Raw genomic sequence first — 288,358 nt, 5'->3', positions numbered from 1 at the left:
CAGGTTACAGTGGGACATAGGTAAACTGCAGAGCTGGGCTGAGAGGTGGAAAATGGAGGTTCATGTGGGAAAGTGTGAGGTGACTCACTTTGGAAGGAGCAACAGGAATAAAGGGTACTGGGTGAATGGCAAGATTCTTGGTAGTGTGGATGAGCAGAGAGATTGCGGTGTCCATGTGCATAGATCCTTGAAAGTTGCCACCTAGGTTGCCATCCAGGTCTTAAAGAAGGCATACAGTGTGTTAGCTTGTATTGGTAGAGGGATTGAGTTTTGGAGCCACAAGGTCATGCTGCAGCTGTACAGAACTCTGGTACAGCCGCACTTGGAGTTCTGGTCACCGCATGATAGGAAGAATGTGGAAGCTTTGGAAAGGGTGAAGAGGACATTTACTAGGATGTTACCTGGTATGGAGGGAAAGTCTTAAGAGGAAAGTCTGAGGTACCTGAGGCTGTTTTTTTAGAGAGAAAAAGTTTGAGAGGTGAGTTAATCAAGACGTATAAGATAATCAGAGAGTTAGATAAGGTGGACAGTGAGACCGTTTTTCCTCAGATGGTATGGCTAGCATGAGGGTACATAGCTTTAAGTTGAGGGGTGGTAGATATAGGACAGATGTCAGAGGTAGTTTCTTCACTCAGAGTGGAACACCCTGCCTGCAACGGTAGTAGACTCACCAAATTTAAGGGCATTTAAATGGTCATTGGATAAATATATGGATGAAAATGGAATAGCAGGATAGATAGGCTTCAGATTGGTTCCACAGATCGGCACAACATCAAAGGCTGAAGGGCCTGTACTACGCCAAAATGTTCAAAGTAAAACCGACATCTACTGGTTAATGTGAATAATTACCCAGGTATTTCTAACTAACACAAAACAGGATAAAGCCAATAATTATTGCTCCATCAGAATACTCTAAACTGCCTTCTTGAACTGTCCTACCTGTCCATCTTCCTTCCCATCTATCTGCTCCACCCTCCACTCCGACCTATCACCATCACTCCCCACCTGCATCTATCTATCACCTTCCCAGCTAGCTTCCTCCTATCAGTTCCACCCCCACCCCATTTATCTCACAGCCCCCTTCCCTCCGCTCCCACATTCCTGATGAAGGGATTGTGCCCTAATCATCAATTCTCTTGCTCCTCAGATGCTGCCTGACCTGCTGTGCTTTTCCATCACCACACTCTTCAATTTGAAATCATCAGCAATAATTTGCTCACTTACATGCTGTCTGGGTTCTAGCAGGATCAATCAGCTCCTCATCTCATTACAGCCTTTGTTCAAACATGCTGAATTCCAGAGGCGAATGGCCTTGACATCATTGCAGCATTTGACCAAATATGGGCATCAAGGAACCCAAGCACAGCTGAATTCAGTGGCAATCAGGAGGACATACCTGTCACAAAGGAAGATGGCTATTGTTGTTGGATTTCATTCATCTCAGTCCAAAGACTTGTCTACAGGAAGTACTTAGGGTAGTATTCTAGACCCAACCGTCTTCTGTTGTTTCATCAGTTATCTTTTCTCCATCATGATATGAAGAGCTTGTTCATTAATGATTGCACAATGCTCAGTAGACTTTGTGATTCTTCAGATACTGAAGGAGTCCATGCTCAAGTGCAATCAGACCTAGACAACTTCCAATCCTGAAGAAGGGCTTATGCCCGAAATGTCGGTTCTCCTGCTCCTTTGATGCTGCCTGACCTGCAGCGCTTTTCCAGCAACACATTTTTAAACTTCCAATACCGGTCTGGTAAGTGATAAGTAATATTCATAGCACACAGATGCCAGCCAATACCATCTTTAACAAGAGATAATTTAACCATCACCCTTTGACCCTTTGACATTCTATGGCATTACCATCTCTGCAACCGACTGTAATCATCCTGGGATTACTGTTGATCAGAAATTACACTGGATTAGCCATAACAATACTGTGACTACAAGAACGATTCACACTATAGGAAGTCTGAAGCAAATAATTCTTATTTTATTAGCAATAATTAAATAGCAAATAATTACTAGCAATATTCATTCCATTCACCAGAATTGCACAGTAACAACAGTATGACACATCTTCAAGATACACTGAAGCAACTCACTACTGCTCCTGTACAGAATCTTACAAACCTGAAACCTCTGCCACCTTGAAGGACAAGGGCAGCAGATGCACAGTAACAGCACCACTTGCAATTTCAATAGTCACACATTGTCCTGACTTTGATCTGTTTTGTTGTTCCTCCATTGTTGCTGTGTTAAAATCCTGTAACTCCCTTCCTAACAGCATTGTGCACTGCAACAGTTCAAGAAGGCAGCTCACCACCACCTTCTCTGGGGCAGTCAGTGATGTCCAATAGATATGGCTTAGCCAGCAACTTGCACATCCCATGAATGATAAAAATAAAAGGTTGTGAGTCCCCCTCAGCAGCTTGCACACAGTGCCTGATAATTTGATGTTGATAATTTGGGAATTGATTGAGGCATTAGGCAGGGAAGATTCCATTATCCTCAATATTTCCAGCAGTGTTGTATTTCAAGGGCTGTGTTGCAGCTAACCTCGTCATGTGGACCATTTTACTATAGCTCAGGTGATGCAGATGTTCTTGTTCTCAATACCTTTGCTCTGGTCCCTTTTAATGTATGCCACCTTGCCCACAAGAGAGAGTAAAAATGTTGCAAGAAATCCAATTGTTCAAAACTGGTTCCACTAGGATTGTCTTTGGGCAGACTGACGGCCGCCAGATCTTGTAAATCTAATCTATGGGGCTTACTGGAATTAGCCAGTGAAGGATTTACCGCCCCATTTTAACAAAAGAGGTACATACTTGTGTAACATATTATTACACAATAATAAGGCAATTGTTTATAGTGGCCTAAGACTAGTTAACTACATTATACTTGGTAAGAGATATGGATGGAGAAAATGAGGTCTGCAGATGCTGGAGATCAGAGCTGGAAATGTGTTGCTGGAAAAGCGCAGCAGGTCAGGCAGCATCCAGGGAACAGGAGAATCGACGTTTCGGGCATAAGCCCTTCTTCAGGAAGAGATATGGATACCTTGCAAAAGGTACCAAGCTAATCTAATTTACATGATTGCTAACTTTCGAGGTAAGACTAACAGACTGGGACAATTAACACAGACAACCAATTAGCTTCTCCTAGAAACGGATATTAATATTGTTATGACTGATGCTATAAAAAGGCTTTGTCTTAACTCATTCAGGCCAATTGCTTATAAAAGAGATGTCAGCAACCTCTACTACAAATATTGGGCCATCGACATCTTTTCCTACTTTTGTCAGGTTGCTACATGGAAACACTGAATTTTGTTTTAATAGTCATTCATGTCATGTGGGTGTGACTGGCTGGATCAACCTTCTCACTCACAGGCCCATAACAACTCTCCTGTCCACCTGTGCCAGCAACACATTTGTGAGCCTACAGTCATTCTTCTCTGTTTGGTGTTTTGTTTATACTATTTACAATTCAATAGCATTTTGAAGCAGTCTCCTCCGATCCTTGAAGAGAAACAAGCTGCTTTAGGAACAGAAGGCCAGCCCTCAAATACACTATTGGCTCCTGATGAGCAGAGAAACAGTGCAGGGGGCTCTCAGATCAAAATCATAATCAAGTGAATGGAGTGACATGTTGTGGTACCAACTCACACTTCAGCATATTTTCACTGATTATCAGTAATAGACACCTCACCCAAAAAATTCCGTGTCCCGTTTGTTTCCTGGACTTCCAATAAAATTATGAAGTTATTCTTCCATTAGAAGTATCAACCATTAAAAGTAGAAACAACTATTTTCCATGCAAAATGACCCACTTATCGTTGTGAGTTGAATGAATAATTAATTCATTCATTATTGCACCAGTTATGGAAAAATGTTTCACCAGTGTATTGGGTAAGACACTTCTGTTCAGTATCACGCCATGGTATTTGCTGAACCCCACTGGATCAAACTCTACTCCTTCCACATCATTGCTCAGTAGCAGCAATGTGTACCATCTCCAAGATATACTATAGAAATTCAAAAAGACTCGTTCAACAGCAGCTTCCAAACTCACTACCACTACCACTTAGACTGACAAAGGGCAGCAGAAAAAAATGGGAATATCATCACCTAAAGGATCCCCTCCAAGCCACTCACCGTCCTGACTTGGAAATATTTTGCCGTTCCTTCAGTATTGCTGGTTCAAAATCTTGGGACTCCCTCGCTAATAATATTGTGGGTATGTCTACATTAAATAGCAGTTCAAGAAGGCAGCTCAACACAATCTTCTAAAGAGCAATAAGGGGTGGGCAATAAATATTGTCCCAACCAGTAATGCCCACATCAAATGAATGAATGTTAAATAAAACTGAACCATGAAGAACCAGACAAAGCCCTTCTTACAAATATCATTTCAAAGATGGTAACCATTATAATCCCCCTAGACAGTCATCATTTGACAATGAAATCTGAATACTTTGCAATTAAATTACAGAATTACACCATAAAGCTTTGCATTTGAAATAAGGTAGAAAAACTGACAGTACAAACAGTTGTATACAGATACAATATGATTAAAATTGTGGGAATCTGGCTAAAGTGTGACCAAGGTTGGGAGCTGAATATACAAGAGTGTTCAATCTTTAGGAAGGATGGGAAAAAATGGAAAAGAAGGTGGAATGACATTGGTAGTGAAAGATGAAATTAGTGCAATAGTGAGAAAGAATGTTGGTATAGGAAAACAAGACATGGCATCTGTCTTGGTGGAACTGGAATTCGTCTGGAGGCAATACTCACACCATTGTTTGCAGCGGGATACATCTATAAAACAAAGACTCCAAGACTTCAGTGGTAGATATTTGGAGAACTAATTGAAGACAAACAAACAATAGCCATGGACATTCAGACCATCAGCAGCATCAGCTTCTGTGAGCACAGTTAGCCATACAAATCTTTAGTTGAGTATTGACCACCCAGTAAACAGAGCAAAGGTTTTTACACTTAAAGTTTAAGTATTTTTGAAGCTACAAAAAATCTCTAAGTGCCCCTTTACTTTTCTGCCTCTCTCTATTCCATTCAAAACAATCTTGACAGCTGTAAAGACTTAAAACAAGATGATATTTAAATGATCCTAAATGTACACCAGCAATACTACCCTCAAAGAAAATGTCACTTTTAAAACACCAAGAAATTATTTCTACCTTATATTTGCCCACCTCTGACGAGAGTTCAGTTGGTACTAACATTTTCATTCCTCAAATCTGCAAAACAATAAAAATAAATTGCTGATATCATCAAATTTTCTTTGGCCATAACTGCCACCTATGGGCAGAAATTTACAACTACCAGCCTTTAGTTCTCAAAGCAACACCCTGAATGAAACAGGAACAAGAAATAAAATGAAAGCTGAAAAATTAAAAAGAAGAAATATAAAAGGAAAGAAAAACAAAACTAATACACAGGATTATGAAACATGGCACTGTACTCTACTTCTGAAGAAAAACGAGAAACACAAGGCGACCATTCCATTATGAAACGGGCATCCAACGATACCTTTCCTGAAATACAACAATGTATGCAGTTTTGTTTTACAGATCAAACACAGAAAATCCGGAACAGACATCTCTGAAAATCTTGCCTGCCCTTGACAAGCAAGTGCTTCACAGAATCAATATGTGTGGTCTTCCTTTCAACACCAGGCTATTTTCAAATGCAAGCAAGTCCTAACACCAAAACTGTTATGTCTAGATATCAGGTCCATGTTAAACCAGGGATATAAGGACATTGAACACACAAAACATCCAACACGTGAATCTGATACTGTCCAGGCATGAATCAGAATAGTCGATGACTCATGAATGTATGTGAGAAATGCCAAACATAGAAACTTTAGCAACTGAGGAAGCCAAATCCACACAATGGTCCACCCACTTGGATAAAAGTAACAACAGACCGATTTACAGCAATGGGAAGACTATATCCTTGTGATGGATTGTTTCTCTAAATGTCTTATTGTTTGTCAAACTTAGCAACACAACAAATGTGACCATTGCTGACATAATGAGCACTACTTTCAAATTATTCAATCAATGAGACCTTTGCTGTTCTTTAGCTTTGACATTGACAGTGTCTGACAATGCACCTCAAATCACTGGCAAACATTTTAAAACATATCTAGTGTGGAAAGTGACCCGCATCACATAGCTACACCATATCTACATTCAAACAGTGTAGCAGAACAAATGGTACATGCTGTCAAATCAATAAACGTTTTGCACAGCAGTGCTATATTTCCATGTAACACCAATGGAGAAGAGATTACAATGCCGGCACAATTTAAGTTCAGAAGGCAAGTGCAAGCAACTTTATCCGGCAACCAAGTGTCTAACCATTCTAAGGCATGGGACATATTCTTCAAGGACAGAGGAGAAAGAGAGAGATACATAACCAGCAAATAGGTAGAGAACTTTTAAAAAAGCATATTGGACTGTGAGTGACTTAGAAATACAAATGCAAATTCTTGGACACCAGCAAATGTTTCTAGAACATGCAACCAACCTAGATCATACAAAGTAATTGCTGTTTACAAAACTGTGAAGGAACAAAAGCCAGCTCAGACCAATTTGCAGAACACCAATCATGCTGTTGAATATATCCTGTTCTTTGGAACTGAATAGCTTAAAATGAACACACATACTGATGTGCTTATGAATGTAATATTAGTATTTTGTGGTATTTACTCATAACATTCTTCAATACCATGTTATCCAGGCTGAACTTATTACATTACAAAATGTGGCATAAGCATTGCCTTTTCAAATGAAGTATCCTGCTGGAGGGAAAATCCAAATCATATATTACGTTCAAAAGAATGGTTCAAGAGATGGGAAACTCTCATTGGAATTTGGAGAATGTGGAACTATTTTCCTTGGAGAAGAGTAGTCTAAGAGGAGATCTGAAAATAGTGTGTACACCATGAAAGGCCTGGACAGAGTAGCTGTGGAAAAACTGCTCCATTACTGGAAAGACTGGGAACACAGATGTAAGAAAATTGACAAAATTAGCAATTGTAAAAAAAGCATTTTCTTTTAATGAACTGAACAGTTATGATCATATTAAATTACCTCAGTGCAGTAGAGGTAGGTGCAATTCAGGCATTGAAAGAGGAATTGCATTGCTAACTGAACAAGAATAATGTACAGAGTTACCAGGAGAAGTCAGGGGAAGAACGTTTGTGAATTGCTGTCTTGGAGAACCAGTATAGACAAGACAGGTCGAATGGTCTTCTTCTGAGTTTCAATAATTGTGTTATGATTATTTTTATTCTTTTTTCAAGTTACTTATCAAGCTATGGGTTTAGGGATTGTACGGAATGATATTGAAATGCCACATACGTAAATGCAAAAGATTGCAGATGTTGGAAATCTGACATAAACACAGAAAATGTGAGCAAAACTCAACAGGTCTGGCAGCATCTGTGGAGAGAGAAACAGGGTCATGTTTTGGATCTGTTCTAAATGCAAGAGACATTACTTCACCAGTACCAAGCACAGAAAGGAAAATTCCGGCATGGAAAATTGTGCTGAATTTTTGAAAATTTGTCAGATTTCTTTCTATTGAAATTAATAAAACAGAATGTTTTTTTTCTATAACGGAGTATGTGATCCCACTGTCCCTTTAATCATATTGCATTTTGCTCAGGTGATACAGTGCCATAGCCTGGCTGCAAAGTTGTACATCTGAGTCAATTTACATGATGGCAATACAACAGCTATTGTATTTTGTGTTGCTATGTGTGCCTATGTAAATTTGGTTGCCATATCTGTTTCATTGAATAACCGGGACACACCCTAGAAAATTTCAATATCAAAGTGGCTTCTTTCATTGTGTTCGCTCAGTTTTGTGGATTTGTTTGCAGAATCTCACCTCTAAGGCACTTTTTTATTTGTTACACCCAGGCATGACTAATCCATTTTCTTGACTGAAGTTCCATCTTCCACCTTCCATAAAATTCAGCTCACTCAAAAATCAAACTATCCACATCCTGAGGTGCCCCAAACCTTGAAGAGTTTTTTTTTAAAACTCCTAAGCTGCTAATTTGTTTCATTTAAATTATTCATCTTCATCTTTAAACTGTTTGGGCTCGTCTTTACTTCTGCAATCTCCTATAGCCTTACAATCTCTTGAACAATTTTCTCTCCTCTTACCTTTGCCACTCTATAACTTGCTGCTGGCTGTCGATTGACTGCCAAGATGATACACTAGAAGTTGGCTCTTCTGAGCACAACATTGTTTGAGACTATCTTCTGCATCTACCTGCAGTTTCCTCAAATAAAGATCAACAGCTTTCTGCGAGCCATCACAAAGTATCTCAGAGACTGTACTCAGAGGCAAAGGTACATGGAAAAAAATAACCAAGAAAGGAAATTAGTTTATTTTTGTGTGCACTATGCCTTGATAATGAAGGCATGTATTTGGTCTTGAATATGTATTTTGTATTGGCTTTTAGCATTGTAATAAAAAAAATGTCTGGAGAGCTGTAAATTGTGGGGTTGTTGGTGAGTGGGGAATTCTAATTAAGATTAAAGGTAAAATTTGCTAATTATTTAATGAACTAGAACCTGGGTTTATTAACATGTCAGGTCCTTGTCTTTCTCTTCCTCCATGTTCATATCTTCATGCATTTGTTCCTTAACATCTTGCATAATAGAACTGTTTCTTCATTGTTGAAAAGTCAAGAGGGAAACTATCACAATTTTGACACCATAGAGCGAAAGTGAGGACTGCAGATGATGGACATTAGAGTCTAGATTAGAGTGGTGCTGGAAAAGCACAGCAGGCCAGGCAGCATCCGAGGAGCAGGAAAATCGACGTTTCAGGCAAAAGCCCTTCATCAGGAATGAGGCAGGGAGCCCAATGAATACCACAGGGCCCCTCCAGAGCTGTCAAGGCAATGAACCATCATTTTGGAAGGTAAAAGGTCACATTCTAAGATATTCTTTATGGTTGTATGGCTCTCTTCAAGTTTGTTCATATACTTGTTTTCTGGACTGGAATCATGAACCTTGTAATGATTGGATAACCCCTGTTACGAAATAGTCAGCACTTGATCTGCCTATTGCTTCAAATACAGCTGACACAGTAGACTGCTGCAGAATAAACAAACCTTGACATGAGATGCATGCAGAGAAATTTGTGTGTGATAATGGCACTTTGCGCAATGGGAAAGCCTACAATCTAAGTAAACCTTTGTGTTCACTTCAGCTGCTTATGTCTGATGAGAAGGAATGAAAGAAAACTTCAGCAACGTCCCTTATCCAGCCATATATTACAAACTGCGAGATGTTCCATATAACTCTGGTAATATCCAGAAATAGCCAGACACCTGCAAGTTTAGAGTAGAGTTCACCTTGATAGCCACAGGCAATGTTGTCTTTTGTTTTCTGTGAGTTTTGAGTTGTGGTTGCTACAGTTGTCAAATCATGAAGTCATGAAGATCAATGGCTTATCTGTAAAGCAATCTATCTGTGAAGTGGATTTCCTGTAACGTACAAAACAATCTTTAAAATTATCACACATCCAGCTCAAATTCTGCACATTGTGATCAACTAAGGTCAACTGTACTAGACAACCATCTTCAGACCATCATCTTGAGGACTGCTTCAATTAAAATGGTGATAAAATCTGGGAATTCATAGAACAAAAACTTGAAGATGCAAGGAGGCTACAAGAAGATATAGCTAAAGGTTAAATTAGTGGACAATAATTTGACAAATGAAGTATATTGAAGGAAGATGTAAAATTGTCCATTTTGTTGAGTACATTTAGTTCTTCTACAGTGTGCAACCCTGCATCATATTAAAATCATACTTTAGAAACAGTGCTTAAAGTGTTGGCAATGTTATAGCCAACACATGTTTCAAACGTTTGGGCTTTAGAAACAGTGTGCCCATTTCATCAACCATGTAACAGTGAATTCCTGTTAATAAAATGTGTGTTATAACACCACGACCTGTAGTTTTTCCAACTCCTCAGATAATGAAGCAATCCATGTCCAAAAGCAGCAGACCTCGATGACATTCAAGCTTGGGCTGGCATGCAGCAAGTTGCAAGTTACAACATTTTGCACAAATGTCAAGCAATTATCATCTTAACTAAAAAAAGAATCTAACCTTCATTCCTTGACATTCAATGCATTAGTATTGCTGAATCCCCACTATCAACATCCTGGAGATTATCATTGCCCAGAAAATTTTTCCTTTTATTTATTCATAAGGATACCACTAGCTGGGCCAGAATTTATGTTATCCCTAGTTGCCCAGAGGCAATAAAAAAGTCACTCATACTAATTTCAGTCTGGAGTCACATGAAGACCCGAATGGATGGCAGATGACAGACTCCGATTCCACATCAATGTGCCAGTTGGTTTTTTTTTGCAACAATCAACAGAGACTGCCAAGAGCATTATTTTTAATGAATTCAAACTTCATCGTCTGCCATGGTGAGACTTGAACCTATGCCCTTAGACATTAATTATGAAATATTAGCCTTGAGACATTATCACTACAATTCACCCTTCCACAGGATTAGCCATATAAATACATATGCTGCAGTTTAGGAATCCTGCAGCAAATAACGTACATTCTGGCTCCCCAAAGCATGCACAGCATCTACAAGGTACAAGGCAAGAGTGTGATCAAATATGCCCCACTTAGCTGGATAGGGTGCAGCTCCAACAACAAGAGGTTTGACACCATCCAGGGCAAAGCAGTCTGCTTGATTGACACTACATCTACAAACATCTACTCCATCCGCCACTGGCACTCAGTAGCAGCAGTGTATCCTATCTACAAGATGCACGATTGAAATTCACCAATGATCCTTAGACAGCATCTGCCAAACACTTGACCACTTCCATCTAGAAGGATAAGGGCATCAGATACATGGGAACACCACCAAGTACCTCCCCAAGTCACTCACCAATCTGACTCGGAAAAATATTGCACTATTCCTTCAGTATGGCAGTCCAAAATCTTGCAACTTCCTACTTAATAGCACTGTGGCTGTTGTTACACCCAACTGACTGCAACAGTTCATTAAGATGGGGATGGGCAATAAATGCTGGGTAAAAACAATGACTGCAGATGCTGGAAACCAGATTCTGGATTAGTGGTGCTGGAAGAGCACAGCAGTTCAGGCAGCATCCGAGGAGCAGTAAAATCGACATTTCGGACAAAAGCCCTTCATTAGGAATAAAGGCAGAGAGCCTGAAGGGTGGAGAGATAAGCTAGAGGAGGGTGGGGGTGGGGAGAAAGTAGCATAGAGTACAACAGGTGAGTGGGGGAGAGGATGAAGGTGATAGGTCAAGGAGGAGGGTGGAGTGGATAGGTGGAAAAGAAGATAGGCAGGTAGGACAAGTCATGGGGACAGTGCTGAGCTGGAAGTTTGGAACTAGGGTGAGGTTGGGGAAGGGGAAATGAGGAAACTGTTGAAGTCCACATTAATGCCCTGGGGTTGAAGTGTTCCGAGGTGGAAGATGAGGCGTTCTTCCTCCAGGCATCTGGTGGTGAGGGAACGGAGGTGAAGGAGGCCCAAGACCTCCATGTCCTCGGCTGAGTGGAAGGGGGAGTTGAAATGTTGGGCCACAGGGTGGTGTGGTTGATTGGTGCGGGTGTCTCGGAGATGTTCCCCAAAGTGCTCTGTGAGAAGGCTTCCTGTCTCCCCAATGTAGAGGAGACTGCATCAGGAGCAGCGGATACAATAAAAGATATTGGTGGATGTGCAGGTAAAACTTTGATGGATGTGGAAGGCTCCTTTAGGGCCTTGGATGGAGGTGAGGGAGGAGGTTTGGGCACAGGTTTTGCAATTCCTGTGGTGGCAGGGGAAGGTGCCAGGATGGGAGGGTGGGTTGTAGGGGGGCGTGGACCTGATCAGGTAGTCACGGAGGGAACGGTCTTTGCGGAAGGCAGAAAGGGGTGGGGAGGGAAATATATCCCTGGTAGTGGGGTCTTTTTGGAGGTGGCAGAAATGTCAGTGGATGATTTGGTTTATGCGAAGGTTGGTAGGGTGGAAGGTGAGCACCAGGGGCGTTCTGTCCTTGTTACGGTGGGAGGGGGGGGTCTGAGGGCGGAGGTGCGTGATGTGGACGAGATACGTTGGAGGGCATCTTTAACCACGTGGGAAGGAAAATTGCAGTCACTAAAGAAGGAGGCCATCTGGTGTGTTCTGTGGTGGAACTGGTCCTCCTGGGAGCAGATACAGTGGAGGCGGAGGAATTGGGAATACAGGATGGCATTTTTGCAAGAGGTAGGGTGGGAAGAGGTGTAATCCAGGTAGATGTGGGAGTCGGTGGGTTTGTAAAAAATGTCAGTGTCAAGTCGGTCGTCATTAATGGAGATGGAGAGGTCCAGGAAGGGGAGGGAGGTGTCAGAGATGGTCCAGGTAAATTTAAGGTCAGGGTGGAATGTGTTGGTGAAGTTGATGAATTGCTCAACCTCCTCGTGGGAGCAAGAGGTGGCGCCAATGCAGTCATCAATGTAGCGGAGGAAGAGGTGGGGAGTGGTGCCGGTGTAATTACGGAAGATCAACTGTTCTACATAGCCAACGCTGAGACAGGCATAGCTGGGGCCCATACGTGTGCCCATGGCTACCCCTTTGACCTGGAGGAAGTGGGAGGATTCGAAGGAGAAATTGTTAAGGGTGAGGACCAGTTTGGCCAAACGAATGAGAGTGTCGGTGGAAGGGTACTATTGGGGACATTGGGAGAGGAAAAAAACGGAGGGCTTGGATGCCCTGGTCATGGCGGATGGAGGTGTAGAGGGATTATGCTGTCCCACCCAATGAAGCACATGTCCTCTGAATGAATCATATTAAAAATCCTAATTTTTCTCAGATTCATCCACTGCTAGAAGTTTACAATGTTGTAACTTTACTTCTTATCCAGGTCATCTCTGAAGTCAGGCATGATAGCTCACAAAATTACAATTACTAGGGAGTGATGATTTGACTGGTGCCTTCTAACTTTGAAAGTTAAATTAGCAGAGAAGGGAATTTCAGCTCCACTAACCCTTCAAAACAAATCGCTTCCCTATTGCTTCACAGTCAGGATCCCGTCTTTGCTGAGAGTGTTTGTACAGGTGTTTTGAGACATTTAGCAAATAGCCTTCTACCTTACCTCATAGGACACCATTCAGGCAGTATACAAAAGTCTTCTTTTGTATTAGCTCTCTCAGTTTCCAGAGTTTCTCATGTAATTTTCCTAACTTGAAACTTTATTTCATTGGAGCATAATTGACATGACAGTCAGTGAACAAATTGTAGTTGAGGCAGTTTTATGGTGCAGAATGGAGGATGGTTGCATAATACAATCTGATTCTTTCTCCAGCAAATCGCAACGCGTGCAGGATTACCAAATTGTACAAATTAAATGTATCAAATCAAACCTAATTATTTTCAGTAGAGTAGCTCCACCTGTGGTTGATCTGAATAGTTCACTTGAGCCAGGACTGGTGATAGCACTGTAAGCAGTCATTAATTGTAATGCCGCAGGTTGGACAAATGTCATCTATAAGTTGGCTTTGTCTTCTGTAAATTGGATCATTTTGCAACTGCTTTCATTATTGGAATGTATTATCTTTTTGCCTTGAGCTTTCTTCCATGCAGCGAAGGATGTCCTTGAAAATTTTCATTTTGCAGATTGTTGATTGCTACATTAGCTCCAATCACCTATCATTTGAGGTTACAAATGCTGACCCTAACTGCTCAGGAGTACGGACAATATATCGCATTAGTTTATGCCTTCAATCCATTTTGTTGAAAGCTTGGTGTCTTATTTAAAATAGTCTCCCAAAATACTGCCTCTGGAGTCCGTGGAACATTCTTGTTTCCGTGCTGTACATCTCAATGACTCTAAAACTCTACAACTCTCCATCTACAGTTTAACCTATTCATGTATTCTCTTGGCACTCAATTAGACCTTGTGTCTCCTTGCATTTCTGCCTGCTGACTCTTACATTATCATTCATCATCATTCTCTTTGGTGTTAATCCCATTTTTGTATATCTCCCCCATGTTTTTATCACTCTCAAAAAAACTCTGCAGAGAATTCCCTCATCCCAAAGTCTCAAACTTCATGGAGTTAGAGTTTATGGTGCTTTGACCAATCTTCCTGGTCTGGTTCTGGTCTCATTTTGAAGTCTAGGAGATCTGAGCTTTCATCTCCTGGGTGACTGCAGAACTTGTTGTTCTTCTTCTGGGAAATAGTTCCATGCTGCAATTGGTTTCTTGTTCAATGATATGCCTCCATTACAATTTCTCAATCTAATTCCATGATCTGTTTCAATCCTATGTGACCTTGATTTTTTTTTTGTTATGATCATTCCTTCTCATTGCTAATCATTTATTTATATTCTGTCCACAGGCTACCACAACAACTCGAAAGCTTTGTGCCTTGATTACCATTTCAAACCTTGTTGTCTCTTTGCTCTTGTATACAATGGTTCACTCTGTTATGGTCATTCTCAGTGATGTTAGGCTGTAAACTCTGACCTGGAAGTTTTCAATTCCCTGTGATGATAAGCGATGATTAATGATGATCTGTAAATTAACATTGCAAAAATAATATCGTCACTCTTCTTCAGTAATGTTTTTATTATCTGGGCTCCTCACTTTCTACTTGCTTGTGGATAGTGTGGTGAACTAGCAACATAACTGTTTTTTATATTCATGTGCAAATATCGTAAATTGATCACAGCTGCCCACTTTGCCAAGCATTGAAGAGATTTACTTGAGTGATCCAACACTGCCTCTACTGTAGCATTGTGTGAATGGTTTACTTCAATCCATCTTGAATGATACTCTATAACAAACATAAAGATCTTGTTTTTAGACTCAAAAAAATCAACTCCCAAGCACTCCAATGTCCTTGATAGAAAACATGATGGCAGTATTGGTTCTTTCTTCCCATAGCTATTCACAGTACCAGGAATGCAGTTAGCAATTGTTGCTCCATTGGCTGGGAAATACTAACCTACTATACAGACGTGGTCTTTCACAACATATTGATATATCCAAATGACCTTGATGAATTCTCTCAAATCACAAAATTCTTTGAATTACCGTTCTTGCATTGATGGTTAAAAAGTTTTCAATGATAATGAGATGTTTGTTCAATGTACTGATCTATTGTTCAATAATTAGATACATCGTCCGGCCAAACTTCAAGATAAGGTATTTCTTTATATAGATGTATTCTTTATCTTATTCTTGTGCTTCTTAAATTTTTTGAAGCTTCTTTTTTGTATTTTTCAAATATATTGTCACTTCTAATGTGCAGTCATCATTCTCTTCAATCTGTCGAAATTTCTTGTTCTATTCCATTCAATAATATACATTCAGTGGTCAAATGATACCTCATTAGCCTCAATCTGAATCGTTGAATTCTGATGGAATCTTGACTATTTCATTGAATCCATAGAAACCCTATAATGTGGAACCAGGCCATTTGGCCCAACAAGTCCATACTGACCCTCCAAATGTATATCCCACCTAGACCCATTCCCCTACCCCATCAGTCTACATTTCCTCTGACTAGTACAGCTCACCTACACTTGCCTGAGCATCATGGGCAATCTAGCAATTTACTGAACCTGCACATATTTGCACTGTGGGAGGAAACTGGAGCACTCGGAGGAAACCCACACTGACACAGGGAGAACGTGCAAACTCCATATAGCCAGTCGCCCAAGTCTAGAATCGAACTCAGGTGCTGTGAGGCAGCAGATTTAACCACAGAGCCACTGTGCCACCCTGTATATTCAAAAAAGTGACCAATGTATTAATGTATCTATCTGTAACTTCAGCACATAACTGGAAGTTTTTCACATCCTGATCTGATGCATTACATTGACTATCTCAGAAAGTTATGTGAAAGCATAATAGATTAATCTACACTGTCCATCCTTCTGCTTCTGAAATTTTCCTCAGTAGATGCAAATCATAGCATACTAAGGCTTTTTTTTTATGGTAGGCAAAGATGAGGCAAAGATGCTGGAGATCAGAGTCCATATTAGAGTGGTACTGGAAAAGCACAGCAGGTCAGGCAGTATCTGAGGAGCAGGAAAATCGACGTTTCAGGCAAGATTCCTGATGAAGGGCTTTTGCCCAAAATGTTAATTTTCTTGCTCCTCGGATGCTGCCTGACCTGCTGTGCTTTTCCAGCACCACTCTAATCTAGACTTATTTCTTGTGGTCAACATCCCAACACCGACCCGCCGAAGCGCAACCTACCCATGCCCCTACATTTACCCCTTACCTAACACTACGGGCATTTTAGCATGGCCAATTCACCTGACCTGCACATCTTTGGACAGTGGGAGGAAACCGGAGCACCCGGAGGAAACCCACGCAGACACGGGGAGAACGTGCAAACTCCACACAGTCAGTCGCCTGAGGCGGGAACTGAACCCGGATCTCAGGCGCTGTGAGGCAGCAGTGCTAACCACTGTGTCACCATGCCGCCCACGGATGTGCAGGAACATCTCTGCCAGATTTGACTCTGTTGTAATGACTATCTTGAAGACTCATGAACATCTGCTAAATATAGTAAAAACTTAGCAACTTGATTCACTATCCCAAGAATCCTTTGAAATTTTGCGATGTTCCTAACTGATGAGAATTCTTTATGGACTTGGTCTTCTGAAATTTTACTGTGAGTCTCATGATTTTAATTATCTGTGAAAGAAATATTATTCTGAAAAACTGAAATAGTTGAAGAAATTATGCACATTTGGCAGCATCTATGAAGAGAAAACAGAGTGGATGTTTTGAATCCTGTGACCCTTCTTTAGAACTTAAAGCAGGGGCAAAGGGTGTTATTTAAGCTAACGATGGGTGGGGTAGGTGGGGTTGGGGATAGCATCACAGAACTCAAATCATTAACTCTAATTTCTGTGCAGAAGGTGCAAAACCTGTACTCACACCTCCCCACTCACCTCCATCCAAGACCACAAGCGATTATCCCAAATCTGGCAGAGATGTTCCTGCACATCCGTGGGTGGCATGGTGACACAGTGGTTAGCACTGCTGCCTCACAGCGCCTGAGATCCGGGTTCAGTTCCCGCCTCAGGCGACTGACTGTGTGGAGTTTGCACGTTCTCCCCGTGTCTGCGTGGGTTTCCTCCGGGTGCTCCGGTTTCCTCCCACTGTCCAAAGATGTGCAGGTCAGATGAATTGGCCATGCTAAAATGCCCGTAGTGTTAGGTAAGGGGTAAATGTAGGGGCATGGGTAGGTTGCGCTTCGGCGGGTCGGTGTGGACTTGTTGGGGCGAAGGGCCTGTTTCCACGCTGTAATGTAATCAAATGTAATCAAAATCAAATTCTCCCACCTCATACCACACCTGTTGCTCTTGATGTAGTTTCCTCTACATCAGGGACACCCAGCACCATTTCGCAGAGTGGTTCAGGGAACATCTCTGAGACACAGACACCAATCAACTCCACCACTCTGTGGCCAACTATTTCAATTCCCCATCCCACTCCCCCAAGAACATGCAAATCTTGAGCCTCCTCCACCACCAAATCAAAGCTACCACACGATTGAGGAAGAACACCTCACCTTCCACCTCGGGAACATACAACCAAATAACATCCATATTGATTTCATCAGTTTCCAAATCTCCCCTCACCCCACCTCATCCCAGATCCAACTCTCTAACTCAGCACTGCCCTCTTGACCTGTCCTACCTGTCCATCTTCCGTCCCACCTATCTGCTCCACCCTCCCCACTGACCTATCAAAATTACCCCACATTTGCATCCACCTGTTACCATCCTACCTAACATCCCCCCCATCACCATCCCCACTCCCATCCCCCATTTATCTCTCAGCCCCTTTCCCCAATTCCATTGCATTCCTGATGAAGGGCTTATGACTGAAATGTCGACTTTCCTGCTCCTCGGATGTTGCCTGGCCTGCTGTGCTTTTCCAGCAACACACTCTTGACACTGATCTTCAGCATCTGCAGTCCTCACATCCTCCCTTTTCACAAATTTTGTCTGAAATGCTCCAGCACTTTCTGTTTTTATTTCAGATCTCCAACAATGATTTTTTTTTCTCTTAAGTTTAGGTCTGATCATGGTCTTTTTTTGAAACTTGTTTGGTTAATACATCATCCATATGGCATATTACAGCAATAATGGCTTACAATGTGTCAGATATTATTGCCCAGAAAACATTTCTGGAGCAGATGACTTCCAAAAAGGCATCTCTTATAACTAGCACACCTTAAAGGTGCAATAAATATAATTACATCTGGGTGATGACTTCAGAAGGTTTGTTGCTAAAATCCACTTTTCCTATCCATTTTTTGAATGGGGTAGTTTTGACTTGTTTTGCTTGTTTCTTCATCCACTGAAGCTGTTGTGTGAATTATTAGATGGAATTAGATCCAGATAAATTCTTAATGAAAACATTACCTTTGATAAAGTAACCGTACTTAAACAACATCTTGTTGGTATAGTAACTGATAAAAGAAGGAAATTCTCCATCCTTGTCTGGTGTGGCCTACATTTGAGTTCAGAAGTCAACTGAAAGGTATCTGTTCACTTCAAACATTCAATGTGCTAGTGAACTCCACGTTCTTACCACTCTGGGTTAAAATGTTTCTTCTCAATTTTATGCAGAATTGCTTGGTGATTATTTTACTTTGGTGGTCTCCAGTCATTCTTTTCTCCATAAAAGGAAACAGTCTTTTTCTTGGCAGTTGTTTGATAGTAATCTATGGTAGAAAACTTGACTAATTTATACCTTTTTGCTCAAGGGGTTGGCATCGGTTGTGGGATAATGTTATTATTCTGGCTTGCCAAGCCGACAAAGCACACATCTAAAACTTGTGTGGCTCTGATATCCACTATAAAAATATCACTAAGCTTTCATGGTGGATTTCACAGAATTGAACAGTTGACAGACTCTGTGACTTTAGAATCACACTGGGCTACTTGGTATTAAATGACACATTATCATTAAATACAGTAATCAAAATCTAAAGCTTTAAAACTATAAGACCATAAGAAGTAAACTATTCAGCCATTTGAAACTCCTCCACCATTCAATAGGTTTATTGCTGATCTGACATTCCTCACACCCACTCACCTGCCTTTCCCCCTTAATCATTGATTCCCCTCCTGACCAAGAATTTATCAATGCAATTGGTTTTGTATTGTGGAATACAGCATTACAGGCATAAAAAGGAGAGCTATCCTTCCTCTTTCTGCCAGTTTCCCAGTGAGAACCAACTGGGCAAAGTTAAAAAAAGGATGAATACATTCCTTACCTGCTTCTGCACTGTAGCTATCCTTGTCCTCATGTCTGCCAGCTGCTGGAAATACATGCCAATACGATTGTCAATTTTGCTGACTGGAGTATTTCCAACACCTACTGAGGGCTTTAAAAATAATAATGAATTTGCCAAGCACATTGAGTAGAAATAAATTGCTTTCAAGGCCATTGTCCATTTCAGAACTGCAAAAATGTGTAAGATCTTTAGGATTAAACCCAAGCCTAATCAATGCAGATTTTTATTTATGTTAAATCGGCCTGCCTGTTCGTATAATTGAGCCAGATTTACTTCAAACCGGAATTACTTGAAACACTAGTTATATTGCTCTCCAACTCACAATTCATTAAAATGCTCCAACAGTATGAGCAGCCCACAAACAGAATGCCAATAAAGCCTGGCTGTGTCAAACATTCAGATGTTTAATAGCTCTGATGCTCACATTCAGAGGGGTATGGATACCTGAAAATAAATCCAAAAGGTAAATAGAGTGTAAGATCTCCTCACCTCCTTGCACAAAGGTCAATCTTCTAGAAAATCAAGGATTCAAACTTTCACAGATAAAACTTCCTACCTTACACAGCAAGTGCATACTGTGAGCAAATATGTGACATATTGAATATAATAAGTTCTGGCTGACATTTAATAAACCCAGCAGATGCAAGAAATGCAGAAGGATATTCAATCATAAGTATCAGGTATAAAGTGGAATTATGATTTAGTGTTCTCAACACGAAGCTTTGTGCAATATAAATGAATGTCAAGGATATGTATGTAAATACAATATGTTTCAAACATTAATTTTGATGGATTGAAGATTGTATGAGCCATAAGCATTCAACAAACTTAGTTTGGACTAAGTGTGCTAAATTGTAAAATGTAAGATGCTTATAGAAATGCCAATATTATAGTGAACACTGTCCAATCAGTTGTAGCAAGCTACATGAAGAATATGACACCGTCTATTCTTTTACAATGATAAGCCTCAGCCAACTGTCAGAGGACTAATCCCCAATTGTGATAGTTATCTTAAATGGAAGTCAACATCTGAAGGACCTATACCCATCTTCAGGCATCAGCTTCAGGAAAGAAAAGACAAAAAGATTTTTAAAACAGAAACAGAAAATGCTGGAAAAACTCAGTAAGTCTGCCAGAATTTTTGGAATTTCTCGGTCAACATGACTGTTATGCTTTTATTTGAAAGAAGGAAGTTAGGAGGTTTTTGGGTATGTCCCTACACATTTTAAGATATTGTGAAAAGCAGATTTGTTGACAATTAGAATTGATTTTGCTGTTAAAGCAAGTTAATGCAGCTTCTCATTTTCTTGCACAAATTATGAACACAGAGGCAGTTTCAGAAATCTCTTGAAATTAAGCTTTCTTTAGATGCAAGGGCTGTACAGAAATAGATGCACTTACATAACTTTAAATCAAAATTTACCACAAAATGGACTAATGTATAAAAATGAGTCGCTTGTTCAGTGTATTTAATTTGTATAATATCAATTTATCCAGTGGGAGATTGGACACTGATCAAAGATAAGTTGCTTCACATTGCTCGATTGTGTTGGTTCATGCATTGATTTACTATTCAGTTATTTATGGGGCAGTTTGAACAGAAACCTGAGCAAAATAGCTACTTCTTAAAACTAACCAATTATAATGGTCATTTGCTTTGAGATTACCAATGACTCTGAGGAAAGAAACCCTCAACTATGATTTCCTCTTATTTACACTCAAAAATGAATACAACAGAAAGTATTTACTTGGGGGTGTGCTGAAATTTGGAAGAGTTTAAGAAACTTTTTTTGATACAAGCATCAGAATAAAAGGATTATAATGTGGATGAATTCAAGCAGCACATTGTGAATTTAATTCTGCTGTCTGGATTGAGTTACATAAATGTAAAGTTTGAGAGATGAATGCAGGCTTATCTGCTGTTTAATATAAAAGAAATGGCAGTAACTTGGTATCCAGGTATTATGAAGGAGCTTTTTCCTACAAGTTACATTTTCGAAGTAAGTAGTGAAAGTTGTAATGAACGACTGAATAAAAGTTACAGCTAAATTTAGGAATTTGTGTCTGCCCCATGGCTGCATGTTCTTGTACCAGTTCATTACAGACTCTCTAATGTAAGATGCACATCGAAGATCTGATGCACAATTGATGACAGTCAGTGGGTGGGCAAATGTTTTGATGAATTAGTCAGTAACTGGGTTGAAAAACAATACTTCCGATAAACAGATTTATCAATGTGCAGCCACAAATTATGATGAACTTTAGGACTTCATTTTATTATGAAACTAGTACAATACAACTCTACCTCAAGAAAGTTGTAAAAGCTATTGCTTAACAAATTATTGGATACAATTTGATTGATATTCAAATCCAGTACTCGAGAAATACTGATTTAGATTCGATTACATTACAGTGTGGAAACAGGCCCTTCGGCCCAACAAGTCCACACCGACCCGCCGAAGCGAAACCCACCCATACCCCTACATTTACCCCTTACCTAACACTACGGGCAATTTAGTATGGCCAATTCACCTGACCCTGCACATCTTTTGGACTGTGGGAGGAAACCGGAGCACCCGGAGGAAACCCACGCAGACACGGGGAGAACGTGCAAACTCCACACAGTCAGTCGCCTGAGGCGGGAATTGAACCCGGGTCTCAGGCGCTGTGAGGCAGCAGTGCTAACCACTGTGCCACCGTGCCGCCCTCGAACTGGTGTAGTTACTCTTCTTCACGTTCTGGGGCAATAGATTTCCATTTCTGTTGTAAATGATGCACAAATAACCACCATCAGTGGATGAAGTGACAGAATGCTACCACCAAACTATTGTTGTATACTGGTCTGAGGGCATATTTGGTTGAAGTGGTACAGTATGAACCACTATTGAGTCTTAACAAGACATGTTTTAGCAACAAGATATTGGTTCATTACATGATATCATGCAATAGTCTGAGTTACATTATCTTAGTTATTATGTTTAACTAGCTAATCAAGGGACAGCACATCTGTCTCCACTGGGGTCTTGGATTAGAGTGGTGCTGGAAAAGCACAGCAGTTCAGGAAGTATCCAAGGAGCAGGAAAATCAACGTTTCGGGCAAAAGCCCACGATTTTGCTGCTCCTCGGATGCTGCCTGAACTGCTGTGCTTTTCCAGCACCACTCTAATCCAGAATCTGGTTTCCAGCATCTGCAGTCATTGTTTTTTCCACTGGGGTCTTGAGCTGGACTCCTTTTTTTCTGACCAAAAACTGAAATTTATCATCAGACTGAATGGAACTTAATGCTGTCTCACACATTAACCATTTTGAAACATTACCTGTTTCAACATCTCCTCAAAACTTCATTTCTCCATAGCTAACATTTATACATTTGGATACGTAACTGGGTGGCACAGTGGCTCAGTGGTTAACATTGCTGCCTCACAATGCCAGGGACACAGGCTTGAATCTAACCATGGACTAATGTCTGTATGGAGTTTGCATGTTCTCCCCATGTTTGCATGGGTTTCTGCTGGGTATTCTTGTTTCTTTCCACAGTCCAAAGGTGTGCAAGTTAGGTGGATTGGCCATGCTAAATTGCCAATTGCCCATGGTGTTCACGGATGTGAAGGTTAGCTGCCTTAGTCATGGGAAATGCTGGGTTACAGAGGTAGCGTAGGGGGATGGGTCTGGTTGGGATACACTTTCGATGGTCAGTGTGGACTTGTTGAGCCAAATGGTCTTTTTCCACACTGTGGAGATGCTGTGGACTGCATTTACACTTCCCACTACCCCACCACTCATATTCCTGACTTTATAAATTCAGGTATTCTAGAGGTTTCACAATTTTTTAAGATACTGCTTTTGGTCTTGGAAGATTGGTGTGTCTTGGGATTGAGAACTTTGGACCTTGATTCTGATCTTGACTTTCATTGGTCTGTAAACCTTGCTATGTCATACCTGTCAAAGCACATTGACATTTCAGACAGAGTTTAAAAGCTGTCAGTACTACACATTAATTAGCTCTTTTGCACAGACACATGGACATGCTTGTCAATAGGAATCTGTCCAAGGTGTGGAGGAATCATAGCTTGCTGTACAGCACATTGGATGTCGATCTAACACCAACAGCATGTACCAGTTTTCACGACAATACGCTGCAACCAAATGGCCATGTCGGAAATGAGTTGTGACTCATGCTCAGTCCAGTTAAGGGTGAACATAGTTGACCAAGAGTTATGGTCCCATCAGCCACCAGTGCAGCCACTCGAACTTGGCCATGATCATTTGTCTGCTCTGCTGGGCAAGGTCAGAGGTTACATCAGACTTGAATTGAGGGAGGGGGTAATGGTCAGTCCTGTAGGGCCATTACAAGAAGTTTAGGGGAATTATGCACCATTAGTTGAGGAACTGCAAAGATAGCAGTGAGGGCTTTTGCTGTCCATGCTTGACTAATTTCTGTATTAAAAACATTTTACCCTAGTGCTCTTGTTGGTGTGACAGACAAAGAGACACAGAACTTCTTCAAGTTGATTTTATTAACAGAACATTTCTCATTAAAACACCATGCGATCATTCCCCAAATTCTATTATATTTACTCTCCATCCAGTTCTATCTGTCTGAGAAAGGCTATTACTCACAATGATCCATGTGTTTGATGTGAGCCATTAGAATCTTGTTACTCTCCAATGTAGGGCTGCCTCTCTTCTACAAAGTTGTTTGGGGCAGAACTTCTCCTTGGTCTTCGTGGGTTGCCACATGGTCTTCTACCATGAGTCTCATTGTGAGTCTTCACTGAGGAGCTGGTTTCCATGTGGAGTCAATAGAGTCCAGAGCAGGTCAAAGGATCCAAAATGTTTACACCAGAGCTGTTGTCATGCTGGGGAAGTGTATGGTGCAGACCTCAAGCACCGGCTGGAAATTAAGGTGCCAGAAAGTCTGATTAATACTTCTCCAGTACATAACACTCAGACTGTTTGAAGCTGGTTCCCCAAAACCTTTGTGACCTCTTTGACCTTGATTTCCACTATTCTCTGTAACCAAAATTTCCTGGCTGCTGTCTAATTTACTTTGGCCAATTTTCTGTCAGGCCCAATTCTCTCAGCAGTGTGTCAATTTATAGTATCAAATTTTGGATTCATGGTCGCTCAACCACTGTCTGGTCAGATATGTCTAGATGTTGCCCATCAAAGTTGGTCAGAGGTTTTGGACAAACATACTCCTGAGGGACTGTGCCTTGATTCACTGAAGAGGATACAAGTGAGTGTCTATATGTTTAGAGAGAGATTAACACAAAAGAGTTGGAAGTGTCAAGACTGACAGGGAAAGCAATGATGAGCAGAGAAGGGAACAAGAACAGTGACAGATAGAAACTCAAGGTGTACGGAGGTCAGCAGATCAACATTGGTGGACATGGCTGGGGTGTTATTGGAAGCAACCACTACTGTGATTTTCACAGGGGAACCATAGTGATAGCATCACTGAGCATCACTAAGGTCCAATGTTTGGGATTAAGGATAGGGAGGATAAATGGAAGTGGGTTGTTGGGATAAAGATTAAGGAGGACATGGAGGTTCTGCGCATAGGGTTTCTTGATGATGGATGGAGCCTGCTGCTGTTGATATCTACCATGAGATGAATTCCCGTTCTCAGTTGTTGTCCTCCATGTATGGGGAATGGGGCAGTGTAGTGGTAAGTAGACTAGCAACCCAGAGCCCCAGCCTATTGTTATGAAAGACATGGGTTTGAATCCCAGCATGGTAGAGGGTGGAATTTGAATTCAATAGAAATCTGGAATTAAAAGCTTATCTGTTGATGACCAGTTGTTATGGAAAAGAAATTCAGGTTCATTTGAGTCCTTTAGAAACTTAAATCTGTCAATCTCACCTGATCTGACCTATATATGATTCCAAACCCACAGCACTGAGGCAGACTCTTAATTGTCCTTTGAAATGGCCTAACAAACCCATTCAATTCAAGGGTATAATGGATCGGTGATAGATGCTGGCCATATCACATGAACAAATAAAAAATAATACAAAACAGAAGTACAATGCCCAGGGTGGGTGGAGTCAATGTCAGTCTGCTGGACACTAGGACAGTGAAGGGCAAATGCATGAAGCCTGCATCTTCAAACTCCTGCTACATTTCACATGATTATTTCTTCCTTCATTTTCATTACGAGCAGAAAGGACTTGGTTAGGCTGCAAATGCTAGTCAATGGTGATTTGCACTTTGCCTTTGGCATTTGCAAATCTCATGTAGTTATCTTGTTGATGCAGGATTTAATGGCAATGTCATAAAAAGAGGTGAATACTGGCCAAAAAGCATCCAATCACTTGTGACACTGTGGAACTAATTTAACATTGCTTCATTATATATCATTGAAGTCTGACAATAGACTCCACTTAATGTAATGAAAACTTGAATGATTGACATAGGTCTGGGAAGGGAAAGGGATTGGAAATCATTAGGCACTCCCTTTTTGATGCGAAGTGTTGGACACGCAACTAGTGTGGCAACTTCACCAAGTGCACATGGTTGGGATGAAAACAGGGCTGTTTATGATGAGGTTTCACTGCTGGGGCTGGTCTGGAGAGTGCCCTCCAGTGTAGCTTAGACAATGATCTACATCATCATGGTGTGCTGTGCTACATACAATTGGAGAAAGCAATGAGATGATATGAGAGATGTTGAGGAAATAGGAGAGTAGGAGCAGTCTTCTGAGGAGGAAGCTGTCTTTGTGCTGAGCTACATTGGGTGCTCCAAGCTAGATAGGAACCTGATTGACACCTGCTTCTCGTCAATGAGACCTGGGAGCAAAAAACCATCACGTAATACAAAATAGTTATAATGATGATGCCAGCAAGTGGTTTGTATTGTGGTGGTGAATGGCAACCTCTATCCATTTTACTTGACTTGACTTCACTTTTGCTGGTTATGAATAAAAGCTCATGTTTGGAATTGTCTGATTGTTTGCCAGTTTCCCAGCTGGACAATGGCAAGAGACAGGTCTACAGTGGGCTTTGAGGATAGAATTGTTGTGACTTTAATGCATTTAATCCTGACATTTAAATCTCTTCTTTTGGTAAACTTTTATTTCTGTAAATGGTAATTTTATTTTTGCTTCACTTTACAAGCTTTTAAACTGTGCAACTCTTATGTTTCTTTAAAAAAAAGATTATTATTGCAACATTGTTTGATTTTCTCCTGATAAATCTCAAAATTATGCAAACAATGATATATCCCTGTACCACTCACTAGGGATCGTTATTCCTTTTGCAGGTAAAATGGAGGCTTTCCTTTCTTCTATAACCAATATTTTGCAAACAAAATGGTAACTTTCCCACTTTTCACAATCTAAAATAAAATGCATATTCACTCCAAAGATTTCTAACTGGAATTGTGTATTTATAGCCCTAATAAATCTTCCTGCCAATGATTATTGTTTAAATCATTACTCAACTACTCTGATCACAATCCTAAAACTCTTCTAACAATGTTCCTCTAATCTACTTTGTCTCTATTATCTTTTAAGTTGCCATTCGGCTCCAGTAAATATGCCCATGAGTTTCTGGATTCTGCAGCCTCCACATAAATTAAATCTTTGACCCTTGACTTTACTACTGCAGCTGTACCTTGTGGTATGCACTCACTATGTCAATGATGCTCATAATGAATACTAAGTACTCCTTTCTTAACTACTACTTTTCTCAGTCTGGACCTTTGCTTCATTAACTTAAGAGATTTTCAACTTGCCTAACATGATTTTAACTTTACTCACAGAGTTCTGAAATGGTTGCTTGCCAGCCAAGCCTTGTAGTGATTGCCCATACAGATTCTTTTTCTCCAAGGACTACATATAGTCTAGGTATGATTTGATTTTGAGCACTTGCTCGCCCACGCTGCCCTATCACATCTGATATCTAGCTGGAGTGCTGCATATACCATGTTATTGTTTCCATGATTTCTGCTGACTGTTTGTTTGTTAAATATTATTAAAAATGAGACAAGTCAAAACTTTTTGTCTTACACTCATTGGGATTAATAGACGAGAAAAAGAAAGATGTGCATCAATTTATACTTCATCAGAAGAGGGGACTGATTGGTTTGGCCACCATTAGCATGGAGGTACAATACGAGCAGTTAACTGTCAATCTTGGTTTGCTGACTTGCCAGGTAACTTTGATTGGTCGGGATGTTGCCATGAAATTGCAGCAGGTGTTGCCAGTTGTAATTATCTCTTAGTTTTCAAGGAAGTGGTGAAATGTATGAACAAATTCCTTTTACTGACATAAAATACCATTTTCAGTATTAATATAGAATTGGTTACGACACTATGCAATAGTTCCATTCTCGGGTGATCTTGTTTTTTCAGAAAATTGTGCAATAGCCACGCTATTTAAACTAATAGGGCTGGAATTGCGTTATAACCAATACAGATAAAGAAGGTTAGTGTTTTATAAATAACAGTATAAATTCTTCAATCACATTAAAGCCAATTCGCATTGAAGAAACATATTTTATAGCAGAACTGATTGTATGCGGTTTGTGGTACATTCATATGCCTCATGCTGTGAGCCTGATTGTAGGTTCTCTGATGAAAATGCAATTAAACATAATGATCCAAGGCAGATGTGGGTCTTACTGGAGCTGCAGCGCTCTGTCACTGGGTCCCTGCTAATTGTGCTTCAATGGAAGTTCTGACGTTGACCATCAAGTACTGACTCATAGTTTAAACCACAAGTGAGTGAATACAATTGGTCATCATTTCTATGATGGAAATCTATAAGCAAGGTTTGTTTGATTTTGGATCAGTTGTGTGTAAATGTACAAGGTTACCTTACTGAAATAAACCTGAAAAATCAATAAGAACAGATGATATGATTGAGTTTGGGAAGCAGAGTGAACATTGGTAGAAGAGGGAGGAAGAGATGACGTTTAAACCAGTTTATTTTAACAATTTGATGTAAAATGTGAACTCATGATATTGTTTAAAATTAAAGTTGACTAAATCAGTTATCAGAAGACAAAATGTTGCCAAATACTTGAAAGCTAGTCTTTCTTTTATGTAAGATGAGAGAGGCACAGCAATGGGATTTTTTTAAAAAACTTTTCACTGATTAAATTTAAGAGACTAATTGTATCATGATTCTATCATTGTAAAACAACATAACCTTTGAATTCTCATTGGAATAGCACAGGAAATCCATAAGAATATTGTATATGTTTCAAGACAGAATAAGGGAGATTCTCATTCAGATCATTGCATTCTGCTCATTTGACTATATCAACTAATTAGCTGTCTATATGAAGAATATTCCAATTGAGTAAAACACAGTTAAAAACTATTTTGATATCATTTCTTCAAAATACAAATTAATTGCTATAATAGATTTTAACAACTCAAAGTCATTATGTCAGAGCAAAGTCTGGTTGCATTGTAAGAATTTGGTTAATTCTTTCACTGTTGGAAAGAAGTTGGAAGCTGTGAAATTATGGTTCAAAATATTATAATTTAAAATTTGTGAACTGCATATTTACCCTTTATTTTTGATAATGTTTTATTTTTTAAATGTTGCCAATTGTTGGGGTCAGTTAGTTCAGTTGTTTGGATAGCTGGTTTGTAATCTAGAGCAATGCCACAGCATGGATTTCTCAACCTCACCCTTCTGCTTAGATGTTTTGACCCTCAGGTTTAACCACTCTCAAAAATGAGAGAACAGATTTATGACTCTCTGGGATTATGGTGACTTTACCTATAGACGGTTATATTGTACTTGATATTTTATCATTTCTAGTTTACCTTATGTCCAAATACTATTGTCCATCTTCAATTTTATTTCTCCCCAAAATAAACTTTATTACTTGATACTCTGGAACTACGTACACTGATTTACATAAATTCCATTTAATAAAAATGTGAGTAGTCTATAGACTTCAGTACACCTTGCCTTTCTTTAATGCTTGAAATAATAACTCATACAGTCATAGAGTCACAGAGATGTACAGCATGGAAACAGACCCTTCGGTCCAACCAGTCCATGCCGACCAGATATCCCAGCCCAATCTAGTCTCACCTGCCAGCACCCGGCCCATATCCATCTAAACCCTTCCTATTCATGTACCCATCCAAATGCCTCTTAAATGTTGCAATTGTACCAGCCTCCACCACATCCTCTGGCAGCTCATTCATACACATACCACCCTCTGCATGAAAAAGTTGCCCCTTAGGTCTCTTTTATATATTTCCCCTCTCACCTTAAACCTATGCCCTCTAGTTCTGGTCTCCCTGACCCCAGAGAAAAGACTTTGTCTATTTATCCATGCCCCTCATAATTTTGTAAACCTCTATAAGGTCACCCTTCAGCCCCTGACGCTCCAGGGAAAACAGAGGCCTGTTCAGCCTCTCCCTAAAGCTCAAATCCTCCAACCCTGGCAACATCTTTGTAAATCTTTTCTGAACCCTTTCAAGTTTCACAACATCTCTCCGATAGGAAGGAGACCAGAACTGCATGCAATATTCCAACAGTGGTCTAACCAATGTCCTGTACAGCCTCAACATGACCTCCCAACTCCTGTACTCAATACTATCTATTTCAGACACAATGAATTCCAGTCTTTCTGACTTTTACGTTAAAATTTAAACACTTGTAACTAAAATCTCTCTTTGTTGAGTATTTTATCCTCATAAATATCAAGTAATCCAAAATAGATGAAAGGCAAGGTAGTTTGTTCAAAAGCATCACCATGCTGTTGCAGTTGTTTTCTCTTGTGTCTCTGTCTCCCTTTATGTTGGTTCACTTCCAACAGGATTTATGTCAACTGGAAACCTTGCTCATTTGTTGAAAGAAAAGTCTAGAATTTTATGGACATGATGGATATCCAATAGCCAATCAGAAAAGACCTTGAAACATTCACCTTTATAAAAAAGCTTGGTGCACTGTGTGCAAATGAGGCACTAGACAGACACAATGGTGGGCTATTTCCTGGGATCAAGGACCCAAATGTAAAGCCTTGCCCAGTGAGACTTGAATTATCAGATTGAGAAGGAGCATGAAGGTGGTGAAGTGGAGTTGCAATGGGATCAGCAGCAAGGCCAGATGTGTTGCCTGCCATTAAGTACCCCTTCCAAATGCCATATCCACGTAAGTGACATTGAGTATCTTTGAACAAGGGCCAATCTACAAGCTGTAAGCATGTACACCAAGGCTTTTACCCCCACATGGTAAAAGCCATGTCTACTGTTGATTTGTACCAGTAATGATGGGATGAAGCTTTCATGATGAGAAGGCTATCACACTTATCCACAGTGGATCTAATTGGTTTGGAGGTAGAAAGGTGACATGTTTCTGTCCCATTACTCTCCCACCTGAATAAATGCTCCTCTCTATCAATAAACACATCATAATAGTAGACACTAGAATCTGTCAAAGAATCCATGGTGGATCTGCTTAAACATCTAATTTGTTTATCAATAATATTGATCAACTTACAAACTTCAAATTTAATCTATAAGGCCTGAATTTTCATCATGATGGACAGACAAGTCAGATTTCATTATGCACGTATTGTGACAGTATAAGTAGGTATGTTGTTTGTGTATATTTTCAGGTATGCAGGGTATCTCTTGAGGAAGTAAGCTATTAGTTGTGAATTACTCCTGTAGCACCTTTGGTGGAGGGAAACTGCTGTTGGGTGGAGTTAGGACATTCTTTGAGAGAGACAAGTTAACCTTTTGGGTGAAGACTTGTGCCCCTTTGGATTGGGAAAAGTAGATATGTTTGTATATAATCCATTTATAAACTCATCTGGAGCATCAAAATGCCAAAGAACAGTAAAAGCTGTCAAAGTTGTCAGAAAACTGTCAGTCATCAAGCGATTTAATTGTTTAAAATTTAAAAATGGATCATGTACAGAATTAAAATAAATCAATGCTCGCTGTTTCAGTTTATTTGTTAACATAATTCCTGAAGTATGTCAGTGTAGGATTTATGTGCATGACTGATTTTCCAACCAATATTATCCACAGTAGGTTGGCTATTCTGTGAACAGTTTGACTGTCAGGTCAACATGTTTATAATATAGGAATACTTGTTTTCATAACAGATGAGGTAAAGGAGTTTCAAAGTATTTTTTTATAAAATGACATTACCAACAGTCACACACTGTATATATTTCACATCAGCATACCTCCTAAGATCAACCTGCAGTGGATGATACCAGGTGACTTGACATGGAGAAGGAAGGGAAAACAGTGTTGAGTGAGAGGTATGTGTTTGTGTAAGTTGGCATTAAGTTGGAATGGGTTATAAGCAGCCATGGGGATGGATGGCAGTGTGGGCACAGTGGTATGGGAATTCATGGGTATCATGTAGTGAGGCAGAGAAGGTAGGAGAAACCATGGAGAATGGCTAGATGTGCTTAGGTTGGACTGATGATTTAATAGCCATGTTGGTATCAGAGTATGCAAGTGTTGACATGGGTGAGACACAAGGGAGCATGTGAGGAGTGTGAAGTGGAGCAACGTGGTCTCTGAGATAATCTTTTGCACATTGCCTAGGCACTGCATTTCACAGCCCACACGCTTCCCTCCACTGCACTAGCAGCCGCCACATTGTGTTTAATGTCACCCGGTGAAACTACCAAACAGCAACTCCACCCCAAAATGAAAGCTTAGACTTCTGAGACCTGTATTTTCAGGATCAGGAATGTGGAGCTGAGAAATGCACGTACCTTGTCAGTGAAAATGCAGGTCGAAATGTTTCAACCTTCTAACAATCATTATAATAAATTTCCAACCCAAGATTTTTATTAACCAAAGTAAATTTTTAAAAATCCTTGAGCATCCCAAATTCTAATTAACAACATAAGACGTTTAAAAAGAAATCAAAATATTAATTTATGTTGTTACTTTATATATGAAGTTAATATTGCCACTTATTTACAAAATAATTGAATCACAACATAAACTCAATATAATGCATGTTCACATGCATTAGTAAGTTAACTTTAATAATTTCAAATAGTGTAAAGCTTATACTTTGTATATAAACTGAGAATAAAGACCATGTGCTTTAAACAAGAAAAGGAAGATTTAATCATTTTCTTGTTGTTTTCTTTTGGACCCTTTTAAAGTGATTGCTATATCACTGAAGAGAATGTTAATTTATAGATAAAACCATCAAAATTCTTACACCAAAAGGGGTTAAGGAGAGGCAAGAATTCACAGCTTGTCAGCTCCACATAGTCAAAGCAGTGTTTAAAAAGACAATACTGAAAGATTTTTATCTAGCAGAGGTGCAGCAACCTAATGAAAAGGAATGAATGGAACATTGAGACTCAACATATCAACAGCTCAATTTCAATTCCAGATCCTTTTAGGACATATTTCTGCCAAACAAATAAACCATCATTAAATCTTTCATTTTCTTTTAAATATTAATTCTGAGAGTATAATCTTAAATTGACATGGTCCCACTCAAAAATCCAAGCTGCCCTTAATTTTTCTGTACATTCTGGAAAAATGGATCTCCAATAATGTGTTCTAAACTCTGAGTGCTAAATTGTTTTAACCTGATATCTCAAATATGAGGAATAAATCAAAATAAAAACCAAAAATGCTGAAGAAACTCAGCAAGTCTGGCCTCCCAACTTCTGTACTCAATACTCTGACCAATAAAGGCAAATATATTAAACACCTTCTTCACTATCCTATTTACCTGCAATTCTACTTTCAAGGAGTTATGAACCTGCACTCCAAGATCTCTTTGTTCAGCAACACTCTCTAGGAACATGCCATTAAGTCCTGCTCTGATTTGCTTTTCCAAAATGTAGCACCTCACATTTATCTGAATTAAACTCCATCTGCCACTCCTTAGCCCATTAGCTCATCTGATCAAGATCCATTTGTAATTTGAGGTAACCTTCTTTACTATTCACTCCACCTCCAATTTTATGGTCATCTGCAACCTTACTAATTATACCTAATATTTCCCATCTAAATCATTTACATAAATGACAAAAAGTAGTGGACCCAGCACCAATCCTTGTGGCACTCCACTGGTCACAGGCCTCCAGTCTGACAAGTGACCCTCCACTACCATCTTCTGTCTTCTACCTTTGAGCCAGTTCTGACTCCAGATGGCTAGTTCTCCCTGTATTTCATGAGATATAATCTTGCTAACCAGTCTACCATGGAGAACCTTGTTGAATGCCTTACTGAAGTCCATATAGATCACATCTACCACTCTGCCCTCATCAATCCTCTTTATTACTTCTTCAAAAAACTCAATCAAGTTTGTGAGACATCATTTGCCACATGGAAAGCCATGCTGACTATCCCTAATCAGTCCTTGTCTTTCCAAATAATGGAAATCCTGTCCCTTAGGATTCCCTCCAACAACTTGCCCACCACTGATGTCAGGTTCACTGGTCTATAGTTCCCTGGCTTGTCCTTACCACCTTTCTTAAATAGTGGTACCACATTAGCCAGCCTCCAGTCTTTTGGCCCCTCACCTGAATCTATTGATGATGCAAATACTTCAGCAAGGGAACCAGCAATCACTTCCCTAGCTTCCCACAGAGTTCTAGGGTACACCTGATCAGGTCCTGGGGATTTATCCACTTTTAAGTGTTTCAAGACATCCAGCACCTCCTCCTCTATCATGTGAACATTTTTCAAGATGTTACCATCTATTTCCTCACATTCTTTATTTTCCATGTACATCTCCACAGTAAATACTGACGCAAAATACTCATTGAGTATCTCCCTCATCTCCTGCAGCTCCATAGGTTGTCTTGCTGATCTTTGAGGGGCCCTATTCTCTCCCTGGTTACATTTTTATCTGTAATGTATTTATAAAAACCCTTTAGGATTCTCCTTAATGCTACTTGCCAAAGCTATCTCATGTCTCTTTTTTTGCCCCCCTGATTTCCCTCTTAAGTATACTGTACTCCTACTGCTTTTATACTCTTCTAAGGATTCACTCATTCCCAGCTATCTATTCCTGACATGTTTCCTTCTTTTTCTTAACCAAAACCTCAATTTCTCTAGTTGTCCAGCATTCTCTACACCTACCAGCCTTTCCTTTCACCCTAACAGGAATATACTATCTCTGGGCTTACGTCATCTAATGTTTGAAGGCTTCCCATTTTCCACCCGTCCCTTTACCTACGAACATCTTACTCCAATCAGCTTTTGAAAGTTCTTGCCTAATGCCGTCAAAATTAGCCTTCCGCCAATTTAGAACTTCTACTTTTAGATATGGTTTAGCCTTTTTCATCACTATTTTAAAACTAAAAAAATTATGGTCGCTGACCTCAAAGTGCTCCCCACTGACATCTCGGTCACTTACCCTGCCTTATTTCCCAAGTATAGGTCACGTTTTGCACCTTCTCTAGTACACACATAATAAATTCCTCTCCATCTAAACCCTTAACAGTGGCAGTCCCTGTCTATGTTTGGAAAGTTAAAATCCCCGACCATAATCTCTTTATTATTCTTACAGATAACTGAAATCTCTTTACAATTTTCTTTCTCAATTTTCTGCTGACTATTAGGGGGTCTATAATCCCAATAAGGTGCTCATCCCTTTCTTATTTCTCAGTTCCACACAAATGACTTCCCTGGATGTAATCCCAGGAATATCCCAGTGATGCTATCCCTTATCAAAAACACCACTCCCCCTCCTCTCTTGCCTCCCTTTCTATCCTTCCTAAGACCATAAGACCATAAGACATAGGAGCGGAAGTAAGGCCATTCGGCCCATCGAATCCACTCCGCCATTCAATCATGGCTGATGGGCATTTCAACTCCACTTACCCGCATTCTCCCCGTAGCCCTTAATTCCTTGTGACATCAAGAATTTACCAATCTCTGCCTTGAAGACATTTAGCGTCCCAGCCGCCACTGCACACTGCGGCACTCAATTCCACAGGCCCACCACTCTCTGGCTGAAGAAATGTCTCTGCATTTCTGTTCTGAATTTACCCCCTCTAATTCTAAGGCTGTGTCCATGGGTCCTAGTCTCTTCACCTAACGGAAACAATTTCCTAGCATCCACCCTCTCCAAGCCATGTATTATTCCTGTAGTATTTGTGTCTTGGAACATTAAGCTGCCAGTCCTGTCCATCCCTGAGCCATGTTTCTGTAATTGCTATGATATTCCAGTCCCATGTTCCTAACCATGCCCTGAGTTCATCTGCCTTCCCTGTTTGGTCTCTTGCATTGAAGTAAATGCAGTTTAATTAATCTGTCCTCCCTTGTTCTCTGCTTTGTCCCTTCCTGCCCTGACAATTTGACTATACCAGTCTTAGACTGATCTCTTTCCTCACTATCTGTTTGAGTCCCACCTTCCTCCCACCTCACCTTCCACCCCCCACCTTACTAGTTTAAATCTTCTGAGCAGCTCTAGCAAATCTCCTTGCCAGTAAATTAGTCCTCTTCCAATTCAGGTGCAATCCATCCTTCTTGTACCGGTCACCTCTACCCCAATGATCAAAAAATGCAAACGCTTCTTCCATGCACCAGCTCCTCAGCCATGCATTCAACTGCTCTATTCTCTTATTCCTACCCTCACTAGCTTGTAGAACCAGGAGTAATCCAGATATTACTACTCTCCAGGACCTCCTTTTTAAATTCCTGACTAACTTTCTATATTCGCCCTGTAGAATCTCCTTAAACTCTTCCTAAACTCCCACATCCGATAAGAAGAGCACATCACTTTTTTAAAGGCCATTTTGCTCCTTCACAATCTGCAGACTCAGAAAATAGCACCATCTTTTTGTTCTAAAAAATAGTGCTCCCGGCTAACTTAGTACTTACGGTTTATATTTTAAAATTTAATCAAGAGACAAATTTCAAAAAAGTATAATCAAGAAAGAACCCACTTTACTCACTACTATAGACTTGCAGCAAGATTACACATTAAAAACTGTGCACTTATCTATTCCTGTGCTGTGAGCTCTCCCACACAGGTTCCTCTAAGATCACTTGTGAAATTTATTGTTTGTTAAGTTTTCCTAGACGCACTCCAATGTCCAGAAATACATGGACTCAAACAGCAAAGGCAGTCACTGCGCAGATTGACTACTGTGTCAGTTAGCAGTGTAGGTTTCTTTCTTTCTCTCCTTCACTGGCTATGTACTGCCTTTTGTCTGTCCTCCCTTTTAAAAGTGCAATTGTTTTGGCTTTGTTTTTCTCCAAAGTTCCAAAACAATGGAACAGCACATAAAACAATAATTGCTGCTCCTGGAATTCAAGGAAATCACCTCCAACACCTAAAATACCTAAAAAAAAGGAGCAGCTCTTACTGCCACAATTTTTTTTCCGTCCTCCATCTTGGACTAACTGTAAAGTCTCCAAACTGAAAATGAGGAGTTGTTCCTTTAGCTTGCATTGAAATTTATTAGGACACTGTGGTAGACCCTGAACAATAATGTTAGCATTGGGGATATGATGGTTATTGAGATGTAACACAACTGGAAGGTTGAGGCCTTTCTTCCAAGCAGAATAAAGGTATTCAATAAAGTGGTTACACAATCTTTAAACAAAATGAGTTTTCAGCATGTTTAAAGGTCCACTGTAATACAAATTTATACACATATTGAACACACAACAAACCTGAAACAACGTCAATGATATGATCTCAAACAAGAAAAAATGCCTAGTTCTGTGTGCAGAAGTAAAATTACTCCATGCAAAAAAGTAACAGGCAAAAAAAGCAACACCTTCCCTGAATAATTCACACCCTTATCCAAAATGTACAAAATTAATCAAGAAGCTTTCCCATATGCATAGATCTTTCCTTACCACAGCAATTTAACTTATTTTAATTTATTTCTTTCCTTCTTTTCAGCTTGTCTCAGGTATGTCTAATATTTCTAGGATAGTACTCCCACATCAGTCAGGTTTTCTTTGAACTATCCAAAGACTTCCATTTCTTCATATTTTTAAAAAATCTTAAAATCAATCCTTAATTATTCTAAACTGAAACCAAGCTCATATCTTTTAATGTTTTCTCTCTCTACCCATAAATTTTTCAATTAACGCTCCAGGAGGCCTTCAGGCAATAGTTCTTTGATAAAACCAGTTTAAAATCATGCTTCTTGGAAGACTAGCTAGTTAATTTTTACAAACACTTTTACAAGCATAGACTAACACACATATTCCACTGGTTTGAAATCAAAACTCTAAATGAAACTAATACATATAAGCCACGCATTTTACATCACTGTTCCTCCCTAACAGCATTATAATTGCCTCCACACCATTTTAAAAAGGTCAGGACTTATGCAGTTAATGGTAGAACCATGGAGAGTGTTGCGGAACAAAGAGACCAAGGAATACAAGTGCACAGTTCCTTGAAAATTGATGAAGAAACATTTGGCACGCTTGTCTTCATTGGTGTGAACATTTAATATAGGAGTTGGGAAATCATGTTGCAGCTGTATAGGACATTGGTGAGGCCACTTTTGGAATGCTGTGTATAATTCTGGTTGCCCTGCTGTAGGAAGTTTATTGTTAAACTTGAGAGGATGTAAAAAAGATTAACAAGGACATTGCTGGAATTGATGGTGTGAGCTCCAGGCAGAGAATGACATTTTTCCCTGGAGCATCGGAGGCTGAGGGCTGACCATGTAGAGGTTTATAAAATCATGAGGGGCACGGATAAGGTGAATAGCCAAGGTCTTTTTCCTAGGGTGGGGGTGTCCAAAACTAGAGGGCATAGGTTTAGGGTAAGAGGGGAAAGATTTAAAGGGACCTAAGGGGTAACTTCTCCACACAGAGGGTGGTGCACGTATGGAATGAGCTGCCAGAGGAGGTGATGGAGTTTGGTACAATTATAACATTCAAAATGCATCTGGGTGAGTATATGAATAGGAAGGGTTTAGAGGGATATGGGCCCAATGCTGTCAATGCTGGGACCATATTAGATTGGGATGATTGATTGTCACAGACTAGTTGGAACAAAGGGTCTGTTTCTATGCTATGTGACTCTATGACTCTAAAGCCATTCACCATCACCACCAACCTTTCAAGGGCAGTTAAGGAGGGCAATAAATGTTGGCTTAGCAAGTGATACCCACATCCAAGTGATAGACACATGGGCTGCCTATAACTGCCATTGCATTGCAACAATAATTCATTGGTCATGTAAAAGGAAAAAGATTGAGTTTGAAAGGGTAAGGATAAGATGATACAGAAAAAGCAGACAGTAGAAAATTTCTGTTTAATTAAGAGCAAAGAAATTTAAAGTTGGAGTGAACTGGTGTATAGCCAGAAGCAAAGTGTCAAAAACACTGAGGAAGAAGGCTAATAAGGATGTAAAAGCAATGAGCATAATTTGAATTCAGAATAGTGAATCCTGATGCCTCTTAGGGGACAGTTTTGATTTCAAACCAGTGGAATGTGTGTGTTAGTCTATGCTTGTAAAGCTGTTTGTAAAAATTAACTAGTTAGTCGTCCAGGAAGCATGATTTTAAACTGTTTTTAATCAAAAAACTATTGCCTGAAGGCCTTCAGGAGTGTTAACTGAAGGATTTATGGCCAGAGAGAGGAAACATTAAAAGATATGAGCTTGGTTTCAGTTTAGAATAACCAAGGATTGATTTTAAGTTTTTTTAAAAAATATGAAGAAGTGGAAGTCTTTGGACATACTTTCCAAGAAATATTAGATTTTTCAAGGTTTGGAGATGCCAGTGTTGGACTGGGGTGTACAAAGTTAAAAATCACACAATACCAAGTTATAGTCCAATGGGTTTAATTATAAGCACACTAGCTTTTGGAGCATTGGTCCTTCATCAAGTGGTAGTGGAGGGCTCAATTTGCTTTAAATTCTTTGTTAGGATTGAGCCTTCCACTACCACCTGATGAAGGAGCAACGCTCCGAAAACTAGTGTGCTTCCAATTAAACCTGTTGGACTATAACCTAGTGTTGTGTGATTTTTAGATTTTTCAAAGTAGCTAAGTAATCAAGTTATCTCAGTGAGAGAGTTAATTGTGACAGTCTCGACTAAGAGTATTGGGCGAGAAATCTGATTGTTAATTCAAAGCTGAGAGAGTCCAGAATCTCAGCTGTGTGAGAACTCATGGAAAAGGATTCACAGCTCACAAGATGGATACTGAGAATATAAAGTTGTTAGTTCCAAGCTTAGTTAAGTTAAATCAAGTACAGATTTTCATGCGGAAAGGAAATTCTTTCTAGCTTTGACTAGTTGTAAAACGATCATGTTCAGAAGTCGTTAAGTTTTATCTTACTATGTCTATTGAGATCTTCTGAACTCTGTTATATTTAGAAAACGTTTTGTAGTTCGTTCATTTCTTTATTATTTCCTTTGTGTAATAAATCATGAGTTTATATTTAAAACAAAACCTGTAGTCTGGTGTATTTATGTTTCAGTGAAAGAGCGTCACATTTCATTCTTTGAACAGGCTTTACAGTTATAACATCAGCTTGATCATAACACAGCACTGGGATGAACTTCCAAATGAAACACAGAACTGCTGGTGCTACAGATCTGAAACAAACAAAAACAGAAACTACTGGAGAGATTCAGCAGATCTAACGGTAATTGTAGAGGGAAAACAGAGTTAAGGTTTTGAATCCAGTGACCTTTCATCAGAACTGTTAGCCCTGTTTTCTCTGTGGGAAAATGTGAAGTTGTTCATTTTGGAAAGGAGAACAAAGTAACAGTATTATTTAAATGAAGAAAAGCTGCAGTAAGCTGCAATGCAAAGGAACTTGGGGATATTGGTACTTGAAACATATCAAGCTAGTACACAGGTGTAGCAGGTAAACAGGAAGGCTAATGGAAAATTGGCCCTTATTTCAAGGGGGTGAGAATATATGAGTCTTTCTGCAATGTACAAGATGCTGATAAGACTGCATCTGAATTAACGTGAACAGTTTGGTACTCTTATTTAAGGAATGATGCTATTTTGTTGGAGATAGTTCAGAACAAATTCACTAATAAAAAGAACAAAGAAAATTAGAGCACAAGAACAGGACCTTCATCACTCCAAGCCTACGCCAATCTAAATCCTCTATACAAACCTGTTGCCTATTTTCTAAGGGTCTGAATCCCTTTGCTCCTGCCCATTCACATACCTATCTAGATACATCTTAAATGGTGCTATTGTGCCTGCGTCTACCACTCCTGGCAATGTGTTCCAGGCATCCACTGGTCTCTGAAGAAAGAACTTTCTACGCCTATCTCCCCTAAACTTTTCCCCTCACCTTGAACTCGTAACCCCTAGTAATTGAATCCCACACTCTAGGGAAAAAAGCTTCTTGTTATCCTCCCTGTTATACTTCTCACGATTTTGTAGACCTCAATCAGGTCCCTCCTAAATGTCTGTCTTTCTAATGTAAATAATCCTAATCTACTGAACCTCTCTTCATAGCTAACGCCCTCCATAATAGGCAACATCCTAGTGAACCTCCTCTGTGCTGTTTCCAAAACATTCACATTCTTTTGGTAATGTGGTGGTGCAGTATTCCAAATATGGCTGAATCAAAGTCTTATACAACTGTAACATGACCTGCAACTCTTGTACTCAATACCCCTTCTGATGAAGGAACACATGCTGTATGCCTCCTTGACCATTCTACTGACCTGCGTTGCCATTTTCAGGGAACAATGAACCTGAACATCCAGATCTCTCTGTACATCAGTTTCCCCCAGGATTTTTCCATTTACTGTATATTTCACTCTTGAATTGGATCTTCCAAAATACATCACCTCGCATTTGCCCGGATTGAACTCCATCTGCCATTTATCTGTCCAACTCTACAATCTATTTATATTCTGCTGTATTCTCTGACAGTCCCTTCACTATCTACTACTCCACCAATCAGACCACCTATACTTTCCTCTAAATCATTTATGTATATCTCAAACAACAGGGGTCCTAACATGGATCCCTGTGGAAAACCACTGGTCACAAGCTCCATTTTGAGACACTGTTTGTTTCCTGCTGCCCAGCCAGTTCTCTATTCATCTAGCTAGTACACCCTGGACCCCATGAAACTTTACTTTCTCCATCAGCCTATCATGGGGAACCTTATCAAAAACTTTACTAACTCGATGTATAAGACATCTATAGCCCTTCCCTCATCAATCAACTTTGTCACTTTCTCAAAAAATTCTATTAAGTTGGTAAGACATGACCTTCCTTGCACAAAACCATGTTGCCTATCACCGATAAACCCATTTTCTTCTAAATGGGAATAGATCCTATCCTTGAGCACCTTCTCCAGCAGCTTCCGTATCACTGACATTAGGCTCACTGGTCCATAATTATCTGGATTATCCCTGCTATCCATCTTTCACAAGGAGACAACATGAACAATTCTCCAGTCCTCCGGGACATCACCTGTGTTCAAGGATGCTGCAAAGATATCTGTTAAAGTCCCAACTATTTCCTCTCTTGCTTACCTCAGTAATCTGGGGTAGACCCCATCGCACCTAGGGACTTGTCTACCTTAATGCCTTTTAGAATACCCAACACTTCCTCCGTTCTTATGCCAACTTGCCCTAGAGTAATCAAACATCCATCCCTGACCTCAACATCCGTCATGTCCCTTGCCTTGGTGAATACCAACACAAAGTACTCATTAAGAATCTCACCCATTTTCTCTGACTCCACACATATCTTTCCTCCTTGTCCTTGAGGGCCAACCTTTTCTCTAGTTACCCTCTTACTCCTTATATATGAATAAAAGGCTTTGGGATTTTCCGTAATCCTGTTTGCTAAAGATATCTCATGACCCCTTTTAGCTTTCTTAATTCCTCATTTCAGATTGGTTCTACATTCCCAATATTCCTCCAAAGCTTCGTCTGTCTTCAGTCACCTAGGCCTTCCTTTACCTTCTAAGCTAGTCTCACAATTTCACCTGTCATCCATGGGTCCCTAATCTTGCCATTTCTATCCCTCATTTTCACAGGAACATATCTCTCCTGAACTGTAATTAGCCTCTCTTTAAAAGCCTCCCACATATCGAGTGGTTTTCCCTTCAAACAGCTGCATTCCCCAGCTCCTGCCAAGTTTTGGTACAGTTGGCCTTCCTCCAATTTAGCACTCTTCCTTTAAGACCACTCTCGCCTTTGTCCATGAGTATTCTAATGCTTCCTAGGATAATCCTTGTATGAAAGGATTGTCTTCTGAGCGAAGGCTAAACAGGTTGTATCTGCTCATTGGAATTGCAAAGAATAAATGGTGATCTCATTGAAACATATATGATTATTAAGGACCTGAAACACAAAGGGGCTTATACATAAAAAAACTGAACTCGAGGGGTAAAATGACAATGGCGTCCCTTCACATAAAGCTAATATAAGGTCTTATTGTCACTTATTCAACACTTTCAACATCCATTACCTTCACCAATGACACAATGTGGCAGCAATAGCACCTTTGACACAGGATCAAAATTCTGGAACTTCTCTCCTAATAGGACTGTGGGTGGCCAAACCTAAAAGCTTTAGCAATTCAAGAATGTAGCCATCACTACCTTCTCAAGAGCTATTAGAAATTGGCAATAAATTCTGGCCTAGACAGAGTAGCCTACATCCTATAAACAAAGAAAGAAAATGTCTGGATAGAATGAGTGAATTTGTGATCACCTCCAGAGTGTTTTATTTTCTATATGATCTCACTCCCTGTTAAACACAGTTGCAACAGGCTAGTATACCTGGATCCCAAAAGGGATGAATTGCACTGTTGCTGAGAGAATATTGGAAAGAGATTTGCCCTTCCTGGCTGACTATGTCCAATTCCCTTAACTGGTGCCAGAGATTTCCTTTGACTTATTGTGCCAGGAACCAGTGATCTAAGGCTATCTCCCTTGACTTGACTGATGAATGTCAGCAAGTGAACAGACAAGCAATGCAGCTTGGTCCAGACCATAAGCTGGATGCATGTCCCTGAGTGTACCATCTCCTTGCTGCCACATTACAGTGATACTTACTGGTGCAGCCCAAGTACAAAGCATGCTGTAAGTCAATCGATGATGTGTCACAAGGGTTCTCAGAGGCTGTCACTGTCAGACACCAATGTCTGTGAATGTGAGTTATGTGGCTGTTGCCCTGCTCTGAGATGTTTGTGTCCAACATGGAATCTGATTGGAGCCAGGTACCAGCTCGGATGTCAGAGTCGAGAAGTCTCAATAATCAGTTTGGTAAGATAGGAGGCTGAATATTAATGAGGAGAATGTGGCATTAATTAGGCTTTTAACATTTTATAATTCTCTTCATTGGTAACTCATTGTTTTCTAGTAAGAATCTTGCCTCTTGGCAAATGAATAAATGATACCGGTGAGATGTTCCTGACGATGAGATTGACCTTTGTGGACTTCCTGCATGATTCTACTATAGATTTTGCCCTAGCCTATGCCACTCAGATCCTGGTAAGATTTTGCCCAATCTTGCATCAGAAAGTAGGAGGTGAAGATTTAAATTATTAGAAAGAACAAAGTAAGAGACTATTAATTTTTCAGCATGTTGACATAAAGAGATGGAAATAATGTGTAGATGAAATTAAAGAAGAATGATCGAAGAATATAGGATGACATTAATTTTGGAAATACAATGAAAGGTAGGAAAATGCCATATCGTAGACAAAGTTGTGGGCTTAGTTGCTAGAAATATGCATTGGCAGAATTTTTTTTTAATACAGAAGAGACATCAAAAATAATTCCCAGGCATCAGTACACTGTTACATAAAATTACATCAAAAATTACTTGCCTCAAACTACTGTCCTGATGTCACATTTAATGTTATCGCCATTGAGTATTATTTACATTTCAGCATTCCAAATGCACCCCTCCAGTGTTTAAAAGTATTGAAGATGCTTGCTTCTTTCTGATTATTTTTCTTCCCTGAAAGCAAATAAAAGAGCAATTTGGCTACTCTGAAATGACTATTGCTGTTCAAGTTCTTAGTTTCCATACTAGTGAATATGAAAAGAAAATATACCATGAAAACCTGTGAAATTAGGTATGCTAGCCTCCACTGCAGAAACAAGTCAACCAAAAATGCTGGGAAGGCATTTCCATTTCTTGACCTTCAGGTAAAACTAATGGGCAAAAAAGCAAAAGGAATTTGCAGCAGTGGGGAGTATTTCTGGAAGCAGAAAATGATAAGGCTGCAAACAAGTGACAGAAAGATTAATCACAGGTACAGATGAAATCACATCTCAAGTGGCAGTGTAAACATTCTGTACTTAATTGTTCAGTGTTTGATTATGAGTTGACTATTCTCTGTGCTGTTCATCAAGTTTGTGGGTGTGCTGAAAGCAGAAGTACACAATGGAGATGGATAACAATACAACAAACAGTATTTGACATGTGAAAGGTGAAGACAATATTTTCTCTAGTGCTCATGCATTTCAACCAACCTGAATCAAGGGACGTTGCAACAGATTCAACAGGAACTGTGATAAGACTATAAGACCACAAGACATAGGAGCAGAAATAAGGCCATTCAGCCCATTGAGTTTACTCCACCATTTAATCATGCCTGATAGGTTTTTCAACCCAATTTTCCTTTCTTTCTCCCCATAACCTTTGATCTCCTGGGCAATCAAGAACTTACCTATCTCTGTTTTAAGCTGGAATGAATTCCACAGATTCACAATTCTCTGGCTGAAGAAGTTTTTCCTTTAGCCATGGTTTACTAAAGAGGTTGAAGCTTTTGTCAAGAGGAAGAAGAAGGCTTATATGAGGTTGAGGCGTGAAGGCTCAGATAAGGGACTTGAGTGTTGTAAGTTAGCCAGGAAAGATCTAAAGAGAGGGCTGAGAAGAGCCAGGAGGGGACATGAGAAGTTGTTGGCAGATAGGATCAAGAAAAACCCTAAGGCCTTCTATAGGTATATCAGGAATAAAAGAATGATTACAGTAAGATTAGGGCCAATCAAAGATAGTAGTAGAAAGTTGTGTGTGGAATCGAAGGACATAGGGGAAGCACTTAATTAATACTTATCGCCAGCATTCACATTCGAAAAGAGCAATGTTAGTGAGAATACGGAGATACAGGCTACAAGATTAGATGGTATCAAGGTTGACAAAGATGAGGTTTTAGCAATTTTGGAAGCTCTGAAAATATGTAAGACAGTGGACCAGATGTGATTTGTCCTTGGATTCTCTGGGAAACCAGGGAAGAGTTTACATAATCTTTGGCTTCAATCTTTATATCATCATTTTCGACAGGGGTAGTGCCAGCAGACTGGAGGATAGCAAATGTTGTTTCCTTTGTTTAAGAAGGGGAGTCAGGACAACCCCGGTAATTATAGGCCAGTGAGCCTTACTTCGGTTGTGGGTAAGGTATTGGAAAAGGTTTAAGAGATTGGATTTATAATCACCTGGAAAGGAATAATTTGATTAGGGATAGTCAACATGGTTTTGTGAAGGGTAGGTCCTGCCTCACTAACCTTATTGAATCCTTTGAGAAGGTGACAAAACAGGTGGGTGAAGGTAAAGCGGTTGATGTGGTGTATATGGACTTCAGCAAAGCATTAGATAAGGTTCCACACGATAGGCTATTGCACAAAATATAGTTTCGGGATTGAAGGTGTTTTCGCGGTTTGGATCAGAAATTGGCTAGCTGAAAGAAGACAGAGGGTGGTGGTTGACAGAGGGACAGAGATCAGATGCAGAGCTGAGCTGAGAAGTGGCAAAAGGAGTTTAATGCGGAAAAGTTTGAGGTAGTTCACTACTGAAGAAACAACAGGAATGCAGAGTACTGGACTCATGGTAAAATTCTTGGCAGTGTAGATGAACAGAGAGATCTCGGTGTCCAGGCGCATAAATCCCTGAAAGATTGATAGGTTTGTGAAGATGTCAAATGGTTTGTTGACATTTATTGGTCGGGGGATTGAGTTTCAGAGCCACAAGGTCATGCTTCAGCTGTACAAGACATTGGTAAGGCCGCACCTGGAATATTGCGTGCAGTTCTGGTCACCGCATTATAGGAAGGAAGTGGAAACTTTGGAAAGGTTTCAGAGGAGTTTTATTCGGATGTTGCCTAGTATGGAAGGAAGGTCTTATGAGGAAAGGTTGAGGGAACTGAGGCTGTTTTTGTTGGAGAGAAGAAGGTTGAGAGGTGACTTAGTCGGGATGTATAAGATAATCAGAGGGTTAAATAGGGTGGACAGTGAGAGCCTTCTTCCTTGGATGGTGAAAGCAAACATGAGGGGACACAGCTTTAAATTGAGGGATGATAGATTTAGCACAGAAATTAGGAATAGTTTCTTCACTCATAACAGACTCCCTGATGTTAAGGCATCTAAATGGGCATTGGACATACATATGGATAATAATGGAACGGTGTAGATTAGATGAGTATTCGATTATTTTCACAGGTTGGTGCAATATCGAGGGCCTGTGTTGCGCTATAATATTGACTTTACTCTAAGGCTATGCCCTCAGGTCACAGACTCTCCTCCCAATGGAAACATCTTCCCAACGTCTACTCTGTCCACGCTCTTCCAAATTCGATACATTTCAATCAGATTTCCTCATCCTTCCAAACTCCATTGAGTATAGTCTCAGAGTCCTCAAGCAATCCTCTTATGTTAAGTCTTTCATTCCAATGCTCATTGTTGTGAATGTCCTCTGGATCCATTCCAGGGCCAATTTCCTGAGGTATGGGGTCCAAAATTGCCCACAATATTCTAAATGTGGTCCACCAGAGCCTTAAAGTCCCAGTTAGGGTGCTTGAGGGTTACAGAAGAGCCAGGAGAAGACATGAGAAGTTGTTGGTGGATAGGATCAGGGTAAACCCTAAGGCTTTCCATAGATATATCAGGAATAAAAGAATGACAAGAGTTAAATTATGGCCAATCAAGGATAATAGTGGGAAGTTGTGTGTGGATTCAGAGGAGATAGGGGAAGCACTAAATAAATATTTTTCGACAGTGTTCACTATAGAAAATGAAAATGTTGGTGAGGAAGATACAAAGATACTTGCATCTAGACTAGAAGAGATTGAGGTTCACAAGGAAGAGGTATCAGAAATACTGCAGAGTGTGAAAATTGACAAGTCCCCTGGGCCAGATGGGATCTATCCTAGGATCCTCTGGGAAGCAAGGGCAGAGATTTCTTAGCCTTTGGCATTGATCTTCGAATCATCATTGTCTACAGGAATAGTGCCTGAGGACTGAAGGATAGCAAATGTGGTTCCCTTGTTCAAAAAGGGTACAGACCAGTGAGTCTCACTTCAGATGCTGGTAAAGTGTTAGAAAAAGTTATAAGAGATAGGATTTATAACCATCGAGAAAAGAATAATCTGATCAGGGACAGTCAGCACGGTTTTGTAAAGGGTAGGTCGTGCCTAACGAATCTTATTGAGTTTTTTGACAAAGTGACCAAACAGGTAGATGAGAGTAAACTGGTTGATGTGGTGTATATGGATTTCAGCAAGGCGTTCGATAAGGTTCCCCACAGGAGGCTATTATACAAAATGCAGAGGAATGGGACTGTGGGAGACATAGCAGTTTGGATCAGTAATTGGCTTGCTGAAAGAAAACAGAGGGTTGTAGTTGATGGAACATGTTCATCTTGGTGTCTAGTTACTAGCGGCATACTGCAAGGGTCGGTGTTGGGTCCACTGCTGTTCGTCATTTTTATTAATGACCTGGATGAGGGCTTAGAAGGGTGAGTTAGTAAATTTGCGGATGACACTAAGGTTGGTGGAGTTGTGGATAGTGACGAAGGATGTAGTAGGTTGCAGAGAGACATAGGATGCAGAGCTGGGCTGAGTGGTGGCAAATGGAGTTTAATGTGGACAAGTGTGAGGTAATACACTGTGGACAGAGTAATTGGAATGCAAAGTACTGGGCTAATGGTAAGATTCTTGGGAGTGCAGATGAGCAGAGAGATCTTGGTGTCCAGGTACACAGATCCCTGAAAGTTGCCACCCACATTGACAGGGTTGTTCAGAAGGCATACAGTGTTTTGGCCTTTATTAATAGAGGGATTGAGTTCTGGAACCAGGAGGTTATGCTGCAGCTGTACAAAACTCTGGTATGGCTGCACTTGGAGTATTGTGTACAGTTCTGGTCACCGCATTATAAGAAGGATGTGGAAGCTTTGGAAAGGGTGCAGAGGAGAATTACTAGGATGTTGCCTGGTATGGAAGGAATGTCTTATGAGGAAAGGCTGAGGGCCTTGAGGCTGTTCTCGTTAGAGAGAAGAAGGTTGAGAGGTGACTTAATAGAGACATACAAGATAATCAGAGGGTTAGATAGGGTGGACAGGGAGAGCCTTTTTCCAACTATGGGGATGGCAAACACGAGGGGACACAACTTTAAAGTGAGGGGAGATAGGCATAAGACAGATGTCAGAGGTAGTTTCTTTACTTAGTAGTAAAGGTATGGAATGCTTTGCCTGCATCAGTAGTAGATTAGCCAAGTTTAAGTGCATTTAAGTCATCATTGGACAGGCAAATGGACGTACATGGAATAGTGTAGGTGGGATGGGCTTCAGATTAGTATGACAGGGCGGCGCAACATCGAGGGCCGAAGGGCCTGTACTGCGCTGTAATGTTCTATGTTCTATGTTCTATGCAAGTACATCCCTGCTTAGATATTCTAGTCCTCTCAAGGTGAATGACAACATGGTATTTGCCTTCCTAACTACTGACTCAAACTGCAAATTTACCTGAAGAGAAACCTGCACTTGGACTCCCAAGTCCCTTTGCACTTCTGAATTCTGAATTTTCTCCTTATTTCGAAAATAATCCATGCCTCTGTTCTTCCTACTAAACCGCGTGACATCACAATTTCCTATGTTTTATTCTACCTGCCACTTCTTTGCCCAGTCTCCAAATCTGTCTAAACCTTTCTGCAGACTCTCCACTTCCTCATACCAGCTGCCCCTCTACAAATCTTTGTAGCAGCTGCAATCTTAGCAAGATAGGAGCTGTACTGAAAACAGCAGATAAAGGGGGTGCAGTGGTAGTTTGACGCACAGACCTCTACACCGCTGAAGCCAGGCGCCAACTCGAAGATACCTCCTCCTACTGTCCCCTCGATCATGAGCCTACCCCCCCCATCACCAAACCATCATCTCCCAGACCATACACAACCTCATCACCTCAGGAGATCTCCCACCTACAGCTTCCAACCGCGTAGTCCTGGAACCCCGTACCGCCCGATTCTACCTCCTTCCCAAGATCAACAAAGCCTGACCACCCTGGCTGACCCATTGTCTCAGCCTGCTCCTGCCCCACCGAACTCATCTCCACCTACCTCGATACTGTTCTATCCCTCTCGTCCAGGAACACCCCACATACATTCGAGACACCACCCACATCCTCCACCTCCTCCAAGACTTCCGTTTCCCTGGCCCCCAATGCTTCATCTTCACCATGGACATCCAATCCCTCTACACCTCCATCCGCCATGACCAGGGCCTCCAAGCCCTCCGTTTCTTCCTCTCCCGACATCCCCAACAGTGCCCTTACACTGACACTCTCATTCGTTTGGCTGAACTGGTCCTATTCCTTAACAATTTCTCCTTCGAATCTGCCCACTTACTCCAGACCAAAGGGGTAGCCATGGGACCCGTATGGGCCCCAGCTATGCCTGTCTCTTTGTTGGCTACGTAGAGCAGTTGATCTTCCGTAGTTACACCGGCACCACTCCCCACCTCTTCCTCCGTTACATTGATGACTGCATCGGCGCCACCTCGTGCTCCCATGAGGAGGTTGAGCACTTCATCAACTTCACCAACACATTCCACCCTGACCTTAAATTTACCTGGACTATCTCTGACACCTCCCTCCCCTCCCTGGACCTTTCCATCTCCATTAATGACACTGACTTGACACTGACATCTTTTACAAACTCACCGACTCCCACAGCTACCTGGATTACACCTCTTCCCACCCTACCTCCTGCAAAAATGCCATCCCGTATTCCCAATTCTTCTGCCTCTGCCGTATCTGCTCCCAGGTGGACCAGTTCCACCACAGAACACACCAGATGGCCTCCTTCTTTAGAGACTGCAATTTCCCTTCCCACTTGGTTGAAGATGCCCTCCAACGCATCTCATCCACATCCCGCACCTCCGCCCTCAAACCCCACCCCTCCAACCGTAAAAAGGATAGAACACCCCCGGTCCTCACCTTCCACCCTACCAACCTTCGCATAAACCACATCATCCGCCAACATTTCCGCCACCTCCAAACGTACCCACCACAAGAGATATATTTCCCCCCCACCTTTTTCTGCTTTCCCCAAAGACCATTCCCTATGTGACTACCTGGTCAGGTCCACACCCCCCCCCCAATAACCCACCCTCCCGCCCTGGCACCTTCCCCTGCCACTGCAGGAATTGCAAAACCTGCGCCCACACTTCATCCCTCATCTCCATCCAAGGCCCCAAAGGAGCCTTCCACATCCATCAAAGGTTTACCTGCACACCCACCAATGTCATTTATTGTAGCTGTTTCTCCCGATGCAGTCTCCTCTACATTGGGAGACCGGGCACCTCCTCACAGAGCACTTCAGGGAACATCTCCAGGATACCTGCACCAATCAATCCCACCGCCTCGTGTCCCATCATTACAACTCCCCCTCCCACTCTGCCGGGGACATGCAGGTCCTGGGCCTCCTCCACCGCTGCTCCCTCACCACCCGATGCCTGGAGGAAGAACTCCTCATCTTCCGCCTCGGAACACTTCAACTCCAGGGCATCAATGTGGATTCACCAGTTTCCTCATTTCCCCTCCCCCCCACCTCACCCCAGTTCCAACCTTCCAGCTCAGCACCGTCCTCATGACCTGTCCTACCTGCCAATCTTCCTTCCCACCTATCCACTCCACCCTCCCCTCTGACTTATCACCTTCATCCCCACCCCCATCCACCCACTGTACCCTTTGCTACCTTCCCCCACCCTCTTCTCTGACCTTTCACCTCCATCCCCACCCCCATTCACCTATTGTACTCTTTGGTAACTTCTCCCCAGCATCCTCCACCCCCACATTTTATCTCTCTACCCTGGAAGCTTCCTGCCTCTATTCCTGATGAAGGGCTTTTGCCTGAAACGTTGATTTTCCTGCTCCTCGGATGCTGCCTGACCCTGTTGTGCTTTTCCAGCACCACTCTGATCTGGACTCTGTCACAGTATGTTGAAGGAAGTGAGCAACAATCACTTGCATATCATGTCTGTTTTTGAAAACTCAACACAAGACACTAAGTGGAGAGTGGGAAGCACTAAGCTACATCTACACTTGTGAACATTGGCACATGTATTTCTGTGGTAAAAAGCTCACTCTTCACCTTGATCACCAAGCATTGACCACGTTGTTAGTCATGTCAGGAACTGGTCATTGGTCATTGATCTATATGCATCTACAGATGGGCAAATTATCAATACAACTTAGAATTGCTACCTCCTAGTTTCTCACAGTTGAGTAGCTGACATACTTAGCTATATTATTATTGCAGATAGCATTATCACCAAATAAATAACAAATAAATAACATTCAAGTCCCTTTGATCATGTTGAGTTCACATGTGATTGTAAACCTTATTGTGACAGTGAAAAACAGAAAGCTGAATTGCTTACAGATACTGCACCAGAGGAAATAAGCCTGGACCCAAAACTAAATAGCCTTTAGAAATGGAGAAAAACCTGGCCTTGCACTGCAGAGTACATAATGAACTTGCATCTTTTGACGATACCTGCATTGTGTAGAACACATGTGGTTATTTTGAAAGTGCTAAAGCTATATCGTGTATATGAAAGACCTCTGGGCAGTGCTAGGATGAAACAATGATCCTGCGAAGTCATCTGTGTCCAATGACGAATTGATGCATGAAGAGTTCATTAGAAATTGCATAGCTTGTAGATTCCAAGAAATAATTGTCAAATCCAAGTCCAGTTTCTCTACAACTGATGCCATGGCTAATAAAACCACAAGCGTAGCATTTGTAGAAGTGAAAACAGACCCCAGCAAAGTATTTTGATTGTTGTTTATGATTTACTTATAACAAATGGTCAAAAATCCATACAACAAATTCTACAACCATTGACATTTCGACAGGCTGTTTATGGAGTAGGTTTTGCTGAAAACTATCATGAATGCCAATGGATCAGCTTGTTTCAGGAAGTTCTTAGCAAGCTAAAGAATTCACCACGATATACCACCATGATACAACCTAGGATCAAACAGTGGCTTCAAATGATTCAAGAGGGTAGTTAAGGACATTCTATGTGTTGGTGTGTCAAAAAAAAAGACATTTGAACAATCTATTCACATCCTTCTTCTCTCACACTACCACACATTCTCTGGCTCGGAAGTCACTGGCTGAACAAATGACTGGTCATAACTTCTGTGTGGCTCTACCCATTCTGAATCCATAACTGCTTTCGAACAAGGCAAAGTGAAAACACAAAGTCACAAGGTCAGCATAAGGTTTATTTCTACAAATGAACAAGTACAAGGAGGTTGAGATCTTCATGATTTTAGTTTTATTTTTCCCATTTTCAGGTTGGAACTGTGAGTTGAAGTTGAACCTTGACATTTGAGCAGCAGCTTATTTTGGAAAGAACAAAAACTCTGATGTTTGTTCAGGAGAACTGATCAGGAAAAATAATTGCAGGTTGATTGCTGCTCTCAGGAGACTAGCCTTTCCGAACTAGGATGAATTGTTCAGTGATTGGCTACTGGTTGAATGTTGAACAAGTCTATCAAAGGCAGAATGGTGCTGTCCAGCCAATCACAGAGCATGTTGCAAAACAAAGAGAGAACATAGTTGAAATTCGTTTGGTTTGGGCTTTGAGCTGAAAGCTGCTGGACTGGAACCTGTTTTCTGTTTTACTCTCTCTAGTTTTGTACTATTACAAAGAATTGTTGAAGTTTGTAAAGAAAGAGCTCTAATCTGTAAGACATAAGTAGCGTACAACCAACTGTGGAAGTTGTTTGCATGAATTGGTGACTTTGGAATTCAAGCAAAATCTAATCCTATGTGCCTGGAACACAACATATTATTCAAGGATTTCTGAACATCTACCACGACGTAAATCATCTGTCTCATTGATATTTTTACCCAAATCCGGAACCTCAAATTTGTAGAGGTCTGTAATCAACAACATTGTTATTTAAGGACAATTTCTGTCCTTTGAAAAAAATGGACATGCTGAATTCAATAAATGACTTAGTGTACACATTTGCTATTCATTATGGCTTAAAATAAGTTTCTTCAGAAGAAAGGTATAGAAGTTGATTGTTCCATTGTTCAGTGTTTGGTCATGTGTGTTAACTATTCTCTGTGCAGTTGAACAAGTTTTGGTGTCATTGGGGAAACAGACTCTAATCACAAGCAAGTAACATGGAAGAGTAGACATTTTAGAAAGCACTGTAGCTAAACTAAAAGGATTGATCCAGTACATGTGTATTAAGAAGTACAGTCATGGGGTGGAATAACATGAGCTATGGCGAAAAATGTGATAGAGGTCCAGTATCTCAATGTAGGAGAAACTCATCAAATCCCTATTGTGTGGAAGAGGCCATTCAGCCCATCAAGTCCACACTGGCTGTCTGAAGAGCATCCCAACCAGAACCGCCCCCCCCCCCCATCCTATCTCTGTGAGCCTGCATTTCCAATGGCTAATCCACCTAGCCTGTACATCCCTGGGCATTACAGGGCAATTTTGCGTGGCCAATCCTCCTAACCTACATATCTTTGAGCTGTGGAAGGAAACTGGAACAGCCAGAGGAAATCCATGCAGACACGGGAAAATGTGCAAACACCACACATGCAATCACCCCAGGATGGAATTGAACCTAGATCCCTGATACTGGAAGGCAGCTGTGCTAACCACTGCGCCACCATGCCACCCAATCCACTGCATCTTTTATGAAATTCCTGACTGTTGAGATGAGATTGTTAGTAGGTAGTTGTATGTTGTTTATTAACAGAGATTATTGTTTGTTAACTCATTAACTGCACATTGCACTTTATTAATATACAGCTTTCTTTCTCATCATAATCCCCGAGCAAACTAGACATCACAAATTCTCGACCTGGAAGTCAGAGCGGGAACCCGGCGACTTCAGCTCATCACTTGCTCTAAAGTTTCTTCAAGTTGGACACCAGGCTAAAACACCTCAGGGCGTGCTCCATGGGCAATAGACACACACATCACATGTTCACAAGCATTAGCACCTGATCTATGCCAGCCTTTAAGAACCTTCATGATACATCTCCAATCCATTTACAGTGGACTCCTGTACTTCTTGAGGCGTATCACCAACAATCATTTGATTGCTGCAGAAAGGACATGCCCCTGTCAGGGAGATGTCCCCAACCTCGGACTAGACCAGGTTACATGTCTAGGCTGTTCACTTGCTGACGAAATACTCATTCACTTTGAGCCTACCTGGATGTTCACAACATCCCAGCTTCTCTCTGCCTTGCCTTTTTGTACCTTGCCCTTAGCCAAAGAAACCACATTTACATTCACATTGGCATGTCAGTCGGTGTAGACTGAAACCCAGGAATCTTATCATGATTGTCACCAGTCATCACTCAATACAAGGAATATCAGTCAGGGGGTTTCAGCACAATAAGTCATGGGCAGCCTCTGATACCAGCCCAGGAACTATTACTTGGTCAGTCAGCTGTACTGGAAGGTCAGAGTCAGGGTGGTGTCCTTAAAAGGGATGAGAAGAGGAATATCAGGCAGCCCACCACCTATATTGATGGTCTCTGCCCTATTGTGAGCTGTTTTCCTCTTGGTACATGTATCAAGGGAGATGCAATTGGATAGTACAGCTATTAATATTGGTGCAGGTCGGGAAGTGTCTCAGGTAAGCAAGTAGGATGCATCAAAGGCATACAGGGTTAGTTCTGTAGGGATTGAGATGGATAACAGCAAATGAGGAAGATATTACAGGCAATAGCAAGAACGATAACGTATGAGCCTTGGCAGGAGGTTGGCAGAGATGTACAGATAGAGTGAGTGTGAGGTATCAGAGACAGGATAATCACACATATCCTAGTGGAGTGGAGAAGGTTATTGACCTTCTTCCTACATTGTTGTGCATTCCTCCAGACCGCTGACCTTTACTGACACAGCTAGCAATGTTGCACCAAGCTGGCATAGTCCAGTGTTGTGATCTCCTCTGCTGATCCTGGGGAAAGAGGACATACAAACTCTGCACCATCCAGCCCACCAGGAACTCCAAGCCCCTGTCTAATAAAGGTGAAGCCCCAACTCTCTGCCAAATCTGGGACAAATGTCAAGAACTGTACAGAGCAGCTCTGGGCAACAGGTGATGTCTGGGTAGACCACAGCTTTTTAACAATGGCACTAGTGCCCACACTTGCAGGTCAGTTCCAGGACATCACAGTCATGGCTAGTTATTCCAGGAACAGCAGTGGTAAGAAGGGTTAGAGTAGGATAAGAGGGATCCCATCGAGACAATTTAGGTAGTAAATAGGGTGGGTTTGGTGATATATGGCAAGAGATTTACTGTGTCTCACAGAGAAAACCCACCATGAAAGTTGACAAAATTAACATTAGCCAAAAAAGTAAGATTCAATTTTCAGAACGATAAAATATTTTCAGTGTAGAAGGAGGTTACTTGGCCCATCTCTACAAAGCCAGTTATCTAGTCCCAATTGCTAAGGAGTAGCAAGAGCTGAGCATAGCTGTTAGAGTAACTTGTTTTTCTCCTCTTCACTGTTGGTCACTATTAAAGTGGTAAAAAGTGAAAGAACTGCAAATGCTGTAAATCAGAAACAAAAATGGAAATGTCTGGAAAAGCAATTATACACCACCATTACTAGGCACTAGCAGTCCCCATTAATAGCTATTCACCTCCCCAGCCAAATCACTATCCACTCGTTTGTCAGTCCAATAGTTTTCCTTTCTCTTTGGGCTCTATCTTGACCTATTGTTTATTCATTACCAACTTCCGGCACCCTATCTTCTGCATGTAAGCCGACATTTACCTAGCTACAGTCAGTTTTGAGGAAGGATAATTCGGTCGGAAATGTTAACTCTGATTTCTCTCCACTGTTAAAGAGGTCATCACTTGTGATGCTAGCCAGCAAAACCTCTGTAATGGGCATTAGGATCCAAATACTTGTTATCTGTTTACCCATTTTCCACTGATTTTCTCTTGTATTTAATGTTTTGCTTTATCAAATTTATTGGTCCTGATTTTCTGAGTTTTAAAACTCTCACAATCCTCAAGCTAATGACTCACTTTAGAAACGTAAACTTTTTTCAATCTGACACAACTCTTCCTTAATCTCTCCAGCCAGTTGTGGTACAACCACCCTTTCCCAGGAATGTACATTCATCAGGAATTAACAATCGCTTATTTAAAAGCTTGCTGTTATTTCTCTACCATCACCTCTTTTCATTGAATTTCTCAACCTTTCTTATATATTTACATAATTGGCTTTTTTTTTCCAATGGAAGACCCCAGCTTTGTATGGACCGAAATTCTTAAACATAATATGAAACACTACAATACTATAATCATTCTTTTCAAAAGGATCCTTACACAAAGTGTAAGAGTACTTTGTAATCCTTTTTTTTTTAAACAGAAGTCTGCATTTAAAATATATATTTGCTGAGCTGTTTCCACAACATATTATCATAGAAACCTGTTCAAAATACATTCCTCTTCAAGATACCTTTTCCAGCTTGAGTCACCTTCAGATTTCAAAGAGGAGTCTTGAGTCAATGTTCGATGGTGGAATCCAATCTTTATTTGGAGCTCGCTACCAATGCAAAGTGGGAGAGTGGTCTGGAAGCAGACGACAAAACATTCTGATTCTCCCAATCAGTTATGGTATATTTATACATTCTTTATTACAAGGATTATATCTAACATCGACATTTACACTTGCCACCTCCCTTCTGAAGAACACATCCAATCCTGTGATTGCATGGTCAATTATGGACAACTATAGTTGAAGGAAACTTTCCACAATACAGGGTAAGTGTGTCTCAGTCTTTCTAAAAGGTTAGTGCAGTTACTTCATCTTCTGATTTGTACAGGGAATTCACATAGTGAGGTAGTTAGGGGTGCTATTTGTTCGAAAGTAATTGTAATCTTCAGGGAGCTAAATAAAATTCAATGTGCAAACCAACAGCCAATAGAGGGTTAGCCATATCAGTTGGTGGGGTTTTGTGTTCCACCCACAAAGTGTGGTCAGTCGTGGACACAAACAGCATTACATCTGCAGGAAGCGTAGCCAGCTTCAGCTGCTCACTGAGTGAATGGATTGGCTTGAGCAGCAGCTGGAGGCACTAAGGAGCACAAAAATAGCAGAGGTTGTCATAGGTCGAAGGAATAGAAATGTAGTCACACCCAAGGTACAGGAAGATACGTAGGTGACCATGAGACTAGGCAGGCAGGCAGTGCAGGAGCCCCGGGCAGTTATATTTCTGTCAAACAAGTATTCCATTTTGGAAACTGATGTGGGGGGGATGGCCCATCAGGTGACGGCAACAGCACCAACCAGAGCAGTGGCACTCCAGCTGGTCTTGTTGTAGAGAGGGGATGGACAAAGACTTATAGATCAATAATAATTGGGGATTCAATAGTTAGTGGCACAGATAGGTGCTTATGTGGCTGCAAAAGAGACTCCAGGATGGTGCATTGCTTCCCTGGTGCCAGATCATGTATGTCCCTGAGCGAGTACAGGGCATCCTGAAATGGGAGGGTAAACAGATAAAGGTAATTGTCCATATTGGCACAAATGACATAGGTAGGACAAGTGGCAAGGTCCTGCAACAACAACTCAGGAGTTAGGTAGTAAACTGAAAAGCAGGACCTCTAGGGTAGTAATCTCAGGATTATTCCTCATGCTATTTGCTACTGAGGGCTAAGAACAGAGACATGGTACAAATGAACAAGTGGCGAAAGAGCCGGTATGGGGAAGGGCTTCAGATGTATGGATCATTCGGATGTTTTCCAGGGAAAGTGGGACCTGCTCAATAAGGATAGGTTGCACCTAAACTGGAGGGGCACCGATATCCTGGCAGGGGGGTTTGAGAGTGCCACATGGGAGCATTTAAAATAGTGTGGCAGGGCATTGAGAACCAGATCAGCAGGTCAGTAAGTATAGAGACGGGAAAGAACTTGAGAGCTAAGAGGAAGAGCAGTCAGGGAGAGGTTGCTGAGCTCAAGAGAAGTGGAGACTTGGACTATATTTGCTTCAATGGAAGAAGAATAACAGGTATAAAAGATGAACTTCGAGCCTGGCTAAAGACATGCAATTATGGAGTTGTTACTATCACAGAGACATGGTTGAAAGAGGGACAGGATTGGTTAGGCCATTATTGGAATGTCACATACAGTTCTGGTCTCTCTGCTGTAGGAAAGATGTTGTGAAACTTGATAGAGTTCAGAGAAGATTTACAAAGATGTTGCCTGGGTTGTAGAGTTTGAGCTGTACTGAGAGGCTGAAGAGACTGGGGCCATTTCCCTGGAGCATTGGAGGTTGATGGGTGATATTATAAAGGTTTATAAATTCATGATGGACATGGATAGGGTAAATAGACAAAGTATTTTCCGTGAGGTGGGGTAGCCCAAAACTAGAGGGGATAGGTTTAAGGGAAAGATTTCAAAGGGAAATAAGGGGCAACCTTTTCACACAGAGTGGTGCATGTATGGAATAAGCTGCCAGAGGAAGTGGTGGAGGCTGGTACAATCACAACATTTAAAAGGCATCTGGATGGGTATATGAATAAGAAGGGTTAGAGGGATATGGGTGAAATGCTGGCAAATGGGACTAGATATATTTTGGAGATCTGGATGGCATAGATGAATCAGACCAAAGGATTTATTTCCTTGCTGTACATCTCTATGACTCTATGATGCTATGACAGCTTAATGGTTGTAAATGTGTTGCTGGAAAAGCGCAGCAGGTCAGGCAGCATCTAGGGAACAGGAGGAAGGGCTAATGCCCGAAACGTCGATTCTCCTGTTCCCTAGATGCTGCCTGACCTGCTGCGCTTTTCCAGCAACACATTTACAGCTCTGATCTCCAGCATCTGCAGACCTCACTTTCTCCTATGACAGCTTAATGTCCCACGATATCCTTGTTTTAGATAAGACAAAGGAAGCAGCAAAAGAAATGGGGGTATTGTATTACTGGATAGGGAACATATCACAGCTGTGTTGAGGGAGGACACTTGGGAAGGCTCTTTGTAATAGGAAGGGAGCAGTCACAATGCTGGGATTGTACTACAGACCTCCCAACTGTAAGTGGGGTTTGAAAAGATAAAAGATATGTAGTCAGATTTTCGAAAGATGTGTAAATAACAGGGCTGTTGTGCTGGGTGATTTTAACTGTATGTTCCTGTTGACTAGGATTCCCTTAATGGTTTGGATGGGGAGCAACTTGTTAGGTACGTCCAGAAGGGTTTTTTGAAACAGTATGTAGATAGTCCAATGAGGGAGGGGGCCATACTGGAGCTGGTATTGGAAAATGAGTCCAGCCAAGTTTCAGTGGGGAAGCATTTTGGAAATAGCCACCATAATTTTGTAAGATTTAAAACACTCATGAATAAGGACAAGAATGGACCTCGCATGAAGATATTAAACTGGGGGAAGACCAACTATAACCAAATTAGGTAATTGAAGAATGTGGATTGGGAGTTGCTGTTTGAGGGTAAAATCACAAATGACATGTGGGAGTCTTTAAAGACCAGTTGATTAGAGTGCAGGACAGGTATGTTGTGAAAGTGAAGGACAGGAATAGCAGAATTTGCGAACCTTGGATGACAGGAGCAATTATCAGCTAAGCCAAAAAAAAAGCATACCTAAGGTCTAGTCAACTAAAAACAAAATCCTTGAAGAACATAGAGGAAGTAAGAGGGAGCTCAAACAGGCAGTTGGAAGGGCTAAAGGGGGCTCTGAAATGTCCTTGGTCAGCAGGGTTAAGGAGAATTCCCAAGACATTTGATATATATATATATTAGGAGCAAGAGGGTAGTTAGGGAAAGAGTAGACCCACTGTGGGATAAAGGAGGGAGGTTATAGAACATAGAACAATACAGCGCAGAACAGGCCCTTCGGTCCTCGATGTTGTACCAACCTGTGAACTATTCTCAGCTCGTCCCCCTACACTATCCCAAAAGTATCCATGTGCTTATCTAAGGATTGTTTAAATCTCCCTAATGTGGCTGAGTTGACTACATGAGCAGGTAGGACATTCCACGCCCTTACCACTCTCTGCGTAAAGAACCTGCCTCTGACATCTGTCTTAAAGCTATGACCCTTCAATTTGTAGTTATGCCCCCTCGTACATGCTGACATCATCATCCTAGGAAAAAGACTTTCACTGTCTATCCTATCTAATCCCTGATCATCGTGTATGTCTCTATCAAATCCCCTGTTAGCCTTCTTCTTGCCAATGAGAACAGGTTCAAGTCTCTCAGCCTTTCCTCATTAGATCTTCCCTCCAAACCAGGCAACATCCTGGTAAATGTTTTCCAATCTTCCACATCCTTCCCGAATTATGGGGACCAGAACTGTACACAATATTCCAAGTGTGGCCACACCAGCGTTTTGTATAGTTGCATCATGATATTGTGGCTCCGGAACTCAATCCCTCTACGAATGAAACCTAACACACTGTATGCCTTCTTAACAGCACTATCCAGCGGAGTGGCAACTTTCAGGGATCTATGTATATGGACTCCAAGATCCCTCTGCACATCCACACTACCAAGAATCTTTCCATTGACCCAATACCCTGCCTTCCTGTTATTCTTCCCAAAGTGCATCACCTCACATTTAGCTTCATTGAACTCCATTTGCCACCTCGCAGCCCAATTGTGCAGTTTATCCAAGTCTTCCAAACTGTTCACTACTCCACCGACTTTAGTGTCATCTGGAAATTTACTAATCCATCCCCCTATGCCTGTGTCAAAGTCATTTATAAAAATGACAAACAGCAGTGGTCCCAAAACAGATCCTTGTGGCACACCACTAATAACCGGACTCCAGGCTGAATATTTTCCATCAACCACCACTTGCTGCCTTCTTTCAGAAAGCCAGTTTCTAATCCAAACTGCTAAATCACCCTCAATTCCATGCCTCTGCATTTTCTCCAGCAGGCTACCATGTGAAACCTTATCAAAGGCTTTACTGAAGTACAACTATACCACGTCAACTACCCTACCCTCATCTACATGCTTGGTCACCTTCTCAAAAAACTCAATGAGGTTTGTGAGACATGACCTGCCCTTGACGAAACCATGTTGACTATCTGAAATCAAATTGTTGCTTGCTAGGTGATTATAAATCTTATGTTTTATAATCCTTTCCAAAACCTTTCCTACAACAGAAGTAAGGCAAATTGGTCTATAATTACCTGGGTCATCTCTACTGCCCTGCTTGAACAAGGACACAACATTTGCAATCCTGCAGTCCTCTGGTACCAAACCTGTAGACAATGACGACTCAAGTATCAAAGCCAAAGGCTCTGCTATCTCCACCCTAGCTTCCCAAAGAATCCTCAGATAAATCCCATCTTGGGGACTTGTTTACTTTCATTCCTTCTAAAATTAATAACACCTGTTTGTTACTAACCTCAATCCTTTCTAGTCTAATATCTTGTACCTCATTCTTCTACCTCTACAATATTTTCCTTTTCCTGAGTGAAAACTGATGAGAAATGTTCGGTCAGCACCTCTCCGATCTCCACAGGGTCCACACTCAACTTCCCACTTCTGTCTTTGATTAGCCCTATTCCTACCCTAATCATCCTTTTATTCCTCACATACCTATAGAAAGCTTTAGGGTTCTCTTTTATTCTATTTGCTAAAGACTGCTCGTGTCCTCTCTTTTCTCTTCTTAAATCCTTTAAATCCTTCCTAGCTGATCTGTAACTCTCCATCGCCTCATCTGTACCACCTTGCCTCATCAACACATAAGCCTCCTTCTTCTTCTTAACAAGAGATGCAATTTCTGTAGTAAACCATGGTTCCCTTACCTTATCACTTCATCCCTGCCTGACAGGGACATACCTAGCAAGGACACACAATATCTGTTCCTTAAACCAGCTCCACATTTCCATTGTCTGCATCCCCTGTATTTTACTACCCCATTCTATGCATCCTAAATCTTGCCTAATCGCATTATAATTGCCTTTACTCCATCGATAACTCTTGACCTGTGGCTTTACCTAACCCTTTCCATCATTAAACTAAACATAATTGAATTATGGTCACTCTCTCCAAAGAGCTCACCTACAACTAAATCAAACACCTGGCCTGGTTCATTACCAATCACCAGATCCAGTGTGGCCTCCCCTCTTGTCGGCCCTTCGACATACTGAGTCAGGTAACCCTCCTGTACACATTGGACAAAAACTGATCCATCCGACGTACTAGAGCTATAACATTTCCAGTCAATGTTGGGGAAGTTAAAGTCCCCCATAATGACCACCCTGTTCCTTTCACTCCTACCCAGGATAATTTTGCTAATCCTCTCTTCCACCTCCCTGGAACTATGTGGAGGCCTATAAAAAAACTCCACGCAGTGTGACCTCTCCTCTCCTGTTTCTAATCTCCGCCCACACTACCTCAGTGGACGAGTTCTCATCAAAAGTTCTTTCAGCCACTGTTATACTATCCTTGACTAACAAGGCCGCACCTCCCCCTCTTTTACTGCCTTGCCTGTTCTTAATGAAATATCTAAACCTTGGAACCTGCAACATCCATTCCTCACCCTGCTCTATCCATGTCTCCAAAATGGGCACAATATTGAAGCCCCAGGTACCTATCCATGCTGCAAGCTCACCTACCTTATTTCGGATACTTCTGGCGTTGAAATAGACACGCTTCAAACCACTTCGCTGTCTGCCAGCAAATTCCTGTGACCCTGAAATCCTGTCCCTGTCCTTCCTACTCTCATCCTCCTGTGCACTGCAACTACATCTCTGGTTCCCATCCCCCTGCTGAGCTAGTTTAAACCCACCCGAATAGCACCAGCAAATTTCCCACCAGGATATTAGTACCTCTCTGGTTCAAGTGAAGACCGTCCTGTTTGTACAATTCCCACCTTCCCCAGAACGTGCCCCAATTATCCAAGAACCTGAAACCTTCCCTCCTGCACCATCCTTGCAGCCACGTGTTCAGCTGATATCTCTCCCTATTCCTTGCCTCGCTATCACGTGGCACAGGTAACAAACCAGGGATAACAACTCTGTTTGTTCTAGCTCTCAGCTTCCACCCTAGCTCCCTGAAATCCTGCCTTACATCCCTAACCCTCTTTTTACCTATGTCGTTTGTACCTACATGGACGACGGCTTGAGGCTGGTCACCCTCTCCCTTCAGGACCCCAAAGATACGATCCGAGATATCACAGACCCTGGCACCTGGGAGGCAACACACCAACCACGACTTTCATTTGTTCCCAACAAACCTTCTATCTTAGCCTCTAACTGTCAAGTCCTCTGTGTGGAGCCAGATGAAATAGATGAGATCCTTAATGAGTTCTTTACGTCAGTATTCAGCAAAGAAAGAGACATGAGGGATGTTGAGGCTAGTGAAGGGTTTGGTGAATACTTTTGGGCAGGTCAACTTCAAATGCATTAAGATAGACAAGTCCCCACAGCCAGGTGGGATCCTTCCCAGAATACTATGGGTGGCACAGGAAGACATAGCTTGGGCTTTAACAGATATCTTTGCATCCTCTTTGGTCTCAGGTGAGGTTCCAGAGGGTTGGAGAATGGCTCATGTTGTTAGAAGGGAAATAGAAATAATCCAGGTAATTACAGTCTGGTGAGCCTGACATCAGTGGTGGGGAAGCTGTTGGAGAAGATACTGAGAGACAGGATATGTTTACATTTGGAAGCAAACGGACTTATTAATGACTGGCAGCATGGGTTTTTGTGGGGAACGTCATATCTCACCAACTTGATTGAGTTTTTTGAGGAGGTGACAAGAATGGTCAATGGTGTCTACGTGGACCTCAGTAAAACATTTGATCAGGTACCTCATGGTAGGCAGATATAGAAGGTCGAGTCTCATGGAATCTGGGGTGTATTGGCTAGATGGATACAAACTGGCTTGGTTACAGTAGCCAAAGAGTTGTGGCGGAAGAGGTGCTTTTCAGAATGAAAATCCGTTACTCGTGGTGTTCCACAGAGCTCAGTGCTGGGACCTTGGTTATTTGTAACACATGTAAGTAATCAGGAAGAAAATGTAAGTAGACTAACTAGTAAGTTTGCGGATGACATCAAAATTGGTGTAGTTTCAGATCATGAGGAAAATTGTCAAAGGCTACAGTGGAATATAAATAGACTGCAGATTTGAGCAGAGAAATTTAAACTGGACAAATGTGAAGCAATGCATTTTGGAAGATCAAATTTTGTTGCAAATTATACATTAAATGGTAGAACACTTAACACCATTGACATGAAGAGGGATCTTGGTGTACAGGCCACAGATCCCTGAAAGTGGCAACACAGGTGGAGAAGGTGGTCAAGCAGACGTACAGCACACTTGCCTTCATCAGGCAGGCCATCCAATATAAAAGTTGATAACTTATGTTACAGCTGTATGCAACTTTAGTTGGAACACATTTAGAAAATGATGTGCAGTTCTGGTTGCCACGTGGATCATCAAAGGCTTTTCCCAGGGTGGAAAGGTCAACTACAAGAGAGCACAGATTCAAGGTGAGAGGGGGAATGTTTAGGGGAGAAGTGTGGGGAAAATGTTTCACACAGAGAGTGCTGAATGCCTGGATCACACTGCCAAAGGAGGTGATGGAAAACATGTAACCCTCTGAGTGTATGGGCAATAAGTAATGGGTCTAAATAAGAATTAGGAATTGGCACAGGCTTTGTGGATCGAAGGGCCTGTTCCTGTGCTGTGTTGTATTGAACTGTATAATTATTGCATAATTATATGGACAGCTCTAGGTCTTCTAATGATCTCATGACATTTACCAAACATCCTTAATACATATCCTTTTGCAATACTCAATCACTTTCCAATACGAACAGTTTTCAATCCTCCCTCCAGCAGAATAGGGATTCCTCCCTCCTGTCTAAGGTTGCCTGTCGATGGAATTCAATTAAATTCTCTGATGATAGTTTGCTGGTTGGATTTATAATTTCAACATACTCCTTATTATGGCATCAGATTCTTCTCTTTTACAAACTTTGAACTAGCTGGTAAAAGGGCCTGTCTCAAGGTTTTTCCAGAGAATTTCTTATCTGAACCAGTCTCTGTGTCCAAGGCTAGTAATCTACTGGAAGTTAATTAAATTCTCAATGTTTAATACACTAAAACTGCTGCAAGTTGAAACCGCCACTATTATCATATGAACATACAATTATAATTACTGAAAGGGTCTTAACTAGTGAAGGTTGAGTTTTTCCTCTTCTATCCGTACTAACGAACAAACTTTAAATTAGCTTTCTAAAAAAGCTTCCATCCGAGCTTGTCATATCAGAAATGTCTCAGTGTTTACATTCCTTTACTCTATCCCACTAAGATTTTGATGAGGCACTTCACTATATTATCTGGTTTCCATGTGTATGAAGGCCACAATTCTGACTGTGTAAACTACTTCCTCAGCTATCAATTCTAGTCAGCCATCTTATGTCAGCTGAAACCACAGTCAACCATTTTATATTACCCTTAGCCATGGGCAGCTCCAACATGCCCAGTCTATGTGAAGAGTAAAGTCCCACATTCTCCTCTAATTTCCTGATATGTAATATGTAATATGACTACTGTGAGGGAGCTGACTTGCTCCAACCCTTTTCTTTTCTTTCCATGCATTGTTAGTTCTTAGCTTCAACTATACTGATTTCCTCTGCTTCTATTGTGAGAAACTGGACAAATTGTTTCTAATGTAAAAAGATGGGTAAGTTCTCTGAAAGAACATGTTTGTGTTGAAAATTCTGTTACTCCTAATAAAACATAGGGATTACACAGAAGTAGGTGGATCCTTGTCATATTCTGCTAATATTTGCAGTAATGCCTTGTTTTCAGATTGTGTTCATGTCCTCAAAGCATTAATATTTGTGAATATGTTACAATTTCTGTCAGCACCTTCTATAATAAATAAATATAAGGAATATCCATGCAAAATTCAGTGTGTGTGTTTAACAAGCAATGCTGTTAAATATATTCACATTTCTCTGAAGTATGCTTTGATATTTCAATCACTATTCACGAGAAATTACTAATATTAAGCTTTTGTGACAAGTCTATCTCTGCCTTATTTTTATATGAATTTCAGTTTGTTACAGTTTCAGATGTGTGTGATCAGCCAGACAAAGGAAAGTATAAGTGGAAACCAATAGCAGTAAGTGCAGTAGCCAAGTATATTATTGAGGAGGTTAAGTAAGTTGGTTTAAATCATTGAAGGCTCTAATAGCACTCAATCAAATTCTCAGCCATTGAAATTGCTTTTCAAAAAACATGCCCAGTGCACATTCACCAAAGTTCTGGATTTATCATGTGGAAGTGTGTGATATTGTTACAGGAGTCAGACTATTATAAAATGTGACGTTTTATGATCTTGTTTGTGTGTTTTGTGTTGCCAAAAATAATTGAAATTAATGGTATTGTTTTTGAGAAATGACATAAATTCAAATATATTGTCAAATTCATCTGAAATTTAGTTGGACATCTTAGTTCAATGCCGGCTATTCAGGTGCATACATGTATTCAGATGAAATATGGTTTATTGATTATACCTGAATGCTATTTCCATGCATCAGATATTCATTCTGTTGCAAAACAGATCTGCATAGGTTCACATATTCTGGATTCCTTATTTCTCATTAGTTACTTGAAGAAATTGTATCTATCTTGTGGAGATTATTGCTCTGTCGGCAGCGACTTTGTGAATGATTGCAGAATGTTTCCAGATTGAGATTTTTTTTAAAAGTCAAATATGCTCAAAATGAACATCGTTGTGACTCACAAGCAACACTAATCCAGTGACGACTATTGACTTTCTTTTTGTAATATCACTACACTTAACAGAAAAAAAATCCAGAATTTGCCCTTTTGCAAACATGTATTCTGCCAAGTATGATGGACAGATGACTCTCATCTTTACCTCTCCATGATTGGCCATACCAATGTTTCTGTTTAAGAATTTACTTGTCAGGGCATGTTTAATATGTCTTCCTTTAAAAGGTGCATATGAACAGATTTTCATGGAAGTTACAAGAGATGGAAATAGAATAATTGCCTTAATAACTTATATGTAAAATTAATGAAAGATTTCCAACCCTCACACATGTTCAATGAAGACTTAAATCACATACACATGCCCGTGTGCACACACATGCACACAAATGCACTCAAACACATACGCATACTCATACACATTTACACGTTAATTTACAAAGCAAATCAGTAGGTTCAAGCTGTTTCAGTGACCAAAGTAATATTTGTATTTGGATCATTGCTTCATCCACAATGTTGTGTTACACTTCACATTCATTATGTCAATTTACTTTTGAGGGACACCATATGTGAATATACCTTTAAGAGACATGCTCATTACATGATTGCTATATCATAGCATGTGATCCAAAGGTATAAAAATGACATAAGCTACCTTATTTACGATGACTTGTGGCATGATAGTAGTGAGACGTTGTGCATGGCATCTGAGGAAATAGGGGAAGCGCTAAATGAATATTTTTAGACAGTATTCACACTAGAAAAAAATGATGTTGTCGAGGAGAAACTGGGATACAGGTGACTAGATGAGAGAGGATTGAGGTTTACAAGGAGAAGGTATTAGCAATTGTGGAAAGTATGGAAATAGGTAAGTCCCCTGGGCCAGATGAGATTTATCCTAGAATTGTCTGGGAAGCCAAGGAGGAGATTGCAGAGCCTTTGGCTTTGATCTTTATGTTGTCATTGGTTACAGGAATAGTGTCAGAAGACTGCAGAATATTAAATGTTGTCCTCTTGTTCAAGAAGGGAAATAGAGACAACCTTGATAATTATAGACCAGTGAGCCTTACTTCAGTTGTCGGTAAAGTGTTGGAAAAGGTTATATGAGATAATATTTCTAATCATCGAGAGAAGAATAAGTTGATTAGGGATACTCACCACAGTTTTGTGAAGGGTAGGTCATGCGTCACAAGCCTAATTGAGTTCTTTGAGATGGTGACCAAACAGGTAGATGAGGACAAAGCAGTTGATGTAGTGTAGATGAATTTCAGTAAGGCATTTGGTAAGGTTCCCCACAGTAGGCTATTGCACAAAATATGGAGGCATGGGATTGAGGTTGATTTAGTGGGGGTTTGGATCAGAGATTGGTTAGGTGAAAGAAGACAGAGGGTGCTGGTTGATGGGAAATGTTCACTCTGGAGTTCAGTTATTAGTGGTGTACCACTGCTGTTTGTCATTTTTATAAATGACCTAGATGAGGGTGTAGAAAAATGAGTTAAGACAGTTGTGGCTGACACTAAGGTCAGTGGAGTTGTGGGTAGTGCTGAAGGATGTTGCAGGTTACAGACGGACATTGATAAGCTGCAGAGCTGGGCTGAGAGGTGGCAAATGGAGTTTAATGTGGAAAAGTGTGAGGTGTTTCACTTCGGAAGGAGCAACAGGAATAAAGAGTACTGGGCTAATGGTAAAATTCTTTGTAGTGTAGATGTGCAGAGAGATCTTGGTGTCCGTGTACATAGATCCCTGAAAGTTGCCACCCAGGGGGATAGGGTTGTTAAGAACGCATACAATGTGTTAGTTTTTATTGGTAAAGTGATTGACTTTCAGAACCACGAGATCATGCTGCAGCTGTACAAACCACTGGTGCGGCTGCATTTGGAGTATTGTATACAGTTCTGATCACCGCATTATAGGAAGGATGTGGAAGCTTTGGAAAGGATGAAGAAGAGATTTACTAGGATGTTGCCTGGTGTGGAGGGAGGGTCTTATGAGGAAAGGCTGAGGAACTTGAGGCTGTTTGCGTTGGAAAGAAGAAGATTGAGAGGTGACTTAATTGAGACATATAAGATAATCAGAGGTTTAAATAAGGTGAACAGTGAGAGCCTTTTTCCTCGGATGGTGATGGCTAGCATTATGGAACATGCTTTAACTTATGGAGTGATAGATATGGAACAGATGTCAGATGTTGTCAGAGTAGGAGCGTGGAACTCACTGCATGCAACAGTAGTAGACTCACCAACTTTAAGGGTATTTAAATGGTCATGGAATAAACATATGGATGAAAATGGAATGGTGAAGGATAGATAGGCTTCCGATTGTTGCACCGATCTGTGGAAACATCGAGGGCTGAAAGGCCTGTACTGCGCTGTAATGTTTTATGGGGTGTAGGTTTGCTCGCTGAGCTGTAGGTTTGATATCCAGATGTTTCATTACCTGGCTAGGTAACATCATCAGTGGTTACCTCCAAGTGAAGTGAAGCTGTTGTCTCCTGCTTTCTATTTATATGTTTGTCCTGGATGGGGTTCCTGGGGTTTGTGGTGATGTCATTTCCTGTTCGTTGTTTTATGTTCTATGTTCTATGACATCTCATTGGAAGCATCGTGCTGTATGTAACTTAATAGTTATAATTAAACTCAGACACTGACATACCTGAAAAAGTAATGTTTGTAAATATTCACACGCTACAATAAATGTCTATTGCATTTTTGAAAATCATATTATCCTTGTCTAGTTTCTTATATTATGAGCAATAATGTAAAGATTCCCGAATCATATAAAATAACAATATGGAGGCAAAATCACATTATATTTCGCTGTTGAAGCCAACTGGTTTAATCAATTATTTAATAATTTTATTAAATTATTTATTTTCAGAATTAACTATTTTATTAACCTGAACATAGTTCCTATATAATTTTAAACTTTAGAAGCAGAATAGACCTTAACCATTTCTCAGTTTCTCAACAGCAAAGTGTGAGAATCCAGAAGACATTGTTACCTGACTAATACCAGGGTTGAGAACATGCGCTTCAAGCATGGAGATGAACTTAATTCTGTGTTTAAGCTTAAGGATTGTTTCTGTACTCTATATTCCATATAATTCTATGTGAACACTTTTGATTTTCAGCAACTGTTCATAAAAACCTTTCTGCATCATTATGTTAAATTTATTAACATTATACAACTCATGGCAGGCTAGCTGAGCCAAACTGTTTTTATTCAATTCACACGAACAAATACTTTCGTTTTTTAAAATCTCTTTCTTTTCTTTCCTTTGAAGTTGATTTCTTGTTAGCATGTGGTCTTCTTTGGTAAGATATTCATGCAATCATTTTTCATGGATATTCTAAAGACTTTTATTGATTAATTTTGAGGCTCAGAAATTATGTATACTTCATTTCCATCAAGGAATTAAACGTATGGAATCTGTGGGGTAAACAATGAATGACAGTGATTATTTGACAGTCATGTGATTGTAAGGGATTACACAGCTAAGCCATTTCCTGTCCACTTCCAAGATAGTGATTAGAAAATGAAATGCTGGCCGGTTCCCCTTTGAAATCTGAGAGTATTAACGTTACTTGCAGTTTTCCTACCCTTAGCCTTGCTGGAAATAATACTGCTGAAGAATAGCGATACTTTACAACTAAATTGAAAGCATACTGCCCCTTTAATTCATAAATATGTGACACACCAATTTTATTTACACTGAAATTCCATTATAGTATTGTTGCTATTGTGGACAAAGACATTTTATTGCAATACTTTCTATGCCCAAGTGTATAAAGTAATCATGTTGATAATATCGTCCTATTTAAATTATATCTCATGAAAGAAAAGTAAATACATTACAAACTGAAGAAAGATTCAACTTCCATAACGGCAATAAAAGAAAACAATTAGTTTGGTCTCTGCAATTATATCAGTAAAGATGGGGTTTTTGTTTGGGAATAATAAGATCTCTTGTGGTTTAAGTGAAATTACATATTTGGGTTTAGGTTAAAAAATAAAGAAATGGACAAAATCCGAACAGAGTTTTGAATGCTTGATGCTAAATATGAAAGATTGCGATAAACTATTAAAGTCGGTGGTATTCCTTCCATTGCACTACATAACTGAGGATTACTATCTGGAGTACAGTGCTACTGGTAGTGGACACAGCCATTATTCTGTGCCTACGTAACAGCAAAAATGAATGCAAGCCAATGGATAAAATATTTTGCAATGTATAACCCATACAGTATTTGCATATTTCATTTGGTAATAATAAATAGACACAGACAAAACTTTTCAGAGGGATTTGTATAGATAATGTGATGTGTAACACCTGATGGGAGTTGTTATCCAACAGTATAGCTGTTTGACAATTATTTTCTGTAAATGAATACAGAGTGACCATGAACAAATTGAAATATATAACAACAATATTTACAGGGATTCAGATTGCCTGTACTAACCATCTACTAGTTGATATTTCACACGAAAGTAAACTTTAGCATATTTATAAAATAGATGAACCATAATGCAATCTAATCACAAGGTATAACTCATTTCCCAAAACTGAATACATTTTGTCAGGAACAAAACTTTAAGGTGAAGAGATAATCTCCATGGGGATAGTATAATTTTGTGTTTATGATAATTAGCCAGATAAGCATTTCTTGAGTAGATGAGAATTCTATTTCCCTCAGCGAGAATAGAATAGAAAGATGATCAATAGCAGATTAGCATTTTCAATAGTGAGAAGGGGTGTGTGGTGATTCATCATGCACTAAAGATATTTCCTTTGCAATTACATCTAGAAGAAAGTAATGTAACATCAAAATGAATGGGAAAATGTTTGCCTGCTATAAATTTCGACACTTAATTAGCTTGTTGCAGCATACAGTGCTTTATGATATGATAACCTATGCTCAATGTGCATCAGAACAGTCAGGATGAGAAAAAGTCATTCAATCAATTGCAATAACTTGTGCTTATCGAGGACTTCAAGATTCTTCATATAAATTTAATCAAACAGAAATTGAATGTAATCATGTACCCACCAAATTGGGCCGAATTTTCATTCTATTGCAGTGACTCCATGAACATCCAAAACTAGGGCTTGGGATTCTGTGGTTCCTGACCCAATTTTCAGGGTTTTCCATTTTGAACGGTATTTGTAAGCATATGGCTGGTTTGGATTGCAAGCCCACCCTCTGCTTTTCCATCCAGACTTGCTCCATAGAGACTGTAGATCTATCCCACTCCTGTGCAATTTATAGAGTTTGGTTAGTTTTTGAAGAACTCATGGTCATAACCCCTCATAAATGTTGTGAAGCATGTTTTAGATAAGGAAACTCTTTACAAGGTATGAATAAAAGGCGCTTTTTATGAGATTTGTTCATAACGTCTCGACTTTCTTAAAGGTCATGGTGGCTCAGTGGTTAGCACTGCTACCTCACCAGGGACCCAGGTTCAATTCCAGCCTTGGACAACTGTCTGTGTGGAGTTTGCACATTCTCCCCGTGTCTGTCTGGGTTTCCTCCCACGGTCCAAAGATGTACAGGTTAGGTGAAGTGGCCATGCTAAATTGTCCCGCAGTGTGCAGGAATGTGCATTCTTTGGGAGGCTAGCCATGGGAGCTGCAGGGTTACTGAGGGTTGGGGAATTGGTCTGGGCGGGATACTGTTTGGAGAATCGATGTGAACTCAGTGGGCCAAAAGACCTGCTTCCAAGCTGTAGGGATTCTATACTATTCCTAAAATAAAACTCCATTTCACCAGAGGTCTGTGAATGTTTGAATTAGCTGGACCATTTAAAATATCAAGAATAGAAACTGTAAGCATTTGAAATCTATTTGCAGGTGTACATTAACATTGCACAATTGTTAGAAGAGATCAGAGAGCCAGTGTTGTTTATCATTGTTTTCCTTGACACTCAGCTGTTTATCGTTCCCTGGGGACTCAGAAAGTACAATTGGACTTGTCTGAGAGGCCTCAATACTGGAGAAGGAATGAAGGGAATGCAGTGTGTTTGTTAAATCAAGAGATAAAAAAACAGTATAAATGAGTAATTTGACAGTAGGTAGATTGAAGTAAGGAGGTGAAAGTAGATAGTAATAATGAATAATTAATGTACTCTCCCAGGGCTTTCACGTCCTTCCTGAAATAAAGTACCCAGAACTGAGCACAATGTTCAAAATGTGATCTGACCAATGATTTGTCAAGGTGTAACAGCACTTCCTTGCTTTTATACTCTGTGCCTCTATTCATCAACTGAAAGATCCTATAAGTTTTCTGAACAATTGTTTCAACTTGTCTGGTGACCGTTAGAGAATGACATACATAAACCTTGAGGTTCCTCTGTGCCTGCACTCTCCGAAAAGTTGTACCAAGGAGCCTGTAATGTCTCTCCATGGTTTACTGCTCATTTCCTCACATTTTTCTGCTATGAAATACAGCTGCCAAGTGTCTGTTCATTTGCTCAACTTGTCAATGTTCTTTTGAAGTTATTCAGCATCACCTTCACAATTCACTATTCTCCCTAGCTTAGTATTACCTGCAGATTAGGAGGTTTTGCCCTTGATACGCATTCCCAAATTGTTTGTGTAAATCAGAAAAAGGAAGGGTCCAAACACTGATCCCTGGGGAACATCACTTTCAACTCATCTCCAGTCTTGAGAAATGCCCATCTATACCTACCCTCTATTTCCTACATTTTTTGCCAACCTCTAATCCATGCTGTCATGGACTCATCAATATGAAACATTTCTGATTTACTAACCAACCTGTCATGCAGCATCATACCAAATGTTTTCTGGAAGTCCGAATATACAACATCTGCAACACTACCCTCATCCACTACCTGTGTCAACTCTTCAAAGAACTTAATCAACTTTTTCAGATGTGACTTGCTCTTGACAAAGCCATGTTGACTACCTAGTATCAACTTATTTGTCTCTAAGTGCATATTGACTTTATCCAGTATTATGGCCTCTATCAAGTTTTCCCACTAATGGCTGACATGTCTGCAGCTTTCTGGGGTATTTTTTGCCTCTTCCTTGAACAATGATGTCATATTTGCAATCCTCCTCCTCCTGTCAAAACTCCACAATTTGATTCCTTACTTGTCTCAGCAGTCAAAGGATGCAACCCATCCAGGCCTGAGGATTTCTCTATCTGGAGTGCTGCCAGTCTTTTTAGCAGGTCTTCTTTATCTATCCTTGTACTGCTCAATTGTTCACACTCACATTTTCAACTAGACCATTGACAGAAGCAAAGTGCTCATTTACTACTTCTGCCATTCTCCTTAATTCAATAAGCAGCTTATTAGATTACATTACAGTGTGGAAACAGGCCCTTCGCCCCAACAAGTCCACACCGACCCGCCGAAGCACAACCCACCCATACCCCTACATTTACCCCTTACCTAACACTGCGGGCAATTTAGCATGGCCAATTCACCTGACCTGCACATCTTTGGACTGTGGGAGGAAACCGGAGCACCCGGAGGAAACCCACGCAGACACGGGGAGAACGTGCAAACTCCACACAGTCAGTCGCCTGAGGCGGGAATTGAACCCGGGTCTCAGGCGCTGTGAGGCAGCAGTGCTAACCACTGTGCCACCGTGCCGTCTTATCTTGCCTGTTCTTTATGGGTCCCCCCCAGCCCTCATTAATATTTTACTATTGACATGTTTGAAGAACATTCTATTTGTATACTACAGCCTGTCATCCTTTCCTCATGCTTCCTCATTGTCTTCCTTATTTCAGTTTTAGCCCTTGAACTATTCAGTCACCTATTACTACCATCTTACTAACCTGTCTACCAGTCTCTCTCTCTCTTTCTCTCTCTCTCTCTCTTTTCGGGCACCATGGTACTGTGGCTTTTCCTTGGGACACCCATGAGTGAGTCAGTCTTGCTGCTTACTAAATAAGACCATAAGACCATAAGACATAGGAGTGGAAGTAAGGCCATTCGGCCCATCGAGTCCACTCCACCATTCAATCATGGCTGATGGGCATTTCAACTCCACTTACCCGCATTCTCCCCGTAGCCCTTAATTCCTCTAGACAACAAGAATCTATCAATCTCGGCCTTGAAGACATTTAGCATCCCAGCCTCCACTGCACTCTGCGGCAATGAATTCCACAGGCCCACCACTCTCTGGCTGAAGAAATGTCTCCGCATTTCTGTTCTGAATTTACCCCCTCTAATTCTAAGGCTGTGTCCACGGGTCCTAGTCTCCTCGCCTAACTGAAACAATTTCCTAGCATCCACTCTTTCCAAGCCATGTATTATCTTGTAAGTTTCTATTAGATCTCTCCTTAATCTTCTAAACTCCAATGAATACAATCCCAGGATCCTCATCCGTTCTTTGTATGTTAGACCTACCGTTCCAGGGATCATCCGTGTGAATCTCCACTGGACACGCTCCAGTGCCAGTATGTCCTTCCTGAGGTGTGGGGACCAAAACTGGACACAGTACTCCAAATGGGACGTAACCAGAGCTTTATAAAGTCTCAGTAGCACAACAGTGCTTTTATATTCCAACCTTCTTGAGATAAATGACAAAATTGCATTTGCTTTCTTAATCACGGACTCAACCTGCATGTTTACCTTTAGAGAATCCTCGACTAGCATTCCCAGATCCCTTTGTACTTGGGCTTTATGAATTTTCTCACTGTTTAGAAAGTAGTCCATGCTTGTATTATTTTTTCCAAAGTGCAAGACCTCGCATTTGCTCATATTGAATTCCATCAGCGATTTCCTGGACCACTCTCCCAAACTGTCTAGATCCTTCTGCAGCCTCCCCACTTCCTCAGTACTACCTGCCTGTCCACCTAACTTCGTATCATCAGCAAACTTCGCTAGAATGCCCCCAGTCCCTTCATCCAGATCATTAATATATAACGTGAACAGCTGCGGCCCCAACACTGAACCCTGCGGGACACCACTTGTCACCGGCTGCCATTCCGAAAAAGAACCTTTTATCCCAACTCTCTGCCTTCTGTCAGACAGCCAATCCTCGATCCATACCAGTAGCTCACCTCGAACACCATGGGCCCTCACCTTGCTCAGCAGCCTCTCGTGTGGCACCTTATCAAAGGCCTTTTGGAAGTCTAGATAGACCACATCCACTGGGTTTCCCTGGTCTAACCTACTTGTCACCACTTCAAAGAATTCCAACAGGTTTGTCAGGCACGACCTCCCTTATTAAATCCATGTTGACTTGTTCTAATCCGACCCTGCTCTTCCAAGAATTTAGAAACCTCATCCTTAATGATGGATTCTAGAATTTTACCAACAACCAAGGTTAGGCTAATTGGCCTATAATTTTCCATCTTTTGTCTTGCATCTAATGTTTCATACCTCTAAGACAAGGAGTCCTGGGTTTTCTGTATCTGCCATCTCCTTTCCTTTCAGTGAACGGTCGCCCACTCACCTGTCCTCTCTACACTCCTCCCAGCCTGCCTACCTACCATGATGTGGAGTGACCACTCTCTATGACTATTCCAGGAATCTCTCCTTCCTGTATGGTGTGTGGTGAGGAGAGTCGCTTCTTCAAATCAGCCATACATTATTCAAGGATGCTGCCTGTTGGCACTTCATGCAGATATGACTGTCCTGCACATCTTGTGGATCCAAAACCTCGCAGATTTTACATGTCACAGACATCACAAGCTTTCCCAGAGTCCCTACCACCTTTACTGGTTGAAATGAGGCTCTGCTGTTTCTCAAACAAATTTATTAACAGCTACTCTCCCTCTTTTTTTTTGGCTTATTTGCAAAGAGCTTGGTTCTTTAATACTGGTCCCCTGTGACCAGCCTGTCAGTGTGTCAGCGGACATCTCCCTGATTCCTCCTTAGTTGCTTCCAGTCGTAACCTTTATATCTACCATTAAAGCATTTCAAGTTGAAAAATGTGACTGGTTCAAAGCATGTTTCCTATGTCTTAATTGAAATATGGAATGTCCTATACCAGTCAATCAGCTTGGAAGTAAGCTGAAATGCTTCTTAAATGTGTTTGGAAATGCTGGTTGGCTGTTGATTTCAGAACCCACGGGACAAATATGATGGCATCATTATCACAGGAGATTCTATATATGCATGGACTGCAGTGATTCTTATTTGTGCACTTAAAATCCAACCCATGATGTATATGAGCAAGGTGAGCAACAGTTAGTTTCTCCATTCAATCAGCCTGAAGAATTCACACTGAGACACAGTCAGAATTCAAATGATCAAGCTTAAAATGGGAAATATAATTTAATGACAATGCATGAAACAGGAGGAAAACTGGTTCATATGGCCTGTGGAGCTTACTCCATCATTTTATCCTGTCACCAAGTCACCCTTTATTTACATATGGAGAGTCCTTGACACTGATCCAGCTCCCTCAGAGCCAGCTGTCAGAATGAACAGGACCTCTGACCCGCCTGTTCTTTTTTTTCCTAATTTTTTTCTTTTTTTCTTTCTTAACCCCCACACTCCTGCCTAACCGCGGTAGTGCTTATTTTTTCCCCAGCGTCCATGTTGTGTGTGTGCAGGTGTGAGATCTGTCAGCCAGGGCTCCCTGATTGGACCAGATTAACAGCCCCAGTCAGGGAACTCATTCTATAAGATCCAGCTGCCTGACCTTGTTCCAACTGTCTGACCTCATTCCAATCACTACAATCCTCCCCTCTGAGCCCAAGGACATTGATTGATTCTATTATTTGTAACTTCTCCCAGGCGTTGTAGCACCAGGTCAGGTTCCGTCACCTCTGCATCTGATATGGACGGTGTGTAATGCTCAATCCTCTCTTGCACCCAGAGAATCTCAGAAGAAGTTCACTCTCTTCTTCGAATGTGTTGAGGTAGTGAGATCTGCATGGCTGGATTTATTGTTGGTCTGTTCACTGTCCTGATAGGTTTGTTAGCAGACATTTCCTCTCCTTTCTAAGTGAGATGATCAGTGGTGTGTTGCCTTCTGTGAAGCACTGCTGTACTGTTCTGCTTTGAATTGATGTGGTTCTGTTTGGGCTGTTTCTGGTTGGTGCTGGTTCCAGTTTTCCATTGCAAAGGTTTGTATATCAGGTCCAGGTTAACGTGTTTGTTAATGGAGTTCAAGGATGAGTGCCTTGCTTCCAGGAATTCCCTTGCTGTTCTTTGTTTAGCCTGTCCCAGTATTGTTGTGTTGTCCCAGTCAAACCCATGGTTTTTGTTATCTGTGTATAGAGATACCAGGGAGACTTGATCATGTTGCTAAGCTGCTACTTGGTGTTCATGGATGTGAGTCGTGAATTATCTGCCTGTTTGTCCTACATATTGTTTACTGCAATCGCTGCATGGGATTTTGTAAATTACATTGATCCTGTGTATCATGGGTATCAGGTCCTTTGTTCTGGTGAGCGGCTGTCTTAGAGTGGCTGCCGCTTTGTGTACTGTCAAGATCCCTCCTGGTCAGTGCAGTCTAGTTGTCAGTTCTGAAATGTTTCTAATGTTTGGGATAATAGTCAGTGTGTTGGGCCATGTCTTGTCTTCTTGGTGTTGCTTGTCTGCCAGGCATCTGCGGATGAAGCTGTGAGGGTATCCGTTTTTGGCAAAGACTTTGTACATATGAACTTCTTCTTCTCTTCACAGTTCTGGGGTGCTGCAGTGCATTGCTGTTCTCTTGAACAAGATCCTAATGTAGCTCCTCGTGTGGGTGTTCGGGTGGTTGCTGTTGTAGTTTAGGATCTGATCAGTCTGTGTGGTCTTTCTGTGCACTTTTGTTGTGCATTCCTCATTCTCTGTCCTTGAAACCATGACGTCAAGAAATGGGAGTTGGCTGTTGTTCCCCTCTTCTCCAGTAAATTTGATCCCAGTGAAAATGCTGTTGATCCTCTGGTGTGTGTGCTCGATTTCAGCTCTTTTGATGATCACATTGACCTTGACCTGATATACAAATCGCCGCAATGGAAAACCAACCGGAAACAGCTCAGAACCACATCAATTCAAAGCAGAACAGTAGAGCGGTGCTTCACACGAGGCAACATAGCACTGATGATCTCCTCTAGAAAGGGGACAACATGTCTGCCAACAAACCTATCATTTCAGCGAACAGACCAACAAGAAATCCAACCAGCTCCCAAGCTACAGACCTTCACAAAAACTTTATCTGCACGTCTACTTCAGATTCAGGAGGTATCTTCAACGCTTGATGGAGAGGGAGGACCAATGGGTTCCAGAAGAGTTGGAAAGGCTGTCAAAGAGCTGGGCATGTTTTGCTTTCACACTGTTTGCGAGTTTTCAACATTCATATAGGTCCACATGCTCTTTCAGGACTATCGCACCGACCTGAGCATTATTCGTCACTGGACCTGGCCACGTATTGATCATATCTCTTACCTGTGCAGTGCCATTCCTGTGGTTCCTACACTAAACTTCGTCTCCTGAAGTCAACTGTCTCTCTTGCTTAGTGGAGTCTTGTTTCCGGCATTGGCATTCCAGAGGGCATTTTAATTTCCTCCCTCCCCAAACTGTCCCTCATTCAAAAGGTCAGGAGGAATGGGATACAGGGGAACTTAGCTGTCTGGATACATGCCCCTAGCCAACAGAAGACAGTGAGTGGTAGTAGAAGGAAAATATTCTGCCTGGAAGTCTGTGGTGAGTAGTTTTCCACAGGGCTCTGTCCTTGGGCCTCTATTGTTTGTAATTTTTATTAATGACTTAGATGAGGGGATTGAAGGATGGGTCAGCAAGTTTGTAGACAACACAAAGGTTGGAGGTGTCGTTGACAGTATAGAGGGCTGTTGTAGGCTGCAGTGGGACATTGACAGGATGCAGAGATAGGCTGAGAGGTGGCAGACGGAGTTCAACCTGGATAAGTGCGAGGCGATGCATTTTGGAAGGTCGAATTTGAAAGCTGAGTACAGGATTAAGGATAGGATTTTTGGCAGTGTGGAGGAACAGAGGGATCTTGGTGTGCAGGTACATAGATCCCTTAAAATGGCCACCCAAGTGAACAGGGTTGTTAAGAAAGAATATGGTGCTTTGGCTTTCATTAACAGGGGGATTGAGTTTAAGAGTCTTGTTGCAGCTCTTGTTGCAGCTCTATAAAACCTTGGTTAGACCGCACTTGGAATACTGTGTCCAGTTCTGGTCGTCTTATTATAAGAAAGATGTGGATGCTTTGGAGAGTGTTCAGAGGAGGTTTACCAGAATGCTGCCTGGACTGGAGGGCTTATCTCATGAAGAGAGGTTGACTGAGCTCAGACTTTTTTCATTGGAGAAAAGGAGGAGGAGAGGGGACCTAATTGAGGTATACAAGATAATGAGAGGCATAGATCGAGTCGATAGCTAGAGACTATTTCCCAGGGCAGAAAGGACTAACATGAGGGGTCATAGTTTTAAGCTGGTCGGAGGAAAGTATAAAGGGGATGTCAGAGGTGGGTTCGTTACACAGAGAGTTGTGAGAGCATGGAATGCGTTGCCAGCAGCAGTTGTGGAGGCAGGGTCATTGGGGACATTTAAGAGACTACTGGACATACATATGGTCATAGACATTTGAGGGTGCATACATGAGGTTCCTCCGAGTGCTCCGGTTTCCTCCCACAGTCCAAAGATGTGCAGGTCAGGTGAATTGGCCATGCTAAATTGCCCGCAGTGTTAGGTAAGGGGGAAATGTAGGGGTATGGGTGGATTGTGCTTCGGCGGGGCGGTGTGGACTTGTTGGACCGAAGGGCCTGTTTCCACACTGTAATGTAATCTAACCTAATCTAATGAGGATCAGTGGTCGGCACAACATCGTGGGCTGAAGGAGCTGTTCTGTGCTGTACTGTTCTATGTTCTATATTCTATCCCACGTCTGGGAAGATTAGGTTTAACCTGGTGTGGAGTTTTTTCTGCAGTATCAGAAGAATTATTTGACTGAAATTACTCCACCGAGGTCAGTATCCCGTCACCAAGTCACCCTCTATTTACACGCAGAGAGTCCTTGAAACTGATCCATTCCCCTCAGAGCCAGCTCTCAAAGTGAACAGGATGTCTGACACTCTTGCTAATATCTGTCAGCCACAGCACCCTGTTCGGACCAGATTAACACCCCCAGTCAGGGAACTCACATTCAATGAGGTCCACCTGGCTAACTTTGAGACTGGTTAGAGCTGAAAATGTGTTGCTGGAAAAGCGCAGCAGGTCAGGCAGCATCCAAGGAACAGGAGAGTTGATGTTTCGGGCATAAGCCCTTCTTCAGGCTTATGCCCGAAACGTCGATTCTCCTGTTCCTTGGATGCTGCCTGACCTGCTGCGCTTTTCCAGCAACACATTTTCAGCTCTGATCTCCAGCATCTGCAGTCCTCACTTTCTCCTCCTTTGAGACTGGTTAGCAAGGTTAGATCTCACGGAATACAGGGAGAACTAGCCATTTGGATTCAGAACTGGCTCAAAGGTAGAAGACAGAGGGTGGTGGTGGAGAGTTGTTTTTCAGACTGGAGGCCTGTGACCAGTGGAGTGCCACAAGGATTGGTGCTGGGTCCTCTACTTTTTGTCATTTACATAAATGATTTGGATATGAGCAGAAGAGATACAGTTAGTAAGTTTGCAGCTGACACCAAAATTGGAGGTGTAGTGGACAGCGAAGAGGGTTACCTTACATTACAACAGGATCTTGACCAGATGGGCCAATGGGCTGAGAAGTGGCAGACGAGTTTAATTCAGATAAATGCGATGTGCTGCATTTTGGGAAAGCAAATCTTAGCAGGACTAAAATGCTTAATGGTAAAGTCCGAAAGCGTGTTGCTGAACAAAGAGACCTTGGAGTGCAGATACATAGCTCCTTGAAAGTGGGGTCACAGGTAGATAGAATAGTGAAAAAGGTGTTTGGTATGCTTTCTATTATTGGTCAGAGTACTGAATACAGGAGTTGAGAGGTCATGTCGCGGCTGTACAGGACATTGGTTAGGCCACTGTTGGAATATTGCATGCAATTCTGGTCTCCTTCCTATTGGAAAGATGTTGTGAAACTTGAAAGGGTTCAGAAAAGATTTACAAGGATGTTGCCAAGGTTGGAGGATTTGAGCTACAGGGAGAGGAAGAACAGGTTGGGGCTGTTTTCCCTGGAGTGTCGGAGGCTGAGGGGTGACCTTATAGAGGTTTACAAAATTATGAGGGGCATGGATAGGATAAATAGACAAAGCCTTTTCCCTGGGGTTGGGGAGTCCAGAACTAGAGGGCATAGGTTTAGGGTGAGAGGGGAAAGATATAACAGAGACCTAAGGGGCAACATTTTCACACAGAGGGTGGTACGTCTATGGAATGAGTTGCCAGAGGAAGTGGTGGAGGCTGATACAATTGCAACGTTTAAGAGGCATTTGGATGGTTATATGAATAGGAAGGGTTTGGAGGGCTATGAGCCGGGTGCTGGCAGGTGGGACTAGATTGGGTTGGGATATCTGATTGGAATGGACGGGTTGGACCGAAGGGTCTGTTTCCATGCTGTACATCTTTATGACTCTATGACTAATCTTGAGCAACTTCCTACCTTTTCTCCAGATCCTTCATTCCTGAAGAAACTAAGATTCTACCTGACCTATCGCCTTAAATATATTGAGTTATGAAACACACATAACACACTCTGATAGAAAATTCCGGAACTCCAGAACACTTGAATGAAATAACTTCTCCTCTTAATCCTAAATTATGACTCTCTTCTCATAAGAAAGTGTCACCATGTTTTCAATTCTCTAGCCAGTGGTAGAAATCTATTTAGATCTACCCAGTTAAGACATTTCAGAATCTTAGAATTCTAATTCCTTTTTAAAAAAAAAATCTGATGTTTATATTCTTTTTAGGGAAACAGACTGTAGTCCGTTATTCAAATAATTAAATTTTCTTAGTCAGAGGAACAGAGGGGTAACAAAGTAATCACATATCCCTGGATGCACTAGCTAGCCCTATACTTCTAAATTTTTTTGAATAAGCAGATAGGACAAGTGCGCAGATTTTCAAGCATTTCAATGTTGAATCCATTAACAAGGACAGTATCAGCAACACACCATGGATTTGGGGACTATTTCTGACTGGATTGTCTGGTTCTCCTCATTTAAATGCACATCAGAACTGTAGAGCTTGCTTTCAGATTTCCTGCAATATAAACATGAGGGCTAATGGCCTGACCATGTCCAAGTTTACACTGAAGATGTGTTATGTTAACACATAATTTTCTGCTGTAATTTCTTATGACATACTATCTTACTTCATGTATGCTTAAGACATTTAAGCTCATATCACCCCTTTCATATCTGCCCTTGTGATAGATTTAATCCTATGATAAATCTTCAGCCAGAGAGTAGTAGGTCTGTGGAATTTATTGCCATGGAGCACAGTGGAATCTGGACATTAAATGTCTTCGAGGCAGAGATTGATAAATTCTTGATCTCACAAGAAATTAAAGGCTACGGGGAGAATGCGGTAAGTGGAGTTGAAATGCCCATCAGCCATGATTAAATGGCGGAGTGGACTCGATGGGCTGAATGGCCTTACTTCCACTCCTATGTCTTATACTCTTATGGTCTTTTATCCATACTTCACAGTTTTCATAAGATTGGTCGGCTTGAGGACAGCAGTGAAAAGAATTGAGACTCACTGTAATGGCGAAAGTGAACATACATCGCATAACCAATGTCTTTCAAAAGCATAGTCACTTGAACTTTTCACAGATTGCAAGGTAGATCATTAACACTTAGCAGAAATATGTTAGGATACACTTACCATAAGGAGGTTGTCATATTTTCCAAATGACTTTGATGAAATCTCAAAACCTTGACATATATTAGAAATTACAGTTTACTAGGCAAGTGGAAGGAATGGATTAAGGTCGATTCCTTTGTATTCACTCTCTTTTCTCATATTTGGTGACAGTAGTCGGTTGTCAGTTATGCCCTGAGAGTATTTTGTGGCTGGATCAAATAACATCTCTGGAATTTTAACTTAAGCACATTTCTTTTCCAAAATTTAACATAATAAGATTTGTGACAGTCATTTCTTCTTTGCTGGATTTCAGAAAGGCTGGCAGCCCTCAGTGTTTCAGTAATTTCATCCAAACAGAGCGGCCTTCTGTTGTAGTCTTATTAAATACCTGGGTATAGACAATGAAACTAAGAAAACAGCCTGTCTAAAAAAATACAAATTAGTGATATTAAACATTTGAGATACTAAAACAGGCATGAACATCAAGGAAAATGTATTGTAAGCAGTGATCTCTCATCCGAATAAAAATGTCTAAATAACATGAAGGATAAAATTACAAATACATGTCAATTTTAATTGAAGAAGAGTATAAAGGCGACATTGCTTTATTTCATTAAAGTTCTGAAAGATGACCCTTAATAAATCACCAGAATAGATAGAATCATAGAGTCATAGAGTCCTGCAGCACAGAGACAGGCCCTTGGCCCAAACTAGTCAATGCCAGCCAAAGTATCTACCTACACTCACACCATTTCCCTGTACTGGCCTGTAGCCTTCCAAAGCTTTACTTTCCATGTACTTGTCCAAATGCCTTTTAAGTGTTGTTAATGTACCTGCCTCAACCACTTCTGCTGGCAGCTCATTCCATATGTGTACCACCCTCTGTGTAGTTTGTCCCTCAGGTTCCCTTCTGTTCTCTCCCCTCTAACCTTAAACTGATGCCCTCTAGTCAGTGATTCCCCAATCCTGAGAAAAAGATTTAGTGCATTCAATCTACCCAAGCCTCTCATGATCTAACACACTCCTTTAAGATACCCCCTCCATCTCCTATGCTCGAAAGAAAAAGTCCTAGCTTGTCCAATCTCTCCCTATAACTCAGACCTTTTAGTCCTGGCAACATTCTTGTAAATGTCTTCTGCACTCTTTCCAGTTTAATAACATCTTTCATATAGTAAGGTGGCCAAAACTGAACACAATACCCCAAGCGTGGCCTCACCAATGTCCTATACAACTGCAACATAACTTTCCAACCTCAACACTCAATGCCCTGACTGATGAAGGCCACTGTACCAAAAGCCTTCTTTACTACCCAGTCTACCTGTGACTTCACTTTCAGAAAACTGTGCACCTGAACTCCAAGGTCCCTTTTGTTACACTACACTCCTTAAGGCCCTACCATTCGCCATGAAACTCCTACCTTGATTTGATTTTCCAAAATGCAAGACCTCACACTTATCTATATGAAACTCCTTTCGCTATTTCTTGACCCACTTCCCCAGCTGATCAGGGTCCAATTTCTGAGAACCTTCCTCACCTTCCATGGTACTGTCCATGGCACTGTCAATTTTAGTGTCATCTGCAAACTTACTAATCATGTACATTCCCATCCAAATCATTGATATAGATAACAAACAGCAATGGGCCCAGCACAAACCCCTGAGGCACTCCACTAATCACAGGCTTCTAGTCCAACAAGCATCTTTCCACTATTACCCTCTGATTTCCACTATTACCCTCTGTTACCAAGCCAATTCTGTATCCAATTTGCCAGCTCGCTCTGGATTCCATGTGATCTAATCTTCCAGAGCAGCCTGGCACGTGGAACCTTATCAAAGGCCTACGTCTACCACACTGCCTTCATCAACCTTCCTGGTAACTTTATCAAACAACTCCAACAAATTTGTGAGGCATGATTTCCCATGCACAAAGCTGTGCTGACTGCTCCTAATGAAACTCTGTCTTTCCAAATGCATATATATCTTATCTCTCAGAATCTTCTCAAGTAACTTACCCTCCACAGATGTTCGACTTAATGGTCGATAGTTCCCAGGTTTTTGATTGCAGCCTTTCTTGAATAAGGGCACAACATTCGTTAATCTCCATTCCAGCACCTCACCCATGGCTAATAATGATGCGAAAATATTAGCCAAAGCACCCGCAATTTCTCCTCTAGCCTCTTGCAGGGTCCTTGGAAATATCTGGTCAGGACCAGGAGATTTATCCACCTTCATACATTCTAATATGTCCAACACCTCCTGTACAGTGATATAGACTGTCCCCAAAATAGGACCACTAACCTGCCCAAGTTCCCAATTCTTCAGATCTTTCTCCGTAGTAAACACAGAGGATAAATATTCATTAAGGACCTTGCCTAACCCCTGTGGTTCTACACATACATGTTAATTTTGGTCATTGAGGGGTCCTGTTCTCTTTCTAGTTATTCTTTCTCCTTTACTATAGTTAAAGAACCTTTTTGGATTCACCCTAATCCTCTCAGCCGAGCCTGTCGCGTGTCCCCTTTTCAACTTCCTGATTTCCTTCTTCAGTAAACTTGAATAAATAATTCAATTGGCATATTGTGTTTGATCTACTTTTATAATGTTAGATAATTACTCTTATATTATGATATATATTCTATCCCAAACAAGCTTGTACCTTTAAGACAGGAGAGGTGACAGCACAACATGTGACATTCCATTATGTAGGTACTCAGCTTGCTTCAGTGAGCAGTGTGCAATGGAATCAGTGGAATCAGTTAGTTCGATCTAATTAATGTTTGGTAACCACAGTAAGCTTAGGGTCAGAAAATCTAAGTGCGAGTCCCACCTGTTCCAGACATATGTCATAATGTGCATGATCGGGTTGATTAAAAATATTTCAAACTAGATTACGTTCTTAAGTCTGTGAAATCTCGGTATACGAATAGTCTGGGTAGTAAGTTAACTTCAAGATATTTGGCTCAACAGGGTCTGACTATCTGTGGTGTATGTTGTGTTGACGAACATACATAGCAAACCCTAAAGAGTAATTTGGATGTTGGCACAGCTAAAAGCCATTGAAATCTAGTCATTACAGCAAACTAGTGGCTGCAAATGGATTTTAAAGGCTGAAAAGGTGTCTGCAGTGTGACAGTAGTGTGTCGTTTTCTTACCAGTCATCCAGCAATCTGTCTGAATTCAAAGCTGAAACCACAACTGAAACACACTATCTCATTCTCAGCACTTATTAGCATAAGTAAATATCCTTTGCTAATGATCAGGTATCTTCAGTCTCTCAATTGGCCTAGTTCTGCAATGTTTTCTCTTGCAGTAAATTCTCATTTAGATGCCTCTCCAGAATAGCAGAAAATAAACCTCTGCACAGGCAGAGTTGAAGATCAAGGCTCATGCCTCTTCTTGTCCAAAGCCGCCTCTGTGCAGACATCAGATAATTCTGTCATTTTGTTTAACCAGTAATTCAAATAAAGAAACTTTACACTGCACTTTGTTTCCACTAAAAATGCAAAGAAGTGCTTCGAGAAGCTTGTAACTTTCAAAGGGTCAGCAACATACAATGAAAAGGAGCAGGGAAGGCAACAAGAATGCAGAAAGGCACGACATTGTAAAACAGCTGCTTACATTGGCATTCTAAAGAGCAAAAAGAAGGAAAGCATACATTCAAGCATGGATTGACACAGCTTTGACCTTCTGGCCGGGCTTCAGTTATCTTCAGTCCCAGGTCAGAAGATACCTGACAATAAATGACAGGTGGAAAAACTTCTTGTTTTGAGTACTGAATGGTGAAGAAGAAAAACATCCCCAGGTATTTGTGACAACAGCCACAAAGATCCTGACAACATTTCTCAGATTTAGAAAATCAACTTACAATGTAAGGCAATTTCAGGATGAAAGACATTAGGAAAAATTCTGTCAGAAGCCAAATTGCACAGCAAAACCCAAAGTCCAGCCAAAGTGCTCCATAACTAGTAACAACTGAAGACAAGAAAAACAAGGAATAATGCCAAATAAATTTGCTAAATACCATTCATGGCCCACAAGCATATCAATGCAGTCCAAGAAGTAACTGCAACAGTGGACATTGCAGAGCCCAGTTAGACAGCACACACAGTAAGCTGGGCACACCACACAGACACCATCAGAAAAGCTGTTGCCTTTACCCTTTTGACTTGATTTGACAAACTTAGTTTGGTTTGTTTTCACCTGAATTTCGAAGGATGAGGGATGACCTGATCCAAGTTTACAGAATTCTGAGAGGAATTATGGATAGGATGGATAGTCAGAGTTGTTTTTGGCCCAGGGTAGAAATGTCAATTAAAGGGGATGTAAGTTTACGTTATGAATGTAGTAAAGGCCTCAGTATGCAGTGCCTTCAACCATTTCTTAATATCACGTCATGTGAGTTAACCTAGCTGAGAAGCAGCAGCTGTAATGCTGGGTACCTCAGGGGACGGCAAGATGAATCATTAACCAATGATTGCTGAAGGTGAATGCAAATGTTTCATATTTACATTTTACACTGATGTGTTGTACTCTGCAAGCATTGAGAACACAACATTTATGGAACTTCCTCCTCTGATTAGTTGCTAATTTCCACCACCAGTCATGACTGGATATGACAGAATGCAGAGATTAAATCTGACCTGTTTTGCTTGCTTAGCCCTGTCTATCACATGATGTTTCTTCTGATTGCTAGGCAAGTAGCCTTGTGTTATAATTTCATCAGGTTAACACATCTGTTTTGGAATGTCTGGTGCTGTACCTGAAATGCCTTCTTGCACTGTTCATTGAACTTGGGTTGATCGAGCTTGCCAAGTTTGATAGGGCAATGGTCACCATTAGACTCACTCTTAATTCTACATTTCATTAATTTAATTCAATATTTACCATCTGTTATGTTGGTATCTCCAGAACATTAGCCTGACCTCTTAGATTACTAGTCCAGTCACAATACAATTTCACCATTGCCTCCTCCTAGCATGCATTTTATAGATACATATAAATAATACAAGAGCATTGTTATATAACACAAGAACAAAGATGTGTGACTGAGGCTAGACAAGGCTCTGGTCAGACTGCATTTGGAATGTTGCGAGCAGTTTTGGGATAACTGCTGAATTACTCAATTAATGGTTCTCCTACCTGATCTGCTCCTGACCACCCTTGCAGTGCTGACTGTAAGGATACACTGTGTAATGTTACACTGTTCAAATCGAGGCAAAACAGGAGTTTGGTTTACTTGAGCACAATGCTAATCTGAAGGTATTATTTTTAACACATAACCAAAAAAAAAAAATGTTACCTGGTATGAGTATACATTCAGGATTTACTTGACAATTCCAAGAAATATATCATATAAAGAAGAATGATCTTTGCAGATCTAAAGATGAAGAATGGCTATTAAGATTTGGTAACTTATCTCCAATCTGCCAAAGCCAAATGACCCTTCATGTTTTCATGTGATATTCAGTATTGCACCATTTGCAGAATTGTATCATCATTAAGGTAATGTTGCAACTGCCCATGACTAAAGTTGATATAAAATGGCACATATGGAGCTTTTTAACTGACATAAGATCGCCGAAAAGAGATTAGCAATTGCATAGAGCAGACTTTCACAGCCAGACATGTGGACTCCATACTGGGTTACTCGATAAGGTAAGGAACAATCCCATGAGAATCTTAGTCGGGTCCTAGTGAGAAAAGGGAGGGGAAGTTGTCAGAATTCTGTATACAGGCAGCTAAACACATAAGCATTTTGTTAAAGAATACTTTTGAAATGATCAGAGGTGCTTGGGCATTGACCACAGTCCCAAGTTTATTATTTAGTAAAATGTAGAAGGAAGTCTGATCTCATTGTATTCTGAACTTTTTAGGTAACTGTAAATTAGAAAGGCAAGCCACAAACTAACATGAAGGGATATAATTGAATTTCTTTAAGCAGATAGCTATAAAGAAAATTTCCGCTCTATCAACAGGGATTGAAACACCAAATGGTATAAACAGGTAACCTCTAAAAATGTACCATAGCATGATAGGAGGTAGAAAATGGTTGGAAAGCACAGTCACTGTGAGTGTGAAGAAATAAACAATTGCAGCTTGTGTACAGATTCTTACATCCAAAGATCAGAAGTTATGTCCAGTTGAACCTTAAGAAAATTAAAAAAAGTTTCTTTAATGACTTGGTAAAGCTATAAAATGATTGAATTTCACCCTCATCCGTGGAATTCAAATAAATGCTGTCTTATTATGTAAAGAAAATTAGTATGGAAGTGTTGTGTTTAGGTGTTTAAAGTAGAAACAGTAAGGTTTATCCGAGAATTAATCTTTTAGTTTAAAACCAATCTACAACTGCAAATAGCAGAGTTTGTAAATTACAGCTGCAATACAGAGAGACTGTGTTTGATCTCCCAGGGTCAAGTGAGAGCGAAGCTGTCCCCAATTTGATAACCTTGTCACAGAACTGTAATAACTTTTTATTAGAGCTGATCTTAAAGATTTTATAATAATTGGTAGAAAATATCGTCCTTTCTAATCTTATGACCTATGATTAGTAGGGGATATAAATTGCAACACAGAAGTTGGAAGAGTTTTTAGTGATAATCAAATTTTGGCAATTGTCTGGAAAGAAGTATTGAAATGTGATTGAAATGAGATATATTTTATGGCCCCACAGACAGATTATAACGATATTTGGTAAACATCATGAAATACTGGGAGGATTTAGGTCTATCCATAGAGTTATCCATTGATCATGTATTTTCAGGATTGGATGAATCAATTAGGGGGAATGTGGCTAAAAAAGAGATCAATGTTGCATGTAATTATTGTAATGCAAAATATATAAATAAGTTGTATTTGACTGTGGAAGGTAAGTGTCCTAGAAAGGGACCTCTTCACCATTGCATTGGTAAGGAGCTCTGAATAAAGGTGAATTGTGCTGCTAAACACAGAACTCCGGACTCCTCTATGATATCTCCCTCCAACAGTTGCATTTTTACTACCAGGGATAAGGCATGTAGCTAAGACAAAAGAACTGAAAAAGAGGGAAGAGGATAAGAGGAGAAATAAAATGATGAGAAGGAAGGGAAGATACATCCAACACAGTGCCTTTTTTTTTACCAGGTTGCCTTTGTACGTTGCACCTGACTATGTTTTCCATGAACATAAGCCAAAACTCCCCATCTACAATAGCCACACTTTACCTACCCTCTATCCCTGCATATCAAGGTAACTTCTTGACTGCAATGGTGAAATAGAAGTTCCAAGTTACCATGAAACAACCATTCTAAAACAACTTTACAAAGGAAAACATTTACTATGATATACAGAAATCAGGACTTACGCACATTGTTATGTCTACATAATGTGCCCATGGGGTTAAGAAGGAAATGAACATTTTACTTTAAAAAAAAACAGAATGCAAAGATCAATTTATCTTGATCAAAGATAAAGTCCATGGGTAAGATGAACAAATTGTGTACTTTTTTTTACTCATGTCTGGATATGTCTCTGGAAAACTATTTGTATTGCAAACGACCTTTTCCAGTTCTGTGACTCCCTTTTCTGCTTCAATTATAGTGACTCAAAGTAACAATACCTGACAGACTTGCCATTCACTTGGAGATAGAAATGGAGATAAAGATATTTTGAGGTTATTCATAACTTGAATGTTTATGGAGCTAACAGGTCAACTACCAATGGACAATGGAAATATCAATACTGTCATGGAATGACAAAACCTCAATTATGCTAAGAAATAATCTTATTAATCAACAAATATAGGATAGGACAAGCAGGCAATGATATAAACATTGCATTGGAAAGACATTTTGCCCTGAAAAAGGATGTACCCTGCAGAAGAAATTCATCCACAGGCAGAAGATAATCATTATTTACATGGAAACAATATCTTCAGTTCAACGAGAGCTTCAACTGTGAAGTGAGAAACATGCTGTTGTGTGGAATGTAAGTTAATTAATGAAAAAACACCAACCTCATTATCTTCAGTAAGATGCAAAAGGATCTTTTAACCCGCAACAATCCTACACACTATTACAGGAACTGATCGTAACAATAGCATTTTGACTTCTTTCCAAAATCTAAGTGCATGAAGCATCTAATCATCTTTCTTGTGTGTCTAAGTTTAGTGTGAATGAATGGGAGAGAATGGGTGTTTTGAAGTTACATTTCAGGTTTTAAAGAAAATAAACTTCTTTTCTTTCTTCTATTTTAAACTATGACATGTCTGTCTTGTGTCTGGTTCTAAAAGTCATAGCATTTAAGGGATTAAAAGAACTCTTCTGTAAAATATATTTTGTTGTCGTCACAATGAGAGGTGGGAAAAGGGAGGAGTTATCATGCATCTCTTTCCTATCCTGGCAATTCTCTAGTACCTTTCTTGTGGATGCCTTTTCCAGTTTATTTAAACAACATAGTGCTAATCCAATGGCTGCAGCATGATTGATTGAAAGCTGCTGACTTAAAGTCAAGGACACTGCAGATGTCCTTGAAAAAATACTTTTCAGCACCTCGGAGTCTAGAGGCCAGGCTCCAGACTGCACCACCTTGCTACAGGCAACTGTGGTTGTGGCTGGCTTACAGACAAGCAACAAGAGTGCTCGCATGGTGGTGGTCAGCGGAGGACAAAGTCTGTCACAATGAGGCAGAACAGGCAATTTCCATTCACCAGACTTAGTAATCTGCTCAAGAACAGATTGCAGGAATCTTGTGAGAGTCTGTATGTCCCTTTGAATTATGGTATTTGCAGCAATGGTAGGAGCAATCTGAGCCTGTGTGATAATAAGCTGAATCACATGACATCAGTTTGAGCTTCCCCTGAAGCAATCTGATGATGAGTGACTTCTGCTGATGCTGTAATGGGTTGACTAGAGATTGGGTTGACTAGTACTGTATTCACTGGGGTTGAGAAGAATGAGAGAAGACCTCATTAAAGTGTTTAAAATTTGGGCAGGCTGGTCACACTGGATTCAGGAACGATGTTTCCCTTGGCAAGGGAAGGTCCGGAACATGCGATAACAGCAAGAGGATATGTGGAGGCTATTTTAGATTAGAGGAGTAGAAATGTTTTTCACCGAGAAGATGGTGAAATAGAATACTGTACACAGAACTCCATCAATGATCAATTACAGTCTGAAAAAGTTAAATATAAACTTTCTACAATGGAATCCCTCACAGAATTATTACAGTGCAGAAAAAGACCATTCAGTCCATCATTCAGAACTGACTCTCCCCCAATAAGCATTAGGACTTAGTGCCAATCTCTTACCTTTGCCATGTGTTCTTGCACATTGCTTCTGTTCAAGTATCATCCAATATTCTCTTGAATGCCTCAACTCACTTTGCCTGCATCACACTTCTGTATACTTCATTCCAGACCCAAACTACTTAGGTGTAAATATCTTTTCTTATATCACATTTGCCACATTAACAAATTATTTTAATTTGGTGTTCTCTTGTTCTTTCTGAATGATAACAATATCTCCTCAAACACATGGCCGGCATGGTGGTACAGTGGTTAGCACTGCTGCCTCACAGCGCCAGAGACCCGGGTTCAATTCCCGCCTCAGGCGACTGTCTGTGTGGAGTTTGCACATTCTCCCCGTGTCTGTGCGGGTTTCCTCTGGGTGCTCCGGTTTCCTCCCACAGTCCAAAGATGTGCAGGTCAGGTGAATTGGCCATGCTAAATTGCCCGCAGTGTTAGGTAAGGGGTAAATGTATGGGTGGGTTGCGCTTCGGCGGGTCGGTGTGGACTTGTTGGGCCGAAGGGCCTGTTTCCACACTGTAATGTAATGTAATCTAATCTAATCTCCAATCTACCTTCATAACGGACATGTCTCATCTCTGAAACCATTCTTGCAAATCTTTTCTTCACTCTCTGCAATGCATTCACACCCTTCCTATAATGTAGCATTCAGAACTATGCATATCAGTTGAATTGAATTCTAACAGATGCCTTGCATAAGTTCAGTATCACCTCCTTGCTCTGGTAGCCTTTGCCCCTATTAATAAAGCTAAATACCCTGTTTACAGTAATAACTGCTCTCTGTGCATTTCCTGTCACCTTTTGTGATCTTCGTATATATACATCCAGATCTATCCATTCCTGCACCTCATATTTTAATCCTTAATTTACATTGTCTGCCCATGTTCTTTGTGCCAAAATATATCGCCTCACACTTCTTTGCACTGAAATTCATCTGCCACTCATATGTCCACTCCAGTAATTTGTCTATATTCTATTAAAGCCCTACATAGACTTCCTTACACTTTACAATGCTTGCACGTTCATATCACCCACAAACATGGAAATTGGCATCTTGTGCATCAATGTTGATTAACTTTATTTAATGATCTTGTACTTGTGTTACTACTTTTAATGCAGTATCTAATTGTACTCCCTTTCTCCTCTATCCTGCTTAGATTTTTAAAAATTGTATTTTAATTCCTCATTATCATTGCCAAAAATGTGATAACACACATTTATATGAATTGAAATTAATTTGTTATTTTATCCTCATTCCACAAGTTGGTAAATTATATTATGTGTGTTTATAATTAAGTGCGGGATAACTGAACATCTTGAAAAATTTTGGTTAATCAGGGAGAGCCAGCATGGACTTATGGCCAATAGGTCATGCCTAACAAACTTCATTACATTTTTTGAGGGGTGACTGAGGTAATGGGGCAGAGGAATATCTACAATTGCTTATATGGACATCCAGAAGGAATTTGATAAAGTCCCATATAAGAGATTGCGAATTAAAGTAGAAATCCATGAAATGGAGGGTAAATTACTGACATGGTTAGGAAATTGGTTGAGTGACCAGCAACAGAAAGTAGGGATAATGGACGGGTACTCAAATTGGCAGGATGCGACAGTGGTGTCCCACATGTATCTATGTTGGAGCCACAATTATTCATATTATTTATTGCTGACTTGGAAAATGGCAGAGAACCTCATATACACCAACTTGCTCATGACAAAAAGCTAGGCAGCATTGCAGTCAGTGTAGATGATAAAATAAAAGTGCATAGTGATATTGATAGAGCAAGTGAATGAGCAAAGCTTAGCAGATGGAGTTCAATGTAAGCAAGTGTGAGGTTATCCATTTGGACCAGGAAAGGATAGATCAGGACACTTTCTAGATGATATAAAGTTAAATATAGTGAATATCCGAAGAGACTTAGGAGTTCAGGTGCATTTCATTTTTAAAAATAAGTTAATAGGTTGATTATATCACTGGCTAGTGATCATTGCCCAAGGGGTAATGATCACTAGCCAGAGTCAACCACTACCCAGAGTCAACCACGTTGTTGTGGGTCTGGAGTCACATGTAGGCCAGACCTTGTAAGGATGGCAGCTTCCTTCATTAAAAGGGCATTAGTGAACCAGACAGGTTTATCCCAACAGTCAAGAAAGAATTCATGGTCATCCTTAGACTTCTAACTCTAGATTTTTATGAAATTCAAGTTCTACCATCTGCCATCGGGGGTTTCATGCCTAAGTCCTCAGATGGTTACCTGGGTCTCTGGATTACCAGTCCAGCGACAATACCACTGGGCCATCTTCTCCCTTTCTGCACAGGTGCAGAAACTAATCAAGGTGGCTCATTGAATGTTAGCCTTTCTACCCAGAACACTGGAGTTCGAGGATGCAGAAACCATGCTGCAGCAATACAAAACCCTGGTTAGTCCCTATTAGAGTGCTGTGAGCAGATCTGGGCACCACACCTTAGCGAGGATATATTAGCCTTAGAGAGAATACAATGCAGGTTTTAAAGCATGATACCTAGAATTCAGTGGTTAAGTTATGAGGTGAGATTATATAAATTAGGCCTGTTTTCTCTGGAACGTAGAAAATTAAGGGATAAAATGACCAATGATATTAACAGAAAAAAGGCAGAGTAGATAAAGATAAACTATTCGCACTGGTTGTGGATTCTAGAACAAGGGGCATGTTCTGAAAATTATGCTTGACTATTCAAGAGAAACGTTCTGAAGCACATCTATGCAGAAGGGATGGTAGATGTTTGGAACTCTTCTACAAATGGTAGTAGATGCTGGGTTAGTTGTTATCTTTAAATCTGAGGTAGATCATTTTTTGTTAGTCAAAGATACTAAAGTATAAGGACCAAAGACAGGTACATGGAGTAATGGGGCAGATCAGCCATGAACTCATTGAATGGCAGAATAGGCTCATGGGGCAAAATGGTCTACTCCTGTTTCTATGTTTTTGCCATCCTCATATATTGGTGCCATCTGCAAATATAAACATTTTTCTATTTTCTCCTTCTACCTTTGATTTATTGAGCCTTTTGAAATGGACAAGATTCTTCGGGGACTTGATAAGGTAGAAGCAGAAAGCTTATTTTCCTTTGTGGGAGAGTCAAGGACAAATGAGTATGATCTCAGAATGAGGTGTCACCCATTTAAGAAATAAATGAGAAGGAATTTATTCTCTTGAAGAGTTGAGCATGTGTGGAATTCTTTACCATGCAGATTGTAACTGTGGGTCAATAAATATATTCCAGGCTGAGATTGATATAATTTTAATCAGTTGGGGAATCCAGGGTTATACAAAAATGCAGGAAAGTGTAGATTATCAGATACTCATGGTGATTGCGTAACAATATTGAAGTCATTGAAATCTATATGGTTCACTGATTTCCTTGAGGAAAGAAAATCGTCTGTCTTAGGCTGGCCTGCATGCGACTCCAGGCACACAAGAAAGTGGTTAACTGCCCTCTGTAAAGGGTAAAGAACCAATCAGCTCTGTAAAGGGTAAAGAACCAAAAGGGCTACATTTTGGACAATAGAAAAGCATAAAAGAGAAGTACAATGGAGATAAATTCAATCTAATTCCCATGTATGGGAGTTGATACAATCAGATTGTGCTGTACCAGCTCCAGTTATAAACAAAAGTTTCTACGACACTTCCAGTGAAATTACATCTATGGAAACATCGCAGCTCTGAGGACATTTTGGCCCATTTTGTGCATGCTTTCTCTCTGTTACCAAAGTATATGTTTATGGAGAGCTCTATGCAAACCAGCCTCAATTCAAATGAACTAATCCATTAAAAAGTGCCTTTTTGATTAATATCATCATGATCCACAAAAATTACCATTCAGTGAAGATAACCACATTTTATTTCTGGTTCTGGTTTACTTTCTTATTATCTTTTTCATGACCTTTTGGTTTTGTCTGAGGAACATTTATTCAGGCAACCAGCACAGAATTATTGAAGAAGCTCAATCCATCATGCTGAAAAGTTAATCATTTATAAAATGATTTTCATTTTGTATGAGATGTGAGGCTACCTGTATTTCTTTGTGATTGATTAACAATTAAAACTAAGTTGAAATTGTACTTCTTGAAACTTTCATTGCACGTGGGAAGTCACAGTTAATTAGAATACTGATTATATTTTCTGACTTAATGATAATCAATAGATTTATGAGGATTGCATTATTATCATTAGTTCTTTGAAGGACATCTCATCAAATACCAACCAATGGACCATAGTGACTGCCAGGAACTGTAAAATGTAAACAAGCAAAGAACTGGCCAAACATCACTTGTAAGAGCTTCACACTGTTAAGAAGCAGTTCCATGAAGCAAAGGGGAGATATGTTTCACTTGTAATAAATTAATTAAGGTGGGCTCAATGATATTTACAATTTGTAAGAAATGTATCCATAATGTATTGAATCAACTTGTTTTCCTCATCGAGTCGTATAGAGTCTGGATGAGTAATTCAAGTTTATGAAGAAGCTCATTTATTACACTATCAACTAGATGATTTTGAATACTTTTGACAATGGCATGGGAGAGTATGTGTTTGACAACCAAATACAGAAGAAAACTGATAGGTACAGGGACAGTCACAGGTTCTGAGCATGAGCTGAAACTGAAGGAAACAACATGTAATTATTGTACCCATTTATCTTTAGAGTATGATCAATGTAAACATCCACATTTATAATAGAAAAGCTCAAGGAGTGATCCTATCCTTGCCGTGAGTGACTAGACAAGATATAGTTCATCAGGATGGGGCAGGAGTCGGTGTTTATTCCCTCCTCCCATACTCAGCTTGCCTTCCTGATCATCTCCTTCACCTGTCTTTCCCAAACCTCAAATCCATAATGTATACTTATCACATAAGGCCTCCCTCATGAAATAAGAAGTTCCTCATGTTCATGCGGTTTTGTTTTTTTTCACTGTGTAAACCCATATGGAGGCAGCTTCATGAATAACTCTTCCAATTTTCATATGATTCCATTGATGTTATTTAAAAAGCTATGGTCTTAAGGTGTAACAATACAAAGTGCTAGCCTTGCCAACATTAGAAGCTGAGAAAGTTGAAATATTACTTTTTTTAATTTTTAAAATTGAAGTTAACATGCATAATGTATGCAATGAATTTTATATAAGATAATAAATATTGAGAAAACTATTTGTTGAACAAGAAATTTCACTTTTTGTTTTGTTTTCCATGCTGATTAGTTGTAGAAAGGCCAGCCAAAATTATATAATCACTTCTCATAATCATTAAAGGCCGACTGCAAGAATGGCTCAGACCTGTTTTAAAATAGTGCTCTCTTGAATTCCTGTAATACTTTCAGCTGATCTTGTGTTATAATTCCAACTTTCTTCTCTACTACTACGGGCTGCTTATCATTGACATTTGAAAAAAGGAATAATGTCAGAGGACTGACAACTGGTTGATGTTATTCCTGTATTTACTGACAAATCAGAATTGTTGTCACCTGTTTTTCATTTATATACATAGTGTCTACGTCTTTGCTGTCAAAACCTTCCTCTGACCTTGTCTGTCAGGTGACAGAAGTACCAGCTGCAGTGACATTTGTACAACCCTCAGAGTTGACTTTGTTTCAATTTGAGAACTGCACAGTTGGGTGTCTTGTATTCACTGAATTTTATTCTGTACAGTTATACCAAATTCAAATCTGTATCACTGGTTACCATGTTGTAATGGTGCAATGAAACTAAATCTTAAAAGATAATCACCATGTTGTTTGAGCTCGCAGGACTCTTGGTCACCATAGGTAGAGTTGCTGCGACTATTTTTCTTTTAGGTTGGGATCCAGAAGACCTATTTTTTCCAGCATAGTGGAGGAAACCCATGAGGTGTATAGGAGTTGGGAGGTGATGTTGCAGCTGTATGGGATATTAGTTCAGCCACTTTTGGTGTATTGCGTGCAATTCTGATCTCCTTTCTATAGGAAGGATGTTGTAAGACTTGAAAGGGTTTAGAAAAGATTTACAAGGATGTTGCCAGGGTTGGAGGGTTTGAACTATAGAGAGAGGCTGAATAAGCTGGGGCTGTTTTCTCTGGAGCATTGGAGGTTGAGGGGCGACCTTATAGATGTTTGTAAAATCATGAGGGGCATGGAAAGGTAAACAGGCAAGATTTTTTCCCAGAGGTGGGGTGAGTCCAAAACTAGAGGACATTGGTTTAAGTTGAGAGGGCAAAGATATAAAAGGGACCTAAGAGGCAACATGTTTGCACAGACGGGAGTTGCATGTATAGAATAAGCTGCCAAAGGAAGTAGTAGAATCTAGTACAATTACAGCATTTGAAAGGCATCTGGATGGGTATATCTATCGGTAGGGTTTCGAGGAATATGGGCTAAATGCTGGCAAATGGGAGTAGATTTGCACAGGCTACCTGGTCGGCGTGGATGAGTTTGTTTCCGTGCTGTATATCTCTATGACTCTTTATGACTTTAATGCGACAGGAGGAGACTCTTGCTTTAATCAAGAGGTTGTTTATTTCATTCAGGTACTAGTTACATTGATAGGATGGACATTGTTGTAAAGACAACAATGAGGAAATTGTTACAATGAGGAAGTCTAAATGGCAGCTCTCTATCCTTTGAGAACCAAAACTTTTGCATTTCTGCATACAAAGCCTTATGACATCATCAGGTTGGGTGGAGCTTAATGCAGTCTTCAGCATTAACCCTTTGAAGACCATTATCTGAAACAACATTCACCTCATATGGTCTGGTTTTTGTGTACACCTTAGCAATTTATTCAAGATAATAAGTTCATGTTAAATAACTGAGAATACTGACCTACTGTCCTATTTGAAATTTAAGCTTGTTTGGATTAAAGCACATCACTGACTATTGGAAACAGAGAAAATAGATTACTAGTTAGTCTTACCTGCCCTGAAATGCTTGCTGTTTTAAGAATGGACTTGTTGTTCTAATCTTTATTTTTACATTTTTGCTTCCAAAATCCACAAAAACACTGCCTTATATTTTCTTTCTCTCCAATTTGACTATTATAATTCAGAGCATTTGCTCAGTTTCTGCTGCTGTACTATTTAAATTAATTTACGCACCAGCGCACTGGGTTGCTAAACTGCTGTTCTCACAAATCATACAATGATGATGTTCCTGGTATTCGACTGCAATCAATGTTTTTTTTCCCCCACAATTTGCAAGTGAATATTCCTTTTGTCAGCCTTTAATTCTACAAAATGATACCACAAATGTTCCAACATGGTGGCTCAGTGGTTAGCACTGCTGCCTTACAGAGCCAAGGGACCTGGGTTCAATTTCTGCCTTGGGCAACTCTCTGTGTGGAGTTTGCACATTCTCAGTATCTGCATAGGCTTCCTCCCATAGTCCAAAGATATGCAGGTTAGGTGACGGCCATGCTAAATTGCCTGTATTGTTAGGTGCATTCGTCAGAGGTAAATGTAGAGAGGGTGGGTTGCTGTTCAGAGGGTCGGTGTGGCCTTTTTGGGCCAAAGGGCCTGTTTCCACACCGTAGGTAATCTAATCTGAACCATCTCTGCAACATGTTCATCTCTGTCTGGATAGAGAAATTTTAGATTGCTGTCTCACTGTGCCTCATGCTTCAGCCTTTCATACCTTTCAGCAAGGTGCACTGACCTGGGTTTGTTATGGTGAGCTTTAAATTTCTTAGTTCCACTGCAGTTGGTCCCATTGTTTCTACAATATAAAACAGTTATTGCACTATTCTAACTTCCGATAAATACACTGCACATTTACTGTTCCAAAGCATTTATGGTCTTATATCTTTATGCACTTGCTTTTTAAGCTGTGGCGCTTTGCACAATAGATTCTCATTTGTCTGCAGACATAGCCTTCCACATGTGGAATTGTACATTAACACAAGCTTCTTTTTTCAAATTTGATCATAGATGAATTCTTACAACTCTTCTGTCCCATTGAATCCCAATCATCATGAAGATCTCAGGTTACATAGTAGCATGAACAGGCCACTCCACATTGCCAATATGGATTTCTTGCTAAAAAGCATCTTCACATCGCTCTTGGTTAGAACCTATTCACATCTCATTTTCTTGCTAAACTGAAATTGTTTATTTGACATCTGCTGCGTGCTGGCATTCTCAAATTGTGATTGCCACTATGCCTTGTACACTGTTTTTAACACTGTATTTGGCTTTTAACTATTTGTGGTCCACACTTGAAATTTGATCTCTTGCATTGTCTTGACAACATCCAGGCACACCAAACGATTTGCTCAGATCTGGTAATCCTAGCAATTGTGAAGTATGTGAGTCAAACCACATTTAGCACAAGTCTTGACATACTTCTGCACTTTAGTTACCATATTAATTCTCACATCCGCCCCCAATTCTTGTTGTAACTGTTGGTGCTCTGCCATGAGGATTTGAATTTCCTTTGATTGTTTTTAATCTATAAATGCTTCCCCCTTCTCCTCCACTCGGTCTTTTTGAAAGTTTTCTGGTGTCACTGCTGGTCTCTGGTAATCTGAGCCACCTCCTAAACCATGTAGAGCATCAAAGCACCTTCTCCTTCAGGGACCCTTATGTCTTCTATTGGTCATATTACTTTTGGTTTATTTTACCAGATACCTTAAATCTATGCCTCAGGACCAGATTAGTCTTAATTGAAGATACCTGATAAAAGAACCAAAGGTGATAGGACCAGAAAAAGGCATGAGGGTCCCTAAAAGAGAGGGTACTTTGTTGTTCTACATGGTTTAGGAGGTAGCTCAGCATACCAGAGACCAGTAGATGTGATTCCTTTGTGTTATTCATTCCTCGGATATGGGCAATACTGGAAAATCAAAAAAAAAATTCCCTTTCTTATTCATCCTTGAGAAAATGGTGAGTCATTTCTTGAATCACTGGAGTTCTTTGATGTTGGCATATGCCCACTATTTAGCCTCCTGTTTTGCCCTGGTCCTCATAATTCCTCCGAATCAGGTCACCTTTGATTGTAGGTAGTATATGCATAATCTTGTGATATATTAGTATTTTGAATTTTTTAGGTTGCACCTTGCTTTAACAATAATGCATTGTTGGGACAGTTTTGGGTTATTGATATCCAGAGTAAACAAGACCAATCAGCGACAAGAAGAATAGAAGTCTACAACTAAACAAATGGACTGCAATGGTTCAATAAGACTATAAGACCATTAAACATAGGAATGGAAGTAAGGGCATTTGGCCCAAAAGACAGCTTGTTTCTTAACAACTGGTGATTCGCAATAATTGTTGGCCCAGTCAACTACATCTATTCCCTTGAATGAAAAAAAGAGTTTACTGAAAGATAAACAATCCAGCCTAATTCTCCACCCCACCCTCAAATGCTTGCAGGTGCATTTGGATAGATGCAGACAAATGACAAATAAGCATGAGTGTTGTGACTGGTCGGGAAACAAACTAGGGAAGCAGTTCAATGGACACAATCCTTTGTGTTTTCTGAGATAGTCCACTTGCTTTCCAGGATTTTTCAGTTCTTTAATCATTGTTCTCAATGGATTTTCAGTGATTGCAGTATTTGTTTATATTTGGGTGTCTACAATCTCATTGGTCAAATCATTTAATGTCCTAGAATACAGTTCAGTTCTCATGGGATTAGCCTAACACCAACCCGTAACCCTAACACTAACTCTATGGTTTATTAATCCATCTGTTTACTCACCATCTCTCTATAATAAATATAATTTCACCAAATGCCACTTTTCCACCTACTGGTTTACATTATTTTATCAAATAAGGAGGAATCTAATAATCAATTAACTAACTTACGAGACTATGTGACAGATCAATAGAGACACAATGGCCCTGACAGTAATCTTCCATTTAAGAGGCATTTCAGAATGCTCAGAATTAATGTATTCCAATACAAAAAAATTATAAAGCAAGGACTCATCTTCTGTAGCTAACTAAAGACATTAGGGCAAGCATAAGGAAAACACATATAAATGCAACATTTAGTGGCAGCTCAGATGATTGGTCAGAATAAAAAGAACAGCAGAGAATGACTGAAAAGTTAGTTGGGGAAAACAATTAGAGAATGAGAGGAAGCCAGCTAGAAATGTAAGCGTTTCTGCAGTTATTTAAAAATGCAAGAAGTGATTAAAGTGAGCATTGGTTGTCTAGAAAGTGAGAATAGAGATCTAACAGTAAATAAATAAAAAGGAAACAATAAAGAAAGAGTGAATAAAATGAACAAATATTTTGCTCCATCTTCACTATAGAGAATACAACGAGCACACCAGTGATAGCTGTCAGCTGGAGGTGAAACGGAGAGAGGAAGTTCACAAAATTACAATCACCAGAGAGGTGGTACTAAACAAACTGATGGCACTGCTGGCTGTCAAGTCTTCATGTTCAGCTGGATTTCATCTTAACTTCTTAAAAAAAAGTTGCTAATAAAGTAATAGATGCATTGGTGCTAATTATCCAAGAATCCTCTGGTTCAGAAAAAGTTCCATTGGACTTGAAAGTGACAGATATAATCTGTCACTGAAGGAAGTGAGGGAGACAGAAATATGAATCTATTGACCAGTAAGCTTGTTGCCTGTTGTGGGGAAGATGTTAAAATCAAATTTTAAAAATCAAGGAAATCAGGAAGAGGTAGTATAGCTTAATTAAAAGGGAAAACATGTTTAATTAATTTCTTAGAGTTCTTTGAAGGAGTAATATGTGATGTAGATCAAGGTGAACCTGCAAAATATTTTGTTTTTGGATTTCTGGAGGACAAGGTACTATTCCAAAGATTATTGCAGAAAATAAATATTCAGAGTCAAGGGTGACAAGTTTACCTGGATTGAAGATTGTTTTCTGCCACACAGTCAATAAGTAGGTGGGTAGATGTGATGAGTGGAGATTTGCAAGGGTCTGAGCTGGGTCCATAACCTTTTAGAATTTTATTCAATTATATGAACAAAACTAAATCATAGTAGCTAAATTTACAGAGGATACCAAGATAGGTATGAAGATTTGTGAAGAAAGCTGAAGGCATTTGCAAACTGATATTAATAAGCTAAGTGAGTGGGCAAACATCTGGCAGGTGATAAGAATGTGAGAAGTGAAATTCTCTGATAGAAAGAGAAGTATCAGAGCATTATTGAAACAGAGAACAACTGCAGAATTACTTGATGCAGAGGTATTCAGGTGGTTTGCTTCATGAGTCACAAAAAAAAACAGAATGCAGGCACAGCAAGGGTAATCCAAGATGGAGGATGGGAAAAATTTCTGGCTGTAACAGCTGCTCCTTTTTTGAGGTATTTTAGGTGCTGGAGGTGATTTCTTTGAATTCCAGGAGCAGCAATTACCATTTTGTATGCTGTTACATTGGAGAAACAAAGTTCCAAAACAAAGTCAAAACAACACTTTTAAAAGAGAGAAGAACAGACAAAAGAAGCACATGGTGAGGTCAATGCAGGAGAGAGTGAGAGCTAGAAACCCACATTGCTAACTAACAGTTAGCAGTTACTGCCTTTGCTGTTGAATTCATGTATCGCTGGACATTGGAGTGTGTCTTGGAAAATTAAAAAAATGTGAAATTCACAACTGACCTTGTTGTGAGGAACCGGTCTGGGTGAGGTCACAGTAGAGAAGCATTTTAAGTGTGGCCTTAAAATAAGTCTACAGTAGTAAGTAGAGTGGGGTTCTTTCTTGATTATATGTTTTATTGAGCTATGTCTCTTGATTAAACTTAAAAGATAAGCCATAATTATTCATTTAACCTTGGAGTGCAGGTTCATAGCTCCTTGAAAGTTGAGTCGCAGGTAGATAGGATAGTGAAGAAGGCATTCAGTATGCTTTCCTTTGTTGGTCAGAGTATTGAGTACAGGAGTTCAGAGATTATGTTGCAACTGTACAGGGCATTGGTTAGGCCACTATTGGAATATTACATGCAGTTCTGGGCTCCTTCCTATCGGAAAGATGTTGTGAAACTTGAAAGGGTTCAGAAAAGATTTACAAGGATGTTGCCAGGGTTGGAGGATTTGAGCTTTTGGGAGAGGGTAAATAGGCTAGGGCTGTTTTCCCTGGAGCGTCGGAGGCTGAGGGGTGACCTTATAGAGGTTCATAAAATCATGAGGGGCACGGATAGGATAAATAGACAAAGTATTTTCCCTGGGGTCATGGGAGTCCAGAACTAGAGGGCATAGTTTTAGGGTGAGAGGGGAAAGATATATTAAAAAAAGAGACCAAAAGGGCAACTTTTCACTCAGAGGGTGGTACATGTATGGAATGTGCTGCCAGAGGAAGTGGTGGAGGCTAGTACAATTGCAACATTTAAAAGGCACCTGGATGGGTTTATGAATAGGAAGGGTTTGGAGGGATATGGACTAGGTGCTGGTTTGTGGGACTAGATTGGGTTGGGATATCTGGTCAGCATGGATGGGTTGGACTGAAAGGTCTATTTCCCTGCTGTACATCTCTATGACTTTATAACTCTAAGTAATCAAGAAGTCTAATAGAATGCTATTCTTTATACGGAGAGGAACATGAAATCAATATTGCTATGCTTAAGTTTTACTAAGCATTGGTGAGACCATGTCTTGAATACGGTGTCATGTTTTGGTCTTTAATGCAAAGGAGTACGTAAATTCATCTGAAATGGTTCAGTGGAGGATATCTAGATCGATACTGGAGTTTAAAAGAATGAATCGTGCTTGTAAAGAAGTGTGCAAGATCCTGAATGATCTTGAAAAGGTGGGGTTGGAAAGGGTGATTTGCTTTATGCTCAAGCCTCAATTAGGGGACACTGTTTTAATATTAAATGTCATCTTTCTAGAACATAGACTACAGAACAGTACAGCACAGGAACAGGCCTTTTGGCCCACCATGTCTGTCAGCCATGATGCGATTCTAAACTTATCCTATTTGTGTGCATATGGTCCACATCCCTCTATTCTCTGTTATGTGTCTGTCTGTATGCATCTTAAATTTTGCTAACATATTGGTTTCTACCACCTCCCATGGCTCCGTGTTCCAGGCCCATATCACATTCTGTATAAAAACACTTCCTTTGCAAATATCCTTTAAAATGTTCCCCCTCTCAATTTAAACCTAGTATTTGACATTTCCACCTGGGGAAAAACTGACTATCCATCCTATCCATGCTCCTTATAATTTTATGAACTTCTATTATGCCACCATTCAGTCTCTGATGCTCAAGTGAAAACAATCCACATTTGTCCAACCTGTCCTTACAGCCAATTCAAAGTTTATTTGCTCAGAAGGTTGTGCAGCTTTGAAACTCTCTGCCTCTAAAGAGAATGCGGACTTCTTACTAAGTGATAGAGCAGGTACCAGGACCAAATCATTGCTTCTGCTCCTAGCTCATAAACTTGCATGCCCATACTGTCTATTTATTCTATCAATCTTTTAGTCATTCTCTGCTGCTCTTTGTATTCTGTCGAAATATCTGTCACTTCAGTTTGCAGTGTGTGTGTGTTCTGGAGTTTGATTTTTTTTTTCCCCAAACCATGCAGCTTCCACTAGCACCCATGTTTTCCCATTATTTTCACACTGTTTATGACCTTTTTCATCCTTTTAGCAAAATCAGGTAGAAGAGACTGAATCTAAAACTGTTAGGGGTACGCTGCCCAGAATAATTATCTTAGCCAAAGTTAGAAAGGCAAAAGAACTATGGCTAGAGCATCCAGAGACAGAAGATGGGCAGGAACGAGTGTTTCAACAAAACTGCTGGATATTAAATTAAAATCACGAAAGGACTATGAAGTGAGAGAGAGGGAATTCATTATATTATGGGGAAATGATTTGGTCAGGTCCCTGGCATTGTTTCCAAAGAGGGCAGTGCAGTCCAAGGTGACTGGAACAACTGGAACTTTAACTTCACTGTGAGAGTGTTGACAGCACTTGGACACAACAGATCAAGATGACAGCTCATTAGAAACCACTCAAAAGAAATTAGTGTTAGACAGTAATGTTAGCATTACTGGTGATGTCCATGAACACAACAATAGTGATAAAGTGCCCATTTAAAAGACTGGTTCACAAAGCCAGAAGATTTAGTATAATTGGAGTGCATCTGATATGGATCAAAACTCAGCTCAAACGGGGAACACCATTGTGTTTGCACATGAAGTACAATTGGGGGAAGGAGATAATTAAGAAAAGGTCTTTTTATTGATGAGTGTTTAAACCATTACTGTTTGATGGCAATTATTTGAAAGTGGAGGCAAAAGCAAAACTCTCCACGTTTATGAGATGATTCAAAATGGAGTGAGAGCATGTATAAAAACTGCTGATCAAATACAAAGGACTAAGGTCATTTGAGAAGGTTAGTTGCCAAGTCATCTAATGTGAATAAATGTAAAGTCATGAGATTTAGAAAGGATGATGAACAGTTGTAATGTAACTTAAATTGAATTATTTCATAATATACAACAATATAGAGAGGACCTTGGAGGTACTTGCAGATAAATCCATGAGTTCAGCATATAGGATGTCAGCATTAAATTGGCAAATAAGATTTTTAAGCTGTAAAGTCAGAGAACAGTAGAGAAAGGTCATCCACCTTCTCCCTCCACATTATAAAATTCTTGTCACCATATTATGGGAAAGGCATTGAGACATTAAAGTCACTATAATAAAGGATAATTGTATTGATCAATGGGTTTAGATACTTAGGTCATGAAGAGAAAGGGAAAAGGTTTATACTGAAGTAAAGGCTCAGAATAGACATAGAACAAAATGATCGACTTAATATAATGATAGGATAGAATCTTAGTGGCCTGTGAATGAATTGGGCCATGGGGCCATCGTGAGAAATTTGGGAAAATTGGATTAGATATCCAGTGAAGACCTTCTCAATGTCAAGACCAAAAGGACCCACTTTTCAACTAGGTGTTGGATGATGAGATGAGATTCTCACCAATGAGCATAAAGAGGCCCATTAGCTCATTATTGCACTCATTGTTAGCTAATCTCACATCAGATTCCTACTCTGCCACAGTCAGATGCTGAGAGGTCCTGACAGAAAAGTCAGAGCTATATTCTCATTACCTACAGCTCACTGCTGCTCCTCCAGATCTGTGTCTTGGACATCAGTCACCAACACCTTGGCGCTGTTTTAGAGCAGTGACCACCTGAATCCAACATTCAGAGATAGAAAGGTTCTTTATTGGTAAGGGGAACAAGGGCTCCAGAAAGAAGGCAGTAGAACCATTTCAGCATACTGAACTAGTTGGCGGTTCCCAATGTTTTGTTGTTGAGTGGTCCAGAGTTTGAGACACCAAAGGTTACATTGATTAACCAGTAATGACTTATCTGTGTGTCAGATGATTGAATGGTGGAGCAGACTTGATGGGCCAAATGGCCAAATTCTGCTTCTATGTCTTATGGTCCAAAGTAGTAATTATCCATAGACCTTGTCTTTAGATACGTAACAGTCTCATTGTATCATTATGGCTTACCTTTGATCCACTAATGTATGCTTCGACACTTCAATAAATGTTGCATTTTGGAGTGCACCACCACATCTCATTGCAATATTCCTGCCTGAAGTCTTTATACGCAGAGAAAGACACCCAGATTATGGGCCAGATTAGAGGACTTCTCAGAACTTCTTACTCACTCTCTTAATGCTCTCTCATTTTGTGTCTACTTCTATACTCACAGCATCACTGATGTACCTTGCTTTTTGGTGCTTTCCTCCCCCATTCGTAGCTTAAAGCGTCAGTGCTTTCATCCTGTGAGCTGTTTACTTCGTACCTTGCACTGTCAAGCATCATATACCATTAAGAATGGCTAGACTTGTGCCTTTGATATTGTAGTTGTTGTTCGACAGACATTCCCACACACTGCTGGTGAAGAAGAGCAAATAGTTCAACACAAATTGTTTATCCTGGCTCTCTCCACCATGTGATAGACTTTTTTTCCTGGCATAAGAAAAATAAAGTAATTGCATGAGATGACAAGGCTGTTAGTATCAAAAAGTGTGGCACCAGAGAAGCACAGCAGGTTAGGCAACATCCGAGGAGCAGTAGAGTCAAAGGTAGTGAGGTATCCTGAGTGAGTGAGTAGACTGCACGGAGACCACCCATGGTTTGTAGTGTGGGATTGGTGTCAGTAAGAACAAGTGAAAGAAGATGCTGCAGAGTGAAAATGATTTATTCTCAACCTTGGTGGGAGGTTAGTGAAGGAACAGAGATACAGTGAGTGTGAGAAAGCAGAAAGAAGATGGTGGTATTTACCCTGGCAGAGTAGTGAAGTTTGTTTACCTTCTTGTGACATTGTTATTTGTTTCCTTGGACAGATAAAGTCACATTGGTCTGTAAGATGACAGCCTATTTTGAGGTTAAGCTTGGATGTCAGGACCCCAGTTTCACTGTGACAGAAGCCTCTAGAGGGAGTGGATCCTACGGGGGCTGGAGTGCATTATTTCCCTCTCCAACTTTGTTTTAATTTAATGTCCTCCCTCTCTTCCTAAGCACTGACTTTTCTTATTGTTGCACCCTGGATAACAGTGCTTGTTAATTGTTACTGTTCAGCTGTTTATTTTTTAAACCCACAACCAAATTATGAATAAATTTTAAAAATAAAAATGAAATAAACCCATGAACTGGTAGTATCCCTTACTCTGCACCAGGAGGCCCCAGTTGAAGTCCTAACTGGTCTAAAGCTGCGTGACTGTGTCTCTGACCGGGTTAAATAGAAAATATCATGAGTAGGGTTAATACACTGCAGATGAGACAAGTTTGATTTGATTAGCTTCTTGCTTCCAGTTAGGCTTTTAGACGATCAGAAAATTTATAATATTGTGTCAGCAAAACCTTTATTTAATAAAGCATGTTACAACACAGGGTAAGCCCTCCTGCTTAATTTAAACCAGCAACACAAAAGATTTATCCCATGCAGTAATCTGTGAAAATTCGAGGGGCCAAAAACTAGCTAAAATAAAATTAACAAATTTCTTAAAGAATAACAGATTATAATTAACTAACAACTATTTACAACTCCTTCCCCGAACCTATCTTTTACCTTCCCCTTCTACAATACTAGTCCGACAAAACCCCCCCGATTAAGATTTACCAAAATTCAACTTTTTATAAACCAGCCAGACATCGAATCTTCTTTTCTCCTTCTGAGAGATTTCTGCTTCACAAGTTACTGATCGATGAAGGTACCTTTAAGAGAGCAATTCTTCAGGCAGTCTACAGATGTTGTTGGTTTGGCAGTTCTCCTCCCAACTGTTCACTTTTCCCCAGTCTTATATCCCCCAAAGATTCAGATTGTGTCATTGAATTTAGTATACTAACAATCTTTAAAGCCAAACTGGACTGGAGTTTGGGTTTTTTTGGGAATTAATTTAAACTGATTGGCCAAATTGGAATCTGTTTTGTTGTTTCCAGGCAACCCAGCTGATCTAGCTTTTGACCAAGTGTTACATTGTTACCTTGGTGCTGTCAGGTAGTTCTGCTAGCTTTTAACTCTTAAAAAAGGTACAGTACACCCACATCTTCATAACAAGCAGCATATCATTTTAATTGTGCTAAGCTTTGGTAGCATTATAATTTTGTAAACAAAATAAGTCCATGCAATGAATTGGGAAAGTTTTACATTTCAAATTTGTAATTAAAATTATTATAGTTGATTTTAGACAGAAGATGCACACACATTTGTATGCAATGCATGTAATAGAACATGCTACTATTATCTTACTGGCTGACAGAATGGACACATTTATATTACACAAAAACTATGATTAGATACAGTATATAATCCAAGGTTCCAAAATTCTGATCTTGCTTGACAAAATTGTAATAAATTGATCTTTACGAGAAATCATTTGGTTTTACCATCGCTTTTAAGTTAAATCCTACTTTAAGTGAGGCAAGTACAATTATATCTAGCAGAGCCACATGAACTTTATGAATGATGGGTTTAGTGTAGAAAGCCAGTGCAAAAGCTAAATTTTATAAATGTCCTCAGAGCTTTTGATCTAACTATACTTAAAAAAAAGAGAAGGATAACTTAGGATAATAGCGGAGGAAACTCACTGCTGAAATGTTAACATTAAGTTTGTGTTTTAATTGGATATTCAGGTAATTAATTTCTAAGGTGCTCACACAATTTTCCAATATATTGTGACAGAGCATTTGAAGAGCCTTGCAAAGATTCATCCTCTTATAGGACACTGACTCCAGGCTGCATCAATTGAGAAACCCTACTTATTGGATCCAAGAAGGGTATTAAACTTTTCCAGTGTTGCCACATTTTCAGAGAGGGAACACCTTCAACAATGACTGGCATTTTTCAGCAGTCGCTCCCCTATCATGTATGGGAGCACTCAGCATCTAATGAATAACCATGGGTGTACATGGTTACTTGATGTTCAAAGCTTTCTATACGCAAATATTCAGCAGTTGGTCATTCATTTTTCAAGTGAGAAATGATCTTGCTGTCTATTTGATGCAATTGCATGCATGACAGACTTCAATGTTTCCCTCTGACAATAAGACACATGTGGAGCTTACTAATTGGGAACTATGTGTTGAGGGGTTCTGCTATTCTCCTGCTACTTTGGAGTTTGTGAACTAATGGATAAGTTATAGCAGCAGAGTACATTTAAAAGTCAGAGGTCTTCTCAAATGAAAGATATTGGACTTTGCCACAGTCCAAACATCCATTGAACAATTACAGAGAGGCTTTGTGATGTGTATTAGATTTGGAGTACCCCTTGTTCCTTTCCATTGCAGAACTCCTGATATCATTATTCAATTGCACTCTTTTCAACCAACTGAAACTATTCTTTTGTCTCTTCTGAAAACAATTTATTTACTTTCACTGTCTCTTCCTCTGACTTTCTTTCATGTTTATCAATGTTCAATTAATGTATTCATATTCCTGTCATGTGCCTGAGTGCAACAGTGAATGCTGAAGTAGGTAAAATACTGTTCACTGGGCCTTTTCTGCAAGGTACTGCCATTAGGTTATTTCCACCCTTTGCATTTTCATCCAATCTCCTATGGATGGCAGAAACAGAGATGTGCGATTGACTGACTGCACTACCACCATGTCCTTACTAAAACAAAATTGAAATGCTGCAGAAGGAAATACATAAGTTTGGCCACAGCTATAGAGAGAAAAACTGAGTTAATATTTCAGGATGACGACCTTTCATCCCATCCTTTCTATTCTGATCATGTTAAAGTTCCTCTGAGTAGGAATATCAAAAAAAGCCACATCAAACAAATCTTGTCTTTTTCCATCAAGTGATAAGAATTGATACATCCAAAACAGCTATGGGTATAAAGTGCCCCATGTCTTATTCCGCACCTCCCTCACCACCCACCCCACCACCCCACTTCAATTAGCTGAGTGGAGTTCCTGTTAATCAATGACCTGTTACTCTTGCTGTTTGAAGAATGGATGTCTGCTGTACTTCTCCTACAGTTCATTATTCCCCTGCATCATTTTCTTGGCATGAGAAGAGAATGTTTGTCAATTTCAACAACAGGCTGCTTTGTTTTACAAATTCTTCAATGATTGTCTTAGTTAGTTGGGAAGACTCTTCAAATCTATGCAATACTGAATTCACCTGTAGTTTGATAAACCTACCAAGGGACTACACTGTTGGTTTTTGTTAACTAGTATCATACTACTAACTCTCATTTTATCCAAAGTAATTCCAGATTTAAATTAAAAAAAAAAGTTTTTTTTCCATTACTGATGAATTTACCACGGCTTTCATGAAAAATCTCCAATGACTTTCTGGAGATTGTTGCCGGACAAAATCAAAGTGTTATAATTCGCTGACTTCTCAATTTTTGATAACCTCATCTGAAATTCTGTTGCAAATACCATAGTGAGCATCATTACAATAATTTGGTGGTGCCAGTGTTGGACTGGGGTGGGCAAAGTTAAAAATCACACAACACCAGGTTATGGTCTAACAGGTGGCATTATACCCATAGCTGGTTTGGACGTATCAATTCTTATTACTTGATGGAAAAAGATGAGATTTATTTGATGTGGCTTCTTTTGATATTCCTACTCAGAGGAACTTTAACATGATCAGAATAGAAAGGATGGGATGAAAGGTCGTCATCCTGAAATATTAACTCAGTTCTTCTCTCTATAGCTGTGGCCAAACTTATGTATTTCCTTCTGCAGCATTTCAATTTTGTTTTAGTAAGGACATGGTGGTAGTGCAGTCAGTCAATCGCACATCTCTGTTTCTGCCATCCATAGGAGATTGGATGAAAATGCAAAGGGTGGAAATAACCGAATGGCAGTACCTTGTAGAAAAGGCCCAGTGAACAGTATTTTACCTACTTCAGCATTCACTGTTGCACTCAGGCACATGACAGGAATATGAATACATTAATTGAACATTGATAAACATGAAAGAAAGCCAGAGGAAGAGACAGTGAAAGTAAATAAATTGTTTTCAGAAGAGACAAAAGAACAATGATGAGCATGGCTGCCTCATAGCACCAGGGATCCAGGGACCTGGGTTCAATTCCAGCCTTGGGTGACTGGGCATTTGCACATTTTCCCTGTGTCTTCATTAGTTTCCTTCCACAATCCAAAGATGTACAGGTTAGGTGAATTGACCATGTTAAAGTTCTATAATGTTCAGGAATGTGTAGGTTAGGAGCAAATGTAGAGTTGTAGGGGAATGGGTCTAGGTGAGTTACTCTTTGGAGGGTCAGTATGGACTTGCTGAGCTGAAGGGCCTGTTTCCACAGTGTAGGGATTCTAGGTTTATTTGGAGGTACTAGCATTTGGAGTGTTGCTCCTTCATCAGGTAGCTGTGAGCAGGATCATTATTGTTGAATTGTCTGTTAGACTATAACCTGGTGTTGTGCAATCATTACACTAGGTTTCTGTCAAATTTTGTTTGAAAGATGATAGATGTATAATTTTTAAAAGATGTGGAAATAATGACTGCAATTCCAATTGGAGCTGCTTCTCCTGCCCATTGACCTCTTACAACATGTCTATTTCAAACATTCCAACTTGAACTTTGGACTTTTGATTTAAAAGGAACATACATTTACTATCAGTCTTCACTGATTTCAGTCACTCTGTTCATTGTGAAGTTAAGGATTTTCTTGCTGCTGTCTTTTTTTTTTAAGAAAAAGAGTTCCCAAATCTAGACTTCATAATAATGTAATTTAAGGATATCAGAACAGTAACAGCTTTATTGCTGAATAATTTTAAACAAAGATCAAAAACCTGAGTTCTAATGTTTAGATGATGTTTCGTATGTAGATAGAGATGACATACCATGTAAGAACTTGCATTTATATTGTTGTTTCAGTTCCAGTGACTATTCCTCAAAACTGAGAACCCAGTTCTGATAAAGGGTCACTGAACCCAAAACGTTAACTCTGATTTCCCTCCACAGATGCTGCCACAACTGCTGAGCTTTTCCAGCAATTTCTGTTTTTGAGCCTGTGACAGTTGGTTAAGGAAAGTCAAAAACAAGGTGTAGAAGCAGTTGAGGTAAAATTGCTGTTTTGGCTTGCTCTCTTCTGGCTTCCTAGATGCATTCAATCTGACCGCCTGATCACCCACCCTGAACAGGTGGCATGAATGAAGAAATCTGGCAGAGGTACTGGCACTTTGAGGCACACTGCAGGAGGTGTCTGATTTTCTTCCAGTTGAGAAGTTGATTCCAGCAGTAAGGCAGATAGCTGGGTACTCTGGGACAAATGCGATTCCATGATAGCAGTAGCACCGAATAGGGTCTTTGGTGACATCTGAAAAGGTGGACTAACTCTGCATGGGCAATTGCTTGCTGCACCTTCCTCAGATTGTTTCTTATCCAAGAAGGTCGTCCATGTCCCTGTGAGGGTAACAGTAATATCAGGAGAAAGTGAGGTCTGCAGATGCTGGAGATCAGAGCTGGAAATGTGTTGCTGGAAAAGCGCAGGTCAGACAGGTCAGGAAGAAGGGCTTATGCCCGAAACGTCGATTCTCCTGTTTCCTGGATGCTGCCTGACCTGCTTCGCTTTTCCAGCAACACATTTCCAGCTAACAGTAATATCAGAGTTCCAGACTAACATCGTGGGGACATGGGCTTTATTCCTACCATGACAGATGGTGAAATCTGAATTCAGTAAATAAGTTGTAATCAAAAGATTAGCCTAATATTAACCACTGTTAACTGTCTTAAATACCTGTCTGGTTCACTAATATTTTGTTAAGAAAAAAAATCTTCCATCCTTACCTGATCTGGCCGACAAGTAACTTCAGATCCACGGCAATGTGGGTGATTCCTAACTATCAATCTGGGTAGTTAGGTTTCAGCTATAAATGATAGCCCAGTCAGCATAATCAACAACTCCTGAACAAATATAAAAGAAACATGGTGCAGTAAAGCTTGTTAATATTTCTCATGCTATCTACTCTAGGATTGGCACTCCAATTAGGAAATATCTGCATTAGGCGAAAGTGAGTATTGCCAATGTTGGAGATTAGAGTCAAGATGAGATTGGCATCTGCATTACTCTAGTCTTGCCTCTTGTTATGAAGTTATTTGGCAATACAGGGAGTTGAGCTTTGAATTTGTGCCCCGTCAGCACTTCTGAAGGATTTCCAAAGATCTATGGATATAGACCTTCTCAAAATGATATTATTCAATTAGATGTAATGATTTTATGTCTGCTGCCATTCAATGACATTTTTAATTGGGTCAAAAAAGGTTACATAAAACTGCTTAGTTGTTGAATAAAACTTTCCTTTTCCTAACCAAAATAATATAGATTCACTAATTACACTGTTAGGGCTTTGATATTTCAAATTGCTAAAATGATTTTTATTCCTCAGTTTTTTAAAAATCTTCTTTAAATCAAATGTCTTTGAGCAGTGCCTGAAAAATCATCTTTAGCTCGCTGTTGTTGACTTTCTCATTGTTTAAATGGCTCTGAATTTTGTTAACTCGCTGTTAGAAGTATTAATCTTGCTTCTTCAGTTTAGCTTTTCAAGTGAGAAGAAAGATATTTTGATCCCTTCTGAGGAGATTGGCTCTAGTTGTCTGGTAATTGGCCTTTTTTTTTCCCATGTACTGGATTTGAATTTCTCCTCTTGGCTGCTGGTAGACTTTCCCTGCTCAGTTTTTTTTTTCTAAATCTTATTTCCACTGTTACTAACAGGTTCTTTTTAAATTCATATTTACAATTTCTTTGTCTGGATACATTTCTGTTCAGAGATGTTTCCTCCACAGCTTCTGCTCAACATTGAACTTTTAAGATCAGCATCAGTCAAGAAAAGACAATTAGGTGTGGATGTATACACTTTTCAAATTGCATTCCGGAGGTGATGGCTCAAGTACAACCTGAATTACCAGCTTAATTAGAAAATATCTGAAATATAAATCAGTGAGTGAAATCCAAAAAAATATTTTAGGGCTGTTGTGACACAGTTGTAATGCTACTACCTCTGAGCCCAGAGCAGAGTCCCACCTGCTCCAAAGGTGTGTCACGATATGTCTGAACAGTTTGGTATGGAAATATCAATCCTTCTCACAGACACTATACTTACCCTGATGTTGACTGGCAGCCACAGGGATGTCACCTCATTTTGGTACATACTGGGTAGTCTGATAAAATGATCATCACTTGGGTCTTAATTTCAGTACATTTGCCCACCTCCAGAGAATGGGCTGCCAATGAAATGCCCAGCCATGGAACCATGCAAGGGATCCATCTTGATGTGTTTCCTCACTATTGCAAGCCAATACACTGGGACCTTTGCACTTCAGCAAGTAACTGGGTCATCAGTATAGCATATCATCCAAAATCTAGCACTTCTGACCCTGCAGCACTCCTTCAATGCCACACCGAAGTGTCAGTCTTCATCATGTGCTCAAAACTCTGAAAATGGAGCGAGAATTCACAATTTCTGTTTTAAATATAAGACTGCTATCATTTTGCCAAAGCCAACATGTTGATAATGGAAAACTTGAGTTTATTCAGACAATATCACTTTAGAAATCCTTATGATAACAACAGAAATTAGATTTTTTTTATAGATACCGACAGTGTGGAAACAGGCCCTTCGGCCCAAGTCCACACCGACCCTCCAAAGAGCAACCCACCCAGTCCCACTTCCCTCTAACTAATGCACCTAACAGTACAGGCAATTTAGCATGGCCAATTCACCTGACCTGCACATCTTTGGACTGTGGGAGGAAACCGGAGCACCCGGAGGAAACCCACGCAGACACGGGGAGAATGTGCAAACTCCACACAGACAGTTGCGCAAGGTTGGAATCGAATCTGGGACCCTGGTGCTGTGAGGCAGCAGTGCTAACCACTGAGTCCCCATGCTGCCCATCATTTGTTTCATGCAGTCTCAATCTCAGTAAATTCAACAGATAATACGGATCCTAGCTGGAAACTCAGAAGTAATATCCTTTGAGGCATATTTTGATGCAGTGGCAATGTTCCTAACTCAGAGCTCGGAGGCCTGAGTTTAAGCACCGCTGCTTCAGTGGTGTTTAATAATGTCACTGAACATGTTAACTAGATTATATCCCAAAACTAGCTGCCTAATGTTGTGAGATAAGATTTGAATGGATAAAGCAGACAGAAGCATAAGTAGGCAAATCTACATTTACATGTATAAATAATACGTTGTGCTGAAGTTCATGGCTTTGGCGAAGATTTTGATTTCACAAAAATACCTTTTTTAGAAAAAATTAATTATTGCTAATGGGTTCTTGTCTGCTTCAGTTCTACCCAGAAAGAAATATTGTTGTTTTTTTCATTAACCTTTGAAGTATCTTGGCTTTTAAGCTGTGAGCATTCACTCACTATTTTGCCTATGTATGTAATGCAATACTTTACGGATTAGGAATTGGTTTTGCTCAGTTGGCTGGGTTGCTGTTTTACAGAGCGTTGTGATGCCAACAGTGTGGTTCAATTCCCATCACTGGTTTGAGGTTACCATGAAGGACTCTCCTTCTCAACCTGTCTTCCCTCGCCTCAGATCTGGTGGCCCTCAGGTTAAATCACCACCAGTTGCTTCTCTCATGGGAGAGCAGCCCTAAGGTCTGGTAAGACTATGGTGGTATAATATTTTACAGATCTTTTCTCTATTGATCCCATATCAGAAACTTTACAAGATTATAGGTTTCAGCTGGAGGGGAAGCAATCCCATTTAAAATGAGATAAATAACGTTGTGCTTTTGCTAAGATAGAGCTATTAATGTCATCAATCATTAATGCAGTGCCCCACTGATCAACTGTTTTCTTCATTTAGACTTAAAAAATTTTTGTGAAAACAGAGGCTGATCTTTGGGTTTTTTGAACTTCAGAATTGGGTTGGTAGCTTGAATAACTCTAATCAATGATAGCTTCCAGTCTTGATCTCACTTGCAATTAAATCTTATCAGTACTGTTGGTAGTTTGCTTTTCCCCTCCTACACCAAGTGTAAAGCTTATTTATTAATAGCTTTGAATGGAGAATGTAGTGTAAATGAAAAAGAATAACTTCCATGATGTACTGCCCAGTAATTATGCTGATAAGGAAGAGGACTTCCAGCTAAATTGGCTGCTAAATGGCTTGAGACATTTCTGGATCAGCAAGTGGGACTAATTAGAGCTTTTAAACTATGGAGTTCTTTTAAATTGGATGTCATGACTAAGTTAGTTATAATGATGTCAAGCAATGAGATATTACTAAAATATCTATGGCAGGAAAAGTATTTCCCAGGCATTAGTTAAATGGAAATAGGAAGCTTTGAGTATTGCACAAATATTAACTTAAATGAAGGAATGCAAATTTCATTCTAGTTTAAATCAAATAGAGGTGTAATAAAATATGTGCACTCCATGGCAATTTTCATTAACAGACTTGTCTGGTACTTTATTGAAGTATTAAGATTTATCATTAAGTGTACATATATAGTCAGGTTACTGGAGTTTGGTTTGAACTCTCCATTGGAATTCTCCATCATTAGTCATGACGCCCAATTTAAAAGAACTCCATAGTTTAAAAGCTCTAATTAGTTCCACTTGCTGATGCAATGTTAGTTAGTTAGTATGAATACGGGGACGAGGATTGTTAATCCAGTGTTTGATCTTTCCATTGTCAAAATGCCTGCATTGACCAGTTTGAAATTTTACTGATTTAAGGGGTCAGGTGACCTGCCTGAGCTTGTACCTATTGAGCCGTTATGGCCAATAATGGCTACAAGTGCATCAACCCACCATTGTCAGTATTTCACTGAGGGTTGGCAGACCCATTCCATTCAAGAAACTTGGCTGATTTAGTTGCATGGACTGATTGTTAGTACAAGTGGACACCCAGACCCTTTAAGTGTCAAGTCCTATGTAGCACTCCCTCTTAGCTTCTTGAGCCCAGTCCGCTTATCGCTCAGCCCCTTTAATGAACAGGTTGGCAGACTTTACTGAGCCTTGACATTGACCCTGAAGTTAGCTTTGTGCCCTGAGAAGGTAGAATAGTTCTTTGTGTAGCCACTGCTGTGACACTTAGTGATGCTGCTGGGATGACAGAGCTGCAGCATTCTCCATATCCTGACTGAGATCAGGATGGAAGGCTCACTTTCAAACAATTAACACTGCTCCAAACATCTGAATGAAGGATGGATAATGAATGCTAGCCTAGTCAATGATAACTGCACCATGTGAATTAATAAACAAAAACATTAAGTTGACGCTGGACAACAAGATCATTCAATAGCTCTGCTATAACTATGTGAGCACATGGTGGGGTGGATGAAGGCTTCTAAGACCAATGCACCCACTACAATCAAAGGCTGCAAAGTCTTGTTTTAAACTATTTGTGCCTAAGCTGTCTTGGTTCTTCTATGTTACTCTTCTTTGTTGTGGTGGACATTATTGATTTAGATGTTAATGTAAGGACTACGATTTATAAGTTCGTAGGTGACAAAATCAGAAAGAAGGTAAATAATGGCAAGAATTTTTGCAGACTGCAAGAGGGCATCAACACACTGCACAGGTGGCAAATGGAGTTCAATGCCAGAGTGTGTGAGGAAATACTCTTGGGGAGAGCTAACAAAGCAAGAGACCAGGAATGGTAGGATCCTGGAAAGTACAGAAGATCAGAAGGACCTTTGAGCTCATTTTCACAAATCCCTACAGTGGCAGGGCAGGAGGAGAAGGTAGTGAAGAAAATCTATGGCATACTTGCCTTTATTAGCCATGGCATAGAATATAAGAACAGGGAGGTTATGCTGGAACGATGCAAAATCCCAGCTTAGACCAGAACTGAAGTTGCTGTGCAGTTCTAGTCACCACATTATAGCAGGGGTGTGATATCACTACAGAGTGCAGAGGAGCTTTATCAGGCTGCTGCTGAGAGGGGACCTGCTAGAGGGATTTAAGGTACAAACTGACTCTTGAGATCCTATGGTGAAATACATATGTATAAAACATCTCAATAAACCATGGAGTCTATTTTTCATAGAATCACAGAATGAATACAGCACAGGAGTAGGCCATTTGGCTCAACATGCCTCTGATAGTTATGTGCTGGAAATGTGTTGCTGGAAAAGCACAGCAGGTCAGGCAGCATCCAGGGAACAGGAGAATCGACGTTTCGGGCATAAGCCCTTTATTCCTGAAGAAGGGCTTATGCCCGAAACGTCGATTCTCCTGTTCCCTGGATGCTGCCTGACCTGCTGCGCTTTTCCAGCAACACATTTCCAGCTCTGATCTCCAGCATCTGCAGACCTCACTTTCTCCTCTGATAGTTATGTGCAAAACCATTCATTTTGCCCTACTCACCACCCCTTTTCCTGTTTTAATGTTTTATACTTACTGTTCATTTTACATATAACTGAATGAAATAATGTTCCAGTTATGAGAAAATTATAACCTACTTGTACTGAAACCTAAGTGAATTATTTAAAGATTACAGATTGCCAGCACTCCAATAAAAGTGACATTGAATAATAAAGCATTTAATTTCTGTCTGAATTATTTTATTTTCAAATGCATTTGGTCAGTTTAATTAAATATGCAAGTCCAGGACTGCAATTAAAGTATTCCGTTTATTTTAAACCATGCTGATGACCCAGCAAGTGGCACAGCCAGCCTATCCATTGTGATTGATTCAAATATACATAGAATCATTCGATGACAAAATACAACAATTTTAAGTTAAGATGATTGTTTATGATAGGTGTGTTTCAGTTTGCAGTTTTTTCCACTTCATTAAACTGTTGGTACCGCTCACTTGGCTATATGTTGATAAAGTAAAAAAGTAGAAAATAAAAAAAAGGACAGTTCTTTATAAAATTTGCCATGCATAAAGAAAATCTCATTATAAACCTGTAAAGAATTCTGTACCTATTTACTTATACACAAGGGCATTAACATCTTGATCATAAATTTCCCTATAATCGTGGTTCCATTTGCTCCTTCATCCATCTCATAGCTGTATATGACCTTCTTTAAAAATTCGGGCATGGATAAGAATTTTGGAGCAAATCACCACATGGACCAACATGTGAGGCATTATAGTTTACAAAGAATGTATTTACATCTAATTTGTACTGTCACATTGGTTGCACATAACCATTATTAAGGGTGAGTACATAATTTCAATATGTTAAACAATCAAGTCCAGCAATATTTCAATTTGCATTCAAAATCATAAGTTTCTTAGGTTCCCTGCATTGTATTCTCAGCTAGGTTCAATTAAACAAAGACAATTCAAGAAATTCACTAAAACACAGTCAGCCAAATACAATAGCTAGTATAATAAAACAGAACTATTTGAGACAAAAACCAAATTGGTGAAAAAACTCAGCAAGTCTGGTGGCAGCTGTGGGGAGGAAACAAAGTTAACATTTCGAGACTGGTGGCTCTTGTTCTGAAGTGTCTCTAGGCTCAAAACAGTCACAAATATTCAGGTATGGTTTGTTGTGAATGCTTGTAGTCTGAGGTAGTTTAATTGTATTAGAAAAAGCAGAGCACAGAAAAAGGACATTAGGCCCATTGATACTGCATATTCTGAACTAGTTAGTTCCATTCCCCTGTTCTGTCTCCATATTCTCAATAAAGTTACACTATGTAAGGGATAGCTTATTAGACAATTAGACTATACGGTATAGGAGCAGAGGAGACTATTTGGTCCATCATGTTTATTTTGCCATTCAGTGAGATCATTGCTGATCTGACAATTAAAGAACAAAAGAGAAGTATAGCACAGGAATAGGCCCTTCAGCCCTCCAAGCCTGTGCCGATCATCATGCCCTAACTGAACTAAAAAAAACAATGATCTGCCCTTATTCGGTCCGGATCCCTCTATTCCCATGATCATCCAGATGCCTCTTAAATGTCGCCAATATGCCTGTTTCCAACATCTCTTCTGGCAGTGTGTTCCAGGCTCCAACCACTCTTGTCTGAAAAACGTTCCCCCACTCACATTGAACCTGTACTCTCTTGTAATTGAAACTTCAACCCTGGGGAAAAAGCCTCTGACTATCGACCCTATCTATGCCTCAATTTTGTAAACCTCGATCAGATCTCCTCTCAGCTGCCGTCTTTCCAGTGAAAACAATCCTCGTCTTTGTAATTCGGAGATGCCGGTGTTGGACTGGTGTGTACAAAGTTAAAAATCACAACACCAGGTTATAGTCCTACAGGTTTAATTAGAAGCACACTAGCTTTCGGAGCGACGCTCCTTCATCAGGTGATTGTGGAGGGCTCGATCGTAACACAGAATTTATAGCAAAAATTTGCAGTGTGATGTAACTGAAATTATACATTGAAGAATTGATTGTCTGTTAAGCCTTTCATCTGTTAGAATACAGTGATAGTTTCACTTCTTTCATGTGTAAATCACAAAACCCCTTTTTTTTTAAAGTTGCATTCTCGGGTTAGCTGTTACCAATGGTGATAGCTAGACAATATGTTGAAGGTGTTAGCCCCCTGTGTTCTCTGTCTATGACCTGATGTTTAGATTGATTCCAATCTAAAAAGTGAAATAACAGAGTTTTACATAAATTCATGCAGTTTTTGAGCTCAGAGTTCGACATGAATCTAGGTGGTTTTTGAACAAAGTGCAATGTAACTCTGAAAGTACCAAAAAAATTCACCACACACAATATATATGTGTGCATGTGGGTCTTTGTCTGTCTGTGTGTGTGTGTGTGTCTGTCTGTCTGGGGTGGGGGTTGTGAGTGTGAGAAAGAGTGTGTGTGTGTAGTGAGTGCAGAGTGTCTTAAGTCTGTGAGGGGGTGCATGTGTGGGAGTCTGTGTGTCTATAAGGGTGTGTGTGGGTGTCTGTGTGCGCGTCTGTGTGTATCTGTGTCCGTGTGCATGTGAGAGTGTGTGTGTGTGTGTGTGTGTAGGAATATGTGTGTGTTTGTGTGTAGTGCAATGGTGATCACCTGTAATGTGATATGAACCCAAGGTCCCGGTTGAGGCCCTCCCTATGGGTACCGAACTTAGCTATCAGCCTCTGATCAGCCTCTGCTCAGCCACTTTCCTCTGCTGCCTGTCCCGAAGTCCACTTTGGAGGATGGTCACCCAAAGGTCCGAGGCTGAATGTCCTAGACCACTGAAGTGTTCCCCAACTGGGAGGTGTACCGTGTACATGGCAGGTACTCATGTGACTCAGCCAACATTGTCTATCTTATACGTTGCAGGCAGGGATGCCCAGAGGCATGGTACATTGGGGAAACTGAACAAAGGCTACGACAACGGATGAATGGGCACCGCACAACAATCAACAGACAGGAGGGTTCCCTCCCAGTTGGGGAACACTTCAGTGGTCCAGGACATTCAGCCTCGGACCTTCGGGTGACCATCCTCCAAGGTGGACTTCGGGACAGGCAGCAGAGGAAAGTGGCTGAGCAGAGGCTGATAGCTAAGTTCGGTACCCATAGGGAGGGCCTCAACCGGGACCTTGGGTTCATGTCACATTACAGGTGATCACCATTGCACTACACACACACACACACACAGATATTCCTACACACACACACACTCTCACATGCACACAGACACAGATACACACAGACGTGCACACAGACTCCTACACATGCACCCCCTCACAGACTTAAGACACTCTGCACTCACTACACACACACACACATACTTTCTCACACTCACAATCCCCACCCCAGACAGACACACACACACAGACAGACAAAGACCCACATGCACACATATATATTGTGTGTGGTGAATTTTTTTTGGTACAAAGTTACATTGCACTTTGCTCAAAAACCACATAGATTCATGTCGAACTCTGAGCTCAAAAACTGCATGAATTTATGTAAAACTCTGTTATTTCACTTTTTAGATTGGAATCAATCTAAACATCAGGTCATAGACAGAGAACACAGGGGGCTAACACCTTCAACATATTGTCTAGCTATCACCATTGTTAACAGCTAACCCGAGAATGCAACTTTAAAAAAAAAGGGTTTTGTGATTTACACATGAAAGAAATGAAACTATCACTGTATTCTAACAGATCAAAGGCTTAACAGACAATCAATTCGTCAATGTATAATTTCAGTTACATCACACTGCAAATTTTTGCTATAAATTCTGTGTTACGATCGAGCCCTCCACAATCACCTGATGAAGGAGCGTCGCTCCGAAAGCTAGTGTGCTTCCAATTAAACCTATTGGACTATAACCTGGTGTTGTGTGATTCCTAGTCTTTGTAAGCTTTCATAGCCAATGCCCTAGAGACCAGACAGCATCCTGGTGAACCTTGTCTGCACTCTCTTCAAAGCTTCCATATCCTTCTGGTTGTGTGGTGACCAAAACGGCCCACAATGCTTGAAATGTGACATTACAAGGGTTTTATATAGCTGCAACATGGTTTGTAACTCTTCTACTCCGAGCCCCAGTCAATGAAGGCAAGCATGACATACGTCTTCTTAATCACCCTGGTCACCTGCATTGCTACTTTTAGGGAACTGTGGACCTGATGCCCAGATCTGTCAGTATGTTAATGTTCCTACAGTTCTGCCATTGACAGTATAATTCACATCTAAATTTGTTCCTCCGAAATGCATCACCTAGCATTTGGCTGGATTAAACTCCACTAGCCATTTCAGTGCTCACATTGCCAATCTATTGACATCCTGTTGTACCTTTTCACAATTGTCAGCACCATCAGAAACTCCACCAATTTTCATGTCATCTGCAAGCTTACTCATCAGACTACCCACATTTTCCACTATGAGCAATTTAGCATGACCAATTCACCTGATCCACACATCTTTGGATTGTGGAAGGAAATGCACACAGACACAGGAAGGATGTGCAAACTCCACACAGATGGTCAACTGAGGCGGGAATCAAATCTGGGTCCCTGATGCTGTGAAGTAGCAGTGTTAACTACTGAGCCACCATGCTACCCCTATGACCTACTATACTTCTTGCATTGAAATAAATGCACTCCAGTTCTCCAGTCTCTCTGATCCCCATGACCTCCCTCTGCTGGTTCTTACTCTGTGTGATGTATATCTCAGTCTCACTTTTGTCCCTGCACTTACTGGCCTGCAAAATCATTTTCATGCTTTATCCCCATAATCTTTGATTCCATTAATGATTAGAAATCTATCTCTGCCTTGAATATGCTTAATGACTCGGCCTCAGCAGCCGCCTTTGGTAAAGATTTCCATAGCTCGATCCTCCACTCAGGAAAAAAACCCTCTGTTTCTGATTGGTGGGCAATCCATTATCCTGAGATTATACTCACTGGTCCTCGAAACTCTGATAAAGGGAAACAACATCTCTGTCAAGTCCCTGAAGAATCTTGTCATTAAGTTCTCTACACATTCTAAATTCCAATGTGTCCAAGCTCAACCCAATCAGCCTCCAGAGAGAGAGAGAGAGAGAGAGAGAAAGAGAGAGAGAGAGAGAAAGAGAGAGAAACAAAAATAACGCATCATTTCTGGGAAAGTGAGAGAGAAAAAAAGACTTAAGCTGATGAATGCTGATTGCTGAAGGGACAAATCAGTCATGGAAGCGAACTGAACATGAGGATGGTTGGTTCTGAGAATTCATTAAAGCCTAGATCTCTATACTCCAATCAAATTCGCTTTTGAAACTGAAAGGTTCTACCTTGTTGAGCAAAACACTATCAAAGCTTCACTTATAACAATCTTGGCTAAATTTATTTTGTAATAAGAAATAATTGGCCTCATTTTGCATGTCCCAAACCTATATTTATCATTATAGATATTTGTATTTACTATATACATATGTTGATACATTCTCTATTTCAAAACTGTGCTCAGAAGAAAATATAGAAATTCAAGAGTCCTCCATCATTCATCTATCTAATGAGATTTACAATGACCTTAAATCCCAAATCTTCCAAAGGAAAGGTCAGAACTTGAGTGAGTTAAATATGATGTGGCACATTTCAGGTCAATCTGTATGAAACTTCTTCCCTTTCTGTCAATCATAACTCATAACCCAATTTGAAGAATTGGCTGTGTCAAAGTGATAATCTAAACTGAGTTTTTTTTTGATACAAGCCAATTCATTTTAAATTCCAATAAGGAAGCAAAAAAGAAACCAAACTTCCCACAATTTGCACAAATACATGATTTATGAATGGGAGATTGTAGCTCACAGGATCCTACACATATTTGATATGAATGCTAATACTGTTCACATGGTATATATATTTATATATTTCTGACCAGGCAAGGAGGGGGCATGCCTCATTTTTTAATGTCCTCTTGGTCAATCACAAGATTTTTTTTTATTAGCACACAAATATCACACTTAAATTATATTTAGGTAACCAAGTCAAAAAGGAGAAATAAAGTCAATTCCGAGATTCTTTTGTGTGAAGTACGGAAGAGTTTATAAAATGAAAATACAACAAAAACACACAGAAACATAGGTAATGATCTTGCAAAGAAGGTAAGAGTAAGTGGGGGAATTATAGTACAGACTGTAAGATAAAGGCCATTATAGTGTCTTAAGATGGCAAAATGAAAATTGTGTCCCAGCAGCAATGCTCCAGGAAGTAAACAAAGCTTAAAAGAAACAAGAAGTTGAATTATTTCCTGTTTCATTTTAGAAAGATTCAAGTTCTGCACCAAGGCATTATCCCTCAAGTGTGACAAAGCTTTAAACCATAATTTCTCAGTCATTGCAAGTTTTTCATCAGTTTTGGTTCAAAGAAATGAGAGAGAGAGAGCGCGAGCGTGAGAGAGGAAGGACCTTTCCATATCCTTGCAGTATCACTCCATGTTGCATTCACTTTCCTTATTACTCAAAACAAGATAGTTGCTTTAAGTCAATATTTTATATAATTACTTATAACTTATAATATTTATAATTTATATAATAATTATTTAATTATCTAACTATATAAAATTAGACAGTTAATTTATACATTCCCAGTTTAGCTCCGTTCTCTTTTCCAAACTGAACACTGTAGGAAATCTTTTATCTTCAATACCTGAAGTTGTCATGCATCTGTGATGATAGCAAGAGATGCAAATTTCTTGCCACCAAAATGTTTCAATGCTCCTAAATAATACATTTTGAATAGTTTGTGAAACCAATGAAACAAAAACTAGAGGAATAAGTTTATTTTAAATAACTGGTCAAAGAAAACTCAAATTTAGATGAACATTTGATTTTTTTTGAGGGATGATAATATATTCCAGCCCCTGCTGTGCCCACTGCTTGCAGAAGACCTAGTATATCAATGGGCATGTGATCCCTCTTCAGAGTCATCCAGAGCAGACATAAATATAGCAGAAGGCATGCAGTTGAGTCTAATAACCCCCTCAATGGCTCACTGCCTGGAACTGTTCATGACAATCTTGTCCAGCCTGAAGATTTCCAACTGGTCAGCTTCTCTCTGGACCACTTGAACAAAAATGAGGAGCATAAGGCTGAAGTGTAGCCAAAGATTATGGATTTCAAGCAATAAAGATGTTCTGTAATCTTGCACAATTTCTGTACACTCAGAACACAGTTCTCAGGCCACAAAGGATACAGGTGGCTTGTGAGCTCATTTTGCATTTTAACTTCAGGTTGCACGCATTTTATGCCATATCCTGAGGGGAATATTCCCATGTAATGAGGCCTCCAATGGGTCCTTTGCCAACTTTAGTTAACAGGATGAGCCACCATGGTATGCCTGGATATTTGATAAGGACAATGAGCAAAAGAGTGTGCAGCAACCCTTCCTCGCAGAGAGGATTGACTCAAAGAATATTCATGGCAACTCCAATTTTGGAGCAGAGGTCCCCAAGGGAGGTTTTCAGATAATGGGGAACTGTGGAATTCTGCATGAACTGAGTCAAATCTGACAAGAGTTCACCACATGGTTTAGTGACTTCAGCCTCAAGAGTGACATTGGTGCTGAGTACAATGTTGATAAGAGGTTCAGTATAGTAGACAGGTTAATAAAGTTAGATCACATGGGATCCAATTGGATACAAAATTGGCTTGAAGGTAGAAGACAGAGTGTGGTGGTGAAGGGTTGCTTTTTGGACTGGAGGCCTGTGACCAGTGGTATGCCACAAGGATTGGTGCTGGGTCCACTGCTTTTCAGTTATATAAATGACTCAGATGTGAGCATAGTAGGTGTATCCAGTACGTTTGCATGTGACAACAAAATGGGTGGTGTTGTAGTCAGTGGAGAAGATTACCTCAGTGTACAAATATGACAGTCCCAGTAAAATAATCACAGAACTCTGGATGCTGGAAACCTGAAACAAAAACAAATTATTGGAAAAACACCTCAGGTCTGGCATCATCTGCAGAAAAAAAACAGAATTACCATTTCGAGCCCAGTGATCCTTGATCAGACGGGCCAATGGGCCAAAGAGTGGCAGATAGAGATTAATTTAGATAAAAGTGAGGTGTTGCATTTTGGTAAGGCAAATCAGAACAGGACTTACACAGTAAATAGTAGGACCCTGAGGAGTGTTGCCAAACAGCTAGGGGTGCAGTGCATAGTTCCTTCCAAATAGAGTCACAGGTCGACAGGGTGGTGAAGAAAATCTTTGGCACACTTGCCTTCCTTGTTCAGGACATTATGTATAGGAGTTGGGAAGACATGTTATGGCTGCGCAGGACATAGATGAGGCCTCTTTTAGAATATTGCATACAATTCTGGTCACCCTTTAATAGATAGGATGTTGTTAAACTTGAGAGAGCGCAGAAAAGATTTACAAGAATGTCACCAGGTTTGGAGTGCTTGAGCTGTAGGGAGAGGCTGAATAGACTGGTGCTTCTCTCCCTGGTGTGTCAGATGCGGAGGAGTGACCTTATAGAGGTTTATAAAATCACGAGGGCATGGATAATATGTATTGGCAAGGAATTTTTCCTCGGGATGGGGCATCAAAAACTGAAGGGCAGAGGTTTAAGGCAAGGGGGGAAGAGTTAAAGAGAACCTGAAGGCAACATTTTTCATGCAGAGGGAGGTGAGAGTATGGAATGAGCTGCCAGAGGAAGTGGTGGAGGCTGGTACAATTACAGCATTTAAAAGGCATCTGGATAGGTATATGAATCAGAAGGATTTAGAAAGACATGGACCAAATACTGGCAAATGGGACTAGAATTATTGAGGAGATATGGTCAGCATGGACGAGTTGGGCCAAAGGGTCAGTTTCCATGCTGTACATCTCTATGACTTATGACTTTCTGGAGACTGGTTTTGTCCTGTTACTAACAGTTGATATCCACTGAATTCTCAATTTTTGACAGCCTCATCTGAACATCTTGCAAATACCCAAAAGGATTTCATTTCAATAGATTTCTGTTAGTTGCTTTTCTATAATTCTTTGATGTCAGCATTGTATCTGAAATGAAATCTTTGAAGGAATTTTTTTAAAATTAAATATCAGTCCAGTAATGAGGCAGTGTAATACTTGCTGTACCTCCCAGTGGCAGAAATATACTGGTTGACATGACATATTCCCTCTCCATGGATACGACCATGGAATAGAGACAGTGCGGTTTAATGAACCCTTTATGTCCCAGTATTTGGATCAGCTAATGGCCGCCTGAGTCAAGTCCAGGAGCAGACCACCAGAGAATCTTCTGAATTGCCCACTTTTCTCAGAACTGAGTGTCAAAAGATCAAGAAACATGGGGTTGAAGTATAGAAAAAGAACCTAAGGAACAGCCCCTTCAATTAATGAAAGTGGGGCTTCATGTACGCATGAGCCATAGATCCCAAAGGCTGCAAAATGATAGGCAATTTAGAGATACATAATCCATCTTAAACTTGCATTGCATGGCCTGCAAAGTGCAACACATCCATGTAAATCTCACTGGAAAAGGGAAGGATTTACAAATGGAGAATCTTCCAGTGGATGCCCCACCTCTGGATGGCAGGACAGAACATTATATTGTGTCTGATCCAGACAGTTAATGAAGGCAAGCATGTAGAATGTGTCCAGCAGCCTATAGAGGAAAACCCCACATCCAAATCCGAAATTCAGTCAGGAATGCCTAAGGGTTTGCTTAAGATGGCGGGGGGGTAGGATTTCTGAGGGATATTTTAGGACCTGGGCCAATGTGGAATTCTGTTCAAAGAATACACAGTCAGCTCAGACACACATTTGAGCCACCTTGATGGCATTAATTCATGTGATGTCCAATACAAATCAAGATGGCTTTGGCTGTAAACTGAACATTCACAGATACATGATCTTCTTGGTATCTCAATCTATGTGCTTTTGAATGACCTACTCAAGTTAACTAGGTGACCAATATTCATGCAAATTAGTCCATGAAAGTGGCACTGCAGTAAAGTGCACAAAGTCAAAGGAAACTTAACAAATTTAGCTTAACATCTCATTGTAAGGGGAAGTAATGCAGTCTAGCTGGTGATTTAACCCATCGTTATAGAAGGTCTAAATCTTATCAATACATACTATGTGGTCTTTCTACAGGAACACCCGCAACTGATAATAAGCGTAGAAGAGAAGCAGACAGTCAAATCTAATGATGCTTCCACAGTCCATTGCTTGATCACCTGGGTGAGTCCAGGTCCAGTCCCAGAAACAAGCTCTCACATATGCCATCTCCTTTCCATGCATGAGGGACAAACATCAGAAATGTGGGCTAGATTCCTCATGAAGGGCTTTTGACCAAAACATTGATTTTCCACCTCCTCAGATGCTACTGGACCTGCTGTGTTTTTCCAGCACCACTCTAATCTAGACAAGGGGATAGTTGTTTGATATGGTCTGCCAGTAGTTGGGACTGATATGTCTGGCATTGCACTTGCACTGAATCTCATAGTAATACTCACTTGTGTCGCTGGTAAAATGCTTTTTTTTGATATAACAAGAGTATTGTATATGTGGAGAAGCTTACTTCATAACAACATGAGCTATCTAATTTCACCTTCTCTCATATTTTTGGGACATCCTCCTGATTTTACTGATGTCAGCTAGCTACTTCTTTTAAGACGCCACAATGAGGTTCATCAGGATCCTGGGACTTTTCAGGCTTCACTACAAATGACTAGCATTGTTTGGAGTTCATTCCTCCCTTTCACCTCAGGTTTTACATTTATTTAATGACATTATTTGTGCCTTTATACTGAAGACACGTGCTGAAGATATTTTCAAAGCATTCATTTCTTAGTTTCTCAGTTATTTTCATCTTACAACCATATCTCCACAATGGCTATCAGATCAAACATACTTATGTCAACTTGAGCTGACAATTAATCCATTCCATTACAAATGTTGTGCCCATTCAGATTTGAAAAAAAGCCTTTAGTTCTGTTGGTTTATTTTTAGCAATGTCTAGCTTTATCTTATGGAGCATTATTAAGCTTGTAAGCTCTGTCACCTCCTGACATGCTCCGATTTCCATTACCCATTCGTCCTTTCCTTTTGATCTTCTTTCTCTTAATATTTCGCCCCCATTATTAAGATTAAAGCCCTTTTGCCCACCCAGTTGTACAACTTGCCAAAACATTAGTCTCATCTTAATGCATATGAAGCCCATTCCAATAGCCCACCTTTTACTGTCTCTAATACTGGTGCCAGTGCCCAATTAATTGAAACCCATTTAGAGTCATAGAGATGTACAGTATGGAAACAGACCCTTCAGTCCAACCCCATGCCGACCAGATATCCCAACCCAATCAAGTCCCACATGCCAACATCTGTCCCATATACCTCCAAACCCTTCCTATTCATAGACCCATCCAATACCTTTTAAATGTTGCAATTGTACCAGCCTCCACTACTTCCCCTGGCAGCTCATTCCATACAAGTACCATCCTCTGTGAAATGATTGCCCCTTAGGTCTTTTTTATATTTTTCCCCTCTCACCCTAAACCTATGCCCTCTAGTTCTGGACTCCCTGACCAAGGAAAAGACTTTGTCTATTTATCCTATCTATGCCCCTCATAATTTTGTAAACATCTGTAAAGGTCACCCCTCAGCCTTTAACACTTCAGAGAAAACAGACCCAGCCTGTTCACCCTCTCCCTAAAGCGGAAATGCTCCAATCCTGGCAACACCCTTGTAAATCTTTCCTGAACCCTTTCAGGTTTCACAACATCCTTCCGATAGGAAGGAGACCATAATTGCATGCAATATTCTAACAGTGGCCTAACCAATGTCCTGTACAGCCGCAACATGACCTCCCAACTCCTGTACTCAATACTCTGACCAATAAAGGAAAGCATACTAAATGCCTTCTTCACTATCCTATCTACCTGCGGCTCCACTTTCAAGGAGCTATGAACCTGCAATCCAAGGTCTCTTTGTTCAGCAACATTCCCTAGGACCTTACCATTAAGTGTATAAGTCCTGCTAATATTTGCTTTCCCAAAGTGCAGCACCTCGCATTTATCTGAATTAAACTCCATCTGCTACTCCTCAGCCCATTGGCCCATCTGGTCTAGATCCCGTTGTAATCCGAGGTAACCTTCCTCACTGTCCACTACACCTCCAATTTTGGTGTCATCTGCAAACTTACTAACTATTCCTCTAATGCTTATTTATATAAATGACAAAAAGTAGAGGACCCAGCACCAATCCTTGTAGCACTCCACTGGTCATTTCTCCCACACCTCTCTAATCTTGAAACCAATATGCTTATGCCTCATGATTTATAAACCAGAGATTATGACTGTTAAGGTTCTGTCAACCAATCAATCTTTCCCAGTCCTATCTATTCATTGGTAGTCACTTGGATCACAACAACAGGACTATTCCTTTTCACTCTAAGCTCCTCTCCATTCCAGAGTAGGTAACCTGAACCCAAACACCAGGAAAACATCACATTCCCGTTGGCAGCCAAAGAATATTATACTATACCATTAATCAAAGAAATTGATGCAAGCTAAATTGGACATGTTTGTAAGTACTGGGCTGGATGAAGATTTGTAAATAGCATCCAAATATGATGGACACATTTCTGATAGGAAGTGTGCAGCTCACCTGGTTGATAACTCCTACTGGGTCACTACAACTTTTTGGGCATTGCATCTAGATCTGTGGAGACATGTTTCTGACACTTAGTTTTACTGTGGCCTAATCCTTAGATTCCTACAGGCTTCCAATTCCTACCCATAGTGAAAATCGAATATCCTGATTTGATTTGACTTGATTTGATTTAGTGTAGTCATACATACCTAATTACAGTGAAAATTTTGTTTTGTGAGCAGTACAGGCAGATCATAGAAAATGAGAACATACACATCATAGGGTATTTAGAATGAGGCACACAAGTTTACAGCTGCACAGGGCATGCACAAAGCAAGATCAACATTTTCAAGACTAATATTATTTGAAGTTAGAGAGGTCCATTCAGCAGTCTAATAACAGTAGGACAGAAGCTGTTGTTGAACCTGTTAGTGCTTCTATATCTTCTGTCTGGTGGAAAGGGTGAGAGGGGTCTTTGTCCCATCTTTATCACCATTAGCATTACATTTTCCAAAGCAACAACAAAGTACATTGGTGCACAACCTCTGCCCCCTTTTCCCAAGGTACGAATAAAGATTGCCGTCAATTCCAATTGGATCCACAATGCATCTTTCCTTGTGTGATGCTGGTTTCCTTTAAAAAGCCCTGTGAGTTCCCCAAATTGGGTTCCTTTCTGAAGTGTACAGTCAAAAGGTACAGTGGATATCATGGGTTGTAAATCATTATTAAAATCAGGATGCAGCACAAACTTAATGTACTATGGACATCACTATGAAGAGGCAATGGTTAACCACAGACAGATTCCTGTTATTCACTATATCCCTTGATGCATTTCACATCACATTAAAGTGCTAAAGCTGTCAATTTTGAAATGTAATTATTGTTTTTATATAGGTAAACACAGCAGTGAATTTATGCACTCTAAATGCCACAATTAGCATTGAATTAACTGATCTGTTTTATCCAAAAGTCACTTCACACTAATCACAGCACCTTATGAGCAGAGCCTATGTTGCAAAAACCAAGGAACTCAGTCGTTGAGCCACAGGATATGTGGTCCTCAGTTATTCATTGACAGTGAATTTTGGAACACCATTGTACTCTCAATGGTATTATGTAGGTCAACGGAGCCACAAAGTTCATTGGCTTGTAAGAGTGATGAGTGACAGTAGCCACACATTAATATGTGGGAATAATCTCATGACACTGCAAAATGCTAAGTAAAAGATAAAACATGCCTTCCAATTGCATTCACCAGTGATAAGTTGAAGGATCATTAATTTAAATGTCTAATATTTAACAAAACAGATTAGAGCATAAGTGATAATCATTGCAATTCCATTTTGCAAAGATAGCATTAAACAAGTGTTGGGCCCAATATTTGCAAATGTAAAGGACATAAAACCTGTCCAAGGGCATACACAGAAATAAAAGTACACTTCTGTCAGTGTACAGCAAATGCCACATCAAAGTCTCAAAATTCATATTCCTGTAAAATGGGTACAGCACAAGCAAACCTTTCAGGCAGTAGTTTTACTGATGTTGTTGAAAATAGCACTTTCCCTCTTTCTTGAGACTTAGTTCTTCAAATAAGACACTAAACGATGTTTCTAAACACATAGCAATTCCACAGCATTTGATTGCAGTGTCAACCTAGATTTTGCACTCATGCTTAAAGAGTGCTGCTTGAAATACTGCCGTAGCTCTGAGAACAAACGAACACTTTGTGCAAATCTCAGTTCTTCGATTCCTGTTTGCTCATTTGGCATGAACACTTCAAGAACACTAAAACAGAGAACTATCCCAACAAGAGCAGTCAGAGGTTCTATAACTAACGGGTAACAAGCTTTTCTAGCTGCTATTGGCATATTGATATTATTCTCATTCCAGTACCCTAGTGAATCAAAATAGAAATTAGCATTGAGGAAAGTAATGAAAATATCAAGAAGTGGCTGCAAAAAAAGTTTACAAATTGGCAATCGTTAAACTATAAAGGGAGATTAAGCACCTTAATCTGCTCTCATTTAATGGAAGATTGAAGGGAACAGGAAACAAGTTTTAATGAAATGAGTCAGTAGTGTGGATATTTGTGGACATTTTGTGTGGAAATAGGTAATTAAAACCAAGGGGTTTGATGTGATGTTAATTTATGGAACAACTTATTTTGACTAGGGTTGTTAACCTATGGAAGACACTGCCATCTAGTGCAATGTATGTTGACTTAATTAATGATTTGAAAATTAAGATCAGCAAATTTGCAATTCAAGAGAAAGACATGGGATATGAACAGCTTAAGAGGCAATACAAAAAGTCTATGTCAATCTTTAAAAAGGATCAAAATCAATGAGTTCATTATGCACTTACTCTCAGAGTCTGACTATTTTCATTTTATAATCCACATGTACTCAATGTTGCATGGGTGTTGCTGGGAATAAATGTTTATGTTTTTGCTTGAACGTTAACTCAGTTGGTCCTCAGACTGAACATTCTACCTGAATATTTGGATCATTATTGAATCCTTTGTAGATACAATGTTACATTGAATTAAACAAAGGATTAAGGCAGAGTTGCTGAAAGAAATGTTGATTTTAAATAACAGTGTAAAGAGTGTGATTTCAGCTCAATTTTTCATTAAATATGGATCCTAATTTGTTTCTACTCATGCTGAAACTGATCACCATTTTAGAACTGGTCACAACATATAACTAATGCCATCCAACTAGTCTCAATTCCCTGAAACTAAAGAGGCAGTGCAAAGTTGATTTCTAAGTAAGTTGAAAGTTTAGACAACAACATCTGTATGACTTACAGCTGTCCTCCCAAAAAAATGATCTAAATGCCAGGCACCAAGACTGTTGCTCTATCCCTGATAGTAACTCCATCAGGCTTAATGTGCTTCCAAACCAGGACCCTCCGATGAAAAAAAACACTGATCTAATCAAAACCTGCTAGCAATCATTGGTGGTCCCTGATCAAAATTATTCCAGACTTTTTGTTCTTGAAATTGCAGGCTGCCAGTGCAATCCATAAGTGAGATGCACAGAAGCTAAAATTAATTTCAAAATATAAGTTTCTGTAAATTTAACTCGGTAATGGGAAGAGCTGTATAATGCACAAAAAAAAACATGAGAAATTTTCAAACTAATGTGCATTAAGAAATACTATTCTAGTAACTAAATTCACTTATGCTCTTAATTGGAATATAAGACCACACGAAATAAGAGCAAGAGTACACTTTTTAAACTTTGACTCATGAGATCTGGCTATTTATTACCCATCCCTACCTCTTCTTGAGCTGAGTGGCTAGCTAGGCCATTTCAGAGTTCAATTAAGCATCCTATATAGGTCACACCCAAGGAAGGAATGCTTCCAGATTGGTTTAAACAACAATTATTTCATGATTATCGCTAGACTGTTAATTACAGATTTTTATTGAATTCATGCTCAGCCATTTTCTCACCAGATGGCCCATGTGTGTACTCATCCATTAATGTAATGAAACTTTGGGTTTCAATTTCACACCCCCAGCTGTTCCCAATAATCCTTCATTTATGTGAGACCAAAGATCTATCCATCCCTAGCCTAAAACACATTCAATAATGGAATATCCACAATCTCCTCTCGGGTAAAGAATTCCATGGGGTCACAATCCCTTGAGCAACGTAATCTCTCCTCATTTTACTAACACATGATTGGCCTCCTAATTCAAGACTTAGTCCTCATGTTTTAGAGATTTCCTGGCCAGCAGAAACAATCTCTCAGCTTCCAAAACACCTTCAGAATGTTGTACAATTTAATGAGATCATTTCTCACTCTTCAAAACTCTATTAAATGTAGATTTAAGTTACTCAGCCTCTCATCATCAAACAACTTGATCAACATAGGGACTTTCCAATTGCTTGCTGTGTTTGCCTTCTGACTTCCTGTGTTATCTGTATGACCATGCCCATTAATACTTACAATTATCTCCACATTTTAAAGAATATTCTGCTTTTCTATTCTTATGACCAAAGTAAACAACTTCACACTATGCTAAATTTTAATCCATCTACCATTTTGTTAACCATTCGCTTCACCAATCTATATCTCTTTACATTCATCACACTTTTATCTTTTCACCTAGTTGTGCATCATCAGCAAACTTAGATGTAATATCCTCTGTCTCTTCATCTCAGTCATAAACAGTCTATGTTTATGACTGAGATGAAGAGACAGAGGATATTACATAAAGGCCTCAGCACTTATCCTTGCAGCACTCCACTGCTTATTACCTGCCAGCTTGAAAATGCTTTCTTTATGACCTCTCTCTGCTTCGGTTAACTGATCTTCTAGCTATGTTATTATATTATCATCAACTATATGATTCCTTTTCCTACATGTTAACCTTTCGATGAAGAACCTTATTAAATGCATTTTGGAAATCCAGGTATACCACTGTCATCAAGTTCCCATTTATCTACCATATTGGATGCATCCACAATGACCTCTAATAAATTTGTCAAACAGATTTACATTTAGGAAAACCATGTTGACTTCCCATCATTCCATGCTTCACTAAGTACATTGTTATGACTTTTGAATATGAGATACCATCATTTTCCCAACAACCAATGTTAGGTTAAGTGGTCTATAATTCATTGTTTCCTCTGATCCATCTTTCTTGAAAATTGGTCTAATATTTGCCAACTTTCAATTTCATGGGACTATTTCTGAATCTGAAGAATTTTGGAAAATCATGGCGAGCACATTAACAATACAGTTCTCCCTTTTAGAATTTGAGGGTGTTGGCCATCAGTTACTCAGAATTTGTGAGATTTTAGTCCCTTACGTTTCACTACTGATAAAAACAGTCTTAATTTCTTCACCTTATTTAATCTTTAGGTTACAATGTATTTGTGGCATGAGACTTGTAAATTCTATTGGTTCAATACTTCTGCAAGTTCCTTATTCCCATCATAATTCTCATGTCTTTCTTTCCAGGGGAACAATGTTTACTTTCACTTTTCTCTTTTTAATGTCTTACAATCTGTTTTTATATTTCTGGCTAATTACATCTCATATTTGCTTTTTGTCCTTCTTCTCAACATCTTGGTCAGCCATTGTTCATTTCGAAAGAAAAAGATCCTCAGAGTTGTAACTGTTTTAGCAATCTTCATCATTAAATCTAATTTTACCTGTAACGTACATGGAAAAGTGTAGGTGGAATGGGCTTCAGATTAGTATGACAGGACGGCGCAACATCGAGGGCCAAAGGGCCTGTACTGCGCTGTAATGTTCTATGTTCTATGGTCATGAGTGAGCCATAGCTATTTTTTTGCTGAGTTTATGTTTTCCAATGCATTCTGTCTCTGTTGAACATTTTGAATATTTTCTTTCATTGACGCTCCCTATTTATTTATTGCCATATCTTTTAGTCTGTTTCTCAAGTTAACTTCAGACAAGTCTCCCCTCTTTGTTTAAGTCTAATATTCTTATATGATTGGATTGTATCACTTTGAATTTTAAAATAGAATTCACTATTTCCCAGTAGATCATTTATGACATAATTAATTCATCCCAATGCATTACGAAATACTAGATTTAAGATAGTTTAATCTCAAGGTAGTTCCACAATGTCAACAAATTGTCACAATAACATTCAACAAGCTCATTTCTTTTAGATTAGATTCTCTACAGTGTGGAAACAGGTCCTTCGGCCCAACAAGCCCACATCGCCCTTCCGAAGAGAAATCCACCTAAACCCATTCCCCTACCCCATACTTACCCCTGACTAACACTGTGAGCAATTTAGCATGGCCAATTCACCTGACCTGCACATCTTTGGACTGTGGGAGGAAACTGGAGCACCCGGAAGAAACCCACGCAAAACGTACAAACTCCACACAGACAGGCAGAATTGAACCTGGGACCCTGGTGCTGTGAGGCAGCAGTGCTAACCACTGAGCCATCATGCCACCCCATTTTCTGTGATAATCTGGGCTAACTTTTCCATTGATTCATTAAAAGCAAAATGGATACAAAATCCTCAGTTTTCCTCTCCTGGATGTTAGTTTATCAATTTCATTTTCATTGTCGTGATATAGACCTCTCAGAATAGCCTGTTTCTTGGTCTGTGTGCATTCACTTCTGCAATGCTCAGTTAGATGTAGTCTTCTTTCAACTTCTGTCATACAGTGATATTGAAAATCAAACAAGGTGTGAAATGAATGAATCATTCCCTCCACCAGATTATCTCTGATGCAGTGCAGACAAAAAAATTATCTCATTGACTTTGGTCTACTAATGTTGATTAAAGCCTACTCTGAATGGGATTAATTACACTGGTAGAGGATACCATATATAGATTCAAAATTAGTAGTATCACTTCAGTATCACTTGATCTGTTTTGAATAATTGCGTCAGTTGATATTTTTAACTTATTGGTAGAAACAATGTAAAATATCATTTTTGTGCATTCTGTGGTTTAACTACGCCGAGACCATCAAAGATTTGTTAATACTGAGAATGCTATTTTAGGGATGGCAATACATTCACATTAAAACATTGGAATACTAGCCATATAATTTAAATTCAGTCAATTAAATCCAATTCTTTTCCACGCTATGGCATAATATGAGCTGAAGTCTGTCAGGATTAGAGTTCAATGTTTTTGTAACAATAATGGAAATGTTGTAGTGAGAAGTAAAAGAATAATCATGTCATATTTATTGGACAAAAAATTAGAAAGTAACAATTTAATATTGTGTATTAATGTCATGGGGACTATATAGCTTATGATATTTATTAGCATTAGAATTTAACAAAATATTGATTTCAAACATTTTAGCTGGAAATGATTTCTAAATCGAGGGCTGCATGTAACTAGCTTTGTGCTTTGCATGAAATATTAAGTAAGGTTGGGACAGTAAATGGTTGTCCTTCCTTCTTTATTAGCTCCAGCTGTGCAGTCTGACAAATTCTGTTATTATGTGCAGCAGACTGTCATGAAGAAATTATATGACAATGCTGCAGTGGAGACAGCCTGAAGCAGCATCAAGTATGCAGACTGGAATAAACTAACACAGCTGAATTAACACCAAAATGTGCTTCAGTGTTCCAAAAACAGTCTATGGATCCATGCTTAGAATAAGGAAAACAGTGAAATAATTCTGCTGTAATGCTGCTCTTGTATCACTTTGCAATTTATTCCATACAACATTCAATACTTTATATTAAATTCACTGATATTATAGCAAAAGCCATACTTGGAATTGGAAGTCAAAGTTCATGAGTCATTGTAACGGAATGAATCAATTCAGGCGGCATGGTGGCACAGTGGTTAGCACTGATGCCTCACAGCACCAGAGACCCGGGTTCAATTTCCCCCTCGGGCATCTGTCTGTGTGAAATTTGCACATTCTCCCCGTGTCTGCGTGGGTGTGCTCCAGTTTCCTCCCATTTTCCAAAAATGTGTACGTTAGGTGAATTGGCCATGCTAAATTGCCTGTAGTGTTAGGTGAAGGGGTAAATGTAGGGGAATGGGTCTGGGTGGGTTGCTCTTCGGAGGGTCGGTGTGGACTTGTTGGGCCAAAGGGCCTGTTTCTACACTGTAAGTAATCTAAATTTATTAGTTTCAGAGATTGAGAAAAGAGTGGAAATTTGCACACTGAAGATTCATTTTTCTATTGATCCAAACTATCAAGATTTGTTTGGATTAGAACTTGTAAAGGCCAATTAAGTCTTCAGTGGTCACACTGCCCCACATTAAATTCTACTTAAACATTGCAGGCACATTTGCTATTACTTGGAACAGGGATAAAAGAAACAAGGAGCATTCCAAGAAGATAACAAGCTGGATGAATGGCTACTGGGGAATTACAGCTGTCCTGTTGCTTCACCTTGATTATTGACACCATTCACAATGACACCTAATCACTATGAGGATTCTAACAGTGAAGCTCGTCCAACAGCTTATATTTTAAGAGTTTGGCAGCAAGAATTCTATTAGCTAGATCATCAAACAAGCTGTTAGAGGCTTTCAAAGGAATGATGTTGCCATCGTAGGTTGTATTATCAGGAGAGCAGTAACATGAGTAAGAGATACGACTAAGTACAAAATGATAAGCTCGTTAAGATGTGGTAAAATAGGTAAAGTGTTAGTATCTGACAGTTAGCAATGTTAACTCTGTCTTGAATTTCTATTGATTGGCAAGCTGTTGGAATGACATCAGCACATGAACCATTGTGCAATATTTCACTGCATGAAGCAAAACAGTGATTTCTTGCTTGCTTTGTAATGTGTGGCTAAATAGGTAGCACAAAAGCTTCCAACTCTGAGGGGTTTGTGTTCAAGTTTATTAGAACACATATCAGCTGACACTGTAGTCCAGTATTAAGGGAGTATTGTACTTTTGAGAGCAATATTATTTGAACAATATTATAACTGAAGCTATATTTTTCAAGTAGGCACAAAAGATTTTGCGAAGAGGTCAATCCTAGTCAAAAGAAAGCAAAGTGAATGTTGGAAGTCTAACACAAAAACAGAAATTGCTGAGATTTTCCCAGCAATTTCTGACTTTGTTTGGTTTAACTCTGGTGTCAGGTCAATAATTATCCCTTAACCAACATCACAAAACTAAGTTATCTTGTCAAAATCACATTGTTATCTATGGGAGCTTGCTGTGTGCATATTGGCCACACTATTTCTTGGATTACAACGGTGACTGTACATAAAATCTGTCTTATTGATTGTAAGGCTTTTAAAGATGTCTATGGATAGTGGAAGATGCTTTATAAAAGCAAATCTTTCCTTTCGTTTTTCAGAATAAATCAACCTTTAATTTTTCAATTGAAAACCAGCAATTGCATGAGAGAGCTCTGCTCATGTTCAGGACAGATGTGATACTAGAAGTGCAAGTTTCCATTGATGACCATGCATAAAACCTCTCAACAATGTCCTTGCTTTTAAACGTTGGCAGGGACTCCATCAATGTATGCATCATATATGATGGAAAAATGTATGTGGCAGAGGTTATCAGGCTCCTTGGACACTGCCACAATGCACTTTAGCAATGTCACCATTAGCTGGTTAGATTTTGAGAAGATAAAAAAAAACACAATTAAACTAAAACTTAAGTTACCAAATTTAAGTAATCAGGTGCTGCATGTAAATTGACTTTTAGCTATGTAATGCACAGTCACTTAGTATCACAGAATTTAAATATTGCCAAAAAGAGAGTGATGTTGCTGAATCTTCTGTATTGCATTCCATCAAGAAAAATGGAATAATGCCAAATTTCAAGCAATCACAACAATTTATGCTACAGAAGGAAAGAGTGCTGTATGGTTGGCAAGTCAACTCTGATCTCAGTTTCCAAGGAGAAAACAACAGGCTCACCCTGCTCTGAGGTAATTCAAAAACAGACAAAAAGCTTCAATATATTATTTTGTTTGTAGGGAAACAAACCTTTACATATGAGAGCATGTTGGCTCCAACAAAAGTAATTAAAGCTCATCGCAAATCTCTCTGATTCTCTTAAATTTATTATTCAGGTTAGCAATGGCACTGTGGTTCATTAGTATTTGCTGTAGCACTAATGGCATAGAAAGATGGAAAATAGGAACAGAAGGAGGCCATTTGGCTGATCATCCAACTTGGTACCCTGTTCCTGCTTTCCCCCATTATCTTTGATCCATGAAGCTCTAAGAACTATATTTAATTTCTTCTTGAAAATATTCAATGTTTTGAGTATCATCTACTTTCTGTGGCAAAGATTTTTACAGACTCACCACTTCCTGTGTGAAGAAATTTCTCATCTCTGTTCTAAATGGCTTACTTACATCCTTAGGCTGTGGAATCCAATTCAAAACTTCCCAATCATTGGGGAAATCCTGCCTGTACTTACCCTGTCTAAACTTATTGGAAATTTATAGGTTTTTCGTGAGATCTCCACTCATTCTTCTAAATGCCAGTGAATATTGTCCTAACCGATCCAATCTCTCAATTTACTTCAATCTTGCCATCCCAGGAATCTAACCTTTGTTGTACTCTCTGAATAGTCTCAAATAAGATCAAACTCTATGCAATACTCTAAGTGTGGCCTCATGAAGGTGGTATTGAATTGCAGCAAGATATCCCTGCCCCTGGTCTTGAATCCTCTTGCTGTAAAAACCAACAAACCTTTGCCCTTTTCACCGACTGCTGCACCTGCACGCTTACTTTCAGCAACTGGTGTCCGAAGACACCCAGGTCTCATTGCATCTTTCCAACATTAACACCTTTGAGCTTTGTATTGTCTGAAAACTTGGAGACATTACATTTAGTTCCCTCATCTGAATCACTGGGGTACAAGAACTGATCCTTGTGATATGTTACTAGTCACTGACTGCCTCTCAGAAGATGACCTGTTTATTCCTTCTCTTTGTTTCCTGTGTGCCAACCTCTTCTTCTTTTCAGTACATTCCTCCACCAATCCCAAGCACTTTCATTTGGCATGTTAATCTCTTTTGAGGGACTTTATTAAAAAGCCTTCTGAAAGTAAATCACACCAAAAGGATTCGCCTTATCTGCTCTATTAGTTACATCCATGAAAAAATAACAGTAAATTTGTCAAACATGATTTTCCTTTTGAAAATCCATGCTGTCTCTGTTTGATCCTGTAACTGTTTTCCAAGTACATGGTACACTGTATGAAAGCTTTAGTAATGGAATCTAGCATTTTCCCTCTACTGATAACTGATCTATACTTCTCTATTTTTTAAAATAATGGAGTTGAGTTAGCTACCCTCCAATACATAAGAACTTTATCAAAGTCTATAGTTTCTTGAAAGATGGCTATTATTACATCCTCTATGTCCAGGGCTGCTTCCTTATGTACTCTAGGATGTGATTATTAATCCCTGAAGATTATCAGAGCTCAAGCTCATCATTTTCCCCAACACCATTTCATTACAAAGATCAATTTCCTTCAGTTCCTGCCTCTCTCTGTACTCTGCATTCTTTTCAGCATTTTTGCGACATTATTTGCGTCATCGTTTGCGAACACAGCACGAAAGTGTGTATTTCATTGGTTTGTCATTTCTTTGTTTCCCTATTTCTGACTGTCTTACCTTTTTTTTTACTTCATGTAACTGTAGAAGCTTTTAGTTAGCTTGCCCTCATACATCTGTCCCAGTTAATCACTCCCTATGCCTTCCTTTGCTGAAATCTAAACTACTTCCAATCTTCAGATTTGCTGAGGGCATCTTTTGGCCAATTTGTATGATCCCTCTTTCAATCACACACCATCCCTAATTTTCCTTGTTATCCCTGGCCAGGCCACTTTCTGACCTTGTTTTAACTTCCTTCTTGTCGACTATGATTTAATGGAAATCCCCTCAAGATGCCACCCTATGGCATTTCTCATTGAGATGTGATTGGAAAACCCTGGTAGAAATAGACTGTAGCATTGGGTTGGGCAAATCTTCACCATTAAGCCAGTATAGAACATAATATTCCTGGGAATATTGTTTGGTATAGTATTTGATTCATTAGTAGGACTTTTGGAGCAGCCAGACTGAAGAATTATAGGAACCAATTGTCACTGGGTGACTCCAACACTAATGCTGCTCGTGACACTGTTGTCTCTGCTATTTTTTTCACTTCTGCCACAGTCACATTTTTCAGCACCAGCTCTGCAGATAACAACAAGAAGCAAACCACTGCAGTAAAAAGACATCTCACACTTAAAAACTAATAATCCACCCACTCAGCACTATCTCTTTGCCAACATAGAAATGGTTTCTAGAGCCTTCCCTTTCCATTTTGATTAGCCTAATGGTCTCGAGGATTATAACCACTTGCCAATGGACAGGAAAGCTGCATTGTGTTTGCATTAATTTTAGTCTATATATATAAAACTGTCCTGAAATACAATGCAAAATGCAAACTAAATCTAACAGCCACATTACGGGCTGTCGATCATAATAATTCATGCATAATACTTGGTCAATTAAGTTTAATTTTGCCTTGCTTCCAAATAAACAATAATAAAGAGAAATTCAAACTTTAAAAAAAAAATCAGCAACAGCACATTCAAGCAATACAAGAACAATGTAAACCGTACATAATTTAAAATTAAATTTTATTTTCATACCTTTCCACAAAATGTATTTCATCTGTTTGCCATTATTTTCTAATCAAAGACAAGATGAAATTTATTTGGGATGTGAGGAAACATTATATATAAAAGCAAATAAAAAATGTTTTTAATGTAAAATAATTTTTCTTCTGAAATGTAGCAAAAGATAAACGAAAGATGAATTAGTGACAGATGCGTAAAGACCAGTTGGGTTCTTTATGTTGTCCCATATAGTTATGAAATCTGTTATTCAGGTACTCCCTACTCAACCATGGGCATGCAATATTGCCAACATGCAATCTCTTCACTGAGCTGCCAAACCAGATCAATTAAGGAGGTGAAAAACTCCTCTCTGACTCCTTCAGAGAATTGGGACAAATCCAAGAGATTACATTGATCTGATTTCTATTGCTGAAAGACAGTTGTTGGATGAGACAATGTGTGCTGCAGCCAGTAAAAGGTCCAACTTTAGCAAGAACTGAAGCTGTGAACTGTTTAAGCTGGCAAGGAGTTCCCAGACCCACTTTTCTGTATATTCTGAATCCCAATTATAAGAACTTTATTTTTCTATTTCTTCTGTAGTGATCACTGAAGAAGGACCTACTCAGACCATCCAGATACAATGATGGGATTCAAGTTAGGCTTAATTGCAATAGAAGTTATGTGTGTGCAACTCTCTTAAGAAAGATGACAAGTTGCATAGTCATTACAAAATATTGTAATCATTGGTATCTCTTTAGAAGCAAATAGAAGCAATGAGGACATTGCTCAATTAATGATATTGAGTTGGGGAAAATGTAAACAAACTTCTGATGATGAGAACATAAAAAGCCAACAAGTTATCCTTAGCTCAAAAAGACCACCACGACTTTGAAGACTTCATGCAAACGCTACCTGGAACTGAGCATAATGTTAGACTGAAAAATAAGATTGAAACAATGAACAAGAAGAAATGATCGATGACATCAATAAACTTTTGCCAAATAGGTTTTTCAATAGAATAAAATCATGTCCAAATTGAACACTTTTGTTTTTTCTGCTCAGGAAACCGAATCCTACTGTAACAAATAAACAACTGAATAAAACAATCTTTCCTCCCTGCTGGAGTACATTATAATAAAATTTGACTTAAGATTTGCACTGTCTAAATCATAATTGGAATCTTGTTGCAATGAGTGTTAGGTCTGTTCACTATCCTTCTGAATGATCTGGATTTGGGCATCAATGAAATAATTCACAAATTTTCTAACAACACTAAGTGCATATAAAAAGCAGCCTCAAAAAAATAAATTAGTAAAATAGGTCAAATAAATACCATGTGAGCTCACTTTACAAGTAGTGGAGCAATGAACCCATGTATGGCAGATATCTTTCAGTCTGGCAGTGCAACATGATGCATAATCTGTAACTGGTGATACCCGCTAATGGTTACATAGCAGGAGATACACCAATGAGTCATTGTGGACATTACTTCACAAGGACAAGTCCAATGAGATAGTCAATAGAGTTTTAGGGTGTAGTTCCAGAACAGATAACAGAAAACTACAAAATGGTACTTTGAATGTTTTAGGCATAATCATGGCGGCACGGTGCCTCTGTGGTTAGCACTGCTGCCTCAAAGCACCAAAGATCCGGGTCCAATTCCAGCCTCGGCTGACTGTCTATGTGGAATTTGCACATTCTCCCCGTGTCTGCGTGGGTTTTCTTCGGGTGCTCTGGTTTCCTTCCACAATCCAAAGATGTGCAGGTTAAGTGGATTGGCCATGCTAAAGTGCCCATGGTGTTCAGGAATGTGTAAGTTGGGTGCATTAGTCAGGTGTAAATGTAGAGTAATAGGATAGTGAAACAAATCTGTATGGGTTACTCATCGGAGGGTCAGTATGGACTTGTTGGGCCAACTGGCCTGTTTCCACACTGTAGGGAATCTATGTTATTAAACTGGTGCCAGAGTTTGGTGACTTAAGTAATTTTCACTGTATTTTGTTTTGTAAAAACTACAAGTGACAGGATAGAATAGAATGGTAATTTGCTAAGTGCTGGATTTAGTAAAATGGTGAAGGATACCAAACACTGGAGACCATCAAGAGAAGGATGACCAAAATGATACAAAAAGCTTGGGGCCTTTAACTATGTTATGTGGATATTTGTAACGGTAATAGATCAACTGGTGTTTTTAAAATAATGAAAAAATAGATTCTGTCTTAGTATATCAGAATTTGATAGAGGCATGGCATTCAAATACATGATGAGGAAGATGGATTTGATATTAGGATACATCTTGATTCACAGAAGGATATTATACAATAAAAATTGGTTTTCAGAACTGGTGTTGATGGATCACTTTGGGTTCAAAGAGACTTCCAGTAAATCAACAACATTTTGGGAAATTACTCACTTACAGCAAGGTGGTGGGGGTATTTTGTAGCTCCATAAAGAGTACACAGGAAAGCAGATGCAACAACTTCATAAATAATAGATCAAGAAGCATGGACAGCAACTTGATAAAGAGATGGATAGATCTGGGTGAGAAAAACAGTAATGGTGGCAGATAAAAAGCAGTAGCAGAGAGCCCCTTCATTCTGTCAGAGCTGAAGTGTGATGTCACAGGAAAACAGATAGGTGATTGATGGTATTTCTTCTCTGTCCCTTTACATTGGCCAAGTGGTTTAAACAGGAGGCATTATTATAGCGGCAGTTCACTTTTTAAAACATTTAACATCAAACAAATCAATTGAATAGATTAGAGATGGCTGGGAGGTGATATATTGTAGCTGTAACATTTGGGAGCTGATGGACACTGGTGCGATCCACTGTCATCAGATGTACAATAAGTGTTTACTCCTCAAGGACCTTCAACTCAGAGTCGATGAACTGGAGTCCGGGTGCAGACATCATGATTCATCGGGGTGGAAGGGATAGATCTGAATACTCACAGTCACATCCCAATCCTTAGGTTAATTATGTTCAGTCTGGCTTGTGGTAAGGGACAGGAAAGTGTGGACTGTGTAGTGAGACAGCTAAGGAGATCCAGAATTTAGCTTTAGAGGAGCCTCAGGCCGTGCCTTTGTCCATTAGGTACAAGATTCTTGCTCATGATCTGGATGAGAGCACAGATTACACAAAGGTGAATTGACCGCAGCTCTGTCATTCAGGAGGGGAGTAAGGAGAAATGTAATAGTGATAGGGATATAGTTAGGGAAATAAATGCTATTCCCTGCAGCAAGCACAGAAAAACCAAAGGCTATGTTCCCTACTAGATGCCAAGGTTTTGGGCTTCTCTTCTGGGCTGGAGAAGAGCTTGGAGGGAGAGAGTGAGGATCTCATTGTCGTAGTCCATGTAAGTACCAACAATGTATGTAAGACTAACAACAAGGTTCTGCTAAGGAATTACAAGCAGACTGGCGCTAAATTTGAAAGCAGAGCCATCAAGTTAATAATGGCCAGATTGCTACTTGAAGCACATGAAAATTAGAATAAAATAAATGAGGTTAGAGAGGTAAATATATAGCTCAAATATTAATGTGGAATTAATGAAATTTAATTCATAGAACTCACAGGAGTACTGGGAAGGAGTGAACTGTTCCACTCAGATGATATTCATTTGAATCATGTTAGGACCAGTGCTCTGGTGAATCATTCAACTAGGGTTATAGTTAGATCTCTAACACAATAAATGATTGGAGGTGGTGGCAGTGGGGAGAATTCAATTAGAGAGTCATAGAGTACCACAGTACAAAGACAGGCCGTTTGGCCCAAACTGATCCATGCTGACCAAAATGTCCATCACTCTAACCCCAATTCCCTGCACTCAGCCCATATCCTTCAAATCCCTTCCTTTCCATGTATTTGTCCAAATGCCTTTTAAATATTGTTAACGTACCTGCCTAAACCATTTCCACTGGCAGCTCATTCCATGTGCATACCACCTTCTGTGTAACAATGTTGCCCCTCAGGCTCCCTTTTATTCTTTCCACTCTGACATTCAACTGGTCCTTGATTCCCTAATCCTGGCAAGAGGACTGAGTGCATTCACCCTACCCATGTCTCTCATGATCTTATACTCTTCTATTAGATCCCCTCTCAGTTTCATACACTCAAAAGAAAAATGTCCTAGCTTGTCCAACCTCTCTCTATAATCAGACGATTGAGTCCTGACAACATCCTTGTAAATTTCTTCTGCACTCATTCCAGTTTAATAATATCCTTCTAATAACAAGGTGACCAAAACTGAATATAATATTCCAAGTGCAGCCTCACCAACATCCTCTATAACTGCAATTTAACTTCCCAACTCCTCTCCTCAGTGTCCCGACTGATGAAGGCCAGTGTGCCAAATGCCTTCTTCGCTGCCCTGTCTATCTGTGATTTCACTGTCAGAGAACTGTGCAGCTGAACTCTAAGGTGCCTCTGTTCTACTACACTCCTTAAGGCCCTACCATTTGAAGGGAAATTTTAAAAATCAAAAGTATTTGAGAGAGCAGGGGGACTGGGTACCAAACAGTTGACTGATGACGTGTGACTAAAAATGGCAGAAAATATTTACAGAAGAGGGCAGCAGAAAATAGAACCAGCAAAAGTATTAATGGGAAAAGGGAAAGGTTAAGATTCTTTATCTGAAAGCATGCAGCACTTGTAACAAGGTAGATGAGTTAATGGCACAAGCAGATATACATGAATGTATATGATTAGCTATGACAGGGATATGGTTGCAGTACAAACAGGACTAGGAACTCAATAGTCAAAGGTACTCGATGTTCCAGAAGAATATGCAAAAAGGAAAAGGAGATGCTGTAGTATAGTTAAGAAAGGAATGTATCAGTGTGGTGCTGAGGAGAGTTATACATGGGGTAGAAGGAAGGACTATCATAGGAAAGAAATAATGGGTAGGAGTTAGTTACAGGTTCCCAAAGAGTTGCCTCACTGTAAGACAAAGTATAAGTTAAGAGTGTGTAAGAAAGGCACTTGTCATGGGTGTTTTAAATCTGCATGTTGACTGCAGAAATCACATGGGCTAGAATAATATAGAAAACAAATTTGTCGAGTGTATCCAGGATTATTTCTTAGAGAGGTGCATTGCAAAACTTAGACAGGCTATTTTAGATCTGGTAATGTGTAATGGAATAGGATTAATAAGATTTCCCAGAGTTAAGGATGCATCAAGTGTAGCGGTTATATGGTAGAACTACAAATTCAGTTTGAGAGAAAGCATCCCAGGTCTCAAGCTCATGTCCTTAACTTCAATAGTTGCAATTGTAGAGGTATGATGGAAGAGTTGTCCAAAGCAGGCCGAGAGAATGGACTAAAAATCAGCAGATGAGCAGCAGCAGACATTGAAACAGAAATTTCATAACCTGCAGCAAAAATTTATTCTGGTCAAAATGAAGGATTCAATGAGAAAGATGAACACTCATGTTAACAAAGGTGGTCAAGGAGAGTATCCAATCAAACGCTAAGACATAAAAAATGGTAAAACTAAAGGATTGGGAATATTTTGGGGACCAGCAGCAGGTGACTAAAAAAAGTCAATAAAAAGGGACAAAATTAACTGTGAAATTAAATCAGCAAGAAATATTTAAAAAGCACAGTAAGAGCTATGAAAGAAAGAAAGGAGCTAAAATCAATGTGGGGCCCTTGGAGCAACTGGAGAATTGATAACAAGGAATAGGGAAATGGCAGATAACATAAACTAAAATTTCACATTTGTCTTTGTGTTGGAGGACACAATAAACTTGCCAAAGAAAACAGACAAGCAAAGCATTAATGAGAGGCAAGACCTTGTAACAGTCTCTATCATGTAGGACAAAGTATTTGACAAACTAATGGGATTAAAAATAGACAATTTGCCAGAACTTTCAAGAAGGAGTTAGATGTAGTTCTTAAGTCGGTCAGACCCAATGATCACCATGATCAATCTGAGGACTGAGATGCAGTGCTTCAAGAAAGTAAATGATCACTCATGAAGGTCAGTGAATTTCCCTTCTAATGCCTTACCCTACTAGCTGAATAACAAGACTTATACCCTGTTCAATGTAGCAAGCAACACAATCACTCACATAGCAACAAGTTATATCAATCAGAAATTATACTTAGTATTCATGGCTTTTGCTTCACTCACACAAAGGCTAATACGTAAGGCTCGTAATACTATTACAGGGCTTGAACACAGTCGGTAACTATTCAAACATGATGGCCACATCACTGAAAACGTTTTTGAGCCCCTCCCTGGAATTCTTCCTTCTCTATTACAGGCATGGCACATATTCAGATACCATTTGTCATTTAATTTATTCTGACTCCTCCTTATCACAGACCTGCCATCTTTGTTTTTTTCTTGCCTTCCAAGTACTCTGTACTTGCTTAAAACTTATTACCGTACATCTCTATCTTTTCAAGTTCTGACCAAAACCGGTTGACCTCAAACTTTAACTCCATTTCTCTTTGCACAGGTGCTACCCAACCTGTTGAATTGTTCCAGCATTTTGACTATTCTTAGTCCAGGGATATTTTGAAGGAATATTGTATTGATGGATCAGCACATGTAGAATCACCATTACACAAATTGGGTAAGAAATATGTTTGCTCTTTTTGTCAAGAGCTTCTTGTCAGTATGCTAAGTTAGCATCATGACAGAAAAGATTCACATGTTGGAAATCATAAAAAGCAGATGAACATTTAAAGCAATATTTTATGCAAATATTGTTATGACCTGATTATTTGTACAATTTAACAATAGAGACAATCACAGAATCATAGAATGGGTGGTTATTTGGCCTGTTGTACCTTCCCTGGTTCTATTCCCTAGGGCTAATCTTGTGCCTTTTCCCCATTTCTATGCATACCATTTCTATTGAAGTAACCAATGCCCTCTTGAAAGCCTGAAGTGAACCTGTCTCCATCACATTTTCAAGCAGTGCATTTCATACCCTAACTACTCACTGTAAGAAAATGTTTCCCTCACATTGCTCTTGCTTTGTTTGTACATCACTTTAAGTCTATGCCCTTTCACTTGCTTTTGGTAGATGACTTGCTTAGCATGCAAGAGGTAGTGGGATCGATGTCTGCATTTTCCACAGTGCTTTGGGTGGCATGGTGGCTCAGTGGTTAGCACTGCTGCCTCATAGCACTAGGGACCCAGGTTCGATTCCAACCTCAGGTGAATGTATGTGTTGAGTTTGCACTTTCTCCCGGTGTCTGCATGGGTTTCCTCCAGGTGCTCTGGTTTTCTCCCACAATCCAAAGATGTGCATGTTAGGTGAATTGGCCATGCTAAATTGCCCATAGAATTCAGGGAAATGTAGGTTAGGGTAAATATAGGTTACTCTTCAGAGGGTTGGTGTGCATCTGTTGGGCACTGTAGAGATTCTGAACAGCTTCTCCATCTATCTGGCTCAGTCATGATTTTTAAAACCTCTACCAAGTCTCCAGGTAGCCCTCTTCTCTCCAAAAGGAACAGTCCCAAATTCCTCAAAACTGAATTTTCTTATTTTTCGAACCATGCTAATAAATCACAATGCAGCACCCACAATTGTACATAATTCTTCAGATAAGATCTAACAAGTATCTTGTACAAGTTCAAAATCATGCCAGCAGAAGTGGTGGAGGCTGGTACAATTGCAACACTTAAAAGGCATCTGGATGATTATATGAACAGGAAGAGTTTAAAGGGATATGGGTCAAGTGCTGGCAAATGGGACTAGATTATGTTAGGATATCTGGTCGGTATGGATGAGTTGGACCGAAGGGTCTGTTTTCATGCTGTATATCTCTATGACTCTATGATTCTATCATCTCTTTGCTCTCGTACTCTATACTCCTGATAATAAAGTCGAGGACATTGTATTCTTTATTTGCTGCACTCTTCACCTGTCCTGCCTTCCTCAATAATTTATGCACTTTAACACCTAGTTCCCTCTGTTCCTGAAAGCTATTTAGATTTGCACTCCCTATTTCATATCATCTTTCAAAATTCTTCAGTGTGCACCACCTCACACTTTTATGCATTGAACCTCATTCATGACTGATCCACCATTCCACCAAATTGGTGATGTCCTTTTGGAATTCTGCACTGCCCCCTCAGTTTATAATTCCTTCAATTTTTCTGCAAACTTTAAAATTGTCCCTGCACACTAAATTGCAGATTGTTAATATGCATCATGTATCCCAGAAACCTATTTCTGGGTATGTGTCTCATTCTTTACCTGATGGTGGTACACTTTAACTATAAATATACCATTTATAATAAGTGGATTCTGAATACCTTAGTTATTTAAATTGGCTTGGCATTACCATTAACCTCTTACATACAGAGATGGCTTTTGACCTGCTTTTTCAGGTTTGTATCAGCACCACTATGCTTTTGTTCTACTGATGGCATGGAAAGACATAGTGATTCTTCAGAAATCCCTACATACCTGCAATCCAAGTAAGATAATGTTTTGATTTAATTTTGAAATCAAATTTCACACTGAGAAAGCAACATGATCAAGGTATTACCAACAAAACTGATTATTTAGTGCAGTTTTTTTCTGATCCATGCGCCAACTAACATTGTATAGTTAGGTTGTCGAAGAGCCATGATCTCATAAAATGGTGCATCAGGAACAAAGGGCTAAATTGCTACTCCTGTTCTATGATAGATTTGTTAGTATTGTTTACATTTGTATTTTTGTAATTACAGTAGGTGATACAGTATGTAAAGTTCAACAAAACGAACTGGCAAATTAACTCTTCATAAACCAACTACACTGGCCGTAACAATGACTAATTAAATTGTGTTTCAAGTCACTTAACCCAAGATGATATTTATCCAGCACATAAACAAATAATCACACCTATGATATCACATCTGATGAAGGGTTACTGAACATGAAATGCTAACTCTGCTTTCTTCTCACAGATGCTACTAAGCCTGTTGAGTTTCTTCAGCAATTTCTGTTTTTGTTTTAGATCTAAGCATCTGCAATTCTTTTATTAATCCTGTCTACCTACTCAGTTTCTGCCATTGGTTTAGTTGCTGTGTTCCATTCTCTGCACCTTAGCATAGTGTCAGAAACAAGCCCAGCACCAGGGAGGCAGGATGGCAGATCCAGGTGGGGATGGGAGGGTGGAATTAGGGAGTGAGGTGTGGAGGGTGAGAGGGATGTTAGATAGAGGAGATGTGGCCATGAAAAGAAAATTTTGCAAGGGATGAGGGTGTGGAGGGAGGGAGGCTCCAAGTGGCACCTCTGTGTCTAAAAACTTTTTTTCTTTGATCCAACATCTTTGGCAAAACCTTGGTCACTATCTAACATTTTTTTAAGCTCAGTACACTTTATTGTTTGATCACATCTCTATGAAGTACCTTCTGATACTCTATTATGCCTGGGCTGCTATGAAATGTGAATACATGACTGTTACAAGATCCTCGATATAAAGGAAGTCATGAGAGAGAGAAGAAATAAATAGGGTAAGGGTTAGAGTGTATGTTTAGTTATGTGCCTGGTGTAGATTCACTTTGAATATCAGCGGATGTCATTCTCAAGACCTGGTTGCTGCATGATCGATCATGACAACCTATAAAGACTGTGAGAAAAAGAGCCATGTTTAGGATGCCTGGCATGTCCACAAGGATCCTCAACAACTTTTACAGATGCACCTTGAAAGCGTAGTGTCCAGGTACATAACAGCCTAGTATGGCATTGCTTTGCCCAGGACCACGAGAAACTACAGAAGGTTGAGTGCACAGCCCAGACTATCACATAAGCTAACCTTCCTATCATGAACTCCATTTACGTGGCTCATTGCCGCAAAAGGCTGCCAACATCATCAAAGAATCATTGCACTTCGGTATTGCTCTCCAACCTCTTCCATCAGGCAGAAGATACAGAAGTTTGAACACACACACACCAATAGGTTCAAAAACAGCTTCTTCCCACCCATTATTAGACTGATGAATAGACTCTCTAACTTCAAATAATGCTGATCTTTTCTAGCACTAGCTCTGTGAGATGTAACCTGTATGCCTCTGTCAAAATGTTCTTTTCACCCTATGATCTGTGTGTCTTTGCTTACTATGATCTGCCTCTACTATTCGTAAACAAAGCTTTTCACTGTACTTAAGTACATATGACAATGCATCAAATCAAATCAAATTAGCAAATTCTCAGACAGCTAAGGAGGTTGCACAAAGAGAATGAGAAGTAATTCATATAATGTTCAGTCAGTAGGTGTTACAGATAGAAAACTTTAACTTGATCGGGAATTGGGAGAATTGATAGGCGATTATGTCAGAGGGATCCTTCTGATCATCTACTATTGGTCTCAGGTTTTACTGATCTTCCACTGATGTCCCAGTAATTGAACATAAGGTCCTCTGAGAAAACTAATGATACTAATTTCACAAAGGACAATTTCAAAAGAATAAAGGGAAAGTTAAGTTAATGAATTGAGAGAGAGTTCATTGTTGCACAAAATTAATGTTGAAGTCACAGGGAAACCATTAATAGCTGTAATACTGAATATGCAGTATACAAATATACAAATACTAAAAGTATCAAGATAAATTTCACCAAACTTGATGAACTAATCAATAAGGTGAGATAACGAATATAAATGAATTCTACAAAGATGGAATTTATCTTCAACGATAACACAAAATGAGTAATATCAAGTCAACAGTGTGTTATGCATTTAGTCCAGTTGTGAAGCCAGTATAAAATAGGTTGCCAATTTACTACTGTCAGTTATATGCTAGTACTTAACTTCAGTTCTACCCTGGACAATATTTGCTAGAAGAAAGATGTAGCTGACAATGATATGAATATAAGACTAATTAGAAATACATTTAAAAAAAACTAAAGAATCTGGAATGGTGCAATTAAAGATGGGTAAGAAATCTTTCAAATCTTTCAACAGTTGAAGGACTCAGAGAAATTGAAAGCCTAAAGGTTGTTAATGCAAAGAGTCAGTAGAACTTCAACCTATCCAGCTAATATTTACCAGACACATACACATCCCACACCAAAATGTAATGCAATCGGGTCCTGAGAAAATCAGTGAACTATTTTGTGCAACAATAATCTGAAATGATTTTTACCACAGTATTACTACAGCATTTCATACATGCGTAAATATTCAGATTCTTTCCTAATTCATTGATTTTATTAAATTAACCATGGGTCTTCTGCTCTGAAGAACTGGACAAAGCAAGGACGCCACAGAGATAAAAGAAATGAGCAGAAAGCTTTATCTTTATACAGCCATTGTTAGACTTCACTGACTTTGTTTAGATGACAGAACATATATTTCACATAGTAAGCAATACAATAACAACACTTCATATTTAAACAGCGCACCCCTTAACATTTTGCAGGAAGTTACAAATGTTTCACTGATAAGTTGCGTGTGTGCCTACATCTGGGTAACATAGTGCAGACTCACACATTATCTGATCTTAATCAAAAATCACATTGGTAAATCAATGGTTTTTAGAAACAGGCAGTGTCTTTGTTAAAAGAGTGCACCACCTTCCATTGCCCGAAAGGAGCTAATTTCAGCAGATGACTGATAGGGAGAAGAGCAATTTCTTACCGTGGGTGACGATGCCTGACCTCATTAAGCTTTTCTCAACTCAATTACTCTGACTTCAGTGAAAAGTTTAATGCTTAAATTACAAAGGAATTTGTAAAAGGTTGTCTTCCTGCCATAGATTTCCTTTGCAAACGCATGATGCTGTCACTTTATATACCTTATTTAAAGTGTTCACATGAAGTGACCTGTTGGAGCAGCATTTAAGATATTTCCTTTAAATAATTGAAGTTTCTCTCTCGGGAATGAGGCAGCCAGCTCCTTGAATTCTGGAACATTGCAGAACGACTTTATTGTGTGATGTCAAGTGGAAACATGGCAGCAGTCGGCCAATTTTGGCCTTGCAGCACTTACCACCCATTGTTCTCTTCCTTACTGGCCTGGTGCAATTCTGCAGCGGATTGGAGGGAGTAGGTTCTTGCTGTGTAAGCTTCCTTTAACGTGATAATTAGGATGTGGTAGTAAATATTGAAGACCAATGCAATTGTGATGAGAGATAGCATGTAGTCCACCCGGGACAAATTATACCAGAGGTCCTAAAATAAAACCACTTCAAAATTATGGGAAAAATGATGCAGTTCTTCCATTCCATTATTGGTCCTTCTCTGCCATCCACCTCCAACTTTTTTTTGTTGGCATAACCCATTCCAGCTCAGCTAATACTTAAACCACAAAGGAATCTGTAAAAATCTGTCCTGTTATCATAACTTTCCATTGCAAAATTTTGTTACTGTCAGTTTTTATATCTTTCTTAAGTCTCCGTGAAAGCATTGGTTAATGGAACATTTAAGAGACTATCTTTCAGCAATTAAGGTGTCTGGATGGAGATTCAGAGTTGCCAAACTCCACTCTCTCAAGTTTCAACTCTGGCAGTTTGCCAAGTTCATTCAGTGAAGTAAAAATACGAGATAGTCCTCTCCCGGATTTAATTCAGTTTGTGATGTTGTGGTAGTCTCGTTCAATGTCTAGATTTAGGTTACCTGTTCAATGGACATTTACTCCCTTGGGTGAGGATTCATTGCGTTTGTAAACAGAATCTTGACATACTGTCATTCCAGAGAACAAGACTCGACTGACACCAAGTATACGACCAAGGAAATGCCTATTACACAAATGATAGCATACTGGTCATGTTATTGAACTAGAAATCCAAATATATTTCCTAATGATTAAGCAGACCTGACAAATTCAAAGTTAAAAATCACACAACACCAGGTTATAGTTCAACAGGTTTAATTGGAAGCACACTAGCTTTCGGAGCGTCGCTCCGAAAGCTAGTGCTTCCAATTAAATCTTTTGAACTATAACCTGGCGTTGTGTGATTTTTAACTTTGTACACCCCAGTCCGACACCGGCATCTCCAAATCATGAAAACTTCAAAACAGCTAGGAGGTTTCAATTCAGTTAATTAACTAACTCTGGCAATGATAACAAGCAGGGTGTCAGTAATGGTGACAATGAAACTGCTGGACTCATATAAAAACCCCACTGGCTCATTCATGTCCCCTTGAGAAGGAAATCTGCCATCCTGATAGCGTCAAGTCTATATGCGACATTACACCCACAGCAACATAGTTGATTCTTAACTGTACTGAAAACAACAAAGTTTGGAGATCACAATGGCTCAGGCAACATTTATGGAAAGAAAGCAAGCCAACATTTCACGTTTAAATGACTCTTCATCAGGGAGTCCTTTAGATTCGAAATGTTAGCTTGGTCTCTCTCCATGGATGCTGCCTGACCCCTTGTGATCTCCAGGATGTTTTGTTTCCAATCATTTGCTCCTGACTCTTAACTGTACCATGAATTGTTCTAGTTGTGCTAACAATTACCATAAGTCACAGGATTCACAGCTCACCAACACCTCCTCAGAATAAGAGAGTTGGGCAAAAGTGCTAACCTTGCTAGTGATGTCCACATCCGTCAAATGAAACAAAAGGAAAAGTACAGAGAACAAATGTTATTAACTACAGGGGAATTATTTACCATCAAGGAGATGCCCTGAATAAATGATGAAAGGCTTAAAAAAAATCTGCCCTTATTTTGCAACTTGAAATAAAACCACAGGAAGTGCTGAAGAAACAGAGCAGGTCTGGTTGCATCTGTGGAGAGAGAGTGAGAAAGAGACAGAGACAGAGTTAACATTTCAAGTTTAATATGACTCTTCTTCAGAAGTAATCATAATCAAACTTGAAATGTTAATTCTGTTTCCTTCTCCACAAATATTGCCAGATCTATTGAGTTTCACCAGCACATTATGTTTTTTGTTTGATTACAGATTTCCAGTACCTGCAATATTTTATATTCAGACTTGGCTGTGCCACTTTCAGTGTCACTCTAAATTTCACATGTTCTCTGATAGCTCAGTGACTGAACAAGATAAAGTCAGAAGAGAATCCATATGATGCCCTCCCTCCATCCCAAGTATTTGAGATAGGCACTGACAGCAGGAAAGGCAAAAGAAAACCTTTCATTAGTAATGATCATTCACAAACTCTGGATGTTGAAAGGAACTTTCGAGTTGAAGTATTTTGAAGTGTGGTCACTGCTTTAACATATTCAACACAGTAACCAACTTGCACGTGGCAAGTTTGCACAAATAACAGTGAGGTACATGACCAGATAACTTGTTTTTGTTGGGACAACATCAAGAAAAAACTGTTTTTCTTCAAGGTGTTACCATCTTTAACATTGAGCTAACAGGGAAAAAAATGATCTCAGTTGAAAATCAGATTCTCCAACTGTCCAACCATGTTATCTAGAGTGTTAACTAGATTTATGGTCCTCATGTTCCAGAATTAGAATTTGAACCAAAACTTTTGAATTCAGATATAAGGATCAGCTAAAACTGGCTAGTCATACTTTTAGATAGAAGACTTGCATTTCCATGCTTTAATAACAGACAAATATGAAGTATTATTTTCCATTTTTTTAAGATCTCACCATGGCAGAGTTACTGTGCTACCATCCCCATAGTTTCAGTTCAGAAACAGGATTGATTCATGGGTGAGCTGCTGGAGGACTAGATGGTGGCTAATGCTGTGCCTTTATTAAGAAAGGCTGTAAGGAGAAGCCTGGGAAGTAGAGACCTGTGAGCAGTAAGTTGTTGGAGGTGATTTTGAAAGATAGGATTTACATGCATTTGGAAAGGCGAGGACTGATTAATGATAGTCAACATGGCTTTGTGAAGGTGAAATTATGTCTCACAAACTTGATTGAGTTTTTTGAGGAAGTAACCAAAAAGGTGGATGAGAGCAGAGCAATAGATGTCGTTTACATGGGTGTTAGTAAAGCCATTGAGAAGGCTCCACATGGTGGACTATTTAGTAAAATTAGATGGGATTTCAGGGAGAACTTTCCAATTGGATTAAAAAAATTGGCTTGACAGTAGAAGACACTGGGTGGTGGTTAAGGGTTGTTTCTTTCAGACTAGAGGCCTAAGACCAGGGATCAGTACTGAGTCCATTTAGACTCTCATTTAGATAAACAAAAGCGATGAAAATTTAGAAGGCATGGGTAGTAAGCTTGTGGATGATACCAAAATGAGTGGTATTGTGAACAGTGAAGAAGGCTGTCTCTGGTACAAAGTGACCTTGATCAATTGGCTTAATGGGCTGAGAAGTGGCAGATGGAGTTTAACTTGGATAAATGTGAAGTATTGCATTTTTGTAAAATAAACAAGGGCAAACTATATAATTACAGTTAGCACCCTGCATAGAGTTGTAAAACAGAGAGACGTAAGGGTTCAGGTTCATAATTCTTTGAAATTTGCATCACATGTAGACAGGGTAGTTAAGAAGGTGTTTAGCATGCTTGCCTTCATTCCTCAGACTTTTGAGTTCAGGAGTTTGGATGTCATCTTGAGGTTGCAGAGGACATTGGTGAGGCCTCTTCTAGAGTACTGTGTACAGTTCTGGTCACCATGTTATAGGAAGAATATTATTAAATTGGAGAGGATTCAGAAAAGATTTACCAGGATGTTGCTGGAAATGGAATGTTTGAGTTATAAAGATGCGATGGGACATTTTTCACTGGTGCTCAGGGGGTTATAGACTGACCTTATAGAGATTCATAAAATCATGAGGGGCATAGATAAGATAAATAGCAAGGGTCTTTTCCTTAGGGTGAGGGATTTCAAGATAGTGGGCATTTTTTAGGGTAAGAGGAGAGAGATTTAATAAGGACATGAGGGCCTTTTTTTTCCACAGAGTGATTCAGATATGGAATGAACGGAGGAAGTGGTGGATGCAGGTACAGTCACAACATTTTCTACCCCTCAGTTCTTTTCAATACCTTTCCACTACTGTCCTGAGATGATCTTCATGTAACAACTAATGTCATTATTTCCATCCAGCCATTCAAAATCATTAGTGGTCACTCACAAGATAACTTCAAATAAAGACCTCACTGAGATCAATTACATTGAAAATGATTGCTTATTGCTTTTCCAGGAACAAAGAATAAACTAACTGGAATTATTTGATTAGTTCATGCAGGGACCTAACTCCATCTTTCAAGACAATGTGTTGACCCCTAAAATTATTTAGCAAACCAGAACAGTGACTTTAATAGCTCTTTGCTAGCATGATAAATATGTTCAGATTCTTTAAAGATTCTATCCTTGTAATTTCAAATGGATTTGCAGTATGATACAAGGACAGAATGGTTTTCTACTTTGCCACTCGTGAATATCAAAGATTATTCATTTTCTCGAATAATAACAGGTCAAGTACTTTAAAGAAAATCCATGCAAACTGGACAAGATTGCACTCATAATAGAAGATATTGCATTTTCATTTCTATTTTCCACTACATCCTTAAATTATCAAGTGTCTTGTTGACTCTTATCTGTGGGATTGTAAGAAATAGGTTAATACCTCCGTTTGAGTGGAAAGCAGAGAAATGTTGAACTCTTTGGTGCATTGACCAATATCATAAACAAAGCTTTCCAGCCTCATCGGGTAATAACATCATAAAGAATGAAGAACCTTTCTGTTATTCCACAATTACATACAAGGAATCTTCCTGCCAGCTTTATGTCAGTTACACATCGTAACAAGAACTTTTTTTGTTTTTCTTCTCATAAATCTAACTGCTCTACGAAAGCAATTATCTGAACATAAATATATACAGTAATGGATATAGCAAAACTAAAGCCAAACTCTCTTTGACTGTCATTTTAATTTTGCTCAACTCAGATGATCAGGATCAGCCCACTTAAATTGAAGAGTCATTAAGATCCAACAACCTTTATGTACAGTGACAAAAACTTAGAGAGCTGTAGAGTATAGTCTAGGAAAAGATTGTGATGTCTGGAGGCAGTGCTGCATCAGTGATATGAGCTTGATTGGTTTGTAAGCCCTCTGGTGAAATCAGATAACCAAGGAAGTGCTGCTTGTTCCGTCTGACTGACATTCAAAGATATAAATTGAACTCAACAGCATTAATGCAAGCCATTCAACACTCACGCTTTTTTCACATTCAGCTGATGTTCAGCTGCAGACAGTTACATTGTGCAGGCAACACAATAAACCTTGTAACCCCTGTAATGTCATCAATTCTGAAATACTTTTGGTGCTGAACTTGGACTGCAGGGCGTTTGGTGGAATCAAAGCAATCCTCTCTGAGTAATGAGAGAAGTTAGATTTCTCCTCTCTTCATGGAGTACAACTCAGTGGTGACTAATATTGACCCTTGCTCTGGTATTGATGAATTATCCGGTTGGTCACAATCTCATTGCTTCCAACATCACTTCTTGTCAATTACCGTGGAGCCTCGACTTAGGTTCATTTGCTTAAATTGCAATGATCTTATATTTTGCTCCACCTGAATCTTTTGTAAACTGATCTTGACACAATCAAATTCAGCTCCACTGATTATCACTTGCTAAATTCTGTCTTATATTACAGATTGAAGCATGGTGCAAGCTGAAATATTGGGGGAGCTGGAGATAGTGAGAGGAATTGCCAGAGGATGCAGCAGGAAGTAGATAGGCTGAAGACTTGGACAGAGAAATGTGAGGTGATGTATTTTGGAAGATCTAATGCAGGATGGAAGCATGCAGTAAATGGCACAACCCTTCATTGTATCAACATACAGAGGGATCTAGACATACAGGTCCACAGTTCCCTGAAAGTAACAACATAAGTGAATACGGTGGTCAGGAAGGAATATGGCATTTATCCTTAATTAGACAAAGTATAGAGAATAAAATTAGCAATTAAAGTTGCAACTTTAGTGAGACCGCATTTGGAATATTACATGCAGTTCAGGTGACTACACAAGGACGTGGAGACTTTGGACATGATGCAGAAACAGTTTACCTGGTTTGGAAGGTATTAACAATGAGGAGAAATTGAACAATGTTGGTGTGTTTTCACTTGAATGTTGAAGGATGAGGGACAACCTGATAGAACTTTACAGAATTTTGAGAGGCATGGATGGAATGGATGGTCAGAGTCATTTTCACAGAGTAGAAATGTCAATTACTGGGGGACGTAGGTTTTAAAGGGAAAAGGGGGCAGGTTTAAAGGAGATGTGAAGGGCAAGTTTTATTACACAATGAGGGTGGTTAAATGTCTGTTTTGCTCTGTCAGAGGAGGTGCTGGAGGTGGCTAGAACAATGTTTAAGAGACAACTTGACAGATATATGAAATGGCAGGCAATACAGGGATATGAACTGTGTACAGGCAAAAGTTTTTTTTTATTTTAGAAAGGCATCATGTAGCAGCCCAGTCTTGTTAGGCCAAAAGGCCTGTTCCTCTGCTGTACAATGTTTTGTTGTGAATGCATAGCCTGAAGCAATTCCATTTCAGAATCAACCATTGAGTCGCTGAATGTAACATTCATATATCGAGGAGGTGTATCAGAAATCATTGAGTGTGATGTTGGCCCAGCTATTCAGTTAGGGAGATAACATTGCAGCAGTGAAGACAGGATTTCCATGTCAGGTCGATGTGGAAGTCTTGATGCAGCAGAATCTGTTGGAATTTCCTGGGGAATATAAACTTCTGATTGGCAAGTAATCAATGTCTGGAACCGTTCAAAAAATCTGAATCAGAGAGTTCTCACTTTCATTATTTTAACAGCTAGCCAGGAACAGATAGAGAATTTAATATCTGCTCTAATGCCTAGGTAACATCAAATTGACAATAGTCTATAGAGACACCCAAGATGGCCGAGAGACACAACCACCAACCCCCTCCTCAACCTGAAACTCCCGAGATCCCAAAACTACACGCCTTTGTTAATCCTTAGAAGAGTAGAAAGGCAGTAGGAGTATACTTTAGAGGGAAACGAGGAGGGCAAAAAGGCGACATGAGATAATAAGGAGAATCCAAAGGGTTTTTACAAATACATTAAGGACAAAAGTGTAGCTAGAGAGAGAATAGGGGTCCTCAAAGATCAGCAAGGCAGCCTTTGTGTGGAGCCACAGAAAATGGGGGAGATACTAAATGAGTACTTTGCATCAGTGTTTACTGTGCAAAAGAATATGGAAGATATAGAATGTAGGGAAATAGATGGTGACGCCTTGAAAAATGTCAATAGACAATAGACAATAGAAAATAGGTGAGGAGTAGTCCATCTGCCCTTCGAGCCTGCACCACCATTCAATATGATCATGGCTGATCATCCTTAATCAGTATCCTATTCCTGCCTTATCTCCATAACCCTTGATTCCACTATCCTTGAGAGCTCTATCCAACTCTTTCTTAAATGAATCCAGAGACTGGGCTTCCACTGCCCTCTGGGGCAGAGCATTCCACACAGCAACCACTCTCTGGGTGAAGAAGTTTCTCCTCATCTCTGTCCTAAATGGTCTACCCTGTTTTTTTAAGCTGTGTCCTCTGGTTCGGCACTCACCCATCAGCGGAAACATGTTTCTTGCCTCCAGAGTGTCCAATCCTTTAATAATCTTATATGTCTCAATCATATCCCCTCTCAATCTTCTAAACTCAAGGGTATACAAGCCCACTCGCTCCAGTCTTTCAGTATAAGGTAGTCCCGCCATTCCAGGAATTGACCTCATGAACCTACGCTGCACTCCCTCAATAGCCAGAATGTCTTTCCTCAAATTTGGAGACCAGAACTGCACACAATACTCCAGGTGTGGTCTCACCAGGGCCCTGTACAGCTGCAGAAGAACCTCTTTGCTTCTATACTCAATCCCTCTTGTTATGAAGGCCAGCATGCTATTAGCCTTCTTCACTACCTGCTGTACCTACATGCTTACCTTCATTGACTGGTGTACAAGAACACTCAGATCTCTCTGTACTGCCACTTTACCTAAATTGATTCCATTTAGGTAGTAATCTGCCTTCCTGTTCTTGCCACCAAAGTGGATAACCATATATTTATCCACACTAAACTGAATCTGCCATGCATCTGACCACTCACCTAACCTGTCCAAGTCACCCTGTAATCTCCTGACATCCTTCTCACATTTCACTCTGCCACCCAGCTTAGTATCATCAGCAAATTTGCTAATGTTATTACTAATACCATCTTCTATATCATTAATATATATTGTAAAAAGCTGCGGTCCCAGCACTGATCCCTGCGGTACCCACTGGTCATTGCCTGCCATTTCAAAATGGAGCTATTTATCACTACTCTTTGTTTCCTGTCAGCCAACCAACTTTCAATCCAAGTTAGTACTTTGCCCCCAGTACCATGCGCCCTAATTTTGCTCACTAACCTCCTATATGGGACTTTATCAAAGGCTTTCTGAAAGTCCAGGTACACTACATCTACTGGATCTCCCTCGTCCATCTTCAGAGTTACATCCTCAAAAAATTCCAGAAGATTGGTCAAGCATGATTTCCCCTTCATAGATCCATGCTGACTCTGACCTATCCTGTTACTACTATCCAGATGAGTTGTAATTTCATCCTTTATAATTGACTCCAGCATCTTTCCCACCACTGAGGTCAGCCTAACAGGTCTATAATTTCATTCTTTCTCTCTCCCAGCTTTCTTAAAAAGTGGTATAACATTAGCCACCCTCCAATCCACAGGAACTGATCCCAAATCTATCGAACTCTGGAAAATAATCACCAATGCATCCACGATTTCTCGAGCCACCTCCTTCAGTACCCTGGGATGTAGACCATCAGGCCCCGGGGACTTATCAACCTTCAGATCTAACAGTCTCTCCAACACCAATTCCTGGCCAAATATAAATTCCCTTCAGTTCAGGTCCTTCAGCCACTGTTCCCTCTGAGAGATTGCTTGTGTCTTCCCCAGTGAACACAGATCTGAAGTATCAATTCAATTCTTCTGCCATTTCTTTGTTCCCCGTAATATATTCCCCTGTTTCCGTCTTCAAGGGCCCAATTTTAGTCTTAACCATTTTTTTACCTTTCACATACCTAAAAAAGCTTTTACTGTCCTCCTTTATGTTTTTGGCCAGTTTACCTTCGAACCTCATTTTTTCTCTGCGTATTTCCTTCTGGGTAATCCTCTGTTGTTTTTTAAAAGCTTCCCAGTACTCCATTTTCCCACTTATCTTTGATATGTTATACATTTTCTCTTTTAACTTTTTTTGTTTCTTAACTTCCCTCGTCAGCCATAGCCACCCATGCCTCCTCCTCGTAGGATCTTTCTTCCTTTTTGGAATGAACTGATCCTGCATCTTCTGCATTATACCCAGAAATATCCTTCATTGTTCCACCACTGTCATCCCTGCTAAGGTATTGCACCATTGAACTTTGGCCTGCTCCTCCCTCAAAGCTCCATAGTTCCCTTTATTCAACTGAAATATTGTCACTTCCGATTGTACCCTCTCCCTCTCAAATTGCAGATTGAAGCTGATTGTATTATGGTCACTGCCTCCTAATGGCTCCTTCACTTCGAGGTCCCTGATCAATCCTGGTTCGTTGCACACTACCAGATCCAGAATTGCCTTCTCCCAGCTGTTCTAAGAATCCATTTCGGAGGCACTCCACAAGTCTCTTTCTAGAGGTCCAATACCATCCTGATTCTCCCAGTCTACCTGCATGTTTAAATCCCCCATAACAACTGTAGTAACATCTTTGCGACAGGCCAATTTCAGCTCCTGATTCATCCGACATCCAGACTACTGTTTGGGGGCTTGTAGATAACTCCCAAGAGGGTCTTTTTACCCTTAGAATTTCTCAGCTCTATCTACAGTGACTCTACATCCCGTGATTCTAGGTGCCCCCGAACAAGGCACTGAATATCATCCCTTACCAACAGGGCCACCCTACCCCCTTTGCCCATCAGTCTGTCCTTATGATAGCACGTGTAGCCTTGAATATTCATTTCCCAGGCCCTGTCTACTTGAAGCCACGTCTCAGTTATCCCCACAATATCGTATCTGCCAATTTCCAAAAGAGCCTCAAGCTCATCCATCTTATTTCTAATGCTTCGTGCATTCATGTACAGTATTTTTAATTTGTTACTGCCCTCACCCTTCCCATCAACTCCTATTTCACTCAACCTTACAGCAAGATCCCTTTTTGAGTTTTCTGCTTCATTGATATAGTTGTCTTTCTTGACTTCCCTTGTTCTAACTTTCCCTTCAATTTCCTTCTTAAACATCCAGTTTATACCCTCCCCCCCGCTACTTAGTTTCAACGTAGCTGTGCTGCAGTAGCAAACCTGCCTGCCAGAGTGCTGCTCCCCAACCTATTAAGGTGCAAACCGTCTCTCTTGTATAATTTATGCTTACCCCAAAACATACCCCAGTGATCCAAGAATTTAAATCCTTGCTTCCTGCACCAGTTCCCCAGCCACATGTTCAAGTCCATTATCTCCCTCTTTCTGGCCTCACCAGCCCAAGGAACTGGAAGCAAACCGGAGATAACCACCTTGGACGTCCTGCTTTTCAACCTTCTTCCTAGTTCTCCGAAGTCCCGCTGTAGTATGTTCCTCCTCTTCTTCCCGACATCATTTGTGCCGACATGTACCACCACCTCTGGCCCTTCACCTTCGTCCTTGAGGATTTCCTGCACTCTGTCTGTGATGTTTTTAGCCCTGGTATCAGGAAGACAACAAATCATCCTTAAGTCCCGCCTGCTGCCACAAAAACCCCGGTCAGTTTCTCTCACTATGGAGTCCCCTATTACCACGGTTCTGTGCGATGTCCGACTCTTCCGCTCTGTCTCCACACCAACGTTTGATTGACAGACCTGGCCGCCTTGTGGACTGGCAGTGTCATCTGTCTCTACTGTTTCCAAAAGATTCAACTTGTTCCTGACAGGTACTTCCCCCGAGGTCTCTTGCACCTGTCTCCTCTCTGCCTTCCTCATCGTCCACTCTCTTCCACTCTCTTCTGGTATGGTCGGTGTAATAACCTCACTGAAGGTCTTGTCCAGAAAGATCTCGTTCTCTTGGATGAGCCTGAGGTCCTCGAGTTCTTTCATCAGTGCTGCAATATGCTCTGTCAGTAGCTGAACGTGCACTCACTTTCCACACTTATACGAGCCAGACACACCAGAGTCGTTGACCTCCCACATCAAGCACGTAGCACAGTGAACCAGCTTGGCAGTCATGTCTTCACCCTCTTCAACTGTGGCATAATCACTTCACTCAACCTCCTTGTCAAAGACTCCTGAGCTAAAGCCTCACTCTTCGCTCCACAGGAACTTCCTTGGACCCTCTTTCTGGGGCAAGTCTGTGGACTTTTAATTTAGGTTAGAGGAGGAGGGTGGGAGGGAGGCCCTACTTTGTAGGACCTGGAGTCTCGAACACACCCACTCAAATATGGACACTCAAATGTCCAGATTACAGAGGAGGAAGTGCTGGATGTATTGAACCACATAAAGGTGGATGCATCCTCAGGATCTGATCAGGTGAACCCTAAAACTATTTAGGAAGCTAGAGAAGCGATTGCTGGGCCTCTTGCTGAGATATTTATATCATCGATAGTCACAGGCGAGGTGCTAGAAGACTGGAGGTTGGCTAACGTGGTGCCACTCATTAAGAAGGGAAATAAGGACAAGCCAGGAAACTATAGACATAGTTATAAAGATTTAATCTTTCATGGGGCAGCAACTAGTAACAGTATATATTGATAAATATTGGGCTGAAATTTTCCCACTTGTGTTTTAAGTGTTCTATCAAATGAGATTCATGTCACGATCCAGCATGGCTCACTGTGATTTTTCTCACATAAACCTCTACTCTTCACACCTTGGAATATGCATCGAGGTGTGCTCCCCATCATATCCTGTGACAGGCGAGGTACTTCACACTGCTGGGATCTCCTGGCATTCGAGCTATTGATGTAGCTGTATGTACAGCCTAGGTGTACATCACTGTAATTCTGGATCAGTGGTGCTGGAAGAGCACAGCAATTCAGGCAGCATCCGACGAGCAGTAAAATCGACGTTTCGGGCAAAAGGATTCCTGATGAAGGGCTTTTGCCCGAAACGTCGATTTTGCTGCTCGTCGGCTGCTGCCTGAATTGCTGTGCTCTTCCAGCACCACTGATCCAGAATCTGGTTTCCAGCATCTTCAGTCATTGTTTTTACCTCGTACATCACTGTAAGCCAGGAGTTCATTCAATGATGCTCCGTTTTCATTGGCAAGGATATGGCGTGGAGAGAGAATCTGATTTGCTGACACAGTGCTGGAGATGTTGGAGGTTTGGGATGGCTGGAGAGGAAGGGAGTACTTCATTCCTGTAGACAGCTAGAGGAGATGATGCTGCCAGTCACAGTCAGCCTGGACCAAGACAGTGGCCTGGGTCAGTGGTATGTCCCAGTTACAATGTAATGCACAGTAGTCTAGGAAAGAGCTGAACTATATTCTGAAAGGATACATTTCACCAGCTTCTCTATGCTGCCTCAAACTCACAGGACCATAGTCTAACTTTCCACTGCACATAGCTCTCACCAAGTCTCAGTTACTATAATTCTCGTTGATGCATGCATCATGGCCACTCATAGCTCCCAAATCCTGTCAAACTACTAATCCTTCCTATTCTCTGTGTTTCTTACTCACTCAATGGGAACACATCACCATTTCTCTTGCCCCGTGTTGCCATTAACTGCTAGCCCATCCACTTCCATTTCATTCAATTTGTCCCTTTGCCCCACATGGTGATTGAGACTGGACGGATGATGGAATCTGGAGGGGCATTGTGGTGGCAGACATAAGAGGAGTAAATACTTCAGCTGCTGAAGAGCTGCTCATGTGGAGAACACAGCGACTCCCCTGGCCCAATGCAGCGAGCTTCATTGCGCTGTGCTGTACTGCTCTCCCACTGCCACCCATCCGATGTTTTTCTTAATCTGCACCTGTCACAACAAGTTCCATCTGTTATTTTATGCTGGCAGAAATGGCACACAGGAAAGTTCTCCCAGGAAGTAGCAATATCAGGGACCATCAGCTTCACCTCCGCATCTGAGAAGGAAGCTCAGAGGATGCATTAGCAAGGCTTTCACATGCACCCTCTGTCTGCTCAGGGACTTTCACCTCAATGGTTTCCCTTTCCAGATTAGATGTGGGGTTGCAATCTGGTGAACATATCAGTCACATGTCACCACAGCTGGCTGAGGAAGAAACTGCCCAGGTTTCTGAAAGTCAGAGGTTTGTCAGGCACCTACTCAGGTTCGGGCAAAAGACAATCCAGTAGTCTGTGCCTGTAACCACTGAGGAAAATTGCAAAGACGGGCACAGGAATGGCAGGCAGATTTCTCAGACACAGTCAGAAATTTGGATCAAGGAATGGAGGAGTGATTCGGCATTGTCATTGGACCGTGCTGGCTTCTTACATGCGTGTGTCTGGCTGCCTCCATGGAGAGATTGGTAACCACAATAGACACTTAGGTTCAGTGGATTCTGTGTTGGCTGAGTAGCCAGGTGGACTGCAGTCAATTTCTGCAGCGAGAGGTACTCCGCACAAATGGCAAGGAGAGTGGGGAATTAATGACCTTGACCCCACTGCAAGTGCCCTGTCTTCTTATGAATACACAGTGATACCCGGGTACACCTACTTCACGGCAGGACCCTGTCAGTTAACGTGTGTCCTTTAGGCTCAGTTACTCCTGATGGAATCAACCAGTTCTTCGAGGCTAGCAAAGCCAACTGCAGAGCGGTCTCCCTTCAGGTCTGCTATAGAGGTCCACAAGACCATAGGATGGTGCAACATAGGAAAAGAGGCAGGCCATTCACCACATTAAGTTTCATCTTCCATTCAGTGGAATTATGGCTAACCTGATAAGCCTCAACTCCACTTCCCTGCCTTTTCCCCAGAACCCCTGATTCTTACCAATTAAAAATCTGTCTGTCTCAGATAAGAACATCTGATATAGTCAGGACTGTTCTTTGAGGTAGTGTGAGAAAGGAAAAGAAATCACTTACTGATATCACAGACAACTTAGATAACACATGACATTAAATATTCCTGTAAACATTTTGTAAACATATATGCATTTGGACTCTTAAAATGTCTGCTATAATGTTGTTGTTGCTGTCAGACCTGGTTAAGTTGCACCCATGCGAGAGATGAATAACTTTCTCAGACATCTAAAGGATGAAAGAAATTATAATTCCAGCAGCCAAGCATTGTTCATCTTTCACACACAATCAGCTGCTTGACTGCAGATAGCCTCAGACATCAGGAATCTTTGGAGCATGATGTTGATAATTGTAGCCAAGGCATTGCACTTTAATGTGAACGGTACTGAATCAAAACACAATGTGCAGGGACTTGGTTAGGACCTGACCTCAATCTTCCATACAAAGTGGCTGCCACCACAAGCTGCTTGTAAATACGTTTGATTGTGAATCTGCTAGGGGCAATTGTATACATCAAGAAGCAAGCAATTCTGTAATGAAATTCCTTGGGCATCCGATTACAATTCATAAGTGTCCCAGAGCTCCAAAGTGGTCCATAAGGACTGAAATTGTGTGAGAGTTTGACTGAGACCAAACATGATGATGTGGTGAACCTGGTGGTTTGCTGATTCCAATTCGCATGGATGAAGGGTGGAGGAGCAGGTCTTCCATGAAGCATGCAGAGAAATCCTGGTGAAGAATAAGTTGGATGCAGATCTGAACAAGCAATCAGTGAGCTTTATTCACCAGAAACTTGTTCTGACTTTCATGTAGAGTATAGATGCCACCTAGTTCATTGTGGATGGTGGGAGGAATTGGCTGTTGGGCTGATAATAAAGTACAATTGTATGAAAATAAGGCAGTTACTGCTTAATATTGGGATTCCAAATTCACCATTTAAACCTTGAGATGTAAGTCAGAAATTTTCTTTCTGACATTGAGCTTTCATTTTTTTATAATGTCTCGGTGTATTTTCCTAGCTTTCTCACCATTATCCAGGATGATCCAGACAGGGGAAACTTCTGCCCTTTGTTACTGATACCCTGAGGAGGACCAAATGTTAGATTTTACTTCTTCAAGATGCTGCGCTGTTCTTCACCCAAGACTATATGATGTCACCATAGTGGGTGGCACTTACATGAAACTATATAACATTTCAACTCTTATACAGCTGAAAAGAACCATTCACTCATCACCAATTTTATTTTGACTGACATTGGCTTCTGGCAAACAAGATGTTACCTTTGAAATTCTTATTCCCGTTTTCAAACATTTCCTCACCTCTCTCTACCTCTGTAATCTCTTCCAGTTGCATAACTCTCTGGTTTATCTGCACTGGTCTAATACTGAAACTTTGAGCCTCTCTAATTTTAATTGCTCCCCCCATTGGTGATTGCCTTAAGCAGCAATGGTTCTTATTCCAAGAATGCACTGACTAAACCTCACTGACTCTAGCTTTCTTTTCTGCATTGGCGTATTTTAAAACCAAAGTCTCTGAACAAATTTTTATTCAACCAGTCTTTACTTGGCTCAGTGTCAAATTGTAAGACTGGTGAAGCATGAGCAACATTAAAAACATGAGTTGATGTTAGAACCAAAATCTTGAGTGTTGTGCCACCCTGACAGGCAATGAGCTCCAGATTCCCATCATCCAAGTGAAAAAGCTTTTCCTCACATCTCCTTTAAACTTTCTACCCCTTATCTTAAACCTATGCCCCTGGTCATGGATCCCTCCGTCAAGAGGAACAGCTTCTTCCTGCATCCCTTATCTATGCCCTTTAAAGTTTCATATGTAGCAAAAACACAGATAGATTGCTAATTTGACCAAATAGCAAGAGATGCTGAGAAGATTGGCCAAGTTAAACTCTGAAATCACAAAACCCACATGCCAGAAACACTGCAAACACAGCTGCCAGATGTGAATGAAATTGGCATAATGTAAAAGGCAACAGTTATTTTGGACAGACACACCCAACAACTTATTCACTAAACAAAAGCGAGCCCAGGCAGAAAGGCAACAGTTCCTGCTGTACAAAGAAACTTACAGTAGAATGCCATCTAAATGATTGACTCTTGTTTCAAACTACTAAATGTACCTCCCTAATTGACCAGAACATTAGGGCGGCATGGTGTCTCAGTGGTTAGCACTGCTGCCTCACAGCGCCAAGGACCCAGGTTTGATTCCAGCCTCGGGCGACTATGTGGAGTTTGCACATTCTCCCTGTTTCTGTGTGGGTTTGTTCCGGTTTCCTCCCACAATACAAAGATGTGCAAGTCAGGTGAATTGGCCATCTAATTTGCCCATTGTGTTAGGTGTATTAGTAAATATAGGCTAGGGGAATGGGTTTGGTTGGGTTACTCTTCGGAGGGTCTGTGTGGACTTGTTGGGCTGAAAGGCCTATTTCCGTACTGTAGGGAATCAAATCTAATCTAACAATAGAAAGTTCCAGAAAACCATCTAAAAGGTGGCTCACCTGCAGACATCTCTCTAGGAATCTCTGGAATCGTCTGAGGCCTTCTGAAGAAACCAGTGTAGCAAGAGGTAGAGATCAGCTGAACATCTAGAGAGAGAAAGGAAGAAAGCAGCTCCACAGAGCCAGAGAGAGAGTGACTGCATACAAGAGACTTGGGAGGTATTGTAACCTTAAGGGACCAAATAGGATCTGGGATACTATATTTAGTATTAAAGATGATTGTAATTTTGTTCCTAATGAAGTGGGAATGCTTTGCTTTGGTACCGGTTTGTGTTCATATTGATTTGCCCGCTTCAGTATGTGGACCACCTCGGCACATTAATTCATAACATTCTGGTCGGAGTTGTCTAAAGAGGAACCAGGCAACATATATATCTCAGTCAAGATTTACAATGATGTTGCCAGGGTTGGAGGGCTGAATAGTCTGGGGGGCTGTTTTCCCTGGAGCATTCAAGGCTTATGGATGTTTATAAAATCATGGATAGGGTCAATAGGTAAGGTCTTTTCCCTGGGGATGGGTGCATCCAGAGCTGGAGGGCATAGGTTTAGAGTGAGAAGAGAAAAATTTAAAAGGGACCTAAAGGGCAACTTTTTCACGTAGAGGGTGGTGTGTGTATGGAATAAGCTGCCAAGGAAGTGGTGGGGACTGGTACAATCACAACATTTAAAAGGCATCTGAATGGGTATATGAATAGGAGGGATTTACAAAGATATGGGTCAAATGCTTGCAAACGTGACTAGATTAATTCAGGATATCTGGTCAGTATGGATGAGTTGGACCGAAGGGTCTGTTTCCTTCCTGTACATCTCTAAGACGCTATGACTGCTCTCTAGCTCCTCATGGTCTAAGGAAGACAACCACAGTGTGTCCAATCTCTCTTCATAAATGAAACTCTCCATCTGAAGAAATATCCAGGTAAATCTCACATGCATCCTCTCCATTGTAATCACATCTTGAAGCAGGTTTCTTTTCTGAGAGAAATGGCAGTAGGTTGTGCAGAATGACTAGCCTTTCCTAAATAAAACATAACTGAACCTGTCATTCACCGTCATCATCTCACTCCAGCTCCCATTCTTGTGACCCAAGTAGTTCTTTCAAGATCATCATAAAACAATCAAATAACTCACAAATGGGCTGTGCATGTTTCTTTCAAATGATACTATTCCGACAGTGAATATCCTGTCCCACATGATCAACAAGGCCCTCCAACAGATCTCCTCCACTTCCGGCACCTCCGCCCTTGAATCCCATCTCCTCCATCCGTAAAATGGATAGAACCCCCGGTCCACACCTTTGACCCCACTAATCTCTGAATACAGTGCATTATCCTCTGCCATTTCTGTCACCTACGGTCAGACCCCGCCATCAAAGGTATATTTCCCTCCCCACCTCTACCTGTGTTCTGCAAAGACTATTCCCTCCACGAGTCCCTCATTAGGTCCATGCCCCCTACCAGACCACCCTCCACACAGCCGGCACCTTCCCTTGTCTTCGCAAGAGGTGTAAAACCTCAGCCCACATCTCCCCACTCACATCCATCCATGGCCCTAAAGGACCATTTCAAATCTGGTGGAGCTTTTCTTGCACATCCATCCACTTCATCTACTATGTCCATTGCTCTTGATGTGGTCTCCTCTACATAGGGGAGACAGAACACCAACTTGTGGAGTGGTTCAGGGAACATTTCTGGGACACACGTACCAAACAGCCCCACCGCCCTGTCGCGAACCACTTCAGCTACCCCTCCCACTCCCGAAAGGACATGCAAACCCTGGGCCTCGTCCACCGCCAAATCAAACCCACCCACCAACTGGAGGAAGAATGCCTCATCTTCCACCTTGGTACACTACAATCACATAGCATCAACATTGACTTTACCAGTTTTCAAATCTTGCCTCCCCCACCTCATCCCAGAACCAACCTTCCAGCTTGGCACCGCCTTCTTGTCCTGTCTGACCTGTCTATCTTCCTCCCCACTTATCTGCTCCATCCTCCCCACCAACCTGTCACATTTACCCCTCTACCTGCATCCACCAACTTCCCAGCTATCTTGCCCCCTGCCCCATCCCCAAACCCACCCTCCTATTTATCTCTCAGCCCCCTTCCCCAACTCCTCCACATTCCTGATGAAGGTCTTTTGCCTGAAATGTCAATTCTCCTGCTCCTCGCATGCTGCCTGACTGGCTGTGCTTTTCCAATGACACTTTTCAACTCTGATCCTCCAGCATCTGCAGTCCTCACTTTCTCCTATTTAGTGCTGTATGACTCTGCTGTACATAAGGGTATTTTGTAATGTTCAGCTCAGCTTTCAAAAAATACAGGAAAGATTACACTCTGATTCTGATTGTGATAGTTTTCCTTTGTCTGGAAAAAGTTCATTTCTGGAACACACTACAGGTACAAATTTTAGATGTGAAATACCTTGTCAACAGCGAACCTCTGAGTTGGATGGAACAGTTCTCTTAGATGCTACGAGTCTGAAACAGGTACTTTAGTTGAGTGTAAAGGATGAACTGCCAAGAACTAACTTGTAGCAACATATCTCTGCTGCTTGAAGTAATAGAGGCATCGAGCACAAGAGCAATGCCATAGGAACTTTCAAATAAATGAGGAGTAGAAGTAGGTTCTTGAGCCCATCAAACCTGCTCTGCCACTTCATATATATTGTTGATCTAATTGTAACCTTAACTTCACATATGCCTTAATATCCTCTCACCCGCAAGAATCCAATTATTTCTGCCTTAAAGATATTCAATGATTCTGGTAAACCATCTTTTGAGGAAGAGAGTTTCAAAGACACATGAGTCTCAGACAGAATCCATAGAATCCCTACACTGTGGAAATAGGACAGTCAGCCCAACAAGTCCACACTGACCCTCCAAAGAGACACAGACCTATCCCCTTAACCTATTTTCCATAGCCAACACATCTAACCTACACATCCTTGGACACTACAGCATAGCCAATCCTCCTAACTTGGCTTGTGGGAGTAAACCAGAGCTACCCCTCATTTTAAATAGTGACTTCAGTTTAAGATTCTCCCAAAAGAAAAAGACATGCTCTTCTCATTGACCCTGTCAAGCCCTCTTCGGATCTGAGTTACATTGATCAAAATTACCTGTTACTTTTTAAAAATTCCAGCAGGTGCAAATCTTGCCTGTCCTGTTAGAAGTGTTTATTAAACTTATACAAGTCGCTAGTTCGGACCTTAGTTGGAGGATTGCGTTCAGTTCAGGGCTGCAAATGGTGTACAGGTTGTTCTGTTATAACTATGTTTCGTCAACATGATCTGGCTGTAACGCGATTGATGAATTAGGTCTGCTGTTTTCACAGCATGAACTGTTAAAATGTGCATTGGCTGTAACGCAATTACATCGCCTACACTTTAAGTGCCATTTCTAAAGCATGATATATTTATAATACAGAGTTGCAAAGACTGAATAGGCCCAGAAGGCATGAACTCAGAATAAGGGATGGCACGTTTAAGATGGAGAGAAGGTGACATTTCTTCTCTCTGAGGCTTATGAAACTGCGGAATTCTTTACAGCAGGGGTCCGATGAGTTTGGTCATTAAGACCGAGACAGATTTTTTATCAGTAAGGGAATCAAGAAGTATCGGAAAAGGCAGGAAAGAGGAATTGAGGGTCTATCAGATCAGCCATGACCTCATTGAATGGTGGAGCAGACTTGATGGGCTGAATGGTCTGCTCCTATGTTTTTGGTTTTATACTATAAACTGGTCCTTGGTAAGAAGCTCAAATTTGAGAGCGATCACAAACAGAAAAGGCTGAATGGCCTGCTGGGCTATAATTATTCTGTGCGTCTGGTAATTTTTAAAAATTCTTATTCTAAATTTTGCTTTTATAATAAATTGAGCCCACTACATTAGAACATAAAACATAAAGCATAGAAAAGTACAGCACAGTACAGGCCCTTCGGCCCACAATGTTGTGTCGAGGATTAATCCTAATCTAAAATAAAATAACTACACACTCCTCAATTCACTGTTGTCCACGTGCATGTCCAGCAATCCTTACATATCCCTAATGACTCTGCTTCCACCACCACCACCACTAGCAACACCTTCCATGCATTCACAACTCTCTGCATAAAGAATCTACCTCTGATGTCTTCTCTATACCTTCCTCCTAATATCTTAAAACTTTGACCCCTCGTGCCAGGCAATCCTGCCCTGGGTAAATGTCTCTGGCTATTGACTCTATCCATGCTTCCCATTACCTTGTATACCTCGATCAGGTCACCTCTCTTCCTCCTTCTTTCCAGAGAGAAAAGTCAGGGTTTAGTCAACCTCTCTTCATAAGACAAGCCTTCCAGTCCAGGCAGCATCCTGGTAAACCTTCTTTGCACCCTCTCCAAAGCCTCCGTATCTTTCCTATAGTAGGGCAATCAGAACTGGACACAATATTCCAAATGTGGTCTCACCAGGGCCTTGTAGAGCTGCAGCAAAACCTCACGGCTCTTAAACTCGATCCCCCTGTTAATGAAAGCCAAAACACCGTATGCTTTCTTAACGACCCTACCCACTTGGGTGGCAACTTTGAGGGATCTACACACTTGAGCACCAAGAACCTGCTGTTCCTCCACACTGCCAAGAATCTTGTCTTTAGTCCTATATTTAGCATTCAAATTCAACCTTCCAAAATGCATCACTTTGCATTTATCCAGGTTAAACTCCATCTGCCATTTCTCAGCCCAGCTCTGCATCCTGTCTATGTTGCACTGAAGCCTGCAACAGCCCACGATACTATCAACGGCACCTCCAACTTTTGTGTCATTGGCAAATTTACTAACCCACCCTCAACCTCCTCATCCAAGTCATTTATAAAAACTACAAAGAGCAGAGGCCCAAGAACAGAGCCCTGCAGGACCCCACTAATCACTGACCTCCAGGCAGAATACTTTCCATCTACAACTACTCTCTGCCTTCTGTCAGCCAGCCAATTCTGAATCCAGATAGGCAAATCTCCCTGTATGCAATACCTCCTGACTTTATGAATGAGCCTACCATGGGGAACCTTATCAAATGCCCTGTTGAAGTCTATATGCACCACATCCACTGCTCGACCTCCATCGACATGTCTCATCACTTCCTCAAAGAACTCAATAAAATTTGTGAGGCATGACCTGCTCCTCACAAAGCCATGCTGACTGCCTTTAATCATGCTATGCTTTTCCAAATAGTCATAAATCCTATCTCTCAGACTTCTTTCCAAAACCTTGTTGACCACAGATGTGCCTCTCTCTAATCCTCTGTGGTGAGTTAGGATACAAAGATCTTCACCAGCAGCTTAGCAACTTCTTTTCTCGCTTCCTGGAGCAACCTAGGCTAAATCTTGTCTGGCCCTGGGGACTTATCAATCTTAATGTATGTCAAAATTTCCAGCACATCAACTTCATCAATCTTGATCTGTTCAAGCCTGTATCCTAGCTCCTCAAAGTTCTCATTCACAACAAGGTCCTTTTCCTTAGTGAAAACCAAAGCAAAATACTCATTTAGGGCTTCCCCAATCTGCTCAGACTCCACGCACAAGTTCCTTACACTATCCCTGACTGGCCCTACTTTTTTCCTGATCATTCTCTTATTCCTCACGTATGAATAAAATGCCTTTGGGTTCTCCCTGATCCTTCTTGCCAAGCCTTTTTCGTGCCCACTCCTGGCTCTCCTCAGTCCATTTCTGAGCTCCTTTCTAGCAAGCCTGTAATCCTCTAAAGGTGTGCTAAATCCTTGCTTCCTCCACCTTACGTACGCTGCCTTCTTCCCTTTGACGAGAAGCTCCTCTGTTCTCGTCACCCAAGACTCCTTAATCTTACCCCTTCTTGCCTGTCTCAGAGGAAAAAATTTATGCATCAATCGCAAAAACTGTCTGTTGTGTCCTTTCTGTGGAACAATTGCTCCCAGTCTGTACTTCACAACTCCTGTCTGATAGCGTCATAATTTCCTTTTCCCCAATTAAATACCTTCCCTTGGTAAATGCTCCTTTCCCTCTCCAAGGCTATGGTAAACATGAGCTGAAAATGTGTTGCTGGAAAAGTGCAGCAGGTCAGGCAGCATCCAAGGAATAGGAGAATGAACGTTTCGGGCATAAGCCCTTCTTCAGGGCTTATGCCCGAAACGTCGATTCTCCTGTTCCTTGGATGCTGCCTGACCTGCTGCGTTTTTCCAGCAACACATTTTCAGCTCTGATCTCCAGCATCGGCAGTCCTCACTTTCTCCCATGGTAAACATGAGGCAGTTATGGTCACTGTCACCAAAGAGTTCTCCCACAGTGAGATCTGACACTTGTTCTGGCTCATTGCTGAGCACCAAATCCAAAATGGCCTCTTCCCTTGTCAGCCTGTCTACGTACTGAGTAAGGAAACCATCGTGAACACACCTGACAAAAACAGCTCCATCCAAACCATCTGCACTAAGGGGGTTCCAATCAATATTGGGAAAGTTGAAGTCACCCATAACAACAACCCTGCTACATCTGCATTTTTCCAAAATCTGCCAGCCTATGAGTTCTTCAATCTCCCTACTGCTATTAGGGGGTCTGTAGAAAATCCCCAATGAGGTGGCTGCTCCCTTGCTGTTCCTAACTTCCACCCATACTGACTCAGTAGACAAACCTTCCTCAACCACCTTTGTTTCTGTAGCTATGATGCACTCTCTGATTAGCAATGCTACATCCGCTCCTCTTTTTCCACCCTCCCTGTTATTTTTAAACATGCTAAACCCTGGAACATCTAGCAACCATTCCTACCCATGTGAAACCCACATCTCCATTATGGCCACAACATCATAGTCCCAAATATTGATCCATGCTCTAAGTTAATCACTCTTATTTCTGACACTCCTTACGTTAAAGTAGATACATTTTAACCGATCCCTTTGTTCCATCGCATGAATAACCTTCCCGATAGATTCACTACATCCTGTCACTTCCCCATATCTCACTACCCTCATTTTAGATATGGAGCTCTGGTTCCTACCCCCCTGCCAAACTAGTTTAAACCCTCCCAAACCACAGGAGCAAATCTCCCACCCAGGACATTTATGCCCCTCCATTTCAGGTGCCACCCGTCCTTCATGTACACATCCCACTTTCCTCAGAAGGCATCCCAATGGCCTGAAGCCCTCCCTCCTGCACCAGCTGCATAGCCACGTGTTAAACTGCATTCACTGACTGTTCCTCACCTCACTATCTCGTGGCACTGGTAGCAAACCTGAGATCACTACTCTACTCGTCCTGCTCTTCAGCTTCCAACCTAGCTCTGTGTAGTCACTTTTCAGATCCTCAATCCCTTTCCTGACTATAACATTGATGGCAATATGTACCATGATTTCTGGCTGCTCACCCTCTCCCTTCCAAATCCTGTAAACCCAATCAGCAACATCCCGATCCTGGCACAAGGGAAGCAACATACCTTCCGGGAGTCCCGTTCCTGACCACAAAATCTCCTGTCAATCCATCTAACTACTGAATCCCCTACCACTAGCGCTTTTCTATTCTCCCTCATTCCCTTCTAAGCCTCAGTGCCAGGCTCAGTGCCAGAGACGTATTACAATGATACTTCAGGTCTTCAGAAAGTAGACTCTGCATTTGTATTGTGGTGATGAGTTGTGAACAAAGAATTATGATATGTTATTCTGAATAGATTACATTTATAGAACAGCTCACAAGTCAGGATATCCCAAGATGCTTCATCGTTAATGAGCTAATGTTGAAATGCAATTATTGTTAAATTGCAGCATACTATAAACTCAGGACAAAACTGTAAACAAATACGTATCAGATTACATGACTATTCTAATAGCAGAAAGATAACATAAATTTGTAGTCATCTTTGAAAAAAAGTTAAGTCAATTTTCATTGTGTGGTTATGGATATACAGAAAATCTTGCTCAAATGAGAAGCATTCTCTTATATTTAATTTTTACTTAATATTTCAATTTGGTGGGAAACAGTGGTCTTGAATTTCACCATACCTTTCTGACAGCATGTTGTTCTACCTACACAAGGGATTTTAGCAGTAATTTGGAACAGGTATGGTGGCAGAGTGTTCAAAGGTCCAAAGAGATTTGGGATGAATTATTTTAATTGCTTGCAAGTTTGAACTAAATTGATTCAAATTTAGTCAAAACTGAACATGTGAAGAAATGCTGGTTCCATCATTTCTATCAATCACTGAGACTGCTCACCATGAAGTCATTGTTTCTGTTATCTCTGTGCTGGGAATTGCCAGCTCTGAGCTTGATGTCACCATAGGAGATCACATCAGAGATATGACATTTGATGAATCATAACCTTGAGCCTATGGTCCACCATTGCCTACCTTAGTACACTGAAGTATCAATAAGCTGTCATGAAACTGCCTATCAAACTGCTTTCCAGTGTGTTTTCAGTACCCTTTACGTGGACTGCTTCAAAAAAGCTCACAGAATGTCAGTGCAGGAGTGAATTAGCCGACATATTCTTGCATTATTTAGTTACCTATAGAGCATACCAGTGCTAAAAAGAAACAAAATTTTAAGTTTTAATGCCAGCATAAATAATAAAAATGCTTGTTTAAAGCTTATGGTTGAGCAAATTATGATTGTGTCAGCTGCTTCTACATTATTTGTTAAGGTAGTTAAACAAATTGCAAATTGCCCACGAGCATAAGAAAAGTATTCCGCACATAGAGTACTTTTTGTCAGAATGTGACCATCTTCATTGATTTTCATCATTTACTCAGTTGTAGGGAGTAAGTTCTTATAAAATTTATTCAGCCTTATGTCTCTATTATAAGATCAATTGTGATTTTGGGAAAATGTATTTGAGAAGATTTAAAGAGCAAAACCTGATTTCTGAAACTATGGAAAAGATAATATTTTCTTTCCTAATTAGGTACATGGATCCTTATAGTGTTACATTATACAAATGTAAGAAAGAACTTTGGGAATTAAATTATAGGGCAAGTCTGTACTGTAGAGTTCAGTTACAGTTTATGGTTATCAATAATCCATTCAAAACATAATAATTGGGAAATGAAATGTCAATAATGAAGGAATAATGTAATCTCAGGCCAGGTCAATTAACACCAGTTTATTATATGGACAATGTTAATTAGAGTCTATAATATGTTGCCAGTGTTTCTGTTCATTTCCTGCTTTCCTGATGCCGTGATTCTATCAGGAGTTTCAATCTCCACATCTCATGTGATTTAAGATTGTTTTGTAATGCTGTGGCATTAGTGGCTCAAAGTCGACTATAACAATCTAAACAAGTAAGACAAATGGATGGAAATGTTTCACAAAGCTATGCAAACCTCTACATGTTTATTACTTGCATTTTAATGATTCCCTAGGGCAGAGGGTGGAAACCAGAGCTACACATCTAGGGTGGCGGGGGTGGGGGTTAGTTGTAGATGGGGAAGTGACAGGATGTAGTGAATCTATCGGGAAGGTTATTCATGTGGTGGAACAAAGGGATCAGTTAAAGTCTGTCTGCTTTAATGCATTGGGGAAACTGAGCAAAGGCTATGACAACGGATGAATGGGCACCGCACAACAATCAACAGACAGGAGGGTTCCCTCCCAGTTGGGGAACACTTCAGTGGTCCAGGACAATCAGCCTCGGACCTTCGGGTGACCATCCTCCAAGGTGGACTTCGGGACAGGCAGCAGAGAAAAGTGGCCGCGCAGAGGCTGATAGCTAAGTTCAGTACCCATAGGGAGGGCCTCAACCGGGCCCTTGGGTTCATGTCACATTACAGGTGACCACCATTGCGCTATACACACACACAGATACTCCTACACACACACACTCTCACACACACACAGGCACTCCTATACCCACATACACACGGACACACTTACACACAGACGCGCACACAGACACCCACACACACTCTTACAGACACACACACTCCCACACTCACACATGCACCCCCCCTCACAAACTTAAGACACTCTGCACTCACTACACACACACATACACTTTCTCACACTCACAACCCCCAACCCAGACAGACATACACACACAAACAGACAAAGACCCACATGCACACATATATTTTGTGTGTTGAATTTGTACTTGCAGGGTTACATTGTACTTTGCTCAAAAACTGCATGTATTCATGTCGAACTCTGAGCTCAAAAACTGCATGAATTTATGTAAAACTCCATTATCTCACTTTTTGGATTGGAATCAATCTAAACATCATGGCATAGACAGAGAACACTGGGGGCCAACACCTTCAACATATTGTCTAGCTATCACCATTGTTAACAGCTAATCCGAGAATGCAACTTTTTTAAAAAAATGTTTTGTGATTTACATATGAAAGAAGTGAAACTATCACTGTATTCTAACAGATGAAAGACTTAACAGACAATCAATTTTTCAATGTATAATTTCAGTTACATCACACTGTAAATTTTTGCTATAAATTCGGTGTGTTAGGATTGAGCCCTCCACTATCACCTGATGAATGAACGTCGCTCCAAAAGCTAGTATGCTTCCAATTAAACCTGTTGGACTATAACCTGATGTTGTATGATTTTTAATTTTGCTTTAACGCAAGGAGTGTCAGAAATAAGAGTGACAAACTTAGAGCATGGATCAGTACTTAGGACTATGACACTGTGCCCATAACGGAGACGTGAGTTTCACAGGGGCAGAAATGGTTGCGAAATGTTCCAGGGTTTAGAACATTTAAAAAGAACAGAGAGGGTGGAAAAAGAGGAGGGGGGTGTAGCATTGTTAATCAGAGAGTGCATCACAGCCACAGAAACAAAGGTAGTTGTGAGAAGTTTGTCTACTGAGTCAGTATGGGTGGAAGTTAGGAACAGCAAAGGAGCAGCCACCTCACTGGGGGTTTTCTACAGACCCCCTAATAGCAGTAGGGAGATCCAAGAACTCATAGGTTAGCAGATTTTGGAAAAATGCAGATGTAGCAGGGTTGTTATGGGTATCTTCAACTTTCCCAATATTGATTGTTTAATGGTTTGGATGGAGCCATTTTTGTCAGGTGTGGTCACGTTGATTTACTTACTCAATATGTAGCCAGGCAGATGAGGGGAGAGGCCATTTTGGATTTTGTGCTCGGCAATGAGCCAGGACAAGTGTCAGATCTCACTGTGAGAGAACTCTTTGGTGACAGTGACCACAACTGCCTCACATTTACCATAGCCATGGTAAGGGAAAGGAGCAGTTACCATGGGAAAATATTTAATTGGGTAAAAGAAAATTATGACACTATCAGACAGGAGTTGGGAAATACAAACTGGGAGCAATTGCTCCACAGAAAGGGCACAACAGACATGTGGAAACTGTTCAAGGAGCAGTTGTTGCGAGTGATGCATTAGTTGTTCCTCTGAGACAGGCAAGAAGAGGTAAGATTACGGAGCCTTGGATGACAAATAGAGGAGCTTCTCATCAAAAGGAAGAAAACAGTTTATGTAAGGTGGAGGAAGCAAGGATCTAGCACAGATTTAAAGGATTACAGGCTTACAAGAAATGAACTCAGAAATAGACAGGGAAAATCCAGGAGGGGGCACGAAAAAGGCTTGGCAGGAAGGATTAGGGAGAACCCAAAGGCATTTTACGCATACGTGAGGAATAACAGAATGATCAGGAATAAGGTAGGGCTGGTCAGTGGTAGTGGTGGAAGCAGAATCATTAGGAACATTTAAGCGACTGCTGGACATGCAAATGGACAGCAGTGAATTGAGGGGAGCACAGGTTAGGTTTGGTATGCTTTCTTTTATTGGTCAGAGTATTGAGTGCAGGAGCTGGGAGGTCATGTTGCGTCTGTACAGGACATTGGTTAGGCCACTGTTGGAATATTGCGTGCAATTCTGGTCTCCTTCCTATCGGAAAGATGTTGTGAAACTTGAAAGGGTTCAGAAAAGATTTACAAGGATGTTGCCAGGGTTGGAGGATCTGAGCTACAGGCAGAGGCTGAACAGGCTGGGGCTGTTTTCCCTGGAGCTTCAGAGGCTGAGGGGTAACCTTATAGAGGTTTACAAAATTATGAGGGGCATAGATAAATAGACAAAGTCTTTTCCCTCGGGTCAGAGAGTCCAGAACTAGAGGGCATAGTTTTATGGTGAGAGGGGAAAGATATAAAAGAGACCTAAGGGGCAACTTTTTCATGCAGAGGGTTGTAAGCGTATGAATGAGCTGCCAGAGGATGTGGTGGAGGCTGGTACAATTGCAACATTTAAGAGGCATTTGTATGGGTATATGAATAGGAAGGGTTTAGAGGGATATGGGCCGGGTGCTGGCAGGTGAGACTAGATTGGGCTGGGATATCTGGTCGGCATGGATGGGTTGGACCAAAGGGTCTGTTTCCATGCTGTACATCTCTATGACTCTATGACTCTATTAGGATTAATCCTCGGCACAACTTTGTGAGCTGAAAGGCCTGTACTGTGCTATATTTTTCTATGTTCTATGTTCTCTGTTCTGTGTCAATAGCCCCCAAATTTCAATACTGAGACAACTGTCAGAAATACCTAAAAAAAATCACTTTGATAAATTTGTTTGTGACCCAAAACTACTCTGAAGTCAGGAGCAGCCAGTGTTCTTTTAAATTCATCATCACTTAACCCGTTCCATGCTGGGTGCTGCAACAAATTGAGAAGGCATGGACTCAGTTGATAGTGAATATGTAAATGTTTTATTACTGTTTCAAGTAAATATTTATATCAGTGATTTTTTTTTTGGTTTACATACATGTGGTTAGATTCTAGCAGTATTCTATAATCCAAAAATTTCCAAAATCAAGAAATGATTTGATTCCAAGCATTCCAGACTGGAGAGATTACAGTGAGCATGATCAGTCTGAGGATGACTACAGTATTGTTGCCAAAAGATTTATATACCACTCTTGAATTCTTAAATTTTGCATACAGCAAATTTAGCCAGTCATTAAATTTTTCAAAATAAAAATCATACACTAATCCCTGTGCAGTTGACCAAATACTCCAGCCCGTTTTATGTTGAAGATAAAGCTCTGGAAGATGTTGAATGCTTCCAAACCTTTAGCAGTCACATCTCTCCAAAGGTCAGTTATGAGGGGATCCAACAGCAGAAACTGTGCCAGTACTACTTTCTGCAAATTATAGCAATCGGTGTTTGACAGCCAGCATCTGAATGATGCCTTCAGTTTTAAAAATGCATTTGTATTTGAAAATGTATGTGAAGAGTGAAGCTCAGTCTGGTTCCAAAATAATCTGAAGTTACTCGTAATTACCATGTGTGATAAGCTGATGGTTTTTCCTTATCTCCGACTACCAGGGCAACATGCTGGTGGGGTGGCACGGCACCTCAGTGGTTAGCACTGCAGCTTCATAGCACCAAGGACTCAGGTCCAAATGCAGCCTTGGGTGAATGTCCCTGTGGAGTTTGCATGCTCTCCCTTTGTCTGTATGGGTGTGTTCTGATTTCCTCCCACTGGCCATGCTAAATTGCCCATAGTGTGTGGTCCATTAGTTAGAGGGAAATGGGTCTGGGTGGGTTACTCTTCAGAGGACTAGTGTGGAGTTGTGGTCTCTTTCCACACTATAGGGAATCTAATCTACTGATATATTTTTATTTAACTCTGTTTCAAAATGAGTTCTAGATGCACAAAATCATAACATTGGTGTATTTCAAAGTATTTACTTGACTGTTGCTGAAAAGAGAGATATATTCCGAAAATGTCTCATCCTGCACTTTACAGGACAAAAGCAAGAATGCTAAATGTCAAATAATCACACAATTTATAGGATAAGAAAAAAGGGTACTGATTAATTGGCAAGTCAGCTAGGCTTGGCTGAAATGTTTCCATGGAAAAAGCAATGAGTATCTAAAGGCTAAGGTTCAGGATTAATTCAAAAAGATGCAAGACTGCAGTGTATTATTTTCATTTGGAGGGAACTGATACATGGAGATGATCATATGTAGCTTCCTAGCAAGCGTAAATGAGTCACATTATTATCGAGTATTATCATTATTGGTTCGATCAGTAGAATCATATCCAGAAGTGAACATTTTGTTTAAAGTTTTGCAAGTGTGGGTTGATTGAGTATAGTCTGTCTTCTAACTATTACAAACAATCAAAGAAGTATGCAGTTTGATTCAATTACTGGATGTGTGGCCTACACAGCTGGCATTGCACTGATATTGAAATGTGTACATAATATTGGTCAGTTGCATGGCAGCAAAATGCTTTTCTGGAGTGATGACTGCACCCTGCTACTGAAAAATATCAGCAGTATAATCATTGTATTGTAGCAGTGTTAAACAGTTTTTTTACATGGTGTTTGTGTTATGTTGACTTTCCAGAGTTTTTGAGTGACGCCTGGCATTTTCCAGTACAAAATTGACAGCCTTTAATCCATTTGCGAGTTTGCATTATGGATAGCAAGCAGAGAACTCATAAAAGTAGCTTTTTTACAACAGGATTGATTGAGGTGCCTTAATTCTTCAGTAATCTGCCAATATGAGCAACTAATTAGAGCTTTACCTACCAAGTTACAGATAATTTCTTAGCAGTTCAAACCCATTGCAAAAAAGAGATATGAAATTGAAACATTTTAATTTGACAGGTACATTTCAGTATATGTTTGGCATGATGATCTGTTGAGAAAATGTAAGCAGCATAAATGAAACAAATTGAAGAATGAAAGAAATTTACTCATGTCGGGACAAGTACAGTGCAGTGCATAGCATAGATTAGTAGATCAATCAGATTTGACATGTCAGGTATGAAAGTAGATAAAGAATGGAGCTGGGAAAAGCACAGCAGGTCAAACAGCATTAAAGGTGAAGGGAGATCGATGTTTCAGGGCGGAACCTTTCACCAGGACTCAGTTAACTATGGGTCTCGTTACATCTCCATGCCAACTGAACGCCAACCTTTTAACAAAGCCGGAAGTCACACGACACCAGGTTATAGTCAAACAGATTTATTTGAAATCACAAGCAGCCAAAAGCTTATGATTTGAAATAAATCTGTTGGACTATAACCTGGTGTTGTGTGATTTCTGACTTTATCCACCCCAGTCCAAAACCAGCACCTTCACAGCATGGAAACATTTTAACACTCTCTTCTCATGTTATATAAATTGTTGCTTCCTTTTGCATGTTAGTTTCTTTGCATTTCCATTCTGTTGAATACAAGATGAGAAACCTCAACTTAGTTGGCTGAATTCTTCCAATCAGAGCCTCAGCATTATTTTCAGGAAGTTTGAAGTTGGGTTGCCTATCTCTGGCTCACAGAGATTGTTTCTTATCATGCGATCTTTCTCTTCTCAACCCATCCATCGTGTAACAGAAATTGCTGGAAAGGCTCAGCGGGTTTATCAGCATCTGTGGAGAGAAATCAGAGTTAACGTTTCAGGTCGATTGACCCTTCCTTAGGACCCATTCTGAGGAAGGGTCACTTGAACTGAAACTTTAACTCTGATTTCTCTTCACTGCCAGACATGCTGAGCTTTTCCAGCAATTTCTATTTTTGTTTCTGATTTACAACAGCTGCAGTCCTGTCAGGTTCCATCAATTATGTATCCAGGCTGTAATGTACCCTGCAATCGTGTGGCGGTATAAGTGGAAGGGGTTACGGCTGCTAGGATCTTGTGCCATTCATATCACTGGTGCCTTGTTAACACTGTAAATGCTGCAAGGCAGAAATTGATCTTCATCATCTGCTGCTCCACAAATTTTGAAAGGGCATGGCCCAGAAATGGCAGCTGGCAGCTGAAAGCTGATGGTTGACAGGGTGATGAGGAGGAAAGTCATACTTTTTCTGGTGGACCAGTCCAGGAGGTCAGACCACTGGGTCAGTGCTGATTTGCACAGCAAAACAAATGCTTAACAGTGTGAGTAGAAGGTTAATGATCTTCTGCGCTCAAGCAAGGGTAACTGCGACCATCTTCTCTCTGATTCATCACTCTCACTCTGTCATGGCACAGTAGTATCACTGAGGTTAATCATAGAATCCCTACAGTGTGGAAGCAGGCTGTTTGGTCCATCAAATCCACAACAATCCTCCAAAGACTATCCCACCCAGGCCGACCCCATCTCTGAAAGTCTGCATTTCCCATGACTAATCCACACAGCCTTCACATCTTTGGACAGTGGGAATAAACCGCAGACATGGGGAGAATGTGCAAACTCCACACAGTCTCCTGAGACTGGGATCAAACCCAGACTCCAACTCCAACTCCCATCATTAAGTGCAGCATCTCCACTGAAAGGCTCATGGTCATATTGTTCTCCTGAACTACTCAGCCGTGTTGAACCTTGGCACTTTCTCGTCACTCACTAGGAGTACCTCAGCATTTTTTCTGCTCCTGCACCACCGCACTTTCCTAAACCTTGGCACTTTCATCTCATTCAACCCCTCATTTTGATTTGTCACAGGAGAAAATGTCTCATGACTGGTCCTAGATGGGTGCTGGTGGGGGCCACCATTCAACTCATCACCCTCTGAGGGAAGTTTCTCAAATGACTCAATATGATGGGCTGAAAGGCTTGTTTCTGTGCTACAAAAACACTTCTTGACTCTGGGATCCAGACAGCCCATGTGGTCATGCTGAGACCTTCATGTTGAGGGAACCTTACAAGCTTCAATGTGCTATGTTGTGCTCCTCTCTTATTACCATCAATGTTAAGTTATTCTTAAGGTGGTCAAGCTACTACTCCTATTTCATGACTATCCTTTTCCTGTCCTTTCTGATGCAGACACCAGCGACACTCACACAACTGTGGCCAAACAGGTCAGCCTCTCCACCAAGGGTTGTTCTTCTACCTCAGAGGCAGTAATCGCAGATTCCTGACAGGATACTCTGGAAAGACTGTCTTCCACACCCTCATCCAGCTCATACACATTCACTCATTGGATTCTCCTTCTAGGTTAGATTTGGGAGCATGTGCTGGTGAGAATATCATTGGGCTCTTTCTACAAGTAACTGAGAAAAGATCAACCCAGGTCACTGACCTGAGTTGCCAGAGACTTGGAACTTACTCAGGCCCAGGCAGGAAAGGACTCTATGGTGCCAACCATTAATAATTATGTACAAATTCACAGACAGACCCAGGTCTAGAGGATAGGTTTGTCAGACACACTTGGTAAACTGAATGGTCCTTTGGAGGAATGCTCCATGGATGGGTTGGCAGCTATCCAGCAGAATGCTCAGTGGTTACTGACAATGCAGACCTGCACTCCTTTGCTTTAGCTATGGTTGCTCAGCATAGCAACAAGGCAAGAAGGGAATGAGGGGCCTCAGCACTCAGAGGGAGGTGGCATATACTCTCCTCAAACACTCCTCCCAGGACACTCTAGAGGTTCCTTGCCCCTTCTCCAGCCGTCTGCTCTGCCTATGAATCCCAACCCTTAGAAGTCTTAGCTCATGTGAATGAATCTGCCTGTGGATAGGCCACCCTCACCATGCCTGGGCCCTCCAGCTATAAATGCCCCTGGGGTGGTCCATCCAAACCTTCCAGGGTTCATTAAAAAGCAGAGTCCATTCCAACCAGTTGTGGATCATTGGAATTCTCCCAGATGCAGCGGGAACACGAGGAAACAAATAACATTCTGAGGGCACATAACTGGTACAGGCAACACATCATTTGAAATACACTTTCACATCTGTGCATAAAAATGCACTTTCAATTCTTACATACCTGACTGATTGACTTACTGCCATTTCAGGTTTAGGGCTGGATTATGTGACTGCAATATCAGAGTTAAACAGCCTTTAAAAAAAGCCAAAAAAGGATGAACATTGTGTTGGCCAGGCATTGGAGAACAGAAAAAGTTAAGGACCTATCAACCCATACATTGATGATTGCAAATAAAACTTAGCACTTTAATGAGGAGATGACTAAGGCAAGATAATAGGGTGTTGCCTACACTCAGCTTTTATATTTACAGCCATATTGTGTGTATAGCTAAATGACCATTTATGAATGTATAATGTTCTGGGAGCAAGGATCCATCTCTGACCAGCAAGGAGATGCAAACTCATTTGAGGATGGGTGATGACCAAATCTCAATGGCTATCCAACCTCAGTCTCATAGCACAAACATGTCCATCCATCCTGCAGACAAAAAAAAAGTACTTACTCCACTCACGGTGAATGTATTGTTATAAGGTGCTTCTTCCTTATTTGTACGGTTGTGTTATCACCAGTGAGAGCAGTTTACATTCCAGTGACTGAATTCCACTTCTGCCTGATCATCACAAGTCCCTGCCACATTGTTTTCCCTGTCAACCTCATCAGCTTTCAGGCTCCTGACATTCCCATCCAACTCTTTACAAAATGGCTAACCCAGTCTGGATTTCCCCCTCAGCCCTTACCTTCTGCATTGCTATCTGCTCATACAAAAACTGATAGGAACCCCTTGAACTTGTTCCACCACACAATAACGGTGCTGTTACTTTGTTTCCATTTTGAATTCCACATTCCTATCTACCTCCCAGTAACTCCTGATTCCTCTGCCTAACAAGAATCTATCCATTTTTGTCCTAAATATGTTCAATGACCTTGTTTCCACAGCTTTCTGAGGCAAAGAAACCTAAAGACACAGAGCAAAAAACAAATCTCCTTATCTCTGTCCTGAAAGGGCAGATGCTAACTTACAACTATGCCACATTGCCCTGCTTGGAATAACAATCTACAATCCTCTATGAAGATGGGTAGTGGTAATTACAAAAAAAAACTCTTCCAATAGTAGCCGGTGTCCTCTATTGCTCGAAAAGATTCCAGCACTTTATTTGGAGTTGCGCTCTTTCACTATGATTGTCCCCTCAGCATTATAGCAGGTTATAATCCATACTCACACTTGAGTTCTCCATTTTCCACTGCACTACAGTGATGAGTCTTCTTGATGGTTACTGCCTAAATCTCCAGGAGTGACAATGTCTCATGCCCTAGGCAGAGTTTGTTCAACCTGTAGACTGGCATCTCCACTGTACCTTGACTGCCTCCCTTCAATTCCTGACTGGTTAGACTTGATTTGCATGACAAACTGCAACCCAATCCCCAGATTGTGAAAGCATGGATCCTGGATGCTTGTTGTACTAAGCACCTGAGTGAACTTGGCCAACCTTTGGACACTGAGTGTTGTGGAAAACTCTGACTGACCATAGACTCTCTTTACTCCACTAAGAACTGCGCCTCTTTGACCGTCAGACATGGCTATTTGGTTGAAGAACATGCAATCAGTTTGCTGTGTAAACTGCTAGCTCATGCTGTATGTATAATATGAATACAGTATAGTACCATGCAACAACATGTCCACTGCTCTGAGTGTCAAGTGCTGGCAAGCATGATAAACTCCGTGGCCTTTTATTTGCACTAAAATACAAGGCAAGCCAGAGGTGCTGTGAGTCTTTAACTCTTCAATAAAGTGCCAGCATGCGAAGGACAATGGCAGGTGGAGCTGCTGTAAGCATCCAAGTGCAAAGTAAGCAATTGTTAAGGAAGTAAGCTAAAAGCCATAAGATGAAGGTTGCGCTAACCCATAAGATGAGTGTTTGTTCCTCTGTGCAGAGCAACTTGGTAGGAACATAGCAATGTAAGGTACATGAGTTCCAAAGTGAAAAGGTGAAGTGTTGAAATATATTATGAGTTAGACCAAGATTGTGGTGAAGTGGTATCTTAGTAATACTAACTGTCATGAATGAAGGGTAAAGTTGGTTGTTGCCAATGGCGCATGCAATGAAGTGCTAGTGAATGCACCTTACAGTAGAGACCATGATAGCCAAGTGGTGCTGAAGCCACCAGGTAACTCTTCTGTCTTTCATGGCAGAAAATAGAGCTGTCTATTTACTTGAAAATTGCAAACTGCATAGAAATGAATTGAGATCGGTGGGATTAGCTAATTACGAGATGCAAATACATCGAAATAAGTTAGCCAATACCTGTAAGTAAGACTCGGAACTTGCTATTGAAATGTAAAGGGGAAGATCAGTTTCTCGTCAACATCAAGAGTCTGATTTTTCCATTGTCGCATTATTTTCCTAAATTTCTTGCCATTGCCCAAACTGTTGTAGGGCTCGGAAAATTCTGCCCCTCAGTGTAAATGATTGCAGGTAAGATCAGTCTTATAGACTATGGGACTATGTGACTCCCAACGTGTATACTGAGTAACAAGATTTGGCTTGTGGTACACTGATGGAAAATTCATTCACTTCGGCAACATATGCTTCCTTTTAGTACTTGTTCAAATTCTGGATTGCCAAGTGAGGGAAAATATTTACTGTTTTTTTCGACCATTACTTCCCATAATTATTGATTTAATTACTTATTTTCTACTTGGGTGGCAAAGTTTAACATCTGCAATCAATTCACAGTGCTAATTGCAACTTTGCAGTAATAAAGCATCAAGAAAATTTTCTGCCCAAAAATCAATTTTCCACTGACTGCTTATGGTGCACAAACGCTGATATAGGATGCTTCTGCCCAGATAATTAGCTGTAATCACTGACTGAAGTTCCTCGTGTGTCACAAGATAATTGCCTTAAAAAGTTTGGGATGTCTAAAAGTTTGAACCATACATTCTCGGATCTCCATAACTCAATAGAAATTACTTAATGCAAAATCAATGTTGACCTTATTGCTATAAGCTGCTAAAATTAATACTGCTTATTACAGAAGCAGTGATTGCACTTTTCAGTGACAAGAAACATTCAAGGGTCCAATCTTAATAGATGTCGTTCCTTACCCAATGACCAAAAATGAAAGTAATGGAGTGTAAATATTAATTCTTTCTAAAGCTTGAAATTATAATCCAGACTAATGAATCACTGTGAGGAAGTCTTTACATAATATCTATTATTTTTTCTTGCACTCATACACTTGAATGATGTGTTTTTGAAATATGGATATGTTTTTCAGCTAGCATAATTTCATTTAATATGATTATAATCCATCTTTCTAAAAAGATGCTTTAAAATTAATCAGTTTTCCCCAATCCATTAATGCTTTGTTACTATGGAGATGATTCTGCAGACAAGAAATTCTAAAATCTAATTCATGAAAAATCTGTACCTATAACCTTTTAAACCTTAAGGGAAAAGGGAAATAAACAATTTACCCAGTGTATTCCTGGATGAAACACAACACACTAGATGTAGACTGAAGAATACTTCGCTACATTCCAATTTCAACACATTGTATAGTCAATCCATAGTAACATGCTATATGAATCATTGCAGGAACAATCTTCACTTTCAATAATTTATTAAATGGGAATAAATTGAGACACAGCCTGTCAGATGAGTAAAGTAGTCTTCTGAAGTGGTCAAATCCTCAAAATTATAAAGCAGAGAGTCATGTGGAGCTAAGAGGTTGTTCTGTCTTTGCAGATGTCACTTTGCAGAATGGAAGTAAAAGCCTGAGTTTTAATGTGCAGACGCATTGGCAATGGGTTTTTGGACAACCATGAGAAACTCATAAAAATGTAAGGCACAATTGTCAGTGGCAGTTAGCCACTATTTCAACATGATTCCTAAATTTCCAAAGCAATTAATGTCAACAGACTACACACAGCACCATTCAATAACATTTTTTACAGGGGAATTGAAGCTTTTGGAGGTGGTAAAAGCGAGGAGAAGGATTATTATCAAGGAAAGTCAAAGGTCAAAGGCTGCATCCTGCTTCATTGACCTCTCCCTGGTTGCTCTGTTTAGGTCTGTAAGAGACAGGATGGAGATGCTCTACGTTACTGATGCGAGGAAGTAGCTTGCAACTGATGCAAAGAAGTTATGGTTGGAGGTTACCCAATGGATCAGCAACTATATCCAACGCAGAAAAGAGTTTCATGCCTTAAGCAGACTTAGGCACTAGTGGCATGTGATCTGACATCACTGAGCATTACCTCTCATGCATGAGCTCAGTATCTGTTCTTCTATTAAAGGCATATTAAACCCTTTACCCAATATCTCCACCTAAGTTTTCTAAAAGATTCTTTTTAAAAACTAACATTTAACTACAAACACTTAATTCTTTACTCTGTTGTCAACTTCTGTACCACACATTCTTTTTGCTTGACTTTTTAAAATCTCTAACAGCATCGTCTGCTGTCTTGGAGGATGGATAGCATGTATAAAAAGGTGAGTGGAGGATGGAGTGCAATGACAACTTCTCCGCTGACAAGAATTCAATTTCTGGAACTCCATCAAATGTAGAAGTGCATCATGATCGATGAGGAAACAGACTTCTAGTCTAGGATCTTTCAGACGTTCCCAAATATGATTGTGGTCTGCAGGCCAGATGGCAAATTGATTTAAGTCCCCATATCTTAAGCTATTTTTTAAAGCAAATCTTTATTTTGCATCTACTCACCATCTTTAATGACGTCTTACTTCCCCATTATATTATTCTGCAAATTTAGATGATGATCTTTGAACTTTCTCAAGTCTCTTTTTGAAGCGCAAGATTTGTGCTTGAAGCACAAGCACAGTCATTAATTACAGCAGATAGTTTCCCTCAGCGGAGCTATCTCAATGATCTTGAAGATCTAAATATTTCAGAGAAATAAAGACATTTTCCTCCATCACTATATCCCTTTGTTGCATGAGAAGATTAGCCATCTATCCATAGGATTTTTGGAATGTTCAGTCTTCTCATGGAACTGTGATTGCAGTTGCTGTACATGTCTGGTTGGGGTGGTTAAAAGGAGTAGACAACATTAACTCTTTTTTGCATTCAACAGAGAGATACTGTGCCTCCAAAGATACAGCAGGCACTTCACCAATGTTACCTTGAAATGACATGTGTAGGAAGATGTAACGTCTTGCCTTCACTCAGTGAATAGCATTAGTGATGGGTTCCTTTTCTCAATTAGGCTTGAGAAAGCTAATTATTGTCTAGAATGTTGTCGTGTGGTTGATTAACTTCATCTTTGGATCTTTTATTCTGCATTTTTAACTTCTCATTTGACAGAAATGAAGGGTCGGCATCACCTTGTTGTAGCCTTAAGCAAGATCTGCAGTGGAGAGTGGTTTCTGGTACACCATGTTGACTTTAATGTCAGCTAACTGAAGAATATTCAAATGTGCATAAGCAGATCTTCTTAATAAACAAGCATAATTATTTGAAATGATATGCAGGATTTCTCTAATCTCACTTCCATTCCAATGAAGTGTAGCATGCACCTGTCCTCTCATCCTGACTTTAATTCCCCCGTGCCACAAATATTGAATGGAGGATGGACTGAGAATGGTTGGTGCAGAATGCCAAAGAACAGATACATTTTTCCCTGCTTCCAAATAAGAATTAGGATGATTGGCCATTAATCTTGACATTAGAATTAATCTCATGGATCTAGTTAATCAAGGAGGTTGAATGTGTCCTGTGAGCTAAGAGGAATTCTTCTTCCTTTTCTGCATCTAAGTGTGCAATCCGCTGCTTTCCCGTTATATGCTACCAATCAGGTCCATACTGGTTTCTATCTTGGCATGCATGAACCTCCATAATACTGACTGGTGTTCCTAAATGATGTCAAACACCCCTGTTTCTTCTCTTGTTTTCTGTAAGCAGAGTCTCTATTTTTACTTTTTCTTCCCATCCTGTAAAGATTCTCATTAATTATAATTTTGTTTTTAAGAATCATTGTTGCTCTGTTTCTCTTATAGGTTTTCTGTCAGATTGCTGGCAGATTGCTGGGCTGATCATGTTCTTCACTCACAACACTATGCTGTCTCAAGATTTCATTTTAGATGTTCTTTACTGAAATAACTGCACAGAGGCTGGTGTCCCTTCACCAAGTCACCCTTTATTTACTATTGCACTGTACACTAGCTGTGGCCAGCCAGTTCAGAGTCAGTCCTCTACTGAGGAGATTCTAATCTCCTGGTTATATGGGTAAGCCAGAGCTTTCCTGACTGGCCCAGGTTAACCATTTCAATCAAGAAGCACATAGTCAACAGGGTCTACCTGGTTCCAATCTCTACACTTACCATTTCCCCTACTATTTCACATGCCAGTCATCATTTGCGACTATACAGCAAGATATTTTCTGAACTGTTGTAAGTGAACATTAACAGACATTGTTAAGTTTAACTATAAAAAAGGACATAAAAGAGAACATCTTCTGCAACCCATTAGACCTAAGGCCCATTTCCATGTGATCTGGCATCTCTGACTTATCCCCTTCCATATATGCTCAAAGCAGCTATTCTTAGATAACAATATAGTTAATCCCTTCCTCCACACCTTCTTTTTCTCCTTATAGGACAGCAATTGGAAGCTGTCTTTGTTCCAGTAGTCTACAAATGATGGTAACATCCTGAGATGAAGGCTTTAATCTCTGCAGGAAAAGTTATATCCAACATCCAGGAATGTTAGTTGCCTGTATATCCTCTGCACAAAGTATCACCTCCTGCAAGATGCATGTCTCTATTGAAACCCTCTTGCTGGTGGACTTGTAGATCTTTCAACAACAGGTTCCATTTCCCACTATTCCAATGAATCTGGTGCTGTTTGTGTTTGGCTCAATCATTGCCTGAGGCTCGTGTATTACAACGTGAAGAACACAGTGTCATTAATACAACTTAAGAGAAATGAAACTGAAATTATCTATTTCCCTTTTTAACTTACAAAACAGAAATAGACATCAAATGTAAAGTTATGCATGGTTTTGCTCACTATAGAAACAACGATTCCAAATAGTAATATATCATAAACCTTATGACATCAGAAAAAGCACACTTTGCAGATGGATAAAATAGAGAATAATCAATGTAATACTCTAACACTGTGAGATTTGATGTGATTCTCCAATCCAATTTGCTCAGTTGAGAACAACACTGATTGAAGATGAGTGCTAGGGAACAACTAATTCCAAATTCTTTTCTAAAAGATGGTGTCTTCTTGAACAGAACCTTCCATTGGATTTCCTACAGACCTTCGAACAAATGATGTGGAGAAATGCTCTTCCTGAATAAGAGCATGGATCACCCCAGAAGAATTCTTATCATCAGTAATCTGGGGGTTTCCATTGACCAGAAACTATCTGAGCCAGAAAAGACTGTAGCTGCAAGAGCAGATCAAAGGCTAAGGATTCTGCAATGAGTAACTCACCTCCTGACTCCCCAAACCCTGGCCTCCATTTAAACTGTACAACTCAGAACTGTCATAGTACACTCTCCACTTATCTAGATGAGTACAATTCCAGCAATACCTAAGAAACTCAACACCATCTAGGACAAAGCAGCTCACTTGATTGGTTCCACACACACAAGTATCCACACCCTTCACCACCATTGCTCAGTAGCTGCAGTATGTAAGGTATACAAGAAGCACTGCAGACATTCATCAAGTTTCCAAGACAACACTTTTCAAATCCTTGACCACTACCATCCAGAAGGACAAGGGCAGCAGATATGCACAAACAACATCACCTGCAAATTCCCCTCCAAGCTATATACCATCCTGATTTGGACATATATCACCATTCCTTCATTGGCATTGGGTTAAAACTCTGGAACTCCCTCCCTCACAATATTTTGGTTCTACCTACTGCAAATGGACTGCAGAGGTTCAAGAAGACAGTGCACTATCACTTTCTCAAGGGCACCTAGGGATGGGCAATAAACTTTGACCAAGCCAGCAATGATCACATTCTACAAATAAATAACCATATCAGCTGTAGGTTGGCTATACCGACTCAGATTCTGGATTAACCTAAAGTACAGGAAGTTTGATGGTTGGAGGTGGAAATCTCCCTGTGAATCATCTAGCATGCCCATTACCTTTTTAGTTCAGGGGATGACAGTCACTTTGAAAACATCTGATATAGATTTCAGCTGTTTCTGCTAACACAATAGCTTTCAGGTGGGATCACGTGAAATATTGCTGTTAGAGACGCTGAGGTATAACTGGTTCTCTTGCCATTCTATTCATCTCGGTAGACTGACTACTATCCCTTATCAGCTTGTTTTAGTGAACGGCCAGACTTCTATTTTCAAAGAGAATCACATTGTCCTCATGATGACACTAATAATGAGGCCTTTCTCAAGAAGAATCAAACTGACTTGAAATGTTAGCACTGTTTCTCTCTCCACAGATATTGCCAGACCTGCTAAGCTTCTCCAGCATTGCCCGTGTTTGTTTAAGTTTACAACAGAAATACCAATTAATGGAAATCTCCCTGATATGCTTATAATACTGGTGAAGCTGTAATTGCATTACTATGAGAAACAACAGATGCAACATGCTATCAACAGAGCTGAGCAAACCCACAGCCAACAAATTAGGTCAGAGGTCTACGTTCTTCAATATTATGAATGGAGGTGGGAGAGTTCAGTTAAACACCTAAACACAAGGGGTGGGGACGGGTGTTTCGATAAACATGCTCAATATTTATAATATGAGAACAGAGCACTTTAGTACAGTACACGAGCTCTGAAGCATTTACATTCAACTTCAGACAGACATGCTGTTTGGATGATTCACCTTGGTATCCCCCTGAGGTCACCAACATTACAGATGCCAGACATCAACTAAATTAATTCACTTTACATTATGTCTCAAAGTAGTTGGGAGCACTGGATACTGCAAATGCTATGGACCCTGACAACGTATTGGCTGTAGCACTGAAGATTTGTGCTTCAGAATTAGTTGAGCCTTGAACGTAGTTGAGCCCTGAGCTATCTGTCTAATACAGCTACAATACTAGCATCTACGAGGCAAATGCAGAATTGCCAAGAAATGTCATGTCCTCAAAAGTCAGGACAATTCCAATAAGTTCAAATATCATGCATGCAGCTCAGTCTCATTTGACGGCAAAGAAATAGAAAGGGTTGTGGATACCCTAATATTTGGCTCTTGCTCAGCAATAGCGTGCTCCTTGATACTCACTTTGGATTCTCTCATGGCCCATTGAAGCTTTGGTTCACACATGGACAAAGGAACTGAATGTCAGCAGTCAGGTGAGAGTGACTCCCCTTGACATCAAGGCTTTATTCATCCAAGTGTAGCGTCGGGGAGACATAGTAAAATTGAAGCCAGTGATAATCAGTGATAAAATTGGGAATCATCACTAGCAGAAACAAAGATGATTGTGGTTGTTAGAGATCAAATATCTCAGTCCTGGGTTTGCACTACAAGAATCCTTCAGCACTGTGTCCTAGGTCCAACCATCTTGTGATACTTCACCAAAGACATTTACTCCATTGTAAGGTCAGAAGTGAAAAGGTGTGTTGATGATTGTACAATCTTGAGATCCATTTGTAGCTCCTAATGTTGTGCTGCGTGCAGTGATAGACAATTTTCAGGCTTGTTCTATTAAGTTCCAAGTAGCGTTTGCACCACACAAATGCAAGGCCTTGACCATCTCCAAGAATCTAGCCATTGTCCCATGACATGCAATAGCAATCAGTGTCCCATAGACTCATAAGTGTTTACAGCACAGAGGGAGACCATTTGACCCATTTTGTTTGTGTTAATCAACAAAGGTCTGACTACACTAATCCCTTTTGCCAGCTCCTGGCTAATAGCCCTGAAGGCTGTGACCATGCATGTGAATATTTAAAACTGCTTGCATGTTACATGAGTTTCAGCCTGAAACATCCTTTCAAGCAGTGAATTCCAGGTTCCCAACATTCCCTGGGTATTAGTTTCTGGCCTTCTAATTAATCAGTTGCTCTGCTTGGTACGGCAGCAGCAGGCTCCAGATGCTTCCACCTTATGGGTAGGGGAGCAAGAGAATGAGGGATCAAAGAATGGTATCTTCAAGAAGTGAAAATAAACCAGGCATCAAAGCACAAATAATGAGGCAACAATGTTGGACTAGTCACTTAGTCTGAATGCTTATACTAGACTACCCAAAGACGTATGTCATGTTGTGCTGAAGTTTAATAAACATTCTTGTATCAGTCCTTCGGAAGAGATTAAGATTGATTAAAGGCCAAATCTAAAAATAATGGAGCATCCCATTTTCCACATGGGAACATGATAGTTGTAAGAAAGAAAAGCAGCAGAAGGTGATTCATAATGGTACAGCAAATCTTGAAGCAGGTTGTAGGAAGTCAGCTGAAGAACAGATAACCCAAAGGAAATAAACGACAGATCAGTCCTCTGATCAATTTGACATTCCAATGCCCAATCCGTAGCAAAATATTTTTTGTGAATATTGGACTTTGCAGTTGCATGAGGCTGCATAACCTGTATTATATTGGAGATCAAATATATGTTGTCATCATCAACAGTGTTGAATAAACCATTAGATCTTCAGTGAATATGAATAGAACAGAATCCCTACAGTGGTGAAATAGGCCCTTCGGCCCAACAAGTCCACACTGATCCTCTGAAGAGTAATACACAGACCCCATTTATCCTATATTTACCCCTGACTAATGCACCTAATCTACACATCCCTGAACAGTATGGGCAATTCAGCATTGCTAATTCACCTATACTGTTCAGGGATGTGTAGAATATATATGTTAAAAACTCATGAGCAAAAATGTAATCAAGTTTGCTGTTCAATAGGTTTTTGAACGAATGCTACATTTCTGTCGTCAATGTTATTTCCACCCTTTTCTATGTTCCATGTCTTCTGAATAGTTAGACAGTTGGTACTTAGGACCTTATTGGACATCTTATTGGGTTTCTCAGTTTTACATGCAAAATGTTTGAGGTGGTCTGGATTAGGGATCGCTAAGTTTATTTAAGTAAGCCAGTTTCATTTTTGTTCTAATTTGTTAATTGAATAGGGCTTCATTATAAGACCATAAGACATAGGAGTGGAAGTAAGGTCATTCGGCCCATCGAGTCCACTCCGCCATTCAATCATGGCTGATGCGCATTTCAGCTCCACTTACCAGCGTTCTCCCCGAAGCCCTTAATTCCTCTAGACAACAAGAATCTATCAATCTCGGCCTTGAAGACATTTAGCGTCCCGGCTTCCACTGCACTCCGTGGCAATGAATTCCACAGGCCCACCACTCTCTGGCTGAAGAAATGTCTCCGCATTTCTGTTCTGAAATGACCCCCTCTAATTCTAAGGCTGTGTCCACTGGTCCTAGTCTCCTCGTCTAACTGAAACAATTTCCTAGCATCCACCTTTTCCAAGCCATGTATTATTTTGTACGTCTCTATTAAGTCTCCCCTTAATCTTCTAAACTCCAACGAATACAATCCCAGTATCCTCAGCCGTTCATTGAATGGTTAGCACTGCTGCCTCACAGCGCCAGAGACCCGGATCCAATTCCCGCCTCGGGCAACTGTCTCGGTGGAATTTGCACATTCTCCCCGTGTCTGCGTGGGTTTCCTCCGGGTGCTCTGGTTTCCTCCCACAGTCCAGAGATGTGCAAGTTAGGTGAATTGGCCATGGTAAATTGTCTGTAATGTAAGGTGAAGGGGTAAATGTAGGGGAATATCTGGGTGGGTTGCTCTTCGGAGGGTTGCTGTGGACTTGTTGGGCTGAAGGGCCTATTTCCACACTGTAAGTAATCTAATCTAATATCTTAATCAAAATAATATTAGTTTATTCATTGCTTATTCTAAGAAATTAAATAGCATTGGGTCACTTGGCAGCACAATAGGAAGAACTTTTGGCATTAGTGAGTATGTAAAACAGGCAATAATGCTATCAACTGTCCACTATACAGCCCAGCCCATTTTATTTATTTAAATTTTTTTCCCCAGCATCCATATTGTGCGTGTGCAGGTGTGAGACCCAGTGAAAAACAACATGTGTGTAAATCTTTATTCATTTTCCACCATCAGGAAGAAAGAAAACACCAGAGTGGCCAATGACAAGCAGTGCCCTTCTCATCAGTGGGCAATGTTGTGTGATCAAAAAGGTGAAGGGGAGGGCAGGGATTAAATCAAAATAGAGTTGGAGGGGGACCCTTTTTAATTCTATTGACTTTAATGGAAATTGAGCTGGTTATAAAATGAGCGACTAATTTACAGTTGTGTTTGTTTATTTTCTATGGGCAGCCTGTGAAAAAAATGATGGCATCAATGTTGATTTCACCAGTTTTCTTATCTCCCCTCCCCCACCTTATCCCAGAACCAACCCTCCAACTCAGCACCGCCTTCTTGAACAGTCCTACCTGCCCATCTTCCTTCCCACCTATCAGCTCCACCCTCCGCTCTGACCTATCACCTTCACCCCACACTTCCATCTGCCTATCGCATTCCTATCTACTTCCCCAGCCCCATCTCTCTCCCATTTATCTCTCAGTCTCCTTGCCTACCACATTCCTATTGAAGAGTGTATTGTTGAAACATCGACTTTTTGACTCTGGTTTTCAGCATCTACAGTCCTCACTTTCTCCTATATTGATTATGAGAAAGTAGCAGACTAAATGTGAAGAGATGAAATCGGCAATTGCACAATAAAAGGTGGATTTGATCCTTTCTGAGCAGAAATGTTTTCACAATGCTGCAAAATCCACCAGGGCCTTCACAGATCAAGTTGATTCCATGAATCAGTATGCCCACCAGACAGTGGCATTCATCTGTGGTACATCTTGGAAAGTTAAAGTTTGCAACCTGCAGTTTTCCATCTATTTATTACAATGGAATGAAAATCATTGTTTACAACATTAGTTTCCTGCAATGCATCCTGGGAATGATGTTCAGCATTAGAGTACCAGATTGTGGAATTATTTCCATTAGGTCAGAAACAAAATAAAGAAAATTTGAAAATGAAATGGCTCTGTGGATAGTTAATTAAGTTGGGTCAATGGTATAAGAGAAGAAGATTCTTCTTTAAATAAAAAATAATTGAGAATGTTGGTGATGGATTATCGGTTTCTTTGCTAGTGGGTTTGATGACAGGAGACATGTTAATGGACTGCCTGATCCTGCATCCAGCACAATTTTACATGTAATGGGGATAATATTAGACTATTAGACCACCTGATAAAGTGGAGCTATTAATTGGATAGAAATCCAAACCACTTTTGGTTTTCTGCTTGCTCTCAATTTGAGGATTGGATTCCCTACAGTATGGAAACAGGCCCTTTGGCCCAACAAGTCCACACCGACCGTCCAAAGAGTAACCCACTCAGACCCGTTGCCTTTGCCTATATTTACCCCTGACTAATGCACCTAATACTAAGGGCAATTTAGCATGGCCAATTCACCTGGCCTGCGCATTTTTTGATTGTGGGACGAAACTGGAGCATCCAGAGGAAACCCACGCAGACACAGGAAGAATGTGCAAACTCCACACAGGTGGTCACCCGAGATGGGAATTAAACCCAGATCCCTGGTGCTGTGAGGCAGCAGTGCTAACCACTGAACCATCATGCCACCTCCAGTGATGTATACTCTGGATTGTGAGTTTCTGCCAAGGGTTTTTATACAAATGAACAGGTTGATTTTTGACCTTCAGACCTTTGGAAATGTGGAGCAGGACGTCTCACAAAGTTATGGGGATGCAGAGTGGAGAATTTGTTTCCTTCTCTTTCCTTCTTTGCTGCCACTCTGCCTCAGCATTAAGATGACTAGACACAAGCATGATGTAGATTGATGGGCAATTAGTCACCATTTTGCATGTTGGTAAAAATGCCCTCCCAGTCTTTAATATCAATGTTGCTGTACTCGACAGGACAGTTGCAACGTGCCTTAGAAGTATCTTCTTTTCCTTTCCTCAGAACAGTAGGCACATGAGGTTTGAGAAAACATCTGTATATAACCTACCCCAAACCCTTCAATTCAATTCTAATCTATAATTCACTCCTGGATATCTGTTATTCTGATTTTTGATGTTTCGAACAGTGTCCAGTCCTTTCTAATGGACGTATTCAGGAATTTTCCTGAACAATTGTCGATTTGGCTTCTTTATAGATACTTGTTTTGTTTGATGATCCTCCCATTGAATGCAAATGAGATGGAAGATGATTGCTGATGGAAATTCTCTGATACTTCTTTGTGTCAAGACCTCCCTCTTGTGCAAGGAAATGACAAGGGACAACTGCCTTGTTCACTTGGACTATTGTCAATGTGTGGAGGTCTTTGTTATTGAACACTCATCACTGCAAAACACTGAGCCAGTGCAGCTGCTTCATTGTTGGAGTTCCTCATCAGTTACGGCCTTGTAAGAGAAATGGCTTTCACATGTATGGGAGGTAGAATGTACAGCTCACCAGTTGGGGTTGTTGAGGTTTTTGGAAGTATTCAAGGACCAGGCAAATCTGTTGTACGCAGATTGAAAAGATCAAGAGTGGCTTACAAACCTGGTGAAAAATGCACAATTACAGTAATCTGCAAACTACAGATAGTGTAAATCAATATGGTCATTTTAATTTGGCACCGTGGTGACTGAGGTTAGAAACAAATTTCATCGAGGCGAAACAAAATGTTCACTCCAGAGGATAATCAATATTTGCTTAAGTGAATAGTTACTGTCAGGTAAATTGTACATAATACACGAGTTATCACATAACTTTTTCTCATTCCGATCTGGATCTGTAAGGTAGCCATTTCAGATTTTCCACTCAAGACAGTTGCAGTCATATCATTATGAAGCATTTGTAGGATTGTTTCCTGGACATCCAAATCTGACCACACCTCTAATGCATCACAATTTCTGCAGTTCATAAAGCCTAAGCTGAAGTCCTCAAACTGCAGACATGTATCACAGATGTGGTTGTCATGAGCTGCTGAGGCATCCGGGAATTTCCACAGGCTGTATCTATGACACATCACCTGTCTTGCCTTCTTCATTGTGTTAATTCAAATTTGCTTTGTAGTGTTCCTTCTCATCCAACTCTCCTCACTTACTTAAACTCTTGCTTCACACTCTGTGTATTCAAGCAGTCCTCAGTTCAGAGTGCATTAGTATTCCAGCATTCGAATTTGCCACATATAAAGTATTCTTTCTTTGACCATGAAGATGATGGTTCTACACAACATGGTTCCCTAGACAAGAAAACATGAGGTAGCCTATTTTTGGCACTTCTTTACGAGTCTCCTCCCAATTTGGAGTGAGCAGAGGATGCTCTGAAGAGAATTGCTTAGTCGCGGTACACATCCCAGCACAGGTGTCCAAAGACTATTAAGCATCTATTGCCATGTGACTAAGGACTCTCAGGCACACAGCCCCTATCCCACTATCCACTTTCCATCACCACAGAAAATAAATCCTGGTAGAAGCCTGCGTATGACTTTGGCCAACTGACCACTAAATTACTGCAGTACAGGGTTCTTCTTTTTTTACAATCTCTTCCCTGCCAATTTTACTGGGAGCAGAATTGGATCACAATGTCCAGAAATTCAGCTTCTCGTTCTTTATTCTTTAGAGTATTAAATTAAAAGAAAAATAAGCATTCTCTCCATTTTAATGCAAGGTGAATTTCATCCTCGGTGCTAAAGCCTTGTTTTTCTGTCATATTGGAGTGTTCATTAATGAATCATTCTCATTCTATTAACACAGAGGATTTAATTTTTCTTTAAACAGTAATTGGCATAAATTAAATTTAGTCCAATATGTTTCACTCTCCAAACACAGCAGTTTGATTAAAATATTTACTGTTGCTAAGAATCTGCCCAAATATCCATTGTTATAACCATTCTCTATTTGGTCAGTAAGTCAGTTTGAATCACATTACTCGCAATATAAGAGCACAACCTTATAAAACCTGGAGCTAAAGAAGAAAGGAAATAGGTACACGTGAAATGAATCGTTGGTTGTACTCCAGTTGTTCCCACAGGACTGGCTAAACGCTCAAACAAAATACCAGCAGTGAACCTTCAATCATGTTTTCTATGAATATATCACCATGACAACTGGAAAGGGGAACTATAATAGAAAATAATGGCATATTTATACAGAGCTGCCATTGCTTTGAAATGAACTAGAAGGATGCAGGATAGATGTTGGAATTCCACTTTAAAAAGCTTTAGCTTAGAGCAATTGTAGAACTCGTAAGGTTTGAATGATGTCAGAGTGCCTTTTGGTGATGCCATATAAAGCAAAACCTGGTTGATAAAATTATTTGAGGTACCAGTAAGAGGCCCTTTTGATAACAGTGTGAGGATTATTGAGGTTAAAATGCTGAGATTACATCTTTTCAAAACCCTGAGGTGATTTTAAACATTTAAGCTTACATGAAATGACATAGAGGAACAGAAAATGTGCAGTAGAGAGTAGAAGAAAGAACATCAAGAGAAGGTAGGGCTTATGGCTCCACCCAAGGATAGGTAGTGCCATTTTTTTTAAAATCCTGTTGTCCGATTACGAATGTACATCAATAAAGTCAACAAGAACAGCTTGCATTTATTTTGAATTTCTAACATATGAAAATTCTCAAAGTTCACAGGAGTCTTAGTAATCCAATTTGATGCTAGGCAATGTAAGGAAATATTTGACCAGGTTAACAAAAAATTGCCCAAACCAGCAAATTTTAAGGTGTTTATTAAAGGGAATAGAGGTTTTAGGGACAGCATTTAAGAATTTAGAGTCTCAGTAGCAGAAGACTTGTCAACCAATGGTGGAGCAGTTAAAATCGAATAAACAGACGGCTGAAATGCAGAGGGTTAAGATCTCTTAGATAGTTCTCAAGCTGGGGGATATTTCAGAGATAGAAAAGGATGATGCCATAGAACAATAGGAAAAGAAAGTAAGTATGTTAAAATCGAGATTTTGACTGTTTGGGAGCCCATGTCTGTTAATAAACACCATTCAATGGGAGTTTGTGACTTCGGATACATGTGATAGTCAGGTACTTATATTGGCTCTTTCAGACCACCAGTGGATTTTTTTTTCACTGCCAGTGAAATTAATAAGAAGGGCATTATATGGTTAGGAATGCTCATTGGAAATCAATCCTGGAAAACGGGGTAATTTCTGTATCTTCTTGGATAATTTGCTAACATTGCATAATCAGCTTTTAGATATGTAGTATAACACACACACACATTTATATATATATATATTTATATATATATATAGGTCTCCAAGACTGATTTGTCATATCCATATAGAGTCACATAATTGACAATGATTGACCATTTACCCAACCTTTTCCTCCAAACTACTTATAACCAGAGCAATATTATTGACATAAAATTGAGTTTTTGTGCGTTTGCCTTTCACACATGTTGATATTTTGATTTCTCATAGAATACCTTTTCAATTTGAACAGGATATTTTGCCATCCACCAATTTGTCTTCAATGACTTTCTTACTCCAGAGCTGAACTAAGTAGCCAAACTATTCATTTAATATTTCTAAAATAAAAGAATGAGAAATTCAGCAAAGGTACTCCAGTTTTTTTTTGATTAGGTGCCCTTGTTAATTTTTAATTTGTTTACAAGATATTGTATTATTGGTTGGGCCAGCATTTATTTCCTATTCTTACTTGACCTAGAGAAGGTGAAGGTGAATTACCTTCTTAAACTGGTTCACTCCATGAGGTATAGAAATAACCACAGTGTTGATTTGAAGGAAGCTTCAGGATTTTGAAGGAATGACGATATAGTTCCAAGTCAGGATGGAGCTGGTGATACACCTTCCAAGTGTTAGAGATTGTGGGCTCTGAAGTGGCAGTCCAGTGAGCCTTCGTTTGTTACAACAATGAATCATGTAGATGGTGCTCACTCATGTATTGGTGAAGACTGCATCGAAGGTGATGGATTAGATGCTAATCAAGTAGGCTACTTCGTCATAGATGGCATTGAGCTTGTAAAGACCTGTTGGAACTGCAATGAACTGCAAGGAAAGTGGAGAGTATGCCATCACATTCCTGACTTAGGAGAAGGATGAAGTGGATCACCTACTTGGCACTTCCTATTAATATGAACACAAATGTATCAGTCTTTTATTTTGCCTTGATTTGCTAAGTTTCCTTTTTGTTGAGCCTGAGGATACTGGTGGAGCCTTCACCTCTGGCTAGTTGTCTGATTGTAAACCACCATTCATGACTGCCTATGGCCGGACTGCAGAGCTTAGATCTGATTAGCGAGTGTGGAATTGTTTAACATTGTCTAAAGCATGCTGTTTCTGCCACTTATAAGAAATCCTGTTTTGTAGCTTCACTATGTTAGAGCCTCATTTCTCAGTCAACCTGATGCTGCTGTGCCGTGCTTCTTGCACTGTTCATTAAGCCAGAGTTGGTCTCCTGGCTTGTGTTAAACATAGAATGGGGGGTTTATCAGGCCATGAGGCCATTCCACACATTGTGGTTGAATACAAACCTGTCACTGCTATGGTTCATATCACCTGATGGATGCTCAATTCTGAGTTGCTCAATCTGCTCAAAGTCTGTCCCATTTAGTGCAGTAATAGCACCACACAACACAAAGGAGGGTATCCTCAATGTGAAGACAGGATTTACCTGGTACGATATTCACACCAGCAATACTGTTTTGGATGGATGCATCTGCAACAAATATGTTGTTGAGGATGAGTTTAAGTACATTTTTCCACTGGTCAGATCCCTCACCAGCTTTGAGCTATATTCTTTAGCAATCAGCCTGCTTTGTCAGTAGTGGTGATGCTGAGCCACTCTTCATGATGGATTTGAATTCATGTACCCAGAGCATGTTTTGTACTCGCTGCACCTTCCAAGGGGTGTTCAACGTGGAGGAGTGCTGATTCGTTATTTTAGCTGAAGGCAGTTAGTGGTAATCACCAGGAGGTTTCCTTACCTCTGTTTGACCTGATGTTATGAGTCTACTTCCTGATTGTATACTGTTTTATACCATGTGCCACAGGGTCACTCACAGGGATGATGATGATGGTGGTGTCTGGAACTTTGTGAGTATGATTCTCTGGGTGTGACTATGTCACTCTAGTCTCTTGCTTAGCTCTCCAAATTCCTGATTCTCAGCTCTTCCTCATTTCTAATGAAAGGCTTTTGCCCGAAATGTTGATTTTCCTGCTCCTCGGATGCTGCATGACCTGCAGCACCACTCCAATCTAGACTCTGATCTCCAGCATCTGCAGTCCTCACTTTCGCCCTCTCCAAATTAAGGCAAGTAATCAGATATTGATAGGAAGGGCTTTGCACAGTCAACAGGTTTGTGTTGTTACTGCTAAGCCCAAGGTAAATGTCAAGATAGATGGCCTGTTTCTGTTCCTTTGTTTAGACCCTGGAGTGGTATGATACAACTGAATGGCTTGCTTGATCATTTCAGAGAGCAGTTAAGAGTTAACCACCTTTTGTAATTCTGGAGTCACACATAGAGCAGACTAGGGAAGGATGTCAGATTTCTTTCCCTAAAGGCATTATGTGTCAAATAACTTTTTATCGTAGTTCACAATCGTCACACACTCACCACCAGATTAGTTTACACTAGCTTTGATACATGTAACAATTAGTTTTGGTTCCTGTTTTGCGAACAATTCAAATTTAACTAATTAATTTAAATTATGCCCAGGATACTAAGACCCAATTGAATTTGAATTTATTGTATTGACAACATTGGACCAATGAGAAGGAGTGATACTGGGGGGTATAAAGCCAGGGCATTTTGAAACTTGTTCAGAGCAACTGCTGTAGAGCTGAAGAAATAAACACCTGCAGTTTCTTGTTCAATTAAATGCTAATTTTATTACCTTCCGTGATGAGATTTGAAGTTGTACTTACATTATTATGTTGTTACTGACTCCCCATTTCAGTTTGTCCAGAAGTTCAATCTTACTGAACTTTCTCAAGAGCAGTAAATCATAGAGAGAATGACAAAGAGAAAGGCAAAGATGTGGCAGATGGAATAGGATGCGGGGAAGTGTGAGGTTATGTACTTTGGTACACAGAATAGAGTTGGAGCCAAGTTTCTAAATGAGGAACGGCTTCGGAAATCTGAAGTACAAAGGGAGTTGGAAGTCCGAAGTCAAGATTCTCTTAAGGTTACCAGGCAGGATCAGTTAGCAGTTGGGAACTTAAATACAATGTTGACATTTCATTTCAAGAGGGCTAGACTACAAGAGCAGAGTTGGACAGCTGAGGCTGTACAATGCTCTGGTCAGGTGGCATTTGTAAGATTGTAAACAGTTTTGTGCCAGGCATTGTTACGAAGTTGAAAAAGTGTATGGTCACTTTAAGATAAAAAGTGTTTTCTGAATTTTAAATTAAATTTGAAGGACAGCCACAGTTACCAGAATGAAGAACAGCTAAGAGACAGACTGTTTCAAAATAGATACATGTAACAATTAGTTTTGGTTGCAGTTTTGAGAACAATTCAAATTTAACCAATTAATTTAAATTATGCCCTGGATACTAAGACCCAATTGAATTTGAATTTATTGTATTGACAACATTGGACCAATGAGAAGGAGTGATACTTGAGTGTATAAAGCCAGGGCACACACCTGCACACACACACCATGGTGCTGGGGGAAAAAATAAGCACTACTGCAGGTAGGCGGTAGGCGGTAGGCGGTAGGCGGTAGGCGGTAGGCGCGAGGCGCGCGCGTGGGGGGGGGTTAAAAAAAAAGAAAAAAAACATATAAAGCCAGGGCATTTTGAAAATTGGTCAGAGCAACTGCTGTAGAGCTGAAGACCAAATGCCATCTGAAGAAATAAACACCTTGCTCTCAAAGAAATCTCAGAAGGCACTAAGTATGGAAAGGTACTTTCTCCTGTAAAAGCAGTACAAAGTAAGATGACTCAGGGAGAAGACAGCAAGATTGGAAGGAAGACTGCATGGAACTTAGCATAAGTTAATGTAACATTTGAGAATTGTGTTATTGGAACAGCATATTAATAGAATTATGTCCAGCTAAGGGACAGTGGTTAGTTAGTGGCAAGAGTGTTTGGTTTGTTAATAGTTTGGTCAGTGTTTATTGTTAGGGTTAAATTAATAAATTGTTACTTTCTATTTATACAGTGGAAATTGGGGATCTTTTTACATTCACGCATTTTTTAACAAATTACAAGGCAAGGCAATTTTCTCTGGGTGTTCTACTTTAATTAGCAGAGGGTTTGACTTCTGCATCATAACAGTTAAATTCAGAAAGTGCTTTTTATCTTAAAGTGACCATACACTCTTTTTTTGACTTTGTAACTGTATCTAATGAAGGTTGTCTTAACATTGGATGGAGTCCAGAGAAGGTTTGCGAGAATTATCCTGGGGATGAAGGGCTTGTCATATGACGAGTGATTGAGTACTCTAGGACTGTCCTCAATGGAATTTGGAAGGATGAGGATGGAACTGATTGAAACTCTCAAGATGTTGAGATGTGTTGATAGGGTGGATGTGGAGAAGATGTTTCCACCTCAGCTCCTCAGATGCTGCCTGACCAGCTGTGCTTTCTCCGCACCACACTCCCGACTGTTTCCACCAATCGGAGAGACTAGGACCTGAGGGCACAGCCTCAGCGAGAAGGGATGACCCTTTAGAACTGAGAGGAAGAGGAATTTCTTCAGCCAGAGGGTGATTAATTGGTGGAACTCAGTGCCACAAAGAGCTGTGAAGGCCAAGTCATTGAATGTACTTAAGACAGAGATTGAAAGATTCTTGATTATGAAGGGGATCAAATGTTACAGGAAGACTGCAGGAGAATGGGGTTGAGACACATATCAGCCATGATCAAATGGTAGAGTTGACTCCATGAATTGAATGGCTAATTCTGCTCCTATGTCTTATGGTTTTATGGATTAACACTAAAATAGGTTAACTATCCATATGCTGAAATCGAATTAAGCTCCTTGTTCTATTTGTTTGTGGATTGCTGAGAACCTTGTATTTCTAAAATTGTTCCTGTAAGTAACTAATCATAACCATGTTACTACAAAAGCAGAATGCAGTGGAGGTTGGAAATCTGAAATAAAACAAAAAAAATGCTGATTATACCCGGCAGCTCAGGCAATTCTGTGAACAAAAAAAGCATTGATGTTTCAACTTGGGACGACTTTCACAAGAACTAAAGAAAAGTAGAATTTGCTTTGAGCGATGGAAGCAAGGAAGAACAAAAGGAAATGTCGATAATATCAAGGAGAGTAGGAGAGATTATATAAAAACCAAAAGAACTGCAGATGCTGGAATCCTGAAGCAAAAACGGAAGTTGTTGGAAAAGCTCCATAGGCCTGGGAGAAAAATCAGAGTTTGTATTTCAGGTCAAGTGACCCTTCTTCAAAATTTCAGGAAAGATTATATAAATGCCATGATAGCGGACATGAAGAAAAATCCCAGACAAAACAATATTCTCTTCTATATTTTTGTATTCAAATTCTGTTTCTTTTGGAAATAAAAAAAACTAGCTGATTTCACAAGGTAATCAAAGCTAATCATGTGACCATATTTCCAGAAGCTTCTAAATCCCCAGCATTGTATGGACATTCCAGACAAAACTGACACACAGGACTTGGAGATGGGCTGGTTGCTTCGAGACAACTCAAAATAAAAGCAAACCTGAAGATCCCTTATGCTACAATAAGTGCTAATGCTTTTACTGTTACTTTGGCACCTCAAAATGGAAGTTTTCACCGGGGAGATAAAGCCACACTGTCAGCTTAACAACCATCCAATTAACCCACTGGGATGAATGAATCAGCATGCTGACTATCTCCCTTTATTACATGACTGAGATCTGAGTTTATTGAATTGCATAAATGTACAATTCTGGGACTCTAATACAGTTGCTGTCATAATGTCACAAGTAGAGCAGCTCCAGGTATGATCAGCTAGGGCACCTGCTCTTCGTCTTCTCGTTCTTAAAGGCTTCATCATAAGGAAGGAAGTTGACTTTGACTTTGCTGCCAAACTGGACTAATTATCTGAGTATAAGAAATATTGTTCCACCCTCAATTATAATCAGAGTCCCAGCTCCCAGGAAAGGAGTTCCCTCAAGATCAGACAACTGACATGCACCCAACTAATTCATTGGACTCTAAGTTATGTAAACTAATACCAACATCGAGTCATACAGAAGGAAACAGACCTTTCAGTACAATCACAACATACTGAGAGTAATCACAAACTCAACTAGTCCCACCTGCCTGCTCCTGGCCCATTTCCCTCCAAACATTTCCTATTCATGTAATTAGCTAAGCGTCTTTTAAGTATTGCACTGTGCTGGTATCTATCAAGGAAGTTCATAAATTCTGACTTTCTTTAGTCATAGAACATAGAACATAGAAGAATACAGCGCAGTACAGGCCCTTTGGCCCTCGATGTTGCGCCGATCCAAGCCCACCTAACCTATACTAACCCACTATCCTCCATATACCTATCCAATGCCCGCTTAAATGCCCATAAAGAGGGAGAGTCCACCACTGCTACTGGCAGGGCATTCCATGAACTTACGACTCGCTGAGTGAAGAACCTACCCCTAACTTCAGTCCTATATCTACCCCCCCTTAATTTAAAGCTATGCCCCCTTGTAATACCCGACTCCATACGCGGGAAAAGGCTCACACTGTCAACCCTATCTAACCCCCTAATCATCTTGTACACCTCAATCAAGTCACCCCTAAACCTTCTTTTCTCTAATGAAAACAGCCCCAAGTGTCTCAGTCTTTCCTCATACGATCTTCCTTCCATACCAGGCAACATCCTGGTAAACCTCCTCTGCACCCGTTCCAGTGCCTCCACATCCTTCCTATAGTATGGCGACCAAAACTGCACACAATATTCCAGATGCGGCCGCACCAGAGTCTTATACAACTGCATCATGACCTCAGGACTCCGGAACTCAATTCCTCTACCAATAAAAGCCAGTACGCCATATGCCTTCCTCACCGCACTATTTACCTGGGTGGCAACTTTCATGGACACCAAGATCCCTCTGCTCATCCACACTACCAAGTATCCGACCATTAGCCCAGTACCCCATTTTTTTGTTATTCTTCCCAAAGTGAATCACCTCACACTTAGCTACATTGAATTCCATTTGCCACCTTTCTGCCCAGCTCTGCAGCTTCTCTATATCCTGCTGTAACCTGCCACATCCTTCCTCACTGTCAACAACTCCTCCGACTTTCGTATCATCCGCAAACTTGCTCACCCAACCTTCTAACCCCTCTTCCAGGTCATTTATAAAAATGACAAACAGCAATGGTCCCAAAACAGATCCTTGCGTAACACCGCTAGTGACGGCACTCCATGAAGAAACTTTGCCATCAACTACTACCCTCTGTCTTCTTCCATCCAGCCAATTCCTAATCCAAACCTCCAACTCACCCTCAATACCATATCTCCGTATTTTCTGCAGTAGCCTACCATGGGGAACCTTATCAAACGCCTTACTAAAATCCATATATACCACATCTACCGCTTTCCCCTCATCAACCTCCTTCGTCACCTTTTCAAAGAATTCAATAAGCTTTGTGAGGCACGACCTGCCCTTCACAAAACCATGCTGACTATCCTTGATCACATTATTCCTATCCAGATGTGCATAAATCCTATCCCTTACAATTCTCTCTAAGACTTTGCCCACAACAGAAGTGAGACTCACCGGCCTATAGTTACTAGGGTTATCCCTACTCCCCTTTTTGAACAAGGGAACCACATTTGCTATCCTCCAGTCTTCTGGCACTACTCCAGTAGACAAAGAGGACATAAAAATCAAGGCCAATGGCTCTGCAATCTCCTCCCTTGCTTCCCAGAGAATCCTAGGATAAATGCCATCAGGCCCAGGGGACTTATCTATTTTCACCTTTTCCAGGATTTCCAACACCTCTTCTCTACATACCTCAAAGCCATCCATTCTACTTATTTGTGACTCAGTATTCACATCGACGACAATGCCCTGTTCCTGAGTAAATACTGAAGAAAAGTATTCATTCAGTGTCTCCCCAATCTCTTCCGCCTCCACACGCAACTTCCCACTACTATCCTTGACTGGACCTATTCCTACCCTAGTCATTCTTTTATTCCTAACATACCTATAGAAAGCCTTAGGGTTTTCCCTAATCCTACCGACTAAGGACCTTTCATGTCCCCTCCTTGCTGCTCTTAGCTCTCTCTTCAGGTCCTTCCTGGCTACCCTATAACTCTCAATCGCCCCAATTGAACCTTCACGTCTCATCTTGAGATAGGCCGCCCTCTTCCATTTAACAAGGGATTCCAATTCCTTATTAAACCACGGCTCCCTCGCACGACCCTTTCCTCCCTGCCTGACAGTTACATAATTATCAAGGACACTCAATAGTTGCTCCTTGAACAAGCTCCACATATCATTTACACTCTTGCCTTGGAGTCTACTTTTCCAAGCCACACATCCTAAGTCATGCCTCACCGCATCATAATTTCCCTGACCCCAGCTATAACTCTTGCCCTGTAGTACACACTTATCCCTCTCCATCACAAGTGTAAAAATCACCGAATTATGGTCACTATCCCCAAAGTGCTCACCTACCTCTAATTCTAACACCTGGCCTGGTTCGTTACCCAGAACCAAATCCAGTATGGCCTCACCTCTTGTTGACCTGTCTACATATTGTGTCAGGAAACTCTCCTGCACACATTGAACAAACACTGACCCATCTAACGAACTTGAGCTATAGCTTTCCCAATCAATATCAGGAAAGTTAAAGTCCCCCATAACAACCACCCTATTACTGTCACTCATCTCCTGAATCACCTTCCCTATCCTTTCTTCAATGATTCTAGGACTATTAGGAGGCCTGTAAAAGACTCCTAATAGGGTGACCTCACCTTTCCTATTCCTAACCTCAGCCCAAACTACCTCAGATGGCAAGTCCTCATCCATCGTCCTTTCCACCACTGTAATACTATCTTTGACAAGCAATGCCACACCTCCCCCTCTTTTACCCCCACCTCTGACCCTACTACAACATTTAAATCCTGGAACCTGCAACAGCCAATCCTGTCCCTGTTCTAGCCATGTCTCCGTAATAGCCACAACATCGAAGTCCCAGGTACCAACCCACGCTGCAAGTTCACCTACCTTATTTCGTATACTTCTTGCATTGAAGTATACACACTTCAAGCCACTTTCCTGTTTACAGGCACCCTCCTTTGAAATTGATGCCATGTTCCTAACCTCCCTACACTCCAGGCCCTGCACCCTGAAGCTACAATCTGGGTTCCCATGCCCCTGCAGAGTTAGTTTAAACCCCCCCCCAAGAGCACTAGCAAACCTCCCTCCAAGGATACTGGTGCCCCTCAGGTTCAGGTGTAGACCATCCTGTTTATAGAGGTCCCACCGTCCCCAGAAAGAACCCCAGTTATCCAAAAACCGGAATCCCTCCCTCCTGCACCATCCCTGTAGCCACGCATTTAAGTGTTCTCTTTCCCTATTCCTTGAATCTCTATCACGTGGCACGGGTAACAAACCTTTCTCTTCCTTTCTATCTTGTATGCTAACATCTGTAAATTAAATAGTGAACCAATTTCCTCCACGTTATAAAACAAGTGCTACCTTTGATTTCATCTTAAAATAATTTACTGTCAGTTTATTTAAAAAGTTCACACGCGAAGTCAGTATTTGGGGAGCATCCTTTGACCGACCTCAGTAAGGCTGTGTGTCTATGTCATGCCTATGTTCTTTTGCTTGGTTATGTGTCAAGGCTGCGTCATGTGGTGATTCTTGAATACCTTGTGATCCAGGGGCGAACATGTTAACAGCAAGTGTTTGAAGCTTAATAGCTTTGGCTCAGTATTTAAGAAAGTCCCTCATGGCAGGCTGATACAAAAGGTGAAGTCACGTGGGAATCACGATGAGCTGGTAAGATGGATTCAGAACTGTTCATAGAGATGTACAGCACGGAAACAGACCCTTCGGTCCAACTCGATCACGCCGACCAGATATCCCAACCCAATCTAGTCCCACCTGCTAGCACCCGACCCATATCCTTCCAAACCCTTCCTATTCATATAGCCAGCCAAATGGCTTTTAAATGTTGCAATTGTACTCACCTCCACTATTTCCTCTGGCAACCCATTACACACGCACCACCCTCTGTGTGAAAACATCGCCACTTAGGTCTCTTTTATATCTTTCCATTTTCACTCTAAACTTATGCCCTCTAGATCCGGGCTCCCCCACCCCAGGGAAAATACTTTGTCTATTTATCCTATCCATGCCCCTCATGATTTTGTAAACCTCTATAAGGTCACCCCCAGCTGCCAACACTCCAGGGAAAGCAGCTCTCCGTATAGCTCAAATCCTCCAACCCTGGCAACATCCTTGTAAAGCTTTTCTGAACCCTTTCAGGTTTCACAATATCTTTCCGATAGGAAGGAGACCTGAATTGCATGCAATATTCCAACAGTGGCCTAACCAATGTCCTGTACAGCAGGACATTACCTCCCAATTCCTGTACTCAATACTCTGACAAATAAAGGAAAGCATACCAAATGCCTTCTTCATTATCCTGTCTAGCGAGACTCCACTTTCAAGGTCTCTTTGTTCAGCGACGCTCCCTAGGACCTTACCATAAAGTATATAAGTCCTGTTAAGATTTGCTTTCCCAAAATGCAGCAGCTCACATTAATCTAAGTTAAACTCCATCTGGCACTTCTCAGCCCATTGGCCCATCTGATCAAGATCCTGTTGTAATCTGAGGTAACCTTCTTTGCTGTCCACTACACCTCCAATTTTGGTATCATCTGCAAACTTACTAACTGTAACTCTTCTGCTCACATCCAAATCATTTATATAAATGAAAAAAAGTAGAAGACCCAGCACCGATCCTTGTGGCACTCCACTGGTCACAGGCCTCCAGTCTGAAAAACAACCCTCCACCAGCACCCTCTGTCTTCTACCTTTGAGCCAGTTCTGTATTCAAACGGTTAGTTCTCCCTGTATTCCGTATGATCTAATCTTGCTAACCAGTCTCCCATGGGGAACCTTGTCGAATGCCTTACTGAAGTCCATATCGACCACATCAACTGATCTGCACTCATGAATCCTCTGTGTTACTTCTTCAAAAAACTCAATCAAGTTTGTGAGACATGATTTCCCATGCAGTCATAGAAGATGGAGAATAGCAGCGCAAAGGTGTTTTCCTGACTGGAGATCCATGAGCAGTCTGCAGGGATCAGTGTGAAGACCCCGGTTTTTGTAGTTTATATAAATGATTTGGAGGAGAATGTAGGTGACCTGATTGGTGAGTTTGCAGATTTGTGAAGTTGCGGATAATGAGAATTGCCAGAAGATACAGCAGGACAGAGATAGGCTGGAGATTTGGATGCAGAAATGGCGGATGGAATTTAATCTGGACAGTGCAAATTAATACATTTTGGAAGATCAAATGCAGGAGGAAAGTATACAATAAATTGCAGAACTTAAATAGCATGAATATGCATACGGTTCTAAGGTTGCAGTTCCCTGAAAGTGAAAACATAAGTGGATAAGGTGGTCAAGAAGGGATTTAGTATGTTTGCTTCATCAGATTCGATTAGATCCCCTACAGTATGGAAAAAGGCCATTTGGTGCAACAAGTCCACACCGACCATCTGAAGAGTAACCCACATAGATCCATTCCCCTACCCTATATTACCCCTAATTAATGCACTTAACACTATGTGCAATTTAGCATAGCCAATTCACGTAATCTGCACATCTTTGGATTGTGGGAGGAACTGGAGCACCCAAAGGAAACCCACGCAGACACTGGGAGAATGTGCAAACTCCACATAGACTGTCGCTCAGGTCCCTGGCATTCTGAGGCAGCAGTGCTAACCACTGAGCCACCAAGCCACCCTCAGCAGTCGTGGCTTAGAGTATAAAAATTGCCATGTCATGTTGCAGCTGTATCAGACTTTAGTGAGTTCTGGTCGCCACACCACTAGAAGGATGTGGAGGCTTTGGAGACAGTACGGAATTAGTTTACCAGGATATTATCTGGTTTGCAAGGCATTAGCTATGGGGAGAGATTGGACAACTCATTTTGTTAACATTTAAGTGTCAAAGTATGAGAAGCGACCTGACAGAACTTTAAAAACTTACGAAAAACAAAGATGGAATGGATAGCCCAAGTCGTCAGATAGCCCAAAATGTCAATTACAAGGTACATAGTTCTCAGGTCAAAGAAGGTGAGTTTAAAGGAGATGGTGATGCAGGTTTTTTTACACATGGCTGTTAAGTGCCTGGAATGCTCTGTCAGAGGCAACTACAATATTAATATTTAAGAAGCATCGTGATAGATACATAAATAGGCAGGGAATATAAAAAAAACAGATGGCGTAGAGACAAAATATTTGCTGTTTAGGAACGCATCATGTGCCCTAGATTATTTGTACCAAGAGGCAGTGACATCACTGGAACTACGGTCTTCTGATTTGTTCGGTGATCAGGGCCAGTGAGTGAGGTATGTAAGGGACCCAGAGGGTAGCAATATCAGACTCTATAGTTACTGAATAGGTTCCCTCAACTTGTTTGAATGAGAGTGGGCACTGCAGAGTGGTATCCGTGACACCATTGTAAACGGAGAGCAATAAGGAATCTAGAGATAATGGTGATAATATAGTGAGGGGGGACTTGCACTGTTCTCCGCAGCAAAGAGTGAGAGTCTAGACAGCTATGTTGACTGCCCCATGCCAGGGTTCAGAACATCTGCTCAGGGCTAGAAAATGAAATGAAGTTGGAGGGGGAGAGAATATAGAAACTTGTGAAACTTTGGAATTCACTGGCTTAAAAGGCAATGGAGGCCAGTCAACCATGATCTTATTGAATCGTAGAGCAGACTTGAGTGGCCAAATGGTCTACTTCTGTTCCAATTTAATACAGAGGAACCTCAATTATCCGAAGGACACTGGCAGGCAGTATTTCATTCAGTGAATTGAATTCCGGATAATCAAATTCCAGATAACATAGTTTAGCCAGGCATTGGGACTTTGTGATCTTACCGGATAATCCAATATTTGGATAATTGAATGCCAGATAATCGAGGTTCCTCTGTATATGAGTAAGTTATTAGTAGATATATTTCACACCACTGGCCATAGTGTGATTGGCTGTTACCCCTATTTGGAACAGATTGCTATGCTGTCAGTATTGATTTGATTAAAGTTGATCAATAATCTTTGATTGTACTGCTTAATTTTAGCAGAATATTTAATTGTTGTCTCAAATCTTGCTGGTAGTTTTTTTCTTTCCCTGAGGATTCTCCAGTGGTGTTAGGCATGATAAGCTTATCTTATAACCCTGTGAAATCTGTGACTTCTTCCCTGTTGGTAGTGTGAAATAAATCTTATACTGCTATGAAAGTGATTTTTCACTCTTTGAAACTTCTTCTGTAGTTTAGCAATTAATCTTGGAAGGCTTGTAAAGTAGCCCATAGGAATATCTCAGGTATCTCTTCCAATGGATGTATATCTTCTAATGCAGGTAACTTTTCTCCGGGGGGTGGAGGATCAGCTGTGTTGGGGTCTTTGTGTGTACCCCACTGATACTTTGACTATTCTGGAATGGTTTCTGCCTCCTCTGCATACTCTGGAAGTGATCTGTTTTGTTCGATGTAACACACTTGTGTCAATGGTGGACATTGTCTTTTCACATGAGACCTTATAGTTTCACTATGCTGATACTGACTTCCAGCACCTGATATTTTGCTTACTATTTCTATTGGGTTGTCATGTAATAGTTTAGAATATCTATATCTTTTGATGTTGACAGGTCTTGCTTCTTTTCTGTGTTCTTGTCCTCACAGTGTTTGTGACATTTCCTGGCCTCAGCTTCCTAGATGATTGTGAGAGCTTTTTCCAAAGTTATGTCTTTGGACTGTAAAAGTTTCTGATAAACATTGTTTAATATTTCTGACAACAATTTTGCCTGTCATGAATTTTGATAGCCATGTTATTTATTCACAGGTAACAACTAATTTGTAAAGGTCATTTGTTATTTTTTCTTAATTCTCCAATTGCAACTTGCTAGATCAACAATTCTGCATGTTCTTTAGTTAAAGTAATTGACAAGCACTGTCTTCAGGACTGTCTGTACATTCTCTTATTTTATGGATAATTACAACATTGTTATTTGTAAGAACTAACATAGTAAGCTGTGGATTAATTTGTTTTGCTTCTGATTTGGTATTCAGCTTTGAAGCAATCCTTTATTTGCGAAACTGTTTTCTCCATGAATTCCAATGTGATTTTCTGTTAGAACTATCTCTATGTTGAATCTGTTAGGATGAATAATGTCTTTTTCTATTTATTCTCAATACTTATTACTGTGAATGTATTTTAAGATGTACAGTTTTTTTTTTAATCTGCTATTCTATCAGCTTGTATTCTTTTATTCAGGATTACAGTTATCTTTTAAATTGCTGTAAAGCTTGCTAATATCTTTCCAGCTAATCATTTTTATGAGTCTTTGTTAGTTTAGTACTGCTGTTGAACTGTATCAATTTTTTTCAAAAAGCTTTATATTGTGCACAATAAGCATTCTCTAGTGAGTTACTGTTTTCAACTCTGAATCTTTTTTTTCTCATAAAATATCTATAGTTTTAAACTTATTTCACCTTTTAAAATTCTGTACCATAGCATCGATCTTCTAATAAAGCTTTTAAATATTGCAACGCTCATAAATTATGCTAAATACTTTTCTGCATTATTAGTGTAATCTTTCTGGTTTCAGGTGGATTCTTGCATTTCAGTTTCTTTTTGAGAAGTTTCCCTTTTTTTGAACAAAATGGAGAAAGGATATGATTATCTGCGATCTCAAGAAATTAGCATCATTTACATCCTACATATAGTTATGGGTGCTGATGTCAATGAGTTGTGCTAGGAGCCTCTGAGTAAATATCAAGTGAGTGAATGGTAGAAAATAACCAAACTAAGAGCCTCAAAATGTATCTTATGCAAATGCATAAGATGCATGTGTCACCTTGCGTTCAACATGAATGTTCAGGAGCATGCATGTCCTACATGTCCCTGCGCTTCAAAGCAAAATGTTAAAAGGCGGAAGCAGTGTTTGAATTGGTCATGTGTTAAGGCTGATGATTTGCTCATGCAGATTTTGGTGAAAGGTCATGGAAATGTATGTGAAAATGGCTCAAACAAGCATTGGCCCAGCTATAACCATCACTTACTCGCTCTGACTTATATGGTGGGCATTTGCACCATTTAGTTTCTCAGGACAGGGGAGGGTCATTGGAAGTGTCATGTAAATAGGAAGATTTAGGACTTTAATGAAATGCAAATACATCGTAACAATTGTTCAATTGCACATTGCTGAGTCACCATTTAATACTTGAGGGGAACACTTTCTTAATGCCAAGTTTTTGATCTTTTCATGTGTTTCATATTTTCTCAATTTTTTTAACCATTTTTCAGTCAGGTCAGCAAGGGGAAAATAGCCCTCAAAAGCTTTTGAGCATGCATTTATGTGCAGATATCGATATTCGGTACATACAGCAACTACATGCCATTCTCCTGGCAAATTGCTGAAACATTTGGAAAAGTAAGACAGACCAGATCACAAATTTGCAATTTTAGTGCTTGATTATACACCTACTGCCATTAGAAGTTGCTGTTCTATTTACACTTTGATAACAATGGGTACAATTTACTTTAAAGGATGGGGAAGTGATGGCCTCATGGTATTTTCACTAGGATATCAATCCAGAAACTCAGCTAACGTTTTGGGACCTGGATTCAAATGTTTCCACAGTACAAATGGAATTTAAATTGGAAAAATATCTGCAGTTGAGAATTTAGTGATAACCATGAGACCACTCTGAATTGTTGGTAGGAAATCCCATCTACTTCAGTTAATGTCTTTCAGAGAAGGCAGTCTGCCATCATCACCTTGTCTGGCCTATATGTGACTCCAGACTCTCAGCAATGTAGTTGACTCGTGACGACTGTCAGAAGTGGCCTAGCAGACTATTCAGTTTCAAGGGCAACTAGGGACAGACAATTAATGCTAGCCAGTGACACCAATGCCCCATGAATGAATAATTTTTAAAAATCCAGCTCATTAAATAATGTTCACAATAGGAGGAAAAATACTAGAATTTCAGATGCAATTTAAATATGCATACAAATGGAAAAATGTGAAAATCATGCAAGATAACATGTTGAGTCTTTTTATTTGAGGCTTAAGGTTCTGGTTCTGACAACTTTCAGTCATGGATATGAAAGTATTGAGTCAAATAACTGTGATTTCTCTTGCAGTGAATATTCACTGGATTCAGGCCAAATCCATGAGAAAATTGTAAATAAGAAATGTCACTCAAATCTTCAATAAAGGATCAAGGGTGAAGAATCAAATTATAGTAATGTAAATAACTTGTGCACTGTTCAGAAAATATTTTAAAATATTTTCTGCATTAATATAAGAGTATCTCAACAGACTTGCAATCATCTGAGGCAGTCAGTGTTGTCTGTTACTAACTAATTGATTCTTTGACATGGGAAATATAATAGACTGGGGAGAGACACTGGATATTATCTACCTATATTTCAGAAAGTGAATTAATTTTGTTGACTTAATAAACAGGCTATTTCATTAGGTCCAAACCTTTGGGATAGATGAAAATGTATTAAAATGGATTTCCAGATGTTTGGTTAGTGGATAACCATGTGTAATGAATGGGCAGAGATTTTGCTCAACAACTAGTTGTCAGTGGATTATCACAAAGTTCAATGATAGGATCATTGTTGTTTAGAATTTTATCATTGATCTAGAGAATGGTATTGCTTTCAACGGTTCCTTTGCTATGGTTTGGAAATGGTAACTGGAGGAATGGTAAATACAAACAGTGTTGCCAATTTCACATGTCATAATGAATGATTGTAATCTATATTGAGTACGTTTTTACTGCCTCTCTCTCTCTTTCATATTAGGATGAAGACAGTCCATAATAGGGCAGAAAGAGTCAAGAAGGCTGGTGGGCCGCACAACATCCTAGTCCTTTTTGTGGAAAGCATCTGACTCTGACTGTGACCAAGTCCCTGGATTGTGATCTGAGGCTGCCCTTGATTTATTGAGCTGGAATCCCTTGATGAAAGACTCGATTAAGTTGACTGAGGCCTGCTGACAACCACAATAAACTTCCTGGCTTTGAGCCTGCACTCACAGGCAGAGCAGTACAACAGTACTTTAAACCTGGTATTTCTGGCCATGGGGGAAAAGCAGAAAAGTGCAAGACAGGGTTGCTATCTGCATCCAGGTAGGCTCAGCGTATGTGAACTCCATAGCAGCAAGTGAACTGCCTTGCAGAGACAATGACCTTGTGGTATTATCACAAGTATTCATCCAGAAACCCAGTTAATATTCTGGGGGCCTAGCTTCAAATCCCATCATGGTAGATGATGGAATTTGAATTCAACAATCTGGGATTCAGAGTCTAATGGTCACCATGAAGTCATTATTCATTGTCAGGAAAAATCCACCTATTTCACAGACGTTCTCCAGCGAAGGAAACAGCCATCCTTACTGCCCTGGCCTCCATGTGACTCCAGGTATACACCAAAATGGTTGATTCTTAACTGCCCTCTGGGAAATTAGGAATGAGCAGTGAAGAGCCATGACAGTTCTTGGTGAGAGCCCTGATCAGACTTTACCTCAATTATAGCTGAGAGATCGGATGTAGACACTGCTGTGATTGCAGAAGTGGGATACATGGGAGGTACCTAGGGTTGTATGATATGTAATGTACCTCAAATGTCTGGAATCTCTCCATAACAAGTAAAAAAAAACACGTTAGCTTTACCTATTGCCCTAGGTGTAATTGTTCTTAAAGGATAACCTCTAAAAATGATATTGTCAAATCCATAATGGTATGGATATTCTGATGCTCTGCTTTTATTTTAGTAGTAGTCCTACACAATCTACTAACACTTATAGATACACAGAGATGTACAGCATGGAAACAGACTAGCATCAAATGTGCTGGTCTTATTAAATGTTGAGATTTTCCTATCACCTGACATTACAGATTACAGATTACATTACAGTGTGGAAACAGGCCCTTCGGCCCAACAAGTCCACACCGACCCGCCGAAGCACAACCCACCCATACCCCTACATTTACCCCTTACCTAACGCTACAGGCAATTTAGCATGGCCAATTCACCTGACCTGCACATCTTTGGATTGTGGGAGGAAACCGGAGCACCCGGAGAAACCCACGCAGACACGGTGAGAATGTGCAAACTCCACACAGACAGTCGCCAGAGGCGGGAATTGAACCCGGGTCTCAGGCACTGTGAGGCAGCAGTGCTAACCACTGTGCCACCGTGCCGCCCATGTAAGACATGTGTGACATGTCTTACATAACGGTCTCCCCTTCCTCATCAGATCTCTGTTTTTGACATTATAACAGTCTGGAACTCCTTCAGACTCTACCTAAGTGTTAACTTACTTAACTTTGCATCTGTTTCGTGAACCTCAATTAATGCAGGCAGATTAAACATCTCTTTTGAACTATCCTCATTCTTAAATAGAGTTTCAGCTACCTCAACATCCACTTGCAGTATGGTTGTGACCTCAAATGATGGACTCTGTTTAATCATTGCTCTGGTCAGCATGCATGATGGAAAATTACCCTGAACCTGTTCCTGCAACTGTTCTGTCTCTCTATCCTCAAATGGAATTGATTGCAGGCAAAGCTATGAATTATATTCCTGCCAAACTCTTCCACAGGAGTAAAACAATTCATTTTTTAACTGCCCCCCCAACTACTATTGATCCAGATGACAAGTCATACTTTAATTAGATTTTATACAATGGAACTAGGAAATTCTGTCCATCAATCCTATTTACCAACACTTTGGTCTTTAATTAACTTTCTGGAAGGAACACTAGATCCTTCTCTAACAACATAGTAGCCCTTATACCCTTTAATATATTTATGTTGTGTACTTCTTTTGAAGAGAAAGGGGTATCTTCCCTTTAGATAATAACCTCACATGTCTCTTATCTGCATTATGTAATTCATCTGCACTCACAGCTGTGTCTACCTCCAATCTCTTAGTTGTAGTTAAGCCACAATCTTATCTGTGGCCTTGTCATTCTGAGTTTTCTATTCATTAGTTTTTTATGACCTCCAGCAAGTCCCATGGGTTTCCTTTGCACTTCCTGTATTCTGAACAAATGTGTCCCACCTTGTTCTAACAGGAACACCTTGGATTTTCACCACCACCTTCAGTACTTTCCCTTCTGAACTGACAATGAGACTGGGGTATTTTCAATTGTTCCTTCCTTACTTTGGCTACTTGCCTTGCTCCCCCCCCCTCCCATTTCCTATCCATTTCAAATTTATGAGGAGAACAGAAAGGATGCTTCTTGTAATTGTCAGCCAGAATTACCACCTGCATAGCAGCCACAACCCTTTGTTCATCAACTTGAGTTCTTATTCCAATGGTAGTGAGATTTTTTAAGTTCTCGAAGGGAAAAATAATTCTGAAAACCTTCATACATGGCTTTACTTTTTATTATCCTTTTATCCAGCTGTCAAAATTACTTAACTTACCCCTTTCAAATTCAATATAGGTTTACCCAGGCTGCTGCCTTAAATTCTGGAACCTTTGCCTGTGTACATCAGGTAGTGCTACATGTAAAACCTCACCATTGTATAAACATAAGCACCATCTTTGGTCCAAGTCATTTGCCGACTCATTTTCTGGAATGACACAAAGAATGCCTCCACGCACTTTTCTTCAAATTTTGGTTAGGCCTGTGCCATTTTAAACATTTCCTTACGAAGCTTCAAATTATAGTTTAAATTATTCCCACTAGAGCCCCGATCAGTACTTGTTATCTTTTATTTGTTCTTCTTCATTTTAAGCTTATATGCATGTTCCATTGTTTTACCTTTCACTTGCACTTGTACTTTTCTCATGCCCGTTTTCAGTTTACGTAATTCCATCTCCCTTGTCTTCTCTTGCAAATTCGGAATTTCATCTTCATTTTCATTTTCTGCTTGTAGCCAAGCCACTTTTACTGAAACGGATTATCACTTGATCAGTTATCTCAGTAACCAGGAATATGTGGCCTTTTTTTTAAACTGCTTTAAACCTAATGTCACTCAATGTTACCTTGGATATACCCACAAGTCAATGAACCATGATTTTGAAATTTCCTTTAAGCCTGATGAGTTAATATGATTTGGCAGCCATTGCGGAGACATGGTCACAGGATGGTCATGACTGAGAGTTAAAGATCCAGGGGTCCCAGACTATTCAGAAGGACAGACAGGAAGGTAAGGGAGGTGGGGTAGCTCTGATATTCAAGCATGACATGACGGTGGTGCTGAGAGATGATATAGGTTCTATGGAGAATAAGGCTGAATCTATTTGGGTGGAAACTAGAAACTTTAAGAAGAAAAAAGTCATTGATAGGCACAGTGTATAAGCCACCAAATAATAACATCACATTAGGGTGGGCAATAAACAATGCAATAATAAATGCCTGTAAAAATGGTACAGCAATTGTGGGGAATTTTAATCAACATGTAGATCGGTCTAACCAGCTCCGTCACAGTAGCCTTGAGGAGGAATGCATGGCCAAGTGAGGACTGCAGACGCTGGAGATTAGAGTCAAGATTAGAGTGTTGCTGGAAAAGCACAGCAGGTCAGGCAGAATCCGAGGAGCAGGAAAATCAATGTTTTGGGCAGGGGCCCTTCATCATGAAGGGGTCCTGCCATAACATCGATTTTCCTGCTCAGTTATGGCAGGACCCCTTCATGATGAAGGGCTCCTGCCCGAAACATCGATTTTCCTACTCCTCGGATGCTGCCTGACCTGCTGTGCTTTTCCAGCACCACTCTAATCTTGAGGAGGAGTTCATTGAGTGTATCCGTGATAGTTTTTTTTTGAACAGTACGAGGGAGCAAGCAATTCTACATCTGGTCCTGTGTAATGAGACGGGAATAATTAATGACCTCATCGTCAGGGATCCTTTTGGAAGGAGTGATTACAGTATGGTTGAATTTGGAATAAAGATGGAGAGTGTGAAGATAAAATCCAATACCAGGGTTCTGTGCTTAAACAAGGAAGACTATAATAGAACGAGGGAGGACTTAGCTAATGTAGACTGGAAACACAGATTTTATGGTGGGACAGTTGAAGAGCAGTGGAAGACTTTCAAAACAATTTTTCAAAGTGCTCAGCTAAAGTGTATTCCAGTGAAAAGGAAGAACTGTAAGAAAAGGGGTAATCTGCAATGGATGTCTAAGGAAAAATGGAGGCTATCAAATTGAAAGAGAAGGCATACAAAGTGGCTAAAAACAGCATGAAACTAGATTAGGAAAACTTCAAAGGTCAACAGAAAGTCACAAAAAGAGCTATAAAGCAAAGATATAAGATAGAACATGAGAAAAAAAAACTAGCACAGAATATAAAGACAGTTAGCAAAACTTTCTATGAATATATCAAATGAAAAAGAGTGGCTAAAGTAAACGTTGGTCCTTTAGAGGTTGAGAAGGGCATTTAGTGATAGGATATGATGAAATGGCCGAAGCATTGAACAGGTATTTTGTATCGGTCTTCACAGTGGAGGACATAATAACATGCCTGTAATTGGCAAAGAAACAAAGGTAGATGAGGACCTGGAAACAATTATTATTATGAAAGAGGTAGTGTTGGGCAAGCTAATGGAGCTAAGGATAGAGAAGTCTTCTGGCCCTGATGGAACACATCCCAGGGTAATGGCACTGGTAGTAATTTTCCAAACTTTGCTGGACTCTCGGGCAGTCCCAGCAGATTGGAAAACAGCAAACGTGACACCACTGTTTAAAAAGGCAGGTCAACAAAAGTTGGGGAATTGTAGACCAGTTAGCTTAACCTCTGTAGTGGGGAAGATACTTGAGTTTATTATCAAGGAAGAAATAGCAGGGTATCTTGATAGAAATTGTCCCAATGTGCAGACACAGCATGGATTCATGAGGGGCAGGTCATGCTTAACAAATCTTTTGGAATTCTGCAAAGACATTATGAGAAAGGTGGACAATGGGGACCCAGTGGATGTGGTATACCTAGATTTCTAATAGGCCTTCGACAAGCTACCGCACAAGAGGCTGCTGCATAAGCTAAAGGTGCATGGTGTTAAGGGTAAAGTATAAGCATGGATAAAGGACTGGTTGACTAACAGGAAGCAAAGAGCTGGGATAAATGAGTGCTATTCTGGCTGGCAATCAGTAACTAGTGGTGTGCCTCAGGGATTGGTATTGGGACCACAATTATTTGCAATTTATATAGATGATTTGGAGTTGAGGACCACGTGTAAGATGTCAAAGTTTGCAGATGACATGAAGATAAGTGGCTGAGCAAAGTGGGCAGAGGACTGTGAAACTTTGTAGAGGAACATGGATACTTTGAGTGAACGGGCAAAGACCTGGCAGACAGAATGTTAATAAATGTGAAGTCATCCATTTTGGTACAAGTAACAGTAAAACGGATTATTACTTGAACAGTAAGAAGTTGCAGCATGCTGCTATTTAGAGGGTGTCCTTGTGCATGAATCACAGAAGGCTGGTCTGGAAGTACAACAATTAATTAGGAAGACAAATGGAATTTTGTCCTTCATTGCTAAAGGGATTGAGTTTAAAAGCAGGGAGGTTATGTTGCAGCTGCATAGGGTGCTGGTGAGGCCATACCTGGAGTACTGCGTGTGGTTTTGGTCTCCTTACTTGAGAAAGGATGTACTGGCACTGGAGGGGGTGCAGAGTAGGTTCATAAGATTGATTCTAGAGTTGAGGGGCTGGCTTATGAGGAGAGACTGAGTAGACTGGGTTATATTCATTGGAATTCAGAAGAATGGGCGAGGGGGGTCTTATAGAAAAATATACAATTATGAAGGGAATAGATAAGATAGAAGTAGAGAGAATGTTTTCACTGGCAGGTGAAGCTAAGATAAGAGGGCATAGCCTCAAGATTGGAGGGAGCAGATTTAGGACTGAATTGAGAAGGAACTTCTTCACCCAGAGGGTTGTTAATCTATGGAATTCCTTGCTCAGTGAAGTAGTTGACATTACTTCAGTAAAAGCTAAGGTAGATTATTTTGAACAATAAAGGAATTAAGGGAGACGGTGAGAGTGGGTAAGTGGAACTGAGTCTATGAAAAGATCAGCCATGATCTTATTGAGTGGCGGAGCAGGCTCGAAGGGTCAGACAGTCTACTCCTGCTCCTAGTTCCTATATTCTTATGTTGCCACCTCCAATCTGTTCAGCTACTTGAGAAACTACTACACAGCTTTTGGCAAGCAAATAATACCTGTCTCATTGATAACTATCACTAGTGCATAGAATAATCAACATATTATTGCCACCCAAAGTTGCAGCAGTACAGCCAAACCATCTGCAATTCTAACTTTGATTAAAGCTTTTTCAAATCATTGTTTCCAATGCTTGTCATGGGTATTAGGTTACTCACTTTAAAACTGCTGCCACTTATTGTGTTTTTTTTTAAGCAGCTTTTCACATTTCCGTCCCCAGATTTAAAAAAACACAAAAAACACAGTCCTTATACATAATGATTTGAATATACTTTCTGTGTGGAAAGAATTCCACCAATTTATAATCCTCTGAGAGAAAGAAATCCCCCTTATCTCTGTCTTAAATGGAATGTTTACCTTTATTTCTAAGGGAATAGAGAAGTAACTATACAAGGTATTAATCAGCCCACAGCTGGGATACTGTGAACAGTGTTAGTCTTCTTATCTAAGAAATGATATACTGGCATCCTTTGTTTCTCTGGCCTGAGACTCACCCATAAAAGGAAACAACAGCTTTACATCAGCCCAGGCAAGCCCCTTAAGAATCTTAAATGTTTAACTAAGATTATGTCTCATTCTCCTAAAGTCCAATGAATAAAATCCCAGCCTACTTACTCTCTTCTCATAAGAAAATCCCACCATGACAAGGATCAATCCAGTGATCCTTCTCTAGTTTGTCTCCCATGCCAATATGTCACATTTTTCCATATTATTGTTCATCTGTCAATTTTTTTCTCACTCATCTAATCTATCTGTATCCTTCTGTAGACTCCTCCTTGTCAACCTCATTACTTTCCTTCCCATTATTCTGTAACATCTGCAAAACTGGCTATAGTACATTTATATAGGGTCACAGAGTCATAGAGATGTACAGCACAGAAACTGACCTTTCCATCCAACTCGTCCATACCGACCACATATCCCAACCCAATCTAGTCCCACCTGCCAGCACCTGGCCCATATCCTTCAAACCCTTCCTATTCAGATACCGATCTAGATGCCTTTTAACTGTTGTAATTGTACCAGCCTCCACCACTTCCTCTGACAGCTCATTCCATACATGTACCACCCTCTGTGTGAAAACGTTGCCCCTTAGGTCTCTTTTATATCTTTCCCCTTTCACCTTAAACTTATGCCTTCTAGTTCTGGACTCCCCGACCCCAGGGAAAATACTTTGTCCATTTATCCTATCTATGCCCCTTATGATTTTATAAACCTCTTTAAGGTCACCCCTCAACCTCCGATGCTCCAGAGAAAACAGCCCTCGCCTATTCACCCTCTCCCAACAGCTTAAATACTCCAACCCTGGCAACATCCTTGTAGATCTCCCCTGAACCCTCTCAAGTTTCACAACATCCTTCCAATAGGAAGGAGACCAGAATTGCACGCAATATTCCAAAGGTGGCCTAATCAATGTCCTGTACAGCCGCAACATGACCTCCCAACCCCAGTACTCAATACTCTGACCAATAAAGCAAAGCATACCAAATGCCTTCTTCACTATCCTATCGACCTGGGACTCCACTTTCAAGGAACTATGAACCTGCACTCCAAGGTCACTTTGTTCAGCAACACTCCCTTGGACCTTACCATTAAATGTATAAGTCCTGCTAAGATTTTCTTTCCCAAAATGTAACACTTCGCATTTATCTAAATTAAACTCCATCTGCCAATCCTCAGCCCACTGGCCCATCTGATCAAGATCCCATTGTAATCCAAGATAACCTTCTTCACTGTCCACTACACCTTCAATTTTGGTGTCATCTGAAAACTTACTAACTGTACCTTCACATGCAAATCATTAAATAAATTATGAAAAGTAGTGGATCCAGCACTGACCCTTGTAGCACTCCACTGGTCACAGGCCTCCAGTCTGAAAAACAACCCTCCACCACCACCCTCTGTCTTCTACCTTTGAGCCAGATCTGTATCCAAGTGGCTAGATCTCCCTATTTTCCATGAGATCTAACCTTGCTAATCAATCTTTCCTGACTTTGGGTTTTTCAATCTACTCCATAGCTAACTAAGTACTATTGATGTCTATTCACTGTTAGAATTTAGGACAGACAAGTTTTATTCAGCAAAATCCCACAAACTGCATATGAATGACCAGATCATCAGTTTCCTTGATGTTAGACACCACTGACATCAAACATTTCCCTTCACAGCTGTTAGCTGACCTGCTATGCTTCTTCAATATTACCTGTTTTTGACTAAACTCTACTTCAAATCATTTTGAATCATTAAAATGCATTGATGTGATTTTGTCTTTACCAACAGAGTGTTTGATTTGATTTGATTGATTTATTGTCATGTGTATTGAAGTACAGTGAAAAGCGTGATTTCCAAGCAGTACAGGTATATCATAGTAAGGAGGATGTACAGATCAAAAAGATTTAGAGAGGGGCATACAGGTTGCATTGCACAGGGCATGCACTAGGTGAGATCAACATTAGCAAAATTTAGCTATGTTTAGATATGTTTTTATTCCCACTCAGTGTCCAGATTACTTTTTAGATTCTGCTATCATCACCTTCCCACTTAATCCATACCCCCACGATCTCAAATCACCACCACCACCTCAGCATTGCCCTTTTTAAGATCAGCACTGTTTCCAAATCACTCTTTATGTATTTTATTTATCTATATTTGAGCATTAACACCTTTACAAAAGGTCCAGCTGGAATACCAGCTGATGTTGTCTTCTCGGCCTCAAACATTTTATGTTCTAGGTGCTAAATTGTGCTTATTATAGCTGCACTGTGATCATTTGGCTTACTTTCCTGACACCTGTCAGTTATGCTATTGTACGTTAGAAATTGCCAAGTCCTTGCAGTTGGTGGTTTAATTTGATTTAAAAGTGGTTTAAAACTTTGAAAGGCAAAACAATCCTTAACAGTTAAGAAATAGAAGAAGAACATCCACATTGTCTAAGAGAAGTGTGTGATGTTAATATTTGTTTACCAAGTGGTCCCACTTATCGTAAGCTACATCCAGCATTGGATGGAAGAAAGGCAAAAGTTAACAGCAATGTGAAATGCTGCCCTTATCTTAATGGGTACCAGTTAAATGGGATAAATTTAGTACAAGTCAAATGGTCTCAAGAAAAGCTCGAAGGTTTATAGACCTGCAATGTTTACGGATGTTTAATTTGCAGATAATGACTACCCCATGAATATTTCCGGCTTTTTTGTTTCCATTTATAAGTTTTTACGTCTGCATTTTTAAAAAACATTTTAGTTATCTCTTTGCCTCTTAATTTTTCAGGGAAAGATAGAAGTACTCAGTGTAACTGAGTTAGATAGTAGAAAAACAGAAATCATTAGCAGAATTCAATACCTTGTGCTTATTGACAAATATTAGCTCCCACATATCGATAAAATTCTGATCTCTGTTTTCAAATCCTGCCATAGCTTGAGCCTTCCTTATTTCTGTAACCTTTTACAGTGCTTGGGACATTTTCCTATGTGAAAAGCGTAATATAAATGTAAATCGCGGGTATGCAGCTAGGGTGAACATGGCTGTCAGGGCATTGTTTTGATCATTTGTTTGGAACTAAGAAGTAGTCCTTGCCACCAGGGTAGATGCCAATTGATCTATTCTCCTATTATTGTTCATGAGCTAACTGACAGGTCAAAAACCAGCAGAGATCTAAAATATTTCAGATTGGGTCTGCTCAGGTATCAGTTTATCAGATCTGCTAATGAGAGCTAACACAGTTCCAATCTTGGATTAGTGGTGCTGGAAGAGCACAGCAGTTCAGGCAGCATCCAAGGAGCAGCAAAATCGACGTTTCGGGCAAAAGCCCTTTTACCTACAGGAATCCCTTTTACCTACAGTTCCAATCTTCTATTACCATTTTGTTAATCTCTGCCTTCAGGATGTGTGCTATCTGAATATTAAGTAACTGGTTACTGCAGATAACAAGGAGAAGGAGATCCTCAGCAACAGCATAGTGTCACTGTGATGTTGACTGTTTTCAAGACATCAATATTTATTTCCTCAGGTTCCCTCGCTTCCATGTATTTCTCCACAGTAAATACCAGCATGAAATATCATTTATTATATCTCCGATCTCTTGTGATCCCACTCACAGATGATCGAGACATGGACACAGTGAGTATGAAATTCCTCATAATACTGTGTACAATTCTAGTCGCCTGATATTGGAAAGGTATTGTGAAATTGTAAAAAGTGCAGAAAAGATTTACCAGGATGTTACCAGGAGTGGAGAGTTTGAGTTATAAGGATATGTTGGCTAGGCAGGGACTTCTGTCCCTGGAGCACAGGAGGTTGAGGGGTGACCTGATAGAGGTTGATGAAATCATCAGGGGCATGGATAAAGTAAATAGCAATGGTCTTTCCCTTGGGTAGAGGAGTTTAAAATTGGAGGGCATAATTTTAAGGTGAAAGAAGAAAGATTTAAAAGGGACCTGAAGGGCAACTTGTTCACACAGAGGGCGATTTGTATGTGGCATGCACTGCCAAAGGAAGTGCTAAATGTGGTTAGCGGCAACATTTAAAAGACATTGGGCAGGTACTACAAGTAGGAAAAGTTTAGAAGGATGTGGAACAAATGCAGCCATATGGGACTAGTTTAGTTTGGGATATCCAGTTGGCATGGACAAGTTGGACCGAAGGGTCTGTTTCTGTGCTGTGTGATTCCATGACTCCATGACTCTGTCTATTTCTGCTCCCACCATCTCCTAACCAGACCATGGATCCATAACAATGTGTTTTTGTTAGTTGTGTGTATAGAACCTCAACAGAGGCTCTGCATTGTGATGGGATGCCAAGTTCTCAGTTATTGTGTTAATGTTGTAGTGTGTCTGCAGTCCCTTTAAACGAGGTACCTTTAAAGACTCCATGTGTTGTATTGATATGACCCTGCTTGCCAGTTGGGGTGGCACGGTGGCTCTGTGGTTAGCACTGCTGCCTCACAGTACCAGGGTCCCAGGTTTGATCCCAGCCTTGGGTAACCATCTGTGTGGAGTTTGCATATTCTCCCCGTGTCTGTGTGGGTTTCCTCTAGGTGCTCCATTTTCCTCCCACAGTCCAAAGATGTGCAGGTTAGGTGAATTGGCCATGGTAAATTTCCCATAGTGTTAGGTGCATTAATCAAAAGGAAATAAGTCTGGGTGGGTTACTCTTCAGAGGGTCGGTGTGGACTTGTTGGGCAGAAGGGCCTGTTTCCACATTGCAGGGAATCTAATCTAGTCAGCTATGGATTTGCAAGCTGTACACGCAGAAATCCGTTGCCTTGTTGTAATGTCTGCTTCATAACACATAATGTGATTTATCTTAAATAAAGTAACCTACAGAATTAATTAATCCCTGGTGAGTGATTGATTACTAGACCAATGTCATTATCATGAAATTGTAAACAGCAATGGAAAACAATACCGATGAGACCAAGCAAGCTTGAACAGTCAGAAGCAAAGTAATCTATAGGTGAAACGCATGGTTAAACGTTTCAAATCATGCTAAGGTGCATAAACTAACCCACAATATCTTTGTTACAACATAGGTGAGTGTAGAAAACATATTTTGCTAGTAACAGACCAATTTCTGATGAGAGGCCAGTTTACTGACTTGAGAAAGGAGAATAATCAGGTTGTATGTCAGATTTAATAGAAGCAAGAGAAGGTCAACAGCATACTGTTAGATTGCCCACAAATTTCTCCAGTTGAAATTGGGTTATAGCAGACCTTTTAACAGAACTGAAAATGTTTAAATGGCATTCAGAGCTATGGTTTCTAGATTCAAGCCATTATGACTTGCTCAGCAAACAGGAGAAAGATCCGCACAGAATTAACACATCAATATTAACAGCCAAAGAGCTAAATGCCCCTGAAACATATGAACTGTGTTAAAAGATCAATTCAGAGTCAAATTATAGTTCTGTGTATTATACTTCAATCAATTACATTTCAGTCAGATTATATTTCAATCAATTTTGAAATCATGTGACAGGAAAGGTCATTTGACAGGCAACACACAAGAATAAGAGCTGATTCGGCTGCACAGAATCATGCACTAACCCAAACAGACTGCGAATGAGAAATATCTTCATCATACAATAAAGATCAATGGTATTTCATAAGAGGCAAACAAATGAAGTGATCATCAAACCAGAATACAATAGGAAAAATGCATGTGCTTCACACTCTTAATACAGTAGCAGACATCAGCTTTATCACATTTTCATGAGTGTTTGTAAAAATACAAATTATCACTCCTTAAAAAAACTGATAATTGTTATTGGCTAAAATTGACAAATCTGCAATTGCTGATATATCACTCCTGCAAATGCGAAAAGAAAAAGTACCTGCAGTTAGGAAGCCATGATGAACCCAACAAGTGTAAAATTTGCAGCATACAATGGTTCACCAGTTTCCTGTTGCAGGTTCAGTAGTGCTGGAATACAAGTAAAATCAAGCTTCCTGGTGTCACAAAGGTTCTGCATGGCAAATGTGGCTGAATGTAATTGTAATTGCAGACACTTGACAGAGTAGATGCAGGGAGATTATTCCTCCTTGTGGGAGAGTATAGGACCAGAGGGCATATTCTCAGAGTAAGGTGTCAACATTTCAGACAGAGATAAGGATTTTTTATTTCTCTCAGAAGGTAGTCAGTCTATGGATTCTTTACCGCAGAGGGCTGTTGAGACTGGGTTATTAAGTATATTCAAGGATGAGATAGACAGATTTTTAATTAGTAAGGAAATTAAGGGTTATGAGGATAAAACAGAAAAGTGAAGTTGATGATTATCACATGATATATGTCCCAATACACTGAATGGCCTACTCATGTCCCAATGTCTTATAATCATATGAACCTAAGCATGATATACAGGCAATCAAACAGCCACTGAAGGAGCATATTAAAGAGATTTCAAAGCTAAAACCAAAAAAACTAAGTTGGAAAAGCTGGACAATTATTGGAGCAGGATTTGAAGGAGAATATAAACTGGACCAAGACTAGGGGCTGATTTTTTTTCACTAAGTGTGAGTCATATCAGGTTTTTGGAAGAACACTTGCCATATGATCTAATGATGTTTCTTGATGGACTTTACCTAACCTTCCCATTAAATACCTACCCCATCTCATGGTTCCCCTCTCATTTGATTCGATCATTGTCTTACCATGTGCCACTCCTGGAACAATTCACCACTCTCCAGACATCCGCTGAATGTTTGGCATCCTTTGTGCCCATGCCATCTTTCAAAGGCCATTTCAAAGGTGCCCTTGAATTTTATCTTACATGGCAGGCAAGGGGAATCTTGTTGCCCCAATTTGGAGCAGTTGCAGGACAGGGTGATGGAGAGGTGGAGTATTCTCATCCCAGAAGACCAGCAGTTGATACCATGACAGTGGACTCATGCCAGTCTGTTCCAAAGTTTTCACCTGGGTCAGTGCAGTCTCAAACATTTGCAGGAATGCACAGCAGTAGAAAAAAACTGTTTAATGACATTCTTCCCCTCCACCCCCCAGCCCCCCAACTGTGAGGAAATAAACTCTGAGGCGCGTCGGTGCCAATATCTTCTCTCCGCTGCCATCACTTCATTTCTGTACCGCAGCCAACTCATGCTCTACCTCTCTCATTATGACCTGCAACATCTTACCCCTCTCCTCACCCTGTACCCTCCCACCATACAATTCATGCTCTACCACTCTCACTATTTATCCGCAACATCTTCCCCCTCCTCTCACCTTCCCCCCTCCCCCCACTCACTCCCAATAGCACTAGCTCTGCATGCCCCCTGTGCTGTCTTCTCACTTGCTTGGGACACCGCCCACCAGTATCAAATGAAACAATTGTGCCAAATAAAAGCAAATTACTGGGGATGCTGGAATCTGAAACCAAAAGAGAAAATGCTGGAAAATCTCAGCAGGTCTGGCAGTATCTGTAAGGAGAGAAAAGAGCTGACGTTTCGAGTCTAACTGACCCTTGGTCAAAGCTTTGACCAAGGGTCAGTTAGACTTGAAATGTCAGCTCTTTTCTCTCCTTACAGATGCTGCCAGACCTGCTGAGATTTTTCAGCATTATCTCTTTTGGAAACAATTGTACCACCCATTTTCAGTTCTTTCTTTCTCTCTCTCTCTCTCTCTCTCTCTCTCTCTCTCTCTCTCTCTCTCTCTCTCTCTCTCTCTCTCTCTCTCTCTCATATTGCAGGAGAAAAGCAGCTCACAATATAGAACTGTAAGAGTGAAGATGGATTTGGGCTGCCCAATGTTTGACTCCTTACCCTTAAAATGGAGAGGATCCTGATTCTGACCAGTCTGAGCGATTAACTGACCGTTTCCAAGCCTTGGACTGGTGACTTTCTTCACGAGAATCCCTGTTTGAAGGCTGTCTATCCATACTTGACTGAGATCTGTTAACAATGATGACAAATTAGCTTTGAATCTGTATTAAACAGCACAGCAAGGCTGAAGTAATAAGAGCCTCTTGGCTAAGAAGTCAAAATATAATAAGACAAAGTAAGGCAATGCAATGCAAGACCAGGATGCAAGAATCAGGATCCTCTCCATTTTAAGGGTAAGGAGTCAAACATTGGGCAGCCCAAATCCATCTTCACTCTTACAGTTCTATATTGTGAGCTGCTTTTCTCCTGCAATATGAGAGAGAGAGAGAGAGAAAGAACTGAAAATGGGTGGTACAATTGTTTCCAAAAGAGATAATGCTGAAAAATCTCAGCAGGTCTGGCAGCATCTGTAAGGAGAGAAAAGAGCTGACATTTCAAGTCTCAGATTGAGTGAGCATTATGATAGTAAGCAAAGAGGCCTGAGATGCAGCTTGATCCAGTGCATGAGCTGCAGAGGTGTCTTTGAGGGGAAAGGTGACCTTGCAGTAACATTACAATGTCAGCTAATGATGCAGCCTGAGGTATATCATTTTAATGCAGAAGCACACTGTATACATGGATTCACAATGAGCCATGAGGTTTCCAGAGGTTGGCATCTTTTGGATGTCATTGTCTGTGAATGTGGGTGGCATAGTCAGTACCCATAGACTGTGACCTGAGATTTTGGACATGGAGGTCCTTTGGCGCAAGCAGTGAGCTGAAGTCATCAGGCACCTTCTCTAACTTGCATGTTGTGAATTCTTAGCTTGGGTCATCATGTTTGGTGAGTTAGATAGATGAATATTAATGAGGTGAATTGTGGCATTAATGTGCTGTTTAGGAAGCTGCAATCCTCTTGAACTAGCAACTTCTTGTTGCCTTGCAAGAAACTTGCCTCATGACTTGTCAATTGCGTAAAAGATGCAGCGGGATGTTCTTGACATTCAGATAGGCTTCCAATCCAGACCGTCTAACTCTGTCACTCTTGACTGTGGGCAATCAATGGCACATCAGGACATAACGGCAAATTGCCAATATGTCAAATTCATAGGCTCATTTGTCATTTTACACAGTTAAACATTCTCCTGGAAAAGTAGAGGATGTTGGATATGCACCTAGCTTTTAATCGTGTTTATAATTTGCAACTCTTTCTTGCCAATTACTCTGCTGTTAGTATGCAAGCTGCACACACAGACAAGTCAGTTTGTTGCTGTAATGCTAATTTTATAACTTATAATGCATTTAATATCTTGAAGAAACTAACCCACAGAGTTAATCAACCCCTGACCACTAATGCTTTACATGACTCTAATACCTCCTCATATTGTTTGGTGTCAGATTTTGCTTTATAATGTCACTGAAGCACTTTGGGACCTTCAGGCAGTTCTCCTTCAGAACCACAACACTGCTAAACAGAACTGGGTGAAATGGACTCTGCTACCGTAACTTCACTGGAGATCCTGCATAATTGCCAGAGACTAGGAAAAGCTGCTTAACAATGTTAACTAACAGATATTTATCTTGCCTATCCAGTATCTTGAATCATTCAATAAGATCACCCTGAGCTTTCTCTTCCATAATGTTGATATTTCCAGTTTCTGTAGGTTCCCCTCATAACTCAGGTGCCTAATCCCAGCTATCAATTGTCCTTCACTGTAATCTTTCTAATGCTGAGTTCTGATTCTCAATATTTTGACTGACTAAATTTCTGCACAATAATCCTAAAGGGAAAATATCAACACTCTGTATTAAACTTGAATCAGTTTCAGTGATTTCTGTCTGGTATTTAATATAAATAGACTTGATTTTGGAAAAGGGTGGGATTTCCACAAACTTCATCAAATGAATAAAAACACAGCAGCAGGTTATTTACAGGAATCTATAACAATATATAAGCAATATATTAATGCTTGGTTGTCTGAGTGTAGGACTTCAGAGAGCACAAAATGGAATTTAGTGAACAGAAAATGATATAAGGTATGACTTTCATATGTTGATCTCCAGAGTCCCTACAAAATGTGCACCATCAGCATAAAAACAGAACACCACATAACTGATCATCTCAGTTAATGCTTATTATTAGCAGAGCCAAGAATGAAGTGATTCCACCATTTGTAAACAGACCTGAGGTAAAAGATGAGCAGAAACTCCTCGATTGTCAAAACCACGATCAGAGATTGGAGGAGCTAAAATAGGCCCACAAACTGAGAAAATAAAAACTGAAAGAACTGCGGATGTTGGAATTCAGAAACAAAAATAAAAATGACTGGAAAAGCTAGCAGGTCTGGTAGGATCTGTGAAGAGAAATCAGAATTAATGTTTCAGGTCGAATGACCCTTCTTCAGAACCCACAACCTGACCTATCAAATCCCGAGCCCTCATATGCCTCCTGTCTTTTTTGTGGAGGCTGGACAGGGATTGTGGATGGGTTATTTGCCCACATGTATCAAGTAGATGAAAAGGTTATTTAAAGGGCACTACATAAAGCTGCAGGCAGAGGGCAAACTCAACTGCCTGGAGAGCACCTCCTACTGGCCAATTAATATTTTTGGGTGGTGTGGGCATGGGCAATATTCCAGGCAGATTCTGGCATCCTCCCTGCCCAACTGGGTGTAGGTACATGTCATTCTGCACAGCACCTCACCCTCACCCCCCCCCCGTCCAACACTAATGGATTGACAGCGAAACCACCTTTTTAGATTTTAAAAGGCTGAAGAAAGGGCATCTCCAAATTGAGGCGACCTCTTCTTTACTGACCCACTTTCAGACACTACTGCTGCTCCTTTCAAACTGAAATTCTTCTGACACCCCTCCACTGAGAGTCTACCCACTGTCCTTAACTGGACAACAAACTTTGTTGTTAACTAAGAGGGCATCCTGGTGAAGATCACAAAGTTTCACCAAGGGGGCAATGTAAGGACCTAGAAAACGTATTGACCTCTATTTCCTAGCCCCATGTGAGAATTCTGTTCTATATATTCTAGGCTGAAAATTCCAAACTGTTTTTTAGTATTTTGGACTTGAAATTTCCAAAAGTTAAATGAGGATCAGTTTTACATATGTTTTCTTTTCTTCGAGACTATATCGGAAATTCCAATCAAAGGAAGTGTTGGGATTTATTTTTCCCATCCTCTTGGTTGTGAGATCACTAATGAAGGCAGTAATGATGGAATCTCAAATTGTTACATTGATTGTGTGAATATATTGAATTATTTTGAAATCGGGTTCTGCAAAGCCATATCCAGATGACAATTGATCACAGAATCCCTACACTGTGGAAATCGGCCATTTGGCCTATTGAATCTGCACTGTTCCTTCCAAAGAGCATCCCACCCAGATCCAGCCCCACACCCTATCCACATAATCCCACATTATGGGGCAAACACTGCTAGCCACTGAGCCACTATGCCAACCTAAGAGAATAAGTGTTATGATCAACGCAAAAGTTGAACAGTCCTGGATTTTGTGATGTTCGTGATAAGTAAACTCTTAGCATTCACCATCATTAGGAAAAGTGATACCAATTTTGGGAGGGCAATAAGCTGGAATGGAAAATCTGTAAACGAATGGGAGTTTCCACCTTTAACCCACTGGTCATGCTGCAAAAACTTTAGTCAAATGTTATACCCTTTGGAATTTGGTGTAAGTTGTTTTTTAATGATGTACCAAGCTCAGAATCAATATTGAAGATCCTCCATGGTTCTGAGAAGCTGAGGTTATATTTGCAGAGCTTCAAATTATTTCCATTGTGATTTGAAACAAATCAAATGTTTAAAATTTGTTGTTGTTTATTTCTATATATTTAAGTTCCATCTTTATCTGTTCATAGTCATTTATTTGTTGAATGTAATTTTAGACATAATATGAAGTGTTTCAGTGATTTTACCTGTTGTTTGTGAGAATACTTAATTAGGATTGGCTGTATCCTATAGGCTGACATCATTGTCACTGCATATCTGGAAATTCCCTTGAGTTGGTGACAGGTCAGAATTGTCATGAGAAAAGGGGATATTTATCACACAACAACATCTGACCTCAGTGGGCAACCTTCCTCTACATCAATGGAGAATGCTGTGGCTTTACTGAAGAATTGACACTGTTTCATGAATAAGATGTGGAAGCCAAGTTTAAACCCAGCCAGAACAGACACGCTGCTTCAGCCAGGCCTTGGACAATCAACTTTTCACTGAAACCAGACAGGCCTGGAAGTGGCTGGCCAGGTTCTAACAGTCACATTGTTTCAGAGCAAACCATTGTTTCCACCTCCAGTGAACCTCCTTTGTTAGAAGAGTGTTACACAGACTTGGTGGCACCCAGCTCACGAGGAATAGTGTGACAAGGACAACAATGAGCAGTTGGAGTTTCAAAGCTATCCTCTGAAACCTCCAAATAGTAAAGTATTAGCTGATTGGATCTTTCTGCCCCTGCCAATGCTAGTACTGAGCACATGACATAGAATCTTCATGAAGGTTCAAAGAGGGGAATAAACGGGGCAACCTGCAGCCACAGCTCTCTCTGGGTTTTGCACCTTCTTCAATGGCATCTCCCAAGAGCGCATTCAACTAGCAGTCAAGCTGCACAGCATCTCCAGCTTCTTGTACCTTGAGGTCAGCATCATCAGACTGACCAGACCCAGAGAGACCACCTCAGTGAGATGGCCCAAGACCAGAACCAGCCCTAGATGAGAAGGGAAGCCCAGATCAATAACTACAGATCCTGAAACATCAGCCAACACCAAGGAACAACCTGTCCCAGCCTTATTGAATGGATATTACCAGTCTTTTCTGATAAACCATTTACATACAGCGGCCGGAACCTATCAAAAGGGTGTAGTGAATCCTTGGAAGCATGTGTCAGAAATAGACAGCTAGTGTAAATGTGAGACAGATTACTTAGATATTTAAAACTGTTCACTGAAGAGTCCTGTGAAGATATTGATAGAGTTTATTTAAAAGATAGTAGTAGAGTCTGATAAATATTTTAGAATCCCTACAGTGTGGAAACAGGCCCTTTAGCCCAACAAGTGTACAATGACCCTCTGAAGAGTAACCCACCCAGATCCCAACCCTATTGCCCCACATTTACCTCTGACTAATGCACCTAGCCTACACATCCCTGAACACTATGAGGGCAATTTAGCATAGCCAATTCACCTAACCCACACATCTCTGGATTGAGGGACAAAACCAGAGCACCCAGAGAAAACACACACAGGTACAGGGAGAATGCAGAAACTCCACACAGACAGTCAGCTGAGGTGGAGAATTGAACCTAGGTCCCTAATGTTGTGAGGCAACAGTGCTAACCACTGAGCCACTGTGTCTCATTGATTTTCTTCATTAAAGTATTCACTAACGTTGTGTTGAATCATCCCCTAACTCTATCCCCTTTGTCTATCTTACTGTGCACTGTGCCCAAGATAAAACGGATAACCACAAACAGATCAAGGTTTGTCAGGGTACATTTGCCTACCCTTTCACTAAACAGTAGAGTCACTAGACTACCTATGAATATCAGTCAAAAAAACCCTATGATTTTAATCATAGACATGAATCAATTGCAAACAAAAGCAAACAAAACAGCTCAGAAACATTTTTTCTATACATTCAGAATAACATTTTTCTTGAAAAGTGAAAGCAAATGAAAAGTCGGAGTGTTGTGTTGAGCTCTGGGTACCTTATTTAAGGAAGGATGTTAAAGCCCTAGAGAGAGAGAGTGCAACGGAGATTTCCTAGAATGTTACCTGAAATTAAAGGTTTTTGATACAAAGAAAACTTATAGAAATTTGGCTTATTCTCCTTGGAGCAGAGAACATTAAGAGGTGACCTTGTTGAGGTGTTCAAACAGATGAACAATTTTGACATGGTAAAGAAGGATATTCTTTTTCCACTCATGGGTATGTCAGTAATTAAGGGTCAGAATTTCAAGATTGTTAACACCATAGCTGGTTGTCAGACAAGGAGAATATTCTTTATTCAGAGAGTTGTTAGGATATGGAATGCACTGCCTGAGAGATCCATTGAGGTGAATTCTATAGCAAGTTTCTTAAGAGAACTGGATATATATTTGCAAGTGATTAATTTCGAGAGCTACAGAAATAGGACCAGAGAATGGGGCAAGCTAGGTAGCTCTTTCAGAAGCCAATATAGAAACGATGGGTCAAATGGCCTCCGTCTGTATTGAAAAATGCTATGTTTTCAAAATCAAATATCTAAATAGAGCCAAGTTAAGCACTCAGTAAATTGATTTTGTCTGGGACCAATAAATATCATTAGCAATCATTTTACAATTTAAGAAAACCAAATAAGTGAGGGCATTTAGATACTCAAGAAAGAGTACACACTCCCAAAGCATCCTTCATGAGCATAGAACTTGCCCAAAGAGTTTCACAGCCAATACAATATTTATTAAGTAAAACAGGAAGTGTTTGAAAAATGTTGCATCTTTTGTGGAGAGAGAAGCTGAGTTGTTGTTTCAAGTCCAAACATAACTTCTTCTGAAGTACTGAAGAATTGTGAAGTCTGGTTGAGAGTGAGGAAAGAAAACAGCAGTGAATTTATATCTAGCAGTTTCACAAACACCATTTAGCTAAATGATCAGATAATCTGATTTGGTGGTGTTGGTTGAAGGATGAATATTGATTATTGTCTTTAAAAGATGGTGCTCCGTTAAAGGTTATAGGCAATAAAAATAATTTGATGAAAATAGCCTTAGTAAATTTCTAGCTGGTGCTGTTTTGGTATGGAAAATATATTCATGGTGTCTGCTGACATGTAAAATGTGACCAGCATTAGCAACATTAGATGACACTTTGCTGAGATATTAGTCTGGACATTAGCAGCAGACACCACAAATATGCAGAGCAGGTAAAACATGACATCAGTCAATATATAAAGGCCAGCTCTTTTGTCTTCTTGCTGTCTACAAAGATGCAGCATCAGAAAATACAGATCCATGAATTCTATCCCAGAAAGAATCACTTATAAAATTAGTCAATGACTCATGCTGGTTTCACTCATCTTGAATATTTCAAAATGTCACTCCAGTATGACCAATACATTCGCTTCCAAGTATTTCCAGTTTTAAATTGCTTTATTTTCCCTCTGGGATATAAAAGGATCATTAGATATGCTCAGATTAGCTTCAGTTTAATTTCTCCTGGATTGCTCAGAAGTTGTGGAAGGGTTTCAAATTTTCTACTTCTATTTAAAGTTGCCAAAAAAAAGACCAAATTTTTTTCTGCATTGAAAAGGCCCTAGTTCTGACTTCAAGAGTTCTGGTCAGTCCATTGGGTCCTAGTCACGGGTGCCACGACCTTTCATTTTGCATAACAGTGTGAATGGGAGATTGTGCAGAGGCCAAGCAGAAGAGGACAATTGCTCACAATGTCAGGAGGAGGGAAGGAAGAAAGAACAGCTCCCAGCAGGAAGTCTTATCCATATAGTGCACTGACCACCATCTTCTAATGCTCTCCAGGAATAACAATAGTGTTGGAGAATTGGAAAACTGCTAATATGACATTGTTGTTTAGAAAAATATGACGTTACAACTGGAGATACTGATGTCATTCACTTTAGTAGCAAAAACAGGAAGGTAGATATCATGCTGCAATTATACAGGGCTTTGGTGACACTTCACCTGAAATATTGTGCCAGGTTATTGTCTCATTATCTGAGGAAGGATGTTATTCCTATAGAGGGAGTATAGCAAAGGTTAACCAGACCGATACCTGGGATGGCGGAACCAACATATGAGGAGAAGTTGAAATGGTTCGGATAATATTTGCTGGGGTTCAGAAGGGGAAATTGGACAGAAACTACAAAATTCTGACAGGGTTAAACAGTGTAGATGGAGGAAGGATGTTCCCAATGATGAAGGAATCCAGAACAAGAGGTCACAGTCTAGGGATAAGGGATAAGCCATGCATTGCTGAGATGAAGAGAAATTTCTTCATCCAGAATGTGGTGAGCCTGTGGAACTCTTTATTGCAAAAGTTGAATCCAGTCAAAACATTATATGATTCTAAAATGGAATTAGGTATAGCACTTGGGGTTAAATGGATTAAAGAGGATGAGGGAAAAGCGGGAACAGGGCATTGAGTTGGATAATCAGCTCTGATCATAATGAATACTGGAGTAGTCTCAAAGGACTGAGTGGCCAACTCCTGTTTCTTTTGCTTATGCTTCTATGCCATTCAGGTTAACCCTATTTGTCATTGAGTCATTCCTGATGAAGGGCTTATGCCTGAAATGTCAATTCTCCTGCTCCTCAGATGCTGCCTGACCTGCTGTGCTTTTCCAATACCACACTCTCGACTCTGATCTCCAGCATCTGCAGTCTTCACTTTCTACAAGTTAGAAGATTGCAATGATGGAAAGACAAAAAGCAATAGGTATATGCTTACACCATGTGCTGTTTTAAACGAGAGGTTTTGAGATGAATGTGAAGTGTATGAGTGAAGATAGACTGTTGGGACATATTATCATCTTCAGTGGTCTCAGCTGCATCTCTATAGCAATGGTCTGAGCCATGATTGTTCCAGTGATGATTATGAACATCTGATCCCTTTGCACTGAAGATATAAAGCCAAGCCTTCCTCCACTCAAGTTATGTGTCACCTTTCCCTGCAAGAGAGAGGTAAGTGTATAATTGAGAGCAGTGTGATGTGCTTAGATCCATCGTACCTGAATTACTGGCAGTGTGTGGAAACTGTTATATGTGAATGTGTGAGTTACAGTAGTGTGAGGGTGATGTGAGGTCAGAAATTTAAAGTATGATTCATGATTGATCGAGAACATTGGTAGAGATGGAAATGTGTTGCTGAAAAAGCGCAGCAGGTCAGGCAGCATCCAGGGAACAGGAGAATCGACGTTTCGGGCATTAGCCCTTCTTCAGGAATGAGGAAAGTTTGTCCAGCAGGCTAAGATAAAAGATAGGGAGGAGGGACTTGGGGGAGGGGCATCGGAAATGTGATAGGTGGAAAGAGGTCAAGGTGAGGGTGATAGGTCAGACTGGGGTGGGGGCGGAGAGGTCGGGAAGAAGATTGCAGGTTCGGAAGGCGGTGCTGAATTTGATGGATTTGACTGAGACAGGCTGGGGGGAGGGGAAATGAGGAAACTGGTGAAATCCGAGTTCATCCCTTGTGGTTGGAGGGTTCCTAGGCGGAAGATGAGGCGTTCTTCCTCCAACCGTCGTTTCGCTGTGGTCTGACGATGGAGGAGTCCAAAGACCTGCATATCTTGGTGGAGTGGGAGGGGGAATTGAAATGTTGAGCTACAGGGTGGTTGGGTTGGTTGGTCCGGGTGTCCCAGAGGTGTTCCCTGAAACGCTCCGCAAGTAGGCGGCCCGTCTCCCCAATATAGAGGAGGCCACATCGGGTGCAAAGGATGCAATAGATGATATGTGTGGAGGTACAGGTGAATCTGTGGCGGATATGGAAGTTTCCTTTGGGGCCTTGGAGGGAGGTGAGGGGGGAGGTGTGGGCGCAAGTCTTGCACCTCCTGCGGTTGCAGGGGAAGGTGCCGGGAGTGGAGGTTGGGTTGGTGGGGGGTGTGGATCTGACGAGGGAGTCACGGAGGGAGTGGTCTTTACGGAATGCTGATAGGGGAGGGGAGGGAAATATATCCTTGGTGGTGGGGTCCGTTTGGAGGTGGCGGAAATGTACATCTACTACAAACCAACCGACTCCCACAGCTACCTGGACTACACCTCCTCCCATCCTGCCCCCTGTAAAAACGCCATCCCATTCTCCCAATTCCTTCGACTCCGCCGCATCTGCTCCCAGGAGGACCAGTTCCAAAAACGCACATCCCAGATGGCCTCCTTCTTCAAGGACCGCAATTTCCCCCCCAACGTGGTCAACGATGCCCTCCACCGCATCTCTTCCACTTCCCGATCCTCCGCCCTTGAACCCCGCCCCTCCAACCGCCACCAGGACAGAACCCCACTGGTCCTCACCTACCACCCCACTAACCTCCATGTACAGCGCATCATCCGCCGCCATTTCCGCCACCTCCAAACGGACCCCACCACCAAGGATATATTTCCCTCCCCTCCCCTATCAGCATTCCGTAAAGACCACTCCCTCCGTGACTCCTTCGTCAGATCCACACCCCCCACCAACCCAACCTCCACTCCCGGCACCTTCCCCTGCAACCGCAGGAGGTGCAAGACTTGCGCCCACACCTCCCCCCTCACCTCCCTCCAAGGCCCCAAAGGAAACTTCCATATCCGCCACAGATTCACCTGTACCTCCACACATATCATCTATTGCATCCTTTGCACCCGATGTGGCCTCCTCTATATTGGGGAGACGGGCCACCTACTTGCGGAGCGTTTCAGGGAACACCTCTGGGACACCCGGACCAACCAACCCGGACCAACCAACCCAACCACCCTGTAGCTCAACATTTCAATTCCCCCTCCCACTCCACCAAGGATATGCAGGTCTTTGGACTCCTCCATCGTCAGACCACAGCGAAACGACGGTTGGAGGAAGAACGCCTCATCTTCCGCCTAGGAACCCTCCAACCACAAGGGATGAACTCGGATTTCACCAGTTTCCTCATTTCCCCTCCCCCCCACCTGTCTCAGTCAAATCCATCAAATTCAGCACTGCCTTCCTAACCTGCAATCTTCTTCCCGACCTCTCCGCCCCCACCCCAGTCTGACCTATCACCCTCACCTTGACCTCTTTCCACCTATCACATTTCCGACGCCCCTCCCCCAAGTCCCTCCTCCCTATCTTTTATCTTAGCCTGCTGGACCAACTTTCCTCATTCCTGAAGAAGGGCTAATGCCCGAAACGTCGATTCTCCTGTTCCCTGGATGCTGCCTGACCTGCTGCGCTTTTCCAGCAACACATTTCCATCTCTGATCTCCAGCATCTGCAGACCTCACTTTCTCCTCCGAGAACATTGGTAGGTGAATGAAGGGGATAGCAATGAATTGAACAGTGGTTGAGTCGAGAGGTTAACTTGTAAGGATGTGACAATGGAATACCTAACTAAAATGTGCAGGCACGCTTTAGGTGGTATAGATCCTGTATGATTTTAGGTCCTGCTGAAGATCATGCAGCCATTTAGCAGCAGCTTTAGCACTGGCTATGTGCTACTATCAGTATTACATTTGCTTGCTGGCTGCATCACAATGAACAGACATGGATTATTTGTGTACCTTTTTTTCTGAGAACATCTCTGGGCATTTTCCTATTTTTCTCTCCATAGATTAATAATTCATGACCCATTAAACAGAAATTAATTTGACTTCCTCACTTCATAGAGAATAATCTTTACCTTCTAACTGTTGCTCTTGTCCAGTGAATACTGTGGAAAATAATGCAGTCCTACTTTTCCAAAAATTGCCTTTTAAGCAGAAGAGAATCTGAGGACCACCATGGATTATCCAGTGTTCTTTGTAATGGACCATCAACCTATTCCATACAGGCTATGATGGAGTGATATAAATAATTCATCTGCATTCGTGTTCAGGACAATAATGCATTTACAACTATGCTTTTAAGCTTTCTGTGAGTAATGTTGTAAAAAATGTATCTGCATTTGGCATGAATACTGCAGCATCAGAGAAGGCCAATGTGCAGTTTATGCTCAAATGTATTTTGTTTCTTTATTTAGGTATTGTAAGTGGATTTCAGAGCAGTCAGAAGTCATAGAAGTACACCTTTATAGACACGTAAACATTGACTTTCAGACACTCATGCATTATCTATGTATAACAACCTATCTTTTGCATTATTTGACAAAACACCTTATCAACTGCAAACCTCTGTTACTGAAAGGAAACTTATGGAAAACTCAACAATATCTGGTGACCTCCAAATTTGTATTCCTGCTGTGTACTTCTGGCACACATAAACTCTGAGTCCTGCATACAAATATGTAAAATCTATTTTCTGTCAATTACATTTCATCACAGTATGCTTCTCCTGATATTTTACTACTCACTCATTCAGGTTCCCTTCTATGATTTTAACTATTCTTGAGGTCAGTCTCATGTGTCTTGGGTTATCCTCCAGACCAATTTGACATGTTCTATGCCAGCAAATCAACAACTTTTGTATACATGACACGTTTCATGTAATGAAAAGTCTCATGGCTTTTCACAGGTCTGTTATCAATTGCAAATTTGACATTGAGTCACTTAATGAGATATTAGGACAGATTTTGATCATTTCTATAGGATTTCAGGATCATTTTTCAAGGAGAGGATAGAGGCAGAGAAGTTTATAATGGAGATTCCGTTGTTTCAGGTCCAGGAGAATAAAGACATAGACATAAAGAATGAAATAATGGTCTGGATATTCTGATGGTCAGACGGTCATTGGGGCAGAGCAGACTGGAGTTACATATCCTGACCACATGGAATCACAGCCACAGCAGACGATGTGAGAGTTGTTCAAGAAATTGATGATTCTTGTCGGCAATTCCCCTGCATCTGGAACCATTCAAAATAACCCTTTGATGGTGGATAATTTGGAGAGTTCTGCTTTGGTGGAGATGGTGAGGAAGTTGTGAAATTTGGAGAATGAATAAATTAATTTCTTGATGTCAAGAAAGAAAAGTCTGGTCTTCCCCTTAAAGAGAAATGTTCCAATGAGAATCTCACTGGAGACTCTCATCAGCAGAAGTCATATTGGGTTTTAAATGTTAACTTTCTTTCTCACTCCACAGAGACATGTTGATTTACTCCATCACCTCCTGTTCTATTAGAAAGCCAGGCAGATTGTCATGTTTGCCAGCTCTGAACAGTCAATAGATCAGAGTGATTTGTATATAGCACCATGCTATGCCAATGTTACAAAGGCTGTGGCAGCAGCTTACATGGCAAACACACTTTAACCAAAGGCCACATCTACAAGTCTGAGGATAAGAGAGCTCAGTCCGGTTAAGGGGGTTTATGGCCTGTCAGTGGGCTGATTGTGTTAAGCCAGGAAGCCCGTCCTATATGAGTGAGTAGTAAGCATAGAGGATGGGATAGTTGTTTGAGAGAATGAGGTGGGTGAGCAGACCATAAGCCTTGATAAGGGTCTGTGCAATGGCAGAATTAAAGTGAGTGTGAAGCTGCAGAGAGAAGGTGGTGGCACTTACCCTTTCAATGCAGAGAAGGTCATTAACCTACTTGCGGCCTTGCTGTCTGTTTCTCTGGACCATGGATATCATACTGCTCTGGGTGGCTATGACAGAGTGGGCAGGCAGTGTTTGACATCGTGCTCAGCTTGGTTTTGAGGATGGCTTACAATGTTTGTTTACTGGTCACTTTTGTTTTAGCACATTGTTCTGAATGTGTTGAGATTCTCCTCCCTTCCTCCGCTCAGTTCTGGATTTTCACCTGTGACGACTTGTCTTATTCCTCAGCTATTCTTCAGGCTTGGCTGGCTGCTGGGGACACTGTTATCCTCGATGGAGGTGGCTCCTGATAAGCAGCCAGTACCCAGACACAGGTGTGGAGAGGCTTTTACAATTAATCTGAATTGTTTCTTTTTTTTGCTCTTCCACCCTTTTGAAATGAGAATTTAACTACCTTTTCAATCGCCTATCCTTTTATTTTTGCATCTGGTAGAAAGGGATAATTTTTGTAATTCATGCTCCCAATTTTAAAATATGAATAATTGTCTATTCACTATCAGTAAAGTTATCCAGTCCATCTCTGCCAATTCATGTCCCATATACTCATAGTCCCCTTTATTTGGAACCCTGCCATTTCAAATTTGACTTTTTCACCCTTCAGCTTAATAAAAATGCAATCAGATTATGATTATCCTTCCCCAAGAGATTAATGAGATTGTCAATGAATCATTTCTCATTACACAGTATTCAGTCTAGTATAATCTGTTCTTTGGTTGATTCTTCAAAGACCTATCAAGTACACACTCCAGGAAATCTTCTTCACCGTACCATTGGTAATTTATTTTGTCCAATCTATATCTGAATAAAAGTCATCTATCATTATACTTATACTTTTACTGTATCTCTCATATCTTGTTGATTGCCTTCTCTTAACTCTCCACTACTGTTTGCAGGCCTATAGATAATAGCCAACAATGTTTTCTGCCCTTTGGCATTTCTTATTGCCACCCACAAGATTCCACATTATGATTTTCTGAGCCAGTATCCTTTGGCAGGAGTACATTGATTTAATCCTTTACTAACAACGCTACCCCACCCCTTTTCTCTTTACATCTGTCATTCTGAAATGATGAATATTCTTGCTTGTTCAGTTCCCATCCATGGTCACCCTGCAGCCCTGTCTCCTATCCCAGAAATTTGAAGCCCTCCCTGTATTCTATTTCTCCAGTTACAAATTCATCTGCTATGTTATTATTGCTCTCAGTAGCATATAGCACTGAGATTGCTACCTTTGAGGTCCTATATTTTAATTTAAATCTGAACTCCAGTATTTTGCTTACGGGACTCATCCCTTTTATTTTACTGATGTCATGAGATTAGTTTCCCTACAGTGTGAAAATAGGCTATTTGGCCTAACAAGTCCACACTGACCTTCCAAAGAGTAGCCCACCCAGACCTATTCCCCTACATTTACCCCTGACTAATTTAGCATGGGCAATTCATCTGACCTGCACGTCTTTGGATTGTGGGAGGAAACTGGTGCACCCAGAGGAAACCCATACAGATAGTCGCCCAAGGTGGGAATCAAACCTGGGTCCCTGTCGCTGTGAGGCAGCAATATTAACCACTGAGCCACTCTACCACCATACCCTAAATGGCTCTGGCTTTCATTGCACCACTTGGAATGCCACCCTTTGTTATGGGAGGATGGTGAAGGGGAAGGAAGAAGAGGAGGATGACCCTATTGTCTTAGAGAAACCTAAAACCCAGGATTTGGAAGAAATATGCTGAGGTGGCTGAGACCCTGGGAATCGGCAGATTGACATGGCTGTCTAATTCAGCAGTACTTCACCAGAATGGCTCCTAGCTCTATGACAATTGACTCTGTCACTCACCTTCCAACAAGTAGAGAAATCAATCAGTAATCACACATCAGAGAGACCCATTGTGTACAGATACTCCAACAACTCTCTCCTAAAACCAGGTTATGGCACAGCAGCTCAACCAGCTCCTCCTCTTTCCCTCTATGTCCCTTCTTACATTAAACTATAATAATGCACAAATCTTACTCAAGGCATAAGCAATATTTATTTTTCAGAAGCAATCATAAATAAACAAACTGAGAAACATTCACCCAGGTGACAGTTAAAATGAAGAAAAAAAAGTGCCCTTTTGTGTTTCTCTCCATTTCTCCATGGAATGCATTTCATCATGTCGCATAGGACATGCTGATGGAAAGCTGTTCCCCTGTCTGTGCTCATAGCAGAGGTCCTTGTGGTATTTGTCCTCATTGAGGACATGCCTGTTGTTTTGTGGCTGCATCACCGCAGGAATGGCCTTTGTCACAAGGCTTTGAAAGAATTGAAATTGAATTGAGTTGAATTTATTGTCATGTGTACCGAGGCTTAGTGAAAAGCTTTGTCTTGTGAGCAATACAGGCAGATGACATAGTTAAGTAGCATAGATAAGTAAATAATAGGTAAATAGCAGCAAAAAGAAAACCACAGGTACAGGCGAATGTTAAGAGTTTGTCAGTCCATTCAGTATTCTAACAACAGTAGGGTAGGAACTGTTACAAAATCGGCTGGTGCGCATGTTCAGGCTTCTGTACCTTCCTGATGGATGCTTCCTGAGTTGGAAAGATTGAGAAAGCAAGGGATGGAGTCTGTGGCCACCAGGGGAGTGGCCCTCTGATGAGCCTCTTCAGCTGCTTCAGGCTTGTTATGATATACTTGCAAATTGAAGAAGAATGGGACACAGTCGACCAACACTGCTAACACCATGGGTGGCACAGTGGCACAGTGGTTAACACTGCTGCCTCACAGCGCCAGCGCCGAGTTCAATTCCTGCCTCAGGCAACTCTCTGTGTGGAGTTTGCACATTGTCCCCGTATCTGCGTGGGTTTCCTCTGGGTGCTCTGGTTTCCTCCCACAGTTCAAAGATGTGCAGGTTAGGTGAATTGGCCATGCTAAATTGCCTGTAGTGTTAAGTGAAGGGGTAAACGTAGGGGAATGGGTCTGGGTGGGTTGCTCTTCGGAGGGTTGGTGTGGACTTGTTGGGCCGAAGGGCCTGTTTCCATACTGTAAGTAATCTAATCTTTGAACTGTTAGTGACACTGTGCAGCCAATTATACAAACAATCTCCTGGATTCTGGCATGCCAATGTGATGCCCTGTACGCATTAAGGGTGGTGTTACTTATGGATCTTGATGACATTGACCATTCTCTCAGTGCTGGAGCTCCTGTTCATAAAGCTGTGATCATGTTGAAACACATCAATGCAAGCACTCCTCCTTTGGATGCCCTCGCTTCACGGAAAAAAACTCATCTGCTTCTGAAGTTACAGAATGACATGCTTCGGCTGTGATACCCAAGCTTCAGCATTATTTGCTGAGTGGAGCATGGCTGTATCTGTCACTTATCCTTCATGAGAGACCTGCCAGCAGCAGGTCCTCCTCCTATTCACTGGTGAGCTAGTGCCAGGCACTGTCAAAATGGTGAACATGTTCATCGTGGTAAAAGCTATGTAGGAATCATGTATTCGTGCTCTGCAACACCTCTGACACTTGGCTGAGACATCTGCTACTCCCTCTCTGCAACAGATCCTGTGAGAAACAATGAAGATAGGGATGAAAATTGAGCTATACAAGAGTTGCCTTAGCATAACTGATATCGTTGATGAAAATAGTCAAAGAGTCATCGGGCAGGGTTTTACCAAAGATCGAGCTACTAAATGATCCTCAAGGACTTCAATCTTACCATTACCCATGGCTTGACATGATGATATTCTTCAATTTCTGCACCACATCCTCCAGTAAGCTCCGAGTGTGGAGGTCTATCTGTATGGAACTTTTCCTTGATGTTGTCGACTTAGTTTACCTTCAGCAGGAGCAGAGAAAGACTGATGACTAAACTGCTATCCCTCATCAGCTCCAGAATGACATTCTCATGAGATGCTGGACTCAGTGTTACGTCCATTCAATTATATCCCTCGTATAAGGGCCTCCGGGCTGTGTCTGGTTACTTGCTCTGTAAAAGTGAAGGAGAGCTAATGGGAACTTGGTCTGCTCAGCTCATGTTCATATTGCCTCAAACGGATTTGGAGGTTGGCACTTGCCATTCATCTTTCCAGATCTTATTGAACCTTTTTCTAAATTGGCTCCGTTAATTCTCAGCTTCTGTTCTCCACTGTCACCACCACCCAGGTCCTTTATGAATCGCTGCAATTTTTCTGGAGCAAGATACATCTCCCATCTGACATGACCTACGTTAAAGCCTTAAGGGAGGCATTTGAGAACCTGGTGCTGTCCATGCTGCCCATCAGTGTCAATGCTGGCCCCTTAAGGTCCCTATATCCACCATTCTCGGGAGAGGCAATTACTGACGCTGCTGCTGCTTACCTTTCCAAGGGCAACTGTGCAAAAGTGAGGACTGCAGATGCTGGAGATCAGAGTCCAGATTAGTGTGTGCTGGAAAAGCACGGCAGGTCAGGCAGCATCTGAGGAGCAGGAAAATCAATGTTTCAGGCCTGACCTGCTGTGCTTTTCCAGCACCACTCTAATCTGGACAAAGGTAACTATGCCCCACCTCCAGACAACTCTTGCCACCATTAATTGTCCAGAATACTCACCCCGAAGCAATTAGCTTGCATTTGAAAATTGTACTGTATCATTGATGCTGATGTGATGGAACGATGGGATTTGTAAATGATCCTGTATTCCTGATGAAAGGCTTTTGCCCGAAATGTTGATTTTCCTGCTCCTCGGATGCTGCCTGAACTGCTGTGCTTTTCCAGCACCACTCTAATCTAGAATCTAGTTTCCAGCTTCTGCAGTCATTGTTTTTACCTTTGTAAATGATCCAGGCGACAGATTTCTGGATTGAAAACAGTCTATTAACTTTGTTTCTCTCTTAAACAGATGCTACCTGACCTACTGAGTAATGTGGATAATTTTGTCTCAAACTGCCAGCACTCTCAAGAATGATGTTCCCAAAATATCACTTCTGTGTGCGTACAAAATTGAGACATTAGTTTGGATCGAAAGCAACTTTTGAATGCAGCACACACAGACTCTGTATAACTACATTTTCTGACTAATATAAAAGACAGCGACAATATCAGCATCATGAAAGCATTTTTAAATAGATCCTCTTGTTGTCATTTAAAATGGATTCAGATTGAACAATTATGGGCAGAAATTCAGGAATATTACACAAATCATGGAACAAATCAAATAGATGCTTGACTTCAAATTTATTTTCTGGCTCTGCAAATGAAACATTTTTTTCTTGTTATATAGACACACAAATTCTCAAAGCTTAATGTTTCTAGAAACTTGTTTGTAAAGAATTTAATCTTCAATACTACTCATTGTTCAGCAGAGTTTAGATAACAGTTGTCATTTGATTTTGATTCTGTCAATATTGTTTCCGGAAAGCTTACCACAATACCCTGACAATTAATGATAAGGTTTCGCTAAAAAGCTTTTAGAAGGTGATAAGCTTGCTCATCACTTTATGATTTACAATAATCAATAAGCTCCTCTCTGAGCCAGTACCTAAATGCTTACAATGCATGTTGCAAAGACCTTCCCACCACATCTAATTGGCCATCTCATGTTATCATAAATGTATCTAGTTTGCTCTCCTAACTGTGATCCACAGAGGAACTCAGCCAGAGCGATAACAATTACAAAATAGACTCTGATCGAAGTTAAATAGAAACTGCAGATGTAAGGACACTTTAAACAGAAAGCACCCATTCACATCATGTCTTTCACAAGCCATGGACATGTTGAACATTTACTACTGAGGCAGGTAGCCCTAGATGGGAGCCCTCTACAGTGTGGCATTGGTTGTTCTTGCATCTAGATGGTCAAATTGACCAGGAGCACAGACTCTCCCCATGGCCTGCTGCTAGGTGTTCATCTCCAGCCATCTGCATCTCCAGCCATCTAAATCCCCAGCCAGTGTGAGTAACTAATGTCCAGGAGTGTCAGAAGTTCTGCTAAAAAAACATAAAAAAAAAAAAAGTGTTTCTAATGTCAAGGCTGCTAAGAAGCTCCAGTCACTGCCTCTAATTTGCTCAGTATCATCTAAGATCAATGGACAACAAGAAACCCAGTCAGATCCAACAATCAATCATGGATTCTGGACCATGGAAGGCCTTCATCAAGATTTCGATGCTGCAGCCTCTCCATTTAATTGTACAGCAGGCGCCGATTTTCCAAACCATCCGACCAAATGTTCAGCATGTTTAATGGACTGTGTGAATGTGAAGACAATATTTTTCCTAACCTCACCCTTGAATGTCCCCATTTAAAAACCACCAATCAACCACATCCAAATGTCTGGGTGAGGGCTAGGTTAGTCAATGTGCGGTTGCCCAGGAAACTTGCACTCGGCCCTCCTCCTGCTCAGTTTTTACACATATGTACACACACACACACACACACACACACGTACACACACACACACACGTACACACACACACGTACACACACACACGTACACACACACACGTACACATTCAGATCTTTTACACTATTAATCCCTTGCTCCCAAACAAAGTGTTGCCAGTTAGACAGACTAAGGTAATATGCAAGTTCTATTTTGCAGAATAGCAATTTTTAAAAATCTGTCCTTACATGTACCTAAGCAAAAAGCTGCAAAGACCGCAAGATCATCCTTCTCAGGAGCTGCTAGGCTTGCAGACACTTGTCACGTTGAAGTCTTTTGTGCTTTATAGATTAAAATGTTCACAGGTAGAGGTCTGGGTTTTCTTCATAACCCCATTCCAGCTGTTAAATGCACTCAGTTGAAAAAAGTATAGATGTGCTTCGAGGCCTGCTGGAGTTAAACTTGCCTCCTCTAAAATGGTCAGCAGCAAACCAGCACACTAGCTGGTGCTGGCATTTTACAGCCCCATTACCCCAGGTCTCAAATATCCTGCCAATTGTGGCCATTGCAGATGCTTAGCTGCAAGATACTGGTGACTTGGAGTTATATCTAAGTTATATTATCTTTAAGGACAGGGAAATGGGAATAGGGGTAGGTAGCACATTGTTGCTGATTCTAGATAGTATAACAATAGTAGCAAATAAGGGTATAGGCAGCATAGGCAAGGAATAGCAATCAGGCAGACTCTAGCAGAAAATTAAGAAATGAGTGAGGACGTAAAACTTTAATGAATGTTGTCTATAGGACTCTCGATAGCAACAATAAAGTAAACTGATATATTAATTCAAGGATTACAGAAGTTTGTAACATAGGAGAGGTGTTTTAATAGGATTTTTTTTAAAGTATAGATTAAGACATCAAAGTAACTCAAGGGTGAAAGGTAGTAGATTTCTTGAGTGTATTCAAAATAGATTTCTGGAACAATGCCCTCAAGATTCATCAAGAGGTTAGGCCAAATAGAGACTATAATGAATAATGAACCAAATTTACCTAATAACTTAATAGTAATGGAACAGTTATCAAACAGAGATAAGGGAACCAAATGTATGAAGCTAAATATACCAATGACACCAAGATGAAAAAGTTGTCAAGAGAAAGTGAATAGTCTGCAAACAAGTTTGGATAAGTTAGTGACTGAGCCAAAGTTTGGCTGATGGAGAATAATATGGTAAAAGATGAACTTTTCCACTCTGATAGGAAGAATAGAAAAGCAGTCTACTATTTCAATAATGGTCTTGTACCAGTATCATTAAAATAGTCATCCAGAAGCCCAGGCTAATGCTTTGGGAGCATGGGTCCATGTACCATAATAGTAGCTGGTGAATCTTGTTTCAACCAATACAAACTGGAATAGAAAGCTAGTCTCAGTAACAGTGATCATGAAAATTATCATTGATTGTTATTAAAAAAAAGTCCTCTGTCCTTTAGGAAGGAATTCTGCCATCCTTACGTAGTCTGGCCTACCTAAGACTCCAGAAGCATAACAATGTGGTTAACTTTGAAGTAGTCCAGCAAGCTATTCAGTTTAAGGCTAATAGGGATAAGCAACAAATGTCAGTCTTGCCAGTGACACACACATCCCATGAAAAATGAAAGAGGATGGAGAGAAATTGAAGAACTCAGAAGTTGAAGTACGGTTACAGAAAAAACAGTTATTATGTAGGTACGACAAGTGATCAGGAAAGCAAATGTTATATTGGTGTTTATTGTCAGCAAAATCAATTTGAAGAATTACTGCAGCTGTACAAAGTATTGTGAAACCACATTTGGAGAACATTATACAGTTTTGATCTACTTATTTAAAAGGAATATAATTGTGTCAGAAATATGTCAGAGAAGATTCATTTGACTCATTCCTGGGATGAGGGGCTTATCTTTTGAGAAAGGTTGAACAGTTTGCACCTAAGCCCTGTGGAATTTAGAATGAGTCAATCGTATGAAAACATTCAAATCCTGAGGGGACTTGATAGGGTGGAAAACGTTTCCTATTCTGAAGGACAGGAGTACGAGGGGGCACTATTTAAGAATAAGAAGTTTCCTTTTAAAACAGTGAAAAAGATTTTTTCTTTCCTTGAGAAGATCATCATTCTGTAGAATTCTCGGCCCCAAAAAACAGTGGAAACGGGATCATTACATTTTTCAAGGCTGAATTGGATAGAATTTTGGGAGTCAAGTGTTATTGGAAACAGGAAGAGAAGTGGAGTTGAGATCAAACATGATCAACTATGATCTTATTGAATATCAGAGCAAATTCAAAGGGTCGGATGTGCCATGTCTGTTTCTAAATCTTACACACCTATGTTCCTGTGATCAGAATATGATCAAAAGCAACTTTATGTTTGAAAGAAAGTTACTATGATTAAGATATGGTTATTAAAATTATTAAGATTAAAGATTTTGCTAAGACTAACGTAAACAGGATAGGTAGAGACCTATAACGGCAAACTAGTCAATGCAGTTATTAGATAAAACTGCTGATAAAAAGTGGGAGGTGTTAAAAAAGGATCAATAAGTATCTCTAGGGTGCCAGAGCATTACTTACTGAATAATACAAGCAAACTAAAAGAGATGAGAATTAGTATAAAATTAATGAAGTGGATATTGAGTCTGGAAGGCTACATGGTTTCGAAGCTGTTCTGCCAACTTGCACTAAGCTTTGCTGAAGCACTACAGCAAGTCTGAGACTGAGATACTCGTCAGGGAACAGGGTGGTGTGTTCAAATGGGGTTGACCGGAAGCTCAGGGTCTCTTTTGCAGATAGAACGTAAGTGTTCTATAAAGTGGTTGCCCAGTTTACATTTAGTTTCCCCAGTTTAGAGGAGACCACATTGTGAGCAGTGAATACAGTAGACCAGATTGTACTAGTAGAAGGTGTCACTGAGGCCTTGGATACTAAGGGGGTAGGTGTTACACCTTCTGTGATTACAGGGGAAGGGTCCTGGGGCTTTGGGAGGGACATTGGGAGTGGACCAAGGTGTGCCGGAGAGACCAGTACCTGTGAAAGCCTGACAAGGGAGAGGAAGGGATTATGTGTCTGGTGGTGACTCAATGATTTCAACCCCTTACTCCCTTATAATGCTTCATTGCATAATTCCGCGCTAAGACCTAACTAAGGAGACAAGTCCCTGCAATATCACTTTTTAAGAGCTGCTTGTGAATTGTGAGGTGAGAAGATATCCTGCAACTCAAGGCCTCTTTTGATTGATGATGCCAGTCTGCTCCCCTCTACTAGACTGAAATTCAAGCTGTTATTGTATGACTATTTGCTGGTGGATTGCTGATTGTCTGCTCTTATGAATTTCACTTCCAGAATTTGTAATAAGACTTATAAATATGTAACCATAAGTTTCCATTAGTGGTTATAGAAATTAGTATAATTGACAACTCGACAAAATATGTTAAGCCTGTGGATTAGCTCATACCTGAACAAATTAATAATGTATGCTACATTGATTTTGTTCTGATTGCAATGTGCAGTTTTTTTTCTCTCATACCTTTGCAAATTTCCATCTGTCAGTATACCATGATGCAGTTTGCATCAAACTAACTCATTATTAAATTATCTCATGCTGTTAGTTAGGTAAAAAAATTCATTGTATTCTGCAATGTGCAAGGAGAAGACAAGGTTCATACTGTTATTTATACCCAATGAAGATATTATCACAAGGTTGGTCTAGGGTCCTAAAACTCTTTTGTAAAGGTGATTTCTTAGACCATAAGCATCCTACTCCCTTTGCTCAGAACACTGTAAGTGTGAAGGTGGAAGTGTCGGTACAGGAATTCAGACAAGTTAACATTAGACACCTACAATCTTACTTTTGATTGATTATGAATTTTAATGTTTAAGTGGCAATTCAAAGCAAAAATACTGCAGATAAAATGGCAGGTCCAATAAATATCCAGCAAGTCTTCAAATATGGATTCTTCCCAGCCACTGAAGGATATGGTCATGAGTGAGAAAATTGGGATAAGCATGTGAGATTGGCAGAAATGGGACCCCCAAAGTTGAGAACAAGAATTGGACAGTGAGATGAGATTCTCACTCGTGAGTGGTGAGGGACCAACGAGCATTTAAATCCATATTATTGTGTCACCTCACATCATTGTTATACACTTTCCCAATGTACAAGCTGGCAGATACAAACTAGAAAGCATCAGTTCCCAACATGAACTTTCTCTTTGAACATATGCAGCATCTGAAGGATATTGTCTGTGAGTAATTGTTAAATCTGTTATGACCAGATGCCACAAAACATCCTTGAATTTTCTATGTTCAGTGGTTAGCACTTAGGTGAGTGAACTTCTTTGCAATAAAATTCATTATATTGAAAGGGCTATTGCAGTCTGCAGCAGAAAATCCAACACTAGATTCAGATTTCCTTCAATTGAATTCAAATTTCATCATCTGCCAGGTCGGACTTCGAACCCATGGAATAGAAGCACCAGCTCAGCTGTGTACACAGTCAAGCACTGACAGTCTGCAGCTGCCCAGTGGGATTCTTGTTAAATGCCACAGCTATGAGGGAAATTTTACACCCTGCTTTGCTGATGGGCACATAGATGATTGTGGGTTGAGGGGAAGGAGGGATTGGGGTGGGGATGGCCATGTGTTCACTATTCATGGTGCATGCCCTGAGATGTTAGCAATTGAGGGAGTTGCCAGGTGACTGCTCATAGAATCACTACAGTGTGGAAGCAGGCTCATCGAGTCTGCACTGACTCTCTGAAGACCATCCCACCCAGACCTATTCATGTAACCCTGCATTTCCAATGGCTAATCCACCTAATCTGCACCCTGGACACTACAGGGCAATTTAGCAAGGCCAAACCACCCAACCTGCACAACTTGGACTGTGGGAGGAAACTGGAGCACCTGGAGAAAACCCACGCAGACTCGGGGAGAACATGCAAACTCCACACAGTCACTCGAGGTTGAAATAAAACCTGAGTCCGTGGTGCTTTGAGTCAGCAGTGCTAACCACCGCACTACCCAAGAAACTTGACACCATCCAGGAGAAAGCAGCTTGGCAGCTTGGCACTCCATCCATCACCTTTAAATCTCAGTCCCTCCACCACCTTCTGTAATTCAGGATGGGCGATAAATGCTTACCAAGCTAGTGATGACCATATTTCTTGAACCAATTTTTTAAAAGTGACAAAGCCATTAATCAGGCACAATTATTCTCATAAACACAACTCATAAAAAAATACAATCTTGATGTGTTATTTCGATCACTTTTTCAAACATACGTGCAGATTTCAGCCTAACTTAGGTCGAAGGCTTTTTATTCAGAAATGCTGGAGATCAGCTGAGCAGTTTTGTCACAGCAAGCTTTGCTCCAACTCAGCTTGTTCTCAACAGGCTTTTCTTCAACTCAGTCATTGTTCAAAGCAGCCTGAACAGGATCTATAGTACTGTAAACATTTACCACCAGTCAACTGATATCTGGGAACTTTCAATAAGAAAATCAATTCTAGATGCCATAGTGAACAATCAATGACTTCTTTTAAAGAAATCACTCAGCGTCTGTCCACAAAAAGTGAACAAAACTGTCCTTTTTTTCAAACTCCAACAAATATTAACGATAAAACATCTCGATAACAATGGATACAAAAATAAAATTTGTTGAGGAAACCCGAGAAGAAGCTCAAGTTGAACAAAAACACCAGCATGGACTATTTGGGACAATTGGTCTGTTTCTGTGCCAAACACTTAAGGTTGCCTCCTGACTTCAATATGTACAGGTATATGGTTCATTCATGGCTAACATGTGGAAACTTTGGACTGCACAAGTGGTCCTCTCCTGCCTGCACATGCCCACTGGCACACACAGATGTGCAATTACACTTTTATTGTAAACATTGATTTTCAGAATGGAAATAAAGACTTTGATAAAAAATATTAAATTTGCACAGTCTAAATCATGTCAGAAAAGAAATGTGAATATGTATGCTTAGCATTTACAGATTTATAGGGCTGGAGGTGCCTCTGATAAGATTTTCTATTAATTTTGCTGTTCAGTAGAGCAGCATATGTATCACCTGCATACCAATCTGCAACTCCACTGTGTGTGTCACAGAAAACAAATCACCATCCAAAACATTTTGTACAGTAGTGAGGGGGGTAATTTTAACCAAACCTCTCAAGTGGGAAACTATTTAAATTAATGTATTTCAATGGCTATCACAAACTAAAGTAAAAGCAAATTACATCAGAGAGAGCAGTTACTTGACTGTGGCAAGCGAACTGGGACATTCTGTACAATAGCGCTGTTCCAAATATCTGCTTTTCACAAAAAATCTACATGCACAACTGTTCAAGTTACTCAATATATGTAGTCAACAAAGAAAATTATTATTTTTCAACAAAATTGAGGGTTCATGCTATGGAGGTCTGAGTGATAAGGGCTATGACGCATTTTGTGTCACAATTGGATAGATACCTGGTGAGTGCTATCTCAACATTTCGAGACAAAAACACTGCAGATGCTGGGATCCAAAGTAGACAAGCAGGAAGCTGGAAGAACACAGCAAGCCAGGCAGGATCAGGAGGTGGAGAAGTTGACTTTTCGGGTATAATAATTTCTGAAGAAGGTTTCTTGACCCGGAAATCAGAGTGAGTATCTGTAGACTTCAGCTTATCACTGATCACGAACAGTTATTCTGTGCCAAACAGGAATAGGGTGGGGGTGCTGGGTCTGAGTGGAACGCCCTTTGGAGGGTTGTTGCAGATTCAATGGGCTGAATGGCCTCTTTCTGTGCTGTAGGGATTTTATGATTCTTGAATATTATTGGAAATGCACTCATTCAGGCAAGTGGAAAGCATGTCAACGCAATCTTGACTTCCGCCTTGTAGATGGTGGTTAGTTATCGGGGAGACATGAGGTGAGTTATTGGCTAGAAGATTCCTAACCTCTGATCTGTTCTTGTAGCCAAGGTTTGATAGACCAGGTCAGTTTCTGGTCAATGGTAGCCCCATGAGGTTGACAGTGGAGAGGTCAGTTACAGTAATGCCATTGATTGTCAAGGTGCAATGGTTAAAATTTCTCTGAAAGCACAGACTTCAGAACATCCTACATTTTATCTTTTTGTCGTAAAGAACATTCCATTAGGCAAGGTAAACCAAAATTGCTGGAGACACTTCTGAAAAAAGACACTGGACGCAAAACACTGACTCTGTTTCTCTTCACAGATACTGTCAGACTTGCTGAGTTTCTCCAGCAATTTCTATTTGTGTTTGTTTCAGATCTGCAGCATCCGCAGTTCTTTGTGTTACTTTGCCATTTGACAAAATTTTTCATTTAGTAAGTCAACTAGTAGAAAAATTTTCTTTTATTTTCTCTCTTTCTCTGAAGTGTGTGTTTGTATCTTTCGAGTTATTTATCAGGATGCTTCTCTACTACTGTTAGATTAATCAATTGTTACATATATATTGAATAAGTTTTGCTTTGAGTAGAAGAAACATAATTATATATTTTTAGAAACCTGATCAATGTTTTTTTTAAAGCCTGATACAGATGATTTATTTCATTGATCATTTTGGAAACTAGCAAAACGATTTTCATTCTTTTTTGCAACCTGCAGTAGAGGAGCTCAACTGATAATGCACTCCTCCAGCTTCTGTCATAACACAATCTCTTCCCTTCACACTCAAATATTTGACAAATTTCCTCAATTTCTTTTTCCTTTATTCCTGGGATAGTTAAAGGCTTCACTGGCAAGGCCCCATTTATTGCCCAACTTAGTTGCTCTTGAATTGATTGCTTCTGTAGGCCATCTCAAAGAGCCCTTCAGGATTGATAGAGGAGCCTGGTGTGTTACTGCTTTGATCATGTAGATGGTACTCACTGTTGTTGTTCTGGAGTGACATGCCAGCCAGACCAGGGCAGGGCAGGATAGCAGATTTGCTTCCTTAAAGAGCACTAGTGAACCAAATGGATTTTTACAACAACAAACAATGGTTACATGATGTCTATTAGATGTGCTGTTCTTTAAAATTCCAGATTTAGACTGCATCTTTTGATGATCTCTTACTTTGTTCTTCCCCGCAAGAGGAAATATTGGGCTGAAACTTAGATTTTTTTTTTGCCAAAGTGCGAATTGTGTTGGGTTTAGTAGAATGATTCTTGCTGGGACTCAATGGGGATGTTCCCACTGTATCACAGCAAACACATTGTATTAATGGGCAATACAGCCATCATGGTGAGTACCACACCCTCATGTTACCCCACTCTGTTTGTGGAGCATCACCCAATCAAACCCTAGTGCCACGTTTAAAAGCCACTGTGCACCTGGACAAGCCCTGTAGCTCTGGAGCTGCCCTGCATGGTTCCTGACATTTATCCTGACATAGCATATGGGGAACATTGGCATCCTGATTTGCGGGGCAGGGATCTGGAAGTCCTGCTAGATGGGGTAGTGAAGAGGTGGTATTTCCTCTTACTCCAGTGGAGGCCACAATACCAGACCAGGCAAACCTGCTCTGAGGTTGCCGTCTGGATTGAGTGCCAGGGGAGCAGCAGATAAAGGGGGTGGGTGGGTGGGTGGGTGCAGGGTGGAGAGGTGAGGGTGGGTGGCGACAGGTAGAGGATATGAGCTGGTTGGTCAGTGGGAGGAATGAATCTGGTAGGTAGTTGGGAGGAGTGGAATGGAGGGGGAGGTGCTGGGAAAGGAGTCAGGGGATGGGAAAGGAGGTGACTTGAAATTGGAGAATTCAATGTTGAGTACCCTGGGCTGCAGGCTGCCCAGGCGGAAGATGAGATGGTGTTTTCCAATTTGTGGTTTGATTTGTTGTGACAATGGAGGAGGCCAAGGGTGGTCATGTCAGAAAGGGAGTAGGAAGGGGAATTAAAATGGGCGGTGACTGGGAGGTCTGGTCAGCCTCTGTGGGCCTGACTGAGATGCTCGGTGAACTGTTCCCTAAGTTGCATTTGGTCTCCCCAATGGGTAGAGAAGACCACATCGGGAGCACTGGATACAATAAACTAGGTTGGAGGAGAGACCGGTGAACCCCTGTCTCACCTGGAAGGACTGTTTGGGGCCCTGGATGGAGGTGAGGGGGTGGTGTTCAGGCAGGTTTTGTATCTTTTACAGTTGCAGGGGAAGCTATCTGGGGGTTCAGAGGGGTTGGTGGGGAGAGTGGCGCAAAACCAAGGACTGTTAAAGGGAATGGTACTTGCAGCAGGCAGAGAGGGGTGGGGAGGAGAAGATGTTCTTGGTGGTGAGGTCTGGGTTGAAGCAGTCTTGACTTTTATTTTGGGAAACCTAGCACTGTAGGAAGAAGGTCAATGTTCTTCTCCATTCCACCAGGATAAGTGCCACAATTTATCTCTGTTACCTCACAGTCACTCAATCTCTGCTTCTGTACCCACCTCCCACCAAGCCTCATGCTCTGTTACGCTCACTAGTGCATGTAGCATCTTTTGCACTCACCCTCACCCTCTCCGAACTGTGACACTACTAACCCTGCAAGACTTCTGCATGACCTACTCACTCAGGACAACTTCCCACCTGCTTCAACAGCAATAGCTGTACCACCCATTTTCATCTCCTGAAATACCTCTCTCAGTCATTCCAGGAGCAACCCAGCCCACAATAAGGCAGGAAAAGTCAGGACAGCCCAGCTCATCATTTGGCTCATCACCCTCTCTGAGTGGGGGGTTCAGGTTCAAATCCCACAAGTTCCACAGATGTATCATAATTTCTCTGAGCAGAGTTGATGAAAAATGTCTACCCTGAGCAGCTGCTCAAGGGCTTTTGTGGCATAGTGGTAGTGCTCATATCTCCAAACCAGGAGTCTGGGTTCAGGTCTCACCTGTTCCAGAGTTGTGCTATGACATTTTTGGAGTCAGGGCTACTTCCTATTCATTGAGGATTCTCCTTGGGAAGAAACGTTTTTAATACACTTTCTCGAAAGCAAATGATCTTTGTAACTTATGTGGATGCCTACCTCATACTCTGTCATTGCTGGAGGGCACCAGGTACTTGTTTCTGTGTATTCCCACCAGTCCATTCATATTTAATGAAACATGTTCAAAACGTAGGGCAACGGATGATTGATGCAGAGTCTCAGTACTGTTGTAGGGTACATTGTCAAACTCAAATTGTCCCTTTTCCCTAAGCACAATCTCTTCAGGGGACTGGATAGGCCTGAGATGCATTCAGCATTAAGTTTCTGGCCTGGTTTGAATCAATCAGACAAGCAGTAGAAGCTGGTTGTACATCTCCAGCAAACTCTTTGAGAAAACAGATTTAAATTCTCAGCTGTTGGGTCACATGAGATAATCAGCAATAATATTTTTTTACTTTGCGTGAAAGAAAAATCAATAGCACATTAAAGCCTGGAAGAGAAATCCAATACTGAAAATCTGAATGTGCATTTCTAAGGGGGGATCCTAAGCATGGTCTCTTAGGATGTTTTTAATTTTTACACTAAAAGTGATTGTGATTAACTTTAACTCAATGCTGGATATATTTTTAATCCAAAAAGTAAATCTAGTCTGGGATGTGTCAGCTCCCTCGGTACTGTCAGCTAATTTCTTCCTTACCCTTTCAACTGACTTGTACAACTAAAAACAGTAACATGTTTGAGGGTTCACTTATGTCATTACTGACGAGACACTTACTTCAAATACCCTAACTAATCAAACATTAATCTTAAACCTCCTAGCTAAATATACAGAACAATGCATGTGAGCCCTGCATCCGCACAACCTACACAAAAGGGATGAGAAACCCTGAGAATAGCTTCACCAAGCCTCCCATGTTTTCCAATACAGCGTTGTTACACCGTCTTCTTTCTTGCAACTAAATAAATATAATGGACAGAATTTTCCCAGCATCTGAACAATGTGGGCAATTCTAGTAAAACCTGATGGGAACGGTAAAATAACATTCTTAATGTCACTAAAGAAATATCCAACTTCCCACCCAAGGTTTTAACAGCAAAACAAGAATCTCACTAGTGAGCAGTGAGAGGCCTATTTGCCCATGGATTAACATCTCATTACTACCTAACCTTGACTTACTTATTTAGATTTGCTGTTTTTGCAGTGGAGGAAAATTGATTGGTGACAATTCGCAATGTAAAACGCTGAGCAGGTGGTGGGCAGCTCCACTCTGCCATTTGATCCTCTCGTCCTCCATTTTGGCCAATGTTCCTCAGTCGCTGAAAGCATGCTCCATGGAGAGTGATTGTTTGCAACCTCTGTCCACAGAGGCTGGCATCAGCAAAGCGCCTGCCTCAATGTGTCAACAGAGTTAATTTTGGAGACACCTATAATACAGTTCATCACTTCCACACTACACCTTTGGGCTCGCTGACAACTTAGATTGTAATGGTTTTGTCAGGCCACTTTGGGCACAGGGGAAGGCAGCCATCTCATGCATCAGTTACAGGGTGTTTCGCAGGGCACTTAATTAATGTGCATATTGCTCACTCACTTTGTACCAACCTGGATGCCCACAGCATCTCTGCCTTCTCTTGTCTCACCTTAAAAGCAGACAGACAACTTGTCTAGTTTAGCAATAACCTATAGTGAAGACACACTACAGTTAGTTATGATAAAACAAAGAACCGCAGATGCTGGATTGAAAACAAACAAAAACAGCAATAGCCAGGTCTGGTCTGACAGCATCTGTGTGAAAAAAATAGAGTTAATGCTTCGAGTTCACTGACCCTACTTCTAAATAAAATTAACTTATTTTCAGAACTGATAGCTGCGAGGAAAAGGTGGTATTCATGCTGATGCACCAAGGGGTCAGGACGTCATTTACTCAATTCAAAATTCATAGCTTTAGTCTGCGCCAGATATATTGGATGAAAAATTCAACTCCAGACAAAGCTATTCAAATTATGCTTGAATTAAGTAAAAAAAAAACAGGAAGACTCAAAGACAAATCCAGTAAAGAAAAGGACAGACTTGCCATGGAAGACCAAAGCATTTACTCATTTTATGAAGTATAAACAATCTATAAAATAGCATGTATCAAGCCAATACAAAAACAAAATTGACTGAATAGCAGAGACCATGTCAGCACTGCAGAACAAAATCCCTTCAAATAAAACATGGTGTCCAGCTATGACAAAAAGAACACTATATCTGTAAAATTATGAGTCACTTCCAGAGGTTAAGCAGGAATAGGACAAAGATTCAGGGCAGCTAAAAAAGTCAAGTAATTATTCATATACAGCTGTTAATGGAATACAACCACCACAGCGGAAACAATACCAGATGCATTCCTTGGTAAAATTAGTCATTTGAGTTATCCAGGTTTGACAAAGCCTGTTAATGTCATTGTGCATCTTCTTAATTTTAAGCTTCATTCAGAAATAAGTATCATTGTCCTGTCTGGATCAGATACCAGAGTAAGAGTGCAAATTACATTGCAATGCAAAGAGCAGAGGGAAGTTGAAAATGAACATGTAGTTCACAATTAACATTTGTCACTTTTGAACCTGCCATATGTCTAAACCTCAACATCCTTGCAGTAGCAGAAAGAGTCCTAGTACCATGAGAATTAACTGCTTCAGAAACAAAACAATGTCAACCTACTGGTAAAGAAAGCACGGGTAAGAAAGTAGCATTACATTTCTGGACTCAAGCTATTGTGATTACCTTTACTGACCAAAGAAAATTGTTTCATACTATTAACAGAAAGGGAGATAGTGACTTTACAGCAGCTATGGAAATTATTCCATTCCTACTGATCCTGAAGAATGTCCAGAAGACAAAAATTAGCAAAGTTTGCCAGAAAAAGCAAATACTGGGAATAAGAATGAGCTTGTTAGGGATGCTTTAATTGAAGTCGTTCAGGCAGCAAAACATATCTGGTACATGGTGGGCCCAAAAGGCCTGTCTCTCTGCTGTATTATATTGGTACTAGACAGGTCGGAGACTGGAAGAACACAGCAAGCCAGACAGCATCAGGAGGTGGAGAAGTCAATGTTTTGGGTGTAACCCTTCTTCAGGCCTGGGGATGGGTGTAAGAGGAGCAGCAGATAAAAGTGTTGACAGGGTCAGGGTGGTGAAAATAGGTAGAGGGCATGACCTGGTTGGTCAATGGGGGGAATGAATCTGGTTGGTGGCAGGGAGGAGTGGAAGGGAGAGGGAGGGGCTGGGAAGGGAGTCAGGGGATGGGAAGGGAGACATCCATCCAAAGTAAGTGAAACCATCTAACCTGCTCAACAAGAGGTTATGTATTTTATCCCAGATACATCAACAGATTCTGAGTAAAGATTTAATTTTAAAAAATGATGATAAATTGCACATGACTCCATGGAAGCCAAACTAATGTCCATATATTCAGGCTATAGTAAAATGCTGGGTGTGAAAATACAGGATGCAACTCATTTGCAGGTACTTGTTTCAACAAAATAGTTGTCTCCAGAACATTGATGTGGTTATTAAGCCTTCAGATGAATTATCAGTCTATCATTTAAATTAGCAAGGAAGAATACCTCAGTGAAAGCAATTCAAGAAATTAAGGATCTTTCAAATAAGGGAATGGATTAACTATCAAATTTAGCAGGACAATATCCTTCGTAAAAATGATCCAAGACATAATGATCTTCCGGTGAAGAAATCATTTAAAGTAATTCAGAATTGAGGTCAAGCCAAAGACTTACAAATGTTCAAGTTGAAAGAGAACATGTTCTAGAAGAATTGTGAAAAAGCTCCAAACTGTTTGAATTTGTGAAGTCCAAGCCTTGGTGACAGGTGGAGGGAGATGGCGAGATGTGATAATGGTAAATGTAAAGCAAGTTACTTACCTGAATGTATCTATGTCAGATAAGGGGGAAAACTCTCATGGGAGATATTACATAAAGTAGTAGTTTTCAAAAAGGTTGATGTTGGAGATTGCATTACGCTCCACCCAGTGGATGATGTCTCATAGCTTTGGGTGGAGAATTGAGAAATCCAGATCTTGGGGTCAGATGCATCATCTTTCACTCTTGGTAATCTTAATAATAATATTTAACTTTAAGCCAAAATAACTTGCACCTGTTGCTATTGTGCAATAAATTGCATCTAGTTATTAAAGCAAATACCTCTTCTTGTTAAGACCCACTAGTGGTTTATCCTCAAATAATGTTAATTGAATTTGCCCTTAGATTCATTATAGAAAGGAGGATTGGGATCTCTTAAGGTGCATTGGTGTGTCCCTGCTTCTGATGAAGGAGGCCTGTGTTCAAGTCCCACCTGCTAAGAGGTGTGTTAATGGATTGATTGAAAATATCTACAACAGCACAGAGGCAGTTATCTCGTTATATGCAAGCTGCTTGTGATTGGTATCGCAACATACAACATGAACAAAAGAACCAGCAGTAGGAGTAGGCCACTCATCTCCTTTCAGCCTGCTCAGCCATTGATTAAGTTCATTTGTGGCCTTAATTCTGTTTTTTCACATGCCCCTTATAAACCTTCATTCCCTCATCAACCAAACAATCTGTCTAGCTCAGTCCTGAGTGTCTTCAATGATCCAACCTCTACTGCTTGTAGGGAATAAGTTTTCAAACAATAATGACATTTTGGGAAAAACAAATCCTTCTGAACTCTACCTTAAAGAGAACCCTTCATATTTCTAAACTGTTCCCTGAGCTCTAAATTCCCCATTAGAGGAATATCATTTCAACATCTATCCTGTAAAGATCTCTCAGAATGTAACACATTTCAATGTGATCATTTCTCATACTTCTAAGCTCCAACGAGTATAGGCCCAATCATATGACAAACCCCCATCCCAGGAATCAGCTAAAGAAACTTTATCTGAAAACATTCCAATGTAATTAGGTCTCTCCTTAAGGTAAATGAGCTAAGCTACACACAGTATCTAAATGTAGTCTCACCAAAAGGTGTGTTCTCTTATACAACTAAAGGAAAGGATCTCCATGTTCATACTCCATCTCCCACTCAATAAAGTCCAATGTTCTGATTGCCTTCCTAATTATTTGCTGTACCTGCGTATTGACTTTTTGTGAATCATGCCCAGATGCTTTTGTACTGCAGCATCTTGTAATCTATGTCCATTTAATAATAAGCTGCTTTTGTATTCTTCTTGCCAAAGTAGAAAACGTCAATCACATCCCTTAGATTAACAACCTCGAATTCAGTCAGTGGTCAGGGACAGGAAAGTCTGATGATGGGTGAGATAAGTAGAGGGATCCAGGAGATAGGGCTGAAGGAGTCTCAGCCTTTGAGCTTGTTAAACAGATTTGAGATTCTTGCTCCCTGTGTGGACGAAGTTAAAAATCATACAATACCAGTTTATAGCCCAAAAGGTTTATTTGGCAGCGCTGTTCCTTTGTCAGGGAGCTACAAAAACTTGTACTTCCAAATAAACCTATGGTTTTTGGACTATGACCTGGTGTTGTGTTATTTTTAACTTTGTCTACCCCAGTCCAACAGTGGCCCCTCCACATCATGTACAAATGAGGCCAGGGGTTGTGGGGAGGATGAAGAAACTGGCCATTGCACTATGGTACTGGGAGTCTTTCAAAAGGAGGAATAAAAGAGAAATGCAAATATAATTGTGCATAGTATAGTCGGGGGACAGACACTGCTCTCTGTGGCAAGGGTTGAGAGTCCCGAAGGCTGTATTGCCTGTCTGGTAAACAGTTTCAGGATATTGCATCTGGGCGGCAGAGAAACTTGGAGTGGGAGGGGAAAGATAGAGTTGCTGTGGTCCACATAGGGACCAACGATATAGATAGAAAGTGAACGTGGTTCTGTTGAGGGTATATGAGCAGCATGAGGCTGAATTAAAAAGCAGAACCAAAAAGATAGTAATCTCCAGAATATTATCTGAGCCACAAGCAAACTGGTCCAGAGTCAATAAGATTAAAGAGATAAATTATGTCTCATGGAGTGGTATGAGAGAAGTGGGTTCAAATTCAGGGACACTGGCACCTGTACTGGGGAAGCTGTTCTGATGGGACAGGCTCCACTTGAATCATGCTGGAAAAGAGTCCTGGTGAATCGTACAATAAGGGCTGTAATTAGGGCTTTAAATAATCTTGGGATGGGCTCAGTTGCATGAAAGTGTAAAATCAAAGCTAAAGGAGAAGGTGGGATTGCAGGTTAGTGATGGAGTTGATTATGATCAAAAATAAAAGGAAGGGACATAATGTGTGAATGTCATACTGTACCAAAGAGCTATAAACTAAAGGGAAATTTGAGAATACATCAAACTTGAAGGCTTTGTAACTTAATGCATGAAGCATTCAGAATAAGGTAGATGGATGGATAACACAAATTTGGGTAAATGCCACAATCTTATAGCCATTGAGGAAACATGGATACAAGGAGATCAAACCTGGGAACTTAGCATTCAGGGATATTTGATGTTTCAGAGAGACAGGAGGGATGGAAAAGCAGGTGGAGGGATAGGTGGAATGGGAGGGGTAGCCCTGTTAATAAGAGATTAAATGAGGACAGTTGTGTGAAATGATTGAGGTTTAGATGATGTAGAGTCCTTTCGGGCAGAGGTAAGAAACATCAAGCAAAAGAAGATATTAATAGAAGTAGTGTACAGACCCTCAAGTAAGAGTTAGTCTGTATGGAAGGCTATATATCAACAAATAATAGGAGCATATAAAAAGAACAGAACAATAATTATGTCAATAATTTACATTTTATGCTGATTGGGCTAATGAAATTGGGAATGGTAGTTATGACAATGAATTCATAGAGTACATTAGAGTTAATTTCCTAGGGTAATATCTAATGGAGTCAACCAGAGAACAGGCTGATGTTGATCTGGTAATGGGTAATAAGGCAGGTTTAATAAATGACCTCCAAGTAAAAGATATCCTTGGAAGCCATGGTCATAACATGATAGAATTTAATATTCAGCTTGAGTGTGAGAAACTTGGGTCAGAAAAAGAAACTGTGTTTAACTTAGTTGAAGGTAATGACAATGAAATGAGGATGGTGTGAGCTAAAGTGGACTGGGCGGTTAGATTAGCAGGCATAACAGTAGGCAAGCAGTGGCAGACATTTAAGGAGATAATTCATGAATTTCAACAGAAGCACATCCCAGTTAGGAAGAACGATTCTAAAAGAGTGAATAACTAGCCATGGCTAACCAAGAAGGTTAAGGAGAATATTAAATTGAAAGAAAAAGCATTTGAGGAGGTCAAAGTCAGTGATAGCACCAAAGACTGGGATAAGTTCAAAATCCAGCAAAGGAGAATTTCAGAAAAAAAGATAGAAACCGAGAAAATAAGCTACAAGTGAAAGCTCTGAAAGAATATTAAAACTTAAGAGTTTCTTTAAATGTGTACAAAGGAAGAAAGATATCAAAGAGAACTTTGGCTCCTTAGAAAATGAAGCTGTGAAGACAGTTTTAGGGGAAAAGGAAATGGCAGAAGAGTTAAACAGATGTTTACATCAGTGGCTATGGTGAAAGATAACTCAAATATTCCACTTACACTAAAGAATACAGGGAGGAATTAAGTACCGTTACCTTCACTAGGGAAGTACTGTTGGACAAACTAATGAGGCTCAAGACAAATACGTTCCCTGGCCCTGATGGCTTGCATCTGAGGATTTTAAAAGAGGAAATTATCAAGATAGTGGATGTGTTGGTTGTAATTTTCCAAAAATCCTTGGATTCTGGATACGTACCAGCAGATTGGAAAACTGCTGATGTGACACACCTGTTCAAAAAGAGAGGGAGGCAAAAAGTGGGTTCCTATACGCCAATTAGCTTAAAATTAATTGTTGGCAAAGTATTGCAACACTTAACCTATTTCTGCCCCTTTGCAGATCCTTTATACCTTCTCACATCTAGCTTTCCTGCATGTCTGTCTATCACCAGCAGGTTCACTTACAATACAGTTCACCAAGTCGTTCACATAGATCAAAAATAGTTGAGTCTTCAATACTGATCCCTCTAATACTTGACTGGGTACATATTGTCACAATTAAAATAATCTATTTATCTTGATTTACAGTTTTCTGTTAATTAGTCAGTCTTCAATCCATGCTAATACATTAGCCCATATTCAGAAGCTCTAGTTTTTTGTAGCAATCTTATTAAATATAATTTGCAAATCGAAATGCACTACACCTACTGGGTTATCTTAATCCATGCTACTTTTTACACAGAGTCATAGAGCCATACAGTCATACAACATGGAAACAGTTCCTTCGGTCTAACTCATCTGTCTCATTTGCTGGCATTTGGGGCATATCCCTCTAAACCATTCCTATTCATATACCCCAGATGCCTTTTAAATGTTGTAATTGTACCTGCATTCACCACCTCCTCTGGCAGCTTATTCCATATACACACCACCCTTTGAGTGAAAATGTTGCCCTTTGGGTCCCTTTTAAATCTTTCATTTTCACCTTAAGCCTATGCTCTCTAGTTTTGGACTCCTCTACCCTAGTCACAACGCTATTCACCCTATCTACGCCCCTCATTATTTAATAAAGCTCTATAGCTTTAGGAAACATTAATATATTTGTTAAACATGATTTCATTTCACAAAATCGTATAGACCTTGCCTATTGCATTATGGTTTTCTAAATGTCAAGCTTCTACTTGTTTAATTATAGATTGTAACTTTTCATCCTGAAAATCACCTAGGCTGATGATTCTACTACTAGAACGGACAAAATCCTTTCCCAGTTAACATACATCAGAATTCCACAGCAGGAAAAATTCTCAATTATAATTTGTTTTCACCACGCGTATGATGTTCAACTTATTGAAATTCTGGAAGTATCTTTGAGACAACTTTTTGTCTCCAATGACACAGTGAATAAATAATGAAATTGGTGAAGAGTGAGAACATTTTTTATTTTTCCTGACCAATAAATTAATTTTTTCACTTTGTAAAAATAGACATCAGGCCCCAATTCTCTGTTATTAACGCTGTCTGTGGAGCTATAATTATGAAGTTTGAAATACAATACAGGAAAATGCAACTCAATATTCCCTGTTGAGCAGTGTATAGCTGACAGTCTATTAATCCCTACCTTGCTCAAACTTTGTCAATCAACTTATACCAATTTGGTTTCTTTCAAACTTTCCATGTACAAAATATGTCATCTATGAAGATCATCTTTCTCAGGCCCCAGGGGAATGTTTGCCCTTTTACTAGACATGGAAGCAGAGCATCAACTGCAAACGATGAAAATACATCATACACTATCCAGTTATTGTGTAATATTTTTAGACTCTGGCTGTATTCCCCTCAATAACAACTAGCACTTCGGTATACAGTCAGATTGTAGTGGCTTCAATTATTACAAATCAATCATAATTTATGATGTCAACTATGTATCTTTATATAGTTTTTACATTTTAGGCACCTAAATTATAATCTATTGTATTCTACTTATTTCCAACACAGAGTATTAAAATAAATCAATGAGAAAGTTGCAGTTATTTAATAATATTATAAATCTGTCTGGATCCACGAATTGTGTCAATAGAGAATAAAATTGCAATGTGATTTAATTAGTTTAAAAATGTTGAAGTGGAGTTAAACCAGATAGCTAAAGATCTATCAGTTCAAAATTAGTTGTGAGGACATTGCTGGATGCTATGATTGAGGAACAGTGAATGAAGATTTTGCCATTCTTGGAGATAATTAAAAAAGAGTGAGCATTGATTTGTGAAAAAGTTTTCTGACTATCTTAATTGATGTTTTTGAAGAAAACACTGGTGTGGTTAATGTGACAATTGATGTTGCCATTATGAATTTCCAGAAGATACTTGTTAAGATTTCAGAGAAGAGGTTCTTAGCATAAATGAGAGATCTCCAAACTGGAAGTAATCTTGTGATATGGATCAGTAATTAGTTGAGAGGTAGGGGATGGGAGGCAGGGAAGTTTGGTGTGATGTTGTTGGTCCCCAGGAATCCGGGGATTTTTATCATTACATCATGTATAATTGAAGGTTTGGATGAAGGAAAAGACAATTGATTTGATATCTAGGTTTTCAGATGACACTTAATTAGGAGCTAGAGTAGAGTGTATAATTGAGATGATCAAGACAAGGATTCCTGTTGGCAGGGCTTGTTGGGTTAACAATCTTAGCCGATCGCGGGGAAGACACTATGTGCCATCGCATGCTGAAGAATCTCCAGATCATTGCCTGCAAAGTAAGACAACAAATTACCCTTGTCTACCAATCAAGGGTAAATGTCAGTAACTGTACAGGACAGCTACAGACTGACAGTGCTTAATCAGATACATTAAGGCACCAGTAATGTCAGCCAGTTCTGACAGATCCTAACTGTCGCAACTTATTCTGAGAGTGGCTCCGTTAAGCTAGGAGCAGGATAATGAGACTAGTTTGGTAATGTATGATGAGAATACTCACAGAATCAATCTCTCCATAAAACCCAATACAACAGACACTTAGCCAAATAAAATAAGATTCAGCGTGATCACTTTGACACAAATGTATCTCACAAACATAAACAGTGACAAAATAATGCTCTGTCTGTAAAATTATGGGTCACTTCCAGAATTTTTGCAGAGGTAAGATATAATTTCAAAAACAACACTAGAACAGACCTTCCCATAATGGACAGCCATGTGAATAAAGATCCTGAAGTTGATGTTATGGAGATTTTTTTTTGCATTAGCAGGCAACAGTTTTTTTGCAAAGGACGTTCAGGCAATTAAGAGTTCTCCAGAAAAAGTAATGGATAAACTATCAGGCCTGGCAGCAAAGTGAACATGTTATTAAATACCTGAAGGTATATATGATACCAATTTTAATAATTTGAGGTGCAGTTATTTCTAATTTAGTTGAGCATGCATGTTATTTAAAGTTATCGAGTGAAGGAGTATTGATGAATGAGGAGAGAGTGAGTACTGTAGATTCTAGACATCAAAGTCAAGATTAGAGTGGTGCTGGAAAAGCACAGCAGGCCAGGCAGCATCAGAGGAGCAGGACAATCGACGTTTTGGGCAAAAGCCCTTCATCAGGAATGAGGTAAGTGGTTAGATGTTGGGTGGCAGGTCGGTAGGCTGGAAGATAGGTAGCATAGGATGGCACATGGATCGGTTGGCAGGTGTGTAAGCTGGTAATAAAACAAAGAACTGCAGGTGCTGAAAATCTGAAACAAGACACTAAACTACTGGAGAAAGCATTCTTCCCACAGATGCTGTCAGACCTGTTGATATTCTCCAGCCACTTCTGTTTTTGTGTTGGTAAGATGGCACAGTTAGTTGGAGGTAGATATTTTAGCATCGAAGAGGATGAGCATTTAGAAAAGGTAGGGGAGATTGAGTCAAATGGGATATTGGGGCTGTCAGGGTGGTCCCATTTGTGGGGGCTTGTGGGTGTTGTGTGGACTTGGGGGGTGTTGTTGCAAGTGTTTGACGGTTATTAGGAGTGTGTATTGTGAAGTTGTTTAGATCACAATGGGGATTTGGTAGTTGGAAGAGTCATGGTTAGGTCAAGGGAAATAATCAGGTCAGCTGAGGGAGGTGATGTTTGCCTGGGAGGGATAAGGGGGTTATTTGGGATGGGTGTTCTGGTCAGCGGTGAGCCAGGGGTTCAATTCAACAGTAAATCAGGAGTTAGAGCAGAGCTTCTTTCTGCTAACTTCCTTGTAGTTAAGCTAATTATGTTGGACCCTGTGAAGCTTCGGTGTAAAACTCAAAGCTGGGAGCTTTGTCAGAGGGTTCCAGGCACAGTGTAATTGCAAATTGGATGTTTCTACTTCCTGAACAATTCCTGTTGTGTCAGTTGGAATGGGACTTCTGCATGGTCCCAGCATCAAACCTTAGTCGACACTTCAAGAATAATTCTCCAGTCATGAGATCTGGACCATTGAGTCTCGGAGTCCACTGCCTCTATGTTTTGAAGTAAACATCAGAAAATGGCAGGTATGAATTCCATCAAAGGCAATGTGTAGACGAGTCCATTCATTATGATTCAATACAGAACTCATTGGAAAACTCACAATATGTATTGAACTTGTCAAATTTACATGATCCCTCAGCAACTTTTCGAACAGCTCATCGATGTCAATTTTTAAACATTCAGATTTAAATATCTTTATGTCTATACAAATAGCACGGAGTTCTGAGGCTTAAGCAGTTTACAATTTACACAATTGTTCTACCCTATTATTTCTGTATCTTCAGTCAATTTTGGCCATTTTAACCTGGAACAGAAAAATAGGTGACTCAAAACCAATTTTGCACGGATTTGATGACCTATTTCCTAATTATTGTATATTAGATTTCATTTGTGTCGAATTGGGCATTTGCTGTCATAGGGATATTGCCAAGCAATAAAATAATGTTCATTTCCACATTTTACTTGTCAGTTTCAAATACAAGGATGCTTCAAAGAGAGGAGAAAGTGAGGTCTGCAGATGCTGGAGATCAAAGTTGAAACTTTATTGCTGGAACAGCACAGCAGGTCAGGCAGCATCCAGGGAACAGGAGATTCGACGTTTCGGGCACAGGCCCTTCTTCAGGAATGAAGAAGGGCCTGTGCCCGAAACGTCGAATCTCCTGTTCCCTGGATGCTGCCTGACCTGCTGTGCTGTTCCAGCAATAAAGTTTCAACCTGCTTCAAAGAGAGTAATGCATAAGCATACATTTGCAATTGAAATGATTGTGAAGGCATTCAGTTGATTAAATTGGCTTAATATCTGTACTAATGTCATGGATTTGACTTGTGTGTATCTGGCAGAAAATAAACTCAGCCTATTTTAAGGAAAAGCAACTGCTTCTCATACCAAAAATTAGAATTTTTAATGAAAGCAATAAAATTGCTTTTGACAATATGAAACAGAGATCTTCATGGAATACTATTTAGAACTTTTGCAATACACAAGTCCTGATTTTCTTTAAAGCTACTCTGAACCCATCATTGGCGACTAAAATAAATAAGTACAATGCAATTTAGTAAATTTGATTATAATGGCCTAGGTACTGTACTCAGGGTCCAAGATGGCAACAATTGAGCGCAGTCCATTCTGACTACAAGGAGTGTCATCTGCCATCTTGTAAAGGCATTCAAGGAAAGCACATGTGAAGCCACTTGCATGTGGAAATCAGAAGTCTGGTTCCAGTATCAGGTGATCCTTGCAAAATTAGATTATTCATGATCAAACTTGCATATTGCATATTGTGGTCAGATTCTTCAAGGCAGTGCCGTTAAAGGGAATGCTGGTGGCTGCCACCAGGAAAAGAGTTTTGAATTTTTCGGTGAACTTGATCTTACAGATTAAGTTTTTCATGGCTGCACAATAAATCTATAAACCACTTGTGAATACCACGCTCACATCTTTTCATTGTCTCACCTACATTCCAGATCGTCTGTTTGCAATGGCTAATGAGATGTCTTTATGAACATAGCTCACATCCACAGTTCACCAAGCTAAGCAAATGAGGCATGACAGAAAATCTGTTGTGATTCTCATATTTTTCTCATTAGTTACTTGTAGCATACAGTACAATTACGATCACATTCGAATTCAGGCATAGTCTGATATGTAGGCCACAGTCCTGAGGCATAAACCACTTTAATTAACAAGTTGGTCTGAAAGGACGATAATACCCATTCAATAAAGCTGGGACAGCTGGTTCTTCAGTCTTTGAGGGTTGGCTGATGTTTCAAAACCTGCAGATGTCAATTTGGGCTTCCCTTCATGTCCAGGTTTGGTTCAGCTCTTTGGGTCGTCTCATTAAGGTGATCTTTTTAGGTCTGATCACTCTGATGATGCTCACCACAAGGCACAAGGAGTTGACTTGTAGCTCGACCACCAATCAAAGGTGCTTTCAAGGGATGCCATTGTAAAAGGTGTGAAAGCAGAGAGAGCTGGGGTGCCACATTACCCTTTCAGGAGGATACAAAGCAAGTTACACTGAACTTGTTTTTTTCTCATGTGGCAATTCCTGTGTTCACAAACTACAGATGGACAATTTCAAACTGTGCTGTGGTATTCTAGGATATGTCAGTGGCTTTCCCAGTGAATGAGATAGCTGAAGACAGTTATCTGTTGTGGTCGGAGCACCTCGTGCTTGACACTACAGTGGCAAGAACCAGCACAGATAAATGTTCTCTAAATAGTTTTAGTTGGTGCAGTACAGATAGGATAACTGAGTACAATATAATCTGAGTAGATTGTAGGATCCATTAACTGGGAACTAAAGAGCTAGCTTGAGGGATTTTATAGCTGCTGAGTCTAAATAATTGGATCTTGCAAAACCACTAAAATTACAGAATGAAAGTGCAGCATCAGGAGTCAAGAAGTGGTTTGAGGATGCACTAAGCAGCCTGACAAATTTAAAAAACACCTATGAAAGAGACAAGCTGCATTTTTGCAATTTTAAGGGACAGAAAACATTGATGAGGTCTTTCATAAATCCATAAAATATAAGGTTAAGTTTTGCATCAGAAGCATGAATTCATAAAATAGCTTGTGTACCTCCGTAAATTTACCATCACAACTGTTAAAGTTCTGCCTGAAGTGACCATGATTTTTCTTCACTTCCATGTAAATAGTTCCCTTTCCCTCCTGGAGTACAATACCTCTCTGTAGCTGTGCCCATTGAAACAAACAAAAGAGAAAGACACAAGTTGAAAAGTGCTGTTCATGATCACCAAATGTCTCAAAATACTTGAAAGCCAATTTATTAATTCTAGTATAATTTATTATTCAAGTGGCATCACAATTTTAATGTAAGAAATGTAGAAGCTAATTAGTGTTCAATAGCAAACATCCACAAACAGTAATAAGATAATGAACAGAGTTAAAAATCACACAACACCAGGTTATAGTCCAACAGCTTTATTTGGAAGTACTAAAACAGCGCTCCGAAAGCTAGTGCTTCCAAATAAACCTGTTGGACTATAACCTGGTGTTGTGTGATTTTTAACTTTGTCCATCCCAGTCCAACACCAGTTCCTCCGCATAATGAACAGGCACATTTTTTTAAGTGGTGTTGAATGGGGGAATACAAAATAGCTGGACTCTGGGGATAACTCCCTTGTTCTTCCTTGAAGCAATGCATTTGCATCCACCCAAACAGGTGGGTGAAATATCTTTTACAAATGACGGCACTTCCAACAGTGCCGCAGCCCCTCAATCCTGCACAGGTATGTCATGATACATATTTTCTTAAGACCTTAAGTGAAACTTGAACGAGAAACCATGTGACTCGGAGGCATGTGTTACCAACTATCTCAATGGCGTGTGTGTGTGTGCGTGTCTGTCTGTGTGTTAGGGTCGATGGAGTATCCTGCCAAAATCATGTATTAATTAAGCCTCCATCTCACAGTTGGATTATTTTGCTTTCAGTCCTTCTAATGAAGTGGGGTCAGTTGTGCCAAGTGTTTGGCTCAGTGAGTAATTTCAACTAAGCACAGAAGCTATAGACTGACAACATACTGCCTGTTGTCCTACATTACAGGATGGGAGTTTCTTTGGTTTGGCCAGGCAATTAAAAAGCCTCATTCATCCTCTTTAGTAGCAATTCTAATTTTCTTTCACTGTAAATGTTTCTTCCTTTTGTTCTCTCTTATATACTGTATACACTAAAGTTGTCCTTATCTGACATTTTTTGCATTCGTATCTTAAATAATTTGCAATAAGCTTCAAAAAAATTGTTGGATTCAAGAGTTTCAATCAGATTTAACAAGATTGGGAAAATGGAAGTCAATGCATTTGTTCCCCTAACACAAACTTTATGCCCTGACCACTATTTCCACTTCAGTTACCTAGTTTAAGGTGAGCTATATGGATTACGACTTTGCTATTATGATTAATCTGGAGATAAGCTTTCAACTATACACCATGCACCACCATTTCCACTTCTGTAGCTTAATTCTGATGCTCCCTTCTGTCATCTGTAACCAAAACTTTCATCCTTCTGATACTTGAAGATTTGACTATTCCAATGCATTCCTGGCCAGTCTTCCATCTTTCATAAGTACATAAACTTGTGCAGATGCAAAACTCTGTTGCCTGTATTTTAACCTACTCTAGATTTCATTCACCCATGATTCCTGCTCACTGCATCTCATTTGCCGCTGGACAACAATGCCTTGTTTTAAGAATTCAAGTAAATTTTTCTCAGTTGCTCTGTAGTATTACTGTTCCCTATATCTCTCACCTCCTCCATGTCTCCAAACCTTCATGAACTTTCCTTTTTCAAATTTAGTCACTTGTACATCAGCAATTTGAAGTGAAAGGTCATAGAGTCATAGAGATGTATAGCTTTGAAACAGACCCTTCAGTCCAACTCATCCATGCCTACCAGATATTCTTATTTAATCTAGCCCCATTTGCTATCATTTGGCCCATAGCCCTCTAATTTCTTCTTATTCATATACCCACCCAAATGCTTTTTGAATTCAATTGTATCAGCCTCTACAACTTCCTTTGGCGGCTCACTCCATAGACACATCACCCTCTGCATGGAAAAGTTACTCCTTAGGTCTCTTTTAAATCTTTCCCCTCTCACCCTAAACCTACGCCCTCTCGGTTTGGACTGCACTACTCTGCTATTCACCCTAACTATGCCCCTCATGATTTTATAAACTTCTAAAAGATCACCCCTCAGTATGAACTACCTTGGTCCTAAACCAGGAAATCTCACCCTAAACCTCTCTGCCTCTCCTAGGCCTTTTTCTTCATTCAGAGTTATCTCTTTAATCAAGTTTTTCATCCAATATAGTCTTAGCAGTCTCCTTTGTTTTATTGTCATTGTACTTGGGTCATCTTACCACACTAAATGCACAATATAAGCTTACATTGTTGGTTGTGATGGTGATGGTCAACTGGACTACATAAAAATGGGATGGCACAGTGGCTCAGTGGTTAGCACTGCTGCCTCACAGCACCAGGGTCCCAGGTTTGATTCCAGCCTTGGGTGACTGTCTGTGTGGAGTTTGCACAGTCTCCCTGTGCCTGTGTGGGTTTCCTCCCACAATCCAAAGATATGCAGGTCAGGTGAATTGGCCATGCTAAATTGCCCATAGTGTTAGGTGCATTAGTCAGAGGGGAAACGGGTCTGGATGGGTTAGTCTTCGGAGGATCGGTGTGGACAGGTTGGGCCAAAAGGGCCTGTTTCCACACTGTAGGGAATCTAAAACAAAATACTTTCTTATGTCAGTCTGTTAGGTTTATGAGGTTCCTGCTTTATCAGGTGTTAAACCATTCATGTTTGTAGACTGAGTGCTTCAGCAATTAACATTTCTATATGTCATAAGTTGATTGTAGTACATGATCTGTTAAAGGTCCGAATGTGCAACATTCAGAATATCACTTGTGATGGCTGCAATCACCACAGCTAGTGGTCGCACCAATCTCACTTAAATTTAGTGGCATGGAAACAAGAGGGAGTACTGTAATTTTGAGAGCCACAGGAAGATAGAAACTTTGATTTTTCTACTCAGGTTCTTGGGTATTTGCCATTATTATTAATCGAAAAAGCCTTTATAAGAGTGCTGTCTCTCATCATCTATGGAGGTTCAACATAAAACAATATATAAAGCTTATTTACTATGAGATTTAACATTACATTCCAGATCCTGAAGCTTTAGATTAAATGTTGACTATACCAGAAACCAAACTTCTCCTCACAACACGTTTGGTTGCGGCAATTCTTTGAATGTTTACCTAATAAATGCTAATAAAAATGCATTCATATAAATTTCTATAATCTGTTTTTTTTTTCAAAACAAAGTTTGAGCAGAGTGAAGTTTAAACATTGGCATAACATCACAATAATACACAGAAAAAGAGGGTAGGATATTTTCTGATGAAGAGTCACCATACCTGAAATGTTAACTCTGCTTTCTCTCCTCAGATACTGTCAGACCTGTTGAGTTTCACCCAGCAATTTCTGTTTTTGTTTAGGATAAAACATTATGTTGCAGCAAAAACAGTAAGGAAATATATGAATGTCAGGGACCATTATAGGTAATCAGAGATTAAGCTGGCGTAATAGGATCGGAGAATGGGTCTGGGTGGGCTATTCTTCTGAGAGTTGGTGTGGAGTTGTTGGGCTGAATAGCCTGTTTCTGCACTGTAGGGAGTCTATGTTTCTGTGATCTTCACTATTGCTATATTAGCACCATAAAAAAAAACACAGAGATGGGTCTATTTTCCGTTAACACCTAAACCTTGCCGAATTTCTCTTAAAATGTGAAATTTGTACTTTACTTCACGAATAACTAAATGCAGAATGCCATCTGATGTTGTTCTGCTGTTTTTCTATCTACAACCCTCTTGAATTTAGTACATCAATCTGAAGTGAACTGAAATGCTGTCAGTTCACCCATCTCTATTCAGCACACACAGCATATTGCTTTCAGGCATCTGTTGTGTCATATGAATGGCTTTTTACCATTTTATAGTTCTGGAATTAAACCAGATATC

This window comes from Chiloscyllium plagiosum, unplaced genomic scaffold (genome assembly GCF_037043375.1).
Source record: "Chiloscyllium plagiosum isolate Xiang-an unplaced genomic scaffold, Cpla_swu_hap1 HiC_scaffold_1, whole genome shotgun sequence".
NCBI lineage: Eukaryota > Metazoa > Chordata > Chondrichthyes > Orectolobiformes > Hemiscylliidae > Chiloscyllium > Chiloscyllium plagiosum.
This window is presented reverse-complemented; position numbering follows the sequence as displayed.